Raw genomic sequence first — 207,500 nt, forward strand, 5'->3', positions numbered from 1 at the left:
GGGGGGGCGGTATGAGTCACCAGAACCAAGGACGGGTGTTTTTGATGAATCTAACATGGTTAAAATGGAGTTTGAAGTTACAATGGGTTTGTATAGGAAGTGTCTAATAAAATTAATATCAAATATCTAAATACTGAATCGAACAACTTAAAAACTGTCTGGGGGGCTCACAAAGGCCTGAGTAGACGATAAAATGACCAAAAGTTTTTTTGAAAGTGAAATATCCCTTTAAACCCTATACTTAGTTGACCGTATTCCCATGGGCCATACTTGACCATATTATTCCCACTAAATGTCTTCATCGACAATAGCCTATCTACAGTACAAGCTCACAATATTGTGAGAAATCATTGTGAGAATACGGATGCTTCATCATTGCGAGTATATGGATGCTAGGCTTGAAATGGTTAACCTCAATCCAAACCTTAACCCTTACCCTAACCCTTCCCTTACCTCAGCTTTGTTTCAAAGTTTTCATCAACACCCGTCGGCTAACATCCGATCCTCCTCACCCCCCCCCTCAGCCACCTAATCTAGGTGAGGAGGAGCCATTAATGATGGATGTTATGTGAATTAATCATGGAGGAAGGGGACAGAGATACAAACACACGTCAAGGCCCAGAGGAACTGCGAGGCCTATGGCTACAAGTCTCCACAGTTTCAAAGTCCTGCTTTACCATCCATCACTGGACACACAACTCAACTGGATCAGACGAAAGCAACAGTCCAAAGCTATAGAAATGTAACACAATGAAACTGACACACAGGCCTTTATGTAGAGCTAAATAAGACCATGTCCATTCTTCAAGGTTTATTACATTAGTAGTACTACCCCTTGGGTCTTTAGTAGAGATTGTTAGACAGCTAACTGAATAGAAGGAATGAATGTCAACAAATTCTTATAGGGAAATCAAATTGTTATAGGCTTTGTTTCGAAATTGCAAAATAATTACCGGTATGTCTGACCATAATGCTAATTTTGTATACATCTACCAATTCTGCCAAGTTTGGCAGAAACTGCTGACCTCTTTAATATCCAAAAGTTACTGGAAGGTTTAAAACAGAAGGAGGAAGCACTGAAATGTTACTGTATCGTAAAGATCTGGGCACAGTCACACCTCAGTGTAGTAGTGAGCCCTGCCCTTATGCCTATTTGCTCTTTGTGGATTGTGCATGCAACACATGGAGCCCAGTCCAGAATGTTATGGGTAGATGCACACGCACACACACACACACACACACACACACACACACACACACACACACACACACACACACACACACACACACACACACACACACACACACACACACACACACACACACACACACACACACACACACACCTTTGTTACAATATATATATTTGACTTGAAACAAAACATGGTATCGTTTGTAACAAACGATACCATGTTTTGTTTTGTTTCATTCAATTCAGTGGGTTAAACTCATTTGTCTGTCCTCTACGCAATATGCAAAAATATAACTACACCATGGAACCCTGCAAAGTGTGTGTGTGTGTGTGTGTGTGTGTGTGTGTGTGTGTGTGTGTGTGTGTGTGTGTGTGTGTGTGTGTGTGTGTGTGTCTGTGTCTGTGTTTAGGTGGGGGTGGGGGTGGGGGGGCACTGTGGTGGTGGAGTTAGTACATTCTGGAACACACACCTGGTTTCACAGACTTCAGTCGGATGGGCTCCCGAAAGTGTCGGATGACAGCCAGGGTGTCTCGGTTGGTCAGTCCGCTGACCGGGGTGCCGTTGACCTCCAGCAGGACGTCCCCTCCGCAGGGAAACCTTCCAACATGACAGACCATGGCTTCCGAGAGGACCTGGCCAAGATACGGGAACTCTCCCAGTTCAGCCCCCCCGAGGACCTCCACCACGGTGCCCAACTCCCCGGCACTTCCCCACGACACGGTGCATTCCTGTACCTTGCTAGACCAGTGCTTCTTCTTTTTCAGTGTTTTGGACATTATTTGTCACTCTTACAAACCCCAGAGAGAAGTCCAGAAAACTATAGTCTTTGGCAGAAAGACCCGTTTCTTTAATCCTAACACGAAATGGTGCGCAGTAAAATCATTGCAGACACAATGGAGTTGTTGAGATCGGGCGATCCGCGTTCTTGTTGTTGTATCCCATCTCACAGCCCTTTAATAATAAAGTGGCCTTCTGATGAGTAATCCTTCCATTGAATTATTCAAGCATCACCTGTTTGTAATCGGGATGCCAGCCCTGCGTCAGCGTTGTGTCGCATAGAGTGAGAGATCTGTGGGATGGATGCTGGCTGGAAGTGTCAGTCCCGCGTCCTTGTGCGCAAAAAAAAATGTGGAACGTTAGCCCGTGACTTTCCAAAGCAAAAATAAAGTCCAAACTACCTTGTAGAGTGAACGAATCCCGACATTCTCGTGAACGGTATGCAGTCGTACTACTAGATAATTTATGTGCACCTGAAAGCGTGTCCGTTCTGTAAGCGACAAGCTGCTCGCCAGTCAGCATAGATGTCTATGACAACACATGTGATAACACTGGTGTAGACAAAAAGCCAAATAGTGGGGAAAAAAAGAAGAAAAAACAGCTCCCCAAATATCAACCGCTGCGTAAATTCCCTCTACAGTTCAGCCAGTGTCGGTGGTACTTCGCTCCGCGCACCTGTTCTGCCCTCCTCCTCCGAGATGACATCAGCAAGGCATTCCCTAGAAACGAGAAAACATACTTGGCCCTGCTGCTGCTTTACCACCCGGCTCGGCCTGTTATGTTACTGCTGTGTACCAGGGACTATTAGAAGCCTTCGACCAGCTCACAATCTATTGCAGTCCCATGTAGTTGGTCTCTGCTAGATTTCCAGAAGCACAGTGAGGAATTCTCTGAAAACGACGCAGCTGGCATGCATAAGCAGTCTGATCCGATTAGGCAATACTACTCAATAACTTTTTTTTTTTTTTGTAATAATTTTCCGTGTTTATTTCCTGATTGCATGGGCTTTTATCCAATCAGATGTTGGGATGCCGCTAAAACGCTGACAATAGACCAATGGGGGATCGGCAGGGCGGGTCTTGAGAGACTGGGATCTCAATGGAAGTGTTGCTTTCCTTGGAGAGTCAGCCAGGCGGAGCTCTCATGTGTTTTACTTGATGCATAAGAGCTCACTCTGGTGTCTTCTTACCCCTTATCCAAAACGAAATGGAAAGAGCATACAACTTTGCAAGTTTTTAAGGCAATTAAGAAATATGCTCACCATGTGTTCGTACAGCGAGTGAACAGAAACATGTTGAAAGCTGTTTCCAATTCACAAACAGGCTATTCGTGGCGGAACGGTGACATCTTGTGGTTGAAACGTTTAGAGCACAATCGGTCACATAATAATACAGTATTCTTTGAGACACACATCCGGGTTTTTGACCAATATAATAAGCACCTTTGTTTGGCCCGGATTCGGGACAGCTGACACTCACACTTCTCCGGGCCAAACAAAGGCATCACGTCACGTGACGACCCTTCCCCTATTCGCTCATAGGACATGACATATGTCATGTGAAGGCAGAAGAATGCCTACAGTAAATATTTGTTCCAATTTATAATTTATTTGTGTGGTACTTGCAAGAACAACTAAATTACGCACTAGGCTAGGTTGAGTGGTTCTCAACCTTTTAAGGCTGTGGCCCTATGCCGTGACCCCCCAAAATAATCATATTTGAACTGGGGACCCCCCACCCTGACAGCACTTGGAATTGTAGGAGTTGAGGCATTAAATTATAGTTTGACTCGGTTCCACAGATATATTGTAAAAATAGAAGATCTACAAGCTCACAACGACTTGCCTCACAATTTTTGCCTCTTTCTTACATTATTTGACAATTTGGCTAATATTTGACCAGTTTTTATAGTATAGTTTGTTGATAACATTTGATACAGTCTTTTTCTCTTTTTTTCTTCTTTTTGTTTAGGTATTAAAAAGGTCTTAAAAGTCCTTAAATCGTCACTTCACTGTCATCTGGGGACCCCCCCCCCCACACACACACACACACACACACACACACACTGTCATGTGGGGACCCCGACCCACAGGTTGAGAACCACTGCGTGACTAGGCTACACCACTAGACCACTCACATTTGTTGCTTGACTTGTTCCCCCTGTGTATAAATCAGGCTAATAGAAGTTATTATACCTTACAGATTTTTGGTCAATATCTAAGCACAGTGTGTGCTGGACAGGCACCACAGTAAACACTACTGGTCCGTTAATGATTAACATTCAGTCAACTTGGCAAGTCACCGGTCACCAGGCTTGCACATAAATAGTATGCTCAAGTTTCTGAATTCGCTTGAGAATAGCCTTTTGAATTATAACGTATTTGCCTCTACAACCCACAAGCTGTATAATTTCAGAGCATCATTTAAGGTTGGAAAGGGGCGTAATTATGGAACATTAAGGCAAGTACAGTAGGGTCAGTTTAAAGATATTAGATAACCAATGGTATGATACTTTCTTAATATTTGTATATGCTTGTGAATATACTTTGGTAGGCTATAATTCTGCCCACTGATTTAATCTCTTTCAGTCTTAAGAAATGTTTTTAACACCATCTGTCTCCATGGATTTGCATGTGCCAAATAGCTGTAGCAATAAGACCACGGACCCCATATGTTGTGAGTACTAGCTACCATAAACATGAATCTTGTTGCATAAGACTAATACATACATACACACCTATATATAGCCTATTATCATGCTGTTCTATTTTCTAACACTTATGTTTTTACTAAATAATGGGCCCATGAGTTACGTATTTCAGTTTTGATATGACTCCCCATCTCATTCAGATGAGGAGGCATCACGACATCTTGCTGTGATTATCATCCCTTCTTTACTGACTCTCAGCACAGTGGCCGTGGTAGCTCTCATTTTGTGCAGTCTGCTCAGGAGGAGATTGACAGGAGAAAGGGCATGGCCCCTGGCTCTGGCGGCTAGTAGCAATGGTAAGAACGACAAAACTGAAGAAGTGACAAAACTAGAAAATACTGTTCCTGAAGAAACAGCGGGGCCTTGCTAAGAATGTTGATATAGTATTTAAATAGTGATAGTGTTAAAAGTGTTAAAAGTATTAACATATTAGTAGTGTTAAAGGTGTTAAAGTATTGGTAGTGTTAAAGGTGTTAATGTGTTAAAGTATAAGTAGCGTTAAAGGTATTAAGGTGTTAGTAGTGTTAAAAGTGTTAAAGGTGTTAAAGTATTAGTAGTGTTAAAGGTGTTAAAACATTAGTAGTCTTAAAGGTGTTAAGGTGTTAAGTATTAGTAGTGTTAAAGGTGTTAAGGTCTCAAGTATTAAGTAGTATTAAAAGTGTTGAATAGTGTTACATGTAGTTTTTTAGGGTAAAATAGGTGGTTGCTAACTTGCTAGGGTCTAATATGCGGTTGCTAGGGTAAAACAGGTGGTTGCTAGGGTAGAACAGTGGTTGCTAGGGTCTAATATGCAGTTGCCAGGGTAAAACAGGTGGTTTGCTAGGGTAAAACGGTGGTTGCTAGGGTCTAATAGGCGGTTGTTAGGGTCTAATCTGTTGCTAGGGTCTAATAAGAAGTTGCTAGGCTGTAGCTGTAGCTAAATGGCATTCCCCCATTCAAATGAAAGGTTTTTTTGTAGCGATTAAAAGTTAAATATCTCAAAAAGTACTACCAGTAAATATATCAAAAATACAAATGGTAGCCGAGTCCGGTATGGCCTAAGCAAGCCGAACGTTGTAGAGTTGGAACGGAGTTTCTAGCTAAAAGTATGAAGGACTAGTTAAGGGCCAAAAAACGGGAAGAATAATAAATAGATAAAGTATATAAAAATAGTGAAGAAAACAGTAGTGTGCTCGCCTTAGCGAGCCCACAACAATAACAGTAGTCCCAAAATAAATGATTCTCTGTACAAAACAAACAATGTAAAACAATAGAAGATAAACAGTTTTGCTGTCAGCAGGCGCGTATCGTCATTGGGGCCAACGAGGCCATGGCCCGGTCTGTAAACCCAGCTTGTCCCTGTGTAGGGGCAAGATCCAGGGGAAAATAACTAAAAATCAACGTTAGCAGCCCCTCACCCTATTCTGTTGTAGCCGACCACAGAAAGTCTCCTTTGTTTTCAAATGGGGCTCATTTGCATTCGGCCGAATTGTTAATGAGTGGCCATTAAAAACGAGTTTAGCCGTCAAACCGGTTCTGGCCCGGTCAACGTTAGAATCCACCAAACGCCACTGGCTGTCAGTGCTTGAGGTCGTATGTCACCGTACATTGTGTGAGCGTTCTGTTGATTAAATGTCCTTATTGACATTACCATCTGTTGTAAACTGTTCACTTGTCTTGGCCTTGTGATAAGCTTTAATATACAATTGTTCTTGTCAGGCCAGGAGGTGTCTGTCTCCCACACAGCAGCATCTAGGATCCCTCCAGGGATCAAAGAGGCTCTGCATCTGTGGGAGATCCAGGGAGAGTGTGTTCTAGAGGGGCTGGAGTTCTGGCAGACAGGCCGCTATGGTCCCATCTGTAATGGCCTGCTTAAGAGAGAGGGATCCTCCACTGCTGTGGTAGTAAAGTCACTCCGAGGTATGGATTTTGACATAGGCCATGTGGCTATAGGTGAATTATTATGGCCTTTGTGGGTATAGATTTTTTACTGAATCTTTTTATCATTGAAGACTAATGACTTTTATCCCCTCTTCCATGTATAGATGGCCCTAACCAGCCAGAGGCCACTGAGTTTGTGGAGTGGGTCCTCTTCCATGCTACTGTGTGTAAACATGAGAATGTAGTGCGGATGCTGTGCTGTCAGACTCAGCGGTTGCCCATGTTCCTGGTCTTAGAGGCCTACAGTCCCGGGAATCTACTGAATTTCCTCTGGACAGTCAGAAATGTAATAGCACTGCCCAGTATCTGGGATTTTATAAAGCTTGTATAGAAAAAAAGCAGTGTGTACTTTACTCTCATCTTGCACTTGTATGGTGCTCTGTATAATAGTGTCTATTAAATGCCTTAAATTGTAATCTGCGCCCTTTGAAATCCAAGTGTATATACAGTAATATTAGGTACAGTATATTCTAAGATGACAAGCACATTAGACAAATACAGTCTGAATTACAAATATACTCATTTGTCATTTGTTACTTGTTAACTTTTGTTAATTTTGCACTTTTTTTACACCACGCTCATTTGATGGATTAAAAATGCATGCACTTTTTTGTATATTTTCTTTTCTTTATAGTGTGCAGATACAAAAATAAAACATGAATATATCATGATGACAATATACAGACAATTTCCAATGCCTAAATAAGATAATTGACAAGGACTCACCCTTTCTCCCAGAGGGATCTGGAGATTGGGAATCAACTGCAGCACTTCTGCGAGAGGTCTGTGTTTCTGGTGGCCAAACAGGTAGCAGCTGGGCTGGTGAGTACTGTAACTATTGGAGACAACAAATACACGGTCTAATAACGGCATGGGTTCAAAGTGGATCTTGGACATTTTTTAAATGTCATATTGATTGTGTACGGGTACATAAGAGTACAATTCTTTTCTCAGTCACCTGAGATAACAGAGGCGTTGCTGTGCCTTCTTCACCACTTGGTCAGTATGTACCAATGTCCCAGGTGAGTTTCTCAGTGATGCGGGCACAGAGGAATTTTAAGTCGCTGACCCTCTCTCTGCGGTGTAGATGGGGGTATGTTCTTTGTCTGGCTTCCTGTAGTCTATGACAAGCTCTTTGGTCTTGTCACCATTGAGGGCCAGGTTGTTCTCCTGGCACCATTGTGTCAGGTTCTCCACCTCTCTCCTGTAGGCTGTCTCATCATTGTCAGTGATCAATGTCGTCGTCAGTGATCAATGTCGCGTCGTCAGCGAGCTTGACCACTACGTTGGAGCTGTGCGTGGGCATCCATTTGTGGGTGTACACAGGGAGTAGAGAAGGGGGCTCAGAATGCAGCCTTGGGGCCCTCCTGTGTTTAGGGTCAGGTGTTGGAGCCCATCAGTACCCCCTTGTGTTGTTCTGACAGAAAGTCCAGGATCCACCTGCACAAACTGGGGTTTGCTATAGGTTTCTGAGCTTGGTGTCAAGGGGGACTATGGTGTTGAATGCTGAGCTGTAATCTATGGATAGCATTCTCACATAGGAGCTCCTCTTACCCAGGTGGGAAAGGGCTGTGTGTAATGCTGTGACTATGGCGTCGTCTGTGGATCTGTTTTGTCGGAAGACAATTTTGTTTATGTTTTTAGATTTTCGGGCTTTTATGCCTTATGTATAGGCCAGTAGGCTGACAGGAAAATGGGGAGAGAGATGGGGAGTGAAATTTTGAGTTATTTGCCACTGACTTCCATAATTAAATATTTCAAAAATTATAAAATATACGTACGCCAAAGGGTGGACTGTACACATAATAATCCCTAGTATTAATTTAACTCGGAGAGTGTACAAATGTAACCAAATGGGCAAAATAATTTGACTTTTTACTGTGTACCACCAGTAACACAATACTTTGAATACTACTTATTTCAAAATGTCGAATGTGGATTAATTTTAGATTGACGAGTGGATACATGTATGTCTACTATGTTCTAATGTTTTGGGGGTTCGGTTCCAACCTCAGGATTACCTGATGTCAGAGCACAGGCTGGTGCATGGTGACGTTGCTGCCAGGAGCATCCTGATTGGTCCGGGACTCACTGCCAGGGTGTCTGGGTTGGGTGTGGCATTTGCGGGACGTCAGAAGGATTTGGAATTAAGGAAGAGGGTGGCCGAGGTGCCTCTGAAATGGCAGGCTCCCGAGAGAATTATGAGACAGCCCACCACAAGCCGGAGTGATGTGTGAGTTCCATATTCACACAATGTATTATTTTAGCATGAGTGACTCTCTATTTTGGGGTGTTGGATGTTTGCTATTGGATGTACTGTACATATACTGTAGATGTTTATTAGTTACAGTTTGATACTTTGCACATGTTGTGAATTAATTGCTCCATCCATTGCCCACTGTTATTTGTTCTTATAGATGGTCATTTGGAATCTTACTGTATGAACTCATCACCTTAGGTAAATGCACCGGTTTCTACTGACTGTAATCAATAATATTGTATGATGTATTATTCAATATTTACCTACACAGTAAAACCCTGGGTGTATGGGTCCATTTTTACAATCTCAAAGTTAAATTAACATAGACTTTGCAGTGTATTATTAACAAACAATTTGGAAAAATATAAATTAAATAAATATATTATATTTATAGATTTTTTCTTTTTCCAAACGACATTACATTGCAATTTTACATTACAGTACAGAAAACAAAATAACATTGGGGCAATTACATTAATCATTACAAGACAATCACACAATGACAATAACAACATCACCGGCACTACTCCTCTCCAGGTTACTTCCATTAAATGTGACAGATTTCACCCATTTTCAATCTATCTTCATATAATTGGTCCTCACTAATGCTCATGATAATATGGTCAAATTTCTTTCAACTCGGGCTGTGGACAGTTCAGAATCCTGCCTACCAGTGACATCATCATTAGGTAGATTTCACATTTAGATTTTTATTAACGTGAGAACAATGGTTTCCAATATAGAATACTAACTTTCCAGGAATAGACATTTCTATTAGCTTGGATTCCCCATCGATGATGTCACTGGTAGGCGGGTTTCTGAACTGTCAACAACCCTCCTCTGAGACACAGACCGAGTAGACAAAAATGGTATCATGTTAAAATGAGCATTAGTGAGGACCAATCAAATGAAGATGAAGAAAATGGGTGAAGTAGTCCTTTAAGAATATTTGTATTTTTAGGTAGACATAAACACAGTTCCTTGAACCACTGTGCAATGCTTGGTTTGTCTGGCCTCTTCCAGATTAATGCTATTACTCTTTTAGCTTGTGAAAGACTTAGCGCTTTATATTGTGTCCATCTGGATAGAGGCCAAGCAGAATTTCAGTTCTGGTACATTACAGACACATTTAATCAGAGTTTGGATTTGTGAATGTTCTTTTTAAGCTCAGGAAATATCATTTTGTAATGTCTGTAATTGAAAGCATTAAATTATTATGTAATACTTTATGTAATAAGTTCATGTTTTTGTCATTTAAATCATAATTTAATGTATGTTTTTATTTTGTAATCTAAGGTGCTCCTCCATATCCTGAGCTGGAGCCTGTGTCTGTATTTCCACAACTACAGAGATACTATCGAATGAAGAGACCTGAGACCTGTGGAGCTCCCCTGTAAGTGAACTTTGTAAACAATGTACAGTACGTGATGAATTATGCTTACACCGGTTCCTGACAGCCAGTCAGCGAGCATAACTGTTGACAGAATTGTGCGTGAAACTGCCCTTATATGTAGTGTCACCTGCCATAACGAAACTAGCCCAAACCAATCCAACCATGTCTCCTGTGTGGAACACCAAACTTCTACCACTATGCCAAAACAGAATCCCTGCTTGGCCAGGGGAGATGTTGTGTGTTTGCGCTTCAGGCAGTATTACTTGCCAACCAGTTGACACCATGCAGGGTCAACATTTTCAGCACTGGAGAGACCATCTCCAACCACTGCAGATGTACTAGTCATATTAACACACATGTCTACAATGTCTAACATAGACATTGGTTAAAATAACATTTCATTCATCAAAGGCAGGGCAAATCATTTTAAATGGTGGATATTCAAGTAACTTGAAGAGAAAAAAAAACAGTACTTATGTTATATATTTATTCTAAACAATAAGTATGTTTTATGTTGGTAAAGGGTGTTTGAACAGCTAAATCTGAACCGTTACCAACATTCAATAATCATGCAATTTTGTGATGTCAAGGGTGGAAGAAGTCCCCCCTGGAAACTCTCCATCATTTAATACTTTCAATTACAGACATTGCAAAATTATATTTCCTGAGCTTAAAAAGAACATTCACAAATCCAAACCCTGATTAAATGTGTCTATAATGTACCAGAACCTAAATTCTTTCTGCTTGGCCTCTATCCAGATGGACGCAATATAAAGCTCTCTAGATATCTAAATGTTTTTAGATATCTGTCTTTCTCTGTATAATCTATATAAACAAATACAAGGACACTTATATCTTATAACTTATAATATACATTTCACCTTTACAGTAGAGAGACTTCCAGAGCATTGCAAATGTATCAGGTTTTGAATCCTAGACATTTACATGTACATTCATAGGCAATAATTGTACTCAAAGAACTGTCATTACAGTAAGTAATGACAGTTACTAGCAGCTAACTAGCAGCTTCCTCCACTCATGTCATCACTGTGCAATTCCACTTTTCTAATTTCTAATTTACATTTCCATATAATTATATGAAAAAATAAACTGATATTGTTCTTTAGATATGGACTAGTTTGTAAATATCAGAAGATGTCCCTTATCTGTTGCCCTACCTTTAAAATAAGTTCTAGATTGCAGCCTTAGTTCATCCATTTTCAGTGTGCCTTGTATTGAGTAAATCTATTCTTAAAACAGTCCTTTTAAAAAGAAAATGTTTAGTTTTTTCTATTGTCTTTTAACTGACATGCTACTTGCTATTTGCCTTATTGCTGTTGCATGCACATAGATATGACTTGATGAAATACTGTTGGATGTGGAGCTTCAAGGACCGGCCTACATTCTCCGCCATCATAAAGCTATTGGAGTCCTACACATACCTAGCTGCTACTGCAGCCCTTCACAGCCCAGAGACCTTAGATGTCTTTGAATACAACAAGACAGCAGGACTGTGTCCATAATCAGTTGTTACCTGAAGCAAGGAAGGCACCATCAGCCAAGGAGAAAAAAGGGCATACCTGTATATAAAGTGAGTTTGTCAGTATCTAATTGTCAGACATTATGGGAGATTCCTTTATAAAAAACAATGGTGTGTTACATTAATGGAGTACCATTCAAAATATGGTATGTAGACTATGATTTTTTTTGACACTATTGGATTGGATTGGATTTAGTAAATGGTGAGTACAGTGTATGGACTTTTACAAGACTGAAGCATTACTACACATTGGGATAGTTGTCCTTCCAATATGTCATATGTAAAAAATATAAATCAATTACACTTTAAGGTTTTTTTGTCAACAATTAAAGCGAACAGTTTTATTGATGCATCCTTTTTATTGTCAAAATGTACAGCATTAAAAATACAGATCTTCGTAAGACCATTTCTGTTATCTCTGGGCAAAGAAAAAAAAAGCATTATACAGTTGTACCTACTGTATAATGCTCTTGGCCTGTGTACTGCACATTACTCACCTTATAGGTTGTAAAGCCACAGTAGCCACACAAGAAAGCTACATATGCACTATGATTGTACTTATTTGTACTTAGTTAAATGTTTAGTGTGGCAATGTCACAGACATTCTTTTATCTTATTTCATTTGATTGATTTAGGTTCACTTTGTATCCTCTGAGAAACAATGGGAAAGGTTTAGCTATTGCATGTATTCAATTTTGGTTATGAAAGGTGACTTTAAAAGCATTTCAAGGACTGCAGTTTCCAACTGAATGAATCAAGTTGACATGTAAATATGGGGTATCAGAAATTCATAGGCTCTCGAGAACAGACATTTAACTGCTACTCTGCACCATTGCCCTCAGCAGAACCTCTAACCAAGACATTATATGATAACAAACTATTCCCTGATTAGCCACTCACTATATACAATCATAGCAGGGAGAATCACAAACAGCCTTTTTAAAACAAGCTGCTTCAGACTAAAAATGTGGCCAATCTAAATAAGACTGGTCTACAAGTCATGTGTCAAGACTGGCTGTGTTAGGAAGTGAGACTGAAATAGCCTCTTAAAACAGAGGCAAACTTATTATGTAAAATGTTAATGAGTACAAGAATAAAGATGCTGTGGATAATGCTTCAATACTTCAACATAGTTATTAAGCTATGCATAAGAATGGGAGGCAAATGTTATGATGTCCTATGATGTCACACATCAAACATTTGAAAACCAAATTACAGATCCACATATGTATAAATACAGCTTCTGACTTGGTATGAACACATTTCTCTTTATATATTATCCTATACATTCCATAATGATTGTTGTCATGTTTTTGTCATTCATTCGTTTCAGTTTTACAGTTTATACTGTTGCCCAAATGATGTCCCAATACTGAGAAAAAGTATTTAATGTAAAAACAAAACAAAATACATTTTGACTGTTTTGCTATAGATTGGGTTATTATTGTGCTTGGGACATAACACACAGAAGATAACCTTCTGAGCATGCAGATGAAGATTGTTTTGGAATGAGCCAACCAAACCCCCTGGCTTGAATGAAAACATAAAGGCCATTACATCAAGTAAGCATGAAATGTTTATCCTTACACCAACATGAATAAAGTCCTTCTCATACCTCATACTAATTCTATTCAATCAACTTGTCTCTCGCAGTCATCACATCTAAATAAATGGAAAGCACGGCGAGTGGTCTCCTCAGATGGGTGAGCTTGGATCCTCCGTGGCAGTAGGGGGCAGCAGCAGACTAATATCCTTCGTTCACCCGGACGGGCCAGTAGCGAGCCTAGTGGGAGCTTGGGACCATGACCCCCTCTACATTTTGCAGCTCCAAAGGGATGTTGGGAACAAAATGTAGGACACAGACCACAGCAGGTAGTACACACATGCTGATGGGAAGGAGGAACAGAGTAGCATGATGACTCCTGCAAAATAACAAAAATAAAACAAAAGTGAGGACTACAAACCTTTAATATTCGCAATTGTCACATTTAGGGATAGGCTATAGCACCCCTCCCTGTTGTGTCATTCTGCTTTGTTTATTTTGTGAGCATGTGCTCCTTTCTGCGCAAAGTTCAGAAACCTGCTTTCCCCCAGCTACTAATAGAGCTCAACAGTGAGTTTCCGGAAGTGAAAATCCCATTCATATTCTGAATAGAGGATTTAGATTATTAGCCATAATTTTGTAACCATCCAAGGTAGACTTACCACGAGTTATGAGATTGTGAAACGATGTTTATGCTCCTGTAGAAGCCACAAGTCCGTATGAGATCAACCTAGTTTTAAGAAAAACATGTTTTATTCGCGATGATATTCATGTACTACACTACCCACAATCTGAAGTGTAACAGCGATGTCTCTGTTTGTTGGAGCTCGCTGTTACAAAGTTGGCTCATGAGTTACTGCTACTGTACCACTGAACTCTACGGGCGTTTATGTTACGTTTACCTCTTCTGACATGATGCGTTTGTTTAGAGTTGAGGACAAGAGTGCCCAAAGAGAGGAAAATCACTAAAAAGCAATTAAATAATGTTACAACACTATTATTAACAATAAACACGATAATATTGACTACGGTTAAATTCACAACGAAACAAGATAAACTATATTTAGGTTGAAAGTCGTATCATTCACAATGGCTCATGGGATGATGGGTTTTCCAATTATTATGTTTTTGACCCGGATCAAATGTTTTATGGTCACGGTTCAGTTGCTTGACTTGGTTCCAGGCTAAAAGCTCTTTATGGAACTTCTGAAACGTCAATGGAGTAAATGAATGAAAATTTCACTTCCAGAAATGGAGCTGTTAAAAGATTCGGCAGTCACTGTAGAGCTCTGTATTTATTACTGATAATAAAGGTTTCCTTCCTGCCTTGTATAATGTATAATACCTGAATACTCAAATGTCCTGTGTTACCACCAGTATGATATTTACCTCCACCAACGCAGCTGAATGGGTCTGTCTGTTTTTAGCAAAATGACTGTGGATAACTGCAGATTTTCATGAAACTTGGTAGCTATGATCAGTAGAATACACCAAAGAGATTATTCACTTTTGGGTAAAAAATTCGTGAACCATCAGTAGGCTGCACAAAAGAGATGATTAAAATTTGTGAACATGTCAATTTCACTCTCAAGGTCCAGGTAAAAATTACATATTTACATGGTGTTGGAGGAGGTATGCACTGTACTGAGTGGAATCGTTCAGTTAGAATATTTTTTCCAAACAAGCGCTAGGTGTTAGTTGCACATTCAAAAGCCAGCCACTATTGATAACTAACCATTCATGAACACAAAGTAAAGATGTTTCCAGAAACCTCTCGCTTGAACTTCATGGTGAGAAAAAAAATGTATCTGTTGTAAATGTTTTAGTTTACCTCCAGCATAGACAGCCTTCTTCCAGGCCTGGGACTCCAGCACCCTGTCATGAGGGTAGAAGACGTTCTGGCTGATCATGAAAAGGATCATGGCCACCGCCAGGACTCGCAGCAGAGCCATATTACCCCCTGAGAGCAGAGAGACACTGGCCAAAATGGCTGAGGAGTAGATACAGGGTAGGCCACGATACATAAACGGGATCCCTGTGCATACAATGCAAAAGAAAAACAGTTGACAAAATTACATCATTCCACATGAAACATCATTTATATCATATGGAGTTGCGCTGAGTTCCAGAAACATTTACTTACCGCTTGAGAAAAAGCAGAGGCGTGTGAATACAGACATGACATAACACATGCACAGGATGTTGTCCAGTAGGTCAGGTGTCCTCAGCAGCAATGACGTTGCAATCCCAAATGTGGTGAAATCAGCAAAGTCATCTAGTTTGGCACCTGAGCAAAACAGATGATCCATTTAGAAACAGGATGTGTGGTACTATTGTATGAAACTCAAATGATAGAGTATTGTAGTACAGTATTCAAGTTAGGACTTCAATGCCCACCCTCTATTCACTGACACTATATTTTCCAAAAAAGATTGCAGTCTGAGTAAGCTGCATTTATAGTGATGGCCAATGTGTATTATTTGATGCTATATTTAAAGGGCAAGACCACTTTGGTAGAGGTTTGAGTTGTGTAGTTACCTTGCTATGATGTAACAACAAAGGTGGGCAAGAAATCAAAAATAACTTCTCCATTGACTAGAAATTGATCATTCTAAATATGCTCCTCGTTGACGTACAATGTAGGGCAAGACCACACTGCAGGCTCTTTTTAGCCTGAGAACGAAAGCAAACAAACCAGATTCTGACAGTATAGAACATCACCAAACCCAGTACTGTTTTTTGTAATATAAAAACAAATATCAAAAACATATATAAAACAAAACAAAAAAAATGTAATGATCAATTTCTAGTCAATGGAGAAATTATTTTTTAAATTCTTGCCCACCTTTGTTTTTGCATCATGGCAAGGTCAACTCAAACCTCTACTAAAGTGGTCTGGCCCTTTAAGTCGTGCAGTGCCACAGATGAAAGTCACAATGATTTAAATTCTACTGAATCAGTCTAAATACGCTTATCAAAGGCCCATTATGGCAACAGACATTTTTTTCTGACAAGTGATAGCACATGTGTGTAACATGGGCATTCTGTCCACATGCACACGCACATCTGCATGTGTGTCTCTGTATATGCATGCACGTGTATCCACAATGTAGACCCCACATGCATCTACGTGCAGTGGAAATTCCGCCGTCAGCCCAACAGGTCAATATTCTGTAAACAACATTCCCAAAACTCTTGCTCTCTTTATCCCACAGGGGCACAGCACATGTTTTCAGCGGATGAGGTGATTCTGACCCACAAGCTCAATTGAACGACATGGAATTCCACAGCCCAGGGTGAACAATTTGAGCAATTTCAGATATGCAGAGAGACCAAAGCAAAGGGATAAAATAGACAATTGGAGCGTGAGCCTGTGGAATTAGGGTGCTTAATAGGAAAGTGATTGTTCAATTGACAAAAAAAAAAGATGGGGTAGGGGGGGGCATAACAACACGCACCCGCAAAGTCATGCAGAAAAACACAGTCGGGACACAAAGCCCCCTGAAATGTGCAGGGCAACGAAGCATTGTCATGCACCTGGGAGCTATTTTGGGCTGCGGAGAAAACGTTGACAACCCACACACGGGCGTCGGCCATGTTGAAAAGCTATTGGTGCATTTTGATTTACTGTATATGACCATGATCTTTTGAAACGGTGCCAGTGGGGCTACGTTTTGAATGCATCTTGTTTGCTTAGTGAGCATTTTCATTGATGGAGGGAGTGAAAAGAGGATGTCAGGCCACGTTACCCCTCTCATTATGACACCTTCATTAACTCCGAAAAATGCACAACCTGTGGATGCTGCTGAAATAAGGTGAAACAAAACAGAGCTCTGAAATGTTTAAACATGTGTATATGCTATTAAAAAAATTGAAGAAAAATTATTATGTCAATTATTGTTCTATAGTTTTCTTTTACTTGAACCACCTGTAGCCGGTCAGAGCTGAGCCTCAGGGGCCACCATAGAGACGGCTGCACTGTCCACTTCCTTGTTTTCAACAAGGAAGGTTTTGAAAGGAAAAGACATGCAGTCCCGTCCGTTCTCTAGATATATTGACATGACACTCATGGGTGGCGCGGAGGTGATCTTGTGATTTGGCTAACAGACAGGAAATGGTGCACAGTCTCGCGATACTTTGGCCGTTCAGAAACATACTTTGTGCCCTTCAGATACATCTATAAAATTATACAGTGTACACATCGAAAAGCAACACAGCAGAAAACAATGTGTGATATGTCTTCTTTTATATTCCTGAACCGATTATACGACAAAGGTCGCAATAGTTCAGAAATAATGTTTGTACATGAGCTGGTCCAGTCGGATCCATCCACTGCAATGCATTTCATCAAACTTCCAGTGCGAGGTTTGCCACCCATGAGTGTCCCGTCAATGTAGCCTATCTAGAGAACGGACGGACTGCATGTCTTTTCCTTTCAAAACCTTCCTTGGTTTTCTTGGTGGTTGCTGGTTGTGGGTCTTGTGACCTGGGTCTCGCACTTATGCTTGTTTAATGCTGGTGCCAGGGTGAGTAATGTGTTTCATGCCTATTGTTTTAATCATGTCATGTCATGTTTATATGTTGATATTGTAACTAAACTCTGCTGCGATGATACAGGTCGATTAGCTCTGGTCCATAGCGTTCTAACGCTATGGACCAGTGGTTTGTGTTATTGCGTTGTGTTATTGCGTTGTGTGTTTATGTGATTAAGTGCACCTCTTTTCACGGTGACGCTCTTTTATTCTTTCTGCATGCTGTGTGTGTGCTCTGGCTCTAGGCTTTAAGTGGGTATAGAGTGAGTAGCTTATAGCTTTAGCTGTTTTAGCTTAGCACCCCCTGTTAAAGGCTGTCACCCACAGGCCAAATGACAATGGATTTACTGTGGTTTTCAATTACTACTACAAGGTCTATGTAGTTGTGTTTGGGGTTTTAGTAACTGTTGTGTAAATTGTATTGTGGCTGTCATTTAGTTATTGCATTATGTGATATATTAATTAGGATTCTAATAAATACTACCTCATTGCATTATATTAGTCTATGTAGTGTTGTATCCTGTTCTAAATAAATCTGTGTTTGGGGGAAGCTCACGTCTCAGCCTCATTGATGGTATCTGCGTATTTAGGGAACTCAATTTATAGAAACATTACAAATTCACTTTTTTGTTATCAATTGTTTTTGAAACATTACAAATTCATCTATTTTCCTTGATATAACATCCTCAAGGTGGCGTTGTCGGACATTATTATATTCAAAGTAAATTCTTTGCCACACCAGGTTACACACCCATTGTGTCCAATGGTTGAGTTTTGTTTTCAATTGTACATTCTTGTCTATGACCTTGTTTGACCAAATTATAAAGTCCAGACAAGGGCTGTGCAGTGAGTCCTGCCAATATCTCAGTACAAATTTATCACTGGTGAGTGCCCCTGAGCACAACACTGAACTCACCCAGTGCAGAGCAGGCATCTAGTCGCCTGGCAACGGCTCCATCTGCCAAATCCAGAAGGTAGCCAATCAGGACCAGCCAGCATGCTGCATAATGATGCCTGGACAAAACGAGGGAAACAAATATATTTGATTTGGCAACAAAACAGCAGAAAGCACACAGCTTCGGCTATTTGCACACACTATGGAAAAGGGTTGAAAACACAGATGGCTATATGTTGACATTGTTCCATGGTAACTCAAATCACTCTCATTGACAGATACAATTACTCATTGGGTAGAATGTTGCACAAACAGCCAAGGGCTTCATTCAAATAAGGGTCAAACATGCTAAATATGTATGCAGTCATAGTGAAGTGCTTTGGATAAAGACCCACAATTGGCACATTATGCTGTTCACAATCTGTACAAGACAAAGTTAAATACCTCCCTGGAAACACCAGGTGACTTTGATCAATTCTGGCTGCACTAGCTGAACTGTGCCTTTTTCTCCCCTTGCCTACCTCAGATCAGCTGATTTGGACAGCATGTGATCATCAGCTTTAAATGTGTCACAGAGGTTTTGAAAAAAGTTGAGCGATGCGCTCACAAAGTGCCTACATTAGCTGAACGATGTGTTCCACTGCACCGTAAAATCCTCAGTAGGCCTGTTAATGTATCCATTTGTAACTCTGAGAGTGTACAAATGTAACCAATTGGACCCGTAATTACAGGTTACAGTGTGTAGGGTTATTTGGTTAGATTTACACTCTCAGAGTTAACACTGAGGATTTTGAAAATCAATTTCAATCCGCTTCAAACACAAAAAGGCAGACCAAGGCCCACAGAGCTGTATGAGCGTCACTTTTGCTTCAGCTGGTAAAGAAATAAAAACAAAACATTTTACAAATCCACTCACCCGCTAACACTGCTCAGAATGGAAGCCACGCCCATCATCATGTTACACAGTGACAGCGCATTGGCAGCATTTTTACGTGCAAACTCCTTGATGTGTAGCCCCGTAGCTTGCTCACGCAGAAAGAACTTCTTGGTATGCGGGAAGAAACCTGAGACCACATGACGACAGCAACACTTAGTTATACTGTAGTTGACAAACCGCTGTATTGTGATCAAAAACAACCGCCCCGAGATGATAGATTACAGCTTACTGAAAGGTTGTTGTTATGGTGAGTCTATAAATAATGAAATTGCTTTATGAAAATCAGCCATGTGTGATTAATAATTTCAGTCTAGTGGGAGTCCATAATTGCACAAAATCATAGCATACCTTGTGCATTTTCTTTTCTTTTTAAAGCATAGTTTTACTACAAAATCGATCCTTCCAGCTTATAGAAAGAAGCATCACTTACCAAGACTTTTCTTAATTGGATGGAGACACCTTATGATACATTAGTCCTTTTTTTGACACACACAAAGAATTTAGGAATTTGTTACATTCATTCAGGCAGTGGTACTGTATACAACCTAAAGGGTGAAACATTGGGAAGTTACCTATTAATTACTTAATTAGCTACAGTACATGTATTTACAGAGGACACCTAATACTGGCACGAATGGATTGAAAAACATACATAGTAGTAAAACGTTATTGTCAAGAAATCCAATATTTGAACAGGTTGCATGTTAAGTGTTGACACTCGATTGTAGACTAGTGAGGGGTCGACTGCACGCAGATTGGTGTGGGGAAAATACTATGGACATTTAGGACACTACATAATATGCACCAGGCTATGTGAACGGAGGGCCTACTACAGTATTGACAATTAAAACGCTTCTGATCCATTAGCCTGTAGCTCCAATAAAACATAGTGCCCTGAATTAAGCACGAGGCAGCAGAACTCGCACGGCTAACTGTTCAAATCTATTAAGAACACCTCATCTGCAGCCCTTAATGGTAGGCTACTCTATGTAGCATGCATGAAAGCAATAAAACTACAACTTGCTGTGATTTTAAATTGTTCAAATATTTTAAAGAATATATTACAATATTAAATATTAAAATATTACGATGCGAAAAAAAAGCACTCAACTGATACTGCATTGGTAAGTCAGAGAAAATAAGTTGATATACTGTATTATTCACTCATAGTGTAAGACAGTAACCATAGAAATGGCTACAGAGGTTGTCGTCAGCAAGATGGAATGACTGCTGACACTGCCTCACTCTTGCCAGAACTGCTTGTGCCTCCGAAAAAGCTGTGATGTTTTTTAATGAAGACAGACAAAGCAATCTTTGTTTCTCTCTGCCTCCTCTCTTGTGAGTTTAGAATTCCCACAGAAGTTTTTCTTTTTTTTCTAAAGTAATAGTACTATCCTTTGTATGCAAAGATTAAGACCTGTAAAAAGTAATTAAAATGTTGCAGTGGCAACCCTCCAAGAAAGTCAGCTAATCTATAACTGTGAAAAGTGTTAAAGTCATGTTCCTACTATTATGTCACCCTGAACTTCCTGTGATTCCAAAGCCAGGCGAGTTCAAGAGACTCTTCATCTGAAAGAAAACAGTGTATGAGACACAGCACAAAGCCAACAATAACTTGTACTTGACAGCATGCTTTTATTTCTTATGTTTTATTTTGAGAGATTTTCCACAACGTGCAACCATATTAATTGCTATTTTAGCTATGAATCATACATCAACCAACCAATTGATCGATGCAGACACGTTCTGCGTCTACAATTTGTACCAAAAAGTCCATACCATTGCCAATGGTAGACAAAGTGTCTTTTTTTTTTCTTCAGAGAATTCAGAATGATCACCTACTCACAAATAGAGGGACACTCATGCATAAATATGTGGGTATTCCAGATCATATTGTCAACAAAGTGCTGCTAACCAAATCTCTAACCATCTAATACACTGTCTCAGTCATTAATAAATAAAAGATTGAGACAGAGCCAGACACACTGACATTTTCAAGCAGGTCTATTTCTGGTTTGCTGCCTAATGAGTGCAAGGCATGATGGGAAAGCCCAAGTTATGTAAATACGCTGTTGTTACCTGGTAATGGACAGAGACTAACACAAGAACAAACAAATCTCCCAACATGGGGAATTTGTCTGTACCTGTCCATGGCTATTGTTTATTATTATTACTATTATTAATGAAACATGAGAATAAACAGCAATGAAACTGGAGGAATATATTGATCGTAGTACTGGACATCAAAGGTTCTAATATAGGCCAAGACAAGACATTCTATAACGCTTATAAAATTCTCATCAGCTGTGGTTTATGGCTGATGCGTGTGAAGTAGAGTAAATACCAATACGTTTTACCGTATGTCAACAAACAAGGCCGATCTGTAACAAAAAATAATGTAATGCAAAAAAGTAATAACCAGTTACATGTTGACATGATAACAAAACAGAAATATCCTGCTGATACTGCAGTATGAAAATGGTTTCTTTTTCCTAATTTGTCTCACTTTGGCTGCCATCATTAGATTGGGTGCATGTGAAGTATTTTGACAGACAAGTGATGGGAAACCAGGGAGAGGTTTTTATTGGTAGGGGGGGGGGGGGGCTTGTATTGCACAATGCAGCTTCGAAGTTTAAAACAGGCTTCATGAAACTCTCTAGCATCCCTATTCTGGGGGAAACATACAGAAAAAATAGCAGCTCTACAGGCTCACAAGCGCATTGCAGGATATTTTCAGTGTGTTGGAGTTGAGAGAACAAAGAAGCGGAACTAATATTGGGTTTAAGTGGTTAATGAACTTTCATAATCACCTGTAATGAGCTATTTTGTAAAGCCTACCGTAATCTAAGCAGCCTAAACATGCATTCCATTGTAATAAGTAATAATATTGTAATATTATTATATTTATTATATTATAATAACATTGTAATAAGTACCAAAAGAAAGATTATAAAAAGAGAGATTGAGAAGCAAACACCTACCAGAGGGGGGAGTCAGCAGAATCATGATTGTCTCTTGGTCAGCTCACAGCGACTGAAATAGTCCAAAGAAAAAGGAACACTTAATCTTTGACCATTTTGAAAACATTTTGTCAACAGGGCTTGTGTTTAACTATACAAAAATGGCGTAAATACCCGTTGTGACCTTGTAGATTTGCTTTCCCCCACTATTTCTGATGATTTGTAAAATGTCCATGTTTTTCCATGTATGCACAAAACATACTCTAGGGGAAAACACAGCTGACATGTATGTAGGCATGTTAAAGTAAGGTGTTTCTGTGTAGCAGCAGGAAGTTAACTGAGGTGTCAAACAGTAACATGACAGTAACATACCACACACCTAGAATGTATGTTAGTAGCTTCAGCTGCATTTAGCCATGGCCATCCACAAAACAGGTAGCTTATAGGCTACCAGACAACCACACAGAAACATACAAGATGCAGCCACATGGTCAAGTAGGCCTAAATGTCCAAATAGAGTCATACTTGAAACCTTATTCCTTACATTTTACACTGACTTGTCCCATTTAGCAACACCAATCCCAGATGGAAGTAATAACGGTACTTTGACTATTAAAGATTATCAGCAATCGAAGTAGCCTAGTGATTACCTCGCCTGACCTATTCTGTTGCATAGCAATTCCACAGACGGTCTAGCTAGCCTATAAATTATAGGCTAGCTAGACCCTTGTCTGTGGAATTGCTATGGAACAGCTTGGGTCTAAATTTAGAATGTTTCGATGCCAAGGGTGGAAAAGGTCTATAATCTTGCTTATGGCATTGTTGTTAAAACATTGAAAGAAGTAAATAAATAAATAATCTTATTCAGCAATTTTAATGCACCAATTATCATAATTTATTTAATTAATGGTTAAATAGTGTACCACCATCCTCAGCACCATGCAGTGTTTAGGCTGCATTGCAGATCTACCATAGAGGGAACACTCTGACCATAATGATGGATCAGAAGCATAGCTATGTGATGTGGATGCTGATGTTTCAAACGGGCTAACGGCGACATTTCTGTAGGACAGACAAAAAAAAGACGCAAGCTGCGTCACAGAGCTCCATGAGATCCGTGATCTCAGTGGGGTAACCGTTATGCTGTACAGGCTACAGGCTACACCTCAACATATCAATGATAAACGATTAACATCTCAAGTCTTACCTGAAAGGACGTCCAAGATCAGATTGTTTTGCGCAAATAGAATGATATCGAGACGTCTCTCTCACACCGTCACACGCACGTAGGTAGGTTTTTGCAATGAGGACTAAAGCTATGTCTTCCGTGAGCGCCTATCTTTTTGTGTAGGCTCTATCAAATCGCCAGCTGCATGTTTACAGAATAACATCCAGTAACCTTCATCTCTGTCACTTTTCAGCGCGTCCCTTTTTAAAGCCCTAGGATAAATCCGCTGGAATATTCCAGCGGAAATGACGCCACCGTGCGTTCTAGTTTTTTCCACAATTACGGTCATCTAGAAAAAAGAAAAAAAAAGAGAAAACAGCTCTTTGATCATATGCAAATGACCTGTCAGTCATTAAATACAACAATCACTCTATTAATTCGGTAAGTAATCCATGATTTTTTAAAAATAGATAGATATCCTCGATATAGGCTACTTTAGCCTATTAATCCCGAAGGAAATGTGTTCCAGTGCAATACATTCATACAGATTGTCAATAAAAAGAAGCATGATGAACATATAAAATACATCGCATCAATGGAAATAGAATGCAGTAAAAAAAAAACTATAAGTTATAAGAACTTAAAAATGCTTAGTAAAAAAAACCACACAGTTAAAAAAAATAGCTATAAATATTAGATGTCCAACCTCCTCCCATCTCCTCTCCCCGCCAGTGCTTCATGTTACATGGCCCTTTGAATGAAGGACAGGGGTCATCATCATGGCAGCTCCTGATGGACATTTTCATGAATATTTCATTTTTTCCACGGACATGCAAAATAATAATTTGACCAAAAACACATTGGCCTAGCCCTAAATGTAGGCCTATGTATAGACTCCTAATGTGTATAGGGTTTATTCCAATGTGATGCACATTTTAAAACAATAGGACTATGTCTGCATTAACTTAAGGAGATAAGGCAATTCTTGTTACATGTCTTTTACATGGCAGCTTGGCAGGAACAAGAGAACAGAACTCAACTCAGAATAGATATTTATACTCAGTGTATGTACATGCATGCTGTTTTCTAAGCTTGTGCACAAGGTATGTGTGTTGAGATCCAGATCTATAACAGTGTGTGTCCTGTGTGTGTGTGTGTGTGTGTGTGTGTGTGTGTGTGTGTGTGTGTGTGTGTGTGTGTGTGTGTGTGTGTGTGTGTGTGTGTGTGTGTGTGTGTGTGTGTGTGTGTGTGTGTGTGTGTGTGTGTGTGTGTGTGTGTGGGAATGCAAGGATGTACTTCAGTGTGCACAGGTGTGTGTGTGTTACAAGTGCTGAGACTATGTGTGTAAATGTGTATGTGCTAAAGTAGTTTTGTGTGTGTATGGGTCCATTGTCCATGAGTTGGGTGAGACAATAGAGTGGTCAACTAAGGTCGAATGACCCCTGGACATCTGGACCTCCTAAAGAATGTGCCATTATCTCCTGTGAAAGGTTTTAAGGTTCCTGTAGCTAATCTGGAATGTCTCCCAGACCAGCTAGTATCAGTTTTAAGGTTGACCACAGTAATCAATGGACTATGTCTATTAGGCCTTCAATAGTAATGTGCATGGTTATATTGTAATGTGAGTGCATTACAATATGGGTACTGGTATATTAGTGTATAATGATATATGATATTATGTATGGATGCATACATGCAAGTACAAAGACCATGTGCTGTTTAAATGACTCATTAACCATCAGAGATTTCTGTGTGTGACATCCTGCGGGGGTTGAGTGTCTCTAGGTCTGTTCTTTGTGTGGTTCAAATCAAGCCCTGTTAAAGGGATATTTCACTTTCAAAAAAACTTTTGGTCTTTTTATCATCTACTCAGGCCTTTGTGAACCCCCCAGACAGTTCTTAAGTTGCTTGATTAATTATTTAGATATTTGATATTCATTTTATCAGACACGCCCCCTTCCTATACAAACCCATAGTAACTTCAAACTCCATTTTAACCATGTTAGATTCATCAAAAACACCCGTCCTTGGTTCTGGTGACTCACCCTGCCCTCCTAATGCGTGAGGGGGCCGTGTTTTTTCAATTACTTTTTTCATTTATTTTTAATATTTTTTTTGGAAAATGAAAAAAAAAATAAAATAAAATAAAATAAAATTGAAAAAAGTAATCGGAAAAACACGGCCCCCTCACGCATTAGGAGGGCAGGGTGAGTCACCAGAACCAAGGACGGGTGTTTTTGATGAATCTAACATGGTTAAAATGGAGTTTGAAGTTACAATGGGTTTGTATAGGAAGGGGGCGTGTCTGATAAAATGAATATGAAATATCTAAATAATTAATCAAGCAACTTAAAAACTGTCTGGGGGGTTCACAAAGGCCTGAGTAGATGATAAAATGACCAAAAGTTTTTTTGAAAGTGAAATAACCCTTTAAGTCCTTTTGTGTGTTCATCTCAGGTATTTCTAGACTAAATACTTATTTTAAGATACTTCAAACTACTGAGCCACTTGACCACCAAAAACAAATCCTAATTATTTTGGATAATAATAATTGAGGCTAATCAGTACAGACAGTGTTTCCATCGCAAAACGGCCACTTTACTGCAAAGGTGAGTGGTTGCGTATCATACATATGGCTATTATAGAGATTGCTGACTTTTCAAAGGACAGTGTTACTTGAGGACAGAAGGAGATCAAGTTCTACCAGCTAAACCATTGGTTTGGCTTGGCACAGTAGCTATTTGTGGATTCCAATAAGGTGATTAGGTATTCTGCTGTTGATGAGAAAGTCCAAGGCATGCAAATGGAAAAAAGACACACGACAAACGAAGCCACACTTGATTTGATTTATTAGACGTAATAATTACATGTTAAATGCTTCTCACGGAAACGTAAAGGATAAAATTCCAATGGAACACTGCAACAGGGAAACTTGAGACAAAAAATATATGTAGGAGTGATTAATGAAGGGCATGCCAGCCAGGATTTTGAATGAATGCAGTGTCACTATAGTTTAATGCAAAGGCACCAACTGTCATGATTTATGACCTTTATCAACATGTCAACATGTTAGGTAATGTTACGTAAGTACACTGTTAGAAACGATACACAAGATCTACTCAATAAAATTGAGGCAACTATTTACAATCATTATTAAGTAAATCTAATTGACTTGGAATTAAGTAAATATAACTCATATTAGATCATTTACTGCAATGCATTTAATATGAGTAGATTCAAATAGAAACGAACTAAATTAATTAACTCAGGGTGTTCTGAGACAGTTACATCCTGTGTCTAGGTTTAACACAACCTTTGACAATCCTGTTTCTGGCATGACAAATATTAGCCCTATAGCCGTAGAAAACGACTCTCGTAGACGTATTTATGATTCTGACATTTAATGTAAGAATCATAAATACGTCTACGAGAGTCGTATTCTACGGCTAGGTTATTCCCATTTGTAACCTCTCCCTCCGCTACCGCTCCGAGATGAGGTCCCACGTTTGTCAGTGCCGTTTGAGCAGGACATTTTGGAATATTTCCCACTATACATGATTCTTACCTTTTTCCGCACATCGTATCCAAAAAGTAAAGGTATTCTGCACTGCTCTCAGATGTTTTAACTATGTATGGATGCATACATACAAGTACAAAGACCATGTGCTGTTTAAATGACTGTTCCGCATTAACCATCAGAGATTTCTGTGTGTGGCATCCTGCGGGGGATGAGTGTCGCTAGGTCTGTTCTTTGTGTGGTTCAAATCAAGCCCTGTAATAATAATAAATAATAATAAACTTTATTTGTATAGCACCTTTGATGACATGAAATGCAGCTCAAAGGGCTTTACAGAGCAAGAATACAATTACAGTTAGAACCAATTTAACAATAAAGCAAACAAAAATAAAATAAAATAAAATAAAAGCAAAGGCATAAAACAACATTAAAATAGGCAATACAGTGAGGAATTAAAAATCAACCAAAGAATCAGCTAAAAGCAAGAGTGAAGAAATAGGTCTTGAGCTGTGCTTTAAAGCTATCGACAGAGGCTGCCTGTCTTAAGTGTAATGGGAGTTTATTCCACACTGTCGGTCCGTAAAAGCAGAATGCTGCTTCACCGTATTTTTTATATGTCATTGTAGGCACCTCGAGCAGGTCAGCACTTGAAGACCTGAGGGCCCGGTAAGTCCTTTTGTGTGTTCATCTCAGGTATTTTTAGACTATCTACTTATTTTAAGATACTACAAACTACTGAGCCACTTGACCACCAAAAACAAATCCTAATTATTTTGGATAATAATAATTGAGGCTAATCAGTACAGACAGTGTTTCCATCGCAAAACGGCCACTTTACTGCAAATGCGAGTGGTTGTGTATCATACAAATGGCTATTATAGAGATTGCTGACTTTTCAAAGGACAGTGTTACTTGAGGACAGAAGGAGATCAAGTTCTACCAGCTAAACCATTGGTTTGGCTCGGCACAGTAGCTAGTTGTGGATTCCAATAAGGTGATCAGGTATTCTGCTGTTGATGAGAAAGTCCAAGGCATGCAAATAGAAAAAAGACACACGACAAGCGAAGCCACACTTGATTTGATTTATTAGACGTAATAATTACATGTTAAATGCTTCTCACGGAAACGTAAAGGATAAAATTCCAATGGAACACTGCAACAGGGAAACTCGAGACAAAAAATATATGTAGGAGTGATTAATGAAGGGCATGCCAGCCAGGATTTTTGCGAAGGCACCTAACTTTGATCAGAGTACATATCAAGTAGGCTACATATCATGACAGTCATGGCGCTACAACCTGTACATTTACATAAACGTTCAAATTTCAAATATAAAGTGCTTACCCCACGGCCAGGGATGTAACAAGTTAAAACGCCTGGGTCTAAGTACCCGTATCTTCTGTATTGTTCAATGAAAAAGCATTTTACTCCTATCGACGGCCATTTTTTCATAGAGTTAGAATGTATCAGAGTGCAGTACACCTCCCAACCGATAAGGTCGCGTAGTTGAAAGCATATGGAATTCTGAGAAAATGGCCACCGATCGGATTTAAATGTTTTTTATTGAACAATACGGAAGATACGGGTACTTAGACCCGGGCGCTTTAACTTGTTACATTCATGACCGTGGGGTCAATACTTTATATTTGAAATCTGAACATTTAAGTAGATGTACGGGTTGTAAATGTAGAAATTTCAAAAACCAGGAACAAGTAGCTCCATGACGCCTGTCTGTGACAGAAGAGCGTCATATGAACCATGGCTATACCAGTATGGGTACTGTCTTAACCAAAGTCCTCCTCATGCCATTGACATATCACAGAGGCAAGCTCAGTCCCTATCATACCATACAGCCTAAACTTACTTTTTACTTAGGCCGCCCTTAGTATTCCTTTCAAAACATAGTCTTCATAGTATGGTATCTCATGGTATCACAACACCACCAAGGCCTTAAAAACAAGGCTCCAGACATCCCAAAACAAACTAGTAAGGCTACTTCTTGGCCTCAAACACAAACCCCATCTAACCCCAGCTTATTTTGATAGGATTGGATGGCTTAGGGTTGAGGACAGAGTACAGCAACTTACAATGGGCCTGGTCTTCAAGATACACCACAACATTGGGTTCCCCCTGTATTTGTCAAAATACTTCCAAAACGTTAATGAAGTCCACGATCATAACACCAGAGGCAGCTCCACGAATCATGTTTAACCCAGATTTGGCTCAACAAAGGGAATGAACTCGTCCTCATGCTATTCAACAAAAATTTGGAATGCCCTACCAAAAGGAGTAAAGGAGTGTAAAACCCTACTCACTTTCAAAACTGCCCTAAAGATACACCTTCAGGAGGCTGCAATTCGAAAATGGCCTCTGTCAAAGTCTTAACCTACCCCGCCCCGAACCCCCCCTTCCCGAACTATTCTTCTCTTGTACATATTTTTCACTTTTCATACCAGTAACCTGTAAGCTGATTGTATGGCGTTCTGTATAGTAGTGTGTATATCTGTCTGTCTCATATATGTCATCATGATTTGTGTGCATGGGGATCTCATTTTAAACAAGCTTAGTGCTTTATGAGTCTTCCAGTTTAGTAGACCTTGTATTGTGAATTTGTACTTCCATGTACTATTGTTCTCATGTCTTACTAAATAAAGTACATGAATCAATAGGCCATTAATGAATTGTTTCCAACCTTGTCTGTCTCGGGGTATCATCTCAAGATGTTTCCACAAGTCACTTCTTGTATTCTTGCTCTGTGCTCCTTCTCCAGCCAGATGTTTTGTTCGGATACAAGAAGAGTGGACGGGCACTAAGAGTGGGCACCTCCATGTGAAAGGTGTATTTTGTGGAAAATGTTAATGGTCTTAGGTAATGTTACGTAAGTACACTGTTAGAAACGATACACAAGATCTACTCAATAAAATTTAGGCAACTATTTACAATCATTATTAAGTAAATCTAATTGACTTGGAATTAAGTAAATATAACTCATATTAGATCATTTACTGCAATGCATTTAATATGAGTAGATTCAAATAGAAACTAACTAAATTAATTAACTCAGGGTGTTCTGAGACAGTTACATCCTGTGTCTAGGTTTAACACAACCTTTGACAATCCTGTTTCTGGCATGACAAATATTAGCCCTAGCCGTAGAATACGACTCTCGTAGACGTATTTATGATTCTGACATTAATGTCAGAATCATAAATACGTCTACGAGAGTTGTATTCTACGGCTAGGTTATCCCCATTTGTAACCTCTCCCTCCGCTACCGCTCCGAGATGAGGTCCCACGTTTGACATTTTGGAATATTTCCCACTATACTGTACATGATTCTTACCTTTTTCCGCACATCGTATCCAAAAAGTAAAGGTATTCTGCACTGCTCTCAGATGTTTTAACTTCTAGCGGCAATGAAAAATCTAACTGACGGGTTGAAATAAGCGTTTCAATCGCTTAAAATGTCAGCCTGTGGCCATGTTTCCCAATGCAATCTTAAGCGATTTAAACACTTGTTCCACTTGTTCCATTGCCGCTAAAAGTTAAGTTATGCCCCGGCCTAGCGGGACCTTAAGGCGCAACATAACAAGTGGGACACCCCTCTTTCCAGCTCCCAAGAACCACCAGCAACAAGGGGTTGCTTTTTATGGGTTTTTATTAAAAGCCAGTAACTTCAGGGTGGGCGTTACATCAAAACAATAAATCAAAGAACTTAAACTAAGAACCTTAAGAACCTGGAGAACATAAGAACCTGAAGAACCTGAAGAACCTGAACATTAAAACCTGAAGAACATAAGAACCTGAACTTACCTACCAAATCAAAAGAAACCAAAGTACAAATCACTAACCTAACTCATAATCAAAACACAGGAGAAACTCAGATAAACATAAGGACTATAGTCAGTCACCAGAACCAAGGACGGGTGTTTCCGATGAATCTAACATGGTTAAAATGGAGTTTGAGGTTACAATGGGTTTAAAATAATCAAAGTCCTTTTCACTATCAAGCCAGCTCTTTCTTGCTCTGCCAAGTCGGTGTTGTTTGGCCAGGTCCAGCACAGGGAGAGCACAATGACAATTGGAAACACCTGCTGTTCAATTAACACTGGTACTCCCACTATTTCCACCCATAGCAGGAGGGGAACTTCTACATGTCTGGGGTCATTTTCTCATGTAGGTATGGTATATCCAGGACTAAAGTATCGTTTCAAACATGAGAGCATGTATTTCTATGATATTCCATTTAATTGGTAAAACACTTGAAGGTTTGTATTTAGAACTGAGTTTGACCTTTGGCCAAGTACTGTAAGCTAGGAAGAGATGTCACCCAACTTTGTGTGGGCTCAGCTGTAATGCAATCAGTTCAGAGTTCCTGTCCATTGAGCTACACTAGAGAGTCCAGGTGAGAGGTGAGAGTCACAACAGTCATTCTGATAAACCTTTTGTTCCTCGGTTCAGAGACATTGACACCCTCTGTCTTGTCTTGATTATCAGGGCAAGGCTTTTGTATCCATTTAAAGTAATCAGAGTAATCATTGTTCCTTCCTGGGCATAGGCCACAGACAGCAAATGTGTAGTGATGGAAGCCAGGTCAAGATGACTGAGTAAACAGTAAAATATATACACTTTTATTATTATTCAGTCTTAGGTCTGCAGTGTGTAGTTAAAATGATTAAAGTCTGGATAACTATGACTTGTATAGTTAACAAAGAGAAACGTCAGTTAAGGAAAATATTCAGTCTTAAAGTAACTGTTGTCTTTGTTGACTCATTGTATTTCTAGCTACTGGTTGCAATTGTGAATGTATAATGTGTGTGGACTTAATTTGAAGCTAATAAGATGTTAAACAAAGATTTCATAATATGAGCTTGTGTAAAAGTATAGTTTTATAGATAAGGGTTAAAGTAAATTGTCACATGTTTAAATCTAGGCGGATGCTAATTCCTTGTGATGACTGAGAAAGGCTGGCCAAGAAGCCTTTTGTTTCTAAAAGCTTGTTTGTGAGTGGTCAAGAAGGAGGACTGGGAGGTAGGTCCTAAGTCAAATGTCTGTCTGTATAAAGTGCAATGTTTTGGTGATTTAAGTACACTCTGTGGATTGACAACGCAGGTGTCACGTCTATGGAAATAAATAAATTTCTGTGGACAAACCCTCTTTCAAACTGGATGCTTCTTATTCTTGCACTTAGGGAATAGTTATGGAATAGTGTTTTTCTTGTCTGATCAATGGACCATATACGACATAGGCTACTCTGATTTTTATGTGTGCAACCCAGAGTTTTTAAGTTGTTTGAAAATATATACATTTGATGTTCATTTGGTCACACACACACACCTCATCTCTCAGGAGCAAGCATAGTCAAAAAGGGGCTGAATCAGGGCCCCTGAGAGGGTCCTGAGGGCCTGAGGGTTGACAAAAGAGGAAACTCTGCCCATAAATCTGGTTCTCTGGTTTACTCTTTTGACCACCTTTGTTGCCATGCAGGTATTTGTCAAAGTTTGTCATCAGTTTGTTTAGGGAGGTCTGAAGCTAACAGCAATAAAATGTCAGGTGGCAGGTTGAAGTTCACTCATAAAATAATAATAATATCTAACAGAGATGTGCTGACATTTGCTCCTCTTTATCAAGGAATTGGTCTCAGATGGAAGGCACACACACACACACACACACACACACACACACACACACACACACACACACACACACACACACACACACACACACACACACACACACACACACACACACACACACACACACACACACACACACACACACACACACACACACACACACTTTACATTTACATTACATTACAGTCATTTAGCAGACGCTTTTATCCAAAGCGACTTACAATAAGTGTATTCAACATAGGTAGGGAACGAAAACTACTAATCACCAGAAGTCTTTAGTGCATTTTCTGCAAAAAACAAGCAACCAAGAGTATCCCTAGCGCTAAGGTAAAAGTGCAATATATCAGCTACCTATTTCCTTAAACAGATGAGACAAAATAGCTAAATCAAATGAGCATGAGCTAAAACAAATAAGTGTATCGACTAAACAAGATCCAATAAACAATCCAATAATCCAATAAACAATACAGCAATAGAAAACAAGCGTTCGTACAACTAGTTAACAACAAGTAGGTCAGGCAGAGAGGAAGGGTAGTGTTTCCTGAAGAGGTGAGTTTTCAGCCTGCGGCGAAATATGGGCAGTGACTCTGCTGTCCTAACATCAGTGGGAAGTTCATTCCACCACTGTGGGGCCAGAACAGAAAAGAGTCGTGACCGTGTGGATCGGCCAGAAGGACCCTTGAGTGACGAGGCAATCAGTCGCCCCGAGGTGGCAGACCGAAGTGGTCGGGCAGGGGTGTAGGCATCGACCATAGCCCGGAGGTAGGAAGGAGCTGTTCCTTTCACTGCCCTATAGGCTAGCACCAGGGTTTTGAACTGGATGCGAGCCGCTACGGGGAGCCAGTGTAGAGAGCGGAGAAGGATGGTTGTGTGGGAGAACTTGGGGCGGTTGAACACCAGACGAGCCGCAGCTTTCTGAACAAGCTCCAGAGGTTTGATGGCAGATGCCGGAGCACCAGCAAGGAGGGAGTTGCAGTAGTCCAGGCGGGAGATGACGAGAGCCTGGATGAGCACCTGGGCTGCCTTCTCCGTGAGGAAGGGGCGAATCCTCCTGATGTTGTAGAGCAGGAATCTGCAGGACCTCGTCACTGATGCGATGTTTGCCGAGAACGTCAGTTGATCGTCCAGGGTCACACCCAGATTCTTCGCAGTCCGAGTTGAGGTCACCACAGCATTATCAATGGTGATGGCCATGTCTCGGTGCGGACAGCCCTTCCCCGGGAGGAACATCAGCTCGGTCTTGTCCAGGTTGAGCACACACACACACACACACACACACACACACACACACACACACACACACACACACACACACACACACACACACACACACACACACACCTATAAGCCCATAGAATCATTAAAAACAAGTCTCTGGTTCTGGTGACTGATATTGTCCTCATATAGGAAGACCTTCCTTTTTCTATTAGAGCATGCAAATTCATACACTTAATTAACGCTTAATTAATTATGAATTAATGATGAAATCATACACATACTAGTCATCACTAATTCCTGGTCCTCACCATTAACTAATGGAGAAGTCACTATGACTTAACCAGAGACCACATCACACCTGTCCTCCATGACCTTTACTGGCTCCCAGTCAAACACAGAATAGATTTCAAAATACTGATCACCACCTACAAGGCCCTCAACAACGAAGCTCCCCGCTACCTCTCTGACCCTCTCTCAGGTCGGGTGATGCCAACCTCCTGGTGGTCCCCAAGACAAAGCAACAAACCTGGGGTGACAGGGCCTTCTCATTTGCAGCGCCCTCCCTATGGAACTCATTCCCAGCTCACAGCAAAGCTGCCCCCACCCTCGCCTCTTTTATTTGCATTCCCCACTTAATTTAAATTCCCTTTATTATTTTTTTACATTATTTTTTAAAATAAATTTTATCCCTCGATTTTGTAACCCTTTTTTTCACCCGGTGCCAATTTGCTAAGTGATCCTGGGCACTACACTCCCCCCACCAGCCTAGGGAGGCCAGGGCCGAGCTCATGCCTCCTTCAATGCATGAGAGCCAACTGACCTTCTTGTCACCTGACAGGGGGGAGTTTCCCTGGTTGGACGTAGCGCGTGGAAGGAACACGTTATTCCAACCAGTTCCGTTCCCCTCCATCAGGCGCCCCGGCTGACCAGGGGGAGGCAGTATAGTGACCAGGATTACTACATGTTTTTGTGAGGGTATTAACTACCCTAGGAGACACGGGGAGAACATGCAAACTCCACACAGAGTAGGCCCTTTCGCCAAACCCACCTAGGGTATGGGCGCTGATGACGCGGAGGAGAAGACATGCCCCAGCGTCCCCGGCGGGAATCGAACCCAGGACCTTCTAGCTGTGAGGCGACAGCGCTACCGACTGCGCCACCGTGCCCCTAATTCTTTTACATTTTGAATTATTATTATTATTTTTTTACCCTTTTAACTAGTTATTTTTATTTTTTCTTAAATAAAGTTGTTTTTGTTTGTTTTGTTTTGTAAAGCCACTTGAGTATCAAGAAAAGCACTAAATATATGGCATGTTTTGATTATTATTGTTATTATTATTGTTATTATTGATTGCTTTAAGAGTCTTATAAACCAGTTTGGCTGTTTGTAGCAAAATATAAAATGTGCGGAAACCAAATGAAGAGATGAAACTCTTGTTTTATTGTTCCACAGGCAATCGGCTGGGTCAGGGTCACTTGTTCAAAATAATCTTACTATCTGAAAGTTTTCAATAATACTGCCAGATGTTCCCGAGGCCTTTTGGAACAAGAAGCACAGTGTATTCAGACAAGCTACAAAATTACTACATTGTAATGTCTTCAAGGTTAAAATACATGGTCAATAGTGTTTCTCCTATCATGAAAAGCCCCAAATAAGGATATCTGGGTGGAAGTTGTAAGATAGTTAGTTGCGCTGCTAGCCAGCCGCCTATGGCTCCTTTAGTTTCGGCCTATCCAGTCTGGTTGCACAACTACTGCTTATGAATGGAGGGACTTTGCTGATGACAGGAACTCAGTCTGTTACGTTTATATATATATATATATATATATATATATATATAGACACACACACACACACACACACACACACACACACACACACACACACACACACTATATTATTGAATCTATAATCTCATCATTTGGATGTTTGGTCTTTTGCAACATTCCTAATGATACTGGCTCTCAAGGAGCCTTCATTTGGTCTCATTCTAACTAATACAGTAGGGGCTCCTCATCAAGGCTGTATTGTCAAATGGCATAATATTAGGTTTATTACACCAAATAGCAAAGCCCTGCATTAATGATGAGAGCCACATAGTTGTGGGCCAGATTAATTTGAGAACTCAACACGAACCTTATTCAAGTGCAATTTTCTGCTGGGGAACACTTGGCTTTCAGTCTATATCCTGTGTAATGAATGAGATGTGGGCATAAACTCAAATGAGTAGAACAAATCATTCAGATGAACTGACCAAACTTATGGCAAATAAACCACAGAAACTCATGTCACCAAATTAAAATAAGTAAACTCAGGAGATAATAAATAGCACATGAATTTTGTTTTTAATTAAGAAACACCAAAGGTGGGGAGGGGGGCTGGGGTTCTTTCAACACTGTAAATGGAGTCAGGAACACAAGCAGGTCATCCCGACATGGACAATATTAAATCTGATGCACTTTCATTCACTTAACTCGGTGATAATTCATCTCAACATTGTTTGTCTTTCATTCCAAATTGAAAACATAAGACAAATATGAACGATTTCAAAAATCTGAAATTCAAAACTTCCATCAATATTGACAGTGTGCCTATGGCATCAAGTCAACGCCTTCTTTAGCCATGCTTTATTTCGCAGTGACCAAGAAGCTACGCAGTGTGGATTGGGAGGCAGGTCATGTACAGTGTATATGCATGATATGGAAGTCCAGTTTTAGTGCAGATACATTAAGCCTAATTTATACATCATCACACGCCAGTGTCGTGCGCCAAAAACAGCCGATCTACAACCTCACAATGCGTAGATCTGCTAATTTCCGCACACAACTCTGTCATACAACGGATTATAAATTAAGCATTAGAGGCACCCGACAAAGCACATAGTCTTCCAAACTTTGATCGCAGGGTTGACTGGCTCTTACCCATCCACAAAAAATAGAAAAAAACTAAAGGATGGCACCTTTTTAGCAGATAAAGATGATTCATTATATTTGGAGCCTAAGACTTATTTCATCATACTAAACAGAATAAGTAAGACCAGTTTCCCATTGCTTGACCAAGTAGCTCCAGTCAGGCATCACAGGTGAACACTCCAAAAGGATGATGTGGGGATGACTGGAGGGTCAGGAGAACTTCATGGGAGGTTGGGGGGGCTGGGTATTTATGAAGACCTCAAGGAACAGGGACAGTATTTAATCTCAAACAAGAAAGGAAGAAAGGGGTGGGGGAGTGGGAGTCAATATACAATAACACAATAACCAGTGAAAAGAAAATTGCAAGCTTTTCTGATTGCTCTAAAAAAAATTGCAGTATCAAGCCTGGAAACAGCAATGAAAATTAGAAGAAAAAGACCTAACAAAAAATAAGACAAAAAAACAACAACAAAATAAATAAAAATGAAGCAACTCTAAGTGAAATGATAGTGCTCATTTTTTGTTTTTAGAATATTAATACAAACATTTTTAAGTTTAAGGTGAAAGTTTGGTGAACCCCAAGGTGAACTTAACCATGATGGGTTTGTCATGTGGTCAGTTAAAAGTGGGCGAGCATGTTCTATGGGAGCTACACGACTGGTCACAGCACCTGCAGGTGGCTTTCTACATTACCATAGTAGTCTATCCTAACTCTAAGTATTCCACTGCATGTTGAGGAAGCTTCTAACACCTAAATGAATCTCACACTTCACAAAAACCATGTAGCCTTTAGAGTTTGACAAAAGACCACTGCTATATTTTGATGCATTGCTACTAAGGTCACTAATACTGAAATGACTAATAACTTGAGGCAGTTCTGCGTTGACCCTCCTGAGGATATGGATGATTTGACTTGCACGCACGCACGCACACACGCACACGCACACACACACACACACACACACACACACACACACACACACACACACACACACACACACACACACACACATACACACCATAAAGAGCCTCAATAATACGTGGATTGTGATAAATGGCAGGCCATGAGACATACAGAACCAACAAATCTTCTAAACGTGTAAACGTGTAAACACACACATTCTCAAATGACAACAATAATGTTACCTGGCTGGCAGATAGTTTTATACAAACAATAATTTCTTCAATTTTATCAGCAACCTATAGAACTAGACCCCTTTTCTGCTCATAAAACCTCTTATTTTGAGATCCACTCAATCAAACAAGGCTGCAGAGTTAACATCACATCATCATAAAATCAATCTCAGAAGCACAAGTGCATCCCCTCTTACACTGACATCCAAGCTAAACTCTAAAACTGAGCATCTCTACGACAACAGTAAAAGGCGACAGACAGACAGTTATATGACTGTGGGTTCTGTCTTAATGTCTGACGTTAGCACCAAGTTTTCTTTCATAAAACAAAAAAGAAAAAGAAAAACAGACACAGAAGAGGCCACCAAGCTATGAAGGAAAAAGACTTTGAGTTCAGAAACAATTCAGCCAAGTTCAAGCACCACCGGTTTCTCTAAGAGTTGTGTTTGTCTATTTGATTTCTGTTATTTTCGCTGCGTCTTCACCTGAGTTGCGTATTGAAGATGCACGTGCCGTGACCATGTGCAGCCCCTCTCTCAACAAGATGCAAAATATTCGTAAGCATGCTCGCCCAGAAGGTTCCCTTAAGGGTGGATGATACTTTGTCGCGCGATGGTGTCGGGTGCCAGACATAGCCGCTCTACAAGCCCACAAATCGGTGTGAATGCCACCCGTTGTGGGCTTGTAGATCGGCTATGTTGGCCATACGACCCTGTCGTACGACAAAGCATAAATCAGGCATTACAGAGGTGAAAAAAGAAGGCCTAAAAGTCTTCAAGTATTAATACAGTTAGGCCCATAACAAAAAAACTAAACAAAAAGCCCTGGACACACAGTATTAGAACCCTAGAATAAACTCTAGGGAAAAGTAGAAGAGCAGTTATGGTTAGTTTGCATGTTTTCCCCCACAAATATAATATATATACTATATTCATATGTATATAAATAAAAATTCAGTGCTGTAAAAACATCTCCAACTCCATAGGATCTGACCCATCGTAGAAGGCCTATAGCATTTTACTCTTTACTCTTCTCATCATGGCTAAAGCTACTGCAGAGAGTATGTAAACTGTACTGGTTCTCCTGTGTTAATAGTCCTTCATCGAGCAATACAACACTGAGAAAGAGAAGACTTGTTAATATCGCTTTCATTTTTTCTCTTTTTTGTGTGTTTTTTTTGTTTTTCAATGCACACAGAGAAAGGTATCCTTTTAGCCTCGTCATGGTTTTCTCTCATCTTTTTTGTTTTGGTAGCAGCGAAGCACCATGTTTGTTTTTTAGTCAGGATCTAGGCGTATCAGTCTCTCTGTGTGTGTCTGGTGTGTGAGTGTGTGCGTGTGACTGGGACATCACTCCATAGTCTCTGGGCGTGTGTCTGCATATACGTATGTATGTGTGTGTGTGTAGATGTGGTTGTGTGTGCTGCGGCCTATGAGGAGCAAGGCTGCACGTTGACGCCCTGCGCTGCGTGGGCCTGCAGGTCGATGGCCTGGGCTGGTTGCTGGCCTGGTCTGGCGTTCATCAGAGACAGGTTCCTCACGCAGCCTGTCATGCCCGCCGAGAACTTTCCTCCCGTCACCACGGCCATGTCTGGGGCTCCCCCTGTCACAGGAACACACACACACACACACACACACACACACACACACACACACACACACACACACAATTAGAAATGTGATCTTGGATTGGAATTGTTCATAATATACAGACGTATGGGCTGTAATAAAAATGCATATCAAATATTTTCTTCATTGAGCGTACCCAGGTATATGCTGCCTTTGGTATTGACCATAAGGCTTTTGCCCTTGGATTGTCCATGTCGCATGGGTCCTCCATCTATCTGGATGTATCCCTCTTTACCAGTTCTGTCGGGAACAAACATACACAACTCACTGTACACTGAACCCCAACTGAGAATTACGAATATTAGTGTTCATAAAATCAAATTAAAAAAGAAATCATACGAATACAGGAATTCATAACAGCGATGTGTTCTGTGTCAAACGGTGAGTTTATGCTGTAATACACATCCTCATACCTGACTGCTGTGACCTTATGCCATTTGCCATCATTGATGGGCTCCCATGACCTGATCACTGCCTCTCCACTGCCTAGCTGGTAACTGGATATAACATACACAACATTAGTCTTTCTACAGTACTCATGTGAACGCAGTAAAATCCAAACCAAATGGATATTTGTACATGTGTAGGCCTACATATTTTACAGCACAGGAACATTACACACACATCTGCATAGTACCAGCACTGACATGAGCATATAAAACAACCCCTTTCACATCATGTAGCTGAGGTATCAAACTGGGAAGACAATAATGAGGGTTCCTGTAGGTGGCCGCGCTAATGGAACATGTGGAAGATATGAAACTATGTCACCTGAAGACAAGGTGTCCATTCTGCACACTAAGGCTGATGAAGTCCTTGCCTTTGCCTTGTTCTCCCAGTTCCTGGAAATACATTTAGCAAAGTAAAAAAAACATCCTCCAGTATTGCCTGCTGAGCAAAGTTCTGTCATCTCAGTATTACATTTGTTTTAATAAAATAAGACTGATGTGACATAAACCTTTTCACGCAAGATACAAATGAAATGGAAAGCCATGGTGCATTACAAACAGAAAAGGCCTGTCCACACGAAGAATGCTAAGTATAAAGAAAACTAATTTATAAATATGGCGTTTTAAAAGTCTTTCTAACTGAAGTGCTTGGCAGAGTCCACACCACAACTATATCGACAACAGTTGCGAACAATATAGTTGGGATCACTCTCAAAGCGATTTGATGAGCGATAAAAACACTGACAGCAAATCAAAATCCATCCAAATTTACAGAGTGTCACTTTCAACACATCACTCACGTTCAACACGTGTATAGAACATTATGGTTCATTGTGTGTACATGCTCACATCATTATCGTTATAGTTATGCCAGGTCCTTGTTGACCTGGCATCCTATAGTGTGTAAAGTTTCAATGTACACATTTTTTGGATATTCTACTGTTAGACTGATGATAGGTTCTTGGTTTACCGATGATCCTAGATGACTATTTCTATGCGTCTGCTAAATGCCTAAATTGTAAATTGTAATAGTTATCTTTATCATTATTCTCTGTGTGGACAGCCCTTAACTTTTTTTTCCAGATTCTTGTACATTTGAAAAACATGTGGTTTTTAAGAAGTGCCTGTCATCTACAGATTCTTATATTGCATAGAAACCACAAGTTTTGAAACATACCGGAAGCCGAGTGTTTTGGTGTTTTGAGAGGTACCTTTTTATTAGCATGCGTCTTGCGCAAATTGCGTGCGCCAATGGTCTCCTGACAAAAAATGGACGATGAGTTAGAGAGGCAAAGCACAAACCAGCAAACATGCATTAACTTGGTGGTGTCATAATCAGTAGGGTCGGCAGCCATCATGCCAACAACAACAACAAATGTTTAACCAGCCAACAGTGGTACATTCAGAAAGAAGATGCATTCTCAGTGTCAGTGCTGTTTTATCGTGGCTGCTGTGAGAATACCAGTGTTGCACTGGTGAAACCTGTAAATCGGAGGAGGTGGTGCAGGTTAGGAGTGCGAATGAGCTGGGAGGTTAGGGTGCGGATGGGGAGGTTAGGGTGTCGATGGGGAGCAGAGGATGATTCAAGACCAGGATTAAGGATCTGTCCACTCCCAGGGTTAACTGATCATATTGACACGGCAGCCATTTTACCGTTACAATAATACTTGGGGGCCCATCCAGGGTTGGGCTTCCCCAAGGGCAAGGTGGCCATCGTGTCAATAGTCAATTGCCTCATGGTTATAGACTAAGGACTGACAACCAAAACCTACCACTCCCTGCCACAGGATGAGGGCCTCTGCGGAGCTGGTTTGGAGCTCCAGTTCAATGGTCTCCGGAGAATCGTGGGCACTATGACACAGAACACCATGAAATAAACAAAACAAAGCATAGCTTGCTATGTTCACCGACATTACATCTTTAAATACATCTTAAGTAGTTAAGCTATGAAAAGCTAATGCAGTCAATGTGCTTAGGTGTGCCATACATACCTTCTTGGGAAACTTGTCTTTGGAAGAGCAACGTATCCATCATCATGGAAATGTGCTGCATACTGATAAGGAGAATCTAGAACAAACATCAAAATAACCATGGTAAGCATGTTGTGTACAGTCTGTTGCGATCCTCACTGTTACGGCGCCCCCCGGTGGTGGTAGGATGGAAGAAGAAACCCTGGTCAAATATTCCAGGTTGATTACATTTATGAATAAAAATATGCTTTCAATTAATTCAAGTCAAACACAATGCTGAACTTGCCTGGATCAATGCCAAACATAAAATTTGACATCTTCAACTCAAAATCCATACACAGAATAACACATCAAACTGGCACAAAAATAATACGTTTTTTTTCCCTACTAACTGAACAAGGCTTCAAAATCAGTTGACATGGCAATATCAACAACATCAGCAGCCACACAGTACAATATCCCTGACCATTCCCAGAGGCGAGTGGCGTTAGTACTGCTAGTTTGAGCAAGACCCGGTAAGGACGTGCTGTAGTCGCTGTGATTGACAGTTCTGCCTTGTTGAACTTCTGTATAGCATTTTTGGAACTATGCCTAATCCTAACCTTATTCCTAACCTTAACCTCAGTAAAATTATGCCTAAAGATAACCTTATTCCTAACCTTAACCTCAGTAAAATTATGCCTAAAGCTAACTTAAGTTGCTCAAACTAGCGGTACTAACGCTACTCGCTTCCCAGAGACAAGCATCAGACACTCACCAAAATAGTGGCTCCATGCACACTGCATAAATAAGCTTAAGAATAATGTCACCTCACCAAAACAACAATATATCACATTGTACTTTCAATAAACACTTTTAGTGGTTAGTAACAACACAGCCCTGCTGTTTCAGTATGTGTACAGTATACTGTATACATTGGATGTTGCCACATTGTAACAAAATAAGTAAGGAAAGAATGTTTTGTATCTGGGTTTTTCTTTCTTCTTTGTTTGAACAGGCAGTTTTGACAGACAAGATTTCATGATAATGGTGAGTAGTTATGTCACAGGACATGACGCTCAAGAAGAAGAAAAAAGGGGAATTCTACATTTTTGTGTAACTCCCAAAAACTATGAAAAAAGGTGCCACAGGTCCAGAAACATGACACAAGCCAGTTGATCTCCCAACTGCATTTGTACCATACCACTATACAATTCACCATTCATGTAGAATTCCCCTCTCCCAACTTTCCACAGAATAAGTGACCTGGTCAACAGTTAAGCAGAGACATACGTTTGTGTGGTTTTTATGTACATGTGCTTGTGCGTGTGTTAGGCAGTAGACGGTCGGTTTGGGGCTGGATGGGGCCCCCTTGCGGTCAGACGGCCCCTGTTAGTCACGGTCGTGTCAGGCAGACTGAATATTTAGATACTATACCATTTGCCCCGCTACCTTCCATATTCCACAGGGCCTCGGAGAAGCTGGAGACCTGGCCTGCGTATGCGGGATATAGCCATGAGAGTGCAGGGGTGAGACACACTTAATCACTTGGGCCCAGGAGGCCCAACCAAATGACGGACTGGTGTGATATTAGAGGACTTTCAGACTGCTCAGAATTAAAGCCATATGCGCCCCATTCCATCCTGACTGTATATATCTGTCTGTCTAGTGGAAATCTGGCTAAGCTATAAGTCAGGTTTGTATAAAGCTACATGGAGATTGATGCCTTTGTCAACAGAACACGTGCATTTGGTACTTAACATGTGTGCTGTTCTAGGAGGACACACACTGTGGAGAAGACTGATAAGACCTCCAGAGATGTCTATGCCCTCCGGTTGAAAAACTGCAACAATCCCATGTATCATTGTGTAGATAAACCAATGGCTTCTAGTCAACCTGGTTTTACTGAAATAAACGTGTTACTCTAATTCATGTATATTAACCCGCTTGTACTACGGTATACGTATGTGCTGTTTGCTATTTGATAGCGAAAATGATTCATTGTCCATTACTCAGTGTTAAGTTGAATGAATGTGAGGGAAATGCAATAACCGAACAAGTACTACATCCAACACTTACTTTCGTCACAGTAAAGACCAGTGTGGCCTGTGGTACACACACATTGGCCGTCGACACAGCTGCCGCCATTCTGGCACTGAAGGCTGTTCTGGCATACGTCCTTCACCACCTCACAGCGCTCACCTGTGTGGTCACATGACAGTCAGTGGTCAAATGTCAGGTTCATGGAAAAGCCTTAGGTCAGGCTCATACAGATAATAATAACGCAGAAAGAATAATTGTATGAGTTCTTTAGACCCTGGAATTCAGTCAATCAACCGATCGATTGAACATTCAATCGATAAATTGATCGATCCAACTACTGAATCATGAATACATTTCACCCTACTTGTTGAACCCCTGGACATCACTGAAATACTTTATGCTGTGCACATAGAGCAACCATATACAGTACATCTACACTGTGAAGAGGAGCTCACCTTCATAGCCATCTTTACAGAGGCACTGGTACTCATACTCAGCACTAGACATACAGTGGCCACCGTTGAGGCAGGGCCGGCGATCACAAGGGCTGTTGTCCACACATTTACGGATTGATCTGCTGTCTGTGAAGCTATAGGACAGGTCTACCTTCTTATTGTTGATGGAGACCTGAGCAAAAGACAGAGCAGGCAAGGTTAAATGTACCACTTAATGGCAGACACATTACTCGTTCCTTCTTTGTTTGAATGTTGGACGCTAGCCCAGATTTTCCTCATACAACAATTCTCTAGTGTCTATTATTGTTTATCACAATGCAACGGTGTGGTGTTGGTGCTCTCCTACTGTTCATGTCAAATCACCACAAAAATACTGTTAACAAGAACAACTGCTGATTCTAGTAGTTAATTTTTCATGTGTACAAAATATATTTTACCAAGTCATTTAAACAGAGAGCTCTCTCATCTCATCTCACCTCTCCTATACAACCCTCAAAAAGCTCGCTGATGTTGGCCGGCTTTGGCAATATGTCCATGTTGGGGATTCCGCCCAGATACATGGGGGTGTGGATGTTGAGGCCTTGGGCTTTCCCTGGAGAAGTCTTCTTCTCCACTCTGCCCTGGTCAAGTCGGAGGTGGCCAGCTCTCTTGTTCCTCTCGGCCACCACTCTGTGCCACTGGCCCAGAGACACCGGCTCTGGACTAACAAGAATAGCCTGGCCTGAAAGAAAAAAAAACAGAAAGATTACATCCCACATAATTTCCACTGAAAATATGTTTTCAACCAGGGTAACTCACTTTCGACCCTGCACAGCTACAGTGCAGCTAATATCACTGTCCACCCATTATCTATGCTAATGTTTATCTTACCAGTGCCCAGTTCATATCTGAACTCCACATGTCCATCCACCATCGAGATGGCTACAAAGTCCTCCACCTTCATCTTCTTCCCTCCACAGAAGAACATCACGCCATCCCTCTCCAGAGGCTTGAACTCCAGCTCGACACGCAGGTCATCGTGGATGTTGGTCAGGGGCGGGTAGGATATGTATGACTCCTCCCCGTCAAACAGTGGAGTTGTTACCAATTCACCTGTTGCAGGCGCAAGGACGGCATGTCAATTTACTGTCTCGTAGATCATTTTAAGTCACATACGGTCACCCAAATGTTTATTTTTCTGTTTGTTTGTTTGTTTTTTCCTGATCACCTGGAAAATGCGTAGGTGAAATTGAGATAATAATCCTGCGTTTATTACAATGGAAACACATGGTGGTGAATTGCATAGAGGGCCTGGTCTTACCATCCATGCATTTGTCTCCAGACTTGCCCAGGTGGCAGCGACAGTCATAGCCCAGGCCACTGGGGCGGTTGATGCAGGTGGCATCTGGTCCACAAGCCTCTGTGAGGAATACAGGTCACAGCACCAGCAGTAAGACATACATACTGTACACAACATGTTAAACTCAGAGTTAGATTAACTATGAGGAATTTGCTGCGTATAAGGTGCATAGGACAATGCTGACAGCAGTCTGTCCCTAATGTCCAAGCTGCAGTGGTGTGTTTGTGTGGTCAGATGTGTCTGTCCGCTGTACCTGAATGACAGTGCCGAGAGGAGTGGTGCTGGCAGTTGCTGCCAGTGTAACCTCTGGAACAGCTGCATGTATACAAGCTGGCGTCTGAATCCTCGCAGGTCCCTTGGTTCTGAACAAGGGTATGGAAGAAAAGGAATTGGTTCTACTGGAATACAACTACTATTAGCACACAATGTACATGATACATGATAATGAATAAATACATGCATGCATTATCACGTATATTCTATAAGTGATAATGCATGCAACATTATGCTGTATTAACCTTTAAGGTCCAGAATTAAAACAACAACAAAAACAACAACAATGTGACATGTGAATTGGCCAGATGTGACTGACCTGACAGGGGTGGTCTTTGCAGGTGGGACAGTTTGTCACGCCGGTGGAGCTGCGATCTAGGTCTTTGAAAATGACCTCCTCACCCTGGATGATTAGCTGACGGATACAGCCTGCACAGAGAGCAGATCAAGAGCAAACACACAGAAAGTTTGTTATTAAAAGACCAGTGGATTGTCCGCTCCCCTTCATATTTCTTTGGCTTGTACATCTGATATATATATTTTTTTTACATACATTTTCTCTTCTGGGGGGTCTCCTTTTCAGATGGGGGACCACAGCCAAATACATATCATTTTGACTTGAAAAATGTTGAGAAACACTGTTCTAGGACTCCTGAGTCAATGAGGGTATGTGTGGTTGATAACCACTTCTACGTCATTTACTGTTAAAAGAAATGTAATTATGGCGTGTTCAGAGCAACGTCTCACCAACAAAGCCGGTCTTAATGCCAGCGGTTTTGGCCAGAAGGGTGTAGTTGGGGTAACCGCCTACATGCAGCTCCTCATTCAGATCCAGACCCTGGAACTTGCCCTGCAGAGAGATATTATAGGAAATGATTTACAGATATTAAATCATCAAACTAAAAACAAACCTTTGGATGTAAAATAATAAAACAAAACAAAAATACATGGTAACTTAATTGTATTACCTAAAGTGCATACCTTGCACAATTAGATTTTGTTAACCACTTCTTCATAATGGCAAATAGCAAAAATAGCTCAATATAGTCCCAAAATAGGGATGCCAGGGTTAACATACATGGTTAAAAATGTTTTTTATTGTGATATTATCAAACATAAACAGTCTAAGCACTACAGCCTTAGACATGTAATGTTGTTGTTAGTAGGAATAAACACAGAAGCACCCGGGAGGAAATAGACTAAGAAAGGGGAGGAGCCAAACCGAGTTCCTGTTTTTACACAAAAAAATATGTTTTCCTTTTTTTGGGGCGGTGTAGCCGCCCCTATAAGTGGGGTTGGGACACCTCATTAGCTGTATTGTGATTGGCTCATTAGTACACCCCTAGCTGTACTGTGATTGGCTGACTCTATTGGCTGACTCTATTCAGCACTGTGATTGGCTAGCGAGACACATGATGACATTAATAACCTATAAATAGGATTATGCACTTCAAAAAATCATATTTTTTTAAAAGTGAGCTTCCATCACTATGATGACCACTGTGATGACCACACCGCCCACTTCACACTGGGTGTGATTTTTTTTTTACCGATTGAATTCAGTCTGACTAGAGACAGGGATACAACCTATCCCCATTGGTGATAAAACAAATCAATGTCCAGAGGGAGGGATATCAAAAGCAGAGGCATGGCCTCTCAGGCCTAATGCATAGGAGATCAAAGTAGGGGTCCTTGAAATTTAAATTGTGAGACCCACTGCTCTAAACAGTGCCCCCCCCACCTGCATAAGTCATCCTAACCCAGCAGTACCTGGGAGCTGCCGTTGATGGGCTCCCCTCCATCCACAATGATGACGCCCAGGGTCAGGTTGCGGTGCAGCTCCACCGTGTGGAATTCTCCCAGTTTGATGGGGTTGGGGTCACGGATGGTGGCCATGCCGGAGCCAACGTCGAACCTGAGAGGTTGAGTAAATTGGAGAACATTAAATGCAACATCATCTACGCAACAATGTCACATAATTTAAGACAACAACATAAATCTTCTCTTTTGGGGGTCCCTGGCACAAAACCTTATCAGATGAGGGTCCACGGCCAAATACATATCAATTTTGGGGTCCTTGACTTGAAAAAGTTGAAGATACAGTATGTACGAGGCACATCTAAGCATTGAGGTTAACCCTGCACTGACCTGAACTCCAGACGGCCGCCAACCAGTCCCAGGGAGATGAAGTCCGCTCCGGTGGTCCTCCTTTGGCCGTTGTAGAGGATCATACCTGGGAGACCGGAACACAGTGAATATGGTTCTCGCACAATCGCACGTGCTCACTCCTACAGTACACACACACACACACACACACACACACACACACACACACACACACACACACACACACACACACACACACACACACACACACACACACACACACACACACACACACACACTTCGAGTTGAATGGTAAAGCAACATGCTGTAGGGAGGGGAATATAAAGCCACTGGGCGCAGCCAGGGTGCAAATCGTCGCTGTCGGATGGAAACCTTGAATGTGCAAAACCTGTGTTCCAATACATCCAATGTAGTTATTATTTAGTCACAAGCTCTTGTTAATACTTTTCATTGGCTAGATATTTATAAAACCCACAGACAAACGTAACCACTTTCAACCTGGTGTCCCTATTTTGTTCATGACATCAAAGGTGAAAATCTTCAGAAAGATTTTTCTAAAACTAGCATAAGTACACAACGTGTCGTGTCACAATGCGCTGTGCACTCGTAGATCAGCTACATTTGCTACTTTTGTATGGCTGTCATATGACAAAGTATAAAATAGGGCATTCATTTATGAAAAAGCATAAACCTTTTTAAATATGCAGATAAAAGGTTTCAGCCCGACAGCAACAAAATGATCACATCCACGCCAGAGACACATGCTCACTGGACCACACACACAGGCATCAAAATATTGTCAAAGCCGGGCCAGTCTGGTAACATGCCTCCTAACGTCACTGTCTCTCTCGATCTCTTTTAAATGAGTTCTGAGAGAGACAGAGAGAGTCATTAAGAAAGAGAGGTGGATTGCATAAACATGTCACACAGGGTGGGGTCTCTTTATCATGTCTTCAAAGTCCCAAAGTATCTGTCAAAAAATTATGTGAAACGATGTGCATCACAATATAGCAATCCATCTGCCTTAACATAAAGCACGGTTAGGCTCTTGGGCTGAATTGATCTTTTATGTTTGTGCACGTTTGCCACTTAGCTACCAGATGGGTGGAATTCAGCACAAGTAGGATCAAAAACTTGCTCAGTAAACTTTCAGTCACATTGACTTTGATATCGTTTTTACTGCAACACTTTCTACTTTCATTGCCCTCTGTGGGAAACTCCCCACTCAATCTACACGCCAGCAGCTGGACACAAACCATGTCAATTTGACCCAGGTCTGAACGGGGGTAATCGCTATTTTCAGAACTGCAGCAATGTTTAGATAACATAAAGTAAGGATTGTTTAAACAATACGAGCCTAGATATTTAAATGATATGATACGGCTCTCTAATACAAGGCTAGACATTCTGAGAAGCACTACTCACTGGGATAATAGAAGCTGATGGAATAAAATAGAAGGGTATATGATCAAGATAACTGTGCATACGCCTTATACAGTTAACCAGTAATCATTCGGCTGTTGACTGCGGTGCAATGACAAAGCGACTGTGCAATAATGATTGCCAAAGCCTGTATGAAGAAAGCCCCCATTCACCATCTGGCATCTCTTAAAGACAGCCACTGAAAAAATGCTCTTCATTTTGGATGCATTACGGGAAAGTCTGATGCAGCCCAACAAAAGCAACGTTGACTGCATCACACTTGGAGCTGCTGTTGCTCTCAAGCACTCACCAGCGTACAGTATGAGACCTTCCCACCACCGGGGGTGAGAAGGAGGGTAGGAGGGAGAAGGGGGAGGAGGACAGAAGAAACGATTATACGTGAAAGAAAGACAATTACAAAAACACACATCACAAACATCGTGAAAACGGAAGAAACGATTATACGTGAAAGAAAGACAATTACAAAAACACGCATCACAAACATCGCCAACACAGAAGAAAAACACATCGACAACAAAAAGATAAAATAAGAAGTAAATACTACAATGAAACTGTTTGCTGGTACATGATAGAAGGTGATTCCTTACCATCAACATTATCAGGTCTGAATGTGATCTTGATGTTGAAAGCCTTGTAGGAATTCTTGATGGTGGGCAGAGTGAGATAGGACAGAGGTTCCTGGGCAAAGTAGGGCATGACTCTCTCTGAAAAGAACACACAATTACACTGTTATTAACAAACATGTATGCAAATGGAAAACAACTACATTTATTCAACCCATCTACATAAAAGCAGATCCCTACTGTATGGCTATTTTGGACATTAGCCCATTCAATCCGGGAAAGCATCTCTGTCATTTTAGATTTCTTTGGCTATTGAAAAATAACAGATATACAAGCTCATAGCACGGCACCGAGTGCCGCGCTATGAGCTTGTATAGATCTTGTATAGATTTTTTTTTAATCGTGAAAATGTGTGCAAAACTTTTAATAAACATTTTTTAAAGCGAACATTTGTAAAATATTTTCTTCCAGGGACCTCCAGAAGCAAAGATTTGAGTTACAAATGTTTGCGTTAAAAAGATTTACAAATACAAAGATTTGCATACATTTTCAAGATTTTTCCAAAAATAGCAGATCTACAAGCACTCGGTGCTGCGCTATGAGCTTGTATATCTGCTATTTTTGAATAGCCCAAAGTATAAAATAATGTAATAATCTAAAATGACACAGATGCGTTCCGAGATTGAGTGAGTGGGTTTAGAATTGGCGTCAGACAAACATCCGGACGAGCGGACTAACCGTGCACTTCAAGTGTGGTGAAGGCCTCCACTTTGCCCTGCTTGTTGGAGGCGGTGCACACGTACGTCCCAGAGTCCTCGTGTCTGACACCGGGAACTGTCAAGACATTGGCCTCCTGGAAACACTTTGGAGGAAGCTCTTCTCCCAGCTGGATTAAGAAAATAGTCACACATCACGCAGTCAGAGGGAGAATGTACCCACTTCTAACAAAACCTCTGCAAAGTTCACGGAGCAGTGCACAGGCTTGCAAATGGGGTGCCAGGGGTGCAATTGGAAAGGAGAGGGAAAATGAATATATAAATAAAATCATAGAAATGTATCATACTTAATTAATATGATTATTGTTCCAGTTTGACCGCTTTCAACCCTGCATCCCTATTATGGGCATTTGAAAACAATTTCAAACATCAAGAGCAAAAATAACAGATTAAAGGCCTTTGCAGACAGGGTGCGATTTTTCGCACGGAAAAAACATACAATATATATTTTTTAATGAACACATACAGTAGTTCTCTATGACCTCATGCACACCGGCTCCGAATTTGCCGTGCGGCAAGTGGCTGCGGCGATGAGTTTTTTTCTCAATCGAACCCAGTTCGATTTGTGCGTCTTTTCGCATGCAGTAAAAACTGATTGACTAATCGCACCCTGTCTGCAAAGGCCTTTACTGTGAGCTTGCAGATCGGCAGATTTTATTTATGGCTATGGCTATTTTGGGGTACTTGGCATGGAAAAAAATGGGGGTAACATTTTACTGTACTGTAAAACAATGTTGGTTACCTTGGACCATTTGATCTGAGGTACAGGGTAACCAGAGGCCAAACAGGGCAGGACAGCGTCAGATCCCACTGTCACCTCCTTAGTTTCTGGCAGGGAGGCGATCTGGGGAAGAGCTATAGAAATACACAAAGATTTAGACTTTGACGCGACAGGTGAGAAACAACAAACAGTGCAGTGGTTCACAACGTGTTGAAGCACTCACACTGGACGTTGAGGACGACTTGTGACTGCACCGAGCCCACATCGTTGGTGGCAGTGCAGCGGTACTGCCCGGCATCATCCTCCTTCACCTGTTCGATCTTCAACATGCCGCCCTTCACCACGATGTGACTAGGCAGAGACCCGCCCACTTTGCTCCACTTGACCGTGGGATGTGGCTCGCCGATGGCCTGACACTCAAACTCCACTGAGTTGCCAATCATGACGGTCTGAATGGACGTACGGACGTTGATCATCACCTTTGGCAGGGCTGGGAGGAATATGAGTTGAAGAGGACAGAATTTAATAAGAGTAGAACACAATATAATATAATGTAGAATAGAATGAGTGGCTGTGATTTAAACACATACATTAGCGATATATATAGCGGTACATATTGTTTACCTTGGATGGTAAGCTTGGCTGTGTCCTGGGCTTGACCATACACACTACTGGCTCTGCAGATGTAAACGCCCTCATTGCTCTGCTCAAGGTTCTCGATCCTGTAGAGTATACACAGCTCAGTTAAAGGAGTAGTTCACCCAAAAGATTACGTATTTTCTATTAATTACTCACCCCATGAAGCCTTGAATGAATGGATTTTTTTTTGTTTTTGTCGCATTCCTAAACCAATAATTTGATGACCGGGTGTATTTCCAGTAGGAGACACAAAGAGTCTACTTTGTGTCTCCTACCGGATACATTAGCATCTTTCCACTGGTAATCAAATTATTGGCTCAGGAATGCGACAAAAACAAAAATAAATCGATGAATTCAAGACTCCATGGGGTGTGCAATTGATAGAAAATAAGTCATTTTTTGGGTGAACTACTCCTTTAAGAGCATAAAAAACCTGGGTACTGTGGGTTCAAATGAACAGACCTGTTAACCTACGAATGTGTGTGAAAGATCTACCGTTTTGTCTGTGTGTACAACTCACCTGAGTACTCCGTCCTTGATGTGGTGGTTCGTTGGCAGGGCACCTCCTTCCTTCAGCCACTCAATTTTGGTCTCTACACCACCTGCTGCTGAGCATGTGAACTCCACAGCACTGCCCTGAGCCTTTACTTCCACTTGGGGGGATACGCGCACTGCCAGGGGGGCTAGAGGGAGAAAGAAAGACATAAAGTGAGTGACACTGATAGATATGAAAATACACACTTGATGAAGGTCCAGTGGGACCGAAACGTCTGTCAATTTGAATAAAAGAGCCTGCAGAGCAAGAGCAGTGTGCGTACATTTTGTTCATGAGAATTTTTTTTCATGTTTGCGTCACTGATAGATATGAAAAATACATTACCAGCATCGTCTCGTATCTTAACTAAACTTTTACCAAGTAAAATGATCACTGCCATCATCACTTACATCTGACTGTGACTTTCGCCACTATTTCACTGGTGCCCACTTGGTTGCTGGCCACACACTTGTAGCTTCCGGCATCCTCGGTGGAGGCCAGGTTGATCTGGAGGTCCCCTCCGCTGACCTGGGCCCTGGGGGGCAGGCTGCCGTCCAGTTTGCTCCAGACGAAGGTGAGGGGAGGAGTGCCGTGAGCCAGGCACTGCAGCCTGATCACCTCGCCCACGCGGACAGCCACGTTGTCAGGCAGAGAGGTGGCATAGGGAGGAGCTAAGACATGTAAGAAAAGTGTTAAGCCCTTATGCTTAGTTAGTTGCGTGTGACAGTAATAGTATAAATCAGGCTTTATGGTAGGTTACAGGTCATGGTTCATAGTTGATAGAGTATAGGTCATGTGATCGTTTGGACAAGATAGGGGGCTTGGTTAACCCTCCCTTTGACAGCATCTAACCTGCATGCCTTTCTGCGTGCAGGAGCTTTTTAGCATGCTTTTGTACTGGCAATTTTGGGGGTTGGTGTGTGTAGTAGCCTAGTCCCGGTGTACTTCTGAGAACTACTGCACTTGGGGGACAAGCCAGCCACAACGCACCGATATTAACCACTTGAGCCCTACTGTATAATTAATTATATGCATTGATTAATGCAAATCTGCATTGGATTCATGTGTAGATTGGGGATCGAGCATGCATGTTTGTGATAAAAGATATGAACCCATTTAGACCTGAGGCCGATCTTAAAAACGCCTTCTAAATCCTGACCTAAGTTTTCTGAAAAACCTCAAATATGTATTCAAAGATTACAAAAAAATTATGTTGCTATATACTGTACATAGCAACAGGAACCCCAAAAGGGGCTCTTGAAAGGTATAGTTACAAATAGGGGTTCCCGCCCAAAATGGGTTAAGAAGACATTCACGATAACATACTGTAACAGTTTTTTTCCCAGTCAAGAAAGACTGTAAATTAAACTAAAATCTTCCCTAAAAACCCCAAGCTAATGAATGTGAGGTAACAACAGCCCCTCACTGAGACTCACTCTCGACATCGAGCATGATGGTGACCTCACTGGTGCCCATATGGTTGGTGGCGTTGCAGATGTACTCTCCGGAGTCCTGCCGGCCCACGCCGGGCAGTACCAGGCTGTTGTTCACCACTTTGTGTCTCCAGGGTAGCGGAGCCCGCAGCTTAGACCAGGTGATCTTTGGCGTAGGGACACCTTGAGGGGGGAAAAAAAGCATAAATTCATCTGATTGTATAATATTTCGCAACTCACAAGGAACATGTTGTCAGTGAACTGTTTGAGCTACCACGCAACCCTGAAATGATAATTTAATAGAATAATTAAATGCAGTATTGGATTAAATTGACCACAGTTGTTATGCATTAACATGAGTATTAGAAAAATATATTTTTGCAAAATACTGTATACGGCAATGCAGAATGACTGGACATTGAAAATGTTAAAAGTGAGTTCCCATTTTCCATGTGAGTGTGAGCAGGCCTTACCATGAGCTTGACAGTGGAGTGTGGTGGTCTGTCCCTCAACTGCGATCAGCAGGGGCTCGGGGACAGAGGCCCTGGGCGCGGTGGGCAACCCAGAACCTCCCTCCACCACGACCTCCACCCTGGTCTCAGACGAGCCCTCGTTGTTGCGAGCCGTGCACACGTATGTGCCACTGTCTTCTGGACGTGCAGCCAGAATCTGCCAGAAAAGAAAATTACTACGTTGATGTTTCAACAACATTGATCTTTCGCTGTCACTGAAATTATTCTGGGTCTATTTCTATTCTGAGAACCACATACCTATAAAAAAAAAATTGACTACCATTTAAGTAATGCATATTATTTATTATAATCTTACAATTGTAATAAATAATATGCAATCATAAACTGTGGTCTTGGAGACAGAACTAGCTGTGTTTTGAAATACTGATAGAATTTAAATTATAAACATTTCTTCAGAAATGTATAGTATTCAAAATTAAGACGTTTCCTGTTTATGTACGCATATGGTGCATGTGTGAGTATTGTACCTGCATGACAGCGTTGGACTCCATGGGCACAGGGCTACTCAGCATGGTCTTACGGGTGCTGTCCAGTCTGTGCCACGTGACCGAGGGGCGGGGCTCTCCTGACGCCTGGCATTCCAGGTTGATGGGGTCACCCACCCTGACCCGCACGGGTCCACTTGGGGTGAGGGTAGCTACAGGAGACTCTGGAGGAAACAGGCCCAAAATACGGTCAGGACTTTATAACCCTATCGGCCACTAAGGGGAGCCTGTCACATAGGACTGTTGGTCTACGAGCTTTGGAGGCTCATAGCAATGAAAATACAGCCCACGATCATAGCAGTGTAGGATATGACACACACACACACACACACACACACACACACACACACACACACACACACACACACACACACACACACACACACACACACACACACACACACACACACACACACACACACACACACACACACACACACACACACACACACACACACACACACACACACCAGGTTTTGGTGTGTGTGTGCGTGTGTATATTTATGTGTTTGCACAGTTTGCACGCTTGAGATTACCTCTGACGATCAGTGACACGATGCTCTGGGTGATGCCAAACAGGTTGCTGGCCACACAGCGGTAGGTACCCTGGTTTCTAGGGTGAGCATTGGCAATGGTGACGACAGAGCCATCCGGTCCGACCTTGACATTATCTGCACAAAACAACAGGAAACGATACATCTACTGTAGATATTGCAAGAAACTTACACAGTCTCTACACCAGGGCTACTCAACTTAAGATGGCTAAGGGGCCACTCAGCAAAATACCAAAAGTCCAAGGGGCCGCCATAAAAATTACGGTCCTATTTTGGATTTTTCGATTTTGTAACACACAATAAAATGTACATTTTGACATCATATTCAGGGGTGCACATAACTTTCCGTTTTGTCAACGGGGGGGGGGGGGGGGGGGTTTCAGCACGGTGCCCACCGGGACAGTTTTGTCAACGGGGGGGGGGGGGGGGGGGGGGTGCTGCGCGAGAAAACCTTTTGCACCATTACGGTACGTTCATCATCGGTGACTGACGAGTGCCTCTAACAGCCGCTGCGTGCAGCGGGCTGCGAGTCGCAGCCTGTCTGTGTGTCAGGATGCGAGGCTCACACAATCACAGCATGCGTCCCCCTGCGCCTATGGCTGTACATGGGGCCGACACGTGCTTTAGCGTGAGTGTGTGAGTGTGGCTTCAGGAAGTAAATCTCCAGGCTTTTATTTTTTAGTTTTGCTAAAAAATAAAAGCTTGGAAATTCCGGTCCCAGCTGTTGGTACGCAAAAGCGCCTCGCGTCGTCTGATGTGGTGCTCATTATTTATTTTGGGTGCGCATGCGCACCTGCGCACCAGTTATGTGCACCCCTGATCATATTCTTTTCACAGTACCAGTTTATTTTGTGTGTATGTCCAGTGGCATCAGTTCAGCAAAAGCTAAGGTATGGCAAGGTTAGGGTTGCCAACTCCCAGAGATTGAAATAAGGGACACCTATCCTGGGCGGGAAAATGTGGGGGTCAAACCCCCCCAAAAACCCCAAATGCATAGAAAACTATGCATTATACCTGTAACAATTGACGCACCTGTATGTATGTCTGTCTGTTTGTTTTTGAAAAATGTTTTAGCAACCCATACATTTGAACGGAAATGTATATTTTTAAAATGTATATCTTGGCGGCCATCGGGCCGCCAAGACGCGGCGTGCGGGCCGCATGCGGCCCGCGGGCCGCGTGTTGAGTAGCGCTGCTCTAGACAGTAAAATCCCCAGTGTTCATGTATCCATGTGAAATTCAGAGAGTTAAATGAACACTGTGTGATGGCATAAAAATGGTCTGCTTGGAAGGACTGGGGGTTACGTGAGGCGAGTTCTGTGTAAACAAGGTTGGTAAGCTTAAGATTATACTGCACATGAATTAAAGGGACTATTATACAGAGGAGGGCTGCAGAGGTGAATCGTATATGTACTTGCTCTCATGAATAACGACAGCATGAAAACCTACATGCTTTTTCTTCCTAGTAAGCAGACTAAATCAACAACATCATCAGAGGTGGTGTGTGTGTGTGTGTGTGTGTGTGTGTGTGTGTGTGTGTGTGTGTGTGTGTGTGTGTGTGTGTGTGTGTGTGTGTGTGTGTGTGTGTGTGTGGGGGCGCTCGCACGTGCATGCGTGTGTGTGTGTGTGCGTGTGCGTGTGTGGTCTCCTGGTACTCACCTGGCAGAGGCTGGTTGCTGGATAGCTTCCACTCCAGTCGGACAGGCTGGGCTCCACTGTAGACCCTGCACCTGAAGCTGGCCGACTCGCCAAGCCGCACTGCTGCGCTGTGGGGCTCGATGGAGATGATGGGGGTCTGCAGCCCTGTTCCAGGATCCAGCGAGTTAGTGGGCATAATCAATTTAACATCACCCCGCCCCCCCAATACATCTCATTTCATTTAGCTGACTGATTCGCTGATGCGTCAAGGAGCCAGATTGCTGTACCATGTCACTGTGGCCTTCAGTGTGTTGGCAGCAGCTGTGAGAACTTCCTCCAGGAAGGAATGAATGAGGATGAGATCATGGGACGGTAGTGTGGGGGTAAGCCTACAGTGATGTCACACTGGGCCGGGATGGGAAGCACAACTGGAAAAGCCATTCATACACCAGAGCAGAACAACACCCCTGCCATGACAGTCATGTCTCTTAGGCGTTTCTCGCTGTCTCCAACTGCGATCAGTTATGATATCAGTGCCGAGAGTGAAATATAACTGTCAAATCTGATTCAGCTCTAACGCTTTTAACCAGAGAGGAAGAGAATGCCGTAGAATAGAAAATAATCATCCAGTGGAGAAACGGTCCTGTTCTCTGCTGTTAAATTAAAATGTTTTACTTTTGTCCATTCACTGAAACAAGACGAGCCACACACCAGTGGTTTGTTACTGGCAGAACATTGTTGGACTTACGAGAAGAGGATGAGGTGACAGATACTGAGACGGAGGCCTGATGAATTGGAGAGCCTGGGTTCCCAAGGTTGCCGTGGTTTCCCTGCACACGGCAGATGTACTCGCCTGAGTCATCTGGAGACGCTGACAGAATACGCAGCTGACTGCCCAGGACCTGTACCACACAAATACCAACACACAGGGGAATGGCATCAATTCTTTTTAAGCTCTACAATATTAAAACTTGATGTCAGAACATACAAAATGCAAAAACATAATAATTGCACATACTGGAATCTTCTTGTTGATCCAAGAAAAGCATACACATAGACTTTATTATTGTATTGTATTGTATTGTATTGTATTGTATTGTATTGTATTGTATTTAACTGATAAATTGAGTACAATCGACCGCAACGGAAACTTGTGTCATCCTTTTAGCATAACCTTTGACAGTATTACCTATACTTAACAAACTTCAATCAAGGTCCTTTCTAATTTTAAATCACCTTTAACTTGGAATTGCAATTGTAGTTTTTCAGTCTTTTAACCTTAATGAACAGCCACTATTGCTGGGTTTGGACAAAACAAAGCTTATATTATATCCCAGAATAAATGATCTAAATGCAATGCCATGCAAGGCAACTGTCATTCACATCACATGACCACATTAGTCTGTGTACTGTGTGAGAGCATGTGTTTTAGTCCAACCTGGTGGTTGGAAGAGAGGTGTCCACTCGCTCTTGTCCAAGTGACTTGGGGAGGAGGGTTTCCCGGGACAAAACAGTTGAGGTCCAGACTCTGGCCCTCCTGCACGTCGGCTATGGAGGGCTGGATGGTGATGGCAGAGGAGGAGATATGGTCCACCGCTGAACACAAAAAAACATACACACACACGTTTCATAAAACCATGACATTGCAGGGCTCCTTCTTACAAAGCGCCAACATACATAGTAGAATTCTGAGAGATAATTTAACTCTGCCAGTGTACAAATAGATTCAAATTGACCTGGGTCCATTTGATTCCATTTGTACACCTTGCGAAGTTACAAATAGATAGATTAACTCTGAGGATTTTATTTTACATTATATTATTTGTAACTTGTATCTAATATGATATATTATATATTGTATTATATATAACATTATATTTGTGACCTCTCACCTCTGACCACAGAAACCTGAATGGGCGCCTTGTTAGAGCCTACGCTGTTACTACCGACGCACATGTAGGTGCCGGCGTCAGACATCTTGATGTTGGGGATAAGGAGGGTTCCGATGTCGGTGCGCTCCATGCGGGCCTGGAAAGGACACACCAACCAGTGTGAAGATTAGCCTACCGTCTGTTATGATCTACCTCGCATTTAAAATGAGATGAAATTATACTACAGTAAAATTACTTCAATGTCTACAGCACACGCCAACACAATAAAAACCAGAGCACAGATAGAGCACCACTTACCTGTCGTATAAGTCTACAGCCCCTTGACATGACACACATGACATTACTGACATCAACGGACACTAGGCAATAGCAACATGGAAGCACTACACAGTAGATTTGTAAGACGAGACAAGTATTGTTATTGCTACAGTTCAGTGCTTTTGGAAACAGATTTTTGTTGGAGATTACTATAGCAGCGTGAGCTTTGCACAACGCAGGAGCTTGTGTACAAAGCACGGCTAAATCATTGCTTGAACGAACACTGCACTGTAGTAATATTAACTGTCATTAACATTACTACAATGATTTGTGTGGTTACATTTTGTTAATGTGAAAATATATTACGATTGAAGAATTGGCAGTGGCACTAAATTATGTCTTAAGAAATGACAAAGGAGTGAAGTGATTTTTTTTTATAAATGGTGACGACAATGACAGCAGTTAGGCAACTGAGACAGAACAGACACATTGCTTTGAAGTAACGGTTACCGAACAAGCACTACGAAGCAGCTCATAAAACTGATCATACGGTAGAGAAACGGGCCTCTAGAAGTCGACAAATTACCAACTAGCAGCAACTTACAGCACCGCGTCACTAATATGACTTCAATCAACCAAACAAAACAGACATGATTCTTCTGCAACAGTTTTAACACTCATAGTGTAGTGCAAGGGTTCCCAATCTTTTCAGGCCGCGACCCCCCAAAATAATCATATTTGATCTGGGAACCCCCAAGATAATCATATTTGAACTGGGGACCCCCCACCCTGACAAGCACTTTGTATTGTAGGCATTGTAGGCATTACTGTACATTTGGTTTGACTTGGTTCCACGGATACTGTAAATATTGTGAAAATAGCCGATCTACAAGCTCACAACGCCTCACAATGCGAGGCGTTGTGAGCTTGTAGATCGGCTATTTTCACAATTGTTTGCCTCTTTCTTACGGAATATTTGACAATTTGGCCAATTTGATAGGTCTTATAAGTCAATAAATTGTAACTTTTGAAATGGGCATATACTATGTATACACGTATACTTATGTTGAGTGAGAAAACAATGTTGCACATTAAGCTAATCATCTGGGGACCCCCCAAAATAATATGGAGACCCCCCTGGGGGTCCCGACCCCCAGCTTGGGAACCACTGGTGAAGTGGTCACATGACTTTCCAAAACAACTGCGTTCAAGGGTAAATCCTCTGTGGAATGTGTACACTACTCCACATGGCAAGCAATCACAGTCTGCACTGGGCTATGAGCATGTCACGCCTGAAACTTTTTGGAAAGTTTGCAAACACCTCAGAGGGGAGGGAAACTGGAGGGGCAGGGTTCTGGTTCTGGGAGGGATTACTGTATCCGGGGGGTGTGGGGGGGGGGAGTTGTTGAGGCATCCATTGGACAAAGCTGCTTAGCTCTGACCCAGCCAACCGTGAGGGAGGCTAAACTGAGCCGTGGCTGCAGGCGGGCCCAGGGCTCAATGAGCTGTCTGAACCCATTGACGGTTTTTCAAAGCAGCCCGTTTGCTAGAGCACACAGAATTTCTGCGTGGCCGCGCGGCAGAGCCCTGCTCCCCCTGGGAAAAGCTGACACAACGCAGTGGCTCTCTGAGGCAGAACTAAACAGGCCCCGAAGCTCTCGTCGGGGCCCGGGGAGACCCACATAGAAAGGGGACTAACCGCAAGTCCCTCGGGGCAGGGGACGGTGGTACGAGGCTGGCACGGCGCAAACTATGTCTGAAATACCTAACAGTACCTACTGTATGCTTAGTCCTGTTAATACACTCAATGATGATGATGGGGGTCAACTGTGTTTTTAGGACACAAATATGTCAGGGATGGTATGATGTGGACAATAACAAAACAGAGAACGATGGGAAGACTCAAGCGCAACACAAAATCAGGGAACCCATGCCATCAGTAAGCTATGAAATCAACCAGACTAGTTGGTTTCAATGGCATATCTAAGGCAGGGTTCTAGTGGAGCATAGTGAGCTAAATTAATGGGTGTTAAAATGTGTGAATAAGGGCCACAATCATGCATTTAGTGTACTGTATATAAAGCTGTGGTCAGTAGAGGACAATGGGTGGGAGGTAAGAGACAGGACAGACGGACAGAGGACAGATGGACAGACCTGTAGCTCCTCAATACGTCTCTGTAACACATCGAGACTGTTGCTTTTAAACTGATGGAAACCATGAGAGGGAATGGCCTGAGCAAACGGCAAACAACACAACAGGGTGGGATGAAAAGTAGGGAGGAAACAAACAAAAAAGGGAAGGAAAAATAAAGGGAAAGAATAGTCAAAATACTGAAACAGAAGTTAAAATTTCAATTCGCAAAAAAACAAAAAACAAAAGAAAAACTTACACAGAACCACCAGCACCAGTTACATCACGAGATACAGGATACAGATATAGCACACCCAAATTAAATACATTAGTTGAAGTTTTAATCAATCCATGCTAACACTATCATTCACTCCATAGACATAGAGCACCATCTCTCACCTGAGGAGGGATTTGACCTCCGTTCCTCGTCCAGGTCAGCTTGGGGGTGGGCGAACCTGACGCCCGACAGTACAGCCTCAGGGTGTCGGCCTCATGGGCTTCAATATTTTGGGGGCTGACCTGGACTTGGGGCTGGGTGCCAAACCCACCTGAGCCTGACCCTGACCCTGATGGGAGAAGACACATTTCAATCAAATTGAAAAATAAACAACTGTGTTCGTGCATGCATGCACTTTCTACATTTGCACGCAAACACACTTGCAAACAGAGCATAGCCTACTTTGCACGTAGATGGAGGCCCGCGCTGTGTGCTCGCCGTGAGTATTGAGAGCCTTGCAGGTGTACTCTCCCTCGTCAGCCTGGTCCACGGAGGCGAATGTCAGAACCCCGCCTCGTACGACAGCCCTGGGGCTCATTCTGTTACCCGGGCCTCCTGAAAGGACAGTCAAAAGTCACTTGACAAGAAGTGGACTTTCACCTCCATTTGTAAAAGGTGACAAATTACAATAACATACAGTACATGCATTCATTCTATGTACTGTATAATATCGTCACTGTCGGGCAGAAACCTTGGATGTCCAAAACCTTTTCTTTTCAGGAAATGGAAAGAGCCTGTGTTCCAATGGATCAAATGCAGTTATTACAGTATCTATATCACAAGCTCTTGTTAAAACTTTTCATTGGTAAAATAAATTATTTATAAAACTCATAGACAGACTTTGAAACTGATGTCCCTAATTTGGGCATGTCATTATAGGCAAAAATGTACATACCGGTACATTTCCAAAATTCTTCAAAGACAGTGACGATCTACAAGGCAAGCTCATAACACTCATCACAACCCTATGAACACGACGCAGTGTAGATCGGCTATTTTTGCTACTTTTGTGCGACACTGTCATACGATAAGCTATAGGGCATTAATTTATGAAGCAAACGTAAAAAGAAGAAATAATTATAAAGATATAAGGTTTCTGCGTGACAGTGACAATATCAAAAAGGTAGTAGAAGAAGAGTGTGGCGTGTGGTCAATCCAGCTCAGGCCAGGCCTTACCTATCCACTCAATGGCAGGTGTGGGGTTCCCGGTTACCGTGCAGCGGAACTCTGCCCGCTGGCCCTGCCGGACGTTCAGCACTGCAGGATTGACAGTGGCCACTGGCTGGGCCGCCTCTGCAGCTAAAGAAGGAAGACACGCCAGTCATACAAGATGTAGACGCGACATACCTGTCAAACACATCGAACATACTGGAGAAAGTGACAGATCCCACTCTCTCTCCAGTGTGTTTTAAGGAGATACAGAATAGTAATAAACTAGATAGGTATTGTTGGTTGGATGTACACAAGGCCACGGGGCGCCTGTTGGATGGAAGCGTTGGATTGAAGATGGATCGTTCCAGATATGAGAGACAGAGAAAGTGGCAGCCTATACCCGCCCGCCCTTGGCAGACAAGATCTTCAGAACAAACGACACAGAGGAGAGGTGGGAGGTTGGTCTCGGCATGCTCTCTGGGCGCTCGGCTGTCTGTGCCAATTTGGCCAGCTGCTAAGCTCCATATTCAATCCCATATGATCCCAGGGCGACAGGGGAAGAAAGCCCTCTTTCAGTAGCCAGGGAGGAGTATCAGACTCTCTCTAAGCAAGCAGGAATTGGGCCTGAACTGGGCCGGCCTGAGTCTGACCTTACTGAGACTTAACATTCACATTTTTCACTTGAGTCAGAGATGGTACAGTAGCAGTACATTTCCTATAATAAATAATAACTTGAGTTATTTTAAGAGTAGCACATGTCATTCACTGTGTCTTCCACGGTTTTGGCAGCGTGGTGAGGTACACAATGATAAATAGCGACAGTGATAGTTTGCCCACGGCCAAGTAATAGAACATAATGTAATGATGGTGTGATGAGATGTATTTAGGCACAGTATGATGTTTGAAGCCCAGGTGAGCTCTACTTCCCAGTACAGCGTGGCTCCTGAGGAGAAGGCAAAGAGCTGATAGAGAAAGAGAGAGAGGTAGAGGAGGGCATCTCCTGTCTCTGAGTGTTGAGTGGCATTATTTGATGGGTAAAGCACTTAGCTCTCCCCATATAGACGTATTTATAGTATGTCAAATATTGGCGTGTGTTCATTTAAAAATGTTTAAGGTTATAGGGTAATAGTGAGTGTGGTATTTTACAGTGATGATCATTTATAATGGGGTGATTAGTCACTGGACCCAACAGTCAACAGGAGGTTCCCTCATGGATGGACATGCACTTTTTTTCCCCTGCAGAAATGGACCCTCATGAACCCAGAGAGCCAGACAAGACCCAGTAGTGCCCATGTACAATCTGTAAGCTTTGACCAAGTGAGGATTCTTTTCATAGTTTTTCCACTATGAAAATGCCAAAAGATGGCAAGGGTATGGTAACATAGCCTAAATGAAATTCTATACTGGAGTGTTAGACTAGATTGGTTGATCGATTAGACATTCTGAAGGTTAATAGCCATCTTTAGATCCAAATGGATTCTAAAGATGCTTTCTCACCCTGAGTGCGTGCGATGGAACAGACGTCCCAGCTGTTCCTGTGTGGATAGTGAGTCCTACAGTAGGTTGTTTGTACATGGGCTCTACTAGGCCGGCCATATATTTACCATGCTGTGGTAAATGAGTGCATGCATGGCACAGAGTGAGAGAAAGGGGTTCCTCGCCAGGGAGCCCAAGGGGAGAGGAGAGCAGAGGAGACTTTGCCCATGCGGACTTACGCTTTCTATGTCCTTCAAACATTTCATAGGCTGTGTAAAACATCTGAGTCTGTGAGGCTTCTGGAGATGAGGAAGGGGAAGGGAGGGGAGGAGTAAACAGGTAAACTGACAGGTCAGTCTCCGGGTAAAAACGATGGAGAACACTGGCATTGGTGTCCTCTCAAAAGCTCCTCCCACCAGGGCTGACTGGCCAATTGCATCCCCAGGGACAGTACTTTTCTCTCATCCACAAGCTGATTCCCAAAATGCATCACACGTAACATATACAGGACATCAACTTGAATGCAATGGGCACCAACTTTCCATTACCTAATAGGATTTATTTTCTTTTTTCGAATACATTTTTCTATTTCAGATTTGAAGTGAAACCAGCCAATTATCCTTTCGAAATAGACAACCACCATATTCTTCGGTATTATTATGGTTGGTGTAATTGTATTCATAGTTATATGCATTCACACTCACAGACACTTACCTTTGGATGGGTATGTATACCTCTTAGAAAGAAATCTCAAGGGTAACAGGCGCACATCTGGCACACAGTGCACTGAAGTTGTTGGTTAGTCACTTTAAAGAATGCATCCTTCTAACATGGTTATCTCTATGTACTCCATTCTGTACCATTTCTGTCTTCTTGCTCTGTGTCACAGAGGTGGACTGTGGATATCTTAAAAATATACACACCAATTACATGAATCTAGGAGGGATTTCAAACTAGATTTTTTTAGGCATGCTAAAAACATAAAATGTTCAAGTACCCACAGCTTGCTTCTGAGACACAGAGTTAAGTTAAAACAGTACTGTTTTATTATAGTGAGCATTAGTGATGACCATTATATGGGGATAATGCTGGAAAAAAGGTGAAGTGTTCCTTAAGCAGTAACAGAATTAAAATATTTTCTTTACTAAAGTAGATATTTTAGGAAGTAGTTGACAATCCAATTGTGAGAGTGTTGTGGAACACCAGAACAACATCCTTCTATGTTGGGGATCCAACATAGTGCTGTAGGCTTCATAAAACTATGTAAAAACACACATGCACAAAATGAGCATTACTATGCAAAGATCTACAGAGGCAACATGGAGGCATGCGACACCGTCATATGACCATGTATAAATTAAGCAATAAGGAACAGAGAGCCACACAGGACACATGCGGGTTAGTAAAGCAAAACTACATACTTTTCCTTAACAGCTTGTGATGAGCAACAAACAACGTTTGCTGAATGTTATTCAGCTTGTATACAGCTTGTGGAGATGCTGTCTTCAATTAGACATAAAGGCATGTCGACATAAAGCACTCCCACTCATTCATTTGCAAAATTAATTTGGTGAGTAGGTCATTATTTTAATCAAATTATCTTTCACAAAATACTTTCACAGTTAAGATAAATACAATTCATGTGTATATTACATCAGATATGCGTTCTTGAAAAAGAAAAAGTAACAAAATCAGAGGAATATCTTTACAGTAGCACCTTTGGATACAACTCAGTGGTGAAAAAAGTTAAAACAAAAACAAAACAATTGCATAACAGAATCGTAATTCTAGACAACTGGATAAATAAAATGGTTCTAATCATATTTTTTTCTAATTGCATGTGTTAAGAGTAAGTTTCTCTAAAATATAAAGAATAATTTCTTATTCAAACACATTGCAGATTTAAGTAACCTAAATTATTGCTTGATAAAGTCTCCAAATAACCTAAATGTAAACAAACATCATGCAAGGTAATTGCATCAACACGGGCAATTCTCTCAAATCTTTAAACAAAAGAAGTCAATAAATACCAAGTCTTGGAAATTTGGCATATATGATTAACAACATTTTCAGATGTCATATTTCAAATAATCAATAAAAATGTGCCACTGATTTAAACATTTCAGCAATATTACAATATGTAAATAAGAGGTCTATAATGTGCACGTTTAAATTGATTTATGACAGAACTAGCACACAAAACGAAGCATTACATTTTTCTCTTCCATTCCAAGTCAAGTAAATAAATGTTACTATCTAAGTTTAATTAAGGCCTAATATATACTCCGTTGTACAACGGTGTCCTGCGCTAAAAATAACCAATCTACAAGCTCACAACACAATGTACCGTCGTACGACAAATTATAAATCAGACTTAACGATACAGACAACAACAGAAGCCTCACTACAGCTGAAGTTGCTGTGGACCCTCATAACATACAAAGACCTCACTGCAGCGAAGCAGTGATACTCCAGGAGCGTTACAAAAATTCAATCACAGGTTTCACCTGACAATACATGGCTAATAGCACCGTTTTGTTCATCAACATTCATGGGCATCATCAGTCAGGAGAGGGACACGGCAGACAGTGATTGTAAGGAGAATACTGTATGTGGTGGAGCAAATAACATGATGACTAAGTGGGGTTCTTCCGAGTTCTCTTCTCACATGGATACAACTGAAGTCCTCTTTGAATGTCGGCCCCCAGAGTCGCTAAGCACCCATCTCCGTCATCCACATTCCTCATCAACAACCACTACAGCTCGGGAAGGGAAGAAGACCCAGGGTCCCGGAGTAAAAGACAAGACACCCAGATACAAACCGGCCTACAGGTTAAAGGTCTACTGGTAGAAGCCATTAGCAACTACACCAGCAATCAAGGACTGACCAAACCACCACCGATTAATTCAACCCACGTGAGAGAAAGACAGATTATGTAGAAAATAGCACACACAAATCAAAGATAGAGCCACTTAAAGGACCAATCAGTGATCATTTGGCTTTGACTGAGGAGGATGAGAGAATCACCATTGACACAGACACTGTTTTACCTCTTAAAACCACAGACAACAAGCAGACCACTTGAATCCTTGTTAATTGAGGCTAAAACACCATTACAATTAAGCCCACCTTATCCCCCAAAATGTGCTTTCTTAAATTTTAGTATAAGAAAAAAAAAGACCCACAAGCTGTATATTTCTCTATACAAAGTGTAGGAAAATCCAGTGATTAAAGACATACAGTACTCAAGACACATACAAAAGCGTGGGATGGGTAGTCTGATGACATGGTATATGGTATCTAAGCGCAGGGGTGAGTGTCCTCGGGGTTAGATCTAAAGCTTATTTTGCTGTTAACCCATAGCTGAGCAGTGTGCGATGGGAAAAGCAGTCACAACAGGGAAAAGCATGCATCATACCAAGATGAAGGTGGGGGGGTGGGGTTTGGGACGACGACTACGGGAGCTGGTAGGGTGGCAGAGGTCGATGGGTAACGCAATAATGGTGCCTGGGGGTTCACCAACCTGGCACGTAGAGGATGGCAGTGCCCTCGTCCATGGCAAACATGTTGGAGCCTGTGCAGACGTAGACGCCGGCGTCCTCCGGCTGGACATTTTGAATTGTCAGGATGCCGTTGAAGTCCATAGCCCGGTTGGGCAGCTTCCCGTTGCCCTGACGGGTCCATACCAGAGTGTAGGCTGGCGACTGATGAGGGAATACAGTTGTGAGTGAGTGACGTCCCACAACATTTACACTATCTGAATGCCTACCCACACCTACATACTTTGTTGTTCCGTGTTGTCACGCCAAAAATAGCCGATCTACAAGCTCATGCTGCGGTGCGACGTGTTTGGAGCTTGTAGATCTGCTATTTTAGAGTCGTGACACCATCTATGGAGCATAAATGAAGCATCAGTCTTATTAAAGAGTATTACCTTGCTCTTGGCAGTGCAGATGAAGCTGACAGTGGACCCGACCCTCATGGTCTGCGCTTTGGGCTCCTCAACAGTCACCTCAATGGGCTTTGTTGAGACAGCTGGCGAAAAGCAGCAAAGCCATTGTGAGATCACTTTCATGCATAAGGCTATTCTGGTTTACAGACAGATAGGGTCAATAAAACACCAATAATAATAATAAGAGAGCCCATTCAAACGCCTTGCGCAACAAATATTCCAATAGCATTATATAAAATGGTTACACTGATCAAATGTAAAAAACATCTCTTTCTTTTTGCTCAGTTACGTTCTCAAGATTCCCACATTTAAACAAGAGTCGAATGCTGCAGTATGGCAGATGACGTTTTGCAAGCCTGATAAATCAAACATACAGTAATCACATCCGTTCTGCATGACATGATCAGACTCAATTAGGGGCATGTGTGTTGTCTGATTTGTCAAGCTCAATGCTAGGCCTGCAATTCTACATCATCTCGCCCCAGATCACCTGCTCTAAACATGGGGCCCCGGGCTATGCATTTAGATAGCCCTGGGCCCCATTTAGAGTACTGCAATTAAAAGCCACTAAAGGGGAAGCCTATGTGCTTGTGGCACACACACACACACACACACACACACACACACACACACACACACACACACACACACACACACACACCTGAGACGACGATCTCCCGTTGCGCGACTCCTGTTGCTGCTGGTCTGCTGGTCTGGTCTCTGCAGGTACAGACATAGACGCCTGCATCGCTCAGCTGAACATTGGGGAAGTACAGCTCCTCTCCTACACACACACACACACACACACACACACACACACACACACACACACCACACACACACACACACACACACACACACACACACACACACACACACACACACACACACACACACACACACACACACACACACACACACACACAAATAGGGGAAAGATATTCAATTAGCACATAAACGGTCACAAATGTTTTCACGTGATTGTTTTCATAGCTCACAACACTTTTCTTTTTAGAACTTGTCTACACTTATTAACCACATCTAATCACATCTAATCCCATGCAACCACGTGTATGGATACACCCTGTAAAATATCCCACGTTAATTTAACTCAGAGAGCGTATGAATGGAACCATTCCGGGTCCATTTGAACACTTTCTGAGTTAAAAGAACACTGAGGAGTTTAGTGTCATTATGTACCTTGTCTGCGTCGGTCAGCGTAGTTGGAGATGGGGCGTCCATCTTCTCTGGACCAGAAGAAGTAGTGGGGAGGAGAGCCAGTCACCTGACACCTGAGCGTGACGGGGCTGCCCTGGGACACCAGGACCCTCTCCGGGTAAATTCTCACCACCAGCGACCCAGCAGCTCCAGGGGACAAAGGCCATAACAACAGCATCATCATCTGGTATTTTTTCTTTCACCAGCTTTGCAGCTTTTTTGCACAGCTGTAGCTTACGACCCATTAAGACCTGAGATACGATTCCACAAATGTCTTCTAAATCCTAACAGTTTTCTGAAACTTTTTCATGTCAAGGACCCCCAAAATTGTGTATTTGGCCGCAGATTCCCATCTCAAAATATTTTGTTCCAGGGACCCCAACAGAAGCAAAGATTTGAGTTACACATTTTCTCTTTAAAAAAAATACATATTCAAAGATTTGTACAAATCTTCCACGATTTAAAAAAAATAGCAGATCTACAAGATCATAGCGCGGCTCTAGCGCGACTCTGTGCCACGATATGAGCTTGTATATCTGCTATTTTTGAAAGAAATCTAAAATGACACAGATGCGTTTCCCGGTCTAGGGTTAAGGCAATAAGACAGTCTGTGAAATTAGGGGCCTATGTGCTTTATACGTTTTTATAAATATTGAACCAATGAAAACTATTAACAAGAGCTTGTGACTAAATAATTACATTACTACATTGGGTCCATTGTGAACACAGGTTATTTTTTCTGAATAGTAAACATTTTGGACATACAGGGTTTCCACCCGATAGCGAACATAGTACTACATAGTAGGCTTGATTTAACCCTGCAAAAACAGCGGATCTTCAAGCTGCGTTGTATAGCTTGTATAGATGGGTTATTTTTGGTGAGGGACTCCGTCGTAGGATGAAGAATAAATCAGTCAGGGTCTACTCATATTTTGGAACAGGGCAGACTTACTGTTGTATGGGCGACATTTCACTCTGTCTTGTGGGTTGCCAACATATCCAGGGGCACAACTGGAGAGCAGGAGAAATGGAAATATAAGGAACATGTTAAACGGTGATGATGGTGATGGGAAGGCCGTCCACACTACGCACGCTCACAATAGTTATTAACGATAATTATGTGAGCACTGAGCAGCCACACTGATGTTGTCGTTATAGTTGTGGAACCATTATAGTTGTGGAACCGTTATAGTTGTGGAACCATTATAGTTGTGGAACCGTTATAGTTGTGGAACTCTGCCATCCACACTTTCCTGTACTGTTATATATAACTGACCCTAGGTCAGATCTGATGAATATCTTAGTGTTAGGTTGGGTTATCTTACCGTTCACAGATCTGGCCTGTGTATCCGGGCTGACAGGCAGTACACTGGTAGCCTCCATTACCCAGGCTCTCACAGGTAGGGGAGAACCTGTTAATTGGGTTTTACACAAACACACACACACACACACACACACACACACACACACACACACACACACACACACACACACACACACACACACACACACACACACACACACACACACACACACACACACACACACACACACACACACAATGACGTGAAAGTGGAATGACTTCAATGGCCAAAGAAAGTTCTATTGACACAATACATGTATTTGTACAGATTAATTATCTACCTATAAGAATTCAACAAGATATTTTCCATCCCTGTATTGTACAGGGTATAATCATATGCCTCACATCCTGCCACAGAGCTTAAAAAGGTTTAGTGTATGTTATTTGCTATACTAGCTGTCGAGCGAGCGGACTAGAATGCAGCCCAAAATAATAATGAATGCAGGGTCAAACTACGTCAACTTTGACAAACTGTCTCCATATGGCTTTTTATGGCCTCATTGTCAAACCCAATATAAATCAAAACACCAAAAGGTTCAAATGGAGTAAGTGATCATACCAAACTCAGATAAACGTAGGCAAATTAAATTCTCCAGGGTATGTTAATAATGCAGTAAATAAATGTAACTCTAGGAGTGCACACATGGATCAATTAACACTGAGTATTTTATTGTGTATGCAGTATGGAATGGGTAAATATAAGACAAAACTCAATGCACACGCTTATGAGTAGAATGTGTTGTAACAGAGAGTGAGAGAACTTGACACCCAACTTGACGTAGCTATGAGTGAATGTGGCATGTGTAGTTGTTGGTGTCACTGCCAGTACTCACTGGTTGTCGGGGTCAGTGTGAGGGCAGGCGCAGGGCTGGCAGTCTTCTGGGGTGCCAGCAGTGGGGTCGCCAAAGAAGCCGGGGGCACACTGCTCACACAGTTCACCCTGAGTGTTGTGCAGGCAGCTCTGGAAATGAACGGGGCATCGTACAACATTTAGGAATCAACACTCACTGTGACTATAATTACTGTTATGACTATAAATCCATATTCAATATGCACTGCAGCTTGAAAACAGGATATGTGGCGTGTCATACCGTACAGATGCCAGTCTCAGGTTGGCAGGAGTCCGAGTGCCCGTTGCATTCGCAGAGCTCACAGTGGCCCAGGTACAGACCACCTCCAGTGCGGGTATAGCTAGGGGCACAGTCCTGGTGTGATACATCATAAACAATAGATTAGAAAAGCAGAAAACAAAATAAAAGAATTGAATTCACACCACACTCATCCGGCCTCTAATGAAGAATCCAGCGAATAACTTCTCACCTGGCAGGAGAGACCCTGGTACCCGGGTGGGCATCGGCACTGCTCCACCTCAAGGGCCTGCGCCAAGCCACTGTAGTTGGGCACCGCCACCTCCATGCTGACGTCAGAGATACTGGAGGAGCGCATCTCGCTGGAGTAGGAAGCCCGGATCAGGATGTCATCCAAGTCAGCCAGCACCATCATCAGGTGCTCCCGTGTGGCTGGCATGCCATCAGGACGCTGCCAGTGTTCCTATATACAGTGCAAAGAAGAGCATTAATATCATGTAATATGAAAGAAAATAATGTTCATCTGTGTTCTTATTATGGTAAGATTAGTTCTAAACTGAAGTAAAACTCATAATTATTTATACATATTAGTTGCAAGCTGTAAATAGCAAACCTACAAGCTCTGAGCTTCTAGATATGCTATTTTATACTGCAACTTAAGCAATATCATGAGTAAATGGTTGAACCACTCACCTCTCTGAAGACCATCTCAAACTGTCTCCGGCTGCCCTGCTGTCTGCCCTGCCATGGCTGACGAGCCACCAGTGTGATGTCATTACCCTACCAAGAACAACAATAACAACCACTGGCGGGTGAGTACACAGAATGAATGCAAGTAACCACAGCTATGACAAACGAGGCGGTACTCATGTGTGCTTACGATAATCTGAACGTCAGCGTCATCGAGTAGCGTTCCCCTCGGACCAGCCACATAGGAGATGGTGTACTTCAGCTTACCACCATAAGAGCCCACCTAATACATGAAAGCAAAGAAGAAATTTGATCACCTGTCTGAAATACAGAAAATGAAGTATTGCTGCAGACTGCAGCGTTTATTATACGCTAGAAGTGAATGTGTCAAATGCACACCTCAGAATTACACCTTCTCATCAGTGAAGATAATAACTTAATTTGGTGGGATTGTGAAATTCTCTGTGTACTGTAATCTGTTGCATTAATCATACAATTCCCCATCAATTCCCCATCTTTCAAGTGATATATTACAATAAGAATGACCAAAAAGAGCTATCTCCAGTACACGTTACGTACAAACCAACCATGACGTGTCCTCTGACATTTTGTCTTTCTGAATTGTGGTGGGAGTTAAAAGGTCCCTAAACGTAATTTCCATTCAGTTCGAAATCCCTGACAAATCTAAGTGATGTTTGACCGTCCCACTGATTATACGGATAGTCCGGAGCAGTGCACACGTATGATTACAGACAAATACTGTAAACACCAGGTCCAGAAGACACCACAGGGGATTGTGGCTAATCCTGCTTTGTGGGCTCCGTGGGGGTGACCGCAAAGTCAGGACGGGTGTGTGGAAGAGAGGGAGGAGGTCAGGGAATTACAGGGATGGAGTGATGGAGAGAGAGGTGAGTGGGTATGGGGGCACGATTATGTCGGACAGGTAGAGGGGCTCAGAGGGCAAACTGTGGCATGGTCATTAATATCGAGGAGCAGAGTATCATGGGTATTGTCTTGGACTTCCACGGGTTAACCCAGAGGTTAGACTTGGAGGGAGGGGCGCAGAGACCCCGTTGCCATGGTTACCTTATCCCCCGTGAACTGTGCTGGGAGCCGCCAGTAGAGGAGGTCGTCCGGGTGCAAGCTGAAACCTTTGTAGACCAGAGCATACTGAAGTACAGGAGGAAGAAGCAGAACAGAGTAAGCCACAGGGAGACAGCGAGAGAGAGAGCGAGAGAGAGAGAGAGAGACACACACACACACACACACACACACACACACACACACACACACACACACAGTATCAGTGTTCATTTAACTCAGACGAGTGTACAGATGGAACCAAATGGATTGGTTCCATTCGTACACTCTTCGGAGTTAAAGTAAAACTAGATTTTACTGTGTACCAAAGAGATAAGCAGACAAGGAGACAGTGCAAGCAGGCAAGCATAGCAGAAAGTAGACTGAGGCAAAAATCCTGAGTGTTCATCTTACACTTTACTTTCAGTGTTACGTTGACACCCAGGATTTTACTGTGTAAAATCAAGGAAGCCTTCAGCACATTATGGCTGACAGACAGCTTTCCACTTAATGCACTGTACACGTCTCCTCGTACTAGTGCTACTGAAGTGCACGTGATGTTGTCTCCTGAGCAGCAGTTTAATGATATAGTGCAAGTCACACCGTGCTTTGGCCAACCGAAAAACTAAACAAAAAGAAAAACAACAAACAATATTCTACTGTCAATAATGTGAAAATGACAGCTTTGGGTCATGCTTTCAATAAGAGGCTGTGCTTTCAAACCAGTCAATGGTGTAATTACAGACAATTGTAAAACCAGTGTTACTCTCGAAGTGGACGATTGCAGTGCTCTCCTTTAACAGCAATTAGCAGGCACCCTGTGCTTACAAAAGGAAAATGCCACCTTGTGAAATTGCTCGAAACGTGATCATTTTCCCTCAATAACTTTTCCTCTTTTCTTTTTATAAGTAAAATGGATTGCATTTTAACAGGACTTCGATAAACCCCATTACACAACAATGCTGCCTGTGATGAATACAGATTAAACATTAACCGGCCCGTGCAATCCGTTGTTAATTAACTTTGCAATTACTCCATCACACAGAGGGTGGCAGTTTCCTATGTGTGTGCCAAGGGCAGGGATGTGCACTCAATGAGTCAGTTGGTCAGAGAGACAGCCTTGTACCTTGCTGCTGGCCCCTGAGGCACCAGGCGAGGTCTTGCTCACTACGTTCTTGCTCTGTTGACTCTATAGGAATCAGTGGCAGGGCCCAAGCCGGGCCGGGCCCGAATACAAACACAACCGGTCAAAAATGTCAAACCAAGATAAGATACATCTAAACTAAACCAAAAAAACAAACAAAAAAAACAATGAATGAACCTCTCTTAGTCTGGGACAGAGTATATTATACCTGGAGCTGGGGAGCATGGCCTGGGGAAGAGGGTTGGGGCCTGCTTGGTCTAACAGAGGAGGGGATACTGGATGGGGGGGAGGGGGGGCTCAGGTTACGTAAAGACTGGCGGTCTTTACGTAGAGAGGAGGAAGAAGATGAGGAATCTGGGACCCGAGACGAGGAGGAGGAGGAGGAGGCACCGGCGTTAGAGAGGATGGCCCAGACCTCATCGTCCAGCTGCCTGACGTCGTCCTAGGGAGGGCGGTGGAGGGGAGCGTGGGGGCACAGAACACATTAACCACAGGGACCGGTCCAGATAAAGGAGGCGGGGCATAACAGTCGGGGCAAGACTCCACAAGGAGATCTCCCACGATGCAATGTTGCACGCTCAAGGTGCACCGGGGGGGTGTGCTGTAATTAGGTGGACATGCCGTGTCATGCTCGTATCCAAGTCTACAGGCCTCCTTGTATACATAAACAACAGTCGGGCTTCTGTGCTCCTAAAATACGGGATTGCGTATATGTAAACACAAACAAAACATTAGCACACGTCTATAATTAAGACAACAACGGTGCCTCTTGTGGTTATAGAATAAATAAACGTTACATGCCATCTGACTTGCATTGGGAAACACACATGCACGACACCCACGCACAATTTCTCACAACATGCTGCTGCTTTCATTTAAAAACTTCGCCCTGGAAATGTCTTGGCAACGCACGTGCGTAAAAGTTATCGGTGTGTTAGTTAGAGGATGCTACCAGAGACCAAACGGTGGTTGAATTATTCTCATTAGGCGTGCTAGTCTTGTCAATGGGTGGCAACCGCAGTCTGCAGTGGAGTGCGTTTAACAAATACCTGTCTAGCTCTTTTGGATCTGGAGGTGCCTTTACGCTCAGAGGCCATTAGATTCCATATGGAAGCATCCTTCCTTAGCTCCTCTTCCGGCAAGTACGAGTCACTCTAGTGATGTGGATAAAGCAAGCAACCCTCGTGATCACATTCCTTGCCATTGAGCCGATGGCATTTGGGAGTTGAAGTTGTTATTACAGTTGGTCAAAGATGAAAGCATACAGTATAACACTCCTTCACAGTCCAAACAAGACTCGTTCATGTCATAGAGGCTATAGAGCAGAATGCATTTTTGGTTCATGAAACCCACTGCAGTGGAATAGTTCACATTAGACAGAAACTCCCTGTAGTTGCAAACTACAGGAAATCCATGCTTCTAATGCAAAATCCATGTATGCATAGTTTTCCACGGTGTAAACACACATTTTAAAATTCACTTTCCAAATCACAGCAATCGTTATGAAACGTGCAAATGAACGCTGCACTAGGCTTTACCTGCTCTGCTCGTTTCATGCGAGCATAAGGATCCTATAAAGAATGAACAGGCAAATACAAAAACATGGGAGAGCTAAGTTAAATACCTTGAGACTGTATGCAGTTCTTTTGAAAATAACACAGCGATTGCACACGCACATATAGAGACAGACATTTGCATGGAGGTAGGCAGGAAAATGGACAGGTTTGAAAAGGAAAGAAGGTTTTTGCATTGAAGACAGGCAGTTCGAGAAGCTGTAAGAACAGGTGGAGAAGTTCTGGTCCAGCTCACATTGCACCCTTTAAACCCTATACTTTGTTACTACCGGATTCACATGAGTCTATACTAGGCCCCCTTCTGTTTTTTCCCTACACTAAACATCATAACCAAAAATAGCCAATCTACAAGCTCACAACGTGTCGCAACGCCACGAGTTGTGAGCTTGCAGATCGGCTCTTTTACTGTAATTAAGTCCCTGTGGCACTGACCTTGTCTCCCTGATAAGCCCCTGGTAGCTGCCAGTAGTGAGGCTCCTGTCCCAGGTAGTCAAAGTTGCTGTAGGAAAGCTGAGTGCCCTCAGTGGAAACCTCCACAGTGAAGCCAGTGGAGATACGGTTGGTGCGCTGCCGGTTCACCAGAGCATATCCCTGGAAGTTCCCAGGACTAAAGACAGAGGACACCTGGAGGGAGACATACAAACAATCCACTCGAGTCTTTGGGAACACAAAGGCAACCTCAACAGAATATCACAGAGCTAGACTTAGCTAGCAAGACAGAAACTTTTTACTTCTAAGACATTTTACCAGGCTCTTCACAGACTGTAATTAATTTTTGTTTAGTGTTTACCACAACAGATTTGACTTCAATTCAGAAATATTAAACACTTTAACTCTGACGTTCCTATTTTGGGCATGTCATTTTCGAACATTTCCAAAAATGGTACAACACATCACGATGTAGCGTGTTGTTTGCTTGCAGATTGGCTATTTTCAAAACATTGACTTTACTTATTGAAAATTTCTTAAAATAGTGCTTAATTGGTTAAGAAGTGTAGGGTTACTAATCAATTATAAAGCTGGCTCCCATCTACGAAATCATTTCTGTATGGACAGTGTATGTGTTCACAAAACTAATAAATAAACCTAGTTTAATCATGTGCTCATTATAGAAATGTTTGCTATTATAATGCATAATACAAGCACAGAATATATGTAATTACTCACAGTTTACTCTTTAAATAGAAATCCCAACAACTGCTCCAGAGCCTGTTCAGTTAAGCAGTGTTTATTTAACTATTTCCCCTGTTGGTCTCAACAAAATGCACTAATTGCCCTCAGGGGTAAAATCAACTGTGCCAAGACACTCCTATGTGGGCATTTATTGTTTCAATAAAAATTCATTACCAAACAGAATGAATACAAAGCAGCATAGTCTTTCCTGTGAGAGGAAGCTCACTGTAGCGGCCGTACGCAGTGCAAGCTACTCAACTGTTTGCCTCAGGGAGAGTCTGAGACAAGAGCCAAAAGTTACTACTGCAAGATATTGCTTAGCATCAAAGAGTGAAATCAGAGCAATAATTGCCAGTGTGTGTCATCACAAGAGATATCAGCCCATCGTGCTGCAAGCATTATTGATGGATATGGTCGGGCTGGCTGTGAATGACTCAAAGATGGCCTATGAGTACTGTGTATCATTTGAGGAACAGCAGAGCCCAATTTAGACCACCTCCCTGCCCTGCTTATTTTGTTTTAGCTCACTTGGGAATATCATTACCAGACTGCCAGATAACCTTGTGCTAACTTAAGAGCATGCTTGTGGGTCAGTTGTTACAGTTGATTAAGAGAGCCCTTGTTTACTTATTAACTATACCGTGGTTCTGCTAGGACATGACTGGCCCAACACTTGCAGGTCTTACCAGGTCTCTATAGTATGTGGAACTGAAGCACTGCTGGGTGACACCCATACAGAAACACGATAGGCAGCCATCTTTGTTGTCAGGGCTCAGGTGGAACATTCCAGGCTTGCAATTGGAGCAAGATGGGCCCTCAACATTCATCTGGAGTGCAACATCAATGGCATGTGATTAGAAGGAGTACAATTCAGTACAGAGTGGACTAGTTGTTAACTTGATATCAAATGATAAGAAATGCATAATTGTATAGGTTTGCTTACTTTACAGCGGCATGAACCTCCATTGCAGCCTTCACTTCCTCTCTGGTCACAGTTGTAGCAGTTACCTGTAACAGGCCATTAGAACAGACATTATTACTTCACATACTGGTTCTCTGCAACACAATGTCAGAGTTACATCTTATCTCAAGCCCAAATTACTGACTCAGAGGAATCTGGACTTTGCAAATGAAAACATGACTAAATCCTGGCATGACTTCAGTCATTTGCTCAGAATAATCTACGTACCATTGACTTCATTGTCTCCATTGCCAACAACACACCTCTGTCCAAGAGTGGGATTTCCAGTATATCCTGAAGCACATCTGAAATGAAAAATAGCCTGCTTGTTAAAGTAAATATTTTTCCATCAAGAAGGATACACATTTTTTTGAACCAAAGAACAATGAGGCAGGAAACTGGGAAGTCTGCAAGAAGCGATACATTTGGTAAAACATGTCCTTAAGAGAACCCTCATATTCCTCAGTAGTAGCCATAAATAATTAACCATGGCCATGGTTACTAAGACAATGCGCATCCAAACTAAACAACTATAACAGCCAGTACATATGAAAATGGAGTTTTCCCAAAAAGAAAAGAACAAAATATTGCTAGCATTGGAGATGGATGAAGCATGACCAATGCTAAAACACTCAACATGTGTGAAACCAGTGAACTACAGGTGGAACTGAGGAAGCCCTTTGCACAGCAACATCAAAGGCAATCAGAATATCTTCACCAGAATGGAACAAATGCTTAAACGAATGCTTCACAAACACAGAATTGAATTCAGCAGAAAACAGAGATGAGCAGAAGTTAATGTGATTTGCAGAGGAACAAGGGGAAACGGGCTAAAACCGCTGCAGAGCTGGCATTTTATCTATGCTAATATGAGTCAGTAAAGCAATGCATCCATAACCCAAGCAAGCAATGGCACCAACCACCGAAACGAAACACAAAGGCTGCTTCAGCTTGTAGATCCCTGCAGGCTGCCCCAACAACAGTTGTTCTCAGTATTACCTTACCTGTCCTCTTGCAGGTCCACAGGTCAACAGCCAACAAACTGCTTCAAGGGGACTTCAATGCTACAGACTTGCTTTGGGAAAAGCTTTCCAAGTCTTATCTTTTTGAAATGTCTAACTTTTTTTCCTAGCCATATAATTAATGTTGTTTTACAGCTTTAGAGAAAAGGGTTATAGGCCGCAATCAATTCTACATCAAAACAGATACATATTTAAACAACAAAGCCTAAATGAAAGACAGAAAAATACAGATCTATTTCATGATAAACACTTATAACACTAAAAAATATATATAATATTAATACAAACGCACAGAACAGAAAATGTAATTTCTCCTTAAGATGAGACGGCTACAGAGTGTTAAAGGTAGGGTAAGTGATTTTCTTTGGTTAGAATAAGTGTTAAATAGCTCTATATTCTGATAGTACTCATTGCTATAGAGTGTTTGTTCAGTAAAAGGAGTCTCCTTGTCTCTCCAGTTCTTTATAAAACAGAAAATGCATTTTCGTTTCAGTTTCAGTTTAATTTCCAATTTTATCCAATCAGGATAGAGAACTCAATCAGGATATAGATTAAACAAGTGAAATTGGAAGTGATGACACAAAAAAATTAGCAGGCAAAATTGGAACCGGAACACTATAAAAATGAAGCTTAAAAATGGGTACTTTCTCCTGATTGGCTGAGATATTGACACCTACCGGAAAATGTATTTTCTGTTTATTAAAGAGCTGGAGAGACATGGAGACTCCTGTTACTGAACAAACACTCTATAGCAATGATTACTATCAGAATATAGTGCTTTAACCTTTTAACAAAATACTTTTTGTTTTAACCCAAAAATATCACTTACCCTACCTTTAGGTGGTGGATCAATAATGTGGAATTTATCACTTTGGGAAGGGTTATTTTCAAAACTTGAAAACCTGAATAAATCAAAAGCGCCAGGCCTCTTTTAATCCTGTGTCTTACAAAAACCTTGTATCTCCAATTTTACCATTTTACATTTTCATACAGAGGCTGACATCATCCACATCAACAGGCAGGGCATGTGTCATGCATGTGGGGGAAATTAATCAAAGCACAAATACAACACAAGCTGTATAACATATGGGTGTCCCAAAAAAAAAGAAAAAAAAGATTATGCAATATTACTCTTACTGAAGAGTAGACAACTTGGAAGTACAAGGTCTTTACTGGACACCAACCACTGTACTCTGTAAGACATCTGCAGTATGAAACAGACCTGTTGGTTTAAGATATGACGCCCTGATGATGGTGTGTCATATCTGAACAGACAGTGTACGCCGGTATGAATCATGTAAAATCTGAGGTAGTCTTTCCAGAAGTAAACAAATGCAATGTAATGTATAAACATGAAGAGGTACGACTGCAATGCTGTCTTAAAGAGGTGGTGCCATGGTTTTGCACTTTTTCTGTTTTTCATGTGTCTATGAGGTTGATAGAACTTCATTAAGCCCCCTGGTGGTGTTTTAATGGTGTTTTATGTCTTCTCTGACTATTTTGAGTTTTTACCTGGAGGATGAAACCTTGAGGGTCAAACGTGCCAATAGAGAAACAGCGCTTTAGTGACATAGTAAAAACATACCCTCCCCCTCATTATCATAACACAACAGGTGTGGGCATGAGGAGGAGGAGGGACTAGGACAGGTGGGTGGTGCTAAGGTGGTGGAGGAGGTGCTAAGGTGAGAACCAGGTATACTTAATGAACTGGAGGCGTGCCCACATAAAAACATAATTTTAACAATTTCTGTACACTTTTTTGAAAAAAATCTTCCTCCTAATATAACCATAATACCTGATGATTATGTTTTAGGGGGGGGGATCACTGAAAATCACGGCACCCCGTCTTTAAGCAAAGTTTTGTGTAATGCTCTGACCACCTGAGTACACACTACACAGGTGTACCTTTTTAAAGATTTATTTTCAGCATTTTTTATGCTTTACTATAGATAGATCAGTATACAGAGACAGGAAACCAAGGGCAAGGAGAAGACGGGGGGCGTGTTCGAACCCAGGTTTTTGGGCTCACAAGGAGCATATGGTCTGTGCACCAAACTGGCTGAGCTGACAAGCACCCCACAGGTGCACCTCTTCAATCAATCAGTTCAATAACTTCCTTTCAAATAATACAACAGAATAAGAAATGACTCCCTTCATAGTAACAGAGATATCTGGACAGGAAATGATATAAATAGTAGAGGTTCGGGCCGCTATGCGACCCTCACATCTAGAGTTCGGGCTGCTACACGGCCCTCACACCTACGTTGCACCGCCGATCCGACTGATAAGCCCATATATGGAGATCTCTGTATCTGTCAGTCCTTGTCCCTTTATGCCCATATATGGAGATTTCTGTATCTGTCAGTCCTTGTCCCTTTTATGCCCATATATGGAGATACCTGATGTAATCAGTATATGCCCATATATGGGCATGGCCCCTTTTGTTCCCATATGGAGCTGCCTGATTTGTTTGCGCTTGATGCCATGACGACACATTGAGGTTAGACAACACACTCCATATTTGGGCGTAGCTGCATTGGGAACTCCTTATATGGTTATGGCTGAGTCATGGTGACATGAGTGTGACGTCAGAGGTCCGGCCGGCCGGCCCTCCCTCAAGCCAATTTTAATATAGGATGATAAAATATGAATAAAATAGATAAGACACAACATAACATAACGACACAACATAAGACACAAAAACAAATAAATGAAAAAATACTACTAATAAAATACAAAAAAGCATTCCCTAGTCATCAGGGATAATCCTGATAGGAATGGCCAGCCTTCCCAAGACAACATGTAGAGATCCGTCTTGCCTTGCCTTTGTTAACTTATGGTCTCCTTTCAAAAGCTTTAGAAGGTCCACAACATTGGCATTAACCCTAGACTTCTTCTTCTTCTTCTGCTGCTGTTTTTTTTTAGAGGAAGGTTGGGATTTCCCTTTTGTTGTCGTCTTGGGCAGCTTCGTAGTAGTTTCAGCTGTAGCTTTAGTTGTAGTTACAGTGGTTGGTGTTGATGTAACGGTGACCGTCGAATTTTGGGAGGTCAGGTTTTTGTGAGATGATGCAACCAATTTATGGGCGTTGCGCTGAGTTTTTCTCATGGGTTGCTTGGCACTGCCCTGGTTTGGTTGAGGCAATGTTCTAGAAACAGCTGCATTGTTCACACCCTGCTGAACCTTCTTTGTGGCTGGTGCATCCGAGCTCAAAGAAGGTCTTTTTGGAGCAGCATTCGTCCCATTAGCCTGGATTTGACGCTTAGGTGGGTTTTTAGGTGCATTTGTTGCCGGTTTGTTTTTATGAGACGGAGGTTCAAGTTGATATTTAGAAGTCGCCCTCTCTTCAATAGCTTGCTTTGGTTTCACTTGCCGTGGCTTTGAAGCACGCTCAGCTGTTACAACAGGCTTCCTGCTTGCTGGTGGCTTTGTTTCTGGCTTCACTGTAGCCTGCGGTTTAATTCTAGAACTAATCCTGGGTTTACTCAGGGTTGTCTGTAACTTAGGTGCTGACTGGGTTGGGACTTGACTCTTGGATGAGCTAGTGACCAATTTGACCTTCACTGTCTTTCTGACTGGTTGGGATGTTGACGTAGTGGCGGCTGACGTCTTGGGTCTCTCATCTCTTGGAAAAGTTCGTTTGGATTTGCTTGCGGGGAGACGTGGTGTGGGTAAACTTTTGGGCACAGTGGCTCTGTTCGTTAGAGGCTTTGTCACTGTTGTAATTCTGATTGTAGGATGTGGAGTTGTAGGTGCCGAGGTCGGTCTTCGGACATTGAGCACGGGCAGAGCTCTCCTCTCTTGGGGCGAGCGGGAGGTGTGTTTGGTGCGTTTGATCTTGTTCATCTCCTGAGCCAGGGCTGTGAAGCCATCAATGAGGATCTCCAGCCTTCCCTCCAGCTTGCTCAGACGGAACTCCATGTCCGTGTAACTACTCTCCAGTTCCACAACCTTCTCCTTCTTCTCGGCAGCTGGCTTTAAGGCGAGCAACTTATCTAGCTTGGCACTGAGGAGGCTCTGATGTTCCTGCATGGCGTGGATACTCTCTTTCATATCGAGGGTGTTGCTCTCCAGCATGCTCAGGCGCTGGTTGAAGGTGTTGAGGTGCATCCGGAGCAGGTGCTGAAAGCTGGAGTGCCTGTCTTCTGGACTGGCGGTGAATCGGGGAGGCAGCCTGGGCACTGATCTATTGGGGGTGACCGGGATCAGTGCTGATCCGGATGTTGATGTGGTGATCATGGAGCGGGTGGTGCGTTGGACAGAAGCAGTGGGTCGTGGACTCATGGCGGTAGAGCGGGTGGTGCGGATGGCAGAAGCAGTAGGTCGCACAGTTGCGGGGGTGGAGCGAGTGGTGCTGATGACAGAAGCAGTAGGTCGCACAGTTGCGGGGGTGGAGCGGGTGGTGCGTATGACTGCAACTGTTCCTATGCTCTTGGGGCTCGCGTGGTCCACTCGTACTCGTACTCGTACTCGTCATCATCATCGTCGTCTCCGCTGTAGTCTGGCAGTATTTCCTTCTCCAAGCTGAAGTTGAACACCGCTTCAGCACCACATCCCAAGGGCAGGAAGCCCTCTAACTGTCCATCCTCAAGAGGATCCCCGCAACTGTTTGCAGATGTCGTCTCTTTTCTTAATGTCAAAACAGTAGAATCAGACATGGTGCAGGCAGATACACCGTAAAATCCGAACTGTTAACATTTAAATGAACACTTCGGATTTTACTGTGTAGGATAAAATAATGACGATAATGATAAACAAAGGCAAATCTCATCTCATAACCCAAATCACCGCACCATCTTTGCCCGTAGGGCAGCAAAGATTCATCAGACAAACAGGACCTCATAAATGTCATGTCTACATTTATGCCCCAGCACATACCATTGGTCTCTCTGTGTAAACACAGATCACACTGGCCAATGGCGTCAGACTTCACTACTGGCAAAGTGCAAAGCTTTAACAGAAAGCACTCTCTGAGTAGGCTTTAATAAGAAGGCAAAAGCAGAGCAAAGCAAAAGTACAATGAGCAAAAGGTTTCCTCAGAAAAATTTTTTTTGTTGCAAACTGGCTTGACAAGGCAAGTGCAAAAATAATGTCGACACAGGTTTAGACCCTATATAAATCCCCAACAGAAAAATACATCTCTAAACTAGAAATCCCAGCAACTACTTTTCCATTTTTGAAAAGAAACAAATCCATTGAAGTCATCAACATCCAACAGCAGAATACAGGACAAGAGAGTACGTAGTACAGCAGTACACAAATGTATAAACCCAATACATGAACACCTTTACTACATTGGAATGGGTGGCATTGACTTGCTTCTCCCATCCCTACACTGACACCATGTAAACACAACAAGATGGATGCAAACACAAAACATGCTTTTGTCCCTTTCCTGTGAATGAAACCAGTGGACGCTACCGCCAGCCAGATGCCCCTGCCAGCCACACAGCCTGGCCAGCCAAGTACCCTTTCCTCTGCCCGCCCCCAAACACCGAGCAGTGTCCAGCTGACAATATGAGAAAGATAGAAAAGGAGATCGAGAGATCGAAGCAGAGGGTGATGTCATACCTCTCACAGCGTTGGCCAGTGTGGCCAGGGGGGCAGTTCTCACAGATGGGTTGGCCATCAGAGCCCAAGTGACAGGACTGGGAGAACCTGTAGGTGTAGAGGACCACACATCATGAGACTGTAATATATATGTACTACATACATTTAGAGAAAATAACTAATAAACCTCTCCTAATTTAGATATCATCAGTGAGCCAAGCTTTCAGCGACAACCTGTCATGCTATAGCTTGATTACAAAGACACTAGACAATTTTTGAAGTTTACATTTTTAAGCTGCTCTTGAAACAGTATTTGGCAAAAAGTGATTATCTCAATTTCATTTCACCTAGATCTTTCAGCGTTGATGCCACAGAATTAATGTAAAGTGAGATTTTCACATCCGCAAGAACAACAGGATTTGCATTGTAATATCGGCGAGCTTCCCCTTTAAAAGAGTGAATAGACAATAACTCACTGGTTGCCAGGAGAAGTTCCAGGGCAGGGGCACGGCTGGCATGCCTGAGCACCAGCCGTCAAGGGGTTTCCATAAAAGCCAGGTAGACAACTATCACACTTTGGCCCAGCAGTGTTGTGGAGGCATTGCTAAAGGTCAGAAAACACACGCGCACACGCACACGCACGCACGCACGCACACACACACACACACACACACACACACACACACACACACACACACACACACACACACACACACACACACACACACACACACACACACACACACACACACACACACACACACACACACACACACACACACACAGAGAGAGAGGAGGTAAGATCCATGGAAAACTCACAGGAGCAACTGTGTTTCCACACGTCGGGATTCGCCAAGAAACTATTAGTGCATTCCACTGAAAAGATCAAAGTCGTTTCTGCTCTGGCGAAGGAGCGAGGGATGAAGTATCAAGTATGGCAAAGCTTACCAGACATGCACCGGTCTCTGGGTCACAGCCGCTGGCATGGCCGTTGCAATCGCACCTCTCGCAGGTTCCCAGGTAGAGGCCGGAGCCGGTCCGCGTGTAGCCCACATCGCACTCCTGCAGAGGTGTGGAAAAAGACCTCAGGCCAGGCACAAGTGATGGCAGGCAAGAGAGACTTTCCATCTCTTTGTTCCATTACAGTTGCCTGTAATGCAACATGCTTTTGACCTTTCAAGAGCCCTACTGTATCATCAAGGTGTGTGTGCGTGTGTGTGTGTGTGTGTGTGTGTGTGTGTGTGTGTGTGTGTGTGTGTGTGTGTGTGTGTGTGTGTGTGTGTGTGTGTGTGTGTGTGTGTGTGTGTGTGTGTGTGTGTGTGTGTGTGTGTGTGTGTGTGTGTGTGTGTGTGTGTGTGTGTGTGTGTGTGTGAGTGTGAGTGTGCAGGCAAAAGCAACGTGCACATGCATGCCTGCATTAGTGTGTATGTGTACCTGGCAAGAGGGTCCTGTGTATCCCTGAGGGCAGGCACATTCTTCCACCTCCAGAGCCCGCTCATTACCCGTGGGGTGGGGAACAGCAATATCCATCTTGATGTCTGAGATACTATACATACATCACACAACAAGGCACGCAAACAACACAGGTAAGGTGTTACGGTGATCATTTAGAAATGTAACCAAAGTTGTAACCGTTGTGGTTGACACTGAGGATTTCAGTGAGAGATATAACTATTTTTTAATCACAAATGCTTTGGAAGAGCAATTATCTTACCTGCTCTCGGCCATGTTGTCTGCATAAGTGGCCCGGATCAGAAAGACAGCGGTGTCAGCCAGAGCCATCAGGAGGTGCTCACGGGTACAGGGCTGTCCGTCAGAACGACGCCACGCAGACTAGCAAGAACGCATGGAGCAGTGGAGAAAGACAGGTGAGTCAGACAGCAGGGTCTAAGCCAGTGGTTCTCAAACTTTTTCATGTCAAAATTATATGTATTTGGCTGCGGACCCCCGTCTCAAAATATTTTGTTCCAGGGACCCCCAGAAGCAAATATTTGAGTCACAATACAAATGTTCGCTTTAAAAATATATATATTCAAAGATTTGCAAAATGTGTCATGATTTTTCTAAAATAGCAGATCTACAAGCTCATCATATCTACAAGCACGGCACTCAGCTTGCATATCTGCTATTTTTGAATAGCCAAAGTATAAAATATGGATAAAGGGGTTAAAATGATTGTGACGCTTTATTAACAACTTTTTCTGGGGGACCCCCTGATACCCCCCCAAGGACCCCTGGGGGACCCCACTTTGAGAACCAATGGTCTAAGCATTGAGATGAACTTATGGGACTTTTTTTTGTGTTCAAAATCTTGAAACATCGGGGTCCTCTGACTGCTCCGTTCAACAAAGCAACCTTAACAACACTGTCACCATAAAAGCCGTCACCAATGTGTATTGTAGCTCGTTCACAACCAAGTAAATGCAGAACTTTTCACACATGCACTCACTCACGCACGCACACACACGCATACCTCTCTGAAGGTCACAGTAATGGTTGACGGAACGCGTGGGAGGGTCTTGGTCTGAGAGTGGTGTTCCAGGGAAATGCCGTTGCCCTGGAGAACCACGTCCGGCTGGCCGTCAATGACGAGCGCGCGATGCCGTGGCTCGTAGCGCACGGTGTAACGCAGCTCCCCGCCATAGGCTGTCACCTGGCAGCAACGTGAGGAGAAAAGAGAGATGCTCAACAACAAGGCCCTTGTAAGTGGGATGGTGGAAAGGTATTTCACCCCCATGCCACGGTGGCTTAAGTCACGGATCACATGATGACACACATGTTGAGCATGACCACGGATCCAAAGTGAAGGTTGAAAGGAGGCAGGGTGTATGGATGAGTGCAGCCTTTTGGACTTGACAAACATGCTGAGGCATGACCAAATGCAGTGGAAAGGGCAGAGAAATCAGGCTTGACCCTTTTTTTTTCTTCTCCAGAGAGTTCCTTTTACCCCCCCCCCCCCCTGGCCTGCCCTCCACTTTCTCCCCTTTCCACCTCGTCTCACCTTATCTCCTCTGAAGCTCTCGGGCAGGACCCAGTAGTAGATGTCGTTAGGGATACTGGAGAAACCGCGGTAGACCACTTCAGCGGAGCCTCTCTGGGAGATGCCTTCGTCAATAGTTCTGGTGTTGGCGCTGTTGGACAGGGTGAACAGCTGTCCGTTCACACCGCCACGGACCTGAGACAAGTAGAGAGATCAGCGGGCTGAGATGTGATAAATCTACACACAACACCTGTGTTGCAGGACAAATAGATCATAAGTTCATAAATCTGCTGTGGAGTCGGAGCACTCTCATCAGAGCGCCAAATTCGTTTTGTGTAATTTCCAAATGAGAATTGGCAAGCCAGAATGAGTGAAACCTTGATTGCTAGCGTATTTAACCCCTCCCCTGCGCTTTATTCGATTATGGTAGCCTATAGTACCTGGTCCCTGCTCCAAGAGGAGCTGGCACATTGCTTGGTGACACCCATGCAGAAACACTGCAGACAGCCATCTGGGTTGGCTCCTGAAAGGTGGAAAGACCCGGGCTTGCACTCATCACAGAGAGCGCCTGCCACGTTGTTCTGCAAAACACACACATACGACACACACACACCCACCCACACACACATGTGTCAACCATCGGCCTGTCTCTCTCATCATGTCTATTATACAAATTACAGCCAAGTAAGTCACTCACAGATGACGACTGAATGAACTCCAGATTTTGGATTTATACAATATGGTTAACATATTAACACAGGCCTAATCTGTGGTTTATGACTTCAACATGACAGGATGGGAACGGTTCTTATACCTTGCAACCGCACGGCCTGCTGCTGGAGCTGATGGTTCCTCTGGCATCGCACTTGCCAATCGCTGGGCGGAGGGGAGAGGAAGAGAGGACATGACATACATGTATGGATAAGTTATGTGTAAGTAGCCGCACCTGGAAGCGTTCCAGCCATTTCTGCATACCTGAACCGTGATGGCATACTATACTGTACTAGGAGAGAGAGAGTGCCTGATGGTAATCATTACACAGGGTCAGGGTTTCCTAATGGCCACAGCGCTGGGTAACTGGAGTGTAGCACAACACTGGATAAATAATCCAGGTGAAACATCTGACAGCCCAGTCCACACATTGGAGAGTGTCTATGCAAGAGCCAGGCCGAAATATTGGTCTGGACAATATATCAGCTATTATTTGACTTTTTTGACAACATTGGAATCGGCAATTATGCAGCCGATGTGTCCGGATTTTTAACCACTTTCAACCCGCCGTTCCTAATTTAGCATGTCAATTATAGGTGATGTTTTTTTTTACGTTTTCAAAAATGTTCAAAAATAGCTGATCTACAAGCTCACAACATGTCGCATTGGGACACGTTGGGATCTTATAGATTGGCAATTTAAAAAAAGAAAATTGCGGTGGTTAAATAGTGGTTAAATAAAATAAAGTTCAGTTTATGTGTTTATTTTTTGTGAATCAAAAGTTGTTTGTGGTAAAAAAAAACATTTTACTTATAAGTTAAACTTTTATAAAATATGGGTTATAACATCTGTAATCAGTGGTCTAGGACTCTCCTAAACCGGGATCGTCATTGCAACCCATACTTACAAGATGGTACACATTTTCCATTTGGCTGTAGAGGGTTACCCTGGTAACCAGGAGCACACCTGAAACAATGCAGAAACAAAGTTATGGCTAAATCACAGACTTTTATCAAACTTCCATTCTATAGGTCATACAATGTAATGTTATAAAGCCATACACCATAACACATCATCATCATCGTGTTCAAGGTTAGTCTTGGAAGTATTCCAGCAGCATTATTTTGATCAACTTCCTCACTTTTCACAGCGTTTTCCGGTGTATCCTGTCCTGCAGGCGTCGCATGTTGCCTGTTGGTCAATGTCCAGGAAGCAGGTGTCGGAGAACCTACAAAACAAAAGCCCAAACCCCAGACCCCAGGAGTCACACATTAATGCGGTACATGAAGCAGTGGGTCTGCAGTGGGTTAATGGATACCAGGCAGGTCACACGCTGACACAGGGAATGAATTAACCACTGTTCTATATCTGTAGGAGTCTAACCCTGAGGAATATATTGTCGCTGTCGGGCAAAACGTAGTCTATATCTATATTTATTTACTTTTTTATGATTTTTCATATATCAATGGCCTATTTTATTCTTTGTCATATGACAGTGTTGCACAAAACAGACAAAACATTTTTGAAAGATTTTCACCTACAATAACATGTCCAAAATAGGGACACCGGTTTGAAAGTGGTGAAGTCTGCCTGTGGGTTTTACAAATATTTAACCAATGAAAAGTATTAACAAGAGCTTGTGACTAAATAATAACAACATTGGATCCATTGGAGCATAGGCTCTTTTTTCCATTTCCTGAAAATGAACAGTTTTGGACATACTGTACAAGTTTTCCACCCCGACAGCGACAATAAAAAACTGATGCCCCTGCTGCCCTGTGTGGCTGTGCCTGAATGTGAGTGAGTGGGTATAGGACTATGGGTGTGTGTGTCCCTTTATAATGTGTGTGTGTGTAAGTACACTATGTGCTTCGTTTGGTTGTAGGTGTAACTGCAAGGTGACCACTTACCGGCGGGACGTCTCAGTGTATGGACAGGGGCATGGCTTGCAGTCATCAGGCCGACCGCGACTCGGGTCCCCAAAGTATCCCGGGCGACACTTATCACACTGAGGACCTTCTGTGTTGTGCTGGCAGCTCTGTAGAAGGGAGCGCACGTACATTCATTATCTTCCATGCACAAACCACTCCTTTCGAGTGCGATTCATTATTAGCGACCGAACATTTCCTCTTTTAGTGGACAATTAGGCACTGAGTAATGACGAGCAATGATCGACAGTCAAGGAGCTTCGTGGCTAGCGCTCACCAGACAGTGTCCGCTGATGGGATCACAGGCGCTGGCATGTCCATTACAGTTACAACCAGCACACGTGCCAAGGTAAATGCCGCCTGGCACTCGCTCAAAGCCAGAGGAACATATTTCACAGGAGAGGCCAGTGTAGCCAGGAGGACATCTGGAAATGACAAACATTATTAATTCATTATACATACACAGTAAAACCCTCGGTGTTGATTTAACTCTGTAAAATTTGACCCAAATGGGTTCAATTAACAACACCAAATCGCTTCTATCTCACCTGCACTGTTCCACATCCTTGGCGTGGCCCCGGATGCTGAATTCGACAGAGGAGGTATCCATGACGACGTCGCTCAGCGCCACGCTGACCATGTGGTTGTCGAAGATGGTGCGGATGCTGATGCTGTCCAGGTTGGCCAGGGTCATCATCAGCTCCTCACGAGACACCGACCTACCGTTGGACTGCTGCCAGTTGTCCTAAAAACCAAACAGAAGTTTAACCACTCCAACCCTAATATTTAGTTCAGTGGTTCTCAAAGTGGGGTCTGGGGGACATTGTGGGGGTTCCAGGGGGTCCCCCAGCCAAATTAGTCAATATAGTATAAAAATGTTGTTTAGCCACTTTAAACTTATATAGCCTACAGCACATCGGCTATTTGAAAATAGCCAATCTGACAATAATTGCTTATTTTCTAGTTTCTGTGAAGCGATGAAGTAATGTTGTGTTTTTGTCGCATTCCTGAGCCAATAATTTGATGGCCGGTGGAGTCTCCTACTGTGTCTCCTACTGAAAATAGTCTCTCATTATTGGCTCAGGAATGCGACAAAAAGTAAAAGATCTCCATGAATTCAAGGCTTCATGGGGTGTGTAATTGATAGAAAATAAGTAATCGTTTGGGTGAACTACTCCTTTAAGAAACAAAAAATGACACCGGTCATCATTTGAAAAGCAGGGGACCAAACCACAGACTTACCTCGGTGAATTTGATCTCTTTCTGGTTGACCACCCTGGCAGGGGTTGTGTTACCCCTGCGGTACACAAGCCTGCGTCCATTCCCAACCAGGACCACATCTGGCTTCTCCTCGGGTTCAGACAGACCACGGGCCAGTGTGTAGCGGATCTTGAACTTCAGGGATCCACCATAGGAGTCAATCTAAAGCACATGCAGAAAGATTAGTAATTATCTTGATGACACAATAGAAAGTTGTGAAGTAAAAGGCTGTTAAGAGGTTGGTTCTTTTTCGATTGATTGATTGATTGAATACTTTATTAACAGTTTGCAAAAGGTACAGACGTAAATAAGCTTAAGCCTATGCCTTTTCGATCATCCAGAAAGAAATGTTGGATTTCAGTGTATGATGTTTCGTGATGCTGTTGATGAGGATCGAAATAAACAATAAAAAAACAATAAAATAACTATCTATAACGGTACAGAGGTACAGTTATACAATAATGCTAAAAGGATAACTCTACCTTGCTTCCCAGGAACTGGCGTGGCAGGGTCCAGAAAGAGTCGAGGGCGGTGAAACGGCGGGATAGATCAACGAGCTGGAATTCCTCCATCTCAGGGTTAATGAGAAGCTGTGTGGAGGAGAGAGGGGGGCTGCCGGGCCGAGAGGGGTATGTAACATTCACTCCTAGAGAGAAAGAAATGGGGAGGGGGGGGTATTATGGGTTATGATGACCTACTTTTTTTTTTTACCTGTGTATGGCTATTAAGTCATTTGGCATTCTGTTTTATGGTTGCATGATGTTCAAAATGTTTCAAAGAACCCCTTTAAGCCATTAAAACCGAGAACGCATCTGTGCAACCACTTTAACCATTATTTTATACTTTGGCTAATGAGCTTGTAGATCTGCTATTTTGGAAAAATACCCCCAAAAATATATTCAAAGATTTGCAAACATTTTCATGATTTTTCAAAAGATAGCAGATCTACAAGCTCATATAAGCTTGTATATCTGCTATTTTGAATAGCCAAAGTATAAAATAATGGTTAAAGTGGTTACAATCTAAAATGACAGATGCTTTCCCGGTCTTGATGGGTTAAGTCATTTGGCATCCTGTTTTATGCTTGCGTTGATGTTCAAAATGTTTCAAAGAACTGCTTTCAGGTCATCTACAGTCCATTAGCTCTGAGCATAAGCTGGCCTCGTACCTTTGAAGTCCTCCTCGTCAGTGAAGCGCAGGCTGATCTGGTTGCGGTAGCGGCCAGTGGCCTGGCAGTTCTTGGTGATTCCAGCGCAGAAACACGGCACACAGCGGCCCTCCACACTGAAGTGGCCTTCACGACAGACACCTGGCAAAAGGAAAAGTGTAGACGAATGAATAAAAAACAATAAAGAGCAAAGTTAATAGACATGGACATATTACATTGAGGTATATTGCAAATATACTTTAGCTCTGTTGATTCATTGCCAACACAATTTTGTTTTGCTGATGATTAAGTTTTGCTGATGATTAAGTAAGATGATTATGATTAAGATTAAGTATAATAATATATATAAATAGTATAGTATAGTATAGTATAGTATAGTATAGTATAGTATAGTATAATATTGTGTAGTATAGTATAGTATAGTATAGTATAGTATAGTATAGTATAGTATAGTATAGTATAGTATAGTATAGTATAGTATAATATTGTGTAGTATAGTATAGTATAGTATAGTATAGTATAGTATAGTATAGTATAGTATAGTATAGTATAGTATAGTATAATATTGTGTAGTATAGTATAGTATAGTATAGTATAGTATAGTATAGTATAGTATAGTATAGTATAGTATAGTATAGTATAGTATAATATTGTGTAGTAACTCTTAGGAGGGAAAGAATGTGTCACTCAATTCATTTGAGTGCCATGTGCATCAAAATGAAAATAGGAAATACATATGGCAAGGTACTGTATTATACAATTATACAGTGAGTCCTTGCCACAGTTCCTTTAAAAGAAAAAAACAAATAGTGTATATTATTTCGGAAATAGACAATCTACAAGCTCACAATGTGAACATTGTGAGCTTGTAGCTCTGTTTTATAGATTATCATCTAAAATGACATGCCCACAATAGGGATGCCATAGTTACAGTGGTTAAACTGCGTCATAATATAAAAACAAAAACACACACAAAAACAACAACACACAAATGGCACTGGAGTGCCAGTGTCAGTGTCAGTACCAGGCCCTGGTCTCTGAGTGAGAGTCAGCACTCCATCGGGGATGCCAAACACCAGGCCCTTGGCATTGATGGCTTCACAGGTGTACGCCCCCTGGTCTCCCTCCTTCACGTCACGGATGGTCAGGGTACCACGGCCATCTTCACTGGTCATGGAGATTCTGAGCATGCAACGACAATGACAAAACAAATAATTACATAATAACAGCAATTTTCTCAAATGGTTAAGACGAAGGATCAAAGATGCGTTCTCAACACATCTCAATTTCTCTCTCTAATTTAACATGCTGTGTGTCTCTCTTCCTCTGCGGGATGGACTATGATACAACATCTTCCACATATGATTATATTTCTCTTAAGGTTTAAAGCCTGAGAGATCTATTGCAGGTCTTATTAAAAAAAAGAAAAAAGCATAGACTTTCATTATGATTATCTAACCAGTGTCACCACAGTTGGCACACTGTACTGTACCCAAAATGAAAGACTGTCCTGAATATTATGTAACTGCAAATTATGGAAAATAATTTTAATTCCCAGAGGTCATGAATGTAAAGCTACACCGCTTCTACTGTCTCTAAGTCAGTAATTAAAACTAGATCTTTATGAAGAAATGAGTCAGCATTGAAACAGTAAACTATCAAGGATTGCAGGACATAGCATTTTAAAGGCTCTATTTGTGAAAGGAGAATATCACAAAGAGGACAAATTCCAGTTCTCATAATCTGTTTCTGATACATTTTCACAAAACTCTCTGGAATGCCTCGATCTGCAGATGTCTCATTCCAGATAGTTTTATCAAAACAGTCCAACACATGTTTTCCCAAAGTGGCATTAAAAAAATACCAGAACATTCTTTGGAATCTCTTTTCATCATTTAAAAGATGACTAGTTTAGTCAAATGCGTGCCATAACTTTCGTGAATATTAACATTTTATTACATAGAATGGTTGATGCTTGATTCTGTTGGTCAATCATGGCATTCTGTGGTCTGTTATTTCTTGATGGCAGACCACTTGAACTATGAACGCACCTGGATCATATAAATGTGTGGTGCTTGGTATTTGCTTTAATTTTACAGCTAAACAGGACACTAAAGTTTCTTTCTGAAAACATTTCAGACAAGAAAAAGGCAACAGAATCTTAATTCAGCACTACATATTGACAGTTTGACGGGAGTTTCGTGAGCCAGACGTGTTGTGTTTGCATAATGATTATGCAATAATCTAACAGACTATTTTCTTTTGCGGAAGCAATGAAATCCTTTTTAAATCAATAAAATATTTGTGTTGTTATATTTCGTGTCAAATTATTGTCTTCTTTAGTAAGTAGCCATGTAATTAGCAGGATAACGAACAGCGAGACGCTCATTATTGAGAAATTAATCACCCTGTAGGGGTTTATTTCTCAATAATGACCATTACGAGATGAGAAAAACCCACCTGCCACTAAGAGGGATGTGGCCCCAGTTGAGTCTCCAGGTGATGATGGGAGTGGGCACTCCTACAGCCTGACAGGTGAAGGTCACACTATCTCCACGCACTGCCGAAACGGACTCATCTGGCGGGCTTGTCACCAATGGAGGACCTTCATGTAAAACAAGAATCAATGAATCAGTATGGCAACCCCAAAAGGAACCTTTTGCAAATTGTGCTGTATATTTTTTGAGAACGGCATCTGAGTGCCATGTGGTGATTCAGTGAGGCTCATAAATGCCTGAAAGTCAGATATAACTGAGTGCGGTGGATGGGCAATTCCCTTTCAGTTCTCAGCACTGGATGGATCACAAACAGCTCTGTGTCTCAGTGACCACATGTGTGAAAAAAAGAGCCGGGATCACCGCAAATGTGTCACACGGCACAAAGGAGCTCAGAGGGTGACTATACAGGAGAATCAAAGAAGCAGAGAGGAAAGAATGAGCAAAGAGCAAAAAGTAAGAAAGAATATTGTCTGTGTGCTGTGTATGTGTGTGCATGCGTGCGTGTGCATGTGCATGTGCGTGTGCGTGTGTGTGTGTGTGTGTGTGTGTGTGTGTGTGTGTGCGTGCGTGCGCATGTCTCATAATTTGCTATCTTCAGTTATTCAGCTATTCAATTATTCACATAATACAACAATCTGAATTCATGAATACTGATTCAAAGTTGCCATATACTTTAACAGGATATAAAGAAACAGAGACTTCATTAATGGATTGCTTTATTTACAGTTCTGCTGTTAAAAGTGTCCACTTTGATGGCTTCTGAGTGAGGAGACATTATGCTAATAGAGCAGTCACAAAAACATATTCCTTGGGGAAAGACCGAAAAATGCTCACACACTAAGAAGAGCTAAGCCATAGCCTAGTAGAGCATTGGTTCTCAATGTGGGGTTCCTCCAGGGATTCCTGAGGGGGTCCCAGGGGGTCCCCAGCTTAATCATTGGGAACATTTCAAGGAAAGGTTTATCATGGGGCAAGGAAGAAGGCAACTGATACACTTTTCACTATTTGGCAGGCGACCTCCCTGAGCCACGTTCACTTCCAGCTTTTGTAAAGAAGGCCTCGTGGTGTGTCATCAGCTTCTTACTGTATGATACTGTTATTCCGCTAACCTGAACTTTTACATATAGTAAATTAATAGATACAACACAATTGTATTTTAAACCAGGATGAAATCAGAGGCGTGGCAGTGTGCATGGGACTGCAACACCTTATGGACGTACGCTGCCTCCTTGGCAGAGGTCTGTGCTCTGCTGAGCACATTTTATAGTTATACTCTCACCAATGTCACCTGCTTCCATTTAGGAATCTTGCAGCCTGGTAAACCATCCCGGTGGCGTGAATCCACATTATCATGTGTCTTCTGCAGACCTGCCTGGCCCCAAGCGCTGGGTGGTTTTGCAGAAAACAAAAAAGTGGAAGAGCCAATCAGTGTCTGTCAATCACAGGGCCCTGAGCGCAGACGACAATTGGCTCTTCCCACTTTTTGGTTTCTGCAGAACGCCCACCCAGCGCCCACTAAAGAGTTCATTCATTTACTGTATACTAAAAGCAACCACTACAATCGAAAATAATCTGCAAATTACTCTCTGACCTGTGTTACCACGTCCATTGCCATCTCAGAAGGTTCAGGACAGCTAGAACTGAAGAATCAGTAGAACAGCAACAAACGTTTTTTAGTTTGTAGTTGTCCTAGTCTGAACAACACACTGTACATCATAGTTTGGTTGTTTTTGTTCTAGCTGGAAGCACAATCAATCTCTTTGGCAGCAGAATCAATGCTTTAGTTCGACTGAAGGAATAAGCATGTTGATATCCGAGTCGATAGAACCTCAGGTAAGGCTTTGCAGGCAGTTGTTATAGGTCTAGAGAGATTGTCTAGACTCTAGACAGCCTCTGTAGATTTAGAGTGCTGAAACACCTCAGCTTCTCTGGACAGTGAAGAAATACATAGATGCAAGCTAAAAGAGTACCCTGGAGGATGTTTCTGTGAAAGAAGCTGCGGTACAACAATTGTTTGTATCAAATGCGTGACCGTGTGGAGATAGTTGCCTTGCCTTGCCGACGGCAAGCAGAGTTTCCTTTGTAGTCAAAATCAGAGCAGAGAAATAAAGTTATTAAAAGATTATTCCAACTTTACCCAGTTCAGATGGACCCTGCCTTAACTGCATTGAGCTGGAAGCTTAATTTAGCAATGAAAAGACGCCGTCATCTTGGGTCTCTACAGCAATGCAAATGTTGGGTAAGATTTTTTTTTAATTCTCTTACATACATACATGAATATTTGTGCCAAAATTAGTGAGGAGATCCTTACCAGCATACTACAAGTACAACCCTAACTTATCCTAGGAAGTAAGTATGCAATAACCAAGCTCATCATTGAATAGGTTGTGGGTGAAATGCATTTTTTTTGCACATCAAAACTGTTAATATCTTCCATCATATGATAGGCTATTTACATTCTAACTGAAATATATTTATACTAGTACCAAAAAAGTATTTATTTTTAATACATTACTTTGAAATAGAAAAGTTGACTTTAGTTCAACTCGAGAGAATTCGACCTCTCTCTCCACAGAGGTGTAAATATCCAAGTTTTGACAGTTTCACAGCTGGTCTAAATTCCAGATAGTAAGCAGTTGCTTGCAAAAATCCTCTATATCACGGTTCCAACCGTAACTTGGATGGAAGTTGTCTCATCATGATTGAGAAATGCAGCATTTCAGTACCAAAAGTTTGTCTTTTGGGAGTGAAATCACATCACAAGCATTTGTATTGAGGAGTGGAATGTGTGTGTGTGTGTGTGTGTGTGTGTGTGCGTGTGCGTGTGCGTGTGCGTGTGCGTGTGCGTGTGCGCGCGTGTGTGTGAGAGAGACAAAAACAGAGAGAGAGACAGAAAGAGAGACGGAGAGACATAGTATAATCAGGGATTAAGGGGAGACATAGAGCCGAGAACCTGGAAATGTTATTTTACCATGCGTGTACTTCAATGTAATACCAATCAGGTACCAATCAATGGACAAATTAAGTCTAAAGACTAATGCCTAAAGTAAATACCAACAGGAGAATATACTGTTTGACTTTAGCAGGGAAATGAGTCACATTTCACTTGGGACACACCCACATAATCAGCTGTGCTGCTCATGTTACAATAAACTTGAAGTTGAGTGTGTGTGTGTGTGTGTGTGTGTGTGTGTGTGTGTGTGTGTGTGTGTGTGTGTGTGTGTGTGTGTGTGTGTGTGGGGGGGGGCGTGTGCGTGTGTGTGTGTGTGTGTGTGTGTGTGTGTGTGTGTGTGTGTGTGTGTGTGTGTGTGTGTGTGTGTGTGCGCGCGCATGTGTGTGCAAGAAAGAAAGATGAGGAGAGAGAGAGAAGAGAAAGATTTGTAGAGGAAAATAAAATTGTGCATTTCTGTATAAGACTTACTGCAGGCATACTCATCAGAGCGGTCAGGGCAATCTGGCTCCTCATCACACTGGTAGCTAGCTGGGATGCAGGTGCGATCACTCAGACACACAAACTGCTCAGGGGCACACGTGTCACCAGGGCCCTTTGTAGCTGTCATGATAGAATACAGAGATGTGGGTTAAATTTAAGTCATTCTTAAACGTTCGCTTGAGGAAAGCAAGCCTTCATAAAGCCTCATATTTTAATGATGTCAAATACTAATTATGGGCCCCAAGTTGGGCCCATGGGTCCTATTCATGTGACAGTAACTACTCTGTTACTCAGAGTCAAGGTTCTCAGGGGATCTCTGGGATAGCTGATAGCTAGCTCTGCTGGTTCTGTGCTACCAGTCAATTGCATTCACCTTGTGTCCCAGGTGTAATTAGGCCTGATTAGGAGTCAATGCAATTACCGCCCTTGTAGGTCCCTGATGTTGCCTTCACACCAGTGCGAAAACAAATTTCGGGCATAACCCATTTTAATGGAGGGGGACATGAAATGCATTTGCTTTCTGTTGCAAATAGATCTCTTCACCTTAAGTTTAATCCGTTTTAACTTTGACCGGCAAAATGACATCACTCACCAATGCTCAACCAGTACCGAGAGAGTAGGCAGGGTTGACCTATCATTATTTAGCTTCTGATCTTGCCTATGTTTTTTTTTGCCACATCCTGTGAAAAATAGGCCCTGAAAATTCTGGTGTGACCATGAGGACTGGAGGTTGAGAATCACTGCTGACGAAGACCAGATCAACATTTTAGACTCACGGCAGTCAGTTTCATCCGAGTTGTCCTCGCAGTCATTATCTCCATCACAGCGCCATAGCTTGAGGGCGCACCGGCCATTTTTACATTTGAACTCGTTGGGCTCACAGGGTGAGGGAGTACCTGTAGACAGATAGGGGAGAAAGAGCAGAGGATGGGTGCGCTGACATCTGGATATGTGTACGCGTCCATGCCCACATCATGCAATGTGTGCACATTTGTGTCATTAATACTCACCACATCTTAACTCGTCACTACCATCATTGCAGTCCCTTTCTCCATCACAGAGGTAGTCGCGTGGGATACACTCTCCATTCGGACAGGTGGCTTGATCTACTCTACAGGGCCCTGGGGGGGCAGGGGGACGTACAACCTTCTTGGTGGGGGGTGGAACAGCAGGAGAGGTTGGGGAGACCGGACTTGGTCGTTTCACATCTGAAAATGAACCTTGATTAACATCCCACCTTTTCATATCAAGCAGAGGCTTGAAAAATGCCACTGTCATTTCAAGAGAACACGGAAAAGTCACACGACATCATTCCACGTGCAATTCTGACCCGCCTCCATGCTGTAGCTGACCGTGTTTTACGAACTGCCTGCCAGCCAACCCAAAGCTACTCACCGCCGCAATTGGTCTCATCACTCATGTCTCTGCAATCAGGTCTGTTGTCACACAGGTATTCCATCAGGATACATGTTCCATCACCACACTTGTGCTCATCCGCCATGCAGGGCCTGATGCTGGGGGTTACTGGGGGGAAATGCGGGCAAATGGGGATGGGGTTCAAGGGTCAAAGACATGCAAGCCAAGACTACCAGCCAAGAGACTATGGCAGCGACCTTATCTCGTGTCACGATGCAAATGTGTGGGCACACGTTAGGGGAATAATACCAGAGTATTACCCCTAAGTAGGTCCGTCAGCTCTGTGTTGACACAACTATAGCTAGATAGTTGATCAGTTAGGATCATTAGAATAGTCATTTATGGTTTCAAGATTTCTCTGTAACATTTTGGTACATATACTGTACAGATAGTGGTCAATAATTTTGCAAACATCTCATTGCTTCAGCTGTGCTGTTGCATCTAAAAACCTAGCCGAAATGCAGCATGTATAAAAAGCATGCTGTTTCTCAGCCTATTACAGTCTGCCTAATATTTACAAGTGCATGGACATTGTGGATAAAATAACCACACCAACCAAATAAAAAGCTGATGAACAACAGCATTCATAATAAGACTCATGCCATGCAAAGACCCATCCTATTGCTTATGTCCTGTGGAGCCAAATGTTGTGCTTGTGGACATATTCAGATTGTCTACTCTACAAAGCTGCTTTCATGCATAACATTCCTCAGGTCACGTGAACACTGGTAACACATGTCCAAAGTAGAGGCCATCAAAAAGCTTCAAAGTTCAAAGTCAAAAGGAAGGAGCAGCTAGGCTATTCATTCTAAAGGCACTACAGTCAGTCATCCAGTATTTACAGTCACCGTGCAGCAGGCATGGCATAGTACAAACCTGGCGCCGCAACAGGTTCCACAAGGGGTGGAGCTTGAGCTAAAAATCACAGAGACTCGTTAAGGAAACCGCCTATACCCCTTTTGTCAGACTGATGCACTGCTGAAGACAGATAGGCAACGTGAACTGAGAAAATGTATCGCATAACACAGTCAGAGCTGTGTAAAATGGTCCGCTGCACTCGAATAAACACATTTCCACTTTGCTGGAGAGCTCATAGGCCTCACCTTCTCCCAGCCGTCTGAACTGAAAGCCCTGGACTGATGTGACGTAGGAAGCGATGGCTCCCTCCTTCACTACGCTGTACAGCACACTGCGGATCTGCTCGTCGTTGCTGTTGTAATCAGAGCCCACATCCATCTCCACAAATGTGTCCACCCCATCCTCTCTTATCATCTTCCTAAGGAGAGCAGAACAGAAAGCAGAGCAAATAAGGTTCTGGACGATGTACGGTGGAGGGGTCCAAAACTAGGCATCTCTGTACTATCTTGCACTGATCAGTGTTTATGTGTATGTGAGTAATTCCATATCAGGATCATATTATACAATGCACTGGTATCAAATGACATATAATTGAGTAAACTACGTCTATTTATCCTCTTGTATGTGCCCTGACTAACTTCAAGTATTAATTACAGGGCTGCATTGCTGAGTTGACACTCCATACCGTGTTTGGAAATGGAGAGAAAGGGATCATCTGACCATGGTAAGACTATAATAAGACATTTAAGGCAGCAGCACACAGCTGGAGAGTTTCCAGAGCAAGGGTTTGATTTCCAGGCTTTGTGTTCTTACTTGATGAGGACCACGCTGACCGTCTGGACGCCTGAGATCCTGTTGTACTCTGACTCCAGCTGTGGATGAGAAAACACACACAGAGACGATGAGTTTATGGAAACCAATCTAGGGGGTTATTTAATAACTGTGAGGAAGTCATGAATCGTATGGATGAGAAGTAAAAAGGTGAAAATATCCTTGTTCATATAAACAACATTCTGTGCAGTTAACATGACCGGTGATGATACGGAAAATAGCTGCAGGTGAGAGTGGTCCATATTTGGGGTGGGGGGAGTGGGTGTGACATAAGAACAAAATGGCCCTGTTTTAATATGGTGAATAGCATGGTGCGTGTGTGAGGATCTGCTGCTGTTCTGTGTGGGTGGGTGTTAAGGAGAGTCTTTTGGGAGAGGAAATGGCCTACCGTGTCCACCACCGCATCGGAGATCTCGATGAAAGCCGGCGAGAAGATGTCTTCCAGCTCCGGTCCGTAGACCAGGGAGTCGGTGAAATTGACTAGAGCTCTGTAATAGACTGTAAACACAGAGAATGGAGAGAGGAGGCTGTCAGCTCAAACCACACAGTAACAGACTAGGGCAACCACAAGCTCCACATTAATACCCATTATGTCCCAGCGTTAACATCATTGTAGAGCCAGTTCTTAAACGCTATTTTTTCCACATGATTAAGTGGCGAGCCCGTTAAAGATGACTTGAGATTAAATAAAGTTTTGGGGAATAATGGCTCCCTTTGGTTAAAAAGTTTTGTGAAGTTAAAATTGAAGAGCATTGCTGTGGCTAAAACGAGAGCCGCATGCCACATACAAATTATGGTGTCTATTTCCATATCTGATCTGTGGTGTGGTCTGCGCTAAAACCAAACGACGGCAGCTTTGCACCACACATATGCTCTGACAAGAGACACACGCTGACATAGGCACACTCAACACCCACATACTCAAATATAGTCATGGAATTATAATATCAGTCTCTCTCTCTCTCTCTCTCTCTCTCTCTCTCTCTCTCTCTCTCTCTCTCTCTCTCTCTCTCTCTCTCTCTCTCTCTCTGTCACTAGGACGTGGAGGCGAAATCACATCAACAAATGATTGAAGACAGATGTTGATAACGTTTGTATGTCAAAAGTGCCAGAGTTTGCACTGCAGAAGCCTAATCAAATGCAAACCCTAAGGTCCACACAGTGTGTGAACACCATCCAATGGCTGGGTCACTGCTTGGTTCCAGATTTCCTGAGGGAAAGCTATGATGACATCAGGGACTTGGAAGGTAAGTGGGAAGTTCTAGTCTGCATCTGTACCATGCCAACGGTTCCAGAGGAGGGAGAGAAAAAATAATCCTCTGTGAATTATTCTGGAAGGGGGCCTCAACATTCCCTCGCCATCCACCAAGTTTAAACACATCAGCCAGGCAGGGAGGCCAGAGGTGGAAGGGGCTTAAGCAAGGGTTATTATATCAATGTGCCACAGAGGCAACATTAGCTCGATAAACCTGTCCCGGAACATACAGTAAGTAGGTCAGCTGTTGGCAGACACGGCCGTCTGCAACCACACACAGGTCAAACAATAGCTGCAATTAATGATTAGTGTTTGTTTTATCAGATGGGTGTGGTTAACTAAACAAGGACATTTCCGATTATGTCAGAGAAGCCATCAATCATTGAATTATCATATGTAGCAGAAAGTAAATACTATTATTCTTTAGGTCTGCCGTGTACAATAATGTTATTATGGGGCACCATTAGACTCGATGATATCGGGACCCACATAAAAGTAAAGTCTTGAGATATTATTATTATACAATAGGCCTACTACGTTTTTCACTATCTATTTATTTGACCTTTACATTATGCATAAACATAAACCTTTTCAGAAATCCATGCAATGACCTCCATGTAGAACTACTGTATATGAATAAACCCAAATATTATTTCATTATTAATTAAATTAAAACTTTATTATTCCACTGTCACAACCATAACATATTGGCTTTTAAATATCCCAGCCCCACAGGGTGCCCCATTGTCACACTCCTGCTAACACCCTTTTGGAATGGGCTTGCCAGGATCTGATTTGACCCAGGGTTAAGGAAGGAAGTCAATATTTGTACTGTCTCTTACAGTTGGATGCTACTTGCCTATAGAGTCATGTTTGATGAGAGCCTATCCTGAGGGCGCACAATGCCGTGCATACACAGTACATACAGCCACATAAACACATGCAGATACAGTACAGTGCTGTAAGCAATGCACACATAGTGTACACAAGCACATTAAACATGCTTAAGTTAATACATGCACGTGCACAAAACCAAACACACATCCCATCATTCCTTTTCTTCCCTCTCCCCTTTTTTTCTCCCTCAATTACGTTGAGCATGTGGACAATGACAGCACCCATTTATCATGCTTACGGGGTGCTACTTAATTAAAAGTTGAAGACATTGCGCTTTCCACAGAGGCAGTGACTTCATTGTGGTAAGGGCCTGTGGGGGCCTTGTGTTAAGGGCCAGTGGGGGCCTTATTGCTGCACAGCCAGAGCTTTGGCCCGGCAGCGGGTGCCTTCTCAAAACATAGCTGAATTCCCTTTCATTACACACAGAATTGGCACCACGACGGGTGCTCCAGTTGCTTCCTCCAAGACGCCTTCCATTCCTGGTAAGGAAAGGCCCCATTTAGTGGCAGAGTAAACTGAACACTGGCTATGAAAACACACAATGATGTGAACATGCACAGCAGAGCTGCAGCCATTAGCAGAGCCTGGCGGTGCGCCTGCGGCCTGTTGTACCGCCATAATACCGGGATAATCAAGCACGGCCCAATCGTGGCAGCAGAAGAACAGGCAACATCAAAGTGCCTCATCAAAGCAGCTCATTTGACCCGTGGATAATCTAATCACTTGAGCAGCCCTCGACTCTCTGAGCTCGCCGCTCTGACGTGACGGCCCGGGGAGCATATAGGGCCCAAAACGGCCTATGCTCCTTTGATTAGCACGCCGAGCCGTGGCCCTGCTGCTAACGAGCGTCTCTTTTTGCTCTGAGACCCAATTCTCCTGTACACCAATCACTGTTTCCACTCGGGGGGGGGGGGGGGGGGGAGCAGTATGATGGAACTCTACGAGTGCAGACATGACGGGTGGCGCGGCAAGAATAGAAAAGGGAAGCCCCGAAAAATAGCGTTCCAAACTCTTAATTCACAAACGTATTTAGCTATTAAAGCTGCGTGGCAGAACTGTGGCAGCTTTGTGTAACAGCCCCCTTACCCCCCCTCCAAACACACAGAGGCCTATGAGCAAGACAAAGACCTGATTGAGCAGTGAGCCCGGCATGGCCTTTAAAGCCCAGCCACTTTCGGTTTGACCTTCAACCCCCCCAGGCAATGCCTACGGCACCGTCCCAACGCCGCCCAACCCGTCGGGAGAGACAAAGACAGAGAGTTAGAACTGACAGGAATGAGGCTCCAAACCACATTTTCCCCCATCAAACGAGGTCCCCCACAAATATGAGACCTTTGCCTCCCTTTTCCCGCTTTTCTTTCTTTCTCCCTCTCTCTCCCTCTCTCTCTGTGTCTGCCTGGGAGCAAATTCTCAGTCTCAGCTTTTATAGAGAAGACCCCTGCTATGTAACCCCTTTTGATGATGGCCAGCCAAACAGCTATGTCTCAAAAGTCTTCTATTCTCTCAGGAATGACTCCTGGCCTCGGTGTTAAGCTGACTCTCCCCACCTCTCTTTTCTGCTCTCCCACACAGCACCACACAACATGAACATAAAAGGAACGTTGTGTAAAAGGGACGCTGGGACTTAAAACCTATACACTTCGTTGCCAGGGGGCCTCCAGGGGTCTGTACTTGTTTCCCTCTACACCAAATCTCTTCACCAAAAATAGCCGATCTACAAGCTCACAACCACATCACGGACGTGCTGTGAGCTTATAGATCTTCTATTTTCGCTGAATTTTCGCCTGTTATGACATGCCCAGAATAGGGACGCTGGGGTGGTTAGTGGCCGTAACGCCCACCATCAGCGGTCACTGAGAGAACAGTTGTTTTACATCACAGGGGCGAGCCATCTGTAGGAGGCAAAATTGACTCCAATTACAGTGTAAAGTACATTATAATCAAATTGGGTTTTTTGTTTTGTTTGTTCTTTGGGCTTTTTATGCCTTTATTATTATTGACAGGACAGTAGGCTGACAGGAAAATGGGGAGAGAGAGATGGGGAGTGACACGCAGCAAGGCTGCGAAACGCTGTCAGGTTACATTGTACCTTTGAACCTTTAATCAAATATTTAAGAAATTGGCTGTCCGGCTGTCCCCTGAAACAGGGTAGCGGAATAAATTCCCACATCACTTAATGATGTTGTTTTCAACTGGAAATGCAAGTGTTGCCACTGGGTGGGAGATGGGGTTGTTCCAATGGAACGATGGAACAACCCCATCATTTTTCCACTGGCATCAGACAACGTTGGGAGTACCATGTGAGACGGACAGAAAAAAACAACAGCCCAGACGCTATCTGAGAGTGCCCGTGCATAACTGACAGAACAGGTGACAGGAGTTTGTGCCAAGTCGCCTGGCCAGAAAAGAGAAAAGAAGGGGGTAGAGAAGAGTAGAGTAGAGTAGAGTAGAGGAACTGTTGCAGTAGAAATCAAGGAATCTCTTTTTTAAGGAAGGGACGCCGACGTCATTTTCTCTTTCCTGCAATTCCATTCGGCAGATTCGTCGCACTGCGTCACACCGGAAGTTCCATGGAATAACATTGGAGTCTATGAGAGCCGGCTGGACAGTTTATGAACAAACACTATTTCTGAACGATTGAGACCTTTATAAAATACTCTGCTCAGGAAAATAAAAGAAGACATACCACACATTGTTTTCTGCTGTGTTGCTTTTCGATGTGTTCATTGTATAATTTTATAGAGGTATACGTCTATCGCGATACCGCCAAGCCAGAAACGATACATGCCGCTGTTTAGATGCCTCAATAAAATTATGTACTCTGCACCTCGAAAAGCAAATGATTAGAAAACAACCTGTGATATGTATTCTTTTATATTCCTGAACCGATTATATGACAAAGGTCGCAATCATTCAGAAATAGTGTTTGTTCATGTGCTGGTCCAGCCGGCTCCATGCACTGCCATGTATTTCATCGAACTTCCGGTGCGACGTTTGCCACCCATGAGCGCCATGGCGCATCCCCGGTGTCCAGCGCGTCCCTTCCTTAAAAAAGAGATTCCTTGGTAGAAATAAGGAAGCACAGAAGGGACTTACTGTGCTCGGGTTCATCTGGACTCTGTAAGTTCCCCAGATATTGAGAATCCAACCAGCCTGCTATGGTGGGCAAGTGGTGACGAAGCGAGGCGCAAGGAGCAAGAGGCGAGAGACAAGGAAGGGAGACATGGTGCAGAGGTCGAAGGGTTACAAACAGAAGCAAAGGTCAAGGATCAAACAAGAGAAGCGAGAGACATGAACCAGGGGTGGGGTGGGGGGGCAAGTTAGCCAGGCAGGTGTGAAGAGGTTAAAGTTTCAGGAAAGTGAGAGCGGAAATGAGAGAAAGACAGGGAGAGAAAATAGAAAAGGACAATTAGAAAGACTACAAGTGTTGTCTTAATTAACAGAGCTGTTTGAGGCAAAACAGATGCACAGATCAGAAAAAAAGGTTCAGACAGACTTAAAATGCATGTCAGGAGTGTACTCATCTGTTTGTTTACACAAACAATTAACATCGCTTCCGTCATCAGCATAGAATGTTTGGGCAAGAGTTATCATCAGTGATTTAAAATGTTGACCACAAATGTTTGTAATTACATAATATATAAACAAATCCACAGTTCAATTTGAAGTTGTGAGTCTGCTGTGCGGAGACTAATGCCAGATTGTTTGCCTTAAAGGAGTACCTCACCCAAAAAATACCGGAAGTATTTCTGGGTGAAGTACACATTTTTGGGTGAAGTACTCCTTAGATGATACAGCAACATTTCAATGTCTGCTTCCAAGACAGTGTCCAGGAGAATGGGTCTGGATTCATCTCTTAGGAGTGATCTCATTAGGCCAGTAGAAGACTGCGGATATCCCTTCGGACGAAACGCACTTCCACTCAATTGCTCTTCACATCTTTGCTCTCTGACAGATCCACCCGGGGGTTTCGCAACCTTAGTGGGAGGAGCACCTTCCTGTTTTCCATAAATTGGATGGAAAACGCTGAGCACCATGCTAACCATTTCATACCAAAAGCATCAGTAGCTGCACTGGCACAGGGAACAATGCCTATGCTCTCTTTGGTGGTGACTCATTCGTTCTTCCATTGCAGTGGCTGTACCACGAAGACATGTTCTGAAATGTCATTGGAGGAGAACTTTCAGCCAAACTTAGATAAGGTTGAAGAGAAAAGGGTCCTTGTGCGGAAGAACCGCAGGGTAAGCTTACAACATTTTTCATTATCGTAAAAACTTTAATCAATGCATGCCATGCAGTGGTCATGGAAATCTCAACATCAAAAAACAAACAAACAAAAAAGCTAAAAGAATATCCGATCCTCTAACACTGTAGTGAGGATATACATGTTGACAAATGCTCCAGTCCACATTCTTCGCAAGTCCACTCCATAAACTTGAACAGACAGCAGTAAACAACAACTCCTCCTTAATCAAGTGAGTGTGTTGCATCCAGCTGTTTTACAGCTGCACACACAAAAACATACGGCCGCTGTCACACAGTTGCTGTACTTGCACGGCCTTAAGAAGACAGCTCCCCACACTCAGTTTACAGTAAGTTTGTATATAACTGATATATTTAGGTCAAGAGTAGATACTTGAGGAGGTTGTATAAATCCAGACACAGTTGAAAAATAAAGACATTCAAAAAAGATTTTTAAAAATGTCAGAGAGGAAACTGAAAAGAGTGGGTCAAAATATTTGTGTTTTACATGAACAGTGACCCAACCTAATTAGTGCTAATGAAGCATCTGCAACTTCAAAGGCTTCAGAGATGGTTGTGATCCTTGTCAGTATCGAAGGCCATGGCAGGGAGAGGGGGCGGGGGGACAGCTTAAGTCTCCTCTCTTTTATGGGCTGGACAGGCCAAGGCCATTCATTGAAACAAAGTATGCGCTGTACAACAGACTGAATAGACAGGGAGCTGAAAGGGACACTTCTCTTATCTGTCTGTTGAAAAATGTAAAAAAGAATGGTATGCACTGTCCAGATGGTGAGGTCATCCGAAAGTAGCAAGTCAAATCCACTGAGTTCACCTACAGCATCATGCAATAAAGTTTCATTCTACAGGGTCAAAAGAGTTAACGGCTTAACGAATCCCAGGAGAGGTACTATTGCTATGCAAAAGATAACGCGTGTGTGTGTGTGTGTGTGTGTGTGTGTGTGTGTGTGTGTGTGTGTGTGTGTGTGTGTGTGTGTGTGTGTGTGTGTGTGTGCGCGTGTGCGTGCGTGCATGCATCTTCCATCAGTGGTTCAACAAAAGAGCCCACCAAAATAACTGCAGCTGCCAGCACTTGTCCTCCCCCCCCCCCCCCCTGTGCATCTATCCCAAAAGCTTTCCTGTGTCTGGCAGATAGACACACACGCACACGCGCGCCTGCACACACACACACACACACACACACACACACACACACACACACACACACACACACACACACACACACACACACACACACACACACACACACACACACACACACACACACACACACACACACACACACACACACACAGAAGCACATGTGACCAACTGTCCACCCCCAGGGGACAGGGAGCAGTGCTGGGTGGGTGGCCTTACTTCAGGCTGCCTATTGCCCTCCCATGCCTTGTCAAACCACTATGGGTATTGGGTAGGGTCCATTACACTAATGTACCCTTCATCTGTTGTTTGAACATCTGTTCTCCTATCATGTAAGATTCTTTGTTTTATTGATTTTTGGGGTCAGCAACTTAATAACCTCGGTGGATTTAAAACTAATTCTATCTAAGGCTACACAAGAATGAGACACCTGTAGCAATCTGTATGATTCTCATTTGACCAAGAACAGCATGACACTCACTTTAAAACAAACCTCCTGAAAGACGTAACCACCATTATCAGGTAGGAATGAATACATATTAGTGTATTAGCTACATTGTGCACAAAACCCTTTGTTAACAATAAATATACTGTAAGGCACTGAAATATTTTACTTTTAAAAAGAAAAACACTCTAAAATCTTCTGAGTTGTCAGGCTGGGGCTAAAATTAATTAAGTTATTCTTAGAGTTTTCAAGTAACTGCACAGGATTAACATATTTTTGATTAATTGAAATATTTAATACCATATTACTACAACAGATTGTAATTCAGATTCCGCCCGGATATCCAAGTAGCATTTCAGTAAGATTCCCTAAAACAAGGATGAAACGGACTGTAGCAGTGTAGAAGTCATGACCTCTCAAGCCTTTAATCCAAAATTAGCACTGGGAAGAACCTAGTGGGGCCTCAGAGGTCCTTGCCCCACCACAACACGTCACAAAAGTGGACATGGTGATCTTTGCTTCTTTTGGTTTTGAAACAAAGTGGCCGATAGCCTTGGTACACTGGGAACGTCTGTAAAAGGGCACCGCTGAGGAAGGGAAGTTCTAGGAGATGAGAGATTAAGCTGGAACTTCCCACGCATCTCTATGGGGATCTGACTAGAGGGGGGGGGGGTCAAGAAGAAAGGTCAGGAGGACATGGGAGGGTTGTGCTGGAGGCAACTTTCCTATCTTCAGAGATTACAGACAGTGATTAAACAAGACAATAGACAGGAGAGGATGAAAATAGCCTCCAGTCTCTTCAGAAATAGTTATGGCTCCAGATGTTTTTCACAGCCTCAGCACATACAGTATGTCTGAGAATGTCGGAAATGGGAAATCCTCCTATGGCACATCGCTACACAACAGGATGCAAAGCATAATAGGGTAAAAGTGGCACCTGACGCTCATCACTATAAGGCTTTTACAGCATTTGTGGGGGAAGGAAGGCGGGGGTGTGGGTGGACATTGTGAACAGAGAGATTTAGCACACCATTTAGCTTCCTATTTCCTTCCCCAGACTATCTTGCTCAAATATGGAGCCTGACAAACTAAGCCGAATGCATGTCAATCCTTATACTACTTCTGAGATCAAATAACTGTAGCACAAACTTTCATTTAACTGCCATCACAAAGAAACATGGTGCCGGGGAAAAAAACCCAAGAGGTTTATGGTAACAGAAGCAATAAACTCAAGTAATACGTCATTTTTGTAGGCCCTAGTCGCACCACAAAACATGAGCATTTTAACACAGAATCCTTTTTCAATCCAAATTTTGCGAACAAAGTCAGACTTTTTTTGTATCCTCAAAGTCTTCAGCTTCCTTTGGCACACGAAGAGCCTTGTTATTATCTGCCAAAATCTGCTCTGACCCTTAGGCTAGAGCACCAAACTTCCCAGCAGGATTTGGCTGAGACGCACAGAACTTGAAAACAGCCGCAACAGTGTTGTTGTAGGTTGAAAGATGTCTTTGAACTGTTGCACTGATCTGCAAATCCATGTGTGTGTATGAAAACAAAACAATTCCTCACAACCTATATCTATTCATGCTGCATATGTCTTAATCCCTGGGATAATGATGCTTCCCTCCATATTGTGCATGGTGCTGCATCAACATGGCTCAAAGTAAGTAAGTATGGGGTAAGTCTTACATTTATGTTTTAACCCTTCCTCGCCTTAATACATTAGGCTAGAATACGTTAGTTGATGCCAACAGATGCATATGAGTGCTGAAGTGTTAACAGCTCATGTAGCTCCTTTAACCAGCCATACTCAGGTAGGCTTCAGCAGTGCTATTTCTGTGAGTACACTACGTCTCAACTCTGATGTCAGGTTGCAATGTTGCTACAAAAAATAATTATTCTCCCATGATGTAATGAGCACTGGTTCTCTGCCAAACCGATAGTGTACAGACTTTGTTTTTATTAAGAAAATAAATGATGTGGGGCGTCCAGGTGTGGCAGAGATAAAGTTTCTGTCCATCAGGGTGGAGAGACTGGGGTTTTCTGCCCTGACATGTTGCACAAACAGGACGTAGCAGGAAAAAGGTGGAGCTCCACATATAAGAGCGTGGCTAACAGACAAGGTTGTCTCATACAGTCACATCTATCACGTTACATTTAAGCTTCTTCTTTCTTCTTTTCATTTCTTTTGCATTTAAGAACAGAGATGATATGGAAGCATCGGCATTCATGAACGCTGAAAAGGAAAACTAAACGAGCTGAACAAGAAAACGCAAAGGAGGCTGCGAAACTGAAGAGGAAAAAGAAAACACCAAAAAGAAAAAGCCGGTTGGAATGCAAAACAAAGACGCTTTGTCATGTCTGCTATATCTTTCATGTGCTTTATTGTGATTTCGCCTCTGCCACCGGTGGAAAGGATGAAAGGGGGAGAAGATATGTTTACAACTGTGAGACGAATCGGAGAGCCCTGTGTTATGACCAGGCTATGAGCTGGGTGGGATGGGAGAGATGGCAGAGCCGGATGCTAAGGCGACATCGCTCAGGCACAGACAGACATCTAGCTCAGCCTGCATTCACACACACATCGCGCGCGCACGTGCACACACGCACGCACGCACACGCACACACACACACACGCACACACACACACACACACACACACACACACACACACACACACACACACACACACACACACACACACACACACACACACACATAGGCATGCGCTTATAGATAAGTGATGTTCAAAGATGGCAAAGATGTAGAAGATATGGCCAAGATAGTGGAGTGATCTTCCACACTTCAACAAAGCTTGCATTGAAGACACATGGTAACTGCTGTGTGCAGCGGTCCTGGTAATGACTTACTTGTGCTCTCCAAAACTACTGTAGGCCATGGCGTGCTTCCATCGTCCTCTCCGCTGGGCAGATCTGAAGAGAAAATGTGCATAAGAGTTTTAAGGCCAACAGCAGCTGGGGCACAAATGCACAATGCTGCATCAACCCCTATGAAAGTGAATCTGAATAAAATGGGGTTAAATAGTTTTTGAGTGTGGTTTGCTTTGTTCAAATGTTGTAATACATGAAACTGTGTTTGGATGGCACTAAGAGCTATGGAATGCACACACAAAAAAATATCACACAGTTCCCTTGAATTAGAAGCAGCTGTTGTTGCTGTGCAGTTGCCTCCTGCCTCTATCATACCCACCTCCCGATGCTTCGTCAGCAGCAAAGTCTTCATCGTCGTCCAGTAAACTCTGAGTTGCCTTGACACTTTTTTCTGCCTCCAAGTCTTCTGGCAGAGGTACCTCTCCCCATACTTTGGAGCCCTGGGCCACCTGCAACAAAAACACAGGGACAGAGATTTATTGGGGTTGAAGTCTCTCGCAAGGTTACACCCAGACACACACACACACACACACACACACACACACACACACACAAGCCCTGCGGGAGTTCAGGAAAACAAAGGCGAGACGGGAAACGCTGCATTGTGATATGTTTACTTTTTACCATTATATTACCTGTCATTGACCTGCATGAGAGCACGTGTGTAAACAAACGTTAGTGACGGCACCATGAATATCCCCGACAGCTTAGAACAAACAAAGGCAACACCAGTGCAAATGCAACCATCCATAGCCTTTCCTGAATACTTGATGTATTTTCTACACTTGTTATCTTAAAAAGACGAAGTTAACTGCAAACGTTCATGGTCAGCTGCACGCACACACACACACACACACACACACACACACACACACACACACACACACACACACACACACACACACACACACACACACACACACACACACACACACACACACACACACACACACACACACACACACACACACAGGCCTAGTGAAAACGGTTCAGGACATCAGAATGTTTGGATGACACAAATCTGTTGAAGTATGTCTTAAACACTGTCCCCCCCCCAGGGCTGAAAGATTGAGCATACCATCGCTGCTTTATGATTGGCTCCTTGCACTGGGATCAGGAAAGAAGTCCATCATGGAAACATGATATCACCTCCTGCAGCAGTAAAAAAGACCTCTTCACCGCAGTACCATAAAGGGATAGGTGGTGGTGCCGATCGTGTCAATCATGTGGGCATATGCAGGGTACAATAACAGATGTATAACTACAGTGGGTGTGACAGTGTGAAGGATGATGCAGAGATGGAGCCCCAGGCTGGACTATATGCTTAATCCACCCATAGGTGGAACATGCTCTTTGAGCATATATTAGATGAACTTTATGGTATATATTTAACAACTAGGTTTTATGCTCCATCTTCCATGTTTCCTACCGTGAACAGTTGTACAGAAGTGCGAGCACGACTCCAACTTGTTGCAATATATTTCCATAGCTCCTAACCGGGTGCATGGACTAGAAAGGTTCCTTTACAATATGAGGGAATACCAGCACTGATGGAAATGTCCTTATGGAACTTTTACCCATGCCAACTGAATAAAAGTACCCTAACAACTTAAGGCCTGTATTCTGTATACTTGTACGACAAATATTCATTTCAGTGAGTACTGGTATCAGGGGTCATCACCATGTCGGCTTATGATGGACATTTTCATCAAAATGTTATTTTTGCCACAGACATACAAAATGGGCGGACAATAATCTTAGAAACACACAGGACCTTGTCCTAAATACTAGTGGACTCCTCCATGTGCCATGGTGTCTATTTCAATGTGCGCCACACTTTAAAACGTATTTCTGCAATCATTTTGTCATGCCTATTCTAAAGAAAACCTGGAGACTGGCAAGCCAGCCACTCTATATAGCTGTATACAAGCATTAAAAAAGCATACATATATGTTGTTGTTACATGGACATGTCTTGACACATTTGTCTGTGTATGGACACGTTGATAAAGCCTGGTTGGTATTTCTTCTGCGAACAAACTTAAAACAAGGGCTGTGATCACTGACACACCATTCTCCAATGGTAATCCCTGACCACTCCTCCTCTCCACACAGTCACATGATGAGTAGAATGCCACTGTGTCATCTCCCCTGCGCACGCAGCCCGTGGACCCAGCCGCACGCTCACAATGAGGAGACAGAGAGCTTAGCCAGCTGCTCCCCTATCTGATCATCTTGATAAAGTTGACCAGCGTGCTACCAAGGATCCACACGCACTGGCTCAGCTCTGAATGAGGTGCCAGAACAGAGCACCGTCAGTGTATCATCGCTCTAGCACTCTTGGCTCTCTAAGCGTCCATCCACCGCCCGTCCAGAACCCCAATATACCCTGGCAGGACGCGACCTGTGGGCATTTCCAGTCGGCATGGCACGCCAGTTCCCATTTCCAATGAACTCGGTAATGGTGGAGTTTCCCATTTAAACGGCTCCAGCTAATAAATAACTTGATCTCTCCCCCAAATCCTCTCTCCCCTGAATGAACACCCTTGCAACAACAATCCCGGGCCATTTTCACAAGGAAACCGCTGACGGGTCAAATTCTTTTCAGCAAAGCTGACCAACCGACCACTGGTGTGTGATCATCTCCGGCCTCCTACTCCTTTTGGGACGGGGTGCACTGTAAAACCCTCAGTATGAATGTAACTCTGAGAGACCCAAATTGACCCTTCACCAGTCAATTCTTCTAGGGGTTTACGGTGTACAAACAGGGCATATTGAACCGTGGCCAACCTGAACACGATGCAACACGTTGTGAGCTTGTAGATTGGCTATTTTTTTGTATAAATCAGGCTTCAGGGAGAGTTGTGAAGTGAACTGGATGTGAATTTGCCTTTTTCTCGCGGCCACTGAAGCGTGGGTCAAATAGCTGGCGTGACCTTTGCATTTCGGCCTCAAAGTTGAGACACGTCCACAGCGTTAATGCCGTCTAGCCCTCAAGATAAGGGTCTTGACCCGCACTGTCATTCTTTTTTACCACACCCTACCCCACCCGGAGGAGATACTGTCGGTCTCACAGGTTCACCTTGTAGATAGTAGTACACAAACATCTAGAATGATCATTTAACTCTGAGATACGGGTCAAGATAGTGGGTTTACACTCTCAAGGATTTAATTAACACAGAGGATTTTGCTGTTTGTCATGAAGGGACAGCCGTAGCTTAGTGTGTAGAGAGGCTGTCTGGTAATTAGGACACCGGTTCGCCTCCTGGCCCTCTTTTGCATGTTGAAGTGTCCCTTAACAAGACACTTAACCCCTAATTGCTCCCCCTGAGCGCTCATTATGACCATCTGAGCAGTTATCAGCTGGGGAAGCTGAAAACGTAATTTCCCCTGCGGCACTATTACGGAAATCAAATCCAAATAAAATATCAGATATCACACGCACGCACGCACACACACACACACACACACACACACACACACACACACACACACACACACACACACACACACACACACACACACACACACACACACACACACACACACACACACACAGGGTGGCATTTCAACCCAGTGGAATTCCACTGTTTACTTATGAATTACTCTGTTCACGATGCTTAATGTTTACCGCACAAACGTGTCGAAGGAGTACTTGCTGCAGACAGATATGGGACAACAGAACGGATTCCAACTGACAGGTGACACTACGTGGCACCCCCGAAGAAGTGCCGGAAGTTGGCCCAGCTGTTGTTTACTGTGACCGAGGGAAATCTCTGCATCTCCGCTCTATGAACAATTGATAAGCAGGCAGAGGCAGAACAGTCCAGAAAGACTGCCGGGGCTGAACGAAATGAGCCAAGATCTCAACAGAATGATCCTAGCATCAGCTGTCCTATACAGCAGAGGATCTGCTGTCATCTCCACATCCACACACAGATGTTGGCTTCTGAGACACAAAATGAAAAACGCAAAATGCACGTGTTTGTGCGCGCCGCGCACACACTTATGTCACCCATCCTCTCGTCCAACAAGCCGACTGATGCAGCTGCAGAAGGACAATCTGTGAGAAACAACTTTGACGTGTTAGCAGCTTGTCTGTGAAACTGTGAAGCTCGACCAAGGACACGTCGCACGTCATATGTTTCTTAGAAGAATGTTTCTGGCTTATAAATAGCTCTCCTTTAAGGCAGTGTGGTTTTGAAAAGTAAACTTACTAAAAGCTTTCATATTTAGAGCCTCAGTTCACATCATTCACATTTGATTTGTTTCAAATAGAAGGCACTGGAGTGTGTGATGAGCACACGCGCGCGCGCACTCACACACACACACACACACACACACACACACACACACACACACACACACACACACACACACACACACACACACACACACACACACACACACACACACACACACACACACACACACACACACACACACACACACACACACACAGCGAAAGATGGAAGATGACAAGCTATAACTGTACCACTCTTGATACAGTCAATTTATTCAAGTACTCAAGTCGTGACATTTCCAGAACACATCAAGGTGAATTCCCAAACAACTTGACCTTTTTCTCACTCTCTCTATTTTTCTTTTCAGTTGAATGTCTCAATATCTCTCCCGAGGTAAGGCAGCGCCATGTTCTAAACCGGGGCGGAATGTAAACTCCAGAGAGCATTAAGTGGATGAAAGCTGGATGCACACTCTTCTCCCAGGCAGTAGAGAAGCAGACCACCATGCACCACCAGGCACCAGTAAGGCTGGGCTTACAGAACTCCCTTTTTTCTGACACCTGCAGCATCTGTTCTGCAGAGTATAAGTGCAGGAGTACCAAGGCATTAAACCACATCTATTAAGAGTGCGACACACCACTAGAAGATGGATGTGTGTATGCATAATGAACACGCATGTACGGTATTTACTCACACACGCACGTCTGCACACACACCAGCTCTCATCAACTCTCTAGAAGTGTGATGATATATATTGATAACATTTTACATTACGCTATTTGAAATCAGGCATGGGTTTTAAGATTTTCCAGTGCAGAGAGAGCGAGCTCTTGACACACAGAATATAGTGTTGTCAGATTTTCAAATGTCCTTCTCACAATAGAACAATTCACGTTAAATATCAGTTGCTGATTTAGGAAGGAATCCGGCGTCCTTCCTTAATTTGAAGGAACAGTTAGAATGACAATGTCTCATTTAAATGGCATGAACTATTACTGTTCATACAAAGATTTGTTACCAAGATGTAACCAATTTTCTGTTATATGGCTAAATATAGATAAATATAGTAGTATGTGACTTCAAGACCTATTGTATTATATAAGATTAACATGTAGCTTAGCAGTATGTTTGTAAAGAGTGACGAAATGGAGGATGCGTGAGGGTAAGCTGACGGGATATATTTTCCTTACACACCTGCTGTGTGCATACACAGCTACAGGATATAAAGACATCTTGAGAAGTTTGACAACAAGGTTGAAACAACAAGGTTTTCACAACAGGATGACTATGTGTGTGGAAAAGTGAATGAGTTCATAATGTGAGAGACTGAGACAGAGACAGGGGGGTTCCCTGTGTGTTTAACCCGTGATTGAAGTGGCGGGGGACCTGACAAGCTGCCACTTCTGACACTAAACCTCCACCTGGGCCCCTGATGGATGAAGGGCCTGATGAATGAGGGCCCTTCTGCTCTCTGCAGCGCGCCACGGTTTCCACCGGCTTTAATCCAAAGTGATTGGCCAAGGGAGGAAGTGGAGGGAGCTAGGCTCTTCATTCAACACACAAACACCCTTTGACAACTTGCACGGATTGTCTTCCAAAGTGTTCCATCGCTGATATTATGGGCATACGATACGAGACACTTCACGTTTCTCGTGGAGGGAGGAAAAAAAAGGACACGTGGGTTGGATGGGGTTGGTGGTGTGGGTTAAAGTTCAGCTGGAGTCTGTCGGGACAGATGAGAAAAGAAAAAAAACACCACCAAGGGACAGGACTGCATTTTTTAACGCATACGCAGAGCGTCTGCTTAGCCGCCTACCCCCGGGTCCTCCATTCCCCTCTCTCCCACATAAGGATCATGCCATACATTTTACACTAATTCAGTCTCCCACAGACATTCCGCAGTGGACCAGCAATTTCTCGAAACACATGCTAACTTTCTGGACAAACCAACAGCAGCAGCAGCAGCTGTTTGCCCTCATAACCCATGGCACTGCAAGGTGGGACCACAGAGTACAGTGCACTAAGGCTGAAATCTGCAATGTGCTTCCAATTTAATCTTCTTAACGAGTAACTGAGAGGGCCATAGGGGGAATTTTTTGTTCCTGACCTTGCAATCCTTTTTTGTGTGTGTGGTTAATGTACCTGAGCACCCGAATGACCGCAAATAAGCCGCCAATATGGAAAGTGTTAAAACCAGAGAGATGCCCGAATCATAACTTTGCACTATAATAAGCACGAGCCACATGAAAAGGCATGTCTCCCGTGCTTTGATATGATTCAACCAAGCGTAGAATGAGATATGGGTTAGGTGAAAACAAAAAAATCTATTGTGTTCTGTTCTTTGATTACGGCTCTCTCATCTGTCTCCCTGTGAGGTATCAGAGGACTGACTCAAAGACTGTTTTCTTTTCTTTGTGCCAAGAAGAGCCTCTAGCCAGTGAGAATCTGCCGCACACCTAGCACTCTCTGCTGCATTTACACCATGCTCATTGTTTAGGAATAGGAAGGCATGTCAAAATAAATGTCAGGCCTGTGTGGACCTGTGTAAGGGATCCAGATACACTGGAAAAGAAAGACATCCACAGAAGTACAATTAATCTGAGGAAGATTACAAGGTGAGAGGAAGACATGTTAATAGCTGGTGAGCTCTTTTCTCTTTCCCTGCAAAGAGCTAATAAAGGGGCACTGTATCCCGAACTTATATTTACACACAAACGCGCACGCACACACACACTCACACACAATGAGTCTACGTATCCTATAGGCATGGCTAAAAAGCAAATGGGTTTGCCAAATAATACACCAGAGTTGATGTTTAATTTAGGCTGTCACAGGTATATAAGAGATTTATACCTTACTTTAATAACATTTACTTAAAAATAATCACATAACCTAAAACTTTTTTTTGGATTGTCGTCGTGATCAGTATGGAAATAAGGTGTTACAATGCATTTGCGTGGACAGCAAGCACTCTGACCGATGTGTTGATGTATGGTTATGTGTTGTTGTTATGTGCGTGTATGCATTGCATTACGGTGCATTATGGTTACGTTTAGGTATAAGACACGGTTGTGTTTAACCACTTAAACCCCAGCATTCGTATTGCGGGGAAAGCTTTCGCAGGAAAATAGCAAATCGGCATTGCTACGTTATGAGCTTGTCGATCGACTATTTTCTGCAAAAACTTTCCCCACATTACAATAACATAAAACAGAAAATACACTAGTATAGAGCCCTGAGGGACTCCGGTCAACCATCTGGGGTTTTTAAGTGGTTAAGCACTTGGTTAGAAATGGTTACGTTTAGGCATGGAGTAGTTAAGGTTACGGTAAGGATATGGGAGGGCAGTTGTAGTTAGTGGTTATTAACAAATGTGATTGCATGACTTCAAACTCCCATATTGGGCATCGAGCCACAACCCCGCTAAAAAGTATGGATAATTTCATGTTATTGTACAGTAAAATGTATAATCATACTAATAAAAATAATATTTCAGATGAATAATGCTGTTAAACTCGGAACAGAATTTTGTATAACAATAGGATTAGATACATTTTAATAAAGGAAGTAGGATTAATGTTTTAGGATGATACACATAAGGTTATATATAGTTATAAGCAGTTCCTCATTACAAAAACATGACTCAATATCAACTCAGCAATAACGCAACACAATGATGCAAATACCTTTTTTTACAGCTTTGCTGAGCAAATGCTTCTAAGATTTATTTCACTGGGCAATGGAAACTTGATTTTGCAACTGCCAGTAAATAACTGCAACGTAAGCAACACAGTAAATGCTAAATGATTGGAAAGTAGCCATTAATCCCCACTCTGCATTTCAGAGGTGCATGTCATCTCCACCCTAGTCTGTTTCAGCCCTGAATTGCACAAAATGCTAACTTTGTGCGAGTCACATGCTAATGTACTTTAATCCATTAACACCGGGAATGCATCTGTGTAATTTTGCAAATCTTTTAATGTATATTTTTTAAAACGAAAATTTTTAACTCAAATCTTTGCTTCTGGGGTGATAGATACATTTTTAATGCAAATCTTTGCTTCTGGGGTGATATTTTGAAAAACATACGTTTTTCAGAAACCTGTTAAGATTTAGAAGACATTTGTAGTTCCTGGATTGAATGGGTTAAGGCCAAAGGTTACAGCCAGGCGACACAGGGACCAGACAGGGTACACACAGCCCAACACCGGGCTGTGAAACCAGACACCCCCCCCAGCCTAACACCAACCATACACAACATCTCAACCAGGGGCTTTTTGCAACCTCAGTGGAGCAGCACAGATTCAACACCCATGATCCTTACTTGATTATCGTTCTGTTGAGTAAATGGTAAAACATTTCCAATGCTGCTATATATATAGCCCCTTTATCGAAAGTGCTTTACAATGTTCATTACATTGACCCATTCACACACACACACACACACACACACACACACACACACACACACACACACACACACACACACACACACACACACACACACACACACACACACACACACACACACACACACACGCGCACACACACACACACACACACACACACACACACACACACACACACGTCTCTCACACACACACACACACACACACACACACACACACACACACACTTTCACAAACAGATGGTGGTGGAAATAAAGGCGTTCAGTGTCTTGCTCAAGGACACTTCGACACTAACGCAGGGGGGAGCCAGGGGTCGAACCTTGAACCTTCTGATTGTTGTTTTGAAAAGCTACTGGACTCGCTCATCACTGTGGGTGGGTTGACAGAGTGTGACGTCTCTATCTCTAGGTGTGAGGGCCCAGATGACGTCCTCACAACAGCCCTCCCTTCAATTATCACCCTAGCAGGGGGTGCCACCAGGACACATGCGGACCACCTACAGTAGTATCACAACTCCCAACTCGTCCAGAGGAGGAGGAGAGCTCAAGACCCCCACCTCCAATGAATGAGGGGGTCTGAAAACACCCTATTGTTTACACACACCACAAATGTGGGCGGGCGGGCTCGCGCACCCGCGCGCGCACACACACACACACACACACACACACACACACACACACACACACACACACACACACACACACACACACACACACACACACGCACACGCGTTTTGAGTCAAAACAACCCATTAAAAGACACACACTTAGCAGCCCACTCTGTTTCAGCCAGGAATGAGCCTCTTCTGTTAATAAAGCCTGTGGTTTATGGGAGAGACCAATTTATTGAATTGAAGGGTTAGCCCTTAAAGCTGGTGACGCTCTTATTTGGAGGAGTATCCCAATGAATGTCTTACGCTCTAGTGACTTGGAAAAATGGTTCAGAGCTGGGATCTTTGAGAAGTTAAGCTGTAGGATCAACTATTTTGACAATGCAAAAAGAGAGGGAGCGTTTCAACAATATTAAATGTCTTGTTGGCTGACAAAAAAGAACACCAATAAATGCACCAAAAAAGTAGCTAACCTTGACTGCATGTCACTTCCCGTCAAATATAAACACCATGAGAGAATTTCATGGGGGCTATAAATAGACTGTGTGTGCTGGGTGTGTGTGTGTGTGTGTGTGTGTGTGTGTGTGTGTGTGTGTGTGTGTGTGTGTGTGTGTGTGTGTGTGTGTGTGTGTGTGTGTGTGTGTGTGTGTGTGTGTGTGTGTGTGTGTTTTTCCGGTAATGGGACATAGAGAGTGACCTGCCATGAGAAAGAGACTTAAAGGGTTAGCTCCGGTTCCACCAGACGACAGCTGAGTGGAGAGGTGCAAACTGGTGGCAGCTCACAGGGTAAGAGCAGCGCTAGGCTGGTCAGGCCCGGCCTGTTTATTTATAACAGAAAGAGCCCCTTGAATGCAGTGCTGTGTCATTTAAGAAGTCTCCTTTCCTTACCAACGGGATAAGTCGGAAGGCTCTGAGATCCATGGTGCCATAGCGTGTGACGTATGGCAAATGCTTGTCTTGAAACACTGACTTCAATGCAGGAAGGGAAAAGGCTAACTTTAGCAATGGCCATCCGTCTATCAACAATACGTGTGGACTTATACCAAGTTCAACATCACTTTAATGATTCAAATTGATGGTAATTTCTTTCATAAGGTGATGATATTCCCCATGAAGCTGCTGAGTTTATTTAATTTTGGAGGCCAGGACTTTAGGACGGAAGTAACAGCAGCTGCCTGGTAGCTCTGATTAAGCTCTGGTTTCCCACACTAGTGGCAGCAAGCCCTGTTACCTTTTCCCTCCTCTCTCTGGTGCTTGTTTTTGCCTCAGGACCAGCTAATCTGACACCACCTGTTGCCTTGGCCACACTTGCATTGTCCCACATGCTCAGAGGCCAGAGCCAGCGCAGTCTGTCAACTCATTCCCCCCCCTACACATGATTAGGTCATCGTTCCAAAGTGTGAGAAAAAGTAGGCTAAGTGGCGCAAATCTCTGTAAATACTGTAGCTTATGGAATGTTTCAGACTTGCAGTGGAAAGATTCATGCCAACTGTATGTAATATAATTCGAAGTGAAGTAGTGAATCATCTGTGAAGCTGTAATATCACAGATTGCACGTGCTTTCTGAAAATGTCTTCCAGGCCTTCTGGCCAAAGGCAGAATGCCCTCCATGAGTCCTGGCCCGAGGGAGTCATTTCATGTTAGTAAAGCCACTTTCCACCAGTTCCCAAGGTCATGCTATTTGGGATTGCAAGCTCATAATTAACTGGGATTTAGCAGGGGGTACATGGTGAGGATTTTTGGAACGCTAAGCAGCTCCGACATGTTGAGCATCTGAAGCCATGAGTTTGTGAACAGCCTTTGTTTGGAAACCTGAGATGCTCTTTCTGCTCGGAACATCACAACAAAACCTGCTGCTAGCTGAGCTGCCCTCTTTGTTAAACGCCATCTGCACATCAAAGACTCTTCTATTTCTTTCCCCTCCCCTCGACTTTTTCTACAATTGCTCTCTTAACTCTTCCAACACTGAAGAGTGAGGCCTTGAGAACAAACATGGGCACCGCTTTGTATTTGTATTTCATTAATGAAAATATAACAGGGATTACAGGAGAAGAAGTGGTGCTGCTTTCCAGATGTTTCTGCACCGCACAGTACAAAAGCTACTTAAGCTAGTGAGGCCTGATGTTGACAAGATCATCAAAGTGAAGGTCTGGAAATTCGGGGGGGAAGGAGAGAGGGTATTCAGAGGTTATCCATCTCTTTCAAGAGACCCACACAACCCATCCATCCTCCCCACTGGAAATTACCTGACAGCTGTTTTCGTGAACCTGTGCACCATGGGAAACAGTGGGAGGAGAGAGACACCATGACTGAGGAGGAGAAATCATATCTGGTCTGATTTCACACACGCGCAGGCACCCACGTAGGCCCCCCCCCCCCCCCCACACACACACACAGAACAGTACAAAATATCCAAGGGCAAGGGACGACGGTCAACTTTCCTCATAACTCGCAGAGAGTGCCAGAGTGTTACTTTAATTAGACTTTACTGTATAGAAACTGCTGGTAGTCTATGCCTGGCTTTAGCCGCACGCACACGCGCGCGCACACACACACACACACACACACACACACACACACACACACACACACACACACACACACACACACACACACACACACACACACACACACACACGCACACGCACACGCACACACACACGCACACGCACACGCACACACACACGCACACGTACACGCACACACACACGCACACACAGACTTGTGAGTCAGAGAAAGCAGTGTTAACTGGGGACACAACAGCGAGGGGAGACCGTGTGGAGGAATTGGTCAGGCAGGTGACTTGCAGAAACCTACGTTGAGCACACTGCACCTCCTCCTCCTGCATCTAGAGGTGCCAGGGAGAACAGAGGTGGAATTCCTCTGGCCGATAAAAATACCTCAGGGGCTGCGTAGCTGCAGGTGTTATTACACCCTCCTTCAGAGGCCCTGTTGCCTGAATGGGTGTGTGTACAACTGGACTGGGCTGGGAGGGTTACAGCGTGGAGACCATTCAACAGTGTCTGCCAGCACTTGGTGGCATTTCAAATGTCCCCAGCTCAGAGAAGTGATTTTTATTGTTGCTTTACTCTGTGCTATGTTTTAAATACAATAACATATCAAAAAAATGCAATAACAAAAAAACATACAAATATCCAAATTGACATTAAATAATATATTTTAAATGTTAGAAAATGTGTGAGCATGGCTGGCAGAACTACATGTCCCGCTCAACAATGCTCCATTCAACCATGTGCGTTTGAAGCGTAATGTGAAACCAATTTGGCCAACATATTCAAAGATGCTTTTGTCCAAAAAGCTCCAGAACGTGCTACCCCAAAGAGTTTCCAGATCTGCCTTCTTTACAAAGACTCACTACAGTAGACTGCCTGCAGGGCAATGCTCCTCACACCTCCCCCTTTGAGGTTAGCACTGGACCAGAATCCATAAACGCTGAAGAAAGCCATGCTTCAGAAAATGCTCCTGTGGTTTGAAGTGGCACAGCCAACCATTGCTCGGCATAGTGGCACACCCACATCAGTGCAACACACACTAAAATGGATTCTGCATGCCTTTAAAATCAGTTCAGTCTTAAACACAGTGAGATCTACCTCTGAGCCTTTACAGAGCTTATTTGGGTAGAGACAATGCATTACAGATTCAGGCTTGTGTCAATGTCTTAGAGATATGACTTTGATCCAAAATCCACTTTGTAATGACCAAAAATAGTCATGAATGTTATGAAGAAAATCCACCCACACTTTTAGCTAGCAAGCTGTGACCTTAACACATTAACCTAACAAGGGACTTTCCTCCAGGTTCTCTTCCATGTTTAGCAAAGGAAGTGATTTATTTCCCCCAACTCAAGGATCATGGCAAATCTTAACCACTCGCCAAAAAAGCTAGCGAGTGTTGGGTCTTTAATGTCACTTTAAAGCAGGGAAACAGGAAACATTCCTGAAGCCAATTATTTGGTTTTAGCCTGTGAGAGGGGATCAGGTGCCCACTTCGTCTGCACGAAGTGCCTCATCTCCGATTGGCTCTCACCATCTCCATTCTCTCCATTAACCTATTAGGACCGGGAAGTTCGGGAACGCATCTGTGTCGTTTTAGATGTCTTTGGGCTATTCAAAAATAGCAGATATACAAGCTCATAGCGCGGCACCGAGCGTCGCGCTATGAGCTTGTAGATCTGCAACTTTTTGAAAAAACTTGAAAATGCAACTTTTTTCATGTATATATATTTATTTTAAGCGAACATTTTTAACTCAAATCTTTGCTTCTGGGGGGTTCCTGGAACAACATATTTTGAGATGGGAGTCCGCGGCCAAATACATATCATTTTGGGGGGCCCGTGACATGAAAAGGTTTGAGAACCACTGTTATATAGCAACATTCGTTTTGTTTTAAAAAAACGTAGGATTTAGAAGACACTTGTAGAATCGGAACCTCAGGCCTTAATGGGTTAAACCCTTGGATTTAGACTCCCCCTGTCACCCACTGACAAAGGATCAAGGAGCTGGGCACTGGCGAACCATGGGATTATCTCTTCTGGAGGCTGGGTCATGGTGGAGAATCCTAGAGGATCCCAGTGTTGTGAAGGATGGGTTTGACCAGGTGCAGAGCTCCTTTCCTGGGGTCAGAATATGCCAATTTTATACCTGTATACCTTGTTTTACACTAATGGCCAACAATAGGTCTGGCTCATGTTTCCTCCCATTTCGTTTCCTCCCTTTTGTATTATTGTGTGGCCTGTGCGGTGTGCACTAACAATTCCACACCTTTGCAAGCTAATAAATTGGACCGAAAGATTTCCAGTGTATTTAAGGACTCAAAGAGACAATCCTTCTCCTTCTTACTGAGGTGGTTTTTATGAGAAACATAACTTGGCTAAAAGCGGCGTAAACTTTTAACAAGTCTTGGCAGCTGTTGTTTAAACAGTAGAAAATTTGCGCAAGGAGTATATCACGCTGTTGTAATTCATCCAGTTTTAGCAACAAGTAGGAAAAGCCCAGCCAAGCTTTGAGTGAGGGTAAGTGCAGACTCTGGATAAGCAAACCGAGAGTGCAGGATAAAGATATGGCTGTGAATGAGGATGGGGGAAAAGCTGTTGGATGGGAGATAAAAAAAAGGAGCCCAGTCGCTCTTGTCCAAGGTCAACAAGGGACCGTGAAATGAGATGTCAGTGCATCATTCACTATTTCATTTGGCTGCCATCCAGATCTTAAACGGCATAAGTAAACCATGTTAATACATGCAAATACGAGAAGAGTATATCCGCACACAGGCTTTTTTTTTTTTTTGCGCCCCAAAGTGATTTCATGGTACAATGTTTTGACCTGAAAGGTCTTAGTCAGGTACCTCCAAATACATCCAAATAAATCATCAGAATCAAACCTAACTTTGTATCATGACAGGTTGCATTTCCATTCATTACTCAGGTAATGCCTTATTATTTTCCCCCCAACTTATCAGATCTTATCTTAAGTTGTTCTTTAATGGAGGGCTCTTTCCCCCAAAAAGGCAAAAGTATTACAGCAGTGCTCGTGGTTCGACATTAAGGTAGCATGCCGTATTTGTTTTCTAACTGCCAAATCACATTGTCCAATTACAAAGACTAAAGATTCTTACTGTCTAGACCGTTTCCCTGAGGGGATCAGTCTACCTGACAGACTGAAAGGTAGTGATGTGGGTACACCTGGGATGAGTCATACTTTGATTACCGTGGCTAACCAGTCTGGAACAAAAATAGCTTCATAAAACACGTACACGGGACTCACGTGCAACTCTAATACACCCAATTCCTTGCAAAAAAGACCTTTATGTTGTTGCTGTCCAACAGCAGAACCTTTCATGAATTCGAAAAATGAAACTGTGTTCCAATGGATCCAATGAAGTTATTATTTAATCACAAGCTTCGTGTTGATACTTTTCATTGGTTAAATATTTATAAAACTGACGTAACCACATTCAACCTGGCGTCTCTATTTTGAGCATATCATTATAGGTGATTTTTCTTTCTACTTTTCGCTACTTTTGTACTTTGAATGACACTCACACTGTCATACAAAGAAGTATAAAATAGTGTATTAATTTATGGAAGAAAAAAATGACTATTATGGAGATACAAGGTTTCTGCCCGACAGAGACAATGCACAATGAGAGACTTGAATGTCTCACAGGAGACATTCGAGTGTTCTGTTTCCCAGTAGGTGAAACAGAGCATAATAGTAATGCTAATGTTTGGACAGTAAGTGAGATAAGAGAGCCTTTCTATTATCCTGACAACAATCCCATTGTCCTGCATGAACTCAAGAGGAAGGAATTCCCCCAGACTGGACCACGCCTGGCCTGCTGGATCTACAGTCAAGACTAGCCAGATAAAATCCCAGAGCTAAATTAAACATTTCCCCCCACTTACTTTACTCTTCCTCTTCTTTATGACAGTCCCAAAAATAAACCGCACCTTCTTAAAGAGTGGAACAATAAGAAAATGCAAACACAGCATTCAGTAATATAAACAAACTGGATCACTTATAAACAAGTTTGAACACACAGACAGGATATATTAATACTATGACTTCATCAGTAATTCACATCCTGGTGGCGGGGGAAAGGAGCTTGAACATGCACAATGAGAGGTATGCTGTAAGCCCGGCATTATACCTGTGAAACACTATACTGACAGAAACGGAGGGTCCTCAGAAATATTCCACTATGGTCGTGTCTGAACTAATGAGCAAAAACCCCACCGTCCAGTAATTGGAACCACCAACCTTTATTGAGGCCGGTCGTTAGAGACATGAGCCCTACTGGCACTTTAAGTAATTAAATATATTTCATTGACTGGAGTCCCACAGGAGTCTGTACTAGACCCCCTCCTCTTTTGCCTCTACACCAAATCTCTTTGTCGAATATTGCAGATCTACAAGCTCACAAAGCATTGCAACACAACACGTAAACTAGCGGATCTGCAATTCCTTTCAACAAGAACCGTTATCCCGTGAAGTCTATCCTTGCACATGTTTCAGTGTTTGTCTCACAACATTAAAATGCAATGTTAGAAGATATATTGTTCTGTCCATAACCCTTCTGTTCTGTCTTCAATTATGACTGTTAAAAGTTCAATCTAATAAATTCTAAGTTTTAGCTCTTTCTACCCTGATCTGCTCTAAATTGAGGGCTTAGAGAGCACAAAAGATGAATAATTTACAGTCACTTATAATAATATCATAAATAGTTCCTATATGTACTCTCAGGAGGATGCAATTGGCCAGCTACACAGCAGGCCTTAAGGCCATGATCAGGCAACCATAAACAAAGTCTGAGAACATCCACCTCTCAGTGGTTGACAGACAAATTTCACCTGTCCTCATAATTCAAAGACCGACCCTAATTTGAAGGTGCTCTCGCACCTACAAAGACATCTGTTTGCCAGAGGTTTCATGGAACGATACAAGGCAGCAGGAGGGGCTAACCTGCCCATTCATTGGAAGCAGATGTGAGGGATTCATTTCCTACTATAATAAGAGATAATTACAGGCTCTGTGTGTCCTTGTGAAAATGCACTGAACTCTAGTGGTTAATCAGACAGTCGGCCAGGTAAGAGAGAAGGCAGTGAAACTAACTGCACTCTGCTCCACATGTGACTCATCACCACTGCTAACAGACAAGCCAGCACAAGCCGGTTCATGACCTTTCAAGGGAAAAAGGGAAGAAAGAAGATAATTTGAGCCTCAGCTTTCACCAGCCAGCTTACGTCACTGCTTCAGATCTTGCATTCCATTCTCTACATAAAGCTGTGCCATCTCCGCCTGTAATGACACTGTAATAACACAAGCTTTTGTTCAGATAATCTAAAAGCACCTCTGAGGGGAGGTTGCATTGTATTTCCCCAACACAATCATGTGAGTAAATATTCCCTCCTTCACACAGCTCCAACTTTTCCAGGCCAGGAGGATGGATGGGGCCAGGAGCAATAGTGCTGACTGGCTCTCAGAGACATTGCACCCATGGTTGAATCGACTGTGAAAATAAATGCTGCCTGGCTGTCTGTGGCCTGCTTTTTTGTTGTTGAAAAAATTGCCATGAACAAACATCTCTGTTCTGATTCTTCTACTACCTCTCCTAAATTTGGTTTTCCATTCATTCTCCCTGCAGCATGGAACCCCTGGTGAAACAAACTGAAGTTAGATATGTTGTGCCCACAAGCGCAGACCTTGTGTCTGTGCCAGGGAATCTTGACTGCAGTCTCGTCTTTGTGCCAAATCTAGGCCCCTGTGTAGCCCTGTCTCCACCCTTTGTGCCCAGGACAGCGTGATAATAGTGCCCCAGCAGGGGAAACTTGTGTAGAGGACAGGGTCCCTTCATCCTGGCATCGATGAAACAGCCTCCTGCTGGCGCTTGCAGTCTACATAAATCACCCAGCCTCTCAGTTCAGGGGAAGAACCATTTAATTACCCCTTTTAAAGCAATAATTGCCTCACTCGGCAAGAGGTGATGCTTGAGTGGATATGAACTGAGTGCCTCCATAAAGTCACAGATAAAGTAGGTCGAAAGATCAACAAGAGTGGTCAAGATCCTCAGCACAGATGAGCACATCCAATAGATTGTACACGCATGATTAAGGCTTTGAAAAGAGTGCCAATGTGGTGAAGATCAAGAAAATTACTCATAAATGGATGCCAATCACCACCATAATCTTTGCTGTCGGTGAACAAACTACATCTGCAAATGATCAACAGCTGGTTTGCCCATAGGTCAGTCCTCACTATAATGTGATGTGGAGAGGTCATTCTCAGTGGTCACTGGCTAATTACTGTGAACTGTGTTTGTCTCAATTGAGAATGCACATTGACTGAAACGTTTTCAATGAAATCTCAACTGAGCAAACGATCCTTCATTTATTTGTAATACATTGATCAAGTATTTCATCTCTATTCTAATGGTCTCCGTTTTGAAGGAAGGTAGTGATTTGTTTTTCCAGAAGATGAATACATGGTAGCTGTAATTGTACTCCAGTCTAAGTCTATATAAAGTGAGTGCCTTCCTGTTCTCCCTGATGAACAGATGAAAGGCACTAATCGGAACTAGATAAGCCAGCCCTAAAACAGATTGTATTTGTATAACAGCTGAGTCCCGGGAATCAACAGATGGTTTGGGTGCAGAGAAAATTATATACAGCCGCTTTAGTCAGAAACCACAGAAATTCCCTTTGCCTAACCAACAGTGTTACAAGGCCAACATTCAGCTTCAACCAAGCCTGCCAGGTATTGGGTAGACTATTCTAGAACATTGTCAAACCTCTGGACACATGATGGATGCTAATCTACCTAAATCAGTGAGTTGGTCAGGGCGTATAGGGCGTGAAGCGTTTGTGTCAATATTTTCATTGGATTGACTCAACTCAAGTAGGGAAACTTTTCTATCTGAAATCCTTCTTTCTGTTTCTGTATGGCAAAGATACGAAACCATTTCCTAATGGAAGTAATGAGATTGTAGTAACCAGTATGGTGCACTAAGTTTTTTGATCGAGATTTTGATCTGGTGAAGCACTCAGCCACACACAGGATTCACATTCCATTCTTATCAACGGATAGATTTTCCCTTCCAAACATTCTCACAACATCTATAAATCTGCTTCAGCATCTCCCTGTTTCACAACAAACCACACACTTAAAGACCTGCTCCCCCAGAAATCATGATACTTGTTTGGTTAGTGTCTTTTAAAAGCGGATTATGAAGGTGCACACAACAAAGTTCATGACAATCCAGCTAGTAGTTTTTGAGATATGTTGTTCTGGACCAATGTGTAGGATGTGCAGGCGTACGGATAGACCAACACACACTTAAAATCCGCTGCTAACAGGGCTAAAAGAGTCACTTGAAAAACATTTTCCATGCTTATAGCCAAACCTGTGTTCTATGTGTCTCTGCAATTTGATACAACTTAAATTCCATGTTCATTAAAAATAGAGTATGTGAATCAGTGTGTTTCCATGATGAGATAGTTTGGCTTGCGACATGGAATCTACATCTTCAAAGGCAACAAACCTGGATGGAAAATGTTACCAAGCAAACAGGTCCTCTCAGCTGAAACAGAACTTCAAATATCACAGCCTTACTGTGAGAGGAATAATAACAACGGGTTGTGGAATTGGCAAGGCTCTTTGCCATGAAGTCCAAGAGAATTTATGAATTTCGAGTTCCAACACATTATTTGCCAAGTAAAAAAATGTATGAGAGCTTCTGTGCAGTTTTGACACCAAAATCTCTGAACAGATGGCAGCCACTCCAAATGAATTATATTTCTCTCTGGAAGACATAAAAACAAAATGAATTAAATAAATGGCCCAGCATGTTTACTCTACATGAGGGGTTTACTAAAGGTGCAGGGGAGGTGTATAAAAGTGTTATTGGTAAGACAGGAATGCCTCGAAGGAAGATAGACAAGATTGAATATTCAGGATTTTCAAATCCAAACATACTTCAGAGAGAGCGTAAGCTCAGGAGTGAAGGGGACAAAAGTTGGGGTGGGGAACGGCGGAAACACAACAAATATGGCGGGTTATTACTGTTGGTATGTATGGGACAGGACATGCTCTGAATTGCACACAGGAAAGCCTGAACAAACTTTGCTCCGGGGGAAGTGTGCTCCGCTTGTCCTGCAGATAATTCCAGGTTTCATTTCCCCAACAGGATGACAATTCAGCAAAGGCCAGAAAGTCTCGGACCATCACAAATCACTGCACCAAAACAATGGGCTCCTGCCAACCTCTGAACCACAGCCCCCATTCGGTGGGCGCTCTAAAGCAGTGGTTTTCAAACATTTTCATGCCAAGGACCCCCAAATTGATATGTATTTGGCCGTGGACCCCATCTGAAAAGATGTTATGCCGGGGCCCCCATAAGAGAAGCATAGTAAGGATAAGGATAATTCCTTTTAACAGGACGTTCATGAAAGTCCTTGCGGGCTTGTTTCCAATGAGGGCCTGTGAGCAATTAGGGGTTAAGAGTCTTGCTCAGGGACAAATTTCATTTCATCGACACATATGCTGGCGTGGCCTGGAATCGTACCTGGGGCAACCAGGGCCTCTGGCTCCCTAGGCGGGCTCACCAACCACTCAGCTATGGCCGCCCCGTGTAGTGTTGTTAAATATATTCGAAATTATTCAAAAAAAATGCACGATTTTTCAAATGTTTTGAAAATAGCAGATCTACAGACACGAGTCGAATCGTGAGGCATTGTGACCTGGTAGATTGGCTAAGAGCCTAAGTATAAAGCATTGAAGTGATGACGGTAAGCTGTGCCACATTTTGCTGAGGACCCCTGGAGGTCCCCGGACCCTACTTTGAGAATCACTTCTCTAAAGATATCTTGTGATGAAACAATGAATCACTTGGCCAGATTTCCTCTTCAGGATATGGTGAAGTGCTGCACGTTGACAGAGGCGCTCATGCAGGGCAGGAAATGAACAAAGATGATAAGATACAATACCCGTTAACGACAACTCAGGTAGCTACAGTGTATCCACAAAACAGCTAACAGTGCTAGAGTAAAGTGAAAAGGGGTGGGGTGCAGATGAGAGAGGAAAGAAAAGAGGCGTGTGTGTGTGTGTGTGTGTGTGTGTGTGTGTGTGTGTGTGTGTGTGTGTGTGTGTGTGTGTGTGTGTGTGTGTGTGTGTGTGTGTGTCTGTGTGTCTGTGCGTGCGTGCGTGCTAAGTGCATGCTTGCGCATGCCGCATGGGCATTTGTGCGTAGTGCACGCGCAGCAAAGAGAACGCGTTGTTATGTCTGACGGTACAGCTGCTGACATGCTAACACAGAACAGAGCGGTGTTGCTCTCACAGGAGTTTTATCTCCTACCTCTCCAGAGGGCCTCTTCAGTGCAGCATGAGAAAGGGGCAGAGGAGGGGCTCATGTGCTGACATGAGAGCTGAGCACTTCTCTAAGCAGGTCAACTCAGAGACAAACTGAGACATATTTTGGCAGTGGCTTCAAAAGGTACCTGTTTGCCAACCTTTTGCCGTGGCACGGTTACTGTACTGTTACTGTACACTCACTGTACCGATATCCTGTGTCGACCGGGTGAGGTCACGAGGTGAGGCGCCAGCTACTAACAATTTTGCAGGCTATTTCTGGCATCATGTGCCACACAAATTAGGTTTTGAGATATACTATCGAGAAATGGTTGGGGGGGGGGGGGGAAATGGTCACAGGACGATGATACATAATCGATACTGACTGTTTGTCATGGGCAGCCTAAGAGGACGTACATTGGTAATGGACCATCTGCTGCTACATGCCCATTTAGGAACAAAAGAAGACAAGAAAAAGTTAATAAGATGTGATTAGAGTTTTGTTCTTCTTCATATCTTTTCCACTGAGGAATTATACACTAAAGACCAAGATGCTCCAAGAACATCAAGGGTAGGCTATATAGCCTGATATGGAAAACTGAACAAACACTAAAATAAAGCAACAATTACTATCAGAACAGAGATTTTGACTTTGTTTTATCCAAACAATTTCACTTACACTACCTTTAATAAGGTATAACTCACACATTTATATACAATATTTTCAAGTTTGCTGCCAAAGTTACCTGCCAAAAACTGTTTGGCAGGTAGAGGCTTGCCTAACATTAAAAAGAAGCACACAGCAAAATCTGGTCTATTCTTTTACCTGTGAAAGTGTCATATCTGAGTTAAGCGAACACCCCAGACTTCACTGTGTAGAGGCCTCTACACTACTACTGTGGTCAGTGGGGATAGTAATCGTCAGTCCAGATAAGACACAGTGAGGGGTATTTGTTATGGGATAGTAGCAGGGTCAAACTCTGTGTTAAAGCCTCAGAGGAAAAACTAACGTGCATTCGCAAAATCCATTATTTCTGTCACGTCCAAAAAAGCCTTGTTGAAGTGAGGGCAGCAACCCCTGTTAAGAAGAGCTGCAGAAGGTGGGAAACCCCATAGTACAAGACAATGCATGAGCTCTTCTGAGCAATAAGTAGAACACCCAAGGGCCTTCACATCAACGCCACTAGAACAGACAATGGGAGGATTCAATAAGGCACATATGTCAATAAAGTGCTTTCAAAGCGAAAGTGCAATACAGTTAGCATTTCAATGAATCTCAAATAAGTACAAGTCAGAGAACAAGCTTTGAACAGGAATAGAAAAAGTTTCACACCCATCAGCTTGCTGAAGGCTGGACAAATTCAGACGCTAGTCTGCTGCAGTTGTTTTCATCAGTCCCACCAAATCAAATTCAGAATGTACACTGGGCACTGCAGTGAATAAAGGCCTATGTTATTTTCAGCTTAAATACTTTTAAAGGAAAGATAAGGAAATGTATGGGGAAAGGGCTTGCTCTGAGTCTTATCTTTAGGTCCTCAGTAATGTCATTAAGTTAACGTGTGGCTATGTCTGCCCAGACTCTTACAGTAAAAGACTGGTGCTGAGGGGAGGGTCTGACTAGTGGATACTTGGTTGCAGGCTGGAATGGACAGAGGGCATTGTCCTCAAGACAATCTGTGACCTCTCCATGAACTCAAGACTTGGTTTATGACACCTCTAGCTCCATAAAACAGTAAAGAGAGGGAATATATGGGCCTAGGCGTGCCCTACTCAAGCAGTATAAAATGTATGCGACATTGTGAATATGTGTCATTTGTATGATTATCGCCTCTTATGCCTTAATTTGATCCATGAAATCTTATGAGTAAAAGTAATAATGTGTATAATGTACAACTTTGCCCGTAGGAAGATTTAACTTCCTTTTAAATAGTACATGCCTTCTATGATATATAGATGTATACAGCACATTCTATTGATCTGAAGCTAATTCCGAGTTCCGAATATTTAATTGCTGCTAAGGTTTTTGTTTTGCTGCTAACACTGATGAAGTATAGATGTATACTGTATATCTATAGCAATTTCTGTAATTGATGCTAAAGTACATCCCCCACTGCTGACAGGTTATTTAGTGCTATAGTTCCTTTGTGTGTGTGTGTGTGTGTGTGTGTGTGTGTGTGTGTGTGTGTGTGTGTGTGTGTGTGCGCGTGCGTGCGTGCGTGCGTGCGTGCGTGCGTGCGTGCGTGCGTGCGTGCGTGCGTGCGTGCGTGCGTGCGTGCGTGCGTGCGTGCGTGCGTGCGTGCGTGCGTGCGTGCGTGCGTGTTACATCACACACACAGATCCGAATAGAAGTATGCATATAGCCAACCTCCACCTTTCATTACCATAAGGAGCCACTGTCTAGTACCAGGGCTTTTTCTGATCTCCAAACATCCATACTTGCAAGTGTGAAATCAGCATGAAATTACTCAAATTGAAGGAACAGAATAATTACATCCAAAAAGAATAATAAGAAAATAAATAACATTATCCAAATATGATTTTGCATTTCAATGTAGAACTGTAACATGAAAGTAAGAACATTTTAAAGTAACACAGGACAGATAAGAGTTTAAGCTTTGAAACCACCGTAGGTTTAAGCTTTGGTCAAGTATCATATAGGAACAGCTGAGTGGGTTGCTCAAAATAATGCCGCCCAGAGATGTGGGTTCAAGGAAAGGGAATACACTATAGAGGAAGTGGAAGTGAAAATAGCTGGTCTCTAGTCCCAGTAGGCAGCACCAGGAATATGTGTGCTCATGTTAGCACATGTATGGTACCTCTGCAGTACCAGCTGAGCTGCAGCTGTGTTTGGAGTCTGCCCTCAGTCGGACATGGAAGCGACGCACATGAAAGCAGAGCGATCCCACAACCACAGAAGACACTATATTGTGAGGAAACATCTGAGGGAAGGGGGATGTTTGCAAAGATAAGCACGGTAAAAGCAAACCCTTTGAGCGGGGGATGTAGTACAGGATAACCCATCTAAAATGGGCACAGTCGCTTTTCAGGCTGCTATAAATCGTAATCATATAAATTCTAAATGTGCATTAAAGTGAGCAATATCAGTCCCTTTGATGCATTTACATGAAAGCATGGTCTTTTAAAGAGTGCAAACTTTAAGTCAGTTCTTGCCCCGTAATTTCTGAGCTCGGGTGATGTTCAGACTCACGTGAGAACAGCAGAGTTGCCCGCTTGCATAAGAAAAGAGTCATGAATTGAAAGTGACGGGTTTTAGGAAATGGGGTGGTAGGGGGGCTTTGAGGTCTAACCTTGGCTGTGAATAAATCATGAGGAGGCCCTGCTGAACTGTGAAGCAGAGTCGGGTTCAGAGTCCTCACCTCTATGACCTGTACACAGGCAGGCTCCAGTCACACCTCACTGCAGAGTCAATAACAAATGCCAATGTGCCTGCTGTCCAGCCAGCGCTCCATATGTACCAGTGAGGAAGAAGAAGAGTGAGTCACTTCAGAACAGCAGTGTCCCACCAGCCCTGTCTCTTGGAGCTATAACTCAACAATGCTATGTTTACTGAGCCCAGTCTTCTACAATTATCCCCATGGGGCTTGGGGGGCGGGGGTTGGGGGGGGGGGGGGGGTAGACCTTCTTCAAACTATGGAATGGAGCTGGTGTTTGCACTGCTGTGCTCCAGAGCATCCTCATTGACTCTGAATTGGAATTAAACACCAGGTAGCCAGGCCTCAAATGCAATCCACTGCATACTGACTTCCCTTCAGTGCACAAGCCTGCCCACTGCCCCAGACCAATTTACAAGATCAAAATGTTATTGCATAATGTGTGCTTGTAGCAGTGGAGAAAGGGGTGGGTTACACATTAGATGACAATGGCACACACACGGCCTACAGCCATAGGAATTAGGAATCCAGGGCACCCGCCCCCCATCTCCAGTCCAAGGGGCACGTAAAGTAAGGGACACTTCTGGCAGTCTATACTGGGAGAGATCTTTGATCCAAAATGGTCTGCAGTTGTGCTGCTCACACTCCTGATGTCATTCACCAGAAAATAAAGTGACCTCATTCTCTGTTCACATGATCAAGAGGGCCTCAAGCAAGGAGCAACACAATCTGTCCTACCAACCCAAAATTCTTTTTTTTAGCTGCTTTCATAATTTGTTAAAAATAGAAGAAATAGCCGATCTACAAGTTCTCAACGTGTGTTGTGAGGTTGTAGATGAACTATTTGGTAAAATCTTTTAAAATGTTCAGTTCACCTATAATTACATGCCTATAATAGGGACACCAGTTTAAGAGTGGTTAAACAGCATAGTGCTCTCACTAGATTATTACCTACTACTGATGGTTCATGGCAGGATGTGTGTAATTAATCGTGATTATTGACTGATTGTTTTGAGTGACCTTGACATTCCTTCCAGATGGTTGAATGGAGGTCTGTATTAACACCAGTACACATGCTTAATTGAATCAAAGAGACAGAGTCAGGCTGGCCTCAACCTGCCAAAGTTCAAACTCATAATACAAGAAACAGATGCTCCTGGTTCATCCAGATAATTCAATTATCCTGCATGCACACTCCCAGTAGGCCGAGGAAGACCCTCCACCCCAGATTTTTCAAATCGGCCTCAAAACAGCCCTGAGTATGCAACCCCGCCTGGTGGAGATCTGCACTCAGAGGAGCGCACCTTTCTATTTGAGAATCTATGTTGCAAACAAGGCATAACTTTGTGGAGGTTATGTATCTCATATCTCATCTCACTGGATGGGAGATAAAATCATGCTGGCAGCTGCTTGATAGCACATAGCTATATAATGTTGAACGCATATACACAGACATTGTGTTTAATCTGTCATCCATGACATGTTTTGCACTGTCCATCTGCTTTCGGTGAGCAGTCCTTATAGTCTGTGTGCTGTGAAATTGTGTAGGTTGTCCATATGTCTCTCTGGACTAATATCACCAAGACAAATTACTATGCATTCAAAGGACCTTTGAGATAAAAGTGATTCTAATTAATATAAAACCCTTGATTTCTTCTGGAGGCCAACACTGTATGATGTAAACCTTGAATCCTATGTCATGACTCCATCTCAGACAGGTGAAAGGTTTAGCCTATGTCTGCTCTCTGCTGGTCCCCTTAACAAGTCCCCAGGACTTGTTTGTGTTATCCTTGGCTTTTAGCCTAAATGTCCTACTGTATACTTTGTGCTGTTTTTCTGACTAATAAAGTATTCAATCAATCAATCTATCAAAAAACAACATTCTACCCTTTGAAAGTATTTCCCTGTGATCAGATCAAAACAGAAGGGTCAAATATATATCAACCACACCAACTCTTTATGTTGGAGGGCAGAGAGGTGCAAGACCAGACATGATTCATCATCCCAGTGGTAGATGGTTCTCAAAGGAATCTTCTATTATCCCATAAGATATCACATACACTACAGCAATATAAAGAGAACCCATTTCATGCTAAAGGCTATTTCATTTTTGCCACTGAATGCCAAACCATACAAATTCACAGTGTTAATTGAATCAAATCAGAAACAGTAGCCTACAGTAATACATTTCACCAGTACTACTGGACAATTTACCAACAGGAGTAGATTTTGAATAGAACCTCATGGCACTGAACAGTACACCTGATCTACATTTTTCTTTATATTAAAACAAATGTTTAGTTACATCAATCAATCTTATTTTTTCTTTTTTTTTTAAGTATAGGCATTCCCTTGGATAGCTTAATTTATGTTGAATAAGGTGAGGTGACGTAAGGTGTAAGTTTGAGACATTTAAAGGCAAACTCCAGTGCGACTATGAATAGCTTGTTTCTATGGACAGAATTAGATCACCTTGACGCCACACTCGAGATCCTAGACCAGTTCGTCAGATTACTTTAAAAAGCATCTTTATTGTAGCCTATAGTCTGGTGTTACTGTGTGGTTTGGAATCTGCTCTTCAGCCCACTTGCAACTCAGCGTGCTCCACTACCAGACCGCACTATTTACTGAACAGAAATAGTAACATCATCACTTGTGCTTTGACTTTAATAGGACAGGCTCTGATTTCTAAGCTCTTATAATAAAAACGAATAAAGGGAACAAACTAAACCCTTTGCCAAACCCACTTTCAAAAAAGTTTAAAAATAATAACAATTTAAAAAATAATAACAATTTAAATTACTTACTGTTACCAGTTGGCATGCGAGTAGCAAACTGAGAATAAGTCCAGAGATCGAACGGATCCGAGAGCCCATTTTCCACCAACCCAGCACAGGCTGCAACTGCTGGGGAAAGGAAAATCAAGGTCCTTCGCTCCTGGCCACTGGGGTAGTGGTGTTGTGTTGTATGTAATCTATGCACCTTCTTAGATGTTCTTTTCTATAAGAGAAACAAACTGCTCCTGTGCGTCCCGCACCCGGTGGGACTTCATCAACAATATAGCGATCCTCTTAGCGTTTTGTTCTGGGTGAAAATCTAAGCAAAAACGCGATGTTTCAAATGCGCCTATTGAGTCGCTCCACTTTCTCTTGCGCTCCAAAACTTCGACTTGCATGTAATGCCAGGGCAAGTCAGTGAGAGGTCCGACGTGGGGATACACAGCGCTCTGCCCCGAGTAAAAGGCGGAATGGAATTCGGGGAGTGCTGAATAGAAAGACAGTTAATCCCAAAGTGACGAGACGCCACCTAGACCTAGCCTTTAGTTTGCACGATCATACTCCAATCTGGGGCTGAATAATCCAATATAGCTCTCGGAGTCGGATATATAATAGTAAAATCCTACACCTTCCCAAATGTTATGTGAACTCCAAGGGTGTAGGCAAAAATGTAACCAAAAGTATAGTTCTGAGGCTGACTGTAACCAAAATGAAACCAAGTGTAAAAATTTAACTTGAGTTACATAGATAAATTACCACATAAAAGAGCTTGGACATGTTTAAGAATAAATGAGGAACATATTAATAATAGTTATAAGAATGTGCTGTCTTGAGTATGACCTGGACATGAGCCTACCTGCCCCCAAGAGTTTTCATAATGCTTTCAAGGAGACTTAAATTACACCTGAGCCTGAGGTGCTACACATTTTAACTTTTTTTCTTTAGAAAGATACCCTTGCATCTTTGTTACCCCCCCCCCCCCCCCATCCCCAGGCCCCAGTAAATAAAGGACCATGAGCTTGGAATAAACACCCATGGCCGTTAAAAGATTAAGATATTTTTTATTTTTGGCAGGTATTCCAAGCCTATATTACTGCAGACTGACATTTTCTGGATTTCCCTGAGCTTTATTGCCCTCTGTCGGTCATAGATGGTCCATCGCACCTTAGGATATAATTGCCTATTGTATTTTTTAAGCAATGGACACATCACTCTAACATCACGGAAAAGGGCCGGGGGGGGGAGGCGGCATAATTCTCAGTCCTGTGTTGCTATTCTTCCACACATATGCACTATAATATATAAGTTAAACATATTGAAATACATAGTAACTTTTTGTCAAGACTGAGACAAAGTGACTGTGTGACATATACAGTGGAGTTACTGTATGTTTGTGTTCATTCATATAATTGGTGCAAAGAGCAAGTCCCTCAGAGAATTCAGAGCAGCTGCTGCCAATTAAGAGCTGAACCCTGAATAGAACTGGAGTGGAAAAGGGTCTCATTTGCTCTCCAAAACAGACTAATAAGAGGAGCTGAACAGTATGGGCCAATAGGGCATGTGTGCCTCTTCGGAATGTAGCACTTGGGAGAGGGATTCATTTACAATTTTGATTCATTTGAGTTCTAGAGCGTATCACGGGGTTAGGATAGTATAGAATTCCAATAGTAAAGATAACAGTATTATAACCGAGTCACAAGTAAAGGTCTCATGGCAAGGATTTGTTCCTGTGCTTTCTCGGTTTCTCTTGGGTACAAGAATCGATAAAGTGACTCTTCATATGGCTAGCTGCTCTTTCACTTTGCCCTCATATGAGAAGTATCCCAGAGACCACAGTGGTGTCATTAAGGGACTCCTCCCTTGATGCTTGTCAGCAAAGAAATCCTGGAAAATTTGTGTCCAATCTGTTTAGTACAAAGTTCATGCTCTCAACCTATCATTATAGCTCCCAAATCCAATGCACTTCTCTAAAAAGCTGTCTAAAATGCTTGTTTATCCTCAACAGCCCCATAGCAATGAAGGCTGAATCCTCTGTGACTCACAAACACCATCTATTGGACAAGGAACACTATATTTCTCTCTGCCTTGACATTCCCGCCTCTAACCACTGGTCTCCAATAATTCTATGTTCACTATAATTGTTGTTACAACACTGGTGAGAGTATATAGTATGCAACAATCACAATTCCGAATAATAGTGAAAGTACAAGAGAAACAATATGAAACGTATGCAAAATTATACACAATCACCTTTCCCGGACTTACATAGCAACATTCTAGATGGAATGGATATGGAGTTGAACACATCAGCCTTCAGGAGTTGAGATGCATTCAAAAGCTATGAGACAACATTGGAACACAATTTTAATAGCACAGGATCAGCCCTTTTATAACGTCACCTCTAGGCTTAACAGCAAGCTATAAAAAACCCAAACATGATCGACTCTGAATGAGGACGCTTCACTTAACAGTCTATAGTCATTATTAGAATTAGACATGGGACCTAGAGCCAAAGACATCAGGTGAGTCATCACCCTGACATTTAGCCAGCTCTACTGTATGTCATTTCATTCAAATAATTGTAGCACGGTATGTGTTGCCAAGTGGAATACACAGCTGTAGTGGACAGCCCTGACAAAGAGCAAAAGATCAGCCAAAGAATATAAAATGCTTCCGCCCTAGTGGGGTTCAACGCCCTTAGAGTATAACCCCCATACAGCTATACAGGAAGAGATGAGAAGACACATGTGAGAGTAGTTTTCCCTATAACTGCATTTTGGAGATGTATGTGAATCTTATACAGTCAGTGGAAAATGTGGCTCTTTAAGGCCATCTACTGTCAGACCAATTCATGTTTTCTCTGCCAGCAAGATCTCCAACAATCCTCTCCAGACAGACACAGTTAGTGTGAAAGATCTGTCTGGCTTTATTGTCTACTGTTGTACATGGAAATGTAAATATTGAAAACATGTTTTGATAGTGTCGTTATTCAGTGTAATGTACCAACCACAAGACAAACATACCTGGCAATACAAATAAAATACATTCTGATTCTGGACAGTTCATAGAATAGTAAACATAGATACATTTACCCAAAACAAGAAGTATAAAAACAAAAAATGTATAATAAAAATATTTTTTTTGGCAAGTGACGAGGTATAAAATAGGCTTTTTAGACAGTCACAGAAGACAGTGCCCTGATGTTCACAATTCACATGCCAATTAAAACAGATTGTAATTAAAGGTAGAGTAAGTGATATTTTGTGTTAAAATATGTGCTAAATAGAGCTATATTCTGATAGTACTCATTGCTATAGAGTGTTTGTTTTGCTTTAGTAAACAGAAAATGCATTTTCAGTTTGGGATATATATTTGATCCAATCAGGAGAGAGAACTTGCACAGAATACAGATTAAACAAGTTGGAAGTGATGGCACTAAGAAATGAGCCAACAAAATTGGAACTGGAACACATTAAAATTGAAGCTGTACTCTTTCCTGATTGTTCAACTCGCCTGAAAATCTATTTTCTGTTTATTAAAGAGCTGGAGAGACGGGGAGGCTCGGAATGATTACAATCAGAATATAGTGCTTTAACCTTTTGACAAAAATCTTTTGTTTTAACCAAAACATATCACTTACCCTACCTTAAGTTTTCCTTGAAAAGGAAAAGGAAACATGGATCATGCTGATCTTTGTCCCTGTGACGGAGTTTGAAAGTACAGAAGTTTGCGGAGAAAGTTAAAAGAACCCGGCATTTGCTTGTAGCGGCCCAAGGCAGAGTTTTGGGAGACTTCATTGTTAACCTGAAAACAAGCAAAGTCATTGATCAGACATAACAAAAACACAATGTGGGAATTAGAAACCACTATAATGGTAACAGATAAATAAAATAAAAACAAAAAAAGATATAGCTGCAAGCAGCAATAATGCAATCAGCACAATGCAATACACAATATGTGCAATAAGCCATAGAAACACAATAGATTGAAATTGAGAGAAAGAAGCCCATACAATTAGCAAATGAGCATTGGAAACAGCTGAGTGGAGTGCTGAGAGATTGTAGATATTGTAATGTATCTTTGTATAACGTTGCTTGTATTGGCAGATTGCAGAAAAAGAAAACTAACAGATACAATAGGGTGCCTACAGTACGTACTACGTGCTTGGCCCCCTAACAATAGACCCTGATTTCATGCCACAGAGGTGTACTACAAACATCCACCCAATTTAAAGAAACATTAATAGTTGGAGAGAGAATAACAAAAAAACATAACATCATTGTATACCTAAAAATTAATATGATATGTTGCATGAAAATGCAGAGAACCTCACCATCATCAACATTGTGACCAGATCATCAGTAGCAGCATTTTCCTCAAGGATGCCATCCAGCATCTCTACGTACCAGGAGCCTGCCTGAGTGTCTCTCCAAGACACATAACCTGTTGACGTCACACAATGAGAGGCACATTAGCAGGTCAGTTCTGTAAACAACCTAGAAGAACCTACTCTTACATAATAAAGATTGTGAAATCATACTGTATACAGTACATATGCATATCGTTGCTGTCGGGTGGAAACCCTGTATATCCAAAATCGTTCCTTTTTTATTATAATTTTAAAAAAATAGTGACAATATCCGATCAACAAGCAATTAGCATTTAAAATCAAGTAGGGCATTAATTTATGAAAATATATAAAAAGTTGAAATCTGGAGATACAAGGTTTCTGCCTGACGGCAACGATATACAAAAAACACACACCACATACACCCACAAAACCACACAGCTGGCACAAGACTCTATCCTCACACACACACACACACACACCAGGGGAGGTTGAGTAGGACACCAGAATGTCGCTAGGTGTGGGCAGTGTGGCTCTGGCGTCCGTTTCATCAGACGTGCTCAGAGAGTCACTACTGGAGGACATGGGGAGAGCATCTGTCTGGTCATCTGCTCCACTGATGGATGGCCTTGCATCATCATCTGGGGACACCTCAAAGCCTGTATCCTTTTCACCTAGAGGACATCATTAAAGTTCAAATCCTACTTCCCAAATGAGACCCATTCTAAAGCATTACTTGTCAAATAAACCCTAGGTCTGCCAGGGGTTGCATGTTATTTCACTCAATATATATAGGTTATAATGTGTTATTTAAACTTAAGGACGATTCCTGCATCAATACCTGTCATTCATTGTCTATTCAAAGCTTCAGCCAGATATTGTACATAAACAGACCATTTCCATGTTGATGGCTATATTATTTTTTAGATTTTTCTAAGTCTTTTTAACTAAGTCATTAAAATGTCAGAGTTGTTGGTGTGGTAGTGTGGCTTTGTTTTGTGGTAGTAAGGAGAGAGCTAAGGAGTGGAATTCTTGGGCACAACGCATCGATTAGCGGGAATATGGTGCATCCCTTGTGAGACTGGACTGATGATCGGCTGCAGAATAAAAGTATTACTTTTACCAAAAAAACGTATGAGAGTGATTAGTGAAATGTAAACGTATGTTTTCTCATGCCAATAAAGCCCTTTGAATTGAATTGAATTGAATTGATTAGTGAAATAATAATTTGCATAATTTTGTCTGGTCCAAAAGTACAGTTTTTTGCCAGTGCACGGCGGCCATTATCCAGTTGCTTCAGTTTTCGTTGGGGAAGGTACTTTTCCCCTCTAAACAGACACTAGGAGGCAGGTGTCTCACTACAATGGTGCAAACTGCATGCATATATTATATTGTGATGTGGAGTGGAGTGTGACATCTAGTGGTTGAATGTTGTCTATACTCTATAGCACCTTTAAGTCAGTTACTGTATACAACTATTCAGCTGAAATAGTGTAACAATTTCCATGTGGCAATTTTTATTTTGTGATTATACCCGTTTGTATGGCAAGCAGAGTTTTTTTTTAGCTAAATATCATTGTACGGTTAATACATCCTGTGACATTCGTGGGGGAATTTTGGTGGTAAATCAATACTTTCTCCAGGGAATATTTAAGACAAGACTTTTCAAATAAAAAAGTAAAGAAACGCATTAAACTTAACGAGAATGTAACTTTGACCCAAAATAACTGTACAATGATATTTAGCATGTTGGCTTACATATCTCAATGCTCTACAAGTAGATTTACATACTATAATGAGGAGTAAGGAAGCTAGTGGTTTCCTCGGAAATATGACAAACTACGGTATTCTTTGGAAAATGGTCAGCAGTAATCATGAGTATATCATGAGTCATATTTAATGAGCTGAACATTCAAGACCATCGGTATGGTTCTTTAATATCTTCCATGTTAGTTACCTCCTCCACAGGCCTGGATAAAGAAAAGTTTGGGTTTGCCCTGTAACGACGGACAGTGCTGGCCATTGAGGTAGTTTGTGATGAGCTGAACGGGAACAGCGGGTCCATCCACACCATGCACGGCCCCAGGGAAGCGGTTGTGTTGCACCTATAAACATACATAAATACATTTTAATTCAATTTTATTAAAGTGCCAAATCACAACAAGTTGTGCCAATGATGACCACTGGATTTTATTTTTCATTCCAGTCATTCCATCTGGAGCATACCCCATTGCGAATGGTTGCAAATTGAAGAAAAATGCACGACTGATCAGCAAATTTGTAGGCGTCACTTTACAACAAAAACATTTTTATGCTCTCTGTGGCGCAATCATAGGCACAGAAATTGAAAAGTCTATTACCTCTGGCTTTTACAAACAAGGAAACAAGGGAAATTACATTTTATAAATATCATAGTCATAATAATTCAATACCACACACCTCCATTTCATCACAGACAGAATGTATGCATGTCCCATGGGATAGCATGACAACCACACAACAGTCAAATTGTGAATGGTCTTTCTTGGATAAAGTAGACAGCTCATGTTTCATTTGCTGAAATGTGGAGCAAAATGGTAATTATTAATATTATGTTAACAAACATTGGATCAGACCTTTATATATGCAAAAAAGGGAAGAGACCAAGGCACTCTTGCGGTCTCTTGATGGAAAAATTAAAAAGCCTTTAATAGTCTGGCTAATGCATGGCAAGAATAAAAAATTACCCTGCATTAGACAGACTATCAAAGGCTTTTTAATTTTTCCACAAGAGTATTTTGTCACCCATTTGTACCAAAGAGCACCTTGTTGGGGATTTTTACTCCAGCCAAACAGATGCACTCCTGTCTCTCTTTTTTCTACATTGTACTGAGACCTTTATATTTATTTAACTATTCATTAACTGGTCCAGAGGGATTGATTAGCAGAAAATATGATCCTCACTTTAAACTTCAGGTTCGTCTTGACTTCAACAATAAAGTTGAGGGCCTTGAACCTTCTCTCCAGCTTGCCAGAATCTATGTTGGACCCTGTGCGATTGCGCAGCTGGGGATCACACTGGGGATCAAACTCCACATTGTTTATGATGAGGCAGTGTCCGCATGGGCTGGCATCCATTTTATAGCTCTGTGAGCATAGAGATCAAAGGGAAAGGGAGGTTTTAGAACAAATTGTGCTTTAAATATGTGATGCATGCATGTGAGATTAAATAAATAACAACTTTATATACATTTGCCACAATGAGGAACGTGCACCTTGCTGCTACAGTAATCTATGTGTCTTTCTCTTGGTGGTGGAGAGAAAGTGCGTGTTTACCTGAATACTGTCACGTCTTGTTCTCGCTGGTGGCCTTGGTCTCACATACTCCCTCTCAGGTGCTGTGATAAATACATTATTTTAATTATGAAATATTCAAAAACCAAAACCCATTCTTATCAAAAAACCTTTTGTTAAATCACATATCATCTTACATGGAGTGGGAGTAGTGGTGGGCCTCTGTATTGGATGGACAGAGACAGGGTCTTTTACACACTTGTCATTAACATCCATTGGACAGGCTGTTATTGAAAAAAAGAAAATTGTTTACCATATAAAATTCCTTATTTGGGTATTTAAAATATTTTTTTTGTCTCTCTAAATTAATGCTCTTCAGCTGTTTTCCTTGGGAGAAGAAATTGTGATCTCACTTGGATAAATGAAGAACATTATTATTAGTAGTATACAGTACAAATCGGTGTAGTCATTGCATGGCACCACACACTCACAAACTGGAAGAGGCTTGACCACAGGACGGACAACATGGATGCGTGGTGGAGGTAGAGGCTGGATTGGTGCCTGTCCGTTCTGTAGGAGGTCTGCCAAATTCTGCTGATCTGTCTCCTGAAGACACTCCAGGAATAATGGAAAAGCCCGACTCCCACGGGTCTCCAAATCCTGGGCCAACTGTCTGGCCTGGTCCCGTCTGGTCCCTGAGCTCTGATAGGGGATAGAATGACAAGCTTATAACAACTTGAACAGACTGCTTTTAAAGGTAGGGTAAGTGATTTTCTTTGGTTAAAATAAGTGTTAAATAGCTCTATATTCTGATAGTACTCATTTCTATAGAGTGTTTATTCAGTAAAAGGAGTCTCCTTGTCTCTCCAGCTCTTTATAAAACAGAAAATGCATTTTCGTTTCAGTTTCAGTTTCATTTCTAATTTTATCCAATCAGGATAGAGAACTCAATCAGGATATAGATTAAACAAGTGAAATTGGAAGTGATGACACAAAGAAACGAGCAGAAAAAATTGGAACTGGAACACTATAAAAATGAAGCTTAAAAATGGGTACTTTCTCCTGATTGGCTGAGATTTTGACACCTACCGGAAAATGTATTTTCTGTTTATTAAAGCGCTGGAGAGATTGTGTTACTGAACAAACACTCTATAGCAATGATTACTATCAGAATATAGTGCTTTAACCTTTTAACAAAATACTTTTTGTTTTAACCAAAAAATATCACTTACCCTACCTTTAACTGAAATATTACAACCGCCTACAGAATCAATACATAGGTAGGCCTAGCCTATTCAGAGCTATCTCAACACTAATATGGTATGGGTGGCCCCACTGGTCTGGAGAGACAAATACTGTAGGTGTGTGTTAAATGACCCCGCATCAACCACAACGCACCTGTCAATTTGTGTCCCATAATGAGTTCACTGAAGGAAGTTTACATGATGTATTCAGTGCCACGTCAATACGACCCTGTCACCTACACAGAATGTGAATCTCGTGGATAAGTGGAGATATTTGACTAGCTACACATTTTCTGCCAGAACTTTCAAATGGATATGAATTATGAAACTAGATGACAAGAGCTGACCCCGTGTCGCAGCAATTTAGTTAACAATTAAGGTGAGTAGAGTACACATGGAGCTTCAAATTAGAATTCTGCGAGATGTATCCCTTCACGAAAATGCATCGAGCGTGCTTTTATGTGTTTTTATGGAATACATACAACATGACATGTATGGAACACCAGCCATTCTAGGACTGCCATCTACCTTTATCTCATCAATCATGTCTTGGGTGAAAACTCCTTTTTCAAGAAGTCGATCATAGAGATCCGATGGCTTCAAATCTCTCACAAGATTGGTCCTATTTCGCTGGAGAATCTTCTTGTGCATTTCTTCCATTATAAAAAATAAAGTGAAACAAGAAACAACACCCTGTGAAAACAGAAAGAAACGGATAGGTTGATCATGAGTCATTGCTTTACCTGTTTCACAATCACAACTGGAACTAGCCTTGGAACAAGACTAGCCATGGATCACAAGACAGTCTGTCATGACCATATATGACATTCATGTATCAGGGCTAGATCAAGACAATCATAGATGTATTTGAGTTTGACTTGTAATTTCGTATCAGATACTAAAGTAAAAGTTAAACAATTGGTGTTTTTGATTGATTGATTTATTTTACTTTTGTTACTTTATTAACAGTTTGCAAATAGTACGTGGTACGATTACACAATGGTACTAAAAGGCACAAAAAGCCCTCGGGCTTGTTTCCATTGTGGTCCTGTAGCCTTGGATCAAGACTAGCTGTAGTATACAACCCTCGTAGACTTATTTATGATTCTGACGTTTTCAATCTACAACGTCAGAATCATAAATACGTCTACGAGGGTTGTATACTACAGCTAGATCAAGACTATCATAGATGTATTTTTATCGATTGACATTTGATCAAATGTAAAACAGACTCGATAAAATACATAGTCTTGATCCAAGGCTGGTCCTGTGTATTCAATTCATCGAGACATTTAAAGACATACAATACTATACAATAAAATACAAGACAGTCACTGCAAAACCTAATCACTTATGGTCGGATACCTTATCAAGGGAACGTATTATTATTTCTTATCCAGCAGCAACTTACTTGTAGAGACTTGCAGCGAGTTTCCTCGTTCCGATTGCAGTTGCATTCTATATTTCCTTGTTTACATCAGCGGTGGCTTTGATTGGTTGCATGTAAGACTACAATGACAGTATCCTGGTTGGGCGTGGTGTGCGTGATGTTAGTGTCCCCGCCTGCCGACGTACTCATGCGGCTATGCAGAAACGCCACTGAGAAACACTCGGGGGCGGGGCATACCCAAAGCTTTCTTGGGCATACCACGGACAAGGCTGCACGGTGAAGTATATCCAACATACCCTTGAAACATAGGTTTACCTGAAATACTCAAACTCCCAGCATTCCTTTCGCCTTCTTCCCAGCGTTGCCAGATTCTTTTGACAGAAATAAGCAGCCTGGTCTACGAAAACAAGCTCAATGAAAATAGTTTGCTATTAAAAAATATAAATTGGGGAAAAGGTGTGACATTTTGAATATTTCTGAAACATATTAACAACACAATTCGGGGGGGGGGGGGGGGGGGGGGGGGGGGGGGGTGTGGGGGGGGGGGGGGGGGGGGGGGGGGGGGGGGGGGGGGGGTTTCAGAAGGGGATACGCGGACAGGGTCCTTGACATAAATGTTTGAGAGCCACTGGTTTAAACAACGTTATCTACAGATAAGCAACTACACTTTTTTTTCCTTTGTTCCCAATGGAAACAATCCACACACAGTGCTTCCTTGGGTTTAATCTTTTTAGCATCCTTTTGACACATTTTCTGTGTTTTTTTGCAAACTGTTAATAAAGAATTCAATCAATCAATCAATCAATCAATCAATTCAATCCAATCAATCAATACTTTAGAAACAAGCCCAAAAAACCTCAACCCACCAAATTTACAAGCGACTTTACAGAAAAACAAGCCCAAAGTTGCTTACAATAAGCGGACATGGCAACCGTGCGGCTTCCCCTCCCCTCCAGTCCCCTCATCCCCAGCTCCTCCCCCGTCACAGCATCAGCTTCGGACCTGCCAGTGATGCTGTTGCCTCACACACCCGTTGCAACCTGCTGACAGGCATCATTCGGAGCAGTCATCATCATGACGTTAAGCATGTGGCGTAGAATCGGTTGAACCTATTTGTTTGAGGTGATTGATTATACATGCATGATTATGGCCGTGATAAAGCTAGCTATTGCTAACTTGTGTGGGGAAAAATGCATGGATGTTTCCCCCCCTCAAGCTAGCAGATAATTAATCTAACAAGCATTGTTGCAGTCTGGATAACGCTAGTAATGATGTATTTCTGTTGCTCGACATTGTTTCTTTGGTTAATTTGCTGGTTTGGGTCTCATATTTTTGCTTTTAATTACTTGTCACATTTGTATTGGCATTGCATCATTAATGCCAACATTGTATTTGTATCATAATGTACAGTGCAGAGTAGGACTTGGATCAAGACTATCATAGATGTATTTGATCGATTTTGACAGATATTTGCATATCTATGATCAAGTAAAAGTCAGACTTGATAAAATACATCTATGATATAGTCTTGATCCAATGCTAAGTGCAGAGGGTGTTATAGATTTGCCAGCATACTCAGAGGAAATATTTCAATGGGGGCTAATTGTCAAAATGCCAGATTGAGCCCAGAAGAAATTGCCACTAACCGTGCATCTTATACTTTACATTATTAGGTGACGAATGACGATTATGGTACGATTTAGGATGTCTTTGCCATTGGCTTTTGTGGTGGTCCTCTTGGTGCTCCTGACAGGATCGGTATATGGAGCACATGATGCGGACCCCTACAAAATCCTAGGAGTAACCAGAAGTGCAAGCCAAGCTGAGATCAAGAAAGTCTACAAGCGACTTGCTAAAGAATGGTACCAGTTCCCTTTTTACAGTAACCATATGGCTCTTTTCCACTATGATGGATAACCTGAAACTTAAAAACCTGTCAAGTTCTATGATGGGATTTTGTTTATACTTTTCCGTTCTAACCAGAACCACCCCTGGGACATGATTACAAAATATATAATATTTTTCTTTTTAAATCATAAAGTGACAAATAGAAAATCTAATTATGATATAATGAAATTATAAGTTCTGAGTTATGGGTTCCCAGAACTCAGGGTTAGTACAACCTCCTAATCAGGACCCAAATGACTAGGTTCTGAGAACCTTATCTGAAACCGAGCAAATGAGTGTATAGTGTAGTCGAAAAGAGACAATATTCTTACGCTTACGTCAGTAATGAAATAGCCATTAGTTAATAACTAAACCTACAGTATGTTAATGGAGACTGTCCTATCACCCCCCCCATCCACAACCCTCAAAGGCATCCAGACAAGAACAAAAACCCAGACGCAGAAGACATGTTCATCAAGATCACCAAATCTTATGAGGTTAGTGTTATGTATTTAGGTCAAGAATACATTATTTCAATAATATATAAAGTATTGGCACTACTGTTATCTTGGCAGTTCATTGTTCCTTTAAGACAGGTGGTTACGTCATCCCAACGGTCTTCATTGTCACCTGGCTTGTGTGTGAACCAGGTTATAATGTCCATATAATCACATGTTCTTCCCAAATATCTAGATCCTATCCAACGAAGAGAAACGTGCCAACTTCGACCGATATGGACAGACTGACGACACCCAGCCATACGGTCACCACAGCCATCGCCATGACAACTTTTACTTTGACGAGTCCTTCTTTAACTTTCCCTTCAACAACAAAAACAGCAGGGACTTCGCTGACAGCAAATACACACTACACTTTAACCAGTATGTCAACGATGTGGTGCCCGACAGCTTCAAGAGACCATATCTGATCAAGATCACCTCGGACTGGTGCTTCAGTTGCATCCACATCGAGCCTGTCTGGAAGGAGGTGGTGCAGGAGATGGAGACACTAGGTAAAGACTGAAATGATTTTCTACTCAGGCCTTAAAGCACTACCGGTACTGATTTAATTGATTTCACAGTGTTCTACTTTACCTCTGTGTAGACTCATCTGGGACCCAGACCTTAAAGGTCTGGTAACTTTGCTGGAGGGTTCAGGGAAAAACAAAAACGGGTGGTGGCCAATGGCACAACTGCAATAGCATAGCGGTGTCGTATAGAAACATGGGGAGTCCAGCAGTTAACGAGTGTGACCTCCGCACTGGAAGATGCGACTTCATCCACTTCCTTTACTCAGGTTTGAAAAAGCAAAGTAACCAGGCTAATTTAGACAGCAAGTAGAAGAACACCAGGTGAATGTAATTAACTTCTTGGTAGGAGAGAAAACATGGACCAGAGTTGAGAACCACTGAGCTATACTATTCACCTGGCTTAGTCTTCATGAAGGTGGACATCTATGACATTAATGTATGTGTGTGTGTGTGTGTGTGTGTGTGTGTGTGTGTTAATGTATATGTGTGTGTGTGTGTGTGTGTGTGTGTGTGTGTGTGTGTGTGTGTGTGTGTGTGTGTGTGTGTGTGTGTGTGTGTGTGTGTGTGTGTGTGTGTGTGTGTGTGTGTCTTTTGACAGGAGTGGGGATTGGCGTGGTGGATGTGGGCTATGAAAGACGGCTAGCCAATCACCTTGGTGCTCACCGCACACCATCAATACTTGGGGTTATTAATGGCAAAGTGACATTTTTCCATTATGCTTTGGCAAAGGAGCACCTGAGGCAGTTTGTTGAAGACCTCCTTCCCCAGAGACTGGTTGAGAAGGTATTGACAAACAACAAAATACTTGTGTTCATTATGATACAATAGTACAATAATATAAAGTGATTTCTTCCTACAGAGAGGAACACAACATAATTGAATATTGAATATCATAGGAAAAGGTTTTTCATTAATTCTCTTTCTACCGCATTCTTACATTCATCAACTAATGCATCGGCATGTAATATCTGTCAACTGTGTTTCAGGTCACAGACAGGAATGATCTCCAGTTCTTGAAAAGCTGGCATGAGCTCAACAAGCCTCACGTACTTCTCTTCGACCAAGTGCCTGTAGTTCCTCTGCTGTACAAAGTAGGTTCCCACCAGAAAGGTTTCCACGGAGAAAAGTATTTGTTGTGAACACATTTATTTTGTCCTTCTCCATAGCTGACAGCATTTGCCTATAAAGACTACCTGCAGTTTGGCTATGTGGACCAGGGTCTTTCGGAAACGGTTAATCTGCTGAAACAGTTCAACATCAACACATATGCACCCACCATGCTGGTCTTCAAGGAGAACACAGACAAGCCAGCTGACATTATACAGGTTAGACAAATACAGGACAGAAGGAGGACTGAGTCATTTTCACCTGTTTGATTTAATAATTAAATTACATCTAAATACTGTAACAATATAGGTATCGTATTGATGTGTGTTTCTGTCAACTTCTTTTCACATCTGCAATGGTTAGACATCTGTAATATTGAGTTGTATCTATTTTTGACATGTCGTTCTTCACAGGCCAAGGGGATGAAAAAGCTAATTATTGATGAGTTCATATCAAACAACAAATTTCTTCTTGTTCCACGGCTGGTGAATCAGAAGCTCTTTGATGAGATCTGCCCTGTCAAACAGTTCCATCGACGCAGGAAGTATGCTTACATTTTTTGTCCCTTTTAGTGTGTGTGTACATACATGTGTGCCTGCATGCATGCATCATTATAACCTTTATCTAAACAGTAAAAACATTGAGACCTAGGTCTTTTTGCAAGAATGAAGTGGCCAAGAGGGGGGTAGGTTACACAGATTCACAAAAAAGACAGACATAAAAGGACAATACAAAGCACAGCCATATATGACTGACAGACTACCGATGTTACTCCTAGGATAAACAGAATGTGGTGGTCAACTGTATTGAATGCCTCTTTCAGATTGATAAATAAAGCAGCCCTGACATCATCTAAGACATTTAGACAGTACAGAATTTTAAATCTCATAAGAATCCAGGAGACATTTGATTTACAGTTTTGTAGAATTTTCTATTTTAGGCTTACTATTTGTTTGCTATTTTGAGTGTTTACTTATCCAATCTGATTCATGTCTGTGCTATAGATACTGTGTCCTGTTAATGACGGGTGAAGAAGATACATTTTCTTCTGGGAACGAGGCTTTCCTCTCATTTGCCTCCACTAACAACAACGAGGTGGTGAGATTTGCCTATGTCTACCAGAGGCTCCAGCAGCCACTGTGTGATGTCCTGATGCCGAACACAGATGACACGCCATCTCCACCACCACCACAGGTACGTGCTGATCCACCACGGCTACATACTGCATGTGTTGCCAGGGCTTTGCCATGTTGAATTTATCTTCTTGACGTGATGTCTTTGCCGTTTCAATGCATAGGCTATTAGTATTATGTATAATACTATACATTAACTTCTTCAGAACTTTTTTGAATCCTTGAAACTTTTTTTTTTTTTTTTAAGATATTTGTTTGGGCTTTTTCTGCCTTTTATTGATAGGAAAGTAGGCTGACAGGAAATGGGGAGCGAGATGGGGGGGTGACACACAGCAAAGGTCATCGGGATCGGGAGTCGAACCCGCGACACGCTGTCAAGCGGGATTATCATCAGCATATGTGGTATGCACCTGGACCGCTAGGTCAGCGGACGCCCCGAAACTTGAACTTTTGTTCTCAAGAAGTCTTTTGTTCATAATAATAATATGAATAATTGTGTCCCCGACCCCTTTTGTTGTTGTAGGGATATTTTTGTCAAGTACATCATTTGCACATACCTGAAAATCATCCTCTGCGTTTACCCTTCCTAACTATTAGGAGCAGTGGGCGACTATTTTTAACAGCACCCTGGGAGCAGTTAGGGGTTAAGTGTCTTGCTCAGGGACACTTTGACACGGTTTTACAGTGCAGCACAGTGCAGCTATTTTAGTTGCCTATGCACTCAATACAAAATGTATGAAATGATACCTATAGAAAATTTAATAAAGTAATATATTTGGGACCTGGGATTAGAGCATGGGTGGGTATTTTTTCATTATATATGATTTGTTTTTATTTCAATTTCTTTTATGTTTTTCTAATTTTTGGGAGGACGTGCTCCTTTTAAAAAAATGGACTAGAGTCCTTCCGTGTGCCTCTGTTTGTATGCTTTCTGACTGCATTGTGGTGTGGATTTGTATGTGCGTGCAGGTTGTAATCCTAGAAAGGCGGAATGCTGCAGGGAAGGTACTGTACAAACCGGTGACGGCATGGAACGGCAGTGACGAGGACAGGCTGCGACTTGTGGAAGAGCTGCAGCGACTCCAGAAGGACCCTTCCATCCTCAACTATGATGCCATGCTGCCGGAGCTCAACAACGAGTTTGCCTCTGTAAATTATTTGTAATAATAAGGAAAAGGAATATTGAGCATAGTCTGAAAGACTTAATTTAATCCTTCACAGCTACAGAGTTCATTTTACATTTACTGGAACTATCAACTAATTCTAATCGGACAAAATATTTAATATTATATTACAGATGTTTGTAATCCGGTGGATCTATGCATCTTATGACTACCTTACTGAAGTCATCGATGACATTCTGCATAATAACTGGTAAGTTTTAGCTTTGAATTAATAGTATTAATTTAATTCAGTTATGCCGGTAAAGTGTATCAACAGATTAAAAATCATTTGGCTTAATTAATCCATATCACAAATATTGTTATGTGAATTATCTTTTAGAAATGTGGTTTGTCTTGTAGAATATTGGGAGAAAAAACTTCTTTAGATTGTGATCTACCATTATACTACTGTATAGACTGAGATGTGTGTACTGAATCTTGTACTAAGACATGTCTGGTGTTTTTGCAGGCGTGACATGATGCCTCTTCTGTCTCTCATCTTCTCTGCCTTGTTCATCTTGTTTGGAACTGTAGTCGTCCAGGCTTTCAGGTAGGATTTACTTGTTTAGATCCATTCAACACTCATATTCATGCAGTCCACAGTGACAGTACACAAAAACTCTCGTACAAGATGGAGACGGGACAGTAAAATCAAGACATCCTATTAATGAGTTCTATTCCAGTGCACGACCTAAGAGAAAACTTGCTCAGAAATGTAGCCTTTCTTTCTGATTTCAGTGACTCAAGTGAAGATAAGCCGACAAAACCAAAACCAAAAGATGGAACAAACACAGAAAATGGGTCACAGGGTGCCAGTACCACTTTAAGGTAAGCCAATGTCTATATTGCAGTATATACAGTAGATATAATACGCTCAAGTACTGTATATAACGCAACCATTGTTTATGTGGTTAAACATCAAGCTCTCTCCATAACAGGATTGAACACTCTCTCAGACCTAATATGAACTAATGTTTTCTATGTATCTCAGTCGGCCGCCTAAGAAGAATTTTGTGGAGGTGACAGAGCTGACAGATATTACATACACCAGCAACCTGGTGAAGCTGAGGCCTGGACACATGAATGTAGTGCTTGTCCTAACAGATGCCTCCAAGAACATTCTCCTCAGCAAATTTGCCAAAGAGGTCTACTCCTTCACAGGGTGAGCTGATCATCTTACATACTGTATTGTGTAGCACGAAGTACTATATATATATTCTTTTTTTTCTCCATTGTCGGGCAGAAATCAAAAGTATTGAGACAAACATGTCATACAAGTTTTCTCTTTTTTTCACAATGACAAAAAAACAAAGACAAGACACAAAAAACAGCAACAATAAAAAAAACAATAACAACAACCCACCACCCACACACACACACACACCCTAGGTACAGTACAAGTTCCATCTTTATATTTGCATTAAAAACATGATACAATATGTCATTAGTTACAAGGACGCAGTGATGGTAACAAAGATATAAAAGAACCCCATATTTTCTCATATGTTGCAGGTTTCCTCCTTATATTGTATAAAATCTTTTCAGGAGTACAATATGGAGTCAATTCGTTCAACCAATGTGGCTGAGAGGGAGAGTTTTCAGATTTCCAGTTTTGAAGAATACATTTTATCCCAGCTGTGCCAGCCAGCAAAATAAAATATTTCTTATGATGGCTTAACGCGAGTCCCTCTATGTCTCCCAAAATCCAAATCCTAGGGTCGGGTACTATTTCAGACTCTACTATTTCTGAAGTTGTTCTAAAAATATATTTCCAAAACTCCTCCAAGTGCGGACAGCTCCACAGCATATGAAGTAAATTTCCATCAGAGATGATTTTGCATCTCTGGCAGTTGGAGGAATCATTATTGAATATTTTATGTAATCTATGTGGAGTATAGTAGGTTCTATTAAAAATGTTAAACTGCGGGGGCACGGTGGCGCAGTCGCCTCACAGCTAGAAGGTCCTGGTCGTGGGCGCTGGGGCCGTGTTCTCTCCTCCGTGTCATCAGCGCCCATACCCTAGGTGGGGTTGGTGAAAGGGCCTCTCTGTGTGGAGTTTGCATGTTCTCCCCGTGTCTCCTAGGGTAGGTACCCTCACAAAAACATGCAGTAATCCTGGTCTCTATACTGCCTCCCCCTGGTCAGCCGGGGCGCCTGATGGAGGGGAAAGGAACTGGTTGGAATAACGTGTTCCTTCCACGCGCTACGTCTAACCAGGGAACCTCCCCCCTTTCAGGTGATAAGTAGCGGCTTGCTAGCTCTCATGCATTGAAGGAGGCATGAGCTCGGCTCTAGGCTCTCCCTAGGCTGGCAGAGGGAGTGTAGCGCCCAGGATTACTTAGACAAAATACAAAATACAAAATAAAAATGTAATAAAAAATTTAAACTGCATTTGTCTGTGTTTAGTGGATATTAAGAAAGTCTGAGAACATTCAAGCATGTTATGCCAATCGATGTCATCATAGATGTCCCCCAAATCAGATTCCCATTGTTGCTTTACAGGCATAGTATTGTAGAGTGGTAGATGACTAATCATTATGTCATATATAGAAGATGTCATGGCCTTTAGTGGTAGAGCAGAGTTTACTGAGAACATGTTTTTCAAACGGGGACTCAGGTGGCATGTGTGGGAAGTCTGATGAGGTACTACGAACCCAGTTTCTGATATGAAAGTATTTGAAAAAAGAAATATTTGGAAGGTTGAATTGTTCGGATAGTTGTTGGAAACTTGCAAAGACGTCTTTGCAATATAGGTCATCGACTGTCTCAATTCTACTGTTAATCCACCTTTCTAAGTGTTTTGTCCGAGCCGGGGTAAGGAATTCTTGGATTATTTCAAAAGGGAGTATTTGTGAGTATTGAGATATTTAAACCAATGATGGAATGGGATTCGTGCCATGCATGGAAGGAGTTCAGGATTATAGGATTCTTGGTTACATTCAAAATAAAGGTATTTTTTAGAGCCTAAAAAGGGGATTACTTTCAAGGGAATGTTTTTTAATTCCTGTTGGTTGATAACCATCTAGCCTCGTTACCCTCCGAGTGTAGTCAACACCAGATCGAACGGAACTGAGCAGCTAGGTAGTAAAGTCTGAAATTAGGGAGTTTTAATCCTCCCTTGGCATAAGGTGCATGAAGAGTAGAAAGCTTCACCCTGGGAACTTTCCATTTGAGCTATTTTTGAAAGATTTTTATCTTAAAAAAAAGGTTTCATGTAATGACATGCCCAAAATACGCGCCAGGTTGAAAGTGGTTTAGTCTGTTAACAAGAGCTTGTGGCTAAATAATATTGGATCCATTAGAACACAAGTTCTTTTGTTTGTTTACGGAAAAGTAACGGTGTTTGACATACAAGGTTTCCACTTGACAGCAACAATATGATACAAGAATGTATGCGTTTTAAACATTAGGAAAAAGCGCCCTTGCGTGTTAGGCCCCTTGCTACCTGAAAACCAGCACCGCAACACTGTCGGCTCTCCCAGCTGTCCCCATCGCTTTCAAGTGTAATATATATTTATCATGTATAATATGGCGTGCATGTACTGTAGGCAGCATTTAATTTTAGTTCTGAAAAAGTGGCAGATTTATTGCAGAATGTGATTTTATTATTACATTTATTTGAATGAATCACTTACAGACAACAACTAAAGTAGTTCTTCCCTCATATAAAAACCTTCGCGCTGGTGGTTATCTTTCCCCTGGAGAAGGCAGTGTAGCACTGGCCATGACGCAGGTAGATGCCAACTCATTAATTCTCTTGGCCCCGACCTTTGTTGATGGTTGATTGAGAAGCCAGGCAGCACGTGTAAAGGTTCCAGGCTGGCAGATCAGTCCTGATGTGCTGTCTGCTGTGCTGTCTGCGGTGTTGTTTTAACTACCCTCTGTAGAGCCTTGGCTTGCAGTCGTGAGTAGAGCATCTTCCATACCTTCGCCATTGCCATGCCACCTTAGCAACAGTGTCCACATGATGTGATCAGCTCAGGTCCTTGCTGATGTGAGCCCAGAGGAACCTGAAGCAGCCCACTTTCAATTGCAGCCCTGTTAATGCGAATGGGGGCATGTTCCTCCTTGCAGCTCTCTGTAGAATACACATGTACGCAGTAGGGTGGGCCCCTTAGTGGACACAATCTGGGTCAGTAATGGACTGTTTATGTAAAGTGTACAAATTGTATGCAAATTGAAAGGGGGAAAAGCAGGCTGTTCAAAGGCCCGACCCATGAGCGATATTTGTGCCAAGTTTGGAAGCAATTGGACAACTTCTGTGCTGTGGGAACGCAAACGCACGTGCACACACACACACACACACACACACACACACACACACACACACACACACACACACACACACACACACACACACACACACACACACACACACACACACACACACACACACACATTCGAGTAGTAGATGAGATAAGGTTACACGCAGCTATTCAAAGCTTGTCAGGCTATCATGTACATTGATATTGGTTCAGTTGTACTTTTCACATTCTGCTTCCGTAGGAGCGCAACGCTGCACTTCTCCTTCCTGAATGTTGACAAGCACAGCGAGTGGATGGACACACTGCTGGAATACGCCCAGGATGCCATGCAGATCGACACGGATGAGGACGAGGGAGAAACCCACAAGATGGACTACACCGGCTATGTTCTGGCACTCAATGGACACAAAAAGTACCTTTGTCTTTTTAAGCCCGTCTATACCGGGGAAGACCTGGACAGCAAGTCGTCCGAGGATGAAGGGGCCACCACAGGGGGGAAGCCGACACGTAGGACGAGCCGATCTCGCTCCATGGCCACCCTGCAGATCCACCACAAGCTGGACCGCCTGGGGCTGTGGATGGAGAGGCTGTTGGAAGGTACTCTGCCTCGCTACTACATCCCCGCCTGGCCAGGACTGGACAAGATCACATCTAGTAAATAGAGAGACTATTAAACCTGATTTATACTTCGTTGTATGATGCTTTCACGCACCGAATATAGCCGATCTACGAGCTCACACCGTCGTGAGCTTGCAAATCTGCTATTTTCGGTATGTGACACCGGCTACCTGTTTTCCAGCTGTTGCATTGAAACGGTTTGCCTCAAGTTCTGCTGAAGTTAGGCTAGATTGCCTTTTTTTGCACTTGAGTTAGACCCTACATGTTACAGACATGTTCTTAGGCTGAGTCAACCTTACATGTAGGGCTGCACCGAATAGTTTGAAGCTTCAGTCATAGGTTCAAGGTTCTTTATTGTTACGTCTTGTGTACAGGTACATAAGAGTATAAAAAGTTTTTTTATTTGTACATTGTAGCAGCAAAGTAACAGTGATAAACAACAATAATATGCTAGGAGAAAAAAATAACATATATACATATACAATAATACATATTGGTTCTGCATAGTTGCAGATAATGTTGAGGCTGCATTGCATCTTAACTAAATTAGTCAGATGTAACACTTTTCAAATTGAGGATTTCTATTTTATGAGGAAGCTTGAAGAAGCTTTGAATGTCAAAGTGACATTCAGTACAGCCCTAGTTCCATGGTTGATGTCACGTAACTGCCGTGGGCCAGTTCTCATCCTAGTTTCACTCACAGCATGCTGTTCATTTTCACTTGTTTTATAATTTCAGGCAAATGCTGCTGCTACAGTCTTTACACTAGCCAACTGATTCACCGTGGCCCCCAATAGTGTTCTGCCTTCATGACCATCAGTCCTATTCACTCCAAACCGATGTAATCAATCACCTTTTGACAGGATATTTTACTTAGTCTTGATTGATGAATACTGTGAATAGAGATGCATGTCTCTAGAACTAGCTTTCTTTGCCTTTTTTAATCAACATTTTCTTTTTTAATTGAGATGTTATTTCTTGAATGCTAATGTTAAAATGCCTGTGCAATAGACTTCTGCTGTAATGACAATGCCTTCCCTTTGCCCTTTGTTGTGAGGGTTTTGTGTTCTTCCTTGCTCGTGATTCCAAAAGGAGGAATGTGTTGGGGAGCTGTCGGGCTTGTGCTGTAAAGTATACAGATTATATATTACAAACAAAGGAGTTATAAAGCAGCCACCGTTCAAAAACCTCACTGAGCTGATAGTTTCATGTAGCAAACAAGGAACCCATGTGATTTAAGTCTATTCAAAAGTAACTTAATTTCTGGTTATGAATAAGTTCCATATGGCTACTGATTATGTAAAACAACTGTTATGGTATTGAATGACAAGTAAAGCTTAGTGCGCGTGGTTCATTAATGTAATTTATTTCATTTCTCTTTTGTAAACATGTACATGAATTTATCATAAAGCTGTAGTCATTTTGTTCTTGTTACAAAGGAAACCCTAAGGAAAAATATGCCTGTTGGTAGATATTTTACTGGATCGATCTCCAATAGTGCATAGATCCTCTCACTGGTTGTAATAAAATGTGTTATGTTTATATATTAATATACATTTTTTATTGTTTGAACCAAATGTGTCCTCTGCTCACACACCTTATTCTATCAAAACAAATCTGATAGGCTGATAAGTCCACTGGGGACCACAGTGGAAATAAGTCGACTTTACTGTGTTTTTTATCCTCGATTGTCATTTAACCTTCTGTGTATGATTGTTGCAAGCAATTAAATAAATCAAATCAAAATTAAATAATCAGCAAATGCCAAGTCCAACATAAAATCAATTAATCTGTTTGTTGCTCCTAATTGGTAGCAATTTTGTTTTGGAAGGAAACATCATTTCAAAAAGCAGGTTGGCAGAAGTTTCCCGTTGAAAACAAGAAAAGAAAAATGTTAGTATAAAAAATTCTGGTAAATATTCTGTACCTGTAGTGTCATAAGACGGAGACACTACAGGTAGACCACATCCAACGATCACATTCAACTAGATTTAGGCCATGGCAGCCCCGATCTCAACTCCCTATATAGAATCAAAACAACAATGCAGTGTGGTCTCTACAGGACTGACAGCAGTGCCCAATGACACGTGCAGTAGAAGAGACTAACTTAAAGGTCATATGAGGGTGAGACCATCTTGATTAAGACGTCAAAGTTCAACCTGCTCTATTGATGTCATGTCATTCATGTACTCTGACTTCTCTGGTGACATACTCTATGTACTGTAGCTATGTATTATTATATTTGTTAATGTCTTCATTGACTGTCATGTTACACAGAAATGAATACGATTCAAATGAAATTGGTGGGTCAGTGAAAGCAAGTAGCCTAAGCCGTATCTGGCTGCGGTGTATTCTCCTGTGCAACTGGTGTGCTGGAAATTAAATGTCCAAGTACAAGGAGGGAATAGGCAAAGGGATCCAGAGACGTCTGATACATAATTTTGACAGTGATCTGCAACCTACCCACTGTGTCTGTGTCTGCGTCTGTGTGTGTGTGTGTGTGTGTGTGCGCGCACGCACGTGTGTAAGATCACTTCAGCAGTGGAAGGTGAAATGTTCAGGTCTGGTTTGTGTGCCAGGTGAGTGAGTTCAAACTATAGGGACTGAATTTTCCTATCTATTTGAGACCATAATCTGTCGTTTTAAATCAGAATTCTGCTTTTAGCAAAAGCTGATTGATATTCCATACTTTTAGTACGTTTCTAGTAGAGTCTTTTTTAGAGTCTAAAATTATAGGTCTAGGTGTGGCGCAGTCGGTAGCGCTGTCGCCTCACAGCTAGAAGGTCCTGGGTTTAATTCCCGCCGTGGGCGCTGGGACCGTGTCTTCTCCTCCGCGTCATCAGCGTCCATACCCTAGGTGGGGTTGGCGAAAGGGCCTACTCTGTGTGGAGTTTGCATGTTCTCCCCGTGTCCCCTAGGGTAGTTAATACCCTCACAAAAACATGTTATCCTGGTCGCTATACCGCCTCCCCCATAAGCCGGGGTGCCTGATGGAGGGGAAGGGAACTGGTTGGAATAACGTGTTCCTTCCACGCGCTGCGTCCAACCGGGGAAACTCCCCCCTGTCAGGTGACAAGAAGGTCAGTTGGCTCTCATGCATTGAAGGAGGCATGAGCTCGGCCCTGGGCTCCCTAGGCTGGTGGGGGGAGTGTAGCGCCCAGGATCACTTAGAAAATTGGCACCGGGTGAAAAAAAAAGGGTTACAAAAAAATATTTTAAAAAAATATAATAATAATATATATATATATATATATATATATATATATATATATATATATATATATATATATATATATATAGGTCTAAACTTGGGCTGTCCTTTAAACTGACATATCCCAACAATGCAATTCCACCCCCTTCCCTGGAGCCCCCACTTTGAAAACCTGTGGCCTAGGTGTCACCAAGTCGCTGTTTCTGAATTCATTGACCAAAACCAAAATCCAATGAGAAATGAGGGAACGCCCAACTACACCCCCCTGATTATGTTAGAGTCATAGTTTGCTTAGATGAAGGTTATTGTTGAAAAAACTCGCAGACATTAATTCATTTCGAAATACAATACAATACAGACAAGACCTCTTTTAAAAATGTGCTGTAGGGTGAGCAGTTTTGACCAGTCAAGGCAGTTGTAATAGAAGGATCATACCAGAAGGTGTCTCTCTCTCCTCACTGTTTTCACAGTGAATCCCTGTCATTGAGATCGAGGCTGGAGCACATTTAATCATTTGGTGCTACAGTTAAGGCTCTAGGCTACTAACAGAATAACAGTTAAGGCTCTAGGCTACTAACAGACGCCTGTATGCCTAAATGGCAAGGAATTGATCCCATGTTGTCTGAAGAAGAATCTGTATACTGCATTGATGTATCATTTCAGTATCTATAGACCCCACACAATGCAATGTACGTACATGTCACATGCCATTCTTTTCATAAGTGTTATATGTGTGAATGTGAGGAATGAAATATGTGGAAGAGAGACCTAATGTACTTGAAAAATAAACCTCAATCATTTTATTTGTTTTATTTTTTATATATATAGTCTACTCTTCAAACCTTGATTTGTAAGGTAAAAAAAAACATTCAAATGTTTCCAAAGGGAAACTACAAAATGGCTTCCTGCCTGTCAAATAATCTATTCAAGAATACTACTCCTGGTTTATAAAGTATTAAGTGGTTTAGGACCAAGATACATTTATGATGTTCTGCTACATAATGAACCATCTGGTCAAAATTAAATGGTAGAACAAACTCCCAGAAAACTGCATACAGTTTACTGTTGCCTTTTATTCAGGTTTTTGATTAATTTCCTGAAAGAGCAGTGTTCACTCCGTTTCCACTCACTGTAAACAGTTAAGTTTAATCAAAGTACGTCCAAGACTATTGTGTCTGTTTACTTGCACAGGTGGTGGGGAGCAGCAGCAGAGAGAAGCAACCTGTCCCAGGATTTGGTGGCTTCATCTCAGCTACTGGTGACAAGCCCTTCCAAAAATCAAAATTTGACTAGACCCTCCCCCTCACCCCTATAGTCGCCAACCTGGGTGTAAAAATGGACCCCCACATACAGTATAACTTTCTAATTCCACATTAAACGCCTCAGAAACATAGCCAAACTCCATCCTACACTCATCCTGCCAGCTGCAGATCCTTACCCATCAGTGCATCCTCAGCAATGCTCCCTCCTACCTCAGGGAACTCCTCACACCACAGACCTCCACCCACTCCCTCCGCTCTGGAAATTTCAACTCACTACATCGCCCCCAAGACGAAGCTCCGCACCATGGGGGACGGGCCTTCTTCTCAGCTGCTCGGCTGTGGAATGCCCTCCCTGACCATCTGAGAGCACTACAGTGGAAGTGGAAAACCTTTTTTAACAAGGCATTTGGCTAGATGCATTGGTTTGATTTGTTGTGTTTTTTAAAAACTTTTTAACTTTCGTTTTTGCTGTGTATAGTTGGGTGAGGGGGTCTCATGTCACTGTTTTCAATGTTTTACATTTGTTGTTTTATTTTGACTTGTAGTAGCCTGGTAAACCCTCCCTCCGGAAATCTCATTTCTATTTGATTCTTCTGGAATCAAATAGAAATGAGATTTCCGGAGGGAGGGTTTACCAGGCTAGACTTGTAGCACTTTGAGATTTGTTTCAAATGGAACGTGAGGTCAGGTGTAACACAAACATATGGGGCCTATTTCACTAACGGTCGTAAACTTCCGACATTATTTGTGTGTAAATGGTTGCGTATATTGCATAAGTCAATTTTGAGATTCATGAAAGGGGGTGCAGAGCCTTGATTTGTGCGGATCACAGGTGTATCTCATGACAAGTGCGCTCCCGTGGATATCATTTGTATAATTGCATTATGCCACGCTCCATTTAAGACCATAAAAGGCAACTGGAAACATCCGTCAGATGAAAAACATCACTCGTCAAAATGAACTGATCTGCAAGCTTACGTGTTGCAACGCACCACCTTGACAACTTGTAGATCAGTATATTTTCAAAGTCAATTTTTTTGTTTAACCTCACGACCAAAGGCTAATAAAATTTTAAAGGGATATTCTAAACCCCTTCTACTGAACAATTGCTCGCTCACCTTTGCCCAGGTAAAAAGACGATGCTGGAATCCGCATATATCTATATATTTTGATCAGAGCTTTATTGATTACTGAGTCTTTTGGACAAACATATCATATCCACTGTCCTACATCGGAATTTGATATGGAGTAATGGACACAGCTAGATTTCATCCATACTGTATCCTCATCAGATAGTAAGACTAAGCGTTCATGTGATGTGGTCAATATTATAAATTAATATGGAGTTGGCATGAAAGTCCAATACACAAAACTGTGGCCACACTTGCAGAAACAGCAAACACGTGGAGGGACCTAATAATTCAGCTCTAAATACATCAACTGAAAATAAATAAAACATCTGTTGAATTTGCATCATAATATGCAGTAGATCGTTTGACATCTTTTTTCTTTATACGTGATGACAAATGTTGGGCACATACCGTAAATATTTTATTTGAGGTGTGGCACCATTGTAATTGATTTTGCATTAAGAAAGGCATTCTAATAACATACTAAAGGTTTGAGGTATATAAGTCTGCTCCCGAGCAGACGTGAGTTTGAGTGTACATGTCCACCAAATCCATGGACAATTATTTTCTTTAATGAATCAGACTCTGTTCATGGAAAGGTGCGGATATGTACAAAATCTGTGCAGAACCAAGTTTATTGAATGAGGCCCATGGACTCCCTCCTTCCCAGTCCCCAAACACAGCCAGCCAACATCAGTTGAAAATCCCCAAAATAGAGATTTATGGTAGGATTGACAAAAATGTTTAAGTCAACTCAGGCTGGACTCTAAACTCCTATTCAAAAGAATGCCCTATATTATAAAGAAAATAAAAGTACAATATCTTACCTATAATATAACTAAAGAAAAACATGAACACACAAACTAGTTACAGAAAGGCCACCCATTCCTACAGTACCAAGGCTGTATACTAACCCACATGAACACAATTCTAAAACACTGGTAAACACTGAAACACAGTACTGGTATGTTTGGAGGCTTGTCAGAAGAAAAATGAATAAATATTGGCGACACCCAGACACAGCCAGCTTTATAGTCCACAGCCTGGTCACAGGAGCCAATCACCAGCAGGGTCCATCTAGTAGCCAAGTTTTCCTCCGAGGTGGAAAGACTGGTGATGCGAGGTTAGTAGCCAAGCAGTGAGCACTCACATTCAGACGCCACCATTCACATCAGCTGGTAGTCAATCACTACTTACTCACTCACTCATGCACACACGCACACACGCGCACACACGCACGCACGCACGCACGCGCACACGCACACGCACACGCACACACACACACACACACACACACACACACACCCACACCCACACCCACACCCACACACAACACACAAGGAACTACACATATGACCCATATGAAAAATACATCCATGGGGTGCATCTGCAGATCTGTATGGTATTGCCTCACTGCTCGCTAGATGTGCATTGTGGAGTCTTACTCAACTGGCGAGATGCTATCCCACCCAAGCTCAGTCAGTGGCTTTGCGGCATATCCTTTTTTTTGGAAGGCTTTGAAGAAAGCCTTCTGAGTTTTCGTTTTTCTCCCCTACTTGATAGTGAATTTCAAATGGGAAAAACAATGTGTCAGATTTTGATCACTAATACATGTGCTACAGTGTATGAGTTTGCGCCGAAAATAAATATTCATTTCATGTCTTTGTGACTCACAAAGACATGAAATACCTGTAACGAGTAAGGCTCACTCACAAAAATTGTGAGCAATTAAGCCAGAAGAAGCTCCCTTCAAAAGGCACATTCAGTGCCCCATGAATTCCAGTTTATAAAAATATTTCAATCAAATGATCGTTCACTTAGCAGCGGGCACATTAGAGACAGAATACATCTATGTTGGGCTTATGCTTAATTGATATGCCTTCGTATGACAAAATATAAATCAGGCATTATACGGTCGGCAGGTGTTTTGCGAGTGCCTCCACTCTCCACCACCTCACGACCATGTCAGTCTGACATCTGAAAAGGATTCATTCAACCCCAGTTACAGGAGGAGTGAGTGAGTATAGTGGAGCAGTGCATGTAATCGACACGAACAGAACATATTGTTTTGGCATATGATCCACTTTCATTTTGGCTTATATCCAGGTAGGGGGACATCTGAATGCACTATACGAACAGGATCAGTGCCTCTATTTTCAGATACAATCTTAATATAATTGCTTAGGAGGAGCAAGGTGAAAATACAATCACCTTGTGACCTCAATAATCCAAAACATCTGACAAAAATGATGTAGCAGCTGCGTTTCTCATCTGCCTTACTAATTATAATTTCACTCTATTAGAAATGGAAGAACAATATCCTTATTGGCTAGTGTGGAAGTTACCATGGGAATGTTTGTTCTGTTGTGCCCGGTTCCCAAAAGGAATTGGAATATTGGCTTCACTACTCACAGCAGAGTCAGAGCTGCCAGGGGTCAGCAAAAAGAATTATGAATATAGCTTCAAGCAGCAATGAAGCGACCAGGCACAATTAAAGATGGAGGAATGGGGCTTTGAGGAATTGGGTTGCTGGTGTTGATAAAGCCAATGACTCATAATGTGAAATAAGTTTTCATTCTAAAGATAGAAATTCTATAGCACTTTTCACAGAGAGAACTCACAAAGTGCTTTACATTACATTACATTACGGTCATTTAGAAGACGCTTTTATCCAAGGCGACTTACAATAAGTGCATTCAACATAGGTAGGGAACAAAACTACTTATCACCAGAAGTATTAAGTGCATTCTCTTCTAATACAATCAACTAAGAGTATACCTAGCGCTAAAGTAAAAGTGCCATATATCAGCTACCTACTTTCATAAACAGATGAGACAAAATAGGAAAATCAAATGAGCAAGAGCTAAAACAAATAAGTGTATTGAATAAACAAGATCCAATAAAACACAAAAACAAGAGTTTGTACAACTAGTTAACAAGTAGGCAAGGCGAAGAGGAAGAGGTGGGTTTTCAGCCTGCGGCGAAAGATGGGCAGTGACTCTGCTGTCCTGACATCAGTTCATTCCACCACTGTGGGGCAGAAAAAAGCCTTACATACAACATACATACAACAGGAAAAAAAAACAGCAAGAAACATTCAAATGATTAGAAACAACAAAAACACAAACTGTACAATGCATCTCAGAAAAACAAAACAGCAGTCACATTTCACACCTGGAGGAGAAGCTCAATGACATTCCGCAAATGCTTGTTGAAACAGTAGTGTAGAGACCTTAATGGCAGACAGACACTCATTTAAAACAGTAAAATTAGAAATAATATCATCAAGGCAGTCAGGTTTAAAAGAGCAATACAGCTGGATATCATCCGCGTAAAGGTGGTCAGGCGACCTTCATCGGTGTAAAGCTTTGCCCTGATGAAGTATGCAGAACCTCCTTCCCTTATATGTTTCAGTTTTCTTGTACCGTGGCCAATTCTAGTCGTGGGTGCGGTGATTTTTCCCCAAACACAAGATATCCTGAAATCTACTGGGTGTATTGCCATTAAACTTGCTATGTGCACTCCCTGGAGGATCAACCTTAACCATTTGAGTGGCTCATTTCATCTATTATCACCCTCAGTCCATAATGTGAAGTTTGTGTACCAGAAAAATGGGCTATCGCCATAAAAGTATAGGTCATGGGGCTACCAATTTTGCTGAGCATGGGCAATTGTCCTCTATCAGAGTGATATGTTGCAACCAAGTGGTTCTTTGCCATGCCTGTTCAGAAGGTGTGGCCGCCGTTCAGAAGGTGTGGTCATTTGGAGCGGGCCGTTTCTGGAGAACTGCTCATCCTATCAGCTTCACCCTCAACAATTCCTTACTTCAGCAATATGCCCGCCAAGTGTGAAGTCGAGTGGATGAGCTATATGCCTAGCCAGAGTTGTAGATAACTGCCGATCCGATAGACTTCACACCCAACCCTGCACTCCTCTGTGTCCTCTTCAGCAACACACCCACCAAGTGTAAAGTGGGTCGGATGAGCGGTTCTCGAGCTATGCCAAGGTCAGACAGAGAGACAGACAGACAGACAGAAATAATTTATAGTTGGATGGGCTGCCATAGATACCAAGTACTTTAGGTAAAAATACACACAGGTAAAACGTAAAATACTCTGATTTACTAATCTAAACAATTTAAACTCGTTTTGAGTTCAATTTGAATACTGAATAATAGTTTGTCCACCTCACAAAAAGGAGTTATATTTTTATGTCTTTTAATGCATAGTGCATTATAGGCTTTGCATTTGTAGCAGGTTACATCGTCTTGTCAGATAGAATGATTTGATGCATAGATGCATTTTACGCTCCAACTTGAACCAATTTGGGACACTGTTTGGTAGAAGAAAATCTTTTCACAGTCTAAATCAAAACCCCATGTTAAAAAGAACACCACCATGTAATGGAAAAGTAAATAAGTTACACTGGCATTAATAGACCTTACTTCTCTGTCAGCACTGAAGAATTACAAGGCCTTACTTCCCTCTGATTTGGAGTAAAAACAGGACATACCAACAGAATGTGTTGCATTAGCAGCAGAAAATTGAGAAAATATGTGTAGCTTACAGATAGCAAACGTAAACAAACAAATGATTGAGCATGCATAACCTTCCGGTTGCTCAAAACAAAGTTTAATTGCTTAATTTAGAATCATACTTTTTATGTCCAAATGTCTGTTAGGACTGCCATTATGAGTGATATGTCAAGATATAACTTTAGTACGCTACTGAAGCCACAATGGGAGATAATAAGTTGTCAGTACCATGAAACCTCCCCCTGAATATCATCTCTATAATGGGAGAATTCCCCAGCAGTTCAGTTAACACAGCTAGGCAACATTTTGGGAGGATTTAACTCAGAACGCATTTGTAAATCACATCCAATTCCCCTACTAGATAATAATTCCCTCCTGTAGATAAAACTTTCAATTCATTCTGGAGGCAAATATAAATATCAGAAGTTCTGTATTTACAGTATTTCTTTCTCCGAATCTGCAGCAGTGACATGAAAGATATTTTGAACCTGTATAGGTTGCTAAGCCAATGTCATCAAATTCATACTGTATTGTATGACCTGCACAGGTCAAAAGGAATAGGTTTGCATCGATGTGTTTGTTTTTGAGACTAAAGACTACCTGTATCTATTCCCCCAGCTATAATAACGCAATACAGGAGGACTGCACAATACAGGGCCATTTTTGTCTACAAAGCATTTCATCCTTTCCATGATATTATCAGACTGCTACCAAAGCTGCTATCTGTCAGAGGGGGTCTTGTGTAAGATAGATCACTTATTTAATATAACCTACAGCTGTCCAGGGGCCTGCACTCTCCCGAGACATGTCCCCAAGTTAGTAATTAACCTTAAACCATATAGCAGCCAGTCTTAATGAAAAAACAGTCCACTGGTTATTCACTGCCTTAATCCTGCTGCAAAATCTCCCCAGTAATCTACAACATCTCCTGGCATGTTGGACGGCTGGGTGGAGGTGGGCCGGGTTTTAAGTGTGATAGATAGCGTTTGCTTTCAGGCTGCGGCAGCATCATTCTGACATAGCCGTCCCCAGCTAGCCGCAATACAGTTCTCCTCAAAAGCCTTTTGTTGCCTCCTTTTGTTCAGACTCAAGTCAAACACCTTTTATTGATTCAAAAATTCTCTGAACTTGTGTCTCCTTAAATTGATTCACTTACTGTACTATAGTCAAGTTTTAACAATACTTGAATGTTACTTGAATGATTGAAATGACATAACCCCACTGAGGCCCCACTGAGGCCCTCAGTGGGGTTATGTCATTTCAATGGCAAATATAAAATAAATGTATTGCTAATGTGTAGTTGTCATATTTACTGTGTTGCTTTGGGATTGTGAGGTGATGTAAATACAGTCTGTGGTGATTTTGGTACTTTGGCTCAATTAGTAGTTGGCCAATCTGGGAACCCATCATCAGTAGTTGGCTGACATGTAAACTGTGTCTGTGGTATGTGGTAGTAATTATGGAATAGGTAACATAGGAAATATACTGCAGGTGTTCAAAGGCTGATAAAGCATAGTGTGCAGTAAATTAATGCACAGTAAGTAAGTATTGCAGTCAGGCAAACCAGGGTCAGTTGCATTTTTTACTATTTGGTAAGACAGGCCTAGGTTAGTAGCCTACTCATGTTTGCTCTGTGTATTGCATTGCAGAGTACAATGTATTAAATAAAATGACCTGGGAAAATTAATATGCAAGTCACACTGTGAAACTATAGCATGTGATCAACAACAGAATCTGCTGTAGGCAGTCTCCCCGACAGTGCAGATGATTGCTCCACACTATTCACAGGTAAATACAGTAAATAGTTCTGCAAGAACATTGTGTATCATGAATATGAACTATTCACCGGTAAATGGACAGTACATACTTCTGCAAGAACATTATTGTATTTCATGAATATGAATTCACAACTGAAAATATTGACACAGTGACTTCAGCGGGTACGTTTAAGACGCAATTTAATGTATTTAATGAGTGCATCAATTTGAGGCACCAAGGAGGGACTCCCTTATGGTTGCTCTTGCCCAATTCGGGTGAGGAAGCAAAAGGCGTAATGTGAAATTTACAGTATAATATATTTATTAAAGACAGGATCCAGAATAATTCATTTTCACTTGCAGTTTTGCTCAATGATAAGGCAGTCTGGACGGACTAACACCACATGCCAGACCAAGGGCCTGAGGGCTAGAGCAGTGGGTTTTTTTTTTCATGCTATGTACATTGATATGTACAGTACTTGGCTGTGAAAATATTTTGTGAGACCCCCATAAAAGAAGTTGCAGATCTGCAATCTCACAACGCATCGCATCACGACGCGTTGTGAGCTTGGTGATATGCTATTTTTGAATAGCCAAAGTATAAAGTAGGATTATAAAGTGGTTAAACTGTTCCTCATTTTTTAGGGACCCCCTGGAACCCACTCAATGACCTGTACCCCACTTTAAGAACCACTGTCTAGAGTTGGCCTGCCACACAATTTCAGTTAGACCAATAATCATCATGTGGTCTAACTGAAATTGTGTTAAATAGTTCATTGTGACCGACTGCCTCCCCTAATCGCACACGATGCAAAACCATCCCACCTTCGACTCACCCACCCCATCAATTAGTGTAACTGCTTTCTGTGGATATTTATATGCTGCCCTGGGTAATTCCAATACAGAGAGTGATTCCAAAACTTAATCGAGAGTCTTAATCATTGCACATACCGTCATTATTTGTGGCGTACTAATATATGTTGTGCTTAGAGCAAAACTCTCTTCCACTGGGCGGAGGTGGCGCTGGTGATGTACTGCAGCGGGGGAGATGACACACCTGACCGCTTCCCCCAACCCCCCATTCAGTCACCCCCCCCATTTCAATCTGGAAACCATTTGGTAAAAAAAAGAAGGAGAAAAAAAGAATATTTTTTGTTTGGATCGGTCTTGAGAGATTACCCCCATTTCAACATTCTCAATTTCTTCTAACAAGCTTTCTGCACAAGCAGCAAGTACTTTATCGTCATCATGGTGACAAATATCTTAGGTGGAAATGAAAATCTCTGTCTTGAGTGCCTTAGACCCAAATTGTGTCTATGAACTTTTGAGTCATTGGACATGAGGTAAGTCCATTTCAATTCAAAGTTTCATGGACCATCACTGCTGGAAGTCGAGTCGTCAGGGGACAGATGTAAAGCAATCACTTGCTGTTGGAGATGAGGGGAAAATTCAATAATGGTATAATCCTTTATCATAATAACTCTCTAACAAGCACACACAGCAATCTTTTCCCCTCATTTGCCTTGTGTTATGCTGGCACTTCATGTTTAGGAATAAAAATGCACCACGTCAGAGTCTCAATGGGGCATAGAGGAGGTACAAGTAGCACCATTTCCCGGCCAAATTCAAGTTTTTCTTGTGATTTTTCTGCAGTCAACTCTGAAGCTCTCTCTCTTCCACTTGTGTGTTGTTTTATCTAGTGAATGATAATGTCCATTCTCTGTTTTATTCTCAGTATTCTGAAGTTATATACATGACTTGATGATGACCTCAATAACATACAATTACATTGATAGTTCAGAAAGATACATTATATCACTGTGTTGACTATACTGTTAGCATGACCTGTACCACTACCTGTGTCTGTTACACATAAGGTATCTCAATGTCATACCTTTGAAGACTGAATGTCACATGACTAATGTTAATGCAATGATTCCAGGAAAGAGTCAAGGCATTGTTGATTATACAGTAGGTCAACAGTCGATATATATAAATAATAAAATATAATTTCTGTGGTATTCAGCTTATTCCTTGCTAGGGTTGTAGTACTCGAGACCGGTCTCGGTCTCGAGACCGGTCTCGAGACCGTTTTTTGATTTACTCGGTCTTGTCTCGGTCTCGCCCATAATTTGACTCGGTCTTGTCTCGGTCTCGCCCATAATTTCACTCGGTCTTGACTCGGACTCGGACTAAGGGACTCGGGACTCTGCCCCCACCGAGTCCACTCGAGTCCAAGACCAAGTCACTACAATGCAATGAAATAATGTTATTATACCCATATTATGAGGAGCCTATTCACATTAACATTCTAAGAGAGCTGTCTGGCGCTTATGGACAGCTGTCTTGGAGCGCATCATCTCGTGGTTGACAGCGCAGCAGCAGCAGAACACACTCTGCCATGTCCCTCTAGTTTATATTATTTTTAAATTATTTCCATTAACAGCGCAAGCTTTCAAGGTGTTTATTTATTTATTTATTGTGTGTTCACTGTGTAGCCTGTGGTTGTTTTAATAAACGAGATTCTCTAAAGATGGTTAGAGAGGGCTTTCAGGTTTCCTTGCGCACATTATTGATTGCCAGTGGCTGACAGCGCGTGTGCGCATCTAATCACAAAACCCGACGCTTGATCAACAGAAAAATATAGATTAATACATTTGACAAAATACAGCGAAATCCCAAAATTATTATAGTCTTAATATCCAAAGTAGAGAGAAGCTGTGATCATCATGATTTGTGTGCATGGGGTCCTCATCTTAAACAAGCGTAATGCTTAATGAGGGTTTCCAGTTTAGTAGACCTTGTATTGTGAATTTGTACTTCCATGTACTGTTATGTACTGTCATGTACTATTCTCATGTCTTTCTAAATAAACTACATCAATCAATCAATCTCACCTCACAAACAAATGGACAAGAAATAAATAATCCTTTTGCAAACAACATCCATGTTCTGTTTGTTTGTCAACAATGATCTAAATGGAAAGTTTATTTCAGCTATGTGACAGTTTGACATAGTTTGAGCCATTTTTGCTGTGCAGTACAGTCCTCGTTTAAGTTCATTGCCTTCACCTGTTGTTCTGCTGTGCGCAACAGGGCATATGTTCGCCAGGCCAGGTTTACCTACCCAGGCCATGAAATTCATAGGCAGTCATAGTAGCCAATTAGAATGAAATATGCTAAAACTGACTTATGTACTGATACATAAGTTGGCTGTTGGGTGGAAACCTTGTATGTTCCTTTTTTTTTTAAATTATTATTTAAAAACTGGTGAAAATAGCCAATCTACAAGCTTCAATTATTAATAATTAAGAAATATTATATTTTAAATAGTGCAAAATCAACTAAAGTCATTGTTAGTGCAAGTTCAATCACATTTAATTTGAATGAAAATAATTTGTGGGGAAAATACATAAAATCTGTGAATCTAATGTGATTCATATGACCCCTACTTCAGTCAGTGAAGTCCAGGGCTGAATGTGACAAATATTGAGACCAATATAACTTATATTTACATATTACACAGATAGTTATACTATTCTTGTACTATATTAAAATAAAATCATCCTTAACATTCAAATTAAATTCATTATGTCCGTGAAATTTGGCCTTTGTGCCCTAAAAAATTACAAAAGGCCAAGTGGCCTTGCCCCTGGCCTAAAATGATGAAATTCCAGGCCTGGTCTGCTCACAATGCGTCATGGGACGCATTGTGAGCTTGTAGATCTGCTTTTTTTAAAATATATATATAACTACTGTAGCCTGTTATTATGACGTTTACATATTTTAAAACTGAAGATGCAAACGCATATTGAATGACAGTGTGTTAAAATCGAATGTCTCACCAGTGTTTGAAACACTGATTCATTGCTGGGGTGTGAGACTTAGTCATTGATTGGTCAATAACTTTACCATTCACATGTAATTCAGTCATTAAATAGCACATATCGATGTGCTATGTAATGATGGCTCCTTGTCATTAAAGGGGAGTAGTTTTCATTGTTATGTCTGTAAGGAACATTAATGTGTAATGATGATAATGGCTCATTGGTCAATTTGGTCATTGTTGTTTGGTCTAGGTTTACCATTGAGATGTAATTAATTCAGTAAAAATAACTAAATAGCTAATTGCTCTGCCATTCATTAAAAGATGCAAAGAATTTTTTAAATGTCAAAATAAAAACGAAACAAAACTAGAAAAAGTGCTCCTCGGAGTACAGGTCTCCGCCAGGTCAGGTAGGTTATTGTGGCTTCCTGGTGGCACTATAACAGGCCAATGTGAAAAGGGCGGCATTTCTTCCTCTCTAGTGGGAATGTGTGTGGAAAATTTCTATCCTGCAAACTTTGGAAGCTAATGTTAGCAAATTAGGATGAAATATGAAATATCGGACACATCCGTCTTGATCACATGACTATAGACGAATCCACAGACGCGCTGCCTGTAGCTGCCTGTAGGCGGCCATTGCTGCGGTGTCGCGTCCGCGTAGCGTTGACACCGCAGCAATGGCTGCGCCCAGGGCAGCGCTCCGTGGATTCGTGTATAGAGATACTGTGTACTGATTTGCGTGATTTTTGGACAGAATCTGAAGGAGTAATAGCAACAAATTTGTTTTACAAAAGTCAGCCTCCTGGTGGCGCTCTAACAGGCAGATGTGAAGAATGCAGGGCAAAGGTTTTTCCTTGGCCTCTAGGGAGTGTGCAAAGTTTCCTGTGGCCTGTCATAGCGCCACCATGAGGTTGATTTGAACATTTTCTATAAAAAAAAAAAAATCTGGTCTCGGTCTCGACTCGGTCTCGACTCGGTCTCGACTCGGTCTCGCCTCCGGTCGGTCTCGGCCTCGACTCGGTCTCGCCTCCCGTCGGTTTCGGTCTTGACTCGGACTCGACCCCCTCCCTGGCCTCTCGGACTCGGTCTTGACTCGGACTCGCCCCCCCTCGGACTTGGTCTTGACTTGGACTCGCTTTAGGTGGTCTCGACTACAACCCTATTCCTTGCCACACCCACCATTTCTGCTCTTAACGTAGGGGGGTGCAGAGCCCCATATCAAGGGGTTTCCTGTTTAGTGATTGCCTGCTTTACACCTGCAGTAGCCTACTAGGGCGGATGTGAACGGATATTTAACTCGAAAAATGTGCTCCTCAGAGCACAGGTCTCCGCCAGCTCAGGCCAGGTATAGTAGAAGTCAATCTTGGCCAATCAGGACGAAATATAAAAGATCGGACAGGTCCGTCTTGATGACATGACTATGGAGATAATGTGAACCGATTTGTGTGATGGTTGGACATAACAGGCCAATGAGAAGTTTCACGGCAATTGGATGCTGCGTTCATGATTTGAGGCATTTTGTACAAAACGAGCCACTCCTGCAAACGGAGATTAGCTGTACACAGACAGACACACGGACGGACACACACACACACACACACACGGACGGACACACACACACACACACACGCACGGACGGACGGACGGACGGACGGACGGACGGACGGACGGACGGACGGACGGACGGACAGACAGGGGCAAAAACATAGTCTCAGCCGCACCTTCGGCCTGGTGGAGACAATGAAGCAGCAATGGCGCCGCCCTGGAGAAGGGCCAAGAATAAGGTGAGTAATGGGATTGATCAGTACATTTGAAAAATGTTGTCTGTTTCATTCTCCTTTCAATATTTTTCCCTCCAGCAATATACAGAATTTATATAGCCTGATCATCACATGGCCAATTGTAATTACACTGTGCTCAGACTAAGGTGAGATAACTACTTCATCATACACCCCTTCATATGCAAACAGAGGGAATTAGATTTGCTTCCCCAAATGTGATTACCGTCTCAAGGTACAGACAGGTTTATTCACTGGAACTCCCTCCATGTGGAATTCAGAATTTGCAGTGGTGCGCTAAAATGGTTTGAGAACGTTCCAGAGTTCCTTGACCTTGGAACTCTCATGATTCATGAAGCAGCCTTATTGATTTAAACAAGTGTAAAGGCTCTCGTCCAGCATGGGAAATGTAATCTCCTCAGAGCGCCATTCTGGGATATTACATGAGACACTGTCACTGAAGCCACAGGACACTCCAACGTCAAGGGATCGGACATTATTCATTCCATTTTCACCCAATATCACAGAATGGAAGCACAGGACTGCAAGAGGTCACATCACATTATCAAAACTAGCACCTATGCCTGCTGAATGTTAAATCCCACATCTTCTATGAAAGACATATGAATGTTACATTTCCATTTTGAAAAGTGTTATGACTTAATCTACATACAATCACTGGGAAGTTTGATTATGCAGCACATTACTAAGTAAATGTAAAATGTAAGTTGATTGACTCAATATTTAGATATTTGATGTACATTTTATCAGACACGCCCCCCTACATAAACCCATTGTAACTTAAAACTACATTTTAACCATGTTATATTCGTTGAAAACACCCGTCCTTGGTTCTGGTGACTGATATTGGCCTTCTAATGCGTGAGGGGGCTGTGTTTTTTCAATTATATATTTATGATTTTGTGGGAAAATGAAAATAGTAATTGAAAAAACACGCCCCCCTCGTGTATTAGAAGGACAACATCAATGCACCAGAACCAAGGACGGGTGTTTTCCACGAATTTATCATGGTTAAAATGGAGTTTGAAGTTGCTGGGTTTGTAATAGGAAGGGAGCGTACTGATAAAATGAATATCAAATATCTAAATATTGTTTCAAGCAACATAAAAACTGTCTGGGGTACACAAAAGCCTGAGTAGACCTTAAAAAGACCCCAAATATGTTTGAAAGTTATTATCCCTTTAAGGCTTAGAGGAGTGGCCATCTCAAGTGTATATAAACAGTATACCTTGTTTGTGTACTGTATATATATGTATAAATATATATAATTTTATATGTATGTTACAGTACATGAAGGAAAGCCATACTTGTGGGAAAAGGGTCCTTTACCGCCGTTGACGTTCTAGCACTGCTATGCCGCCCGCGTGTTGGACTAAACGACTCCCTCCAAACAGACAAGGAGCACACTCACATGCACATTCATGCATGTGTGTGTATATTTGCTTTCTTGTGTGTGCATATATACATCTGAGTGTGTGAATATTATGTAGTGTGTGTGTGTGTGTGTGTGTGTGTGTGTGTGTGTGTGTGTGTGTGTGTGTGTGTGTGTGTGTGTGTGTGTGTGTGTGTGTGTGTGTGTGTGTGTGTGTGCGCTTGAAGGCGAGCATGCCCAGGCTTCAAGTTCAATCCTATTTGTAAACTGGTGATTACCACGAACTGTGGCTTCAGTTCAGCCTGAGAGAAAGTGAGGAGGAAGAATTGCAGTATCAAGTTGAGAGTGAACGACAGAAGAGGAAACAGACTCGACATGGATCAGAAAAGTAAGTTCTATTTCTTGAGTAGTCGTTTTACTTCATTAGATCATAAGCTGCACTAACCACTTAAACCCCTTCATCCATATTCTTGGGGGAACATCAGCCAAAATTAGCAGATCTACAAGCTCACAACAAGTCGCGTTTGCATCACGTTGCGAGCTTGTAGATCGGCTATTTTTGACAAAGAGATTTGGTGTAGATGGAAAAAAGCGGTCCAAGTACAGAGCCATGTTTACTTTATGTCTAGATTGTTTAAGTGGTTAACGAGCTGGTTAGTGTGTATTCAATAGCCATATTAGAATCCAAAGTTGATAGACTCAGGACACTGCTTTCCTTTTTGAATTTTCTGTGCCTATACTGTGTTGTATTTTATTGGCCTACAAATTACTAGCCTCAGCCTGGCATTGTCAGACCAATACGGATAAAATGAAATTTGTGCTGGCACATCATCACCCATTCTTAAAATCTGCAATCTGCAATTTTTCTCTGTAATTGCCAGGGTTTAGATCTAATATTGTTTGGAATAAAACTAATTAGAAGGGTAAGATTCTTCTAAAAAGGGACATTCATTCACTAATTTCCTCAGCACACCATGTGAGCCCATTGTGAAATCCACCAGGATTGTCCAAGAGCAAAAACAATCAGATTAATCTCATCGACCTATACCCCCCCCCCCCCTCTCTCTCTCTCTCTCTCCCTCTCCCTCTACCCCTCTATCAATCACACAGGTCAGTACTCCATCAGGGAGTATGCACCCTCGGACCAACATGAGGTCATCACGCTCTTTCGCAATGGGATTCTAGAGCATGTCTACCCGGCCTTCTTCAAGGCCATGAGTCACCCAGATCATGTCGGCGTGGCCCTGAGCATCTCCATGGCCGGCTACGTGCTGGGAGGCAGCTCCTATTTCCAGGCTCTGCTGTTCTTCAGCGCATGGGCTGGCCTAATTTACTACTGTTGCCATGAGATTTATGAGTGCTACATGTTCAGACGGCTGAGCGCAGACATGGCTGACATCCAGGCCCACTACCTGGATAACCCAGATAACTGTTTGTGGGTGGTGGCGGCGGCAGAAGAGGTGGACGGCCAGCCCAAGGTGGTCGGAATGGTCGCAGTGACGGGTAAGCAGGAGGAAAGGAGCGGCGAGGAGAGGGTCGATGACTGGAATGGAGGGGTGATCGGAGGGATCGATCTGGAAGACGGAGACGAGTGTTACGGCGAGTTGGTCTACATGTCTGTGGACTTCACCTGCCGCCGCAAAGGCCTGGCCCTCCAACTGATGCAGAAGGCCTTAGATTTCTGCAAGGAGCGAGACTACAAGAGGCTTGTTGTGGACACCAGCTCATCACAGACAGCGGCAAATTCAATGTACCAAAAATTGGGCTTCGTCGAAACCACGTCTCACCGTAACACACACGCAAACCGCTGGATCTCCAGGTTGGCCAGAATTGTCGTGGTGCGCATCGAGAAGTTTTTGTGAACAGATTCAAATGGACTAGGAACCTCTTCTGTTTCTTTTCTGTCCACTATTCAGCCTTGCCTGCCTCAATGTGATGTGTTTACATCTACACACAATACAGTGCATTACCACACAGCATTAAGAACAGTAAAGCAATCAATCACTATGTCACCTGTTGGTCAAATAAATTCACAAGATGCATGTGAAAGCATATAAAAAGTCTAATTAATATATTATTACATCAATTATGGGACATAATAATAATAATTATTATTATTAATAATAATAATATATTATGGATGACAGAATAAATGCTGTCAATGTTCAATTGTATTCCTGTCCACTAAAAGGAAAAGGTGAATGTTCAATCATTTGGAAATACCACATATTTCTTTTAAGCTCCTCTCTAGGGAAAAGTTGAATCCCTCTTTCACAGAGGAATTAATGCCAGCTGACTTATAATACCTTGCAACTCGTTGCAATACCAATGAAAAACGCAGTAGTGTTATTACATTGGGAGGTTTAAAATTCCTTGCAGCTAAAAGAACTCTGTGTGTGTTTGTGGGTTGCATAACAAAGGATAAAGGTTTCAGTGTGCACTGCAAGGTATTCAGGTCGTTGTACATATAGTGCAAGAGTGAGATTAGCGACAAAGAAAGAACAATATAGAATAAGCCTAAATTGTTCCATAATAGTGGCCGTTTGGTACGCCAGCTAGAGGCCAAAAGTAAATATGTGGTAAAAATCATGATTACAAAAAGGTATTATTATAGTATTTTCCTTTAGCAACATGCCATAATTTATTTTTATATATATAAACCTAATTCTACATTCACACAGCACAATATTGGCCACAGCAAATTTTCACCAAAAGCTAAATGGCTTAGATTTAGATATTCATAATCTTCATTGCCTCAGACATGACCCAAAGGTGATTACAGTTTCCCAAACATTATCAGCATAATGCATTATCTCCTTATCTTGAAGTACCATCCAATGTAATTGGGAAAGCTTTATGTGTCCGGGGTAGACTATGACAAATGTGACCTGAATGAGTTTTGAGAGGAAAGATTGCACAGTAAAATCATGTTCATCGAATTCTGACAGTGTAAAAACTGACCTTTAATGGTCGCAGAGTAAATGAACGCTCCGGTATTTGCTGTGTGTATGAAGGGTGCTTGCCATTGAGATGCATACACCATAACACAGCTCTGGACATCAATCTCTCCCACTGTGGCTGTCAGGAAAAATTAGGCTGGTGGCCAGTCGGCAGGTGTTGAACCAGCAAGTTGAGAGCTTAATGCTGGCCAACCTGTTGTCATCCATTCACAATTACAATTGGCCTCAAGATAATGATGGCTCAATTATAATTCGTCTCATACACAAGCACTGCTGATTACAACTTTTTGTCGTGCCATAAAAAAATCACATCTGTGGAGTAAAACAAATCCTACAATAAAAGTTGCGGTTGCGGTTTTCATGCAGCTAATGGTGTAAACAGATAATCATGATGGCTGATAATAAAAATAAATAAATAAAAGGTTATTATGAATTTATTGCACAGACACAAATTATGTTGATTTGCAGGAGTGTAGTCAGGCATGGACTGTGTGTATGAGGTACTGTTTTTTGTTGTATTTTTTTTAGATTTGTTTCGGGGCTTTTGTACCTTTTAATGATAGGACAGTAGACTGACAGGAAATGGGGGAGAGATGGGGAGTGACACACAGCAAAGGTCGTCAGGATTGGGATTCGAACCCGCGACACACTGTCAGGCTGGCATTGCAGCCTAGGGTGGCTGGACCGCCACGTCGCGGCCCAGGCCAAACTGCTTTTAAGAGTTAACGGTCTAAGGCCAGTCCACACCAATGATTCGCGACGCAACTCCTTGCAACATGCAACTACTTGCAACTACTTGCAACTACTTGCAACCATTATCCCAAAATGGCAGTTGCAACGGGATACATTGGTGTGGACTGGCCTTAAAACGGTTTTGTTGCAAGGAGTTGCAAGCAGTTGCATTGGTGTGGACTGGCCTTTACCCCTCTGTGACTCCAGTGCGCATATGAAACTAGTGTTATAGACAGGTACATTTAGGGTGGAGGTTCTTGGCCACTCCTGCAAACTTTAGATGCCAATCTTAGCCAATCAGGATGGAACATGAAAAATAGAACAGATCCGTCTTGATCACATGACTATAGAGATAATGTGTATCGATTTGCGTGATGCTTGGACAAGATCTGTAGGAGTAATATAAAAAATCGGCCTCCTGGTGGCGCTATAACAGGCCCATGTGAAAAGGTTCTGCTCTGACCTCCAGGGAGTGTGTGTGCACAGTTTGGTCGACGATCGGACAGACGGACGGACGGACGGACGGACGGACACAAACATGCACGGATGGAGGGACAGGGGCGAAAACAGTCTCGGCCACGCCTTTGGCCTGGCGGAGACAAAACAAAATGTGAAAAATCTTGAAAAGTACTGAAATTCAAAAATTCCAAAGTAACAACCACACATGATCAGCATATTCTAGTACTCTACTCTCCCAAGTGTCCCTGTAGCAGAGTGTGGCTCAGAGACTCTGCCTGAAGACCAAATGATATCCCCCAGACAAGGGGTGACTTGGTCTTGGTACAGTGGTTAAGATGTTTGACTTTAGTGTCACTTCCCACACGGGAGACGACACAGTTCGAATCCCAGGCTTACATCCCTTCACTGTTACAAGTACAAATACTTTCTATTTTGTAGTTACTAGTTATTTTTATAACAATCCGTTTCAGCAGACATATTATATAGAGATTAATTGCACGTATCTTGATAGTGCGTTTGCTGCTGTCCCAGAGTGTGAGGTATATTTGATGAGATGATACATCATTGTAGGCTATTTGCCACAGCCTTGTGATCACTTCTCAGCTGTGCAGTTGAACTTCACTGCAGACAACACCTGGTCAATTACTTCAGATGTTATATCATAAGTAAGTAACAAAGCCTTTACCTCCGCCTGTGTAAACAAATCACGTATCCACACTGTCGGTTTGGCACATTTTAGGAGCTTGACAGTATGCAGAATCTGCATTTCCTTTTTCTGAGTAATTGGTCAATTATTCGCTGCATGGTTTGAGAATGATAAATATGATTTTCTATAAAGGGAGTACAGTAGACCGTAGGCCTTGATAATGCTTCATTGTGTGCGTGTTGTGCACAGAAAATAGCTACAAGCTTCAGAGTAGCACCTAATGCTACGTCGCGTTGAGGTTGTAGATCGGATATTTCCGGTGTGCAACGCTGGTGCACAACGCTGGTGCACAACGCTGGTGCACAACTACTAAGTTTAACTAACCTTTAAACACTTCTGGGGTAATTTCCACATTTAATCAGACTTTTCTTTGCACCCCCCAGACAGTTAAGTTGCTTGATTCAATATTTGAATCATTCAACTTCAAACTCCATGTTAAACTCATTGAAAACGCACATCCCTAGTTTCTGGTGTGCTAGGCTAGGCTAGGCTGGGCTTCTAAGCTGGGCTACTGTCCTTCTAATGAATAGGGAGACCTTAATTTTTTGTATTAGCCATTTCATGTGTGGACTTCATGGATTTCATGCATGGACTGTAGTCCTTGATTGAGTTTATTGAGTTTGTTATTAATACCCATTAGCTGGTGCACAACAGCTAATCTCCACACATAACATAAAAACATGACATTCAACAAGACATTACAGGACAATGACATAAAAAATGGACAGTCAATTTTCCTTCAAACAGTGACTTTCATATCCTCCATCATATGCAACTTATTCTCTGATGCCCCATTTCCTTGGAAAGAGAGAAAATATATATATATTAAACTAAAAACTAAAGAATTAAATCCTAATCGTAACTGTACTGTAACTACACAAAATATGAACAATTAAATAACTGTCGGAAGTGTAAGGAATTATAATTAGTCTCCAAATGTATGGGTAAATATATGGATTAAAAACTGCTAATGTGTTGGCACAGTGGCACTAAGTAGCCTATGTTTATACCGAATGGAACCAGTACATGGTGGATGAATGTTCCAGACAGAGTAGCAGCTCGTTTGCTGCAGTCCAACTCCATAACAAGAGGGCTGTGGGGATTTGGTCAAGGAAGTAATTGGACACAACAGTCTGCAGCAACAACACAAATGTATCACAGCTGTTGTAATTAGGAGAAATATTGGACAATCCTTTTACCTTTTTTTTTCAGGTGTTGTAGGCTACTTAGTGATGCTGTGTTACCTGGAATATGTGTGCTCCAAAATACAACCTTGCAATGACTGTATGTTTGTGGTATTTTATACTTCTCCTGATGTTCTCCGTGTTGTTGAGGTGATGAATTATAGTGTACATTTAGATTAAACATATACCCACATTACCCAGATTACATTTAGACATACATCTATATCACTTTCCATGATTATTGTGCCATTTAGTTTATGTAAGAGACGATCCATTTCAGATATGGGCATTATTCAATTCCAAATTGCACTGACTCCTGCATTGCTTGAAAACCTAAAAAAGTTTTTTTCCCCCCAGAGAAGTTAAGAGACTAATTTATCACATGGAGATACAGTGAGTCATGCATTAAATTGCTACAGTCAAGACATCAAACATACAGTATATGTCACAGTATTCAAATGAAAAAATATATCATTTCTGAGTCTGGGTAGATGAGATTTGTGCTTCAAGCAGAGAAATATGTGAAAACTGCAGCATCCCAATTATACAGTGCTCATCTTATACAGCCATCTGTTATATAACTCTACCATATTTAGAACGGTTGCCATAAGAAGATGGATAATAACATGTCTTAGTTCCCAGAATTGTAGTTTACCTTCTCTTACTAATAGACATGTTGTAACTGAGTAAACTGACAATCTTGAACTTGATGCAACCTCACAGCAAACTAAAAGCTACATTATTTCACTTAGGGTCATTCCTCAGTTTAGGATTTGGCTTGGGGTTAGGGTTAGGGTTGGTTTTCTTTCCCTGCAGCCCAGCCTCAAGTCTTCAGTTTAGTCACTTACTTGTGCTACCAACAGGTGAACCTGCACTTTAAGTTGCACATGCTGCATTACATGTGCATTACAACACATTATTTACCAACTGGAACCCTAGCAACCCTATTTTAGGAATGTCATCATAAGAGGCGAACATTCAGCAAAAATAGGCAAATGGGCAAATCCGCAAACTCAACATTGTGACGTGTTGTGAGCATTTAGATCGGCTAGATCTAGATAATAGATAGAAAAAAAGAAGTGGACCAAATATAGAGCCTTGAGGAATCCCAATTAATGAAGTATATAGGTTTAAGTGGTTAATGGCTATTGGTCTCAATAAAGAAGTATAAAATACTGGTGTCATTTCATGACTATTGTGCTGAGATTACTGCCGGACATTTTCAAATCTCAAAACCTAAAAGCTGTTAGCTGAATAACTTCAGAGCAGAGGGCTGGATTTTTCCAAGAAACTTGGTGGGACTGATCAGTAGGATGCCATGAAAAGGTTAATAACTTTTGGGTAGAAAAGTTCAAAGTCCAATCTAACAAACTTGATGTCATCTCAAGTGGAGCAATTTCATAGTGTTAGCACTCTACTGGGCGCAATTTCTCTAGTGTCATTAGAGTTCTTCTCGGTTAGATGGCACTCTCCACTTTGAGCAGCAGAAGATAACATGCTATGTCCCGAGCATGTCATCGCTGTTGGCCGGAAACCTTATACGTCCAAAACCATTACTTTTCCTGAAATGGACAAAACAACCTGTGTTCCAATGTATCCAATGTAGTTTTTATTTAGTCACAAGTTCTAATATTTATAAAACCCACAGACAGACTTAGGAACTTTCTATTTTGGGCATGTCGTTATAGGCGAAAAATTATAATAATTGTAAAATCTACCTACAGCCAAAATTACCGATCGACATGGCGTCACATTGTGAGCTTGTAGTATCTATTTCGCTACTTTCGCATGACACTGTCATACGAAAAAGTATAAAACAGGGCTTAAGTAGAATTTAGGGGAAAAAGAACATTAAATTATTAAATATAGATATACAAGGTTCTGCCTGACAGCAACGACACACGCGCACACACACACACACACACACACACACACACACACACACACACACACACACACACACACACACACACACACACACACACACACACACACACACACACACACACACACACACACACACACACACACACACACACACACACACACACACAGTTGAGGGTACTACATAGGATGGAGCAGTGTGGTACATAGTGCAAGCGTAGATCAGACGTATCAGAGGACAACATTTAGAGGGAGAGCTGCATCGGAAATAATTGACAAATTTAAATGTTTAAATTTTGTGCATTCAAAATAGCCAATGTACAGATGGGCTTTTTTCAGTGTGGAACACCGGCACGCAGAAAAGTATAAATCAGGCTTAAATGCATGTGGTGTCTACAGACTCCCACGTTGGTTTGGCAGCAGTTTCTCCACTGTGCGATGCACACCATCCTGTGGGAATGGACTTAGCTAGCTTTTTAATTATCTGCCTCCGCTTTGTAAATTACCTTTTTCTTAATGCCAAAACAAATAAAAACTATTGACAGTGACGGTCCTTGGGAGAGCTGAATATGCTCGTGAATTAACATATTGTTCTCAAAAGAGAGTATGCCTGCCAACCCCTCCCCCCAAACACACAACCCACCCAGAACACGCACGCACGCACGCACGCACGCACGCACGCACGCACGCACGCACGCGCACACAAACACACACACACACACACGCACACACACACACACACACACACACACACACACCTAAATAAGTAGTGTAAAAAAAGTTGTTTTAGTTAAATGACACTATCGACCCCAGGGAGCATTGTTGTTAGCATTCCTGTAAACTCCACACTTAGAATGCTATAGGTCTCACTCCACATGGAGACATTCTTTAGCTTCTGTAATAAAGTTACAAGAACTAAGTTTTTTTGGGTTGGATAAATAAGGTTTAGCAGCCTTATTACACTTGAAGAATGGATGTTTTTTTTCTGCACTGTCAAGGTAAAATGCTTACCAGTTAAATTGAAGTATTAGCTGTGTAATCACACAATACATGGTGATATTGACATAAAATGACAAAAAGAAGTGCAATGTTGTTCAGTGATAAGTGGTGATGGACTCTGCTAGTGAAGCAATCCTGCATGGTAGAAACTATTTTCCTCATAATTACAGCAATAAGTCATCCTCTGCAACAAGGTGGAAGCCTACCCATCCGCCCACACACACACACACACACACACACACACACACACACACACACACACACACACACACACACACACACACACACACACACACACAGTCATCATTCACTTACTGTCACAAAGCACCATACCAATACCACAGAGTTAGGCCAACCTAAAGCTTGGAGCTCTATCGAACAGGAATACATCATTATTACTCAAATCACAAAACAGCCAGCTGCCTGGAACGCAGCATACAGATGAAACATGCAGATGGATATTTACTAATCTGTGTGCCGCTCTGAGACCAGAGCAGTCTGCCTTGGCTCAGTTTAATGGGTTCTATCTCTGACTCTTGGCAGCACACCCATGGCCGATAGCAGTCACAGTGAGGACACCCTTCTGATCGGGAGACATAATTGTTGCGGGACAGTGCTTCTTGCCAAGTCACCTCAAAGCCTCCTTCTCCTTCTTCCGGCTTTTCATAACCTCCTCACAGCAGGATCTCTTTGCTGTTATTTCTCTCAGCAGATTCACAACGGTTGAAAAGGTCTGAGAGGCTAAGGAGTTATCCATCATATAGCTTCCTCAGGGATAAAAACACAAACGACAGAATAGCTACAACAGCTACAGTAACACAAAATGTACTGTACAGCACTGAAAATGTGCAAATTAGAAAGCTGTGTTTTTTCCCTCTTCCTTGTTTGCATTTCATAAAGAAGTGCAATGCTGATGAACTGTTTAATATGTATTTAATCGTTTGCCATAGCAGAATCTAGGCACGTTTATTTGTATAGCACATTTCAGCAACAAGGTAATTAAAAGAGCTTTACACAGAATCTTAAAGAGCATTAAGAAGGCACAAAATAAACATTATGAAAGAATAAGTTAAAATAAAATAAGAGAATAACAACAGTGCAGAACAAGAATCAAAAACCTTAGTAAAAGGCAACGGCAAACAGAAAAGTCTTCAGCTTTGATTTAAAAGAACTGAGAGATGTGGTTTTCTAGGAGATTGTTCCAGATATCTGGTGCATAAATACTGAACACTGAAAGATCAAGAATGGACTAATATGTTGAGCAAAATGAAAAGCATCAATAAAACAGTTAAATAGAGACATCAAGGCTTGTGATTAAATTGGCTTTACAAAAGAAAATCACACAAAAACATCTCCCCAAATAGTGCACTCCACAATTAAAGTATGATTGCTGCTAAATAGCCAAATGAATTGGAAAACGACATTTTGAAACTATATTTAGATTAATCTTTCAGCGAGATACAGGTTCTATGACAGTTTTTCAATACCATAGTGGTCTTGATCCTTGTTTCACTATTCAAATGGGAATGGATTGCAAGAACCACTGTGGCAGTGTGCCAAGGACCCCTAAATGTATAGGCCCCTATAAGAGATCTGTAAATGTTGTCAACATTTGTTGAAAATAGCACATCTACAAGGTCACAATGCATCACGATGCGAGCGTTGTGAGCTAGTAAAACGTGATAATGTCCCATTCAATGCATTGATAGTATCCGAATCAGGTGGTAGATCAGCAATCTTCGAATAGCCACAAAACTAAATAGGGCTTAAGTGTATGAACCGTTTCTCATGTTGCTGTTTAACCACTTTAACCCTGGTGTCCACATTTTGGGCATATCAGGAAATTATAGGTGAGATTTTTCAAAACATTACAAACTTTTCACAGATTTTCCAAATCTTTGTCCAAATCGTTTGTAGTACAACAAAGCATATAGGCGTGGTTCAGATTTTCTCAAACTCTGAAAAGTAGGACCTAGAATGCAGAAGGGTTGCTCAGGTTGCGGTCACATCCGCGAATGGCAACAAACCGCTCCGTTCCCATTGAAAAGCATTGGCAGAATTAAAGTTTGGTGTGACTGCACCCTCAATACAAAAGAAGCTGGCAAACTGAAAACTCTTTACTGATGAAAAACTAAGGTACACCTCACAGGGTAGAAGTCAAGTACTCTTAAAACAGGACCTCGCACAGGAACACAGAAGAAGGGAGCAAATTAACAGAGGAAAATTATCCAGCAATTTTACCAATAACAGAACACTCTTTAAATACACTTCCAAGTCCAATTAAACAACAGTCTTCAGCTGGGTTGCCCAGGTGGAACCAGTCTCTCAATTAAGTCCATAAAAGATAGGGGAGGGAGCAAGGAACTGCAGTGGGGATAACACAAAGGACAGGGGTAAAACAGGGGCATAATACAGGACAGGGCTTTCAAGAAGGGCACACTGGGCAGGGGAAGAGGCCTTGGTCGTGATATACTCAGGCTATAACACTAATAAAAGCCCAGCCATTAGCCATTAGTAGACCATTTCTGTCTAAGTATGTTTCCTGTTGAATGAGTTGCAGGCTGCAGAATCTGGGAGTGATACAGTGGGCTGTAGAGTGTACAGCCTTATTCTGTAGTGTATATGAACGGGAGATTGGTTGCTTTTGGCTCACTACATAATGTGTTTGCGGAGGTTTTTCTATACAGCAATGTCCTTCTACCTCTAAGTAGCTGATGAAGTACAGTCCAATGTTGTGGAAATTTAATATTTCCTCAGTGAGAGAATGAAGAATTGCAACTAAATGTCTTATGTAGATTTATTTGATACAACAGAGAAAAGAGAGTAATGGATTGAGTGTTGGTAATACCTGTATACATACAGAGTTCCAGGAGGATAAAAGGTTAACCCCAAGGATACAAATGTAATCAGACGACCCTGATGCAGTATTTTGGCTAAGCAGTTCTCCTTTCCCAGTAAACACTAATGCAAATGTACGTTCCCTGCTAGAGCATCCGATTCTATTCTATTCAAAAACTATGCCTAAACCTAACCTTAACCTCACAGAACTATGCCTAACCTTTACCTGGGGTAGCCATAGCTGAGTGATTAGTGAGCCTGCCTGGGGAGCCCCTGGGGAGCCAGAACCCCTGGTTATCACAGGTATACGGTTCCAGGCCAGGCCAGCAATGTATTGATGTGTGTCCCTGAGCAAGACTCTTAACTCCTAATTGCTCCCTGAGCGCTGTAGAATGCCTGTAGAATGGCCCCAAAGACACAATGCTAGCACAATTTGAGGTGGACTGCATTTGGCAACACAGATTTACTTGCCAGGAAGTGTCCACCCCCCTTTTCTCAGACCAGGTGAGTGGTAAATTCATGAAAATGCCTATGCCAACTCCAAACAGCCCCAAAGACACGATGCCAACACTATTTGACCCCACTGATTCCGAAAACAGAAATTAAACGAGGCGGACTGTATTCGGCAATAGAGCGTCGCAGTTCCCGCCCACTTCCTGTTTTTTTTGGTGCCGGAAGAAAAAACTCAATGCATTTTTCCATTGACATTTCCAAAAATATTTATATCTATTAATTTAAGCCTCGAATCAAGCCATCACGAGATGACATGAATCATGACCATAAAACGTTTTTTTCTGTGATTTTATTTTATTTTATATTTAATTATATGATATACTATATTTAATAAATACCCTTTGTTTTGCCGTTTTCAACAAAAAAAAAATCACAGAATCAAACGTTTATGGTCATGATTCATGTCATGTCATGATGGCTTGATTCGAGGCTTAAATTAATAGATATAAATATTTTTGGAAATGTCAATGGAAAAATGCATTGAGTTTTTTCTTCCGGCACCAAAAAAAACAGGAAGTGGGCGGGAACTGCGACGCTCTATACAGATTTGCTTGCCAGGAAATGTCCACCCCACTTATTTCAGACCAGATGAGTGATGAATTAATAAAAATTGCTATGCCAACTCTAGACAGACCCAAAGACACGATACCAGCATTATTTGACCCCACTGATTCCGAAAATAGAAATGAAAGGAGGCGGACTGTATTCAGCAATACAGATTTGCTTGCCAGGAAGTGTCCACCCCCCTTTTCTCAGACCAGGTGAGTGTTAAATTGATAAAAATGGCTATTCCAAGTGCCAACTCAAAACTGTCTCAAAGACACGATGCTAGCACTATTTGACCCCACTGATTCCGAAAACAGAAAGGTGGACTGTATTCAGCATTACATATTTACTTGCCAGGAACTGTCCACCCCAGTTTTCTAAGACCAGGTGAGTGGTAAATTAAAGAAAATGGCTAAGCCAACTCCAAACAGCCTCAAAGACACGATGCCAGCACTATTTGACCCCACTGATTCCAAAAACAGAAATCAAAGGAGGCGGACTGTATTCGGCAATACAGATTTGCTTGCCAGGAAGTGTCCACCCCCATTTTCTCAGACCAGTTGAGTGGTAAATTAATAAAAATGGCTATGCCAACTCCAAACAGCCCCAAAGACACGATGCCAGCACTATTTGAACCGGAAACCGAAATTAAAGGAGGCAGACTGTAATATACATTATACATTTATATTTATATTCATTGATAGAATAGGTTAACTCAGTCAGACCATGTTCAAATGTCAGATTCTAATAATTTAATTCAAATCGTATTATCTCTCTACTCTTATCTATTCTGTATAGGCTGACTGCTGAATTTCCCCACAGGCATCATCTTAAATTGTGAATTTCTCTCAGGCTCTGATTGGAATTGGTTTAATTTCCCAGACAATGCTCATTAGCGCTCATTAGCGCTACAAGAACTTTTAGTGCTTCTGGATCCAGTTTTGGCTCCCATGCACGTCAATGGCGCCTGACTGGCCCGTGGACCAACCATACCTTCTTCAATCTTAGCCTTGGTTTGGGCACGCTGTTTTGATGACATCATGGGGCCCATTCGCATCCTTTATGCGAACTACCTCCGTGCGCAGGCCCGTGAGTCGAGCCCATTGGTTGAAACCCATTTCGCTTGTTCATGTAGTGGGCCCCAACTGGCCCAAACATGCAATACAAGATTTGGTAACTTGGAAATCAGTGCTTCAAAATGTTCCCCTGGTTCTGGGGGCTGGTTCCTTGTATGCCCATAGATCTGTCTGTCCTCGTCCCTTTCATGCCCATATATAGAGATCCCTGATGTCATCAGGACCACAATGGAAACAAGCCCCTAGGGCTTTTTGTGTTATCCTTTTAACAATCATTGTAAATCGTACCTCTGTACTTATTGCAAACTGTTAATAAAGTATTCAATCAATCAATCAATCAATCAATCAATCAATCAATCAGTATATGCTCATTTATGGACACATCGGTTGGATCGGTAGTTCTGGACAACCGTCTATCCAACCGACTTGACAACGGGCACCACACTCCCTTTGGGTCCTCCTCGCCGATACACCGGCAATTATGTGAAGGAAAGATAGGCCTACACTCACAGGCACGCACATACGCAGAGATTTCGCACATTTATATAAGGATATAATAATTTATTCCATCGTGGACACTCTGCAGTATACGCTACATTTTATTCCAACACAGTATGCAACTTTAATTTCAGAAGTTTCCCAGCAGATGGTGAAGACCTGTGAGTTTGTTTTACATTTGAATATGCAGGCCTGACTGAGACAAATTGCTGTTAGACACAGTGGAGTGTATCTGTTTGGAACAGGTAAGAGAACAGTCCGACAACTAGGCTAGTGTTCTGTGCACAAGAACAATGAACAGGAAAGACTGAATACATCATGCTGCTATTCAACTATTCTCTATCAGCTGTACTAATTGACCATTTGCATTATACCAATATCATGCAGTCATTGCCTGCAAATATCCTAAGCTATACCTGAATTTGATGGACAGACTCAGAGTACTTCATGATGTGGTTCTTGTCCTTCAGCAGCAATTCCTTTCTTAAGAATTACTTTGCTAAACCATCTAGCTTCTCTTACCCACAAACCCAGTCCCTCTGGATATTGACAGCTGCCTAAAAAAACAAAGGTAGCAAAGTGAATAATAACATGACTGAAAAAGCTCATCACGTTGAGAGTTTGTTTTACAGCAGCCATCCAAATTTAATCCCAACCCATTGCAGGGAAACTTGCCAAATGAGCTTTTCATTTACACAATACACAAAACACAAATCAGTGTAGAATCTGTGTGAAGAATTGCACCACATTCAACGTGCTTTTGCAATCATAAAAGCCCTACTAATAAGCTATTCTGTTACACTATTTTGCATACAGTGTTCACATATTCTGCCTGGGTGTGCTGTTCAGCACAGCAATCCACAGATTCTGTTCTCTGCTCATGAAATTGTTTATAACCCAATGTAATCTAAAGCTGGAAGAGTGCTCTAAGTTTAAGTGATACTGTATCTCATTTTCTGCATTGCCATAAACTGTATGTTTTTGTCTCCGCCGGAGGTGGAGAGTATGTTTTCGTTCCCGTCCCGCTGTGTGTCCCCCCCCCCCTAGCCAAGCTAACATTGGTCAGCTTCACGTGACACGTGACAATATGTTGTCACCAATGCTTTTGATTGGCTAGCGAGACGCATGACGAAATAAAATAAATAAAATTTATGTTTTTGAAGTAACATTGGTCAAGCTAACATTGGTCAAGTGACACGTGACAATATGTAACATAAATAGGTAAGACAGGATTAATCAGGAACAGTACTGGCGGAGACCTGTGGAGCACATTTTCTAGTTTTTGGGCGGTGAAACCGCCCCTATATGTGAGGTTTGGACATTGCACCCCCCCAACCCTGCGCTGTGATTGGCCACCAGTGTACCCCCCTAACCCTGCACCCTGATTGGCCAATCACAGTCTATTCAGGACTGTGATTGGTTAGTAAAACATGACACATGTGCATAGCCCTATAAATAGGACTATGCACTTAAAAAAAACACATTTATGTCTTTTTTTTAAGTTAGGGGTGTACAATGGTTGGTCCACAATATTACTTTTCTTTAAGTGAACTTCCATCACTGTGATGACCACTGTGACCACACCGCCCACTTCACACTGGGTGTGATTTTTTCTACATGTTTTTAATGATCAATTCTTGTCTTGTGTCTGGGAAATGATTCCAATCAGAGCCTGAGAGAATTTCACAATTTAAGTTGATGCCTGTGGGGAAATTCAGCAGACAGCCGATACAGGCTAGGTAAGAGTAGAGAGATAATACGATTTAAATTAAATTGATAGAATCTGACACTAGACATCTGAACATGGTCTGACTGAGTTTAGTGAGTTAACCTATTCTATCAATAAATGTATAATGTATCACCAGTAAATATACGCATTAATATATACTGTATCTATGGCCAATGGAAAGTATGAATGGAGTAGTCTATCAACCAATTAGTGTTTGAGTGAATATACTCTAAGTGAGTCACTCATTATGGTTCTGTAGTCTACATCCAACTAGTAGGGGTGGCAGTGGCTCAGGAGGTAGAATTGGAAGGTTTCCGGTTAGATCCCTAGCTACCCCTGTCTTAGTGTTGAAGTGTCCTTGAGCAAGACACTGACTGAACCCTAACTGCTTCCGATGAGCAGGTTGGTGCCTTGCGTGGTTGCCTCTGCTGTCATTGTATGAATGTTTGTGTGAATGTGTGAATGTAATGCACATTGTAAAGCGAAAAACACAACAAAAACAACATTGATATGGGAGAAATGAATGCCCTCACTGCTATTGCCAACACCTTTGTAGGGCACTGAACCTTGACGAAGGGCTGCTGTAAGCCTGAGAAAAACACAATGGTGCCTATTCTGAAACGAAATGTCTTTCCGGAGAAAAAGCCCAAAACCCCTCATTCTTTTGTCAGAGAGAGAGAGAAGTCGACAGAGACAGATCAATGAATGACTTAAGTGTTACTTTTTTTCTGCCATTACTGTTCACCCTGAATTGATTTACATTTAGATTTACACAGGACCTAGTCTTGGTCTTGAAGAATTCAGCTGTCTCGACTTTCTTTATCAAACTGCTGCTCTCCTCAGTCATACCAAGATGGCCGAGTTAATAGGTATTACAGTGTGTGTGTATATATATTTATTTTTAAAACATTTGTTTTTACATGTATTTATGTAAAGACATGTAACCTAAGAACATATTGAGAAACAAAAAATTTTATTTAATAAAAAAAGATCTGGTATCATAATATTCATGGCCAATACCCTTACTCTGACATGTGTGTGATGTGTTGTGGTGAGTTGACGAGTATGTGCAGTCGTGCACCATGTGAATGTGTAGCTCAGCGGTTCAGTCAATGTTGCTTTACACGAAAAGAAAAAAAGTTTAGCAAAAATCGGCAAATTGGCACTATAACAGGCCGATCTGAAAGATTTGAGGCAGAGGTTCTGCTCTGGCATCCAGGGAGTGTGTGTGCGCAGTTTCACGCCCATCGGGCCAACTGTGCCGGAGATTAGCTGTTCACATACGGACGGACACACGGACGGACGGACGGACGGACAGGGGGCAAAACATAGTCTCGGCCACACCTTCTGCCTGGCAGAGACAACTACCTGACCAAACAGCACAAGCTAAAGTGCCACTACACCCTTGACCAACCTCTCACTTGCCATGTTCTTAGCCAACTCACTCCCCACACAGAAGAAGGCCCTGTGACCTAAAACATGTCTTGATTTTGCTTCTAATAAAATATGGTACCATATGAGAATGTGTGCAGTTTTCTGTTCTTTTACCCTTACCCCCCAGATTTTTAAGATGCATATTAAGAAGCATGTGATACAAGACCTGATGCTGATGACCTGTGATACAAAACCCATTTTAAAATGTAACAAATTGTGTGAAATCAGTTGAGACAGTGATTCACAACCACATAACAGACAAAAAAAAGGTAGCACCATAGATTTATATATGCAGCACTGTTACACAAAACCGGGTCATTTGGACCTCTGTTTGTTTCTTCTTGGTGGTGGTGCAGCTCCTGGTGCAGCGAGCCGAGGTTCACCTGAGTCCAATTAGTCCTTCTCCTATGCAACTACATTTCTAGCTTTTCAAGGAATCTACTGATTTGGGTGAAGTCTCTGAGAGTTGATGAGACCTGTTTCTCAAGTTTCTTGAGGAGTACCATCTTGCTTGTGATATATTGAACTGGTCAGTTAGTGGATTTGGACCCAAAAACAGTGACTCAGAAATAATATGCATAGAAACAGCGTTTTAATGGACGAAATCCAGATCACAGTTTGTCAAGTAGTCAACTGCAAAACAAACAAAGATAAGATAATCCAAGTCCAGGCAGAAATAAAACTCACAGAAGAACAACACAGAGTAACACAGAAATACAGTGATTATAATACACAAGTAATACTCTGAAACACAGGGTTTAAATAGACACAAGGACTCACCGGACTCAGGTGAACTCGGTGGACAATTAAGATACATTTGGCTAAAGGACTAACAAGCCACAGGTGGAGAACTTAACTAATCACAAGGTAACAAGACAAGACAGGAAATAGGACGGAAAACAGGAAACAAAACTTCAAAATAAAAGTAACACAACAGTAAAGTCAAACCTAATACACCACAGAAAACAGGAATCAATAAAATAACTACAAAATAAAACACAATGAGACAGATCCTGACGGAACTATATCATAAATATTGTATGGGGATAAGGGAATACAGAATTAACTTCGAAGTGTAAATTAGCTTATTCCTCCAGTGTAGTATGCATAAATATTGTAAACACCTTTCACCATGCCTCTGATGATTTATTTCCGTCAGGAAAGTAATTTATTTTACATCTTGACATCTTCAAGCGCACTGATTTATTCCAATACAGACAGTCTCTTGTTGGCTGGGCCATAACAGCAGAGCCAGCCCTGCATATTGTAATGTTACTGACTGACTGACTGACTGACTGACTGACTGACTGACTGACTATATTTACTATTATTGTTATTGCTACTACTTGTATCTCCCCCTCTGTCTCTCCCTCTGTCTGTCTGTCTCTCTCTCTCTCTCTCTCTCTCTCCCTCCCTCCCTCTCTCTCTACACATCAGCCTGCGCTCCGACCACGTGGAACAAGCACAGGAGCTCCTGAACAGAGTGGAGTCAGAGTGTGCCAAGGGTGGCCTTCGGCTAAATGCCAAGAAAACCGAGGTTATCAGTTATCACCTATCACCTATAACATCCTATCGGAACATCCATCTATATAACAACAACAGGAGGTACTGCTCTGAAGGAAGTCAAGGACTTCAAATACCTGGCCTCATGGGTCAACTCAACTGAGCCCTGAACGGCATGGGGGGCCCTGAACGGCATGGCCAGTGTACGAAATTCCAACCTCCCCCGACAAATCAAACTTAGCTTCTTCTATGTAACGGTAGAGTCTGTTTTCCTATATGGCAGCGAATGCTGGACCCAGAAACCAAACCTGCAGAAATCTCTAGACGGGTGCTACACCAGAATATTGCGTGCCGTACTTAACGTCAGCAAGAGTGAACATGTTATCAACAAGAATCTGTATGAGGGAATACCAAGGCTGAGTGAGAAAATAGCAGCCAGGAGAATAAGACTAGCAGGACACTGCCAAAGACATCAAGAACTGCCAGCCGGCAAATTGGTGCTGTGGGAACCAACACACGGGCACCGGTCACGAGGGCGTCCCACATTAACATACATGGACGTACTCAAGAAACTCACGACAGACGAGCTGGCCAGATGTATGGAGAACCGGGATGACTGGAGGCAACGATGGAGGGCTCGTCTGAGGACGACCTAGAGAGAGATACCTTTCTATTTATTGAACCAATGTGTATGAAGGAAAATATATCTGGAAACGTTGACCGTACGTCTCTTTCTCGAAATAACACATATATCTGGAAACGTTGACCGTACGTTTCTTTCTCGAAATAACACATTTTTCATTTTTTTTACACCTGTAAACCTGTGATTCTGTCATAAAGATAAAGATAAAGATAAAGAAAACTTTATTGTCCATTAAATTGACATAAAATGGAAATTTGTCTTTGGCACACCAGCAGTCAGTTACAACAATAAAACATTACAAAATACACAGGTGCATTAAAATACTATATAAAAATGCACTCACATTAACACAACAACAGTGGTCATGAGCAGTGGCGATTAGACTATTTAAACATTTTCTTATTTAAAATGTCCACAGCAATTGGCACAAACGACGTTTTGTAACCCTTCTTTTTTGCTAGTTTTGCCCTAAGCCTCCTGCCCGATGGTAACAAGTCAAATTCAGAGTAAAGAGGATGGGTAGAATCATTGTAAATCTGAATTGCTTTTTTGGTTATGGAGCGGTTGTATATGTCCTGAAGTTGCAATTGTTTGTCTCCAATGATCTTACTTGCCTGGTTGACTACCTGGGTGAGCATGTTTTTATCTCTAACTGAGAGGTTCCCAAACCAGGACACGATGTTAAAAGTGAGAACACTCTCAGTGAGTGATCTATAGACCATGGTCAGGGTGTGTTTACTGGCATTAAAACTTCTCAGTTTCCTGAGAAGATAAAGCCGCTGCCTTGCCTTTTTGTAGATGTTGTCTGCATTGGTCTGAAAGGTGAGTATATTGTCTATGGTCGTTCCCAGATATTTAAAGTCACTGACCTGCTCCACTTCCTCCCCACTCATAGTAACAGGCCTAAAGATGGACCCTGAGCCCTCTGCTCTTGACCCCCCTCCCAAGCACAGTTCCTTGGTCTTAGTGACATTAAGGTCAAGGAAGCTACTGTCAAACCAGGTGGCAATACGGTCGATGTGCTGGGAGTAAGAGGGACTGGAAACGTCCTGCAGGCAGGCAACCAGGGCCATGTCGTCCGCATACTTTATGAGAGAGAAGTCTTTGTTGTTGTATTTCAACTCATTTGTGTATAGGGAGAATAACAGAGGGGATAAAACGCACCCCTGTGGCACGCCAGTGTTTAGGACAAGGCAGTCAGACAGAGTGTTGTTAATACAGACTCGCTGGGGTCTCTCTCTCAGGAACTCCCTAATCCACAAAATGAGATTGCTACTGACGTTCAGGTCACACAGGCGTTTTAGGAGAAGATGGGGTTGGACCGTATTAAAAGCAGAGGAGAAGGACACGGACGTATGTTTTGGGTTTATCTAAATGACTATGTATTTTGTCCAATAAAGTTAGAGTGGCATCCTCTACACCTCGACTGGCTCTATAAGCAAACTGCATGGGGTCCATGCACTTAGCTGTTTGCAGTGAGAGCTCCTTACTCACTACACGCTCCATGCATTTGCTTAATAGAGGAGTGAGGGCGATCGGTCTAAAATCATTTGGCACTTTTGCTCGTTCTGTTTTTGGCACAGGGACAATGGTTGCCGTTTTCCAGGCCTGGGGGACAAAGCTGATATTGAGAAACATTTGGAATAGTTTGGTAAATACGGGTCCCAATTGGATGGCACATTCTTTCAGGGCCCTTCCCTTGAGCCCATCTGGACCGAAGGCTTTGTGAGGGTTAACCTGCTGGAAGACTGAAATTACCTCCTGCTCCTTAACTGTCACAGGGGCGAGTGTCAGCCCTGCACAAACAGACTTGCATTCGTCACTGAAGTCATGTGTGTCAAATCTAGAATAGAAAATATTCAGATCGTTAGACAGTTTAACAGGGTTGTCACATGGGGGGGTTGCTTTTTGTTCCCTACCCATCATTGCATTCAGTCCCCTCCAAGCATCCCTTGCATTGCCGTTCCTCAGTTTCTCTTCAACCTTGTCTTTATAGTCTGTTTTCCCTTTTTTAATCATGCGATTTATTTCCTTCTCTAGGTCTCTGACTTTAATCTGGTCCCCCTCCAGAAATGCTATTTTCTTTTGATTTAGAATATGTTTGATTTCTTTATTGACCCATGGCTTATTATTTGGGTAAATTCTAACCTCCTTTGTTTTAATAACATTGTCAACACAGAAATTGATATAACTGGTGACAGTATCAGTCAACACTTCAGGGTTATTACAGGAAACCTGGTCATCGAAAAATAAGTCCCATTCAGTGGCATCAAAACAGCCCCTCAACTCTTCAATTGAGTCCTCTGTCCAGGACTGAATGTGCTTGACAACAGGCTTCTCCCTCTTTAGTTTCTGACGGTACTTTGGCAGGAGGTGGATGATGTTATGATCAGACAGTCCTAGAGGTGGGCAGCATCATACAGTTTAAATGCACTTTCATGCAGTTTGTCTGGTCTAATTGTTCTGTGCTTATTCCACAACCAGGGGAGTGTCTAAGAGTTGACTCAGCCTGATTTAATTACGGGGCCAGAGCTCTCAGCTCTGGACCTGTTTTAATGTTCCCCTCTTTTTTCTTCTCCCCCTTTCTTCATACGCTTTTTACGAAACTCGGCCATATGGTAGATGGTCATGAAAAACTATCAAGAAATAATTCTCACAATCTTTCGTCAAAAGGTGGCGCTATAGCACTCAATTGAAAATGCCAACTTTGAACAGGTACAACTCATGCCCTGTTTGACCTACAGCCATAAAACTTCAATACACACATGCGTCTACTCATGATGAACAACTTTAACCCTCTGACTTTTGACCTCTGACCTTTAGATCTCCCACCATTTTGAATTATATGAAAAACAGTTAAAACCTATCTCCTCCTGGGATTTTTGAGTAATCTGCACGAAACGTTTTACACATGAACTTTGGACCTATGCCGACAAACTGATGCAAAAGATTTTCCATAAGTGAAAAAATGAAGCTTTAATGAGCCAATGAATATTGCAGTTTTATGACAATTATTCATCTGCCCCTAACACATACATGCAGACTCACATTTCTTTGAAACTTTGCGTTAATGTTGAGGGTCATTCCAAATATCACTGAAACCAATCTTACTCCAATTGGTCAAAGGGGGGCGCTATAGCGATTTTTTGAAAGTGCAAACTTTAAACAGGCAAAAGTCATGCCTCGTTTGGCCGACAGCCATTAAACCTGCTTACACATGTGCCTTGACTCATGAGGAACACATGTATCACGTTGACCAGTAAGCTCCGCCCTTAGATTGTCCGCAATTTTGAGCAGTTTGAAAAACACTTAAACCCAGGATTTTTCAGCTATTTGCGTGAAACTGTATCATCTGTGTGATCTCCTTTTTCACAAGTTCTTGTCTGTTGGTCCAATGGCTTCTCCCTTAAACGTATGCCTCACAACCTGAAGGTTGCCAGTTCAAGCCTCACTTGATGCGGACTTCATTAAAGTTGCATTGCACACAACATGATTGTGTCAATTAATACATGTGCAATTGTTAAACATAACCTGAAATACTTATTTGAGAGGCTATGTTTTTGCAATGTATGACATACTTCATTCTGAAAATAGCCGATCTACAATCTCAAAACTTTTCAGATAGCAACGTGTTTCTGAGTTTGTAGATCGGCTGCTTTCACTGGTTCACTTTTATCTTCAACAGACAACCTCAGCCTGGACAAAGCTATAGCACTATAGGTAATGTTGCAGCCCGTCAATCCGAAGGTTGAGGGTTAGATTCCTGTTAATGGCAATAGGTTGACACGTCCAATCAATCCATTCTGCTTCCATCCTTCTCTCTCTTCAATCTATTGTTTCCATGTCTCTCTCTCTTCAATCTATTCCGTTTCCATGTCTCTCTCTCCGCCCTTAGATTGTTCGCAATTTTGAGCAGTTTGAAAAACACTTAAACCCAGGATTTTTCAGTTATTTGCGTGAAATGGTATCATCTGTCTGACCTCCGTTTTCACTGTATCAGGTCTGTTGGTCCAATGGCTTCCCGCTTAAGTGAATGTTTCACAACATCAAGGTTGCCGGTTCAAGCCTTACTTGGTGGAGACTTCATTTAAAGTGCATTGCAAACTACAAGACTGTATTAATGAATACATATGCAATTGATAAAGATAACATGAAATGCTTATCTGAGAAGGTCTGTTTTTGCAATGTATGACATACTTCATTTTGAAAATAGCCGATCTACAATCTCAAAACTTTTCAGATAGCAATGTGTTTCTGAGCTTGTAGATCGGCTGCTTTCACTGGTTCAGTTTTATCTTCAACAGACAACCTCAGCCTGGTCAAAGCTATAGCACTATAGGTAGTGTTGCAGCCTGTCAATCCAAAGATTGAGGGTTCGATTCCTGTTAATGGCAATAGGTTGACACGTCCAATCAATCCATTCTGCTTCCATGTCTCTCTCTCTTCAATCTATTCCGTTTCCATGTCTCTCTCTCCGCCCTTAGATTGTCCGCAATTTTGAGCAGTTTGAAAAACACTTAAACCCAGGATTTTTCTGTTATTTGCGTGAAATGGTATCATCTGTCTGACCTCCGTTTTCACTGGATTAGGTCTGTTGGTCCAATGGCTTCTCCCTTAACACGTGTGCCTCACAACCTGAAGGTTGCCAGTTCAAGCCTCACATGATGCAGACTCATTTAAGTTAAATTGCAAAAAACATGACTGTATCAATGAATACATGTGCAAACGGTAAAGATAACATGAAATGCTTATTTGAGAGTATGTTTTTTCAATGTATGACGTACTTCATTGTGAAAATAGCCGATCTACAATCTCACAACTTTTCAGATAGCAACGTTTTGTGAGCTTGTAGATCGGCTGCTTTCACTGGTTTCGGTTTCGAGGAGACATACAATTTCTCTATTGGTAAATGGTTTGTGAACGAGTGATCTTAGTGTTAGTGAAACAGGGGCTTGGTTCATGACAGAAGGCAAAAGTTTATGATCTTCAACAGACAACTTCAGCCTGGATGAAGCTATAGCACTACAGGTAGTGTCTCAGCCTGTGAGTCTGAAGGTTGAGAGTTTGATTCCTGTCAATGGCAATAGGTTGAGCTGTCTGTTTCTCTCACTCTGTCTATCTGGCTCTGGTAGGTGGGTCATTACGGGGCCAGAGCTCTCAGCTCTGGACCTGTTTTAATGTTCCCCTCTTTTTTCTTCTCCCACTTTTGGCATACGCTTTTTACGAAACTTGGCCATATGGTAGATGGTCATGAAAAACTATCAAGAAATAATTCTCACAATCTTTCGTCAAAAGGTGGCGCTATAGCAAAATGCCAACTTTGAACAGGTACAACTCATGCCCTGTTTGACCTACAGCCATGAAACTTCAATATACATATGCGTCTACTCATGATCAACAACTTTCACACTCTGACTTTTGACCTCTGACCTTTAGATCTCCCACCATTTTGAATAATATGAAAAACAGTTAAAACCTATCTCCTCCTGGGATTTTTTAGTAATCTGCACGAAACGTTTTACACATGAACTTTGAACCTATGCCGAAAAACTGATGCAAAAGATTTTCCATAAGTGAAAAAATGAAGCTTTAATGAGCCAATGAATATTGCAGTTTTATGACAATTATTCATCTGCCCCTAACACATACATGCAGACTCACATTTCTTTGAAACTTTGCGGTAATGTTGAGGGTCATTCCAAATATCACTGAAACCAATCTTACTCCAATTGGTCAAAGGGGGGCGCTATAGCGATTTTTTTTAAATGCAAACTTTAAACAGGCAAAAGTCATGCCTCGTTTGGCCGACAGCCATTAAACCTGCTTACACATGTGCCTTGACTCATGAGGAACACATGTATCACGTTAACCAGTAAGCTCCGCCCTTAGATTGTCTGCAATTTTGAGCAGTTTGAAAAACACTTAAACCCAGGATTTTTCAGCTATTTGCGTGAAACTGTATCATCTGTGTGATCTCCTTTTTCACAGGTTCTTGTCTGTTGGTCCAATGGCTTCTCCCTTAAGCGAGTGCCTCACGACCGCAAGGTTGCCGGTTCAAGCCTCACTTGATGCAGACTCATTTAAGTTGAATTGCAAAAAACATGACTGTATCAATGAATACATATGCAAACGGTAAAGATAACATGAAATGCTTATTTGAGAGTATGTTTTTTCAATGTATGACGTACTTCATTGTGAAAATATCCGATCTACAATCTCACAACTTTTCAGATAGCAACGTTTTGTGAGCTTGTAGATCGGCTGCTTTCACTGGTTTCGGTTTCGAGGAGACATACAATTTCTCTATTGGTAAATGGTTTGTGAACGAGTGATCTTAGTGTTAGTGAAACAGGGGCTTGG

General features: G+C 42.1%; 7 protein-coding genes across 24 annotated transcripts in view; 3 read left to right on the forward strand and 4 right to left on the reverse strand.

The window, feature by feature from the left end:
• The window catches only part of magi3a (membrane associated guanylate kinase, WW and PDZ domain containing 3a), a 147,352-nt gene extending 144,496 nt beyond the window's left edge, over positions 1 to 2,856 (reverse strand). The window contains exon 1 of the mRNA XM_080445724.1: positions 1,663 to 2,856. Coding sequence (XP_080301850.1) covers positions 1,663 to 1,969 — 307 coding nt within the window. The 5' untranslated portion in view covers positions 1,970 to 2,856. The remainder of the gene's footprint in view (positions 1 to 1,662) is intronic.
• Positions 2,220 to 11,775, forward strand: LOC308096453 (tyrosine-protein kinase STYK1; the record flags this gene model as incomplete). The annotated part of the gene is made up of 10 exons (XM_080443874.1): positions 2,220 to 2,232; positions 2,468 to 2,761; positions 4,820 to 4,975; positions 6,378 to 6,578; positions 6,704 to 6,885; positions 7,338 to 7,421; positions 8,615 to 8,832; positions 9,017 to 9,057; positions 10,156 to 10,252; positions 11,604 to 11,775. 10 exons carry the CDS (start codon positions 2,220 to 2,222, stop codon positions 11,773 to 11,775), a joined length of 1,458 nt encoding a protein of 485 aa, XP_080300000.1.
• Positions 11,776 to 12,153: 378 nt separating this feature from the next.
• On the reverse strand, positions 12,154 to 24,132 carry tmem269 (transmembrane protein 269). Of its 5 annotated transcripts, none has more exons than XR_013934236.1 (8): positions 23,867 to 24,132; positions 22,681 to 22,732; positions 19,679 to 19,826; positions 18,784 to 18,881; positions 15,479 to 15,622; positions 15,167 to 15,370; positions 13,998 to 14,065; positions 12,154 to 13,714 (listed from the first exon to the last, which is right to left on the reverse strand). XR_013934236.1 is itself a non-coding variant. In XM_080445735.1 (8 exons), exons 4-8 carry the CDS (start codon positions 19,717 to 19,719, stop codon positions 13,605 to 13,607), a joined length of 597 nt encoding a protein of 198 aa, XP_080301861.1. In that variant the 5' UTR covers positions 19,720 to 19,826; positions 20,130 to 20,175; positions 21,208 to 22,732; positions 23,867 to 24,132; the 3' UTR covers positions 12,154 to 13,604. The 5 variants fall into 5 exon arrangements, 4 of the variants coding, with proteins under 4 accessions (XP_080301861.1, XP_080301859.1, XP_080301860.1 ...); XM_080445735.1 differs by lacking the exon at positions 13,998 to 14,065 and adding an exon at positions 20,130 to 20,175 and having other exon boundaries at positions 21,208 to 22,732; XM_080445733.1 differs by lacking the exon at positions 13,998 to 14,065.
• Positions 24,133 to 36,525: 12,393 nt separating this feature from the next.
• On the reverse strand, positions 36,526 to 141,536 carry hspg2 (heparan sulfate proteoglycan 2). 14 transcript variants are annotated; one of them, XM_080445709.1, is made up of 88 exons: positions 141,119 to 141,536; positions 114,119 to 114,248; positions 113,779 to 113,841; positions 103,300 to 103,409; positions 102,894 to 102,952; positions 102,326 to 102,498; positions 101,202 to 101,330; positions 100,817 to 101,014; positions 100,583 to 100,702; positions 99,795 to 99,926; positions 96,336 to 96,480; positions 94,900 to 95,057; positions 93,876 to 94,016; positions 93,190 to 93,353; positions 92,690 to 92,869; positions 91,996 to 92,192; positions 91,725 to 91,872; positions 91,430 to 91,557; positions 90,661 to 90,747; positions 90,427 to 90,485; positions 89,623 to 89,684; positions 89,249 to 89,389; positions 88,830 to 89,003; positions 88,302 to 88,481; positions 87,543 to 87,661; positions 87,263 to 87,374; positions 86,777 to 86,890; positions 86,305 to 86,432; positions 85,850 to 85,936; positions 79,487 to 79,563; positions 79,241 to 79,305; positions 78,984 to 79,124; positions 77,557 to 77,748; positions 77,089 to 77,121; positions 76,600 to 76,704; positions 75,759 to 75,992; positions 75,533 to 75,595; positions 74,413 to 74,496; positions 73,517 to 73,609; positions 73,330 to 73,416; positions 72,869 to 73,099; positions 72,640 to 72,753; positions 72,382 to 72,509; positions 71,511 to 71,597; positions 71,138 to 71,196; positions 70,168 to 70,332; positions 69,629 to 69,751; positions 68,950 to 69,050; positions 68,539 to 68,719; positions 65,254 to 65,313; positions 63,563 to 63,685; positions 62,789 to 62,941; positions 62,509 to 62,675; positions 62,133 to 62,210; positions 59,721 to 59,856; positions 59,267 to 59,424; positions 58,577 to 58,730; positions 57,850 to 57,993; positions 56,173 to 56,307; positions 55,619 to 55,800; positions 55,092 to 55,287; positions 54,622 to 54,801; positions 53,596 to 53,856; positions 53,171 to 53,333; positions 52,636 to 52,733; positions 52,235 to 52,501; positions 52,033 to 52,145; positions 51,253 to 51,400; positions 50,539 to 50,655; positions 50,241 to 50,258; positions 48,530 to 48,614; positions 48,152 to 48,296; positions 47,129 to 47,231; positions 46,701 to 46,810; positions 46,362 to 46,470; positions 46,070 to 46,168; positions 45,640 to 45,861; positions 45,246 to 45,490; positions 44,770 to 44,941; positions 44,351 to 44,473; positions 43,709 to 43,765; positions 42,314 to 42,389; positions 42,095 to 42,173; positions 41,534 to 41,581; positions 40,645 to 40,715; positions 40,287 to 40,370; positions 40,010 to 40,113; positions 36,526 to 39,847 (listed from the first exon to the last, which is right to left on the reverse strand). In XM_080445709.1, the coding sequence occupies exons 1-88, from the start codon at positions 141,185 to 141,187 to the stop codon at positions 39,675 to 39,677; spliced, it is 11,226 nt and encodes a 3,741-aa protein (XP_080301835.1). In that variant the 5' UTR covers positions 141,188 to 141,536; the 3' UTR covers positions 36,526 to 39,674. The 14 variants fall into 14 exon arrangements, with proteins under 14 accessions (XP_080301835.1, XP_080301847.1, XP_080301836.1 ...); XM_080445721.1 differs by lacking the exon at positions 101,202 to 101,330 and adding an exon at positions 102,099 to 102,137; XM_080445710.1 differs by lacking the exon at positions 101,202 to 101,330.
• Positions 141,537 to 143,439: 1,903 nt separating this feature from the next.
• Positions 143,440 to 151,430, reverse strand: casp9 (caspase 9, apoptosis-related cysteine peptidase). The gene is made up of 11 exons (XM_080445737.1): positions 151,365 to 151,430; positions 150,482 to 150,646; positions 149,201 to 149,411; positions 148,907 to 148,993; positions 148,752 to 148,813; positions 148,380 to 148,562; positions 147,876 to 147,992; positions 147,394 to 147,541; positions 145,919 to 146,110; positions 145,422 to 145,531; positions 143,440 to 144,892 (listed from the first exon to the last, which is right to left on the reverse strand). The coding sequence occupies exons 2-11, from the start codon at positions 150,611 to 150,613 to the stop codon at positions 144,770 to 144,772; spliced, it is 1,365 nt and encodes a 454-aa protein (XP_080301863.1). The 5' UTR covers positions 150,614 to 150,646; positions 151,365 to 151,430; the 3' UTR covers positions 143,440 to 144,769.
• An 898-nt stretch (positions 151,431 to 152,328) lies between these two features.
• On the forward strand, positions 152,329 to 164,084 carry dnajc16 (DnaJ (Hsp40) homolog, subfamily C, member 16). Its single transcript, XM_080444881.1, has 15 exons — positions 152,329 to 152,465; positions 153,017 to 153,205; positions 153,661 to 153,727; positions 153,924 to 154,242; positions 154,859 to 155,043; positions 155,247 to 155,351; positions 155,427 to 155,585; positions 155,781 to 155,911; positions 156,372 to 156,561; positions 157,470 to 157,649; positions 157,798 to 157,874; positions 158,133 to 158,213; positions 158,402 to 158,491; positions 158,655 to 158,825; positions 162,170 to 164,084. The coding sequence occupies exons 2-15, from the start codon at positions 153,024 to 153,026 to the stop codon at positions 162,588 to 162,590; spliced, it is 2,358 nt and encodes a 785-aa protein (XP_080301007.1). The 5' UTR covers positions 152,329 to 152,465; positions 153,017 to 153,023; the 3' UTR covers positions 162,591 to 164,084.
• Positions 164,085 to 181,811: 17,727 nt separating this feature from the next.
• Positions 181,812 to 183,298, forward strand: LOC308096455 (putative N-acetyltransferase 8B; the record flags this gene model as incomplete). The annotated part of the gene is made up of 2 exons (XM_080443876.1): positions 181,812 to 181,824; positions 182,547 to 183,298. The coding sequence occupies 2 exons, from the start codon at positions 181,812 to 181,814 to the stop codon at positions 183,296 to 183,298; spliced, it is 765 nt and encodes a 254-aa protein (XP_080300002.1).
• Positions 183,299 to 207,500: the final 24,202 nt, after the last annotated feature.

The sequence above is a fragment of the Gymnoscopelus braueri genome (genome assembly GCF_963280865.1).
Source record: "Gymnoscopelus braueri genome assembly, chromosome: 12".
Lineage (NCBI taxonomy): Eukaryota > Metazoa > Chordata > Actinopteri > Myctophiformes > Myctophidae > Gymnoscopelus > Gymnoscopelus braueri.

What these genes read in the sequence shown, in the direction of transcription:
- casp9 (XM_080445737.1), bottom strand. Translation starts at nt 150,613, where the DNA reads ATGGAAGAAATGCACAAGAAGATTCTCCAGCGAAATAGGACCAATCTT. An exon ending in ACATGATTGATGAGATAAAG is followed by an intron (nt 149,412 to 150,481) that starts GTAGATGGCAGT and finishes ATCCCCTATCAG; the next exon opens with AGCTCAGGGACCAGACGGGA. An exon ending in GGTCAAGCCTCTTCCAGTTT is followed by an intron (nt 148,994 to 149,200) that starts GTGAGTGTGTGG and finishes TTTCAATAACAG; the next exon opens with CCTGTCCAATGGATGTTAAT.
- hspg2 (XM_080445709.1), bottom strand. Translation starts at nt 141,187, where the DNA reads ATGGGCTCTCGGATCCGTTCGATCTCTGGACTTATTCTCAGTTTGCTA. An exon ending in CTGAGACTGGCATCTGTACG is followed by an intron (nt 72,510 to 72,639) that starts GTATGACACGCC and finishes GTTCATTTCCAG; the next exon opens with AGCTGCCTGCACAACACTCA. An exon ending in TTGAGGGTTGTATAGGAGAG is followed by an intron (nt 44,942 to 45,245) that starts GTGAGATGAGAT and finishes TCTTTTGCTCAG; the next exon opens with GTCTCCATCAACAATAAGAA.
- dnajc16 (XM_080444881.1), top strand. Translation starts at nt 153,024, where the DNA reads ATGACGATTATGGTACGATTTAGGATGTCTTTGCCATTGGCTTTTGTG. An exon ending in GCAGGAGATGGAGACACTAG is followed by an intron (nt 154,243 to 154,858) that starts GTAAAGACTGAA and finishes GTCTTTTGACAG; the next exon opens with GAGTGGGGATTGGCGTGGTG. An exon ending in CAGTTCCATCGACGCAGGAA is followed by an intron (nt 155,912 to 156,371) that starts GTATGCTTACAT and finishes TCTGTGCTATAG; the next exon opens with ATACTGTGTCCTGTTAATGA.
- tmem269 (XM_080445733.1), bottom strand. Translation starts at nt 22,705, where the DNA reads ATGATTCTGCTGACTCCCCCCTCTG. An exon ending in TCTGCTGACTCCCCCCTCTG is followed by an intron (nt 19,827 to 22,680) that starts GTAGGTGTTTGC and finishes ATGTGGTCTCAG; the next exon opens with GTTTCTTCCCGCATACCAAG. An exon ending in GAAGGCTGTCTATGCTGGAG is followed by an intron (nt 13,715 to 15,166) that starts GTAAACTAAAAC and finishes GTTATTTTGCAG; the next exon opens with GAGTCATCATGCTACTCTGT.